This window comes from Delphinus delphis, chromosome 12, assembly GCF_949987515.2.
Source record: "Delphinus delphis chromosome 12, mDelDel1.2, whole genome shotgun sequence".
In the NCBI taxonomy this organism is placed as follows: Eukaryota; Metazoa; Chordata; class Mammalia; order Artiodactyla; family Delphinidae; genus Delphinus; species Delphinus delphis.
The window spans coordinates 6,413,284-6,700,691 of record NC_082694.2 but is presented as its reverse complement, the minus strand read 5'-3'; the positions used below and the strand labels follow the sequence as shown (position 1 = coordinate 6,700,691).

Here is a 287,408-nt window from a genome sequence, read left to right as displayed (position 1 = left end):
AGGCTAACTTTGTGGGACTTGCGGACGTGCTGTCCGAACAGAACTCATTCAGAGGTAGGGAACTTACTGTAAGGGCTCCTTTGAAAATGCAGATTCAACTATACCGCCCTCCTGTTTAACACTCCTCAAGGCCTTCCATCACCTGTAGGTTATAGCAGAGGCCCCTCTTCATCACCCTGCAGCCCCCTCCATGATGTAACCTGGTTATCCCAGCTCAGAGCTTATGGCCTCTAGAAACCTGCTCTGCATCCTTGCTCTGCGCTCCACCCCAGCCCCACTCACTCCTCCAGGCCCCCCGAGCGCCTGTCTCCCGAGCTTCCTGGACACCCCTCAGTGGATGGAATTTCTCTCTACGTCTACCTCATCTTCCAGGCTGAGCTCGCTGTGGATGAGGGCAAGCTCTGTTTTTTTCCTTTATCTCCAGCCCAGGACAGAATCTGTCACAAAGCAGGCATTGGCTAAATGCTTGTTCCTTGGTGACATGGCTGGAGCTCAAGGTGGTTCTAAGGGTACTGGACTTCCATCTATGTCCCGTAAAAAGCTCCATTTAGATTTCCCCAAATATCTGATTCAGATTTCATGCTTTAAGGATGGTTACATTATTTTGCATATTGTAGTGTAGAATAGATTCAAATGTGTTACTGACAAACACGTGACACACTGCCGATCGGCAAGCTAAGCGTGTGGCAAAGAACAATTATCTTCGTGAAGACTCTGAATAAATCTGTCATTTGTTGGTTCCTTAAATCCCAAGGTTATAAGGCTGGTTATTTTAAAAAATTGTTACAGTGTACTGCCATTTTTCTGTGTGAATTAGGAATTTCTTATTACAATATGACCGAAGCAAACGGTGGAAATAAACGAGACTGAGACTGACTTCAGATGGCAGGGGTTTCCCACAACTACAGTTCCGATTTTTTCTCATTTATGAAAATGGCCTGTAATCCTCACTGGCTGGTTTCACAGTGTGTGAGTACCAGAGGTCTGAGGTTATGATGGAAATGTGTACCGATGAAATGTACCGTCAGCCCCGGGATATTTTAGGGCTTCCCCTAAGGCGTTGTTTGAAAGATGGACTTAGCCATTTTTTTTAAAGTTTGGAAACTACTGGCCAAGGGGAAGCAGGGTGCTGGGCTGAGGCTCCCCAGCTCTCAGTTCCCAAGGAAACGAGGCACCTGCCCAGGACTGGGCCGGGAGGGCCGTGGAAGAGCTGAGGGAACTGGGAAGAACTTAGAGATCTGCGGAGGACCGGGGAAGATCGGGGAGCAGCTCTGCGTCCCCTCTGGGGGATCCCTAACCTCCTCCAGCACCCTTAACCTCGAAGGTCTGTAGGTCGGCTCAGTGCCTGCTTCACGGCGCCGGCTGCTCTGCTGGAGGGCAAGTGATGGGGGAACAGATGCTCACAGCCTGTGTGCTGCCTGCTGGGAGGCCAGTCCCCGTCCCTCCAAATCTGCAAGGGGACTTCTGAAGGGACGTGGGGAGAGGAAGCCAGGCCTCAGGCTCTTTACGGGAACCTGTTGGAGCTAAGCAGAGTTCAGTGGCTGCCAGCACTTGGGGCCAGCACAAAGAACCCTTCCTCCCTAGACGTCAGGCCAAGCCACTGCTGTGGGCTAGCTGTCCACCTGGGCTAGCCCTTCCCCTGGTCCCGGGAGTTTCCTTCTCACTCATTTAACAAATGGAGATTGGCTCCTTCTCTGGGGTTTCTGCAGCCATGCTCGCCCAGGACTCCCTACATACCACCCTAAAAAAGTCCTTCCCTTGGTTCTGGTTCCCCCTCAAGCTACTGTCCTATCTGTCCCTGCCCTTCATACTGAAACTTCTTGAAAATAAGGATTCTCCATCCCTCCAACGTGTCACCTTCCCCCCAACCTAACTGCGCCTGGTTTTCCCCTGCTGCACCAATGACATCTTCCTCAAAGGTCACCGGTGACTTCCTGGTGTTAAAGCCCAGCAGCTTTCCGTAAGCCCTGCATCCTCCCTGACAACCGGCTTCCACCGCCCACCGCCATCGCGCAGACACTGTTTATGTTGTGACCTGACCTCCTGCTTCCCCTCTTCCTCCCTGACCACTTCTAGCCAGTCTCCAAGGACTTTTCTGCCTCTTGTTCTTCTCAGAGAAGGTGGCTGTTTGCTAGGACCTGCTGGAACGAGGTACCACAGGCCAGGGGCTTAAACAGCAGAAGTTTATGTTCTCAGACCTGGAGGCTGGAAGTCTGAGGCCACAGTGGCAGCAGGGTGGGTTTCTCCTGAGACCTCCCTCCTTGGTGTGTAGACGGCCGTCTTCTCCCTGTGTCTTCACATGGTCTCTCCTAAGTGTGTCTGTGTCCTGATCTCGTCCTCTTATAAGGACCCTAGTCTTACTGCATTAGGTCTCCCCTTCATGACCTCATTTTGACTTAATTACCTCTGTAAAGGCCTTATTTCCAAATAGAGTCACAGTCTGAGGTTCTGGGGGTTAAGACTTCAACATAGGGCATTTGGGGTGGGGGACATAATTGAGACAGTAACAGTGATCTTGCAGATTAGTTTCTTGACCCTTTTTAACGTTACTTCCTACACCCATTTCTAAAGCGCGTGTATTATTATTGACTAAATGCTTTTGTCAATTTCATTTTTTTAAATTTGTTTTGCAATTTCTTTTTTTTTTTTGCGGTATGAGGGCCTCTCACTGCTGTGGCCTCTCCCGTTGCGGAGCACAGGCTCCAGAAGCGCAGGCCCAGTGGCCATGGCTCACGGGCCCAGCCGCTCCGCAGCATGTGGGATCTTCCCGGCGGGGCACGAACCCGTGTCCCCTGCATCAGCAGGCGGACTCTCAACCACTGCGCCACCAGGGAAGCCCTGCAATTTCATTTTTTAAATTACAAAAGTAATGCCCCTAGTGAAAATAAAGTGGAGTAATTCTCGAGTGTTTGAAGAAAAGGTTAATCAGAGGATATGATCTCCACGTAAATAACTATGTCTGAAAGTTCTTTTCTGAGCTTTAGGGTCAAATTCCCAACTTGTTTTCAAGCGCCTCCCTGGGACGGCTGGACCATCACACACACAAGCACCATCGTACTCCCCATCTTTTCACCCAAATCCCCAACTCTTTCAATCACTTCTCCCCTCAGCCCCACTCCCTGTCCAAACACTTTCTGGAGCCCAAATGTCTGCCTTTCAAGCATATTTTGTGAGACTCAGTTCAAAATCGGTGGGACTCTTTGTCAAAAGCTATTAAGAATTTCAAGACAGTGACAGCAGAGCACTTGTTTTTTATTGACATAGAGTTGGTTTGCAATGTTTCAGGTGTACAACAAAGTAATTTGGTTATATATATATATATATATATATATTCTTTTTCAGATTCTTTTCCATTATAGGTTATTAAAAGATATTGAATAGAGTTCCCCATGCTATACAGTAGGACCTTGTTGTTTATCTGTTTTATATACAGTAGTTTATATCTGCTAATCCCAAACCCCTACTTTATCCCTCCCCCACTTCCTTTCCCCTCTGGTAACCATAAATTTGTTTTCTATGTCTGTGAGTCTGTTTTGTAAATAAGTTCATTTGTATCATTTTTTTAGATTCCACATATGAGTGACATATGATATGTGTCTTTCTCTGTCTGACTTACTTCACTTAGTATGATCATCTCTAGGTCCATCCATGTTGCTGCAGATGGCATTATTTCATTCATTTTTACGGCTGAGTAATATTTAAAACTGAGCCCAGGGCCCCTCAGAGAAGGTCACACATCCTAAAGGGGGCCAGCCCCTCTCCAGTGTCCCCTCCATATCCCGCTGAGTCCCACCCCCATCAATGCCCTGGGTTTCCACCAGGGCGTCCTGGGGCCTCACATCCATCCCCCTTCCCCTCCCACCCATCTGCCCGGTGACGCCTACCGTCACCATCTGCACATGGTATACTTTGCTCAAAGCCTTTGGCATGTCCTCACCTCCACACTGGGCACAGCTCTCCAGGACAGCACTTTAGGCCCTGATTTCCTGACTTAACTCCTTCTCATGCCTCATCCGGACACACAGCGTGGCGTGAACGTTCTGATCTCTCCCCTGACTGTCCTCCGTGCAGCTCGCCCTCCAAGCCCTGTCTCTCTGAAACCCTACCCTCTCCATCTGTGTCAGTGCAAACTCTCCAAACGCCAGGGCCTCCCTCTTCCAAGTGTTTCCTGGCCTCTGACCTCGGTCTGATGGCTTCTTTCCGGTCAGCCCACACGTCCTGCAAGGGCTGGTGTGCTTTCGTCCTTTAAACCTCCCGCTCGCCCAGGGCCAGGCTCTATTTCTGTCTCCTGAGGCTCAGCGGGGCTGGTACCCTCGCACAAGGCTACTTGCACTGGCAAGCGGTGGCCTAGGGCTGCGCCCGCTCCACCTCCACAGTCTGGCTCAGAGGCCGTGCCTGTCCCTTGCCTTGTGCTGCCCCTGGTCCTGCTGCGTTTCTCCTGAACCCACACTAGACAACGAGCTCTTTGAAGAAAATGCATTTTTCTCCTCTTTGTTTTCTTTGAGGTGCTTTGTTTGTCTCTACCTTCAGCCCGCATGTTGCTGTGAGGGAAACAGGAAGTTTTGAAACACTGGGTTAGCCCAGGAAGATGCAGTGACCAAATACATTAGCTTACATTTCCGAAAACTCAAGCAGTTAAGGATTCTTTGGTGTGACAACAGCCCTTTTCAAAAGCAATGTCCTTTGGGGACCATTTAGGGAATGTGAATTCGTCAGTCACACTTAGGAATCAGTAGATTCAACTCTGTGCTGGTTGCCAGCCTTCCTTCCAAATGAGAGCCCTGCCAGGGGGATCTCTGGTCCGGGTCCCGCCACTCTTACCCTTTTGTTGGATTTTGCGTTAAGCACTGTCTGCACCTCACACTCCCCCTCCCCCGAGGCTAGGCTAGGAGAAAGCCAGGTTTCTTAGTCTCCTGATATTTCTTTTCTTCTCACTGGATCTGGGGGAACCAGCTTCTTCCAGAGCTTCTGTGAGGCCCACATGGGAGTGGTTCTCATCTCTCCTCCTTTGTCCCTTAGGACCAGTGATGCAGAGTGAAAACTGAGGGGGGTTAGACAGAGGGCAAGTGGTCAACAGGAATTTAGAGGGTATGGGACTTTCCTGGTGGTCTAGTGGTTAAGACTCCACGCTTCCAATGCAGAGGACACGGGTTCGATACCCGATGGGAGAACTAAGGTCCCACATGCCATGCAGCCAAAAAAATTAAAAAAAAAAAAAGATGTGCAACAATTAAATACATTGTAAAATAATATTTAATGACATGGAAAATGTTTATCATATATTATCGAGCGAGGGAAAAAATGGATTACAGAGCAGAATGAGTAATAGAGTTCCATTCTTATATTTTTATATTTAGATAAATATGTATGTACTGTACTTTACCCGTAGACATTTGGGAAAATACTTATTGCAAAAAGGACAACAAACTTTCCAAAGATATTCACCAAAATGTTTTCAGTATCTGGGTAGCAAGTTTTGACTGAAACTGTCTTCCCTTTTTAAAAATTTTCTCCGCTTACGGTGTGTTACTTTAGGACATGTGTGTTTTGCATGGAGCTGGAAACTTGCAAGCAAATCTGCATCTGACACACGGGCTTCCTCGGCTGGCATCCTCTCCTCACCTCACCTCTCACGATCCCCACCCCCCATGCTGTCCAGAGAAAGAAGAGGAAGTAGTACCACCAAAGGCCCTTCCCTGCGGTCTGCAGGCATGTGATTGCCTTGCGGGGCGAGAGCTTAGTCAGGGGTGCTCCACTTCCCCTCCTGGCGGGAATTCGGGAATTCCAGGGCTGAGGTGGTGATGTGATTTGACCTGTGAGGGTGTGACCGCTGGGAGGAAAAGGGAACTGAGCTGAGCTGTCCTGATTCCCCCATCTGGTGTGGTCACCACAGTGCCCTCCTTACTGGAGTTGCCTTTTGCCATGCTTGGGGCTGGATGACAGCCCAGGGCTCCCTGGCGGTTCCCTTCCTGGGACCCTGTGAGGTAGGGGCAGGGAGTGATGGCTCAGGGGGGGCCCACCACCCTGCCAGCCAAGGCCCCTCCCTGGCCCTCTAGCTCTCCTACTCCAAAAGTCCATCAGCCGCCCTGCTCCCTACCTCTTCTCTGCCCACCAGGAGCTAGCCCACGGTGAGCATTCTAGAAATGCTGGCTCCGAGCTCCACCCTGATTCCACACTGCTCGTCACACCTCTGCTGGGACAGAGATCTCTCCCTAACTCCGGCCCTCTCCCTCCCGCCTTGCTGGAAATCCAGCCTAAGGGACAAGAAGGGAGCTCACTTCAAAGAACACCCCATCCCCACATCTCCACATGCCCCAGCTTCAGATAAAAGGAATGGGGAGAGAAAGCATGAACACAATGAAACCAAACCCAGAGCATCTGAGGATGTGGACACTGCGTCCTACTTGCCCCTGACGGGCCCATCGGAACTGAGACCTGCCCGGGTCCGTGCTTGTGCCCCTCATCCTGCCTGGACGGCCACCCCCCTGACTTCCTCTGTCCCCTTTCTGCACAAAGCTTCCCAGCCCACGTCAACTCATGATAGCTGCTCGCGCCAGGGCTTATACTACGATTTCACTGTTCATCTGTTTATATCTCCTCTCCTCCCAGATGTAAAGCTCTTGGAGGATTGAAAGCAATTCCTGGACGCAGTGAAATGCACTGGTCTTGGGACTGAGACCGGGGCAAACGCCTGGCTCAGCCCCGTGGTGGTTCTAAGACCCTGGGTAAGTCGCTGCGTCCAGGCTTGGTTACCTCATCTGTCAATCGGGCAGCAATCATCTCTACCTGGTGGAAAGATGAAATGAGACAACAGGTGTAAGCGTTCTGGTCATTTAGTTATTTCCTGAACATCTGACAGCTTGCCATCCTTCCCAATACCTTCCCTTTCATGTCGTAAATGTTCAATACATGTTTGCTGATTGAGTGACAGATCATGAATTCCACTCCATTCCTCCTTGCATCTTATCTGCATATCTCAGAGTTGGCCCTTAGGACTGTGTCACAGAAGGGTTTGGATGTATACCTCGATAGCCACCAGAAATTGGAATTAAATATTACTGATTTTTACTTAATCCATCTATAAAGTGGTCTAAGGGTTTTTTTGTTACATAAGTTTATTACACCCAGAGAAAAATATCATGAAAATAACATGTTCGAGAGAAACTCTATACCAGCCAGTCCTAATGGAGTAGGACTTGTATGACCGACCGGTAGTCTCTTCCACAAAAGAGATTTAAGAGAATGGGATCTATTCAATGGAAAGTAGTGTGCGGGTCAGGAGATTGTCCAGAAACAGATGGCATACCCAAAAGGGGTACCTGGAAAAGCGTTTGTTAAAATGCATTTTATTTACAAAAGGTAGTGAGAGACTAAAAAGGAATGTGAACTACTCTGTGTTACAATGATGGGGAGTTTTAGCTCTCCCAGACCTGAAGGGGCCAAGGAAAGGAGGAGTGATTGGTACCCAACAGGACCTGTGCCTGCCTGAGGGCCACCGATATGAGCTGCTGTCTCCATCAGAGGAACGCAGACCTGCAGAGAGGGAGCTGGTGGAACCGACAGCCCGACTTTCCTCTCCACTTGTCCTCCAGTACCTGCTGGACTTTCCATTGGCTCGACGCAGCCAAAAGCCGAAAGGAAGTGGGCTATGTTGGTAATCCACGGAGGTTAGTCCCTAGGGCACAAGAGTTGGGTGGACATTGAATCTGAAAGGCAAAGCAAGAATATCCAGCATGATAGGAAAAGCGAAAGAAAAGTCAAAAGAAATTATAGTAAATAAGAAAACCACCACAAAATAGATGCTAGAAATGAATCCAAATATTTTAGTAATCACAATAAAAGTAAATAGATTAAAGAGACGCTCAGATTGAAAAAAACAAAATCACAGACCATCACAATGTCCATTTAAAGGAGATAAGCCTCCAGCATAGAGATATCAATAGGAGGAAAATAACTAGAAAAAGGTATAGCATGTAAATATTAACAGAAGGAAGGCTTCTCTTATAATATTAGTATCAAACCTGAGAGAATTGAAGGTGGAAATTTTTCATGTAAATGAAGAAACAAATACACCAAAAAGATATAAAAATCATGAAATCATACCTATTTAATAGTATAATCTTAAAATTACAAAGCTAAAATTGATGGATTTACATGGGAAAATTGACAAATCTATAATCACAGCAGGAGATTTTAAAGCATATCTCTCAGAAACTGAACAGATAAAGCAGACCTGAAATTAAGGCCCTCCAAATTTGAAAAAAAAACACAAACATTTAAAACAGACTAACTCTAGGGGGTAACATTTAGGCTCCTGCACTTGTCAAATAGATGACACACGTTTTTTCCAAGCACAGATGAAACATTGTCACAACTTGATCACGCTATAGGCCACAAAGGAAGTCTCAACAAATTTAACGATTCAACATCATAAAGGCCCATGTTCTCTGAAAGCAATGCAGGATTAGTGATTAGTAGAAATCATCAATAAAAAGATAGCCAAACCACTTCTCCCACGTATATTGAAACTAAATGGCACAGTTCTAAATACGTCCTAATTTAAAGAGAAAATTCAATGGAAATTATAAAACATTTAAAACTAGTAGTTATGAAAATTCAACATATAACTCTTGGAACGCAGCTAAAGAAGCAGTTACGGGGAAAATCAGAGCCTTTAACGTGTATATTAGAAAACAAAAAAACTAAATTAATGAGCTGGGAGTTCAGCTCACAAAGCTAGGAAGCAACAATAGTGAATTTAGGATTTGTCTTAAGGAGTGTTACATTTCAGTGGGATGACATGTATATATGTATATTTTTCTATCCAACATGCAGCAAACTTGTAAGATGCTCTTTTCTGTTGCTGTAGCTGTTATGCTTACTTTGACTTAGCACATAATAGCTGCTCAATACATTCCCTTTTTTTTTTAGCATCTTGATTGGAGTATAATTGCTTTACAATGGTGTGTTATCTTCTGCTTTATAACAAAGTGAATCAGCTAAACATATACATGTGTCTCCATATCCCCTCCCTCTTGCGTCTCCCTCCCACCCTCCCTATCCCACCCCTCTAGGTGGTCACAAAGCACCGAGCTGATCTCCCTGTGCTATGTGGCTGCTTCCCACTAGCTATCTATTTTACATTTGGTGGTGTATATATGTCCATGCCACTCTCTCACTTCGTCCCAGCTTACACTTCCCCCCTCCCCGTGTCCTCAAGTCCATTCTCTACGTCTGCGTCTTTATTCCTGTCCTGCCCCTAGGTTCTTCAGAACCATTTTTTTTTAGATTCCATATTTATGTGTTGGCATATGGTATTTATTTTTCTCTTTCCTTTTTTTTTCAATCTTTTAATTCCTATGGGGTTGATCAATTCTTTATCAGTTAACATTCTCACTGACAAAAACCAATTTATATTAACTATAGTTATATATAACATATCAAGGGAGTACATGGGAAAATCAGAACACAAAACTTCATCAGCTAAATAGAGTTCAACTCAGTTTGCTGTTATGGGGACAAACAAGATAACATAACAGCAACTCAGTTTGCTGTTATGGGGACAAACAAGATAACAAATACACTGAAGTATAAACAAAATATTACACTCAGAGTAACAGCATTCCAGAAGAAAATAGAAAGCTGAAGATACAATAAAGGTCTTTAATTCACAATATGTATAATTATATAATTTATTAAAATCAACATAATTCGTGTATAAAATATTAATATGGCAGTCATAAAGTTTGTTAAGCACTTCAAATACTGAAATGTTAAAACAGTAAAACTACACTAAGCAACTCTTGCATCAAGGGATCTAATCTAGCTCACTAGTTCAGGCTGAATGTTCACTCTCCGAAGTATTTCTTCAGGCATGCAAAAAACAGGGCTAACAGGTTTAATCTGTTCTTCTCCCAAAAGTGACAGTCCAGCAATTCCAAATAGAGTATGAAAAGGAACTACCATATCTCCTGGCCTGTCCGCAAATCCTCCCGTTTCTTCATCTTGACATGCTGAAATGAAACAGCGCAGATTCTCTCTGTCAATCCAATGAAGCCTTCCAATTATCTTTAGGGAAGCCAACACCCACCAAGAATAGCATACATCTGGTAACTTCTCTGGCCTTCCATTGAGTCCACCTAATGGAAGCTGTTGTTCACAAAGCCACCAACCAAGTAAATCAGAATTTACTCCATGCAACTGACTAGTAATAGCCAGGAATCCTGTGCAACAATAGATCTGCCCAGCATGGGATTCAGAACCTGACCTGCAACCAAGTCCACCATCAAAGTTCATACATGATAAAACAAATTCGATTGCCTTTTCCACATTAATAGCATCCAGCTTCCCCAACAGAGCCAAAGTTGCCACCGCACAAAAAGAGAATCTTGTATCCATTTCTCCCCAAAAACTCCAGCAAAAGAACCATCTTCTTTCTGTAGACTCTGAATATATTCTACAACTTTATTTACATCAATAACATTAATACTATCATAGAGAGTAAGAATCTGGACAGCACTAAGAGTGTACAAAAGATGAGGATCATGTCCAATACTAACACTTATTCCACCACACTCGTGTTGACAAGACTTAATAAATGTCAGAATTTCTTTTCTATTCATGTGATGTAGCTGTCCCATGAGATCCATTACAATCAGACCCCAATAGATGCCACTCATTCTCAAATATTCAGATATACAGTATTCGTAATCATCTTTCTTTGAGCCATAGGATGCTATATAATCTGGATGCTTCTGCACTAATAGGGTGTCGGGTGCATCTGACTTGATAATAAGATCCTTCTGTGGTGTGCCCATGTCTGAGAGTGAAAAGAGCTATTTTTCTCTTTCTGATTTACTTCACTCTGTATGACAGTCTCTAGGTCCATCCACCTCACTACAAATAATTCAACTTCATTTCTTTTTATGGCTGAGTAATATTCCATTGTATATATGTGCCACATCTTCTTTATCCATTCATCTGTTGATGGACATTTAGGTTGGTTCCACGTCCTGGCTATTGTAAATAGAGCTGCAATGAACATTGTGGTACATGACTTTTTTGAATTATGGTTTTCTCAGGGTATATGACCAGTAGTGGGATTGCTGGGTTGTATGGTAGTTCTATTTTTAGTTTTTTAAGGAACCTCCATACTGTTCTCCATAGTGGTTGTATCAATTTACATTCCCACCAACAGTGCAAGAGAGCTCCCTTTTCTCCACACCCTTTCCAGCATTTATTGTTTGTAGATTTTTCATTCTGACTGGTGTGAGGTGTTACCTCATTGTAGTTTTGATTTTCATTTCTCTAATGATTAGTGATGTTGAGCATCCTTTCATGTGTTTGTTGGCAATCTGTATATCTTCTTTGGAGAAATGTCTATTTAGGTCTTCTGCCCATTTTTGGATTGGGTTGTTTGTTTTTTTGATATTGAGCTGCGTGAGTTGCTTGTAAATTTTGGAGGTTAATCCTTTGTCAGTTGCTTCATTTGCAAATATTTTCTCCTATTCTGAGGGTTGTCTTTTCGTCTCATTTATGGTTTCCTTTGCTGTGCAAAAGCTTTGAAGTTTCATTAAGTCCCATTTGTTTATTTTTGGTTTTATTTCCATTTCTCTAGGAGGTGGGTCAAAAAGGATCTTGCTGTGATTTATGTCATAGAGTGTTCTGCCTATGGTTTCCTCTAAGAGTTTTATAGTGTCTGGACTTACATTTAGGTCTTTAATCCATTTTGAGTTTATTGTTGTGTATGGTGTCAGGGAGTGTTCTAATTTCATTCTTTTACATGTAGCTGTCCAATTTTCCCAGCACCACTCATTGAAGAGGCTGTCTTTTCTCCATTGTATATTCTTGCCTCCCTTATCAAAAATAAGGTGACCATATGTGCGTGGGTTTATCTCTGGGCTTTCTATCCTGTTCCATTGATCTATCTTTCTGTTTTTGTGCCAGTACCATACTGTCTTGATTACTGTAGCTTTGTAGTATAGTCTGAAGTCAGGAAGCCCGATTCCTCCAGCTCTGTTTTTCTTTCTCAAGATTGCTTTGGTTATGTGGGGTCTTTTGTGTTTCCATACAAATTGTGAAATTTTTTGTTCTAGCTCTGTAAAAAATGCCATTGGTAGTTTGATAGGGATTGCATTGAATCTGTAGATTGCTTTGAGTAGTAGAGTCATTTTCACAATGTTGATTCTTCCAATCCAAGAACATGGTATATCTCTCCATATGTTTGTATCATCTTTGATTTCTTTCATCAGTATCTTATAGTTTTCTGCATACAGGTCTTTTGTCTCCTTAGGTAGGTTTATTCCTAGGTATTTTATTCTTTTTGTTGCAATGGTAAATGGGAGTGTTTCCTTAATTTCTCTTTCAGATTTTTCATCATTAGTGTATAGGAATGCAAGGGATTTCTGTGCATTAATTTTGTATCCTGCTACTTTACCAAACTCATTGATTAGCTCTAGTAGTTTTCTGGTAGCATCTTTAGGATTCCCTATGTATAGTATCATGTCATCTGCAAACAGTGACAGCTTTATTTCTTCTTTTCCAATTTGGATTCCTTTTATTTCTTTTGCTTCTCTGTTTGCTGTGGCTAAAACTTCCAAAACTATGTTGAATAATAGTGGTGAGAGTGGGCAACCTTGTTTTACTAAATACTTTCTGTTTTTGTTTTTTGTTTTTTTTTTTTGTGGTACGCGGGCCTCTCACTGCTGTGGCCTCTCCCGTGGTGGAGCACAGGCTCCAGACGCACAGGCTCAGCAGCCATGGCTCATGGGCCCAGCCGCTCCACAGCATGTGGGATCTTCCCGGACCGGGCATGAACCCATGTCCCCTGCATCAACAGGCGGACTCTCAACCACTGCGCCACCAGGGAAGCCCCTAAATACATTCTTGATGCATTAACAAATGGGTGAATGCCCAAGAAATTTCCTATTTTCTAGCAGCCATGTTAAAAAAAATGTAATAACACAAAACAGGTAAAATTAATTTTAATATTATATTTTATTTAATTCACTATTTCCAACATATGATCACTTCAACATATAATCCATATAAAAAATCATGGAGACATTTTATGTTCTCTTTTTCATACTAAGCCTTAGAAAGCAAGTGTGTATTTCATGCTTAAAGCCTACCTCAGTTCAGATGCTAAATTTTCATCAGAAACACTTGACTGGTTTTTAGATTTCATAAAATTTACCATTGGAAAGTATTTTCACATGCCCAAGTTGTTTAAAAATTACTTCAAAGTTCTCTAGTAACTGAATTGTCAGTTTTTAAATTTAAATACTAAAATTAAATCAAATTAAAAATTCAGTCCTTGACTCATACTGGGCACATTTTACATACTCAGTAGGCACAGGTGCCAGAGGCTACACTATTGAACAGTGTAGGTCTAGTCCACATAGACAGTCATGCAGCTAGGAATTGCCCTTTCCAAAGATTGCCACCTTCCCTTGTCCACTGTCCTATGTTGGGATCTGGAACTTTCCATTCCAACTTCAATATAAAGAAACTTTCCTGCCTAAGCTACTATGTAGAAGTGAGGTAGCCTGGGACTATCAAAGCCCTCCCTCCCCCAGTAGCCGGTGAAAATTTCTGTTTAACAATAGCACTGATTGATGCTATTTTCTTTCTTTGCCAAGGATCAGTGGACTACACTTCCAAAAAATATTAAAAACCTTAACTAAGGGAAGCAGAAAGCAGTGAGAATTCCCTGGGTCAGCTCTCTCCCCAGCCTCTAAATTGAGAGCTTCTGAGAATGACATAGAGGGAGAGCTCCACCACCACCCCCCCCCACCACTCCCAGAGCCAGGCCACCTGTCTCCTCCTCCCTCCACTAGGCTCAGTCAGAAAGGAGGATTTATTTCAGCTAAGAAACTGAACACCACAATCAGGGCATTCTTTACACTTTGGCATAAACTCAAGACTTGCAGAAGCCTTGGAGTCTCCTCACCTCCAGGCCATGCCCTCCTAGCCTCTCAAGGCTGGTCCTTCCAGCTTGTGGGAAGAGAAACAGGATCAGTTCCAGGGCTCTGCCTCAGGGAGGCCACTGCCTTGCAGTGAACCCAGGGCCAGTCTTTTTGGCTGAGATTCTAAAACAGGAATCAGAAGGGAATCGGGTCTTCCCTACTTATATCATGGACTCCTGTGAAGGTCAAAGGAGAATACATATTCCATGTAAAAATACCTTGAAAAATGTAGAGTATTTTGTGCACCTAAAGTATCAATTTTTTTAAGTTTTATTTTATTTTGTTATTTTTTATACAGCAGGTACTTATTAGCTATCTATTTTATGCATATTAGTATATATATGTCAATCCCAGTCTCTCTAAAGTATCATTTTAAAATCATATTGGGGTTCCCTGGTGGTGCAGTGGTTAAGAGTCCACCTGCCAACGCAGGAGACGTGGGTTTGAGCCCTCGTCCAGGAAGATTCCACATGCTGTGGAGCAACTAAGCCCGTGCACCACAACTACTGAGCCTGTGTGCCACAACTACTGAAGCCCATGCACCTACAGCCCATGCTCCACAACAAGAGAAGTCACCTCAATGAGAAGCCCGTGCACCGCAATGAAGAGTAGCCCCGCTCACCGCAACTGGAGAAAAGCCTGTGCACAGCAACGAAGACCCAAGGCAGCCAAAATTGAATGAATAAATAAATAAATTAATTAATAATAATAATAAAAATATCATGTTGGCTGCAAGTCTTCCCACATACGCCCAGGAAAGACTTAAAAGCTAAGCCCAACAGGTTTTCTCAGTTCTCGTTGGGGATATAAATTGGAAAAAAAACTTGTTGGAGGGAAATTTGTCGGTATCTACCAAAATGTTAAATGTCCCTACCCTGGGAACCATAAATCCCACATTTGCAGGTAACCAGAGGAATACTCTGTTGAAAAATATGTATATACAGGGGTTTTACTGCAGCGTAGTTTGTGATAGCAAAAATTAAAACCTGCCTCAATTTCTAACTGTAAAAGAGTTAATAAAGAAATCTATGGAATGACAGAGACCTGTGTGTTCCGTGCAAATGAGGCCATAACATTTTGATGGTTTATAAAAGAAGATCACGGATAGAATGAATACATACGTTATTCATAAAAACTAAAACTGTGGACAACATCAGTAAATAACCTCTTAGGAGATGGACCTAGTTAGACCTTTCACTTTTTACGTTTTGTTTCTATATTGTTTAAATTTTACTTTGAGCGTATGCCATGTTTTGATAAGCAAAAGAAGTAAAGATGTTTCCATCGTTAAAACAACGAAAGAGAAAAAATTAGGCCAAAAATGTGCTAGCCAGTGGGGATTCAAAATGATTTTAAAATATGGTCCGTTCCTTGAGGGAGTCACAAATTAGCCAGGAATATTTAAAGAAAAGAACACTTCTGACCTTCCAAAATCATTATCTCGGCTTTCCAAATCACTTTGTAAATTTTATTTTTGAATGATTACATGAGACCTTCCTTCCACAATTTTTTAAGCTTTTGATGTTTCAAGATACACTTTACTTCAGTTTTTCCTTTGTTATTCATTCAGGAAATATTTATCATACACCTCACAGCCAGCTACAGCCAAGGCACTGTACTGTGTACCATGGGAGAACCAAAGGATTTCATCTTCTGATGTTGGGGAGTTTGCAGTCTGATGGGAAACACAGAGAGTTATGTAAAGAATAATGCAAGTCAGAAAAGGATAAGTACCCAAAGAGATGAACCAGATTAAGAATTCCAGGGCCTCAGAGAGCACATCCCGGGGACGGTAACAGGCAGGAGGATGGCCAAGGCTTTGTGAAAGTGGGTGGGAAGGAGTGGTAGGATTTGCAAAAGCCAACAGCACTTTCCAGATTTAGAGCTGAACTGAGAAATGTATAGTGGTTACAGCAAGTGCTGAAGCTTACTGATGTTGTTTTCATTTCCAGTGACTAAACCCAACCCTCCTGCACACACCCACTCCTCTGTGTCGTTAACCAAAACCAGAGCGCAGGGACTGGGTGCCACTGGTGGTCTACACTCCCCTGCCCCCAGGAGCATGACCCAGGGGTGGGCTGGGGGAGCCGTGGCTGAGTTTTGGCAGTGCTGTTTCAGTGTTACCACCCCTCGTACCATAAAAGCAGCTCTTGGATAGACTTTTCTGGTAATTGGAAACCCCTCAGCAAACCTGATCTCTGAACTGAGTCAAAAGTCACATGTGTCTGAAACCCACACTCCACCTCCCGCACATCTGAAAAGAGCTCAAGTTCACCGGGGCCCTGACACCAGCAGCATGAGTGGAACCAGGCCCTTGCGCAAACGTCTCTCTGTGAAACAGACTCTAACAATTTCCTTCTAAATCCTTATTTCAACATTCTAGAATGTCCCTCAGTAAAGATGCTTATTGTCTCCTTTTTAATTTGTTCTCACCGTGGTTTAAGGAGAGCTTGCATGAAGGTCACCCCTTCCTCTCCTTATAACCAAGGGGAGCTGAGACATGCGGCTGGTGGCTGTGAAGGAATAAAACACTCTAGCAAACACCTGGGAGCCACTGAGACTGTCAGCACAGATGTGCCAGGGCACAGTTGCCAGGATGGTTCCCTTGCATCCTGTTCTGTAGACATTTGTTAAGCGGTGAACATGTCCCAGGCACAGGGGATGCAAAGATGATTGACCTGGTCCTTAACCTCCAGGCAGCTGTGGGTTGGTGCCAGAGACATGGTACATCAGGTTAACAGCTGCCATTATCTGGGGCTTCCTATGGGTCAGATGCTGTGCCAGTGTGGGCTCACTCCTACTCTACAACCCTGCAAGGTAGGTTTTGTTAGATTCTTTCCACCAATGAAGCAGCAGAGGGCTCGCGGGGCCCAGGGGAGGTGAGCAGAGCACGGGAGCGCGAGGTAGAGGCTGGGGGAGAAGGGGTCTGTCCCACAGACAGCTGAGGGGCACGCAAGGCCTGCAGTGAACAGCAGGAGAGCACACAGAGCCTGGGGATTCTGATAAAGCAGACAGGACTGTATGAGGCAGGTGAACAGGTGCGCAAGCAGCCCTGAGACCAGCGAGGTCTACAGGGACAGAGTCCCAAATCCAGGAGGCTGGGGAGAAATGGCCACTCTCGTGACCAGGAAACATGCAAGGGCCCTGCCTCCAGAGCAGAAGTGCCTTGAGCTCTGTCTTCTTTTCATCCAAGAATTTTCTTCCCCTCGGTAGCCTGCTCACTTCACGCACCGTGTGTTCGCCACAGACCAGATTCTCCAGTGGGAGGGAGTGGACCCTGGGGCTCGTCGGCTGTGCCCTGGTCCCAGAGGTTTATTTACCTTTTCCCCCATCTCCCAAAAGCTCTGCCGGTAGTGGTCAAACTCGACCTGTGACACTGGGCAAGACACGCTTCCTGTAGAGGCTTGTTGACTCATTTGTATAATGTTCAGGGTTGGACTCAATGATTTCCGGGGTTCCTCCCTGCTCTCGATATCCACAGGCCTCATTCAGCATTTTGAGAAGCAGGACGCATTCTCACACATCTTCACCGCTATTCGATGAGCTATTTTATTGCAATAATCAAACCTTACACATGAAAAGAGGTATCCTAAGTCCTAAGCATCTTGTTACACATGGGGGAAAAAAGGTATCCTAAGCCCTAGTGTACTGACAAAATATGGAAATGTAAGTTTTGAAGATTTTCAAAGTACCTGGTGGGACTTTCCTGGTGGTCCAGTGGTTAAGACTCCACGCTCCCAATGCAGGGGGCCCGGGGTTCAATCCCTGGTCAGGGAACTAGATCCCGAACGCCGCAACGAAGATCCCACAGGCTGCAACTAAGACCTGGTGCAGCCAAATAAATAAATTAAAAAATATTAAAAAAAAAAAAGTAACTGGTGTCAGAGAATGCAGGTTTTAATCTAGGTCCTATCACCTATTGGCTCCTGAACTTTAGACTGCCCGAACCCCAGTTTCTACATCTTTCAGTTCTAGGAAAGCATCTTACTGTGTAGAGCTGTTGCAAAGATGAGATAAGGTGATGGATAGAGAAGAGTTTTTGGAAAGATAAGAAACTAGACACGTGTGTGTTAGGAATGGAATTTCCGGCATTAAATTCTTGATGGCCCGTGATTCGGCTGGCACGCAAACAACAAGAGGAAATGTACTATGGGTGAACACAGGCAATTACGGATCAGGACCTGGTCAAGCGGAGGAAAGCTTGCTGACAACATGAGAATTCGGAAAAGGCGATTGGATTTCAGCTGAGGAGAAGGGTGGAAGCACTGGTGAGCGTACGGAGAATTTTAGAGGAGAGATAGGAATTCATGAAGCAGGTTCTTCTTTATGTAAACATATCTCCTGCTACGGGAAACCAAGCGTGGGGGTCAGAGGGTGCTGGAGTTCGCGGCGCTTCTCAGATTGCTCTCCTTGGGATCATATGAGCACCCCAATCACAGCGTTTGAGGATGAGGAAACAGACCAGGGGAGGTGAGGTGACTTACCCGGGGTCACAGGAGTGGGAGCAAACTCAAGGGACCCAGGAAAGGAAACATGGAAGAGTGAGGGGGGCAGTCAGCACTTGAGCCGGCATCTGGGGTTAGACAGAGGGCAGATCTCACCTCATTCCAAGGGGTTGTCCAGGATCCCACCAGGAAAGGATTCTGACATCACATATTAGAGTTAGGAGGCGACCTCCTCTGGTGTAAGAAGCAGGCTAGAACCAACAGGACACAGGTATATGCCTTAAGCTCTATCAAACTAGGTTCCCTGACGAAAATGTAAGTTTATACGTTACCCACGTCTGTACAGTATCAGTAGAGTCCTCACATCACGGTGAAGTAATTTTGCACGCTATGTGGCTTCCCTGGGCACAGGATGTGCAAATGAACCACTGACAACTGGTTTGTTGTGGTCATGGTCATCCCCATTAAAATGGTAGAAATTGGGACTTCCCTGGTGGCGCAGCGGCTAAGACCCCGTGCGCCCAATGCAGGGGGCCGGAGTTTGATCCCTGGCCAGGGAACTAGATCCCACATGCGTGCTGCAACTAAGAATTCACATGCCCCAACTAAGGAGCCTACATACAGCAACTAAGACCCGGCACAACCAAATAAACAGATAAATATTTTTAAAAATTATGAAAAAAAAATAAAGGAGCTTAAATACTAATTGAGAGGGGAAAAATGGTGGAAATGACTATTGTGTTATAACTATTATGTACTCAGGGCCTTCGATGTGTCCTGTGCTGCACTATTATCTATATATAACCCCTAGTCTGCACAGGGACCCGTTGACATAGATATTTGCAGACGAGGAAACTGATGCTCAGAAAAGTTAGGTAATTTGCCTGAGGTCACACAGCTGCTAAGTGGCAGAGCCCAGGTTTAAACCCAGTCATGCCTGGTTCCAAAGTCCAGCCACTGTTCCTCCCACCAGTGCATGATGCTCTAGGTCATGGTGATGGCCGAGCAGCAAATGCAAGGGCCAAAACTCTGGGTGGTCCTTGTATCAAAATCATTAAACCGATCAAATGTTTCAACTTAAATCAGTAATGAACATCATCATTTCCTGGACGGGGAGTTTGGGATTAGCAGAAGCAAACATATATATGGGATTAGCAGATGCAAAAAAATATATATATACATGGATAAACAACAAGGTCCTACTGTAGAGCACAGTGAACTATATTCAATTTCCTGTGATAAACCATAATGGAAAAGAATATAAAAAAGAATATATATGTATAACTGAATCACTCCGCTGTACAGCAGAAATTAACACAACATTGTAAATCAACTAGACTTCAATAAAATAAATTTTTTAACAAGCATCATTTCCACACTGTATGTAACTACTGTTCTGTTTCTTTCAGGACATTACTCCCTAAGTTTGGTGTTGAGAGCAAGTGCCAAGGTAGTAAGTAGTCCATTAACATAGGACCTCGACGTAGATGAGGACCCATTTTGGGGAGTACTGTTCATTGGACAGGAAAATATTTATCCTCAGATAACATTAGCCGAGTAATTCAACAGACACTTTTTGAGCATCAGCAATTCCTAAATCCCACGTACGCTTCCTGGGAAGGAGTGGTTTCTTCATAAGACCTATAGGTGACACTTAAGAAGACAACACCATTATATTTGACTAATGTCTATGAAGTGTCTTGGGACTCTTTTTAGAGATCATCTGTATTAGCTGACTCAATAATTTCATCCAGCTGGGCCATGGAAGAGGACTGATGAAAAGATGCCCTATTTTCATAACATGACTTAGAAGTCTAGAAGAAAAATAAACAAAGAATTAAATTCAAAGCGCTAAGTTTGGAGACAAGAATAAGTGTCTTAGGCAAGATGAAGGGAAGTGTCCCGAAGTTGCTACTGTGCGGATGGCCAGAGGCACTGCCCGCATCCCTGGCTGCTCCAAGGCCACTCTTGTTATCCTTTCACAAATGTCAGGGACCTGGAAAGAGAGGGGCAGCAAGTCAAGCTGGAAACATTGTTGTGAGGGTAGTACTGGGTCTTAGGGGTCCCTGACGTTATTTCAGGAAACTCCCCCTTTTAAAATATCCATCAATAAAAATAATTACATTTATTAAATATCTACTAAGAGCTAGCCCCTACAGCAATGTCCTCAGATGCTATTTCCCTTTTTTACCCACTACCTTGTGAAGTATGTTTTGATATCTGATTTTTGGACATGAAGAAAACAAATTCAGTGAGGCTAACTTGACCCAAGTTTACATATCCAGGATTTTCACCCTTGCTTTTCCAAATCTAGGACCCAAGCATTTCCCTCCATTTCATGCAAACTTCCTCTCTTTAAGCCAACCAACATTTACTGAAAGTTCTCTCTGAGTAGTCGCAAACTGTTGTGGAATTCAAGAAAGCAAAAAACATACTTCTGGACAGCAGGGAGCTTAAAATCTAGAAGAGCAGATTTTAAGATTATAAGACAATACCTAACACTATTAGAGGCAATAAAGAGAATTAAATGAATGAATGATATTGGCCTATAATTTTCTTTTTTTTGTAGTATCTTTGTCTGGTTTTGGTATCAGGGTGATGGTGGCTTCATAGAATGGGTTTGGGAGTATTCCTTCCTCTGCAATTTTTTGGAATAATTTCAGAAGGATGCGACCGACAAGGGATTAGCCTGTAAAATTTACAAACAGCTCATGTGACTCAATATCAAAAAAACAAACAACCCAACCCCAAAATGGGCAGAAGACCTAAATAGACATTTCTCCAAGGAAGACATACAGATGGCCAAGAGGCACATGAAAAAATGCTCAACATTGCTAATTATTAGAGAAATGCAAATCAAAACTACAATGAGATATCACCTCACACCAGTCAGAATGGCCATCATCAAAAAATCTACAAACAGTAAGTGCTGGAGAGGGTGTGGAGAAAAGGGAACCCTCTTGCACTGTTGGTGGGAATGTAAATTGGTGCAGCCACTATGGAGAACAGTATGGAGGTTCCTTAAAAAACTAAAAATAGAGCTACCATATGAGCCAGCAATCCCACTACTGGGCAAATATCGGGAGAAAAACATGGTTTGAAAGGATACATGCACCCCAATGTTCATTGTAGCACTGTTTACAATAGCCAAGATATGGGAGCAACCTAAACACCCATCGACAAATGAATGGATAAAGAAGATGTAGTCAATACACACAATGGAATACTGCTCAGCCATAAAAAAGAACGAAATAATGCCATTTGCAGCAACATGGATGGACCTAGAGATGATCACATTAAGTGAAGTAAGTCAGACAGAGAAAGACAAATCTCGTGTGATATTGCTTATATGCGGAATCTAAAAAAAAAGGATACAAATGAACTTATTTACAAAACTGAAACAGACTCACAAACTTAGAGAACAAACTTATGGTTACCAGGGGGGAAGGGTGGGGGTCAGGGATAAATTAGGAGTTTGGGATTGACATGTACACACTGCTATGTTTAAAATGGATAACAAACAAGGACCTACTGTATGGCACAGGGAACTCTGCTCAATATTCTGGAGTAACTTAAATGGGACAAGAATTTGAGAAGGAATAGATACGTGTATATGTAGAACTGAATCACTTTGCTGTACACCTGAAACTAACAGAACGTTGTTAATCCACTATGCTCGAATACAAAATATAAATTTAAATAAGTAAGTGCATGAAAAGAGGGGCTGGCAGCTTACAGATGGGGAGTGTCACCCCATACAGAGGGGGAGTTGGGCAGGTCCTGGAATTGGTCTTTGAGGAACGAGTAGAAATTAGATAGGAACAGGAACAGAGGCGGGCTTGTATGTTCCAGCAGGAAATACCTCCACAGTGAGCTTCCCTGCTTCAGAGGAAGCAAGGGCTAAAATCTTGGTACTTCTGAGTTTTTGCTCATAGCATGAGCATTCTGAAGATATTTTTGAAAGTCTTGCTAGTTTTCTTTTTTTCAGTTAAAAAGACTATGGAGGGGGCTTCCCTGGTGGCGCAGTGATTGAGAGTCCGCCTGCTGATGCAGGGGGCGCGGGTTCGTGCCCCGGTCCGGGAAGATCCCACATGCTGTGGAGTGGCTAGGCCCATGAGCCATGGCCGCTGAGCCTGCGCGTCCGGAGCCTGTGCTCCGCAACTGGAGAGGCCACAACAGTGAGAGGCCTGCGTACTGCAAACAAACAAACAAAAAAAAAAACAAACAAAAAAAGACTATGGAGGATAAAATTCACATAGAGCGAAATGCATAGATCTTAAGTATAAATAAATTCTATGATTTTGATAAAAGTACATACACTTGCGTAATCACCACTCCAATAAAATTTAGAACACGTTTGTTACCCTAGAAAGTTCCTTCCTACCCCTTCTCAGCCAATCCTCACTACCTCATCACCACCCACAACAGGCAACCATTGTTCTGATTTCTTTTTTTTTTTTTCCCAGTATGCAGGCGTCTCACTGTTGTGGCCTCTCCCATTGCGGAGCACAGGCTCTGGACGCGCAGGCTCAGCGGCCATGGCTCACGGGTGCAGCCGTTCCGCGGCATGTGGGATCTTCCCGGACCGGGGCACGAACCCGTGTCCTCTGCATTGGCAGGCTGACGCTCAACCACTGCGCCACCAGGGAAGCCCTGTTCTGATTTCTATATCCATAGATTAGAACTTAAATGAAAACAGCCACATAGTCTGCGTTATTTTGTGTCTGGCTTCTTTTGTGCTGCACAGTGCTTTTGCGGTTAGCTCACGTTGTTGCATGTATTAGTTCATTTCCTTTTATTTCTGAGTAGTGTTCCATTGTATGGATGTTTTCTTTATTCGTTGTTCTTCTGTTGATGGACATTTGTGTCATTTCCAGTTTGGGCTACTGTGAATGATGTTGCTATGAACATGGTTTCCCCTAGTATCATTTTAAAATCCATGTTCTAGACTCTTTTTCCCTCCTTTGTTTATTTTCCGAGAATTCAGGTGACGTCCTGCGTAGACACCAAAAGATCTGGAGCTGAAGCCCCTTTCCTGTTAAGAGTAATTACACCCGTGAAAGCCTTTATGTCCAGACCTATCCATACAAAATAAGAAAAATCAATAATTTATATGTACTTTATTGTTTTTGTAATGAGTTTTGATGAACCTGGAGGAAATTATTTGCAAGTTTTGGAAGAGTAGATCAGAGTCCTTTATAGGACGAAGATTCTACGCCTTCAAAATTCTAGGGGAAATTATTTCAAAACAAAAATTCTACCAAATGCCAGTTGAGGGTGAGGGTAGAAGGAAATTTCTGAAACTTAACCTCACCTGTCACCTCCCATGTGTTTTCTTAAGGAATGCTGTGCTATGCCAAAATGAGGGAGCGATCCAAGCTGAGGATCCAGGAATAGGTACCCTGACCCAGCTGAGAGGGAGGGGCGGCCCCATACTGGCAGTGGGGATGCCCTGCTCGCTGTGGCCATGCAGCAGCAGGCCGGCAGGCCACCAGTGCCAGTAGGAACAGGAGGACAGAGGGTTGCAGAAGGGCTGGCCTCAAGGGAAAAAATGAAATTGGTAAATGACCTACTGTATTTGAACATATTGAGAGGCAATGTACGTATTGGGAGATTTATAAGAATTGAGATAAATTAGTCATTGGCACAGCAAAACCTAAAGAGAAAAATTAAGACTATTATTCTCTTAAGAAAGCAAAAGCCAAAAAAAAAAAAAGTCGGACAAGAAAGAAAATGTAGTTAATTCTAGTTAATTATAGTACGCCACATGGCTAAGCTTTGAGTAATATTTCCATAGCCATAGTAATATAAATACAAGATACTGATTTCTACTTAGTAGAATATATTTATTGTTATTGGGAGGGAAAGTATAATGTATGAGACCTAATTCTTTTCTTCCACAGAAGGGAGACAAAGGATAGTATCAAAGCAGAAAAAAAATCAAGAAATAGCAGCATAAGCAAGTTATTTTCAACATATGGAGGCAAAAGTCAAAATAAACAACTAAACTAGTTGGAACTAGGAACCTCTTGAAATGAGAATCAAGGGTGGGCAGGCTGGCACGTGGGCTGCTGCTTTTGTTGCAAGCTTATACAGCGATTTCACTTTCTGGGACTTCCCTTGATGGTCCAGTGGTTAAGACTCTACGCTTCCAATGCAGGGGACACAGGTTCGATCCCCGGTCAGAGAACTAAGATCCCACGTGCTGTGCAGTGCAGCGAAAAAAAAAAAAAAAAAAGATTTCACTTTCTAATGTACGTGTATAACTTTAAAAATTAGAATTTTCTAAAGAAAAGGTAAAAGATAGGTTTCCAGGCATCTTTAAGTGTCTAGAGACATGAGCACATTAAATGATGCAGGATATGACACCTTTCAAAACCCCTGTCCTGCAGGACTCAGCCACCCCCAAGTTCTCAGGGTGACATCCCAGCCTACTCAGACCCTCCTCTGGTTCCTCCTTCCAAGCTGGTCTTTAGGTCACTAAAGACGGATGGATTTGTCTTTGGAGGTTTATACCCAGTGACCAGGATGCATGCTCTAGCGACAGTCCTCTGTTTATTTTTAGCATGAGAAAGAAATGCATAGGTTGCCGGCGAGTGAACTAAATGTTATATTTAGCTGGGAAGATAACATATCCCTAATGTCTGGATTTATCAAAACAAATTCCAGATGGCAGGCAAGCCATAGAGAGGGGCCATCTGCTAAGTTACAGCAGGGCTCATTTTTTTTAAAGGTGATAAGTAGTAAATGTCAAAACTTCTGGTGGTGAAAATGTATCTATCTATTGCTACTACTAGAGTAGCCATCCTGAGCCATACACCCTATATGTGCTAATTTAAATATCTGTCTCATTATGCTCTGTCAAATAACTGAATGATGAATTATGTTTTTAAAAAAAACAAAAAACCAAAAAACACAGTGGGGACTTCCCTGGTGGCGCAGTGGTTAAGAATCCACCTGCCAATCAATGCAGGGTACCCGGGTTCTAACCCTGGCCCGGGAAGATCCCACATGCCGAGGAGCAACTAAGCCTGTGCATCACAACTACTGAGCCTGCGAGCCACAACTACTGAGCCCACATGCCACAACTACTGAAGCCCGTGCGCCTAGAACCCGTGCTCCGCCACAAGAGAAGTCACCGCAATGAGAAACCGCGCACCGCAACGAAGAGTAGCCCCCGCTCGCCGCAACTAGAGGAAGCCTGCGCGCAGCAACGAAGACCCAACGTAGCCAAAAATACATAAAAAAACCCAAAACCACACAGTGAATATAGTAAGGTCTTAATGTATACCTGCTAAACATATATTGTGTGGCGACAGCCATCACCATTTCACAGGCTACAATTACACCAATTGAGAGTAGAAACCAGTAAAAACCAAAATTTCTTCCAAAATGATTTAAGATGTTGCTGCCATTTTTGATGTAGTGGAGCAGTGCTATTTTTAGTGCATTTTCTGTTTGACAGGATGTTTCTTGCACATGTTTTCTGCTCTCCCCACTCCCACTGCTCCCTCTGAAACTGATAATTACGTGCCTGTGTTTATTCACCCCCTCACCCCCAGCCCCCGGCCCTGCTTGCCCGCAACTGCCAGCTTAATCTTCTTTAAACATCGCTCTGTTTATACAACTTCCCAGCTCGAAAAAGTCAATACCTCTCCAACGCCCCGAAGATAGTGTGCAGGCTTCTACTCACTGACACCCCACTTTCCCACCCTACGCCTCATGTAAATCCCCCATCTCCCCAGGCTGCGGCCAGGCTCTCCTCCCCAAGAAATGGATGGAGCTCTGTCTCCAACCTCAGGGCGTTTGGCAGGGACCCTGATTCTCTCTGATGGGCCCAGCAGCCTTCTCTCCAAGGAGTTTGGATGTTGGTCCCTCTACCATGAGCTGAATCCAACACACCATATCTAGCATGAAGTCAAGAATTCCTCCAACACAGAGGCTTCTGTGGCTGAGGTCACCTCCAGGTCAGCTTCCAAGGGTGATGTCAATATCCCAGATTTAATGTGATGGAAAATGTTGGTCACCCCCACTGGTAGTCTCAGTAATGGCCTCCCAAAGATGTCTGTGTCCTAATTCCTGGAACCTGTGGATATGTTACCTTACACAGAAAAAGAGCCTTTGCTGATGTGATTCAATTAAGGATCTTAGGACGAGGAGATGATCCTGGGTTATCTCAGGTGGATCCAATGTAATCACATGGGTCTTTATAAGAGGGAGTCAGGAGGGTCAGAGTCAGAGAAGGTGGTGTGATGACAGAGGCACAGGTCAGAGAGAAAGAGAGATTTTGAAGATGCGAAACTGTTGGCTTTGATGATGGAAGGAAGGGGCCACAAACCAAGGAATGGAGGAACCTCTCGAAATTGGAAAAGGCAAGGAATTGATTCTCCCCTAGATCCTCTGGAAGGAGCCACTCCTGCCTACGCCTTAACTTTAGCCTAATAAGACTGACTTGGACTCCTGACTTCCAGAACTGTAAGGTAATAACTCTGTGTTGTTTTAGGCCACTAAATTTGTGGTCGTTTGTTTTGGCATCAATAGGAAACTAACACAGCCTCTGCTGGCTCTCCTTGTTCCAGCCCTAATAATCCTGGCCTGTGCTCATCTCTCTGCGGGCCCTTAGTGAGGTCCCAGCAGGCTTACGCTGAGATTGGTTAAAAGCTGCCTGGGCGCTTCCCTGCTGGTCCAGTGGTTAAGACTCTGCCCTTCCACTGCAGGGGGCACAGGTTTGATCCCTGGTCCTTGGTCGGGGAACTAAGATCCCACCTGCTGCACAGCCAAAAAAACCCCAAAAACCAAAAAAATCTGCCTGGTCCAGATACAGTAACCGCTAGTCTCATGTGGCTTTTTATATTTAAATTTCACTTAATTAAAATAAAATAAGACATTCAGTTCCTCAGTTATACTAGCTACATTTTAAAGTGTTCAATAATAGCATGTGGCTAGAGGCTACTGGATAGTGAAGACACAGAATAATTACTTCACCACAGCAAGTTCTATGGGACAATGCTGGTTACAGTGGTGCCCTGTGCGCCACTAGTTTTTCATAAGCCACGGAACCCTTTAACCAATCTGGTTTTATCTTTCTCCCAGTGGGCTATGGGGTAAACGGGGTAAGTTTCCTGGGGGACATTCCAGGCTGGGGAAACAGGTCTTAGAAGTGGCTGAAGGGAGCACACCCGGGTGAGTGCACCTCCTGAAATGCTCAAGCCCACCCACCTACCCCCCACTGCTGGGGGGGTGGAGTCTTGAATGAAGCTGAGGAGGTCCCTCCAGGGCATCTCCTAGTGCTGGGTCTTGGCCAGGGGCCTGCAACCTGCCTCCAGGGACCCCATCTGGTTTTTTGAATTGCTTAGGAAATCTGTCCTCATTGTTAAGATGATGAAAACATTCATCACTATTTCCTTCTAATAAGCTCAGAAGTTTTTACTTTAAAACTTTTTTTAATTCATCTGAAATTTATTTTTGTGCATGATATCAGATAGTGATCTCTAAGTTATTTTCCCCCTTGGATAGCAAATATCTTATCATTCTTTCCCCACAATTTGAAATGCCACTTTGGTGGTGTGATAAATTCCCACGGATAAACAGATGTTTTTCTACTTATCTGCCCCTGCGTGACTAGCATCCCACTTTACCTGCAAGAGCTTTGCAGTTTATTTTGTCACCTAACAGGGCAATTCCCTCTCATTGGCCTTGTCCTTCAATATTTTATTTGTTCTTGTCGTTTCCTCTTCCTGATGCACTTCAGAGTCAGTTTGCCAAGTTTCACCTAAATATCACCTACAATTTTAGCATCATTTTGGATTTAGACTCATGAGCTCGTTGACATCTTAAAAGCATGGAGCCTCTCAATTTAAGAACAAGATTTGCTGTTCATTTATTTAGGTGTTTCTTTTGGTACTTCTTGAAGGTTTTGTATGTGTCTTCATTTCACTGGAAGTCAACTTACAATGCAATAATAAGGTGTTGTTGCTAATGTGAAAGGGTTTTTGCCCGCATGGGTTTTTTAATTGCTTGTTATTAGTATGTAGGAACTGCTGATTTTTGTGTATGGTTCACTTACTGAACCCTTTTTCAATTTTCATAGTGTTTCTGTTGATTCTCTGGGATTTTCTAGATAGATTATCATCCCATCTACAAACCAAGGCAGTTTTCCCACTTTTGTCCCTGCGATCTTTATCTCTCACTTCTTTTTCTTGACTTGACTTATAGGAATATCCAGTGCGCTGTTGAATAGGAATGGTGACAGTTAGAGTTCCTGTATCTTCCTGGCTTTCTAATTGGAATATTTCTATTATCTCACCACTAAATGTAATGTTGATTGAAGAAAATTTCTTTCTTTTTCTAATTTGCTCAGAAAGAGATGTTGAAATTTAACCAGGAGAAAAGGGAACCCTCTTACACTGTTGGTGGGAATGTAAATTGATACAGCCACTAAGGAGAACAGTATGGAGGTTCCTTAAAAAACTAAAAATAGAACTACCGTATAACCCAGTAATACTACTACTGGGCATATACCTGGAGATACATGCGCCCCAGTGTTCACCGCGGCACTATTTACAATAGCCAGGACATGGAAGCAACCTAAATGTCCATCTACAGTGGAATGGTTAAAGAAGATGTGGTACATATATACAATGGAATATTACTCAGCTGTAAAAAGGAATGAAACTGTGTTATTTGCAGAGATGTGGATGGACCTAGAGACTGTCATACAGAGTGAAGTAAGTCAGAAAGAGAAAAACAAATATCGTATATTAACACATATATGTGGAATCTAGAAAAACGGTACAGATGAACTTATTTGCAGGGTAGGAATAAGATGTAGACATAGAGGACAAACGTATGGGCACCAAGGGGGAAAGGGGTGGGGTGGGATGAACTGGGAGATTGGGATTGACATATATACACTACTATGTATGAAATGGGTAACTAATGAGAACCTACTGTGTAGCACAGGGAACTCTACTCGGTGCTCTGTGGTGACCTAAATGGGAAGGAAGTCCAAAAAAGAGGGGATCTGTGCATACATATGGCTGACTCACTTTGTTGTACAGCAGAAACTGACATAGCAGTGTAAAGCAACTATACTCCAATAAAAAGAAAAGAAATTTAACCAAAATATTATTTTACATTTGAGATGATTACATGGTTTTTTCTCCTTTAAACTGTAAATGTTGAATTACAATAACAGATTTCCTAATATCGAACTAGCCTTATATTTCTGGAATAAACCCTATTTGGCCAATCACGCTAGAATTAGCCTTTAAAGACACATAAACTTCTTTGAGTTTTGTCCAGTCCAGTTTATCTTAGCCTTGTACAATGATTTGGGAAAGTTCCACTTTTTTCTAGCCTCCAGAACCTTTATATGTCCTAAACTTCTGGGAGAGCTTTGCTGTAATCGTCTGGGACAAATAGCTTTTTAAAGGTAAAGCTTTTGCCAGTTTAACTTCCATAGTGATTGGTCTATTCTGTTTTCCTGCTTCTTTAAAAGTCACTTGGACTCTCGTGTTCATTGTACCATTATTCCCAGTAGCCAAAATGTAGAAACAACTCACGTGTCTACCAAGAAATGAATGGATAAACGAAATGTGGTCTATACATACAATGGGATATTATTCACCCAGGAAAAGGAATACGTTTGTGATATATGCTGCAACATGGATGAACTTGAAAATATGCTGTGTGAATAAGGCAGTGACAAAAAGACAAATATTGTATGATTCTATTTATATGAAATATCTAGATAGGCAAATTCATAGAGACAGAAAGTATAGTAGAGGTTCCCAGTGGCTGGGAGAAGAGGGGAATGGGAGATATTGTCTAATATTTAGTTTCTTTTTGGGGTAATGGAAAAGATTTGGAAACACAGAGCAGTGACTGTTGCACAGCAGTGTGAATGTGATTAATACACTGAAATGTACACTGAAAATGATTACAATGACATATTTTATGTCATATATATTTTGTCACAATAAAAAATTTTAACCCACATAAAGTGCTTTTTTTTTAAGCCCCCAGGAAACAACTTTTTGTTTTATTGATGAAAAAAATACTGTTTCTTTTGCTTTTCAATTAATTCTTCCTATTATCTTTATAAATTTGTTTTTTAGGGGTAATTTCATTGTCTTTTTTAGCTTCCTATTTTGTTTTTTTGCGGTACGCGGGCCTCACACCGTTGTGGCCTCTCCTGCCGCGGAGCACAGGCTCCGGACGTGCAGGCTCAGCGGCCATGGCTCACGGGCGCAGCCGCTCCACGGCATGTGGGATCCTCCCGGACCGGGGCACGAACCCGCATCCCCTGCATCGGCAGGCGGACTCCCAACCACTGCGCCACCAGGGAAGCCCTAGCTTCCTATTTTGGAAGCTAGTCCCTCACTGTCCTTTATTTCAAAATAACTCACAATTTTAGTTAAAATTTCTTTTTTTACCCTAGGGGTTAAACATTTTCAAAAATGTATAAGCAAATTGATTTTTTTTTCTACCTTTTTGTTGTTCCGTATTTCTAATTTTACTGCCTTATGGCCAGATGATGTATCCTGATTATATAATTTGAATTTTTGAACTATTGAGATTTTCTGTGTAGTCTAATTCATAGTGGCTTTTACGAGTGTTCTGAGGTCAACTGAAAAGAATATATGTGAATATATGTATGTATGTATTTGTAAATATATGTACGTAGGCGTGTGTGTGATTCAGTAGTTAAATATATTATTCAAATATTCCACATACCTTCAGAATTAATTCTTTTGCCTGTTTAATCTTTCAATTTGGGGGGAAAGTATGTTAAAAGGCCCCCCTAAGATTTTTGATTGCCATCTCTTTGTGTATTTGCATATATATTAAAGCTATGTGTTAAGAGGGCAGCAGTTCACGACAATGTGTTTTCTTCGCAGATAGTAGCTTTTACCATTACGAAATATCTTTTCTTATTCTAATACTTTACTCTTAAATCCTGCTTTGTCTGATATTAATATTGCCATACTTACTCTCTTTAAATTATTTTTTAATCTCCAGAAATTTTAATTTATATGGGTGCATGGTTTTAAAAATAATTTTACAAAACATGTCATGAAATGAACTTCTTGCCTCACCCCTCCCACTCTGATTTTTCTCTCCCTAGAGACAACCACTTACTACCCTTTTCATTGTTTCTTCGATTAATTGCTTCCACATTTCTAAGTAATAATCTTCCTGCTGCGATCTCTTGATTTTTCAGTTTTAGGTTTTATCCATTTCCTGTGATGGAACATGAGTATTTAGCTCTCTTAAATGAGTCCATTCCCCTTTCCATTCCCAAATCCTCCCCAAATAGTTATAATTTGGGGTTAGATCAGTATTCAATATTCATTATTATATTTATGGAAATATGATTCACAGCCGAGTTCTTTACTGTACTATGATTACATATCCTTTTAGGTATAACTTTCTATTTTCCCTGGAGTTAATATATCTCCCCCTTCGTGTGGTTGTTTTAAGTATCTATCATTATTTCATCCTCAATTTTTCAGCAGAAGTTAAACCTGTGTCCACATTACACAGTCTGTTCTCTGCCCTCTTGTGACGTTGGTGGGTCTCAAGGCCCGTTGCCTTGCTGGTCTCCTCAGACTCTCTGTACCCTCACCTCTGGCATTCCCTTGATCATTCTCCTGTGTCTTCATTCCCTAACCCCATGGTGGACCCTCTCCAAAGCCTCTTAGGACAGGGTTCATGAGGGTGGCCTGTCTGAACTGTCTTTATTGTACTCTTACATTTGGTTGATTGTTTGGGGGTCATGTGTAGGAATTCTAGGTTGGCAGTCATTTTGTCCTCGAGATTTTGAAGACGTTGCTAGTTTCTAGTCTTGCTGTTGGGATGTGTTGCCAGTCTGATTCCCGCTCCTTTGTCTGTGGCCTGTTTTGTGTCCTGGAAGCTTTTAGGATCTTTCCTCTGTCCCGAGTGCTCTGAAATTTCACAAGGAGTTGCCTTGGTCTGCATTTCTTTTCATCCATGGTGCTAGGCACTAGTCGGTGCTTTCCTTCTAGAAACTCATGTCTCTTAATGATGACTTGATAACTTCTTCTCATTGATTTTCTCCCTGGAGCTCCAATTTCTCAGGATTATGAGCCTGTTAGACAGAGGCACTGATTCTCTGTATTTTTAAATCCATTTTCACTCTCTTTCTTATGCTCTCCATTTCTTACTTTTTGGGAAGCTTTCTCAAATTTAACTTCTTATCCTTTTATTGAATTTGTCGTACGTGCTATTGTTTTTTATTTCCAAGGCAACTTTTGAATGCTCCTTTGTTTGTAGCCTACTGCTCTCTTTTTTCGTAGATACAATTATCTACGAATTCTACTGCTCTGAAAATATTCCTTTGTATGGCTTTCTAAGTTTCTTATACTTCTGCATTGTTTCTGTCTCCCCCAAATTTCGTTTTTCTCTTTTGTTGAGTTTTTGTTTTGTTTTCTGCCTTTGTGTGGAAGCTTTCTTCAAATATCTGGTGGTCCTGAGACGATTTTTCAAGGTCAAGAGGGAGTCACTTAAAAGCTTACTGGAAACTCTCTGAGTGGGTGTGGCTTGTTTCCTAGTGGGTCCACTTTAAGGACATCTGGCTGGGCAGTGTAGCTAGAGAACCCTAACCCCCAATATTTGAAGGTCTTTTCACTTAGGTTAATCAGATTCCTGGGAGAGATTATCTCTAATGCCTGGGAGTAAAAGTTCACACTACCAGCATTTTTGGATCCAGATGGTGGAGGGAGACTAGGGGTTTTGCACTTTATACTATGTGGCATTTCCTTTACCCCTGCTGTGTTCAGTATGGTCCCTCATTCTTCATCTAAGCCCTGAGTCAGTGTCACTCTCCTTAATTATCTTTCTAGTGTTCTGTAGAGGTGGGGAGGATGGTTGGAGATCTAAGTACATCCTATATGGACTTCAGTCAATAATCCCATCTTTAGCCACACATAGACCCCAACGACCATACTCAGTGCTACCTCCTACTTGTGAGACTTTCTGATAGTTTGTGGCACAAAGCTGCCTACTTCTGGGTTTCCCATGGCCCAACAGGTGTTAGCTTTTTCTGTTTTGTTTTGTTTTTTCTATCATTTACTAATTGGTTGTCTAACTGCTTTCCTTTTCCAAGACGTTGTTGCATCTCTTGGTCCTTATTGGTCTATTCCTATATAAGACCATTCCTCTTACGGCATCTTCAGTGGGTTTTCAGATGGGAGTGGGAGCTCCTTCAATCTATCATACTTAACTCAGCACTCCCTGTTTATTTTCATTAGTATTTGCTTGCTCTATCTTTGCTTGTTTCTGTATTTTCAAACTTTAAACCTGTCATTCTGTTTCAGGTGTCTCTTACAGTAACAGGATCTGACATTTATTGACACTATTTGCTAGGCACTTTACATGTACTGTACCTGTACATGCATGATCTTATTTATGACTCATGACAACACTCTGAAGTAAGTACTACATACTACTCTTATTCTCACTTTACGTGCACCTAGTAAACAGTGGTGTACTCAAGATGGAAACCCAGAGCTTGTACCACTGTACTAATCAGTATTGTAACAGTAATGGCACCTGGATTTATTTTTTAATACATTAGAGTCTTTGTCCTTTAATAGGGGAATTTCAACCCATCACATGTATTGGGCTGAATGATATGTGTGAGTGTCTTCTTATTATCTGTGGTGAATTATGTCATTACTAGTAATTATTCTCTCTCTTTTCCATCTGAGTGATGATTATACGTCAGTAAGCCCTCTGATGTTGGGTTTAGATGTCTTTGTTTTAGTCAACTGAATGTAGGTGTGACTCTCCTTTCCCCTCTGCCTTGAACACAGGCATATCTCAGATAAGGATACTCCTTCGTTCCCAGAGTAAGAAAACAAAGGAAGAGACCCAGAGCCTGAAGCGGAGCCATAGCCAACCCATGAGTATCATGCAATGTGAGCTGGAAATAAGTATTTACTGTCATAAGATACTGAACTTTTTGAATTATTTAATATGGCATCTCATCTTCTAATTTCTATAAAAACTTCTTTTCTTTTGCTGAAGTACACTCTTGAATAGTATCTTTCTAAGAGGTCCTATGGAATATAAACTTTCTTAATCTTTGAATGTCTAAAAGCGTCTTTGTTTTGACCTCCCACTTGAATGTTAATTTGGCTGGGTATAAAATTTGAAGTTTGAAGTAATTCTCACTTGGGATTTTGATGTTAGTTTTTTCTTTTTTCTTCTTTCATGTCTATTGTTTCTAATGCCAACCTGAATAGCATTCCTTTCTGGATAACCTGTTTTTGTCTTCTGGAAGTTTTAGGAATTTCTCTTTATCTTTGCAGCTTTAACATTTTAAGAAGACATTTCTGGATCATTTTTCCTTTCTTTCTTGCTCAACATACAGTGGACTCTTGAATCTGAAAATTCATATTGTCCATCAGTTCTGGGAAATTTTCTTCAATTATTTATTTGAATATTTCTTCCCTTCTTTTGTCTTCTTACTTTAGAATTCCTGTAGGAAAAAATGTTCAATTCTCTCTCTTCCATGTCTTGTATTTTCTATCTCATAATTGATAATTATCATTACTTCAGCACTATATTGAGGGAGAATTTCTTGGGTTGATCAGACACTTTCAGCTGAATCCATATTTCCGTTTAGCCCATTTAAGTTTTTAGTTCATGAATCATTAATAAGTGTTAGAGCCAGGATTCAAATTCAGAGCCTGTGCTATTAATTACTACACTATTAATAAATGGTATAAAGACTTTTTTATTTAGCCCAAATAGAGTTTTTGTCCTTTAATAAAGAAATTTTAACCTACCTACATTTATTGGAATAATTGATATTTATGAATGTACTTTTACCATCTTGATTTAAGGACATGAAAAGCTTTAAAATTTCTCTGAGGATATCATTTATAAAGATTTTTTCCCTTTCCTCTATTGAGGCTGTTTACTCAGGGTTTTAATTTTTTTTTTCCAATGGGATGATTTTGATGCATTTCTTTTCTCAGGGTTGCTTTTCCACAGATACTAGAGTGTTCATATTTGAGATTACCTCTTCATCTGTCATTTTTTAAAAATTTATTTATTTTATTTTTGGCTGTGTTGGGTCTTTGTTGCTGTGTGCAGGCTTTCTCTAGTTGTGGCGAGCAGGGGCTGCTCTCTGTTGTGGTGCGCGGGCTTCTCATTACGGTGGCTTCTCTTGTTGTGGAGCAAGGCTCTAGGTGTGTGGGCTTCAGAAGTTGTGGCTCGCAGGCTCTAGAGCGCAGGCTCAGTAGTTGTGGTGCACGGGCTTAGCTGCTCTGTGGCATGTGGGATCTTCCTGGGCCAGGGCTCGAATCCGTGTCCCCTGCATTGGCAGGTGGATTCTTAACCACTGCGCCACCAGGGAAGCCCTCATTGAATGTTTTGATTAGGATAGTCTGCCTCCTTCTGATTGCAGAGAAGGATCAGGATTTGGGATTCACTGGGTGTGGGAAGCTTGTCTTCTGGGTTCTCCCTCCCTCCTATAGTTTGCTAATTCTCTGGAGCCTTAGCCCCATTACCTATTCTGTGGGTCTCCTGTGCCAGATTGCCCACTTAGGAGAAGCACTCTTGTACTTTGGAAACAAATACTGAGTCAGCATTTTCCATCTCTTTCTTCTGTCCTCCAATGTCCCTGTGAGAATCTGGAGGTCCATCAGAGTCCACCTGTATCTTTCCTTAATTAACCCCAACATAATAAACATTTCTCTTTTGAGAACGGTTCTAAGGGCTTTAACCTGGGGACACATGGTGCACTGGATGTGCACCGTGAAAGAAGGGGAAGAAAAAGGACTGTTCCAAATAAATTTAACGAATTGCCCTGCCAATTGCTGGAGAGCCCAGGCCTGTTCATTGTAATCATTTATGCTGAGTGTGGAGAAATTTCAGAATTGCTTCTGTGGCCCTGAGTTTTAAACAAGATTTTCCTGTTCTTGTTTTGCCACCAATGCAGTCTTATTCATTCTTTGTCCACTAGGAATTCCTAAAATTTCTGGACTACGGAAATTTCTTTCTTGTGTTTTCTTGTGTTGTTGTTGTTCTATTTTAGTTACTTCTTTAATGGAGAGAGGGATAAAACATGTCTTCTGTTCTTCTGTTGGCCAACTTGATTCAGTACTCTCCACTTCATTGTAAAAACACATTCTTTGTCTCCGAAACAAAGTAAATAGGGAATGGGAAAGAGGGTACATTTGCGGGTAAATTGCTCCTCATGGCCACTCCCAACAGGCTTAACTGAGGGCCCTTTTTCATCAGCCTCATAGCCCACACCCAGTGGAGACTCTGGTGCCTGGTCAAACCAGTTAACTAGCTTTCTGATCATTTAGCATACGCTCCCTTTTTGTTTGAACTTTTCACTCGCTCTCCTCTGTCCACCTGCCTCTCACTTAACTTGAACATCAGAGTTGTCAAGTAGCTTACCTTCTCCTGTACAGAAAATCATCCAGGACACTAATTTGCATTAAAATGTTAGGAATTTAATATATTTTCCCTACTTTAAAACTGATGAAAGGGGGGCTTCCCCGGTGGTGCAGTGGTTGAGAGTCTGCCTGCCGATGCAGGGGACGTGGGTTCGTGCCCCGGTCCGGGAAGATCCCACATGCCGCGGAGCGGCTGGGCCCGTGAGCCATGGCCGCTGAGCCTGCGCGTCCGGAGCCTGTGCTCCGCAATGGGAGAGGCCACAACAGTGAGAGGCCCGCATACCGTAAAAAAAAAAAAAAAAAAAAAAAACTGATGAAAGAAGGAAAGCAGTGTTCACCCTAAGGGGTTGCTATGGACTGAATGTTTGTGTCCCTGCAAAATTCACATGTTGAAATCCTAACGCCAGAGTGATGGTTTTGGGGGGGCAATACCTTTGGAAGGCAACTAGGTTGCAAAGGTGGAGCCTCGTGGATAGGGTTAGCGCCCTAATGAAAAGACATGAGAGCCCTTGCTTCTGCTCTCTCTGCTCTTTCTGCCTTGGGGATACAGTAAGTCAGCAGTTTGCAACCTGGAAAGAGGCCCTCATCAGAACCTTGATCTGACTTCCAGCCTCCAGCACTGTAAGAAATAAATTTCTGCTGGTTATAAGCTATCTAACCTATGGTATTCGGTTATAGCAGCAGAGGTAAGACAGGGATAAATAGGTAATAGTGGCACTAGAGATCATCAATGCATAATTTTCAGGCCGCTGTCCCTTTGCCTGTTCATAAAGGTAGCCCTGCCTTCTAGAAATGGGATCCGCCTCTGTGTTAGCCATACTTTATTACCTGCCCCGCCCCCCCCAGCCCCACTGCCCTGTCAGAATCAGAGGCAGTGTCAGGGGTCAACACGCACTTTTCCCCTCCTGGGTGCCACCACAGTTACTTCAGAGGCACCAAAACACAAGCAACATTCAAGTCCCTGCAGAGCTGCGGCTACAACTCACTTCTTTTATCAACTGTCTCTTGCACTTTAATACCGTGTAAGGGAAGCAGGTGTTTGGTAAAGTTTGGATCATGTGGTGTGTGTGTGTGTGTGCGTGTGCGTGTGTGTTTGTGCATGTGTGTGTGTGTGTGTGTGTGTGTAACATATTAAATACATCTGAAATGAGCAGGCAAATCTGGGAATACTCTCCAAGGTTTGCTTTTTCTTCGTCTTGAATTAATTTAAGGGCACATCACACACAACGATCCCTGACATTCCAAAATGGCGCACAGAGTCACACTTGGGGTTGAGCCTGTTTGCCTTTGTTTGGACCAACAAACTGGGCATTGTCTTTGCAAAGGCGGTCAGAGCTCTAAATAGCTTTCAGGAATGTGTAACCAGACATGTAATTACCCAAAGTGCCCCTTTTTCAGACAGCATTGTAACTGAGTGCATTCCCCTCATTTCTCATGTTTGCCGGGCTTGTTGGCTTCTCAAGATTGAAAGCCCAAAGATCTAGAACCATCTGTATCTAGGACAGCACCTATTATGCGGCTGGAATTCAGCAAATGTTGATAATTACGTGCACAGCAAGTTCAATGCTTCCTTACGATAATGCCAAGTATTTCACCTGTCAACTGACAGAGTCGCTGACATTGAGGCTTTCTTCTTGAGGAGAGGCAGCCTGATGGAGCGGAGCAGGACAAGCCAGCTGTGGTCCAGGTGCCTCTGCAGAGAGAGGTGTGATTTTTTTTTAATTTTTATTTTTTTATTGAAGTATAGTTGATTTACAATATTATGGATAAACAGCAAAGTGATTCAGTGATATGTATATATTATATGCTTTTTCATATCCTTTTCCATTTTGGTTTATTACAGGATATTGAATATAGTCCCCTTGGCTATACAGTAGGACCTTGTTGTTTATCCATCCTATATATAATATTTTGCATCTGCTAACCCCAAACTCCCAGTCCAGGAAATGATGATTTTCATTGCCGATTTAAGTTGAAACATTTGATTGGTTTAATGATTTTGATACAAGCACTATCCAGAGTTTTGGCCCTTGCATTTGCTTTTCTGCTGTCCCTGTGGCCTAGAGCAGCATGCACCGGTGGGGGGAAGAGCGGCCAGGCTTTGGAACCAGGCATGACTGGGTTTAAACCTGGGCTCTGCCACTGAGCAGCTGTGTGACCTCAGGCAAATTACCTAACTTTTCTGAACATCAGTTTCCTCATCTGCATATATCTATATATTAATACATTCTTTTTCAGATTCTTTTCCATTATAGGTTATTACAAGATATTGAATATAGTTACCTGTGCTATACAGTGGGTCCTTGTTGTTTATCTATTTTATATACATACAGTAGTACATGTATGTTAATCCCAAACTCCTAATTTACCCCTCCTCCGCCCCTTCCCCCTTTGGTAGCCGTAAGTTTGTTTTCTGTGTCTGTGAGTCTACTTCTATTTTGTAAATAAGTTCATTTGTATCAGTTTTTAAGATTCCACATATTAGTGAGATCATATATTTGCCTTTCTCTGTCTGACTTACAGAGAGGTGTGATCTAAGTAAGTCATGTACCTCACCTAAATCTGACCATCATTCTCTGCAAAACGTCAATGGTCATAAAGCTGCCTGGGCAGCTGCAGCTTCCAGGGCTGCAGTGAGGACCAGTGGAAACAGTGGGCAGGAAACCCCCCTGTAAATTAGTAAATGTCCCGCCATCTTCACTCACCGAGGAGCAGCCGTCCCAGGCTTCTCAGGGACCACTGAACTCACAGCCGTGAGCTGGGTGGGCAGTGCAGAGCCCTGGTGTAACACCCTTTGCTCCAACTCTTCTCCACTGGACCAAGGGTCCTTATTGGACCCCACTGGGAGACATCAGGTGGCTGCCCATAAGGTCCTGAGAAGTGATGGGTGATCTACATTCCCCATGGTGTTATGGAGTCCAAACTCGTTCAGCTCACCGCACGAGAGGCCGATAAATTGGGAGACAGAGGTGCTGGGACAAGGAAAAGAGACTTTAGTCGGAACGGCTGGAGTCTGAGAAGGTGGAGGACTAATGTCCTAGAGAACCGTTTTACCTGAGTTAGAATTCAGGCTTCTTTTATATTAAAAGGGGAGGGTGTGTGACTGGTTGTCACAGACTTCTTGTTGCTGGAATCCTTTGTTCTTGCAGTCATCCACGTGGGTCAGGTGATGATATTCCTGTAAACCTCCAACCAAAAAAAGTTATTCTCTGTTCTGCAACTTTTTTATCTCTATATGAATGGAAAAGTGTCATACCCTGAAAGTTCAGAGCCTTGAGAATGGGCTCTCCTATATATTTCAGGCTATAGGCAACATTCTGAACTTGAAGCAAAAGCAATAGAATACAAAGGTTAAGGTAAAAGAAACAGATCTAATAGGAACAGGGATTTGTTCTTCCCTGTTACAATGATATCTCCCTGGAAAGCCTGTACTAGAACTTGAAACACCCATCTTTAAACCTCCCCCTCTCTTAAATCGGCAGAGCCATTTGGGAGGGAGTTTGACAAAATATACCAAGAACCTTGCAAATGCTCATAGACTTTGATTTTGTAATTCCACTTCTAGGAATTTGTCTTAAGGAAATTACTAGCATATGTGGTATTTAAAACAGTGACTGATTAGAAACAACCTAACTATCCAACACCATAAGATTGGTTAAATAAATTACATGGAAGTAAATACTGCCATTAAAAATTAGCTTGTAACACGATATTTAATGACGGTAAATATTTGTAACACATGAAGTGAAAAGAAGGAGGTAACCATACAATTCTGATTACATTAAACACACACAGGCTTAAGAAAAAGGACAAAGGAAATATATTAAGAATTAATGATTGTTGGTAAGGATTATAGGTGAAGTTTTTATTCTTCTCTGTATTTTCTTTATACTCTGTATTCTTCTTTTATACTTCTCTCTTTTCTTCAATGCATATGCATTACATTTACCGTCAGAAGAATGTAATTTTTCTTTAAAAGTCCCTCTGTTGTGTTTGGAAATTGACTCTTCCAAGACTTGGTTAAAATGCATCAGTTGGGGCTTCCCTGGTGGCGCAGTGGTTAAGAATCCGCCTGCCAATGCAGGGGACACAGGTTCCAGCCCTGGTCCGGGAAGACCTCACATGCAGCGGAGCAACTAAGCCCGTGCACCCAGAACTACTGAACCTGCGCTCTAGAGCCCGCGAGCCACAACTACTGATCCCATGTGCCACAACTACTGAAGCCCGCGCACCTAGAGCCCGTGCTCCACAACAAGAGAAGCCACCACAATGAGAAGCCCGCGCACCGCAACGAAGAGTAGCCACCGCTCACCGCAACCAGAGAAAAGCCTGCGCGCAGCAACGAAGACCCAACGCAGCCAAAAATAAAATAAATTAGAAAATAATTTAAAAAATGCATCAGTTACCTAAAACTTACTGGTCAGAAGTAGGGGTTGTCCACGTGAATCTGGCTTTTAAACCTGGATTTGCTACTTTCTGAAGGTGCAATCATGGCCAAACGACTTCATGCCTCTAGGTCTTGGTTTTCTCGCCTGTGAAATTAGGAAAACGGGAGGGCTGGCTACATGGGGTTGCGTGAGGCTTAAATGAAATAAGTCAGGGAAAGTGCTGAGCAGAGCACCGGGCCCAGCACCCAACAAGGGGGGTAGCACATAGGAACGGTGGCAGTGCTGGGAGAGCCACCCTCGTCCCAGCAGCACACAGGTAGTTTGTCAGTTTAACCGTGGCCCTTCTTGCAGAGCAGAGAAGGGTTAGGAGTGGAAGAGGCTGAGGACCCAGGAGATCCTGAGCTGGTGGTAGATCCCGAGCTGATCCTGGCCCCATGGTCCTGTGCACAGAGTGGGAAGAACTGGTATTCTTTGTATCCCAACAGAATTCCTTTGAGGAAAACTGCCCCACGTTAACTTTTCTGGACATATCATGTTCAGAGTAGCCAAACACCAGCTGCTGGGAGAACAAATCCTAATTTCCTGATGTGTATAGTGAAGTTACATTGTACTGACATAGTTTTGCATTTAATTTCCTTAGCGTTTTAGACACAAAGCATTCACCACAAGAAAATAGAAATAAAAGGGAATAACTGCACAATGGGATACACGTGCTGATCTGAAGATGTCACTGAGAGTCTCATAAATACTCTGTATAAATGCGTGTGTGTAACAAGTGAAATAAATTTTTTTTTTTTTTTTTTTTTTTTTTTTGCGGTACGCGGGCCTCTCACTGCTGTGGCCTCTTCCGTTGCGGAGCACAGGCTCCGGACGCGCAGGCTCAGCGGCCATGGCTCACGGGCCCAGCCGCTCCGCGGCATGTGGGATCTTCCCGGACCAGGGCATGAACCCGTGTCCCCTGCATCGGCAGGCGGACTCTCAACCACTGCGCCGCCAGGGAAGCCCGAAATAAATATTTTTGCTTCCTAAGGCATCAGTAGTGTAAGTGTCATTAGAAAATATAAAGTGGTGCTCGCTTTATCCATGCCACACTACAGTCCCTTATTTATATTTTTATGTCAAGCAATTCTGCCAAACTTAGCAGAAGACGGCATTCTTTCAAAAAATTAAATAAGCATGGTTAAATTTCTATTTAAAACAATGAACATACTTCCAGCCACGCTGGGGGTAAAAGTCCCAAAGAATAGTTCAAAGCCAGTAAGACAATATTTTAAGACATTTAGCTAATTCCTAAATATCCCAACCAAACCAGAGATTACTGGATGCTGAAAAAATAGTCCTTCTGTCTTTAGAACAAGCAAAATTAATTTCTCTTTGGACCTATTTCTACTTTAGTTTTCTTCCTTCTTTTTCCCATATCATCCCATATTTGTAAGAAGGTCCAAGAAATTTTTTTTTACAAATCTAACCTAAAGGTAATTCTTTATAGTGATTTGCAGACTGAAGTCATCGATTATAAAGTCAGTCTGCTTTCAAATTACAGTGTGGATGAAAGCAACTTGTTAGAAAAGAGTTTCGTGTGACTTTTTTTATTTTGATAGATCAACACAGTGCTATGAACTCAGTATGTGCCTAATAAATACGTGTTAGAAAATGAGGGGGTGACAAGAAAGAAGGTGAGGAAGTCTTAGCAAAAACTGTCAAAGTGACCATGTCCCTACACTTACCCATGTGCTAAAATGTGGAAACCATTACATCAGAATGAGGAAGAATAACGGTCTTCAACTTCTGTAAAAACATCAAAGTTGTTAAATTACTGTTATAGATTGAATGGTGCCCCCCTCACCAAAAAAATGGTATATTGAATTCCTAACCCCTAGTATCTCAGAATGTGCCCTTATTTGGAAATAAAGTCATTGCAGATGTAATTAGTTAAGTACAGACAGCGTGGAGTAGGCTGGGCCCTTAATGCAGTACGACTGGGGTCCTTATAAGAAGACTTAACACACAAGGAGAAAGCCCTGGGACTGGAACTAAGTAGCTGTCAGCCAAGGACCACTGAAGATGGGCAGCCACCATTAATTACCTAGAGGAGGCAAGGAAGGCGCGACTCCCCTCCAGGTTTCAGAGGAAGTGTGGCCCGCCAACACCTGATTTCAGACTTCCGGCCTCCAGAACCGTGGGACGGTACACTTCTGTTGTCTTAAGCCACCCAGATCGTGGTCCTTTGTTAGGTCAGTCCTTGGAAACGAATGCGATTAGTTTTACTTATTTAAATAGTAGTTTCTTTTATTTATTTAAAATTTCATTTTATTTTAAAATTTATGTTTATATTCTTTTTTTCTTTTTTTGCGGTACGCGGGCCTCTCACTGTTGTGGCCTCTCCCGTTGCGGAGCACAGGCTCCGGACGCGCAGGCTCAGCGGCCATGGCTCATGGGGCCCAGCCGCTCCGCGGCATGTGGGATCCTCCCAGAGCGGGGCACGAACCCGCGTCCCCTGCATCAGCAGGCGGACTCTCAACTACTGCGCTACCAGGGAAGCCCCTATATTCTTTTTTAAAAAATTTTATTGAAGTATAGTTGACTTACAATGTTGTATTAATTTCTTCTGTTGTATTAACTTCTTTCTTTTCCATTATGGTTTGTCACAGGACATTGAATAGAGTTCCCTGTGCTCTACAGTAGGGCCTTGTTGTTTATGCGTCCTATATATAATAGTTTGCTTCTGTTTTTATTCTTTGTCATAAAATATCACATGCTCATAGAAGAAATCTGTACAATCACATGTCCCGAAAGAGGGAAAAAAAAAATCACTCACAGTTTCCATCCATTGAAAACTACTAAAATTTGATGTATTTCTTCCCAATGTTTCTTATGCATAGTTTTAAATTTTTATGCAGCTGTGACTATAATGTCACACCAGTTTTGTATAGTGATATTTCCGATTAACATGACAACATACATTTCTACACTACTACAAACTTTTTGTAAGTATCCTTTAAGTTTTTCGATATAAGCAATGTTGCCCAGATTATTGTTGGGCAACTCTACTATCTTCATCATTTCGGTCAGTCTTTTGGTGTTCATGAATGAAAAATGTTTTTGATTATCTCATCAATTCTCTCTAAAGTGTGCTGTGTGAGAGACAGGAGGTAGGTTATTTCATAAAAAAACAGGTCATCAAATAGACCCTAAAAGGCCGTGGTCACACTCACAGTCGGGAACAGGGACACAGGTGTTCCTCACATCTGTGTATGAGATCTTGTTTGAGAGTGAAGCTTGTGCTGCTTAATGAACGAGCAGTTTGTGAATACTTGGTCCCATGACATCAGGCTGGGTGTTCTAACCACCGTGACAGTGGAGATTCCGGTAGAACACATCCAGGGCCTAGGTTCCTAATTTCTCCTCCTGTATCTTCTCTACTGCTCTGCTCAGGTCATGGCAATGATTTAGAGAGTGCCTCAAGTGCTTAGTTTTGAACTCAGCAGAACTAGAGCTCCTAGATACCTGCCATGTGATCATGGAAATCTTGGGGCCAAGTATATTTTAGCTTGTGATTTGCAAACTTTTCTTAGCAGTGAAAATCTTGTCTTAATAAACTATTACTCATATTCCCAATGTCTAAAACATATAAAAGCAGAACTGGGGTGGTGGAAGGAGGAAGGGCCGGGCAGTGCGAGCTCACGGGTCCCCTTACGATCTCCTCCACCTCCCTTGGGAAATCCAGGGAGACCCTGGGAACACAGTTTGCAGAACAGAACACATACTCCAGCTCTTTATCCACTCTGCGTGGAATGGCCACACAGAAAGGGACTTTCTTAAGGTCCAAGGTATGTAAAGAATTACTAGTTATCAAACATTGCTTTTCAATTTTTCTGAGGCCACTGGTTCCCTCTTCTGCGTGACTGCCTCATTCCCAGTTCCTGGAAATTTCAAAAGTGGGTGTATGTTGAGTCCATACCCAGATCACTCCCTTTTCAATTCCTCTTGCCAGTTACTGGCATCCCACATCCTCGCATTTTCTCCTCTCTGTAGAGCTAAAAAGCTAAGCTGTGATTTTAAAGGCCACTTTTGTGTAGCACTTCTCCGTGAGTACTGTTTGAACGCTGAATACATTTTTTACAAGCAAGGCGGCTAATAATAAAGTTCTAAAGCAATAAAAGATGCAATTCTATAAGAATAAGTGGTCTTTCCTTTTTGTGACTCTGAGGTGCATTTCCAGGAGACCTCAAGACTCCATGCTGATCCAGACCCATTTTCTTGTTCAACTCTTCCCCTCCCCCGCCCCTCAACCTCCAACTAACCTCAAGGAGCTGTCTGCAGTCGAGAATTAGGACAAACCCAGGTGATCCAAGTCAGTCAGTCATGGCTGGCCTCTTGACCTGGCCCTGACTACATTTTCTAAACTAGCTGGCCACCGAATATGGAATGCAGACAGGGAAAAGGAGATGAAGATGATCATTATGTTTATTTAAGAGAACAGGACAGGCCTCACATTTTGTAATTCATCCATGGCCTTTGCAGTTCATAGTTTCTCACTGGCACGTCACCACTTAATCTTTTATCATAGGGCGTATTTTAGGAGATTTTGAGGCTGGAGTCACTATAATTAACTTAGAACTACAAATCAATAGGCTGGACCAGCCTGCAGGATCCCTAATGGAGACTTGTGGTTCATTTGTTGTTTTTTTTTTAATTTTATTTATTTATTTTATACATCTTTATTGGAATATAATTGCTTCACAATATTGTGTTAGTTTCTGTAGTACAATGAAGTGAATCAGCCACATGCATACACATGTCCCCATATCCCCTCCCCCTTGAGCCTCCCTCCCACCCTCCCTATCCCACCCCTGTAGGTCATCGAAAAGCACCGAGCTGACCTCCCTGTGCTATGCGGCTGCTTCCCACTAGCTACCTATTTTACGTCTGGTAGTGTATATATGTCCATGCCACTCTCACTTCGCCCCAGCTTCCCACTCCCACCCCGTGTCCTCAAGTCCATTCTCTATGTCTACGTCTTTATTCCTGCCCCTAGGTTCATCAGTACTATTTTTTTTTTAGATTCTATATATATATGCATTAGCATACGGTGTTTGTTTTTCTCTTTCTGACGTACTTCACTCTGCATGACAGACTCTGGGTCCATCCACCTCACTACAAATAACTCAGTTTCATTTCTTCTTATGGCTGATAACATTCCATTGTATATATGTACCACATCTTCTTTATCTATTCCTCTGTCGATGGACACTTCGGTTGCTTCCATGTCCTGGCTATTGTGATGCTACAAAGGGATAAACTTGATGATGACTGACTCCTTTCTAATGGCGCTTCTGATACACGTTGATGCCCATTGGCCAGAATCTGATACATCGTATTCAGACTCCAGATTCCAAAATTTCAGTTGTGACCTATTCAATGGGTAAGCATCAGAGAGGCCTGCTGCTCTGGTCACTTTCTAAGATTTAGCTGCAGAGGCCCAGGACACAAATATGGGCTCAAGTATAAATAAGCCTGTTGTCTCTTCAGCTAGCAGGCCTGGCTTGTCCTTCCCTCGAAGCCCCTGATTCCTGTTGCCGGACCACCTATCAAAACCCGACATACCTGATAACTATTTAATGTCCCCATCTGGCTTCTCCCAACCACTTCCTATGGCTCCCATCTTGATTTCTAAAGCTGTCAGGCTACCTCTGACCTCATTTTTGATGCCCCTTGCGGATTTTTGCAGGTTAAGGACTTTTCGTGGCTGAACTTGATTTAAACAATCCTTACATACAAAATATAAATTTACAAAAAGGTAAGTTAAGGGAAGTAATTCTTTTTATAAAAGATTCCAAATAGGTCTCTAAATAGCACGTTCCTCTGCATTTAAAATATTACTTTTTAAAAAATATTGAAAGGGCTTCCCTGGTGGCGCAGCGGTCAAGAGTCTGCCTGCCGATGCAGGGGACGTGGGTTCATGCCCCGGTCCGGGAACATCCCACATGCCGCGGAGCGGCTGGGCCCGTGAGCCGTGGCTGCTGAGCCTGCGCGTCCGGAGCCTGTGCTCCGCAACGGGAGAGGCCACAACAGTGAGAGGCCCGCGTACCACACACAAAAAAAAAATGTTGACAAAAACCTTTACTGTGATCACAGGTACACATAAAGTAAGGTCAGTCTGCATTGTCTAATTTCCCTACCATCTAGGTACATCTGGCCCAGCTGCCCAGTGAACACTCTGCTCACTGGCACATCTCCATCCCACGTTCCTTTTTTCATTTTGTTTTGAGGGTCTTTTTTGGCCGCACCCTGTGGCGTGCAGGATCGACCAGGGATTGAATCTGTGGCCCCCTGCATTGAGAGCACAGAGTCCTAACCACTGGACCGCCAGGGAAGTCCCATCCCATGTTTCTTTTTCCCTTTTCGTTCACTTGTGCTTCCCGGGACCATCTCTCAAATAAACTACCGGCACCCAAACCTTTGTCTCCAGATCTGCTTTTGGGAGAGATCTGAGCTCACACAACTTCCTCATCACAGCAGTGGCAACTGCACGGCCCTGGTAGCTGGGGTACAATGTCTGTCTCGCCTCTGGTCTGCTTCATCTTCTTCTTCTTCCTTTTTTTTTTTAAAAAAAATTAATTAATTTTATTTATTTAGTTTTGGCTGCAGTGGGTCTTCGTTGCTGTGCACGGGCTTTCTCTAGTTGTGGTGAGCAGGGGCCACTCTTTGTTGAGGTGTCAGGGCTTCTCATTGCGGTGGCTTCTCTTATTGCGGAGCACGGGCTCTAGGCGCACAGACTTTGGTAGCTGTGGTGCACGGGCTCAGTAGTTGTGGCTCGCAGGCTCTAGAGCGCAGGCTCAGTAGTTGTGGCACACGGGCTTAGTTGCTCCGCGGCATGTGGGATCTTCCTGGACCAGGGCTTGAACTTGTGTCCCCTGCATTGGCAGGCGGATTCTTAACCACTGCGCCACCAGGGAAGCCCTGCTTCTTCTTCTTTTGTTGCCCTTTGATCTGCTTCTGCACCCCAAGCCCTCCATCCTATTGTGCACTAGAGGAGTTACTTCCTTTTAATTCAACTGATAGACTAGTTTAAAAAGATTCTCTCCCAGTGCTCAAGGATGGCCTTTAAAGGGCTGAGCTTGGCTGCTGAATCTCCAGCATGCCACATGTTCTACTAACTTCCATTGCTCATGTCAACCCTCTTCTACTCGGCTAGGAGGTGTGAACAGTTCCAGGGCTGAGGCCAGGTTTCTATGAATCTGAGTCTCTAACATCCCAGGAGGACTTTTCAATCATTTCCACCCAATCCCGGGTGTTAGAAAACTGAGGGGCAGGGAGGGTGAGCATTTGAACACTTTGTCCATCAGAACTCAGATCTCTGACTCCTAAACCTCTGCTTTTCCCTTTCTGAGCTTCTGAACATATCTCACCCTCGTTTCCTTGCTCGACTCAATTCCCCTTGCTGATCACTACTTCCATCGTTTATTTCCAGTTGCTCTAAGTCTTCAATGACCCTGAACCCTTGAATTACATTCACGCAGTCCAGTTTCATGGCTCTGCGGCCCCCCCTTCCCGTGCCCCATTCTGAGGTTGAAAATCAACTTCTACCAACATTGTTGCAACAAAGAAAAGACGAGGAAATAAGTAAAGTGATGTCTGGGGGACTGTCAGTGTCCGCCTCTTGCATAATTAAGCTTCCTCTGGAATTTCTGTGACTGGAGGGGAGATGACTGCCAGTGTACACTGGGAAGATGCATATTTGTATCCATGGCTTGCTGAACTCAACAGCCTCTCACCCGCCATCTGAGCTCTCAAAGGCCAAGGCTTTACACATTTCCTAACGTGTAAAGTTCTTGACTTGACTGACAATCCGGGTTCTGCCCAGGCCTCGGTTTTGTCCTCTGGTCCCACCTAACCTGCCTGGCTTTCTCCGAACTGAGTCCTCTTGCCCAGTGTGGCCGGTTTCCTCATTCTCTCAACTCCTCATTCTTTGTCCAAGCAAGCTATTTTTTCCTCCAGCCTAAAATGCCAGATTGGTATTTATTTTCCAAATTATGAACTTGATAATCTTTTTGGGTGGTGGATGCTGGAGGACAAGGCCCTGACAAATCTGCTTCCCGGTGTCACGTAGGACACATGGCTTGTTATGGACTGAATGTGTCTCCCCCTCCTCCAATCCTGTATGTCGAAACCCTAACCTCCAGTGTGGCTGTATTTGGAGATGGGGCCACTAGGGAAATAATTAAGGTTAAATTCATAAGGTCATAGGGGTGGGACCCTGACCTGATAGGATGGATGTCCTTATAAGAAGAAATACCAGAGAGCTTAGCGTTCTGTCTATGACACTAGCACTGAGGACATAGCTGGAAGGTAGTCTTCTGCAAGCCAGGAAGAGAGCTCTCACCAGGAACCAAATCATCTGGAACCTTGATCTTGGACTTCTAGTCTCCAGATCTATGAGAAAAGAAATTTCTGTTATTTAAGCCACCCCATCTGTGTAATTTGTTATGGCGGCCTGAACTAATACATGGCTGTTGACTGAGAACATGGTCCCCAGCCTCCGAGCTGGGCAGGTGTACACTGCTTCTGCATGAAAAGTTAACGATCTTTGTAGAGTCCAAAACCAAACCTTCCTTTGCTACCACGATTCAGGAACTGCCATCCTTTCCTCTGTTTGTGACAGCATCCTCGCAAGCGTGAACAAGGCTCTGAACCACAAGCAAATCTTTAAACTCTTCGTCTGTTTTGCCTCTGGCCCTCCATTAGATGCCAAGTCTTAAGAGCATCTCCTGGCCGAACACTTCTTGTATCTCCTTTCTCCAGGCCTTAGTACCCTGGCCTGTGCTCTTGAGATGGCCTTTTAACTGTCCTTACCCCTGTCTTTATCTAGTGTACGGAAGAGGAAACGACGGAGGCTCAGAACTTAAGTAACAGGTGCCAGCCTGCATAACTGGTAAATAACAGAACTAGGTTCGGTTTTGCCCCCAATACAGCATACTTTCCACTAGAACTGTTTGGTGCTCTTTCCAGCTAGCTAGAATTTATAATGTTCCGACTTTAACAACAGCGATTTATGAAACTGTCCTACACCCATTAGCAGATTGTAAGCTCTGTCCTGATCTTCCTGATATCCCGGGCAAGGGCTAAGCCAGTGCCTTGCCCTGGGTAGGGACTTAAGAAAAGGTACTAAATTGAAAGGAAGAAATAATTGTCACAATGGTAATATGGGAAAGAGCAGCTTAGGAGAGAGATTTAGAGAAAGCTGGTAGAAAGAGGAGTTGGTTTCTGAATTGAGCTTGAGGTGATGAAGAGAATTTGGCTAGGCAAAGAAGGGGTTGGTCCTCAGTGTCATGAAGTTAGAGTTGAGGCTGTGAACCCGTGGAAGGATGCTGGCTTGGAGGGTCCTGGCGTTTCTGCATCGGGTTCAGATGTAAACACCAAGCAAGTCAATTAATTTCTTTAGACGTTGGTTTCCCAATGTGTAAAGTGGGAAAAGTAAGAGTACCTACCATTTGGGGTTAATGTGAAGAATAAGGAGATAGTATATGTAAAGGATTTAGCACGTTGTTTGGACCCAATACCTGTTACCTATTATTAATAATAAATACTACTAAAATATTATTACTAGCACTGTGGTCTGAAAGTTCACACGTGCACCAGTCTAACTCTCTGAGTAAATTATTTACTTTATACTCATAGATAATTCCATTGCTGTTGGTAGATTAAAAAACAGAATTATTTAAAGGCACCACTAAATTCATAGGAACGCTTTGGTTACTATGATTTTTCTAATCAATGGACTCCAGGAGTCCCTGAATATATTTTAGCTTTATGAGAGATTCTCACAGTCGAAAATTTTGGAGGGACTTCCCTGGTGGTCCAGTGGTTAAGGCTTTGCCTTCCAGTTCAGGGGGTGCGGGTTCAATCCCTGGTCGGGGAGCTAAGATCCCACACGCCTTGCGGCCAAACAACCAAAACGTAAAACAGAAGCAATATAGTAACAAATTCAATAACATCTTTAAAAATGGTCCACATCAAAAAAAAAAAAAAAAAAAAAAAGGAAGAAAATCTTGGAAATCAAACTTTCGGGAGGCAGGAGAGTGCTAAACATATTCTGGGTAGAAGACTAACTTGGCCGAATCAGAGACTTGGATTTTGGGACTAGGCTGACCTGCTGAGAATCCCTCCTCCACTTCCAGGCTATGCCTTTAAAGAATTTAGGAAAATTCCTCAGCTTTCAGTACTTTGGTTTCCTCATCCTTAAAACGAGGATAACATCACCCTAAGGCTAAAGGAGGGGTTAAATTGATACTGTAAGTAAACCAAGAATTGGTAGACAATGATGATGGTGTTTGTGAAGCCCAACTAGAAGGGCCTTGGATTTTCATGAGGCCCCTGTTCTCAAAGTGTGATCCCTGTAACAGCAACTCAGCATCGTCTGAGAACTTGTTAGAAATTCAAGTTCTCAAGCCTACCCAACACTTGCTGAATCACAAAGTCTGGAGGTGGGGTCGGCAATCCGTGCTTTTACGATCTCTCTCGGTGATTCCCGGGGCGGGCACTCACATTTGAGAACCCGCTGTGAGGGAATAGGGAGCCATTGAAAGTTTTGGACAGTGGAGTGATAGTGATAACAATGACCGTTGTGCAGACCATATATTCTTGTTTAACAGGATGAAACTACCTAACTGCTGGCTAGCTTCCAGAGTTGCCGTAAGAAGCCCGTCTGTAGGTCCTCAGTGATCTCTAGGCACAAAACTCGGGTTAGGACTCCTGGCCCCTGACACAGTGCGCAGCTACTGAGTGAGGTGCTCCTCGGCACAAGGCAGTTGGACGAGCCGCTCTGGATTCAGTTTCCGCTGAAAGTCTCAGGCGGGACCCGGCAGCCGTGTGATGCTCAGTGAAGCCCCAACCTAATCAGGCCACCGGTTTAGCCCGGAAAAGAAGAGAAAGGACAAGAAAACCAGGTAGGGAAACCGGAAGCGAGGGTCTTAAGGGGCCAGAATCTGGCGATGGGGGAAGGGACGGGATGGGAAGAGCTGGAGCGGGGGCGGGGCCGGGAGGACCCTCCTCCTCGGGGATGCTGGCGGAGCTGGGCGCGGCGGGCGGGGCGGGGCTCCGGGAGGGAGGGGTCGGCCCGCCCCTCCGCCCGGGGGTCCGGACCGGTTTCCCTTTGTCGCGGGCGCTCCCCACGCTCCCCCCGCTGCCCCTCCCCGCGCACCCGGCCCCGCGCGCGGCCGCCGTCCGGGCCCCACCCCTGCTGAATATTCACGCCGCGCCGCGCCCCTCGCCCCCAGCCCGGGCCGGCTCCGGGCGCGAGCGCGCTTCCGCCCGCTTTTCCTGCCGGAGGAGGAAAGGGGGAGCTGTTTGCTCTCCTCAGAATACGTTTTCGGTGTCCCGTGTCTCCTCCTCCCGCGCCGCCGCCCCCCGCCGCGCGCCCGCCTCCGCCTCCGCCTCCCGGTCATCTTTGTCTGGCGGCCTCGCGCTCCGGGCTCCACTCTCGGTGGCGCCGCGGCCCCTGGTCCGGGCCGCTCGTGCAGGCGCGCGGCGGGGCGCGCGGCCGGGGCCTGAGGCGCGGGCAACGCCCGGGGTCCTGCCGGCCGCCCCGGCCATGGAGTGAGCGCCGCCGCCCGCCCGCCCGCCGCCCCCGGCCTCGCCCGCGGGCCCGCGCCGCCCTCCGGGCCTCCGACTCCCAGAAACACACCAGAGACCGATTGATTGTGACCGGGTTTTGGGTGCCAAAAAGGGAAAATGGCGAACGACTCCCCTGCAAAAAGTCTGGTGGACATCGACCTGTCCTCCCTGCGGGTGAGTGGCGGCCGCGGGGCGCGGGGAGCCGGGAGCGGGGAGCCGGGGCCGCGCCCTGGCCGGCCGGGTGCTCGGGCGCCGCCGCGGGCAGAGCCGCGGGCGCGGCGGCCCCTTTGTCTGCCCGCGTCAGCGGGTGCGGGGCCCGGGGCGCGACCCTCCGCCGGAGCCGCCGCCCGGGACCCCGACCCCGCGTGCCCCGACCCCCATCGCGGCTCTCGGGCGCCGGCGACCGCGCCGGGCGAAGCCCACCTCTGTGGTCGCCGCCCTTTCTCTCCAGCTGCCCCGCTTCTTTTATTCATTGTTGTGCTGCTTTCCGATGCTCACCCCTCCCCTCCTTCTCCTCCAGGATCCGGCTGGGATTTTCGAGCTGGTGGAAGTGGTGGGAAATGGCACCTACGGACAAGTCTATAAGGTCGGTGTGGGCGCCTCCTTTGTTTCCCGGGGACGGGTTGAAACTTCTGGTCCGGGGGCGACGGGGAGGCTGATGGATACGCCGCCGCCCGGCGGCCACGCCGCTCGGCTGAAGTTGGGAGAGGGGTCTCGCATCGCCGTCCCGCTGTTTTTCAGCAGAGTTTATATGCACACTGGCCTGAAAAGACCTCATTTCCTGGCTCTCAGTTAAGGAAATAAGCTCCACTCTTAGGCATGCACTTTTCTCCCATAAAATGGGCAAAGCATTTTTGCATCCGACAACCTACATTTTTCCCCGTCTTTCCCAGATCTGGCCTTCGGAGTTGGTGTGTTAATTAAAATTCAGTAGAGGCAGGCCTTGCTTGTGATTATCCCAAAACACTGCCTTGGCTTCCTTGAGAATTGTCTTCGTGTTCCCTCGTTTGAATGCTCGCCAGGCGCCCAGGGAGCGTAGTTCGGTGCTATTTGCTTCTCCTTTATAAGCAGCGTGCATTCTACTGATGGGTACATGTTTTGGGGAACCGGGGAACGGTGTGTGTTTGGGCAACAGGAGCAGGAAGACTTACAGTGTGACGATTATACGGTCTGAATTCCAGGAATAACCTGTTTGACAGGTGTGTAATTGAAACAGAAACGAGGCAAAGCCCAGGAGTGGAGAGGGTGCCCAGACTTTACACCCACCCCAGGTCTTTCTCTTTTTTTTTTTTCATACCTGCCCCCTCGCCCCCAGCAGTAAATGAAACTAACAAATCTGGAGACTCCGAGTCGGCTCTGAGTAGCTGACACCTCGTGAGACTAACCCGTGCTGCGTATTTTACCCAGCGCACATTCTGGAGTTTCTGAGCAGCTCTAGGTAATGGAGGCGCAGGCCCTGAACGTTTGAAACAGAACGTGAAATTCTCCCTCTCCTGATTTGTTTCTTATTACTGAACGCTTTCTCAAAGTTATCTGCACCGGGGGTGTTTGGTAGCTGTTAGTGTTTTCTAGCTGGGTACAAGGTTGGGATAGAATAAAAAGAAAAAAAAAATCTTATGAAGCAGGGCTTTGTGGTTCGCTGTGAAGAATTGTCATTGTCTCATTAAAAATGGAGGGGGGGGGTTGGAAGCTGACTGTAGACATTTTCTTCGCCCAAATTAAGTGTGGATCCCATTGTCTGTTTTCTGCTCTGAGAATAGGGTTTCTCTATCTCTGGAAAGCCTCTCCCCAGCCCTGACTTACCCTGGCCTGGGCTGTGTCCCGGCCTGTGGCCTGAACTGGATGGAGTCAGTATTCTGAGGTGATCTCAAGTGAATCAGCATGTGTTTTGTTGGTTAACTGTTGGGGCCGGGGCCAGATTTTTGAATTTGAAAGAGAGCCCTGTGAGCTCAGCCTGCCGGGCTCAACTGAATTTGGAAGCTTTTGGAAAATTTTGGAAAAGATTGTGTTGCAACTCCCTGAGTGGTCTGCTAACTGGCTGAAAGATGTTCTTTCCCGAGCCCCAGTGTTTGTTTAAGCACCAGTCGGTTTTTTCTAACCCAGTTTTTCTGGCCAGATTCGAGTAGTGAGTGTGCCCTCGTCCAACTGAACTAGCCAGAGCTTGTTTTTGACCTGGTTACACAGTAGTTGGATTGTTTGCATCTTCTTTGGTCAGCGTGGATGTGAAGGCTGGTGAAGTAAACCAGGAGCCAGTGAAACCTGAACGGGTCTTAAAGGGTTTAAGAGCTGGGGGTTCTTTATAGGAGCAGGTGGGGCGGGTTCACTGCCGAGGGTTTCCCCTCCTCCTTCCCCCTTCGGTTTCATCCCCTCTTCCCCCAATCTTTTGAGATAGATTTGCTGAGCACAACATTTGGGGGAAGTTGGGATCCCCGACATTTGGGGATCGTGGCGGTGACCCGGCTCTCTGGCTCTCTCCCTATAAAGTCAGTACAGTTGAGGAGAAATTCTCAAATTATGCAAACTCGAGGAATTAAGCAATCTGTGCAACCGTGCCGTACAATCACGAGCAAGAGTGCTTGAGATTTTGCTCGCCTGCAGTTGTTTTATTATTATGGAGAATTTGAACCGGACACTAGGGAGAGAGAGATCACCAGTTTAACAGTTACCAGCACGTGACTAATCTGGTTTTGTCTGTAGTCTTCCCTCTCTCCATCCATTATCTTCACATAAAACCCAGATACCATTTCACCCATAAATGCTTCAGTATGTATCTTTTTTTGTTTTTTAGATAGTCTCAGTGCTGTTCTCACACCAAAAAAACTAATTCCTTCCTATCAAATATTCAGGTTTTTTTAAAAATTGAAGTATAGTTGACTTACAATGTGTTAGTAAGGTATACAGCAAAGTGATTCAGTTTTATATATATAGAGACACATATGTATGTGTGTGTGTGTATATATGTATATTTATATATATATATGTTTATGTTTTTCAGAGTCTTTTCCCTTACATGTTATTACAGAATATTGAGTAGTGTTCCCTGTGCCACACAGCAGGCCCTTGTTGGTTATCTATTTTATGTAGAGTCGTTTGTATATGTTCATCCCGAACTCCTAATTGATCCCCCCCACTTCCCCCTTCGGTGACCATAAGCTTGCTTCAGATGTTCAGTGTGAACATTTTCCTGATTATCTCATACATATTCTCTTACTATCACGAGAAGCTCTTTCATATTTATGAACTGATCCTGGGAAGTTTAGTCTTAGAGGTGGTGGCAATAGCAGAGACAGTTAACATTTCCATTCTCTCTTCTCTTTAAATGTGTACTTTCTAGAACCGTTTACGTCATGCCTAGGAGTTTAGGAATTTTGTTGGTACGATTTGCATATGGTGGTTTTGGGATTAGATTATTGACACTGTAGCATTTGTTTACTGTTGCTAAACATCCACTAGTGTGACTAGCATCAGATTTTGGAAAATACTTGTGTCTAATTTGTTTTTTATAGAGAAGCTTTTTTTTTTTTTAAACATAGCTTTAGGTGAAACACCTGTAAGCTGAACAACCTGTAGTCCTAATTTATTTCATTGTTATATTTTCTATTTTTTGTTTTTTCTATGAACCTTTTTAGTGATTGTGGTTGCTTATTTTTAGAAGACTATGGTTACATGAAGTGAATGAGTCGAGAGGGAGTTTTCTGAGTTTTGATATGTTCTATGAAAATGGCTTTCTTGGGGATAGTTTATAATTTTCTCCATCTGACAAAAATGGTAAATAGTCTGGGTATAGTTGAACAGTATGTAACTTTACCTTTAAAAAAGGAGCTGAGACACAGGCTGTATTCTATTTAGAGAAATTTATTTTTTGCTTTAGATTTCTGAGAGATCATAGGGAAGGATACTCATAAAATGTGAAAAAAATTGTGAATTTCTGTTCACAGGGTTTCATTCAGAGTACCATATATTTATAAAAGAAGTGTCTGTAAGATGATCTTGTGCATGTTGAGTAGATACAGTGAATTTTAATTATTTTCATCAAAGGGAGAAACGATAATGTGAAAAGTCCAAACCAGAAACGATAGATCAAAGTTTGTGTTTTTGGAGTTTGTTATTTTTAACGTTTATTTGGCCATTTTTGTTTTTTCCTTGGGGTGGCTACTGTTATTTTGCATCTTGCAAGCGTCCAGTGGCCATTGTTCCAAAATGTCTTGGCTAAAGGCAGGAAAATCCTGCATCTGGAATGGCATGGTAGGGACCCGAGGGGAAGTTAGGGAGTTGAGAATCCAGCAGGCTCACAGGCCAGATGGAGAGAGCATCTTGACTCTGACCCTGTCTGACCCTGTCCTTGGAGGAGAGGGCCTTGGTGGACTGGACACCTTGAAGGTTGAGGACGAGGCTACGCTAGGCCCGAAGATGGTAAGCAGAGCTAACCTGAGAGTCGGCCACCTGTTAGGCGCTGTGCTAATGCTGTCCCCCTCTTTTATTGAAGAAAGGGGGGTATGTGTGGCCAAAGGGCTGAGGGTGACCTTTGGGAATGGTAGTAGGGCTTGGGGGTAGTGGGCATCTCGGGAGGGGTTATTCGTGTTGGCATTGAGGAGGTCCATCATTCCCAGGCATTGAGGGGCCATTGAAAGCTTTGTCGGGATTGGGGATCCCTGGGAGTAGGAGCCTTGGTCAGGGGAACTTTGGGGAAGGAGCAGGTACGGTGGTTGCCCTGGGGCAGTGGTCTAGGAGAGAGGAGGGGAAGGAAGGCCAGGGCAGGGCAGTAGAGAGAAGAGTGTTGGGGTGAATTCTTGGGCTTTGCTCCTTGCTAAATCCACTCCTTCTCTGCAGGCTTTGGTGTGACCCTTTAAACGGGTCCCCTGTTTGCCTGCTAGATTAGGAGGAGCCTTGGGATTTGTGCAAGTGCTGAAATTGCTTTCGATTGCCATGTAAATTGTGTAGCTTTTTAAAGATCATCTTCCTAACGTTTTGGAGCAAGCACTTAAACTTTGGGGAGGGGTGTTCCGCAAATGTTGCTTTGTCAGGGTGACGCCTCTTGTTCTTAAATGGAGGTAAAGACATCCACTGGGGCAAAATAAATTTTGTAGAACTAGATGTTTTCCTTAGGAGGAGGTTTGATCGGCCTCTGAGTGGCATGTACGGACTTGTTCTGAGACACAGAGTCCCTTCACGCTGGAAGGATTCTGGCCCTGGGTTAAGGGAGGGGGGATGAACCAACCCTGCTGAACACACGTAGGTGTGTGGCTCTCTTAAAAAATATCAACCCAAACTTCCAAAAACTGTTTTGGCCCTAAACTAAATCAGGAACGTCAGAAGCCTTGCAGAAAAACCAACCAGCAGATAAAACCCTGCTCGTGATAGTTTTTTAACTCCTTATTGCTTGAAACTCTGTAATACAGTGTTTATTTGCATAGCTTGCAAGCTTGTATTTTGCCTTTTTTCTTGACCAAGTTTGGATCTATGTCTGTTTCTACATATTGACATTATCTGGGGGCACTTTTGGTACAGTGTGTGTGTTCATAGCTTTTTGTGGATTGGCCTTTGAAAAGCAAAGACGATTTCTGAAAAAATATATCCCACTCTGGAGATAATGAATCCCTGAGCAGGTGTGCCAAGCCAGGGAATAACCTAAGGAGTTTCCTTCCCAGGGAACTAAAAATATTATAAACTAAAATACATTTTAGCCTAGAGATGGGTGCTTTGACACATGCATTTCTTACATGGTCTTTTGTTTCTCTGCTTTCTTAGTAAATAAATACTTGCACCTGGTTGTGAACAGCGTCTTGAGCCAAGACATTGCCCACCCTCAGAGCATCAAGTGCTTTCCATCTCTCAGCTGCACTAGGTTTAGATGCCTGTGCTTCTTATCATTAGTAACAGTGCTTTCACTCTTTCTCTATTCTAATGATTTAAATTGGCAGACAGCAGTGCATGTAAATGATTGTGCAAGTGCACTGCTTTCAGACCCAGGTGGTTCCGGTGCCGAAGCAGGACTGTTGCCCAGAGGGCAGCACTGATACGTGATACCCTGGAAACTTCACTCTCATCAAGGAAAATGTACAAAAGTTGACTGTGTGGCCATTCACTGTATTGGAGTCAAGAACTTAATTTACAGTGAGTTCTCAGGATCAAGCACTACCTATTTAGAATTTGTGATAATTTTACGGGTCAAAACAATATTAGGTCACCACCTCACCTTTTAAAAATCAGTGTTTTAAAAACTTTGTTTCTCGCACAAGTAGCTAGATATATAGCTAGCGGCTTGTGGGTCATCCTGTAAAGTACTTGCAAATAATTGCTTTGAATATTTACTACAGATTTTTTGTGAATTCAAGTTGGTTTTAATACTACTCTGAATTACCAGTGTTAAAATATTAAGATATATTTAATATGTAATTTGGGACCTTATTACATAGTCACTGGGACGTGATTATCAGAGGGTAGAGATTACCTAGTACTTTTGGAAGATTTGATTGACAGTTATTTTGCTGTAATAATATGATAACACAAGAATTGAATCAGGATACATTTTTTGGACTTAGGGAGGGATGGCCAGGAAGAGAACGGAGACCAGGGCAATGTTATATTACCAGTGACCAGCGTGGCAGCCAGAGTCTTAGGTTTTTATGATATTCTGTTAGGAGGCTGGCTCGGTGATAAAAGTCTGCTGGCATCATTCAGAAGAGAAGTGAGTGATGTGTTGGCAGGGATAGAGTTGCGAGGCCCTGTTTTCTGTCAGAATTTCAAAAGGGAGGACAGAATGATAAGTTTTAGGACTTCTCAAAAGTTTTAAAAACTGGGATCTTAGAAACTCTGACATCTGCGTAGCATTGTGAGGAACTTAGACCTAATTTGGGGACACCAGTTAACCATACAGGGCTGGTTTCCTGCCACTTACAGTACTCACTGTGCTGCTACCCGAGCTGGGCCCTGCCTGCCTGGTCACACAACGGTGCAGGAAGCAGGCAGTGTGTTTACCCTCCAGGAGTGCAGGGAAGACGGGGTGGACACAGCGTGCCAGATGTGTAACATCAGATGTGTACCATCCTGTGATGGCTCTGTCTCCCCAGGCCCTCCACCCAGACACAGCCCATGTGCCCGACCCCGGAGAGCTTTCCAGCCTCCGCAGGGCTGAAATAGTTCAAACACGTGACCAGAAAAGCGAGGTGAAAAAACAGACACAGAAAATGCCAGCCTGAATCTTTTCTTTTAATATTTATTTTATTGAAGTGCAGTTGACCTACAGTGTTGTGTTAGTTTCTGCTGTACAGCAAAGTGATTCAGTTATATATATTACACACTCTTTTCATATTATATACACATTCTTTTTCATATTCTCTTCCATTACGGTTTATCACAGGATATTGAATGTAGTTCCCTGAGCCATACAGTAGGACCTTGTGGGGTTTTTTTTCTTTTTTTTTTGGCCGCATCGCATGGCATGCGGGATCTTAGTTTCCTGACCAGGGATCGAACCCGGGCCCCCTGCAGTGGAAGCTTGGAGTCCTAACCACTGGCCTGGCAGGGAATTCCCAGGACCTTGTTGTTTATCCATTTCTATATACAGCATCTTTTTGTTATTAGAATCAAAGGACATCATATCACCCTGTCAACTTGCTATAAAAGTTTTTCCGCAGTCCTCAGTTTCTGAATTTACCTGGTTGTACCCCAGTCAGCAGAGCGGACCTGCGGGAGCCCTGAACTGGCAGGGTCGAGTCTGCACAGGGCTCTCTGTGAGCCCTTGGGCTGATGTGTTGCATTAGCGAGAGAACTGGGGGCCTTGTCCACGAGGAGGAGGGAGCTGGAGCCCAGGCTGCTTCCCTCTTTCTGCGGAATTGGCCCTCCATCCCTGGGGCATTGCAAGTATCTCAGATATGGCCAAGTGTTGACAGGTTTTCCTATTCAATTTTTAATCTTAACTAATTATTAAATTATTAAAAAGGAAAAAGCCCCCACTTTTGTGCTATGACTTAAAAACTTTCTTTTCATTATATGGCAGATAGGACCTTCAAACACTTGCCAAAGTTAGGAATGCACATAGTTGCAGCCAGGTGACAAACTGAAGTTCTCTTATCAAAACTTGGCGTTGTCCTATCTCCAAGGGACATCTATTTTCTTTTTTCTAATGTCTTTTTTAAAAAAATTAATTAATTTATTTATGGCTGTGTTGGGTCTTCCTTTCTGTGCGAGGGCATTCTCTAGTTGTGGCAAGCGAGGCCACTCTTCATCGCAGGGCGTGGGCCTCTCACTATTGCGGCCTCTCTTGTAGCGGAGCACAAGCTCCAGACACGCAGGCTCAGTAATTGTGGCTCACGGACCCAGCCGCTCCGCGGCATGTGGGATCTTCCCAGACCGGGGCTCGAACCCGTGCCCCCTGCATTGGCAGGCAGATTCTGAACCACTGCGCCACCAGGGAAGCCCGACATCTATTTTCAGTGCTTTTAGTTGCTCCATTTGAAGTTGACTGCTGTATTTCTAAACTATACGCTTACATGGCTGTTTCTTGATTTATCAGTTTTGTACACTTACTGACTTCTTGGGATGGTGGTTACAGTTCTTGAACTACTGGTGTGGTCCCACGTGAAGAATCAGCTATTATACTTGTCCCCCTCCCTTAAATGAGTATATCATAATTTGGGGTTAAAATGATAATTGTTTGTATTATACTGTTTATCTCTGAGCCAAGCAATCTAATATGATTACATCTTCTTTTTTAAACACTCCTTCCCCCTTGCGTTGCCTTTTTCGTTTGCTTAGTTTTCCATGTACTTGTCATTACCTTCCACCTCAAACGCCCTGAAAGTTAATATCAAGTACCTAGCAAAGTTCAGCCTTTATCAACAGTTTTTCTAAACACTTAAACACGTTAGATGACTCATTGTTTCAGATAACCTGTAGATTCTGCTTTTTTCTCCCTGGAGGGGAGCTGGCCAGGTATGCTTGGCCTCCCACCTTGGTGCATAGCTCTGCTCCTGGACCATCTGTTTCCTGGATGCCACAGTCTTTTTTTTTTTTTTGGTGTACTGCCTTTCTTTCCTGAAGCACATCCTCCAGTTGCTTTGTAAGTAAGGGTGCCTGGGGTGTAAAGGTTTTAAGTCTTTGGATGACCCAGAATGCTTTTGTTCTTCCTTTACGTGGGATTTATATGTTAGTGGGTGGAAAATATTCTAGGGTGAATATTCATTTTTCTCTTGGAATTTTGAAGTCATTGGTCTTTTGAGTGTGACCTGTTTTAAACTTCTTTGGGGAAGCTTTTAGGATATTCTCTTTATTCCTGGTGTTCTTAGATTTTATGAGTGTCTTGTGTTGTCATTCGCTGTTCCAGGTGCTTGGTTAATTCTTTTTCTTAGGAGCTGCCCTTTTTTTCTGGGAAATTTTTTTTTCTTCCCCTCCAAATTCCCTGCCTTCTCTTTCTGAAAGTCCTGTGAGTCACCTCTTTGATTTATTTTCTTATCTTTTCCTCTATTTTTGTCTTTTTGTTCTACTGTTATGAAATGTCTTTGACTTTCCATTTCAATATTTCTATTGAATTTTTAGCTTTGTCATATTTTTAATTTATAAGAGAAGCCCTCTTTCTCAGTTTTTTAATTAAAAAAACGCGTCTATTCCTTCGTGAATTTATCTAATCTCTCTGAGGATACTGAGTGTAGATACAGGTATTTTCTTTTGGTTGGTATTCTTGTGTCTCCGGTATTCCCCCCCACCCCCCCCCCCCCCAATTTCCTCCAGATTTCAGTTTTCCTCTTTGTTTATTTGGGTTATTTATTTTTTTATTATTTGGCCATGCCATGTGGCATGCGGGATCTTAGTTCCCCAGCCAGGGATTGAACCTGGACCCTCGGCAGTGAAAGCCTGGAATCCGAACCACTGGACCGCCAGGGAAGTCCTGGGTCTTTGTCTTTAACGCTGAAGATTGTCCTTAAATACTTGGAGATGGGTGACTCTGCTCGTATTTGACTGAGGCACTAGCAGTGACTTGGAGGCTGCTGACTGCTGGTAATTCAGTTTAGGGAGTGCAGGTGGGCCCAGTATATTCTCGTGGATGGGGAACCCCAGCTGAACATCTGAAGGGCTTTTCTTTGGGGTTTCTCTAAGAAGAACACCCAGAAGCTTTTCCTGCTTGGGGGCTGTGCATGTTTATTGGCCTGTGGGGCTCAGGTGGAGGAAGGAGGCTGGAGATGTGCCGTCTGATATCTTAGCTTTGCAGCCCTGTGGCTTGCCGCTTTCCCTCCTGTCCTCACATCTGGAGCATTTCTCCTTCAGCTTCTTCAGGGCCTGAGCCTCTGGTTTCCTGGACTGTGAGGTAGAGAAAGGGGGGGCCTGGGACGCTGTGCCACCACGTGTCCCCTCTCCTCATTTTAGCCTCATACTTCGTTTGGTATCAGTTGCTTCCAAATGAGGATCTCCTCAGGGTTCTGTGCAAATTGCCTCATTTTTGGTGTCCCCTCAGTGGGCACTTAGATTATAACTTTTTTCTCTTTGCTCCATCCATTAAAAAAAAAAAATTTATTTATTTATTTGGTTGCACCGCGTCTTAGTTGTGGCAGGTCGGCTCCTTAGTTGAGGCACATGGGCTCCTTAGTTGGGGCATGCAAACTCTTAGTTGCGGCATGCGTGTGGGATCTAGTTCCCTTACCAGGGATCGAACCCGGGGCCCCTGCATTGGGAGCGCAGAGTCTTAACCACTCTACCACCAGGGAAGTCCCTTCATTTTTTTTTTTAAGTCTTTTTTTTCTTGTATTTTATTTTATTATTTATTTTCTTTTGGCCGCACCTTGCCGCGTGCAGGATCTTAGTTCCCCGACCAGGACCGAACCCGTGCCCCCTGCAGTGGAAGCGTGGAGTCTTAACTGCTGGACCACCAGGGAAGTCCCTGCTCCATCCATATTTTAGCGGTCAAAACCTGATAGTAACAATCTGTGCCGTCATTTCTTCCCCTTGATCTCTTTATGCTTCTTATAATCATTTTTATGGGAATGAACCCCTGTGACTCATGTGATCAGTCCCCCAGACCAGGAGTCAATTAGAAGTTGCATCTTTGATTTCACACCTGTGGTTTTGTTCAGGCGTGGGCTACTTTTCATCCGGAGCAGTAACCACAAAAACAGCAATGCCAACAACAAAAATGAAAACAGGAGTGGAGCAGCGCCTTAGGGCTGATACTTAAAGTGGGAGATGCAACCCAGGGACGGGGGCCATGCAGGCCTGCTGGGTGGGCATCCCCAGGCTCACTGCTGTCCCACACCAGCCTCCAGGAGACACGGAAGTTTGTTCAACGGGTTTGTTTTTTTAAACAGCTTTATTGAGGTGTATTTTATATATCACGGAATTCACCCGCCTCAAGCCTGCATTTCAAGGGTTTTTAGTAGATGTACTGAGTGGCACAGCTGTCCCCACAGATCAGTGTCCAGCACTTCCATCGCCCCAGCAGGATCCCTCCTACCCTTTCACAGCGAACCCCTGTCCCATCCCAGAGCTTCAGACAACCGCCGTCTATTTTCTGTCTCTATAAATTCGCCTTTTTTGAGCATTGCATATAAATAAAATCATGCCACGTGTGGTCGCTGGTGTATGATTCCTTTCACTTTGCATAATGCTTCTGAGGTTTGTCCATGCCGCTGAGCGTGGTAGTTTGTTCCTTTTTATGTCTGGATGGGGTCCAGGGTATGGACGGGCTGTGTTTTGTCCACCAGTTCGCCAGCTGATGGACGTCACAGTTGTTTCTAGATTTTGGCTGTTGGGAGGAGTGCCTTCAGCAGGTGTTTGGGCCTCGCATCTCAGATGCTTTCGGAAGAGTTGCACCTGGGAGCCTTACATAGCAGGAGAAAAGAGGGGGCATGTGTTTGCTGGGGTCTACCCCTTTCTCGGCAGCATAACTCCACACCTCCCGGTTCTGATGACACGGCCGCCTGTCTCTGCTTCCCTGAAACCTTTACCTTCCCCACTCTTAGTATTAGTCATCACTGCATTTAGGTCATTTCTTGAAACATCTGAAAACAGTTTCTTATCGCCATAAAGACAAACTGTTCACTATCAGTGAGGTCATTGGTATCAGGAACTAGACCAAACCGGTTTTTCCTTCTCACATTTTATTGGGGGATTCCATTGTCAATAGTCAGCCCTTTGCCATGTGATGCTAAAGACTGGAGTTTTCCTTTATCTCAGACAGAAGCTGTTGACTCACCGGGATTTGAAAAAATAAAACAAAATCTAGTATCTTTGGTCAGAAGGACATATACCAAGTTAAATAAATGATTTGTTGCGTTACATGGGGGAATACAGTTGCTCATTTGATTTTCTTCAGGTGTACCTTTTAGAGTATTCTTTTCATCTTACATTCTAAAGAAAATTTTTTTTGAATTTTATTTTATTTATTTTTTTATACAGCAGATTCTTGTTAGTTATCCATTTTATACATGTTAGTGTTTATATGTCAATCCCAATCTCCCAATTCATCATATCTCTTATTGGGGGCTTCAGTGCATTCAGATCAAATCTAAATTTAATGTTAGTGTACTTCTGGAAAATTCTCATACTTAGAGCTATATTCTTACCTGTTTATGATACTAACTGAATACTGTTGACAGCCAGAACCATTGCCCCAGCAGTAACTCTGGGACCCTCTATGTAGTTGCCGTGTAGTTTTGCTGACTATTCAGTTTGGAGATCTCAAGTCAAAGACTGAATATTACCCAAGTCAGGGTTGTGCATCCAAGGGACACACGGGTTATTGGGACCCGAGTCAGGCAGTGAGGGTGGCTCAGGTGGCGCAGGATTCGCTGAGTGTGTTCGTTCACCCGCGGGGCCTGCCTGCAGTTCTGGGGCCTCTCCTGTTTGAACTTGGCATCTCCGTGTGTCCACGTGCTCCTCATCCGCTCTTGTTGCTCCTTCCCTTAGTTGCCAGAAAAGACTTGTGAATGTTCAGCTCTTTACTCTTCAGTGACTTGGGGGCTTAGTATCTGGTTTGTGTGTCGCTGTTTGTGAGATATCTGAGCCTGCTCTGCTAGGCAGCTCTCCTCTCAGTCCTGTTACTCCAGAGCTCGCTGCGGACGTGGCGTGTGCCAGGCATCCCTCGAGGCTCCTTGCTGGTGGCAGTGGACAAGAAGAGCGGTCAGCGCGTGCCTTGTGCAGCACGTAGCTTGAGGAGGAGGGTACTGCAGATGGGGAAGAGCGGCCCGTGGGAGTGGATGGCTAAGCTGGACCTGATACGGTGGACACGTGGTACGCAGTGAAGCTTGATGGTTTAGATTCAGAGTCTCTGGTTGAGGCTGAGATGGGTGAGCAGCTGGAGCTGATGGCTCCTCATCTTGGTTAATAGAACTCTGAATAGAGATAGGAGGGGTGTGTTCCATTGATTATGGTAATTGCCTGCCCCTGTCAGTTGCCTGGAGCGTCTGTCTCTTGGCAGGCCTCGCATCCTTTGTCTGCTGCTGGTGTGGCGTCCCGACTGTCCTGAGTTAGGAGTTAGCAGCTCTTGGTCGAGCACCCTCAGCATCCCCATAGAGAGAAGGGTGGGGAGTGCGCTCTCATCACACCTCAGGGCGTCCTGTGAGCAACACGTGGTGCTCATACTTGGAGACGGACGGCCCAGAGAGGGGGGGACACGTGGTGGGATGGTTACCCGCCGGTCCGCCGACCTTAGGGCTGCAAGCGACCTCTGTGAAATGGGATCACTGGTGTACAGACAGCCTTAGGATACTCAGATAGCTTTTAATAAGTTTCTGGAGTTCAGGTTATACAAGGAAATGATTTCAAAGATGAGGTTTTGCATTTCTTTTTAGGTGCTATATATTTGCTTTTTGATAATACAGATAAAAGGTAATTTTCTTTTCCCGAGCTTACTGAGTAAAATGGTCTTGTGGGCTTTTTTGAAAAAAATTTAATATCGAGTGAAATATTTCTAACCTTTCTCTAATCACACTGGAAAAGACCTTTTTAATTGCTAATGCCAGCCATCAAAATGTGAAAAAAAGTTTGCTTTATTTTGTTTAAACGAGGCCTCTGTCAGTCATCAACCCCAAGGTTGAATTAGACATTTCATCAGTTTGCTACTCAATTAGCTGAAAATATATATTCTCTTTTTTACTTACTATATGAAAAAAGTGATTTAAAATGCTAAATTTTACATAGGATGTTGATTTTTTTCCCTTGACCTTTCTTCTTTCATTTCTTTCTGGCTCTTTCTACTGAGGACTTTGTCTCTTTGGTAGTTTGTCTTTTTCCCTTTTTTCTTTCTTTTGAATTAAATAATTGAGTGTTTTTTGTGATTCCATTTTCTGGCTTATTAGCTGTAACTTCTACTTTATTGTTTCATACATTACTTTAGGGTTTACAGTACATACTTGTAACCTATCACAGTTTACCTTCAAATCGTAAATACTTCATATGTAATATAAGGGCATTACAGTAGTATCACTTCTGTTTCTCCCTACCTGGCCTTATAGTATTTTGTTATATATTTTACTTTTATATATGTTATAAACCTCAAAATATATTGGTGCTATTTTTGCTCAGTCAGCTATCTTTTTTTTTTTTTTTTTTTTTGCGGTACGCGGGCCTCTCAGTGCTGTGGCCTCTCCCATTGCGGAGCACAGGCTCCGGACGCGCAGGCTCAGCGGCCATGGCCCATGGGCCCAGCCGCTCCGCGGCATGTGGGATCCTCCCGGACCGGGGCACAAACCCGCGTCCCCTGCATCGGCAGGCGGACTCTCAACCACTGCGCCACCAGGCAAGCCCAGTCAGCTATCTTTTAAAAAGATATAAATAGTAAGAAAAAACCCTAATACATGTACCCATGTGGTTGTTAGCATTTCTGGTGCTTTTCGTTCCTGGTGTAAATCCGTATTTCTATCAGGTACCATTTTCCTTCTGCCTGAAGGACTTACGTTGTCATTTTTTATAGTACAGGTCTGCTGGGTGATGAATTCTTTCAGTTTTCGTATGTCTGAAAATTTTTGTGCTTTTGATTTTGAAAGAATTTTTGCTGAGTATAGAATTCCAGGTTGCTATTTTTTCCCCTTGTCTTAGAGATGTTACTCCACTGTTGTCTCACTTGAATTGTTTCTGCTGAGAAATTTGCTGTTCTTATTTTGTTCCTTTTTACATGTCTTTTTTTTTTTTCTTGTCCTGACTGCTTTTAAGAGTCTCCGTTTACCCCTGGTGTTGAGCAATTTGATTATGACGTGCCCTGGTGTGCTTCTCTTCACGTTTCTCGTGCTTGGGGTTTGGGAGCTTGGGTCTGTGCGTTTAGAAGTTTCATAAAATTTGGAAGATTTTTGGCCGCTGTTTCTTCAGTTCTTTTTTTTCTTCCCCCCTCACTTCTCTTCCCTCTTCTTGGTCTTGGGGACTCCCATTGAATGTTTATTAAGCCACCTGAAGTTGTCTCGGAGCTCACAGATGTATCTTTTTTTTTTCTTTTTGTGCTTCATTTTGGTTAGTTTCTTCTGCTCTGCTTTCATGTTAACTTTCTTTTTCATCGTGGACTCTGCCATTAATTCCATCCCACGTATTTTTCATCTCTGGTGTTGTATTTGCATCTCTAGAAGATCTGGGTGTTTTAAAAATATTTTCTAGATCTCTGCTTTTGAGCATATGCATACAGTTATAATAGCTGGTTGAGTGTCCTTGCCTATGATTAATATCTATGCCAGCATTGGGTTGGTTTCGATGGATGGTCGTCACTGTTGGTTATGTTTTCCCGTCTGGTAATCTCGGCGTGGATGTGAGACATGAACTTTACCTTGTTGGGTGCTTCCTATAAGTATTCTTGAGCTTTGTTCTGGGGTGCAGTTAAGCTACATGGAAATAACTTGATCCTTTTGTGTCTTGCTTTTATGGTTTTTGTTAGGGAGATCTGGATCAGTGCTCAGTCTAATGCTAGTTATATCCCACTGCTCAGGCAAGACCTCTCTGAGTTCTCAGTTGCCCATGATTTATGAGTTTTTCCATTTGTTTAGTGGGAACAGGCACTATTTCCATCCGTGTGAGCACTTGCACTGTTCCTTCCAATCCTTTTGAATGTTTTTTCCCCCCAGCCTTGGTAGTTTCCTTTGCATGTGCTGATCGTTACTTGGGTGAACATACAGGGGACGCTTTGCAGAGCCTGGCGGTTCTTCTCTTTGTGTAGCTCTCATTTCTGGTATTCTCACCGGAGCTCTAGCTGTCTAGGTTTACCTGGACTCTTAGCTCCTGCTCCTTAACTAAGGGAGTCTGCTGAGCTCTGCTTGGGTTTCCTCTCCCTGTGCTGTGCCCAAAAACTTTGTAAAGGGAGTAAGTTCAGGCAGTCGTATGACTCGCCTCATTTGTTTCTTATCTCAGGGATCACTGTTCTTTATTGCTTGATGTCTAGTTTCTTATCTCAGGGATCACTGTTCTTCGTTGCTTGATGTCCAGTTTCTTGAAAACCTTTGTTTTGTAAATTTTGTATGGGTTTGTTTTGGTTGTTTCAAGTGCAAAGGTATATCCAGTCCCCTTTAACACCATCTTGGCCAGAAGTAGATGTTCAGCTGTTCATTCATTAGGAGGCATCAGCAACACGACAAACTGAAAACAACCCCTCCCCACTTCTTTGATGGGAATAGTAGTGAGTAGGAGAACAACCTTGGATTTCAAAAACACCACTTAAAAAAAAAGATTTATTGAGACGTAATTCAAACACCACACTGTTCACCTATTTAAGGTGTCGAGTTCAATGGCTTTTTGTATATTCCCAGAATCATGCAGTCGTAGCCACATTTTAGAACATATTTGTTGCTGCAGAGAAGAAACTGCATATCCCAGTCCTATCACTACCTTCCTCCCTTCCCCCACCTCAGCCCCAGTCTACTACTAATCTACTTTCTATCTCTATAGATTTACCAGTTCTGGACATTTCATATAAATGGAATCAAACAACTTGCGTTCTGTGAACACTTAGCATGTGTTCTAGGTTCATCCATGTTGTAGTATGTATTGTGCTTCATTTCTTTTTGTTGCAGAATAATATTCCATTGAGTGGATATACTGATTTTACCTGTTATTCAGTTGATGGGCAGGTGGATTGTTTCTACTTTTGGACTATTAGGAATGATGCTGCTGTGAACATTTGTGTACAAGTTTTTGTATAGACTGTATTTTCATTTCTCTTGGATGTATATCTAGGAGTAGAACTATTTCTGTCATGTGGTAATGACAGAGGAGCTCAGTTCCTTTGGAGGAACTGCTAAACTGTTTTCCAAAGCAGCTGGACCATTTTACATTCCCACCAGCAGTGTATGAAGGATTTGATTTCTCCACCTCCTTTTGCCAATACTTGAAATTATCTGTCTTTTTAAAATTACAGCCAACCTAGTCGTATCTCATTTTAGTGGTTTTCATTGCTTTTCTCTGATGACTAATGATGTTGAGTATCTTTTCATATGCTTCCTGGTTATTTGAATATCTTTGGAGAAATGGTATTCAGATCCTTGGTACATTTTTAATTGTGTTATTTGTTTTTCAGACTTCTAGATTTGTAAAAGTTCTTTATGTATTCTAGATACAAGTCTTTTGCCAGATGTATGACTTGCAAAAATTTTCTCCCATTCTTTTGAGTTGACTTTTCACTTTCTTGATGGTGTACTTAGAGCACAGAAGTTTTTAATTTTGATAAAGTTCAATTTATTTCTTTTGTTGCTTGTGCTTTTGGTGTCATATCTAAGAAACTACTGCCTAAGCCAAGATTATGAAGATTTACTCCTTTGTTTTTCTTTTAAATTTTAAAGTTTTAGCTCTTAGTTTAGCTCTTTGATCCACTTTGAGTTAATTTTTGTGTAAAATGTGAAGTAGGGGTGCAGCTCCATTCATTTGCATGTGGATATCCAGTGGCCCAGCACTGTTTGTTCAAAGGACCATTCTGTTCCCACTTAGTTGTTTTGGTACGCTTGCTTTGGTGCACTTGTTTTGGTACCAGTTGACCTTAAATGTGAGCGTTTCTGAACTCTTTTTTTTTTTTTTCTTTTTTTTTCTTAAATTTCTGGACTCTAAATTCTATTCCATTGATCTCAGTATTTATCCTATGCTGTGTGTGGGCTTTCTCTAGTTGTGGCGAGCAGGGGCTACTCTTCACGGTAGTGCACAGGCTTCTCATCGCGGTGGCTTCTCTTGTTGCGGAGCATGGGCTCTAGGCACGTGGGCTTCAGTAGTTGTGGCATGCGGACTCCGTAGTTATGGCGCATGGGTTTAGTTGCTCCGCGGCATGTGCGATCTTCCTGGACCAGGGCTTGAACCCGTGTCCCCTGCATTGGCAGGCGGATTCTTAACAACTGTGCCACCAGAGAAGCCCATACACTGTCTTGATTACTATAGATTTGCGGGAAGTTTGGAAATTGGGAAGAGCGAGTTCTCCAAAGTTGTTCTTCAAAAGGACCTGCTGGGCTTCCCTGGTGGCGCAGTGGTTGAGAGTCCACCTGCTGATGCAGGGGACACGGGTTCGTGCCCCGGTCCGGGAGGATCCCACGTGCCGCGGAGCGGTTGGGCCCGTGAGCCATGGCCGCTGAGCCTGCGCGACCGGAGCCTGTGCTCCGCAACGGGAGAGGCCGCAACAGTGAGAGGCCCGCGTACCGCAAAAAAAAACAAAAAAGGACCTGCTGATTTTGCTAATCTTTTTACTAATGACTGACCCTGGCACATACTTTCAAGACACTTTTTTGGCACTTGACACAAGCTTTGTGAATTGAGACTTAACTCCTCTCATGATGAAAGATTTTCTGTTTTGCAGACTAATGTCTTCATATGCATGTCCATATCACACAGATGGTAGACTCCCCCCCCCCGACTGCCCCCCTGCTATGTTTGTGAGAGAACAAATCTAGAGTGTCTCGATTCCTCTTCCTCTTGTAAATGCATTAAGGAATAATTTGATAATGTCACTGAATTCTTTCAAAATCTTTATAAATTAAGTACCATATAGCATAGAAGAGGAGAATGTAAACCATGTAAGGAAATGGAACCAAGTCAAGCTATCCAGATATGAAACAACTCTACCTAGATTATTTTATCATTTCTTATGAAATTTTCACTGTAAAAAGTCTATTCCAGAATACGTACAAATTACATACCTAGATAACATACCATCACTATCAGAAAAGTATAAAGAAGTATGTTTCTTAAGGAAGATCAAAGACCCTGGCTCCGAACCACTAAGAAATAGTTTGCCTTGAACCTCAAGTGTTGATTAATCAAAAATTTCTGTTAAACCAAAGTCTTTGGTATGCTTAAAGCATTTCATCTAGGAGGAAAAATGTGCACTGTGAGCCCAGTATTTCAGTTTGACAACGATAAATGGAAAAGTTCCTACCTCTATCACCAGAAGCGACAAATACCCAAGGAGCTTTTCATTGCAATTACGCTGAAACCCAGCTGGCCTTGGGACAGAGCAGGTTGTTGAATATCTTTAGCAGCCTCACTCATACGATGCAGATGAATCTCAAATCCATCCCAGGGTGATGCTCTTAGAAACCATAGTGACTTCAAGGCACTTTGGAAATCTGATGGTGCTACGTGAACGTTAAATAATGGTCTTGTCAGATTTAGTTTAACACTTATTATTTGTATACTCTCAAAACATAGTTTTTATTTAACTTTTTAAACTGCTTGTTTATAAATATTAGCAAAAGAGGAACTACCCAGAACACAGGTTTCACCTGAGCAACTTGCTCAGAGTAAATTACAGGGAAGGAAGCTTTTGCTAAAATGCATTTCCTCTACTTGTGAAGAAACTGTTGAGAAATAAACTTTAACTCTGAGAAAATTATGCCATCTCTCTGCAATGTGTTTATACTTAAGGAACACAATTATCTTGTTTCAAATGAGGTTCTTTGAAGAAAGAACCCCCTCAAGAAAGCCCCTCTCCCCGCAAAAGACTGTAAGAAATATATTCCACAACTGCCTTCTGTAGCTAATTGTAAGAACTCTGATTTCATCAGCAAACTGGGAAAACTATGCTTCCTGTGAAGTTCATCACTGATATCAACCAACCCTGAATAAGAATGGGAATTAAAACTTTAAAAAATTTAATTAATTAATTATTGGCTGCATTGGGTCTTCATTGCTGTGCACGGGCTTCCTCTAGTTGCAGCGAGCGGGGGCTACTCTTTGTTGCGGTGTGCGGGCTTCTCATTACGTTGGCTTCTCCTGTTGCGGAGCACGGGCTCTAGGCATGCGGGCTTCAGTAGTTGTGGCACGCGGGCTCAGTAGTTGTGGCTCGCGGGCTCTAGAGCGCAGGCTCCGTAGTTGTGGCGCATGGGCTTAGTTGCTCCGTGGTATGTGGGGTCGTCCCAGACCAGGGATCGAACCTGTGTCCCCTGCACTGGCAGGCAGATTATTAACCACTGCACCACCAGGGAAGTCTCAAAACTCCTTTTAAGAATCATTCGTGGAGTTCATTTGACCACTCTGACAATTATGTCCACACGTAGTTGTTGAATGTTAGGGCTCTAAGGAGGCTTGAAGATGATCTATTTCAAACTTTGGTAAAAGAATGGGTCTAAGATTTGTTCTAAGAGACTCCAGACCCCTCCCCAAATCAGAGGCCTCGTCAGTCACAGAGATGGGACCAGAACCCCTCCTCCCAGCTAAAAATCAGTTTGAAAAATTACTTGCCATCCAACGTTTCTTCTATAGGAATTCCTCAGTAAGTTTTTCGTTTTTCAGAGAATGTGGTAAGAATATGGGGCCACGAGAACCATAAGAAGAAACGTAAGTGAACCCCATACCTGTACCAGTTTGCTTGGGGTCCCACATGAAAAGGCCATGGACTTGGTGGCTTAAACAACAGACGTTTGTTTTCTCATGGTTCTAGAGTCTAGAAGTCCAAGGTCATGGTGTTGGTAGGTTTGGTTTCTGCTGTCTGGCTCTGCCCTCACATGGTCTTTCCTCGTGTGGGTGCCTCCCTGGTGCCTCTTTGTGTGTCCACAGTTCCTCTTAGAAGGAAATAACTTTGTGCTCGTAAGTACTAATGGTTTATTAACTAATAAATTAGGAATTTCAGTTTTTAAAACTAAGAAATACATGTGGTCTTCTATTCCGTTATGTAGCATGTCCAACCCCCCCCCCCCGCCCCGCCCAGATCACTACAGACTCTGTTCTAGAGCATGGAGATACAGAATTGGCAAAAAAGACACAGTCCATGCTTTCATGGAGTTTAAGAAGACACAAAATAAATATATCAGGTGGTGAAAAATGCCTCTTTCAGTTGCCTTTACTGGGTAACAGGCCACCCCTGAAACTTAGTGGCTTAAAGCAACCATCATTCTATTTGCTCAGGATTCTGAGGGTCAGCACTTGGGGCTTGACCAGGCTCTGCACGGTGGTTCTTCTGCTGGTCTCTCCTCCAGCCCCTTAGGCCCCCAGGCAGCTGCGGTCAGCTCACCAGGGGCTGCGGAGTGTGAGTCCAGGGCTGGCAAACTTCTTAAGTGCCCTGTTGTTTTCTCTGTCGTGTCAGTTTTCTCTCTCTTCCCTTTGTCCTTCATTAAGGAAGAGTGAAAAGGTTTTGGATATTGTGGAAGATTCCATTTTTCGGCATTGAGATGGAGAGATAACGCTGACCTTTTTAATATCTTCATTTTACAAAAAAGTCTCTCATCGAGTGGGAGAGAGGGAGACGCAAGAGGGAAGAGATATGGGAACATATGTATATGTATAACTGATTCACTTTGTTATAAAGCAGAAACTAACACACCATTGTAAAGCAATTATACCCCAATAAAGATGTTAAAAAAAAGTCTCATCACCCATTAATTGCAGTGTTACCACATGTCTTGTTTTACAGCTGGGAGTTAGGATTTTTTATCTGTGTGTTTGGATGGGATGATAATAGGAAAGGGATAAGTCCTGTGTTGGCTATGGTTTTAGGAGCTCAAATGCCTCGATTCATGTGTGGCAACACTAGACCTGCTTTTCTTAGCTCAACAGGAAATGAGAGTCGGGCCTGGAGGAAGTCATGCATCCCCACCTTGTAGTTGGCAGGCTTCTCATTGGCTGCTTAGGAGAGTAAGTGAAGTTTACTTCCTTCCCCAAAATGCTGATTATGCAGGGGAAGTGAGATCCATCTGCAGGTAAACGAACCAGATTGTGTCTGATGTGGTTACGTGTCAGAAGATGAAGTTTGAAGATGAGTTCAGTTCTTAGGAAGAATAAAACAAATGGTGGGATTTGAGGGTTAAGTGCCTGAGGTTAAGACTCTCTTACTATGATGCTTAATTTCTTTGCGTGAATTGATTTTTCCCTTCAGTGGGTCAGACACGTGGGGAGTGTCTGGGGTACGCCTTCTGCAGTGTTTGAGAGTTGATGGTATTCCGCAGACTGATTCTGGTGGCTTTAGAAAAGAATGAGGATGTGCTAAGCTCAGTGAGGGCTCATTAGCCTCTGATACAGTAAGGTGATCGTATACATTAATGGAAATGGACAGGTGGAGACTCACAAGAGAGAAAATGCTGACATTGCAGGCTGGACGGATTCGTGGGAGTTTTGGAACCAAAATGATTTATTTGAATTAGTAAAGAGGGGACATCTTGACAGTGTGTTCAAAAAATAATAGCTATCTTGAGTACTGACTCCACGAGATTTTTGTGTATATGTTTCCTCATTTTTATCCTTAGGTCACATACGAGTAATTTGTGAGGTTGAGTAACTTGCCTGTAGTGACATAGCTAGTGGGCAGTGGAGAAACTGGGCTTTAAGGCCTTTCAGTCTTGACTTAAGTCTAGCACTTACCCGTTTGCCAGACTGTTTCCCAGGGTATTGGCAGGTTGGGTCCATAGGTGTGACCAGGCGGGAGGGCTTGGGGCCCTGGGTGGTGCTGGGAAGAGGGGTGGGTGGGAGTAGGGGTGGGAGCGAGGGGCAGAGGAGGGCAGACGTTCCTGCCCTGAAAGTTTCCTTTCCCCCCAGTTTTCTGTGCCTCATTTGGTGCTTCTCAGCCTTCACTGTGCACTTGAGTCAACTGGGGAGCTTGTTAACATGTAGACGGTCGTTCCACGGGTCTGTGATGGGGCCTGAGAGTCTGCGTTTCTAATACGCTTCCTGGTGGTGCTACAGCAGCGTCACACTGGGTAGTTAGGACGTAGTGCGAGGTTCCCGGAGGTGGTGGTGGCCGGCAGCTGATTTAGCATTACGTTGGAGCACAGCTGTTAGGGTGGCTCAGCCAGGCCGGGGTTACGTTGGATCTGTGCGGTGTCAGGTGTTACTTGGGTCGATGATTCTGTGAAGGGACCGTAACATTCCGTTGGGATTCTAGTTGCTCTGAGCCACCACCACAGGATGTGGATGTAGGGAAGGCTTCTGGAGATTCCGTAGCCTGACCCTGTAGGTGACAGGTGAGCAGTGAGGGGCCTTGTGGCCTGGTCTGGACTAGGGTCCCAGAGAGCTGGGGTCTCCCCTGCCCCTACTCCCCCCCCCCCCCCCGCCCCGTGCTTTCTCGCTCTCTGTCTGGATTGAAAGCAGTGCAGTGGGACACTCTCCCTCCCCCCTCCCCCCGTTTGGTGATATGGTGACGTGATAAAAGTCAGAATAGGAAGCCGATTATGATTCTCATTCCGTTTCAGTTTGCAGTGCACTTCGTGGTACCACAGGAAGTGTTTCAGAGGATAAAGGAATGAGCGGAGTTCTGGGTGAGGCGCTTGCGGAGTGGCCGGGGGCTGGGCACTGTGGCTGAGCCCCGGTGCAAGTTTCCAGTGAAGTAGACCCTGCCGGCGCGGTGCCCTGGGGGGCTGCAGACCGCAGCGCAGGCCTGCCGGAAGGCAGGTGGGCTTTGAGTTGGGGTTGGAGGGCGGGGAGGCAGGTGTGAATCTCATCAAGTGGAGAACTCGGGAGAGACTCGCCTTTTGGTTCTTGATCACCTGTTGTCTTGCAAAATTGGGAAGCAGGCAGTAGACAGTGTCACTGTTGAAATAGGAACATTCAAAGCCCTGGCTGCGAGCGAGCAGAGGGCAGCTCTGGAAGCGGGGCCACTGCATGGAGGGTGGGTACAGCCTGCAGATGTAGAGTCAGGGCTGTGGAGGAAGAAACGAGGGAGGAAATGGGTGTGGGCGGAGAGATGTGAGACACAGTTGTCCTTAAGTGTGTGTCTTTTGTGGGGATAGTGGGTGAGGCCAGTGGTTTTTATGTTGATGTCTCAGAAACATAGGATGGTCGTTCTGGAAAGAACTGGAGAGAACCTCTAGCTCCCCCTCCCTCATTTGCCCAGAAAACCCCCAGAGGACCCAGAGAGCTGGAGGGAACAGTGGCTTACTTACGAGGTGAACCAGCCTTGGAGGAGATTGCCAAAAGGGCTTTGACGTTTTTGCCTAAAATGACCTTTTGACACTCTCGCTTTCTCTCCTCTTACTCATTAAAAAAAATACGCTTTTACCCCGTGACTGTTACACGCAGGCACTGTGATAAACATGGTGCTTTCTGTGATGTTCCTTTGACTTTCAAATGGTGCTTCCTGAAAGTTCAGATATCCAAGCTAATTACTTCAGTCACCTTTTGTTACTGTTTGCTTAATGTGAGAATAATTACTAGATTTGTCTGTCTTTAGGCTTTAATTTGGAAAGCAAGTGGAATTATTGCGGAATTTCTGGTTTTGGCAGAATTAATATGCTGTTTTGCAGTTTGTTGCATCAGGCCGGTCTTTAGAGAACAGCATTTTTAATACTCGATTTTTCTATGCGTCACATTAATAAAAACCATATTTAAAATTCCGTCCTTTGAAAGCTCTGTACTGTAGCTGGATTGCCTCTAGCACTAATCATTGGAGCTTTCCTACTATGAATTCAGCTCTCCCAGCCATCTAAACAGTAGACAAGTAACACTCCCATCTTACAGATACGCTTTTGAAATTTAATTTCCACCTTAGAACATGTCAGTAGGCTCTATGGTTAAAAAACAAAAAAGGAAAACCTAAATTGTCAATATTTCATGGGAGGCCCTGAGAGAAAGGTAACCCCTAAAGCAGCCTTGAGAATCCAGACCCTGCGTCTGAGCGGTGGCGTGGGAGAGGCGCGTTGTTTTCCTCCATATCCGTGCAGGAGAGGGAGGCTGCCTGGACGCCGTGCGCGGGGCGGGGGGGGCTGACTGCATGAGAAGGCGCCGGGAGGCAATGTGCAGGGGAATGTCTTCGTGTGTTAAGGATGGTGGTGGCAGGTTGCTTTTGTTTTTTTGTGATAATTCACATAGAGTAGGGCTGTTGTGAAGCTGCGGGATGCTTTCCTCCAACTTTCCCCGGCAGGTGCCCAGTAGGCAGAGCCCTTCTGCTCTTCTCCTCTTCCCTCAAAACTCAGTCAAAGTCAGCAAGACAGTAGGTCTAACTCCAGCTCCCGGCAGCTCCTCTGGCTGGTTCATTCCCTAACTCCAGCTGCACCTGCTAAACAGAGGTCCTAACGAGACCACCTTCTTTTCTTTACTTTTAATTAAGGTATTTTTATGTATTTATTTATTAAAAAAAACCTTTTTATTGGCGCGTAGTTGATTTACGATGTTGTGTTCGTTTCAGGTGTCCGGCAAAGTGAATCAGTTATACGTATACAAGTATCCAGTCTTTTTTCTTCTTAGATTCTTCTCCCATATAGGCCATTAGAGTACTGAGTAGGGTTCCCTGTGCTCTACAACAGGTTCTTGTTAGTTAACCATTTTATGTATAGTAGTGTGTGTATGTCAGTCCCAATCTCCCAGTTTATCCCCCCTCCCGCCTCCCCCATCCCCTGGTAACCGTAAGTTTGTTTTCTACATCCTAACGAGACCTCCTTGCCATGAAGCCCTGACCCTGGTTTTCCGCAGGGCGAGGCCGCCGCTGGGGAGTCTGAAGCAAAGGCCGTGGGCTCACGTTCTCACCCTCGCGCTCCTTGGGATTACGTGCGCAGCTTCTGATCCTTGCTGTGAAGCAGCGGGTCCCGGCCGGGCCTGCGCAGTGCAGTCACCGGGAGCCCACACACCTGATAACTGTGCCGAATCCCCAGGGACTCAAGCTGGACTGTCCTGGGGATGCCCCCTGGGCGGGGTGGTCTGTCAGCGCTCCTAGGTTACCCTGAGGAGCGCCCGGTTCTAAGCTGAGGATCTGGGTCCACAGCGGCTGCGGGGATTGGTCGGTTTCCGCCCCGGGCTCGCTCTGCTGGCTGTTGGATTTGGAAGTCCTTTGTGCCTTTTCCTCCCTTTACTAAGCATCGTTTTTCATAACTCAGTTTGGGGGAACACAGGTTCAGTTGATTGTGGAAATATGCTGCTTCGCTAGTTTGAAAGAAAAAGGTAAATCAAAGTCTGCTTTTTCCCCCCTTAAACCACCCCCATGCCCCCAGTCCCCTGGATGGCAGGATCATGAATTACTGTTAATTTTCTGACTGGTTTCAAGTTTTCAACTCCGTGTTACATTGGAGTTTCTTCCTTTGGGAGTTTGTTGTTAATTTTCGTGGTTTGTACGGACTTCTCATAGATGCGACCTTATATATACCTTTATCAGAGGGCATTTCCCAGGGCATGCCTGTACTGGTTTTGGAGGAAGAGGCTATGGAAGCTCAGGGCTCAAAGGGTTTCAGAATCACCTATCTCCTGCCCACCTCCTTCGCGATCTGCAGAATCATTCTTGGTGGAGTTGACCTTGCGAGTACTAAACACTGACACTGTGGTGGAAGTATACACGTCTTATTTGAGGACGTTTCCCCACATTTTTTGCATATAATGCAAACATCTTGTATACACTAATACACTAGTAGTGTTTTCTTGTAAATACTTGTAGTAAACATAGGCGAGAATTACTGAAGGTGTCTAGCTGTATACAGCAGAGGTAAGAAAATAGGCTTTGGATAAGCACAGAGTGTGGATCAGGCAGATTATGATCTGCTTTCTGCACAGCCTCTGAGGACTCCTGGAATCACCATTTCTGTTTCACGAGGTTACGCCTGAGGCGGCCTCTGCCCCGTGTAGCTGGTGTGGCTTCTGTGCCGGGCCCCTCTCCCGGCGGGTCAAGGCTGCAGGCTTCCCATTACGAAATTTAAAAATGATCTTTCTTTGAAGGTTCACAGCATTAACGACTTACTTACTTTTAAATTCTTTGTTGCCAGCCTTGTTTTGTCCTCTCAACTTTGTTGGGAGAGGTTGAGAAGAAACCATAAATTGCCGTGGTGGTGTCAGGTAAGCTTGGTGGTGGAATGGAAGGAACTGGGCTAGTCTGTGCTTCCTCCTGCTGCCTTCAGGAAGCCCCTCCCCCAGCACAGCGTCTGGCCGGTCCTTGTCCTTGTCCCTTGCAGACTCGGGGACCAGAGCTCACAGCCGCCATCATTTATGTCGCTCACGGTTGGAGATGTCAGCCAGTACTTTCGGCAGCTTCTGCCCTGGCAAGTGGTGGCTGGCCAGGTGATGGAGGCCTCACTCCTGTATCCGAAGGGCTCCTTAGCACTAGACCAGGCATCTTCAGTCCTTCCGATGGTCTTTGTGTGTCTGACACGTCCCTTGTGTTTGAGATGATACCTCCGGATGTGTTCCAGTCGATCATGACCTCTGTGACAGCCGTGGTGCTCGGGAATGGACCCATGTCGGTGCTGTGCCTCTGGTGTGCAGTGCAGGCTCTGGACGCCGGGGCGGTCCTGGAGGACTCGGGTAACAGGCAAAGCCCTGAGGTCAGAGAGTGACAGGGCCTCAAAGTCGGATTTCCTTCAGTGCTGCTGTGATAGGATCAGTGTCTTGAGCTGGTCATGTCATCTCTTTGGGCTTCAGGTTCCTTTTCTACGAAAGGAAGGGGTGGGCCAGCGTCGGGGCCCATTTTTCTCTAACATTGGGCGTGCTTTCAGAAGGCAGCCCTTTTTGAAACCTCTAGTACTAGCAGGCGAGACTTAGGGCACCTGGTTCCACTTTGCAGGAGGGCTGTGGAGAGTGTTTTAGGTCTAAATTGGTTTCTTGGTTTGGTATTTTTGCCACATTTTCTACATTCCAAAGATTCTCTCTTTGGAGGGAATGAAACAGAAATCAGCTTTGGGTCTAGAACTTAAGGAATGGTTCTCTCCCAGCTGTGGGAGATTGACCCTGAGCGATTACAAAACAGATTCCAGGACCCCACCTAGACCTGCTGATGCCTTGAGGCCCAGAAGTGGGTATTTTTTATAAAGCTCTGTAAGTGACTGCACAGCCAGGTTTGGGAAATACTAGCTTCAGAAGCGTTTGCTTCTTATAAATAGTGAAGTATTTGCATATGAAACGATACCTGTCTAGGATTGACTTCAGAATAGCCCAGTGCAAGGAGGAGGTGGGTCAGAGTAAAGACGCAGCCAGCTTGGGTGCATCTTGATTTTTAAAGCTGGAGGCACGGGGCTTTATTCTTCTACTCTCTCTACTTCTGTGGTGAGTTTGAAGTTTCCCAGGCTAAAAGGTAAGCTAAAAAAAAAGTTTTACTTTCTGGAGCCATTTATGCTCGCCTGTTGTGTTTATTCCGTAGTCACAAAAGGTAAGTGGTAAGGTGGGCCCCGGGCTCACCTCACCTGAGACGGACTTGAGTCAGCTTCCGTGGGTCCAGGCCTTTCCCTCGGCCTCTGCGCACACACCTGGGATCTGTTAACCACTGCCAGGATGGGCCGGCCCATCGCCCGTGCGGCTTCCGGTCTCCAAGATAGCAGGAGGAGAGACATCCTCTCACATGGGGCTCCTGTGCCATCGCAACACTGCTGGGTGTGAAAGGAGGGCGGGTGGGTGGCATGTGTGGTGGATGCCCTGGGGCGGGGCCAGGACACCTGCGGGGGCGTGACATTCACGCAGGGGCGTTTGGCGTCCTGTGGGACTCGGCTCGTCCCTCTCAAGCTTGTCTGCTCCTCGGAGCCCATTTCTCGGTGGCCACCTCCCGTTTCTGTTGGTGGAAGCCTGGATAAAAGCCAAGTGTCTTCACGAGTCCCCTGCATGTCCGGGGACCCACGTGGGGAGTCCTTGCCCTGCTGTTTCAGCTTCACAGCTTCCTTGGGTTTGGGTGCTGCTGCGGGAATGAACTTGGACTTGGCTGGGGTGACGCCTTTTCATCTCTTACACTTTGACTGTGGAGAGAAGCCAAGCAGATCCATTTATATGTTAGAGTTGCAAACTTCAGAGTTTTGAAACAGCTTTATTATCTCTGAGTGAGGATTCGGAATTATAAAGGGGCTTTGGGGCTTGCATTTGTTTCTGGTGATTCAAGGACTTTGGAGGAATTGCCATGGAAATTGCCTTTGAGTAAGAGCAGGGTTTTTTTTTGTTTTTTTTTGGTTTTTTTTTTTTGCTGTACGCGGGCCTCTCACTGTTGTGGCCTCTCCCGTTTCGGAGCACAGGCTCCGGATGCGCAGGCTCAGCAGCCATGGCTCACGGGCCTAGCCGCTCTGCAGCACGTGGGATCTTCCCGGACCGGGGCACGAACCCGCGTCCCCTGCATGGGCAGGCGGACTCTCAACCACTGCGCCACCAGGGAAGCCCAAGAGCAGGTTTAAAACCATCACTTGGCTATCACAGGTCAGTCGGTCTGTGTTAGGTAGGCAGGTGGACATGCGTGCTGTGCCACAGAGGAGTGCCAGTAATTAGCTAATTTATGAGCCATTCTCTCTTGCATTTAGTTTTGATTTTATTGTTGACTGAAAATCCATTAGCTTTAGTTAAATATCAGCTAGTATTAGCCGAGCATCTTGGAGTTAACTGTGGGCTTTTACCGGTTGTTGGTAAATAGTTTTCTGTTCGGTTTTCTCCTCTGCAGCCGGCCTGGCTGATGCTTTCATACACCATTATCAAGGCTTCAAGTCTTACTTCGAACATAAATAACTTTATTTTGGAATGAAAGGGCCTTCGTTGATAGGATTATAGAACATGTTCCTTAAACCAGATAGGAAAGAGCAGGATGTTCTGGTGATTTGTTTGGCCAGCTCTACATGAGATAGAGGAGGAATTCAGTTCCACCCTCTCATAACTTTCTAATGCTATCTGTTTTAATAGTCTGCAGATGATCTATAGAAACACAAGTAGAACACTTAGCATTTACTCATGTAGCTGCCATTTTCCAAAAGGAAAGGATTTATTTCTCTAAAACTCTGGAGTGTACTTTAAAGGTCCTCTGAGAATTTAGGGAAAAAAATATTATTTCAACAAACACTGTTATCTCAAAATATCCAGCGGTATAAAGAACGTTGTATAGTCAGCGAGATTGTCTTTTGATTGTAATTGCGGAACTCCTTAAAGATAAAGCCAGTTTTATTTATTTTATCTGAAAGAAAACCCATTTTTTGTCAGATGTAGCTTTTTACCAAATAACTGGCCTCCGTCTTAGACCCTGTAAGTTCTCTTCCGCAAGTACAGATTAATACAGAATGAAAGAGAAGTAAGAAGCACGCACTTGTTTGTTGATCCGGCAGTTTGCTCTTGTGTTGAAAATTGTAAAACAGAATGACAGTGGGGAGACCACAAAAGGAGCACATTTAGGACTCCACGTAGGAAACGTGTGGAACCAAAGAGCTAGGAGATTATTGGTTCAGTCTGCTGTCATGAAATAACTGAGGAAACACCCGGAGTTGGTGACATTAAGATTACGGCCCCCATCATTTCCCCGTCTAGACATTGCTGGGGTTTGGTTGGAGGCTGGTCTGTGCAGCACGCCGGCACCGTCTCCACTGCTGCCCCCCTTCCCTGGGTGCTTGTTGGACACAGATGGCTGGGTCCCGCCTCACAGATCCTGGTGCAGCCAGCCTGGAGTGGGACGGAGAATCTGAGTTTCTCACAGGTTACTGGGTGCCGTGGAAGGGGCTGTCTGGGGACTGCACTTAGAGGAAGTGTCTGAATATAATCGTCTGGGGGAACTTTCTTCCCAACAGTTTATTAAGAAAAAATGGAAACCTACATAAAAGTTAATAACTATAAAGTGAATACCCATACCTGTCTACCTCCTAGATTTTATAACTAATGTTTTATTATATTTGCTTTCTCACAGTTATCCACCTGTCCGTCCATCAGTCTATCCTTTTTTGTTGTTTTAAAGACTTAATTTTCTTACAGCAGTTTCAGGTTCACGGCAGAATTGAAAGAGGGCGCAGAGATTTCCCGTATAGCTCCTGCCTCACCCCGCCACACCCAGAGCCTCCCCCGTTCTCAGCACCCTCTCCCCGGGGGTGGCTTTGCTGCAGTCGACGGACCGGCATGGATGTGTTACTGGTACCCGGAGCCCGGCGTTTACATTAGGGTTCACTCCTGGTCGTGTGCATTCTGTGGGCTTAGAAAAATGTGTAAGACGCGCATCCACCGTTAGGGGATCATACAGAGTGGCTTTACTGCCCTGAAAAGCCTTCTGTGCTGCACCTGTTCTCCCCCCGTCCCCCACCACAAAGCCCTGACGGCCACTGATCGGTTCACTTTTTTCAGGTTTTGCCTCTTCCAGAATGTCATATAGTGGGACTCCTACAGTATGAGCTATTTCTTTCTTTCTTTTTTTTAAAAAATTAATTAATTTATTTTTGGCCACGTTGGCTCTTCGTTGATGCCTGGGGGCTTTCTCCAGTTGCGGCGAGCGGGGGCTACTCTTAGTTGCGGTGCGCGGGCTTCTCACTGCGGTGGTCTCCCCTGCTGCGGAGCACGGGCTGTAGGCGCGTGGGCTTCAGTAGTTGTGGCATGCGGGCTCAGTAGTTGTGGCACACAGGCTTAGTTGCTCCGCAGCACGTGGGATCTTCCCCGACCAGGGCTCAAACCCACGTCCCCTGCATTGGCAGGTGGATTCTTAACCACTGCGCCACCAAGGGAAGTCCTGAGCTATTTCTTTAAAGGCATTTCAAAATAACTTGCTGAAATCAGTAGCTTTACTCTGAAACATTTCAGCTTGCATACTGTTACCTGGAGTGCAGTGTTTATATACAGTTTTTCTTAGTGAAATGCGCAGATCTTAATGAGTTTTGAGGACAGTACAAGCAGTAGTTGAACCCAGCCTCCCCATCAAAATATAGAGCATCACCATCACAGCAGGAGGCTTCAGAATCTTAGCTGGTCCATGGCCCCGTGGATTAATCCGGGATGGGGCCCAGGGTGATATTTTTACAGACAAATCCCCCAGTTGATTTTAATGTGCAGCCCCGTTTGGAGACCACTGCTCTGGAGTCTTCTATTTCTTGTAGTCTGTGAAAGAAATTGGTTTATATTTGGAAATCTGGCAAAGTTAAGAAGTCAGTCTGTGACATGAAGAAAACAGGTAAGTGTTGCACAGATGTTCAGTCCTCAGGGATCTGTGAAGGTGCTAAAAACGAAACAACAGACGAAGGCAGAAGCAGCCGAGTTACACTCAGAAAGTGATTGGGTGCTTGTGTGTTGTGGCCCTTCCGCCCCGTCCTTTTTTCTTTAGGATTGCCTCTGAAAACAATCCGCTTGACAATGCACTCAGACAGTGGAATTTTTGTTTAATATTAGGCGTATAATCTCTTGTCCTTGATTTTTGCCTGCTTTTCATGAAGTGACAAAGTAGGACCGTGTTTCTCTGGTTGGGGGTGCAGCCCATTAGTGGGTAGTGCAACCAGATAGTTGGTCAAAACTATCATCTTTCTTTTAACTGAGTAGAAAATAGAGTGTATCAGATGTACTCAGGGTGGGTGTTTTGCAGAACTTTCAGAAATGTTTATTTTGCTGAAAAATGTGTGTTATATGTGTATTGGGTGGTGGTTTGAAATGTATTTTTTATTAGGTTGCACTCCAGATAGTTTGAAAGCAAATGAACCGAGAGATGCTAGGTTTCTTTTAGCAAAAGGAAGGAATGATTAAAAAGAATACACTTTTATTAACTGAGTAGACATTTCTTCTGGATTGAAACCAGCCGTGTAGCCCACCGTTCTCTGCACTTCGGTCCTCGTTCTGTTTTGTCCCCTCTGGCCTGGGGCTTCACCGTGAGGACACCTACCAAGAGAATCCCTCCACTCGGCCCTCCGGGAGTAGCGCTCACTCTAGGGCCCTCGTGAAGTCCTGCTCCGTCTCTGCCTCGCCTCGCTCTCTTGTGGAACTCGAGGTGTTTCCTGGCTCGAGGGTGGTCCTAACTAGTGCGGGGATGACTCAGATGCCCAGCTGTCCTGTTTCTCCTCCCACAGCCCCCCGGGCCCTCGTGGAGGTCCCGCACGAGGCGTCACATCTTCCCTGAGAGATGCAGACTGGGAGCTCGAGTGGGTCCAGGGGACAGAGGAAAGGCTTATTTGCTTTGGGTTCTGTTTTTTTCATGTATTTTGTATCTGAAACAATTTTTTTCACATTTCTAACCAGCCTTCCTAATCATTGGAAATGGCTCATGGCTTTCTTCAGAGTTCTCCTGTTGTGACATCATAGGACAGTTTGCTACATGGTTTCTTTGCAGGTTATAGTCACAGCCTGAAGCTACTTTTCCGCTTTTCCTCTGGCGGTGGGAGCTTTTGTGGGGATGTAGCGTCGAGTCTGGGGTGGGGGAGGTGTGTGAAGCTGGGTGGGAGGCCCGCCCTCCGTGACCGAGGGGCCCACTCTTCTCACGCACCCCCTTTCTGATGGTGGGGGCGGGGCAGTTGTTCAGATCATGTGTTGGTTATAGCAGAAGAGAGCAGAGGTTGCCCTCTGGCCAGTTGGTTTAACTGCAGAGAAGCCTGCTGAAGCAGGTTGGGTGGGAGGAGCTGGTCCTGCCAGCTCGTCCCCTGTGGTCCCAGGGGTCATGGTCACGTGTCACACACACCAGATCACTGACTCCAGGGCTCTCGTGGGATGAACGCCCGTGAGCTCTGGACGTGTCTTCTGCAGGGGCTGTTCCAGTAACATCCAGAATGATGTGAACTGGTTTTAGCATGGTTGAGGGTACTTTTTTCTTCAGGATATCACAGCTTCTTAACGTCTAATTCTCGTCCATCCCTTCAACTCGGAAATATGTCAGAGAGAACATTTACAGTGATTTGAATGGGACAGTATATCTTAAAAAATTACAAAGCCAAGAGCAGGAAATCATCTCTTTTACAAATGAAGTGATGTGTGGAACCTGAAGGAAAGGATTTTGAGCAGGAACCTGACATCACACCCTGTTTTTTTATCCACTTGAGATTCCTTTTATTTATTTATTTATTTTTAAAATACTTCTTTTTTGATGAGAACTGTCTTAGCAACTTACAAATGTAGGATACAGTGCTATCGACTGTAGTCACCGTGCTGTACATTACATTTCTAGGACTTATTTATTTTATAACTGGAAGTTCGTACCTCCCCCTCCAACCCCCGCCGAGCGGCATGCGGAATTCCCCGACCGGGGATCGAACCTGGGCCCCTGCAGTGAAAGCTTGGAGTCCTAACCACTGGACCGCCAGGGAATTCCCAAGGTTCCTTTTATTTATTTATTTATTTTTGGCTGTGTTGGGTCTTCGTTTCTGTGCGAGGGCTTTCTCCAGCTGTGGCAAGTGGGGGCCACTCTTCATCACGGTGCGCGGGCCTCTCACTATCGCGGCCTCTCTTGTAGCGGAGCACAGGCCCCAGACGCACAGGCTCAGTAGTTGTGGCTCACGGGCCCAGTTGCTCCGCGGCATGTGGTATCTTCCCAGACCAGGGCTCGAACCCGTGTCCCCTGCGTTGGCAGGCAGATTCTCAACCACTGCGCCACCAGGGAAGCCCCCAAGATTCCTTTTAAATGAACTAAGTTTTGCTTCCTGTTGGTGGATTTTCCCTTTCTTCTCACCCTCCAGAAATGACTAGGAAAATTATTAAAAGTCCCATAATCCTACACGATTTTATGTTTTAGCAGCTGATTGCGACACGTACAGAGTTTACTATTGTATTTTAAAAAAAAAAAAGACCCGAAAACTCACAAGATGAATCTGACTTATCCGATATAGTGACTCCTTCCCTTAAATTTGAATTCTCCTTCAGAATTGGGGAAGGGAAGCTGGTTCCACAAGTTTCTGTGGTAACGTGTATAGTCAGCCCGGCACTGAGGAGTAGGTGTGGATTTTAATATAATTTATGATTCATTTTAAAGTCAGTGGGAGATGAAATGGGCTCAGAACGCCCACACAAGTAGCTGGTGTGTGACTTCCTGGGTCCTGGGCTGAGGTGGCCCACACGCCCTGGCGTTATAAGCTTTCCAGAACTTACCGATTTTATTCCTTTGGGAATTGCTTACCCCTCGGGAGCGTAATCACTGGCGGGGGGCCGGGCCGGAGAGAAATGGCGGTAACCAGCTCAGGAAAAGTGCTTTTACCGTCTTGTGATTAGTACCGTTTGAAGGCTGGCTCCTCCGAAATGGGGAGTGACAGGGTCCAGGGGGTGTGCTATCTCTCCCTCCCCCCTGGCCTCCTCGCCCCTCGGGGCTGCCGGGTGGGAGGAGGGGGGTGATTCCCACCAGCTGGCAGCAGGATCGCCGTCCCGACCCCAGCTGTGTGCTGGTGAACTTGGACAGTCCACAGCGTGGTCTCTCGGAGCTGCTGCCCTTGTCCTGGGCTGGGCCTCGGGTCCCTCGGCCTCTGAGCCAGAGCTCCAGCTTCCCCGGGGGAGCTTTTTGGGTAACTTTGGGGCTCTGGCTTGAAGCGGATGGGATCCCGAATTTGAACGAAACACCCCACCTGGTGATCTAGAAGCCAGCCTGCCGTCCGCAGGCTTTCCCGATGCCTGTGGCCCTGGGCGGGGTCCTCACGTCTGCAGGAGCACGGAAGCCCGGACCTGACCCTGTGTGACTGGTGAGGAGGTGACACTCAGGGACGGTCGGTCAGGGATTCTCCAGGGCAGGGACGAAGGGGAGGTCAGGAGACCCTGAGCACAGGGCTTGTGCAGGCTTGCGTGCCCTCTGGCCCACTAACCTCGTGGGGCCCAGAGAAGTTCAGCTCCTTTCACGAGGTCACCCAGCAAGTTGGTGTCAAGTCTAGAACTGAGAACTTGGGTCTCTGAAAGCTGGAGGTGGGGAGGTGAGGGGGTGCGTGTGACGTGTGGTGGCTGATGCAGGAGCAGCCGCAGATGCCCTGGTGTGGAGGGGACGGGAGGTGCAGGTGGCGGGCCTGTGCTCTCCCCTGGTCAGGCCGAAGGGCAGAAGGTTTGGTGAGCGCGTGGGGCCGTGGGAGGAACAGGAGTTGTGGAGCCAGACAGACTGAGGCTGAAACACTGCTTCCACCGCTTGCTAGCTTGCAAAACTCGGACTGGCTGACGTATACCCTCCTTGGACTCTAATTTTTCTTACCTGAGAAACAGGGGCCGTGTCACCTGCCTGTCAAGCTTCACCCTGCCGGTGAAACGCCCTGAGTGCGTTCTTTATCTTTTTTCCTTCCGTTATTGGGTCTGTTGATGGAAAGAGATCCCATGCGCGAGTTGATTCATTATCCGTTATACAGGGAATCATACTATAGTTTCTTTAATAATAGAGAAATTTAACGTTTTGAAATGACTTTTGTTTGAAAATCTGTATGAAATCAAACATTATGAAAATATAAAGAAAACAGTGACCTGGTAAATGTTGTGCCCACTCCCACCCCCTTAATTTTTCTTTTATGTTCTAGCAGCTGATTGCGACACGTACAGAGTTTACTATTGTATTTAAAAAAAAAAAAAAGACCCGAAAACTCACAAGATGAATCTGAAGCACGTAATTATCTATATGATGGCTATTATACTGAGTGGTGATTTAGTACAACTATCAGGTAGTTTACTTAAAACATTATAATTAGCCTTATTACATAGTAAAGCAACATTTATAAATATACACACATATATATTTTTTCCTTCCCATTTCCATTCTGTTGTGTCTGTGCTCACACACCAGCTCAGCCATCACTAGTTTGCCTGATGCACAGAGTGTGAGGAACTCGGGGACCCGGGCGTGGCTGTCAGGACTGGCCTGCCTTCCCTACGCTCCCGTGGCCTCACCTGCAGTGGGTCAGCTGCTTGGACCCGGGCAGCCTTCTCCCCTGCTTCCTGGCCTGCCTTCCGGGGCTGCTTAGGGAGCGCGGTTCTGGGTCTGTGCACCGGTCACACTGTCCAGGGGACAGAATGGTCACCACGCCGTGTCTGGCTGGAGCCGAATGAAACCTGGGGTGGCTGTGGAGGAGAGAAGCCTCCTGAGAAATGGGCTTGGGGGGGTCCTTGGCACCCGAGACTCTTAGGGTGTTGCTGGTGAGACTTGAGCGTCTGTGGACCTGCGGGAAAGGGATGGGGGTCAGAAGGGTCCAGGCCCAGTCAGCTGAGGTTTTGACTTGTGTTTGTGGCCAGGATGGTGTCTAGAGACAGAGAGAAGGCATCAGACTAAAATGCCACCTCCCCTGCCACTGGCCAGAACCAGAATTTCTTTGTCCAGCACTGAAGCCCTCTGTTTTCCCTTTATATACAGTAAAAGGCTTACCATGCAAATGTACGATGTAGTGGCTGAGTTTCAGTTGCTGTATAAACGAGATCCCTGTTAAGGTGGCAAGGGGGGTTAGGCTGGAAAGCAGGAAGGTTGTAGGGTCATTCTTGCAGGCACAAGTGGGGTCACCCGTGGCAAACTTCCAGACTGATCATTTTGCCAAGGCTGGCCCTGTTTATCTTCATCTCTGTGTCAGACCAGGGAAAGTCGTCAGAGGGCAAGAGACTTTGCAGACAGTGGCCCAGCAGGAGGCTTCCTGCATAGCCCGGCCAGGGCACCGCCTAGGCACCACCTGCATTATTTTTGTACTAGAGTTTCCTGCTGAGAGCAAATGAAGAATCTGTAGTTTTTGGAGTCAGCACTTCCCAGAATACCCTAAGTCACTCTTCTTAGGCATTTGTTGGCGGCTGGGGCAGGGCCGTGGCAGAGAGGCAGACAGGGGCCAGCTGGCCCACGGGACGCCCTGTGCGTTCAGCCGGGGAGCTCGGGCTTCATCCTGAAGTTGAAGGCTGAAGGGTTTGAAGCAGGAGAGAGGGCAGTCAGGTTTGTACTTGGAAGGAGCGCTCCATCGGCAGTGGGGAGGCTGGCGTGGAGCGGAGCGCGGCTCAAGGCAGGGACACCAGTTTGCACGCTGTTGGAACAGGTGCCAGAGACGGACCAGAGATGGGGTGGATGGAAGGGTGTAAATTCCGGAGTTGCGTGAACGCGGTGGGGGAGTTCTGGCTGACAGCTCGCCTCGTGAGAGCGACACAGAATTCTCAGAAAGCGCCACTTTAGATGGCTGCCGACAGATGCTCTCGGGATGAGCGATGCTGTCTCTGCAGGCGGGAAGTTCACTTCTCCAGCCGCCCCCTTACTAACTCTGCTCTCCGGTTGCACCTTCTGGAAGTCTACTGTTGGCAGCCGTGTGATTCCACCAAAAGCAAGTTGGTATCAACTGCTTTCAAAGCTGAAAATCCTGGTGCCGCTTTTTGTTTTTTTTTTTTTACATCTTTATTGGAGTGTAATTGCTTCACAATGGTGTGTTAGTTTCTGCTTTATAACAAAGTGAATCAGTTATACATATACATATGTTCCCATATCTCTTCCCTCCCTAGAGCCGCTCTTGCTGACGAGGTCAGAATTCCTTCCCGCTTGTTTTCACACAGTTGCCGGCCACGGGAGCCTTCATCCGCGCTGGCCTCTCTGCATCTGACCTGTTCCCTGCCGCTCAGCTGTAAGCATCTGTTCCAGACAAGACCTGGACGGTGTCGCCCTCTTTCAGTGGCTGCCCGTCGCTCATAGGATAAAGGCCAGACTCTAATGTGACTCCTGGCCCAGGCTGGTCCAGGCCCCGGCCGGACGCCGTGGTCCCTCTTCATCTTTGTGCTGCCACCGCACTGGCCTTTCGTCCCGCTCCCGCCTGTCTGCCAGGCACTTAGGAGCGCTGCCAGGCGGCCCCCGCTGCCCGCAGCTGGGTCCCGCTCACAGACCTGGCGCTCTGAGAGCCGCCTCTTGCTGTCACAGCACTTGGCTCAGTTGCCTTTTCACATTTGTTCGTGGAATCATTGGTTAGTGTTAGAGAGGGATCGCTGCCCCTTGCCAGTCCCATAACTGGTCCTTATGTATTTTGAATTCAGCTGTGGCACATTAGCCTAACTCATTCTGGTCATTGCAGACCCTCAGTTATGCAGAAGGGTTACGTCAAGTCACTTCTTTCCGGTTGAAACTCCTTTGCAGTGTGTCCGCTCGTGCCTGGCCTAACTTGGTACCACTCCTCACGCTGTGCTGCATTGTTGATCCCTCCCGCCAAGGTGTAAGGTCGCCGAGGGCCTCAGAGTTGGTGCTGGACACTCGCAGTACTCGGTCCCTGGTGGGGACTTAATAAAGGTTTGTTGGCTGAAAGAGCACTTTAGAATGATATCCAATAAAATGAAAGGAAGGAGAGCTCTGGCATCAAAAAGGTTAATCAGTCCCTCTCTCCCTCCCCCTTCCCTCCCCCTTCCCTCCCCGCTCCTTCTCTCTGACAGCTCATTTTTACTATCACAGTTCTGCGTGCTTGGCTGTGCTATCATGAGCTGTCCACGCTCAGGAAAAAGGGTCTGTTGGGCAATTTGGAGTTTTGATTATGAGAAGTTAGTCACTGTGACAAGCCCGTGAAACACAGATGACAAAGCCACTAATAACATTTAATCTTGTGAAATTCATGTGTCACCTGGAAGGCACTCGGGGCCTTTTCTTTGGGTGGAGGTGTGTGTTTCCGTTGGTCGTGAACGGTGTTCGGCTCCCGGGAGACGTGAAGTGGGACCAGGGCTGGGCGTTACTGTGACGAGCCGCCGCCCTCCCTGGAATGGGGAGCACCAGGCCTCTGTTTAATTCCTGGATTAAGTTAAGTTGGTTACGTGGTTCCAGAGAATTTACAGATACACCTTATTGCTCCAAACAACCTAAGTTGGCCAGGACTTAACGTGAGCGGTCCCCCGCCGCCATTACGAATATTTTCTGTATTTCCTGTTACTCATATGTCTCTCTGATGGATCTGAGCGTGGGACTGGGAAATGTTCAGAAGTAGTCTCTGACAGGGCTGCTTGGTGTGCCATGAAGCATGCTGGTGAGTGTGCACATTGAAGACCACGGGCGAGTCTTTTCCCTTCTCTGCCGCTCCTTTGGAATTGCTCGAGGCCGGGAGCCTGTGTCTCAGACAGGTGACTCAGATGAAAGAAAGTTTGAAAAGGAAAAAAGGTGTTATTTTCTGGTTACTCACTGTCATCATTCAGGCCCCAGTTAGGCCTTTTCTCTCTCCTCTCTCCGCCCTTGCTCCTTCATTTAGATTCCTGTCTCCTTGAACCTTCTCTGCACTTTTGTAAAAGTTTGCCAGGAATGAATGGAAATGGAAAGGAATGCCGTGAATTCCTATTTGTTGATCCCCTGCTCTGTGGCTGACTCTGGAAACACGAAATTCAGAGAGGTCACCCACCACGCCAGTGTCACACAGCTTGTAGGTGGCCGAGGGAGCTGGCCGGGACTGGGGTTGGCTCAGAGCTCACCTCTGGACCACGTGCTGGGGAAAATCCATCCACTTACAAGTCAACAGTGACCACTGCCCGCCCCGCTCCTTTTTACTGCTACTTCTCTGAAGTCACTAAAATACATTCCCAGATAAAGACTGGGATACTTCAGACACCGAGGAATATCTGCATAAACCTGGACCCTCTCTTAATCCACTGAAACAAAGGAATTAGGACATCAGCTTCTGACCAGAAACTCACTTGGACTCCTAATAAACACAGGCCAGCATCCTGTGAGGAATAAAAACATCCTAGGCACAGAATACTGAGAAAGAAGCGTCTTCGGTCTGTAATAGAAGTAACATATGCAGACTGAAGAAAAGCAGTAGGGTGTCTTCTTTTTATACAGGGCAGCTAAAGTCAGCTTCAGTTGAACAAAATTGATAGTAGTTGCCTCTGGGAAGCGATTTAGTGCTTTGAGATTCATGGAGTGAAAGAAATAGGATAAGGATCTACAGAAGATATTTTCAGCTCAGTGATTTTTTTTCTAGACGTCTCGAATCTGTCTTACCCCCACATCCTTCTGTGCTGTTAGAGTGTGCCAGGGACCTAGATCCCATGCCCCATGTCTTTTGCAGAGTCTGAGGACCTTCCTTCCTGGCTCGGCCCCTCTCGCTCTGCTCTGCTCCCTGTCCTTGGGCTGATAATAGTTTAAAGGACCAGTGGTGGAAAGATCAGCCTGGGCTGCCACCAAACAGGCGGTGACCTAGGGAAAGTGAGTGAACCCAAGAACCGCTCTTTCAGCTGTAAATAAGGGCTCATCACAGTAGTGCCTGTTTTATGAGGTGGTGGTGAGGACTGTGAAGGATGGATGGAACCAGACGCTTGAAGTGGTCAGGACAGACTTTGATCTGTGATAACCGTTACTGACCTTCAGTTTGTACAGAGGTGACCAGGCGTTTTAAAGGGAGAGTGAGGGTGTAGGGAGGGGTGAGTGGGTGCCCTGTCGTGTCCAGCAGGTGGGGGTAGGTCCATGTGAAGTCTGTCTGGGGCTGCTGACCAGCGCTTTCTGAACTCGGCTCCCAGCCCCCCTCCCCTAGCCCCCCCGCCATGGAGACTGAGATGGGCCTGATCTCCAGGCACTGGCTGAACAGTCCGTTCTTCTGGCAGCTGGAGTTTTCCGAGGCAGCGGCTTTCAGCGGGGGCCAGGGTCCTCCTAGGGATGCGGCCTTGAGCCGTGAGAAACGATGCTGAATGTTTGTTCACGTCTAGTCGAGAAGAGGCTCAGAGGAGGCTGGCTGCAGTTTAGTCCAGGAGGGGATCTTCGTCAGCATAGATGAGGGCATGTCCAGATGTGTGACGCACGTCCGTGTGGTGGCCGCCGGCCGTCGTGTCTGGGAGGACGTCTGCCTTGCTGCGCTTTTCTCATGGTTGTGTCCAGGTGCGCCGTGACTCCTCATGGGCAGATTCCGTGGCTTCGAAGATGGTGCATGGCCTGGGGGGAGGCAAGAGGGGAAGCTGCTCTTGTGGCCCTGTGACGGGTTCCACCAGTGACTCTGCAGTTGACTCTCAGATCAGCTGGCGGTCAGCACAGGATTTCCTTCCCTGCACATAGCTGGCATTCAATAAACAGAAATATTCAATCAGGACTGTGGGCCTCTCAGTGCATAGATTTCTGTGTGGCCCCGGATCCCTGCTGTGCATGAGCTCCAGCCCCCAGAGCTGTGTCCCCGTGTGTCTTGGTGCTGCTGGCTCTGTTGGGAAGGTGCTACTTCTGTCACCTTTGGTTGACAGCATGGATGACCCAAAGGGAAATGCATTTATGAAGACATTTTATATAGGATATAAGTGAACACATTTATCTTCTTCATTGGAGGAGTCCTAATGATTTTTCCCCTGAAATAGCATTTGATTCTGAAGGTTTTTTTTTTTCCCCCTGGTTTTTGGTCTTTTGCTATTTACTTTTGTGATAATTCAGTACAATTTAAGAAACGTAAAGCAGAGGATACTTCTGTAATAGTGGGTGCACTGAGCTTCGGGGTCTTAGTCGTTGACATTTAAGTTCCCTGGAGGGTGCCAGCTGCTTTCTCAGTCTGAACACCCTGTGCTTTACTGAATTCGGGTTTATTATATAGATTTACTTTTCATAAGCTCTGTTGACTAAAGGTTAAAAAAATAACGAAACAAACCTGACTCTGAAAACTTGTTTGCTTTGCAACGTGGCAGATAGGAGAATTTCCAGTGAATCTCGAAACTCCAGAAATGAATTCAGAATGCACTCAGACTGATAATAAGAGTTGCTAATTACTTCCAGCTTTATTGGAGAAGTCAGCTGCAGAAGTGTTGGGGGACCAGCCTTGGGACTATCAGAGTGGCTGCTGCCTCTTGCCCTGTAAACGAAGAGGGCCCCGTAAATCTCTGTTAGCAGAGGTCTTCCCCCTCCATGTGCCTGAGCCTCTGGCCCGCCCTGTGCTCTCTGTGGACGCCCGGCCCCGGGACATCGAGCGGCCTGAGTGCTCAGCCTTCAACAGAGTGTGTCGCATGTCTTTGGCTTCAAGTGATTTATATCATCACCTTGATTTACTTTCCCCTGGCCATCCTAATCAGAAGCCTACCTATTGTCTTGAGCCTCTAATTTCTTACAGAAATTGGAGCCCCACACAGTCAAGGTCCTTTGCGACGTCCAGCAGCCCGGGACTTGAAGCAGCGCGGGACTCTGACCGCGATGCCCGCAGTAAATGCTCTTTCCAGGCTTGCTGCGAGAACGGGAAGGAGTGTTGACATCAAAGGGGAAAATAAATATTTGCGGATAAGGGTTACTTTTTCTCCCTTTGCACTGTCAGCATAAGCAAAGCCCCATCCCTTATTTCCTTTGAAAAGAACCTTATTTTTAGAGGAAGGGGAAGGAAACACGTCTGTTGAGAAAACCTTGCTGTTTTGTGGAAGTGGACAATTCTGTCCTTAGCCCGTGTCTCCTTTCCTATGGCTGATAATCATAGCAGTGATTACAGTCAGCATCTGAGTGTCTATGAGCCAGAGGCTGTGGTGAGAGTTCTGCCCTGAAAGTACTCCATTAGCTGTTATTCCCATAGTACAGATGAGGGGACTGCGGCCTGTGGAGGTTATTGCTCTCACCTAAGGCCATAAAGCGTTTAAGGGAAAAAGGAAGAGTGAGAGTCAAATCCAACTTTGTGATGCTCATGGGCTCTTAACACTGTGTTAGTGTAAACTTTGCAGTTCCGACTCTTTCGTTTTATATGGGGAGGTGCGGCGGGCGGTACATCTTTCCCCTTGATCATGTCACAGACTCCATGTTAACAGGGATTCCTTATCAAGGGAGTTTTGCTCTGGTTCCCCCCTTTAATTACTGATTTTTAATTTCTGATGTGGTAGATATTGATATAACCCACCTAAACGAAAAGCTCTTCGAAATTTTCTTGAGTGTAAGGAGATCCTGAGACTAAAAGGTTTGAGAACCACTGGCCTAGTGGTTAAGGGTAGGCTCTGGGCTCAGCTGTCCCTGTTCTAGCATTTACTAGCCATGGGCTGTTGAATCTCAGTGTCCTTAGTTGAAAGATGGGGCCCATGGTAGTAGTTGATCAGGCCGTGAGGATTCAGTGCAGTGACGCCTGCCACGGGGGTCTGTCTTGGGGGGGGTTACCGGCTTCTGAGACAGACAGGGCACATGTGTCGGTGGCTGGGAGGGTGGTGGCCCTCAGGGGAGAGCATGCTGTTTGTGCTGGTCCGGGGCTTGGGGGAGAGGTGGTGGCGCTAGGCCTGGGAGGGGCCTCGCTGCCTGGGGGCCGTCCGTGTGGCAGCGGGGAGAGAGGGAAGGACCCTCCGGGGTCCCGCAGCCCGGGCTGGGGCCGCTGGCCTGAAGAGGGAGCGTGGGTTTCGGGATGCAGGATCGCAGGCCGGCTCCCCGGGCAGATGGAGGAAGAGCTGGGGAGCCTGGGGCCCTGGGCCCTGCTGTGGTCCCTTTGGGGCAGCTGTCTCCTTAAGCCTTTGGAGTGGAGTGCTTCTCTCCTGCCCCCGCCCCCTGCCCCTCTCTGTCTGTCTCTTTGACTGTCGGCTGCCTCCCCTGGAGGTTTGTGGTGGAGAGGGAAGCCCCCTTTGCTCGAGCACCAGCTTGGCCTGACTGAAAGGAATGAGCCAGGCTAAGCCGCTTTGCCCTCTTTCCCCCTCCCCCGCCCGATCTTCTTAAGGAAAGAGTTGTTGTTCAGCAGCCCCCTCCCCGCTGGGGCTCTGACTGGCGCCTGAGGGATGCTCTGAGCACCGGGACGCAGGCCGGTAGGAGGCTGGTGGGTCATCGCTGCCTCCGGAGACGGGCGGGGTGGGGCACCAGCCTCACCTCACCCCGTGTATGTGTGCTGTAATCTAGAAGCCTGAAAGAACGAGCCTGTTTGTCTCCAGGTTTTAATCTGAAATGAAATGAGATGCTTTCGTCTGGTCCAACACCCACCCCGACTTTTTAAAAAGGGTTTACTGACTTAAATAGATCTTAAAACCAGGAATCTGTTTCCATTCAGTTCTAACCTGGAGTCAAGCGTTCTGCTCGAGGGGGCTGGTGAGCCTAGAGCAAGGTGAACCCAGACTCTCTGAAGACAGAATCGGAGTCGTGTGTGAGAAGGATCCCTGCTCGCCCCGCCTTAGGGTGTCTTGGGGGCGGCTGCGAAGGGGAGGCGGCCTTAAGCTTTAGGGCTGTAACATCCAGTGCTTCCAAAACGCACAGGGCTTGCATTTGGTCCCTGAGGTGGGGAAAGTGACAAAACAGAGCTCTTCCTAGCAGAGCTGTGACCCGGCTGTGTCTCAGGCGGCGACTCCGAGGAGGGCCAGGCTGACTGGGTCGTCTCTGCATCGAGCGTGTCAAGGCCAGCTCTGAATGACGGCGACCCTCCCCGATGTGCCGTCTGCACCCCTCCCCCAGGTCGCGGGGAGCTCCCGACAGGGTGCTGCTTCCCTTCATCTCTGCTCCGCCCTCCCACCCAGACCGCACCGCCGATTTTACCAGGCGTACAAACACCCCACACTGTAAACCACTCCAGAATCAGGTGGCATTTGAAAGAGGAAACCCATGAGGGTCGCGGACTGCCTGATTTTCTAAGGCTGTTTCTGGCACTATTTCCTTTGCTGCTCTGAGAACAGTGGGCGTCTGGCTGGTGAAGACAGTGTGATATTTATCAGTGGGATTTGTTGTAACATGTTTAAAACCCAAGAACAGGGAGGACTTGAAGGGGCTCCTGAAAACGGACAGGGCAGATTTAGAGAACTCGATCTCTATTACTCAGTGACATTCAGTTCCCCTGCAGAGCCTCCCCTCTGACCGCCAGCACAGGGTTCTGACACTCCTGAGCTTTCCGTGGGGTTGTAAGGAGGCCTGAGCCGCCCGGCGGCCTTTCCCTGGGGCCCCGTGCACCTCACGACTGATCCTGGCCCCCGGGGCTCCGGCCTCACCCGAGGACACAGGGGTGCAGGCAGTGTCTTCTGACCGTCTGCTCTTTGCGGACCTCTTGTTCCTAAGAACAAAGTTGGGTGTCTTGAAACTGCAGTGCAGTTAGCATATGGTTCTGAATCTCTGAAACCTCTGTTGTTTGAAAAAGGCAGGAAATGAGTTATTCTGAGTAGTCAGTTTCCCAGAGAGCAGCAGAAGTTTATTTAGTAACTTTTATGGTAGGAAGAGTTTTAGGTTCTTTTGTCACCTATAATGGGGTAGAAGATTTTAATTTCACTACTTTTAAAATAGTCTAGTATTTTTAAATAGTCTAGTATTTCACCAGATGAGTAGCTAGTGTAGCAGATTTAAATAGTGGGGACTTGATTTGTGAAAAAAGTATTTGACGGTGTGTTCCTTCAGTTTATTTGCATCTTTTTCGAATATGAAATGTAGCATGTGCAGCCTGTGAAGACACGTGGTTTCAGATTCGGTGTCACAAGATTTTTCCCGTAATAAGATTTCATGTTATAAAATAGGTTGAGTCGGAGGAATAGTAAAAGATGGAAAAAAGTGGAAATATACCCCCCTCCCCAATAATACTGCTCCCCTCTCCCCTCCCAAACAGACAGTGCTGCTAAGCAGATGGCCGGCTTCTTGTTTCTCACACATGATGCTCAGGGTGGTGTCATTCGCCCCCAGGTAAAATCAAAAGTAATAGAACCCATAACTGACTATGAATCCTGAATTTCTGCTGTGTTAACATAGCTACCTTTAGGCTGTTGTGCATGTAACTCTCTGATGCGTCTGTATTTGAAGTGCCAGACACACACACTCACACACACACACTCACACACACTCACACACACACTCACACACTCACACACACACACACTCTTCTCTCTCTCTCTCTCTCTCTCTCTCTCTCACTCTCACTGTCACTCTCACTCTCACTCACAGGGGCTTCTTAGAGCCTTGGTCTGAAGCACATTCCAGATGGGAGCGTGGGGTGTGTGCAGACCTGAGCTCGCATGTGTGAGGGTGGTTAGAACTGCCTTTCCGGTTGTGAGCTACTTACTACTTGATTTCTGGAGCCGTTAGCTTGGGAAACAGAGCCCTAGGGTGTAAGCGCACCCCCTGTCCACTTTTGTTGCCTGCCCTTTTCCTTTTAAGTGGGTCTATTCCTCAGATTCTTAACCTGTGATGCCCCCAGGAAGCCGGCTTCCCTGCTGTTGCTGCTGCCTGCCATTCATACTCATGCCAAATTAGTTGAAATCCTATTTTCATGTGTCCTTTGATTTTTTTTTTTGGAATAAAATGTATGCTGGTATTTTTACTGTTGGTATGATGAATGAATAGTACTTTCATCGTGAGAAACTTATATTAAACTTCGTATTTTCTAAGTTTAAGAAGTGGCTTGATTCTCGTTGAGCTGCCCCAATAATGGATATTACATTCAAGAGGACTGACTGCTTCTCACGACTAAATCACGGGCAAGGAGCTGATTTCTACATCCTGTCCTTTGGAATTTACTTTTGTGGGATAGCTTTTCTTATTGCAAGATGAGAGCTTACTATAAAAATGCTGTTTTGGGGGTCTTGTATTATACATTTCAGACTATGCCTTTAACTATAAATGTTTATTTAAGGAAATTTAAACTTTAACTTACATTTCACTTATGAGGACAGGACAGACCTTTGGAAAAAAATGTTTTTAGGCCAGATGTGGACCAGTTGCCTTAACTTCCCCCCTTCTCTCAATTTAGCTAGTTTCGATTTTTAGATCCATCCTTTCTTCTTTAAGATTTTTTTTCCTTTCCTGAATTCTTTACAGGAGCTTGAGATTTCTGACGTAGGATGTACTGTTGCTAAAACACAGGCAATGTTGAAGAACCCGGGTTTTACTTGAAGGGTTAGTGAGCAGCAACTACCTTTGTAACTAAACATTTTGTCCTTATGTCCCCACCCTTTTCCCTTAAACACATTTTGACGTTGGCGTCTGAAGATCCAGTCACTGTGAGCGTTTAGGATGAGGCCAGGAGAGTCGTCTGAAGGCCCGTCCCGGGGCTGTTTTTGTGCACACGCCCTTGCTCAGCGTCCGCGTCTGCTTCTGCTGGGTTGGAGAGGGGAGAGCCAGGAGTTAGGTGCCCGTAGCAGGAGTAGACGTTTCAAGGGTGGCCTAATTAAAGACTTCTTTAAAGGAACAGTCCGTCCCACCTTCTAATTAGGGACGGTCTGTGCCGCAGGGGCCCACAGATGAACACAGCTCAGTGTGGACGGGAACTTGGATGCTGTCTTCCAGCAACCGTATCCACCTCGTCTTCCTTCCAGGAGATTTTTTTTTTCCTTCTGAGCCTCGATAAGGGACTAGAAAAGTTGTCTGAGGAAGCGAACAAATTAAACATCAAACAGAAAAAGTCCCTGCATGTCATTTCATGACTAGCTGTGTCCGATTTGGAGCAAGCAGTGGTCTTGGTTACTCTCTACAGCAGCCTCTGGAAATGACTGGAAACACTCAGGAGGGACTTGCTTGCTCAGCGGGCCCTCGTCTTGTGGTTCTAGCGGGAAATGCTTTGGGGGCACCTGGAAACCGGAGGGGGGGGATCATAGCTCTCTTCAACTCAGGGTGGAGTTAGTTCCTTTGGAGAAGAGGAGGGACTTTCGATGTCTTTCTAGCACGGTGATATGTTGGGTGTTTTGTGGTATGTTTTCTACATCATGTAGTTCAAAGGGGCAGCCGCAAACCGAGTCTTTGGTGTAAAACAGAGCGTCTTCGTGTTCTGTGGGGTTTTCCAGAGAAAGTTGGTGGTACTGTATGTAAATAACACACGTATCTTGATTTTTGGCTTCTGAAGAAGAGAGTCTAGAGTCTGCTAAGTGAAGCTGTTCAAAGCAGGGCAGCCCGAGGAGTAGATTCCCATTTGCACACCCACCTTAAAGAGCTTGTGCTCACGGGAGCACGCCTGTGTGTGCATGGGAGTGACGCACGCTCTGGTGTTTGCCTCGTAAAAGTACGCAAGCATCACAGCGAAAACCATTCACCACTGTTGTGCTTTGGGATCGAAATCACAGTTGTTTACTGTCAGACGAGGAATTTATGGGAGAGCTTTCCTGGGTCCGCTTTATGTTTACCATTTCTCGATGCTGAACTTGGACTGTGAATTGGGGGCTGCTTTTAGAAACGAGGAGTGAGGGCACCTGTCCGGGGTCTGCAGGATGACCTCGCAAAGGGGCTTGGATCTGCGGGCAGCCCCTGCCCTCCTGTCCTTCCAAATCCCTTCCTCAGGGCCCTCCCCCCGGCAGCTGCCCCCACGGGCCGCCCGGACCTGCTTCCGGCGAAGTGTGCTCTCCTGTCGTGCTTGTGTGCCACTTCCACTGCCCTGCTGGTGTGTTGGCAAGTGTGGCAGGGTTTTAATAACAGCTTTTCTGCAGGGAATTCTGTCTTCCACAGGAGCACGAAGCCAGATTCTCATCAGGTGACGGAGCGTGAAGTCAGCAGGAAAGGAGAGGAGCCAGCAGACTTTAGGAGTTAGTAGATTTCAGTAGAATATATTAAAACGGATACCAGCTTTGTGTAAAAGGAGGGCGCCCCCTTTTATTTTTATAAATAAACTGGGAGGCAGAATACCTGGACAAGAGACTGGCGCTCCCCGTGTGGCCAGTGCTGCATCCCAGTCCCGGCCTGGGGATCGGGGGACCGCGTGGGTTAGCGCGAGTCTGAGTGTCTCATCTGCAGAATGGGGCTCAGACCAAAGACCAGAGCAGGTGATTCCTTAAGTCCCTTTGGTCATTCAGCAGGAATTTATTGGGTCCCTGCCGAGTGAGGCACTGCGTATCCAGGTGTTCAGATCTCAGGAGATAAAGGGAGCAGGTAGTGGGAAGTGGGCATTAAACAGTCAGTGGTGATGTGAGGTCGGCGCGGGGCTGCTCGGAGGTCCTGGAACTGCCCCGGGACTGGCTTGTATTATTACAAGACAGGCGACCCCTCCTTAGTGAGGGAGGGGCCTGACCACAGGCAGCTGCATGTGGAGTAGAAGCCGCGTCTGGATTTGAGGAGCATCCGTTCCCTTGGGACACGTGCGATCCTGGTTGGCCGCCCGGGGTTTGCCTGCTTCTGAAGTGTCCATGTGTGCTGCTGTCATGACAGAAGTGTTGGGGGACTCTCAGGGTAGGTCAGCCCTGGTCAGTTTGTCACTTCTATCCGGGTCACTTCGGAAGGTCCCTCTTTTCCTGAGTGGCAGGCCTGCTAGTCTGTAGCTGATGGGGGGTGTGTTTCTTTTGGTTTGCTTTTGTTTTTGAATTTGAGGCTTGACATACTGCTTGGGGAAGAACATTCACAGCTTCAAGCATACTTCTACCCAGAGAGAATGATCTGGAGGTCTTAAAAGTGGAGGTGCTTGTATTGAAATTCGCTTTGCAGTGAAAATGGCACAATCTCTGCATCCTTATGGGTTAAAGGGACAGGTCTGCAGACCGTGGTGTGAAGTGTCGCCTGTGTTGGTGACCTGTGGGCAGGCTCCATAGTGAGACAGGGCTGGAGCAGGCATCTGCAGGCCAGGGCCTGTCTTGGGAGTTTTTGGTAAGTGACCACCTCTTACGTTTCTGCGTCGGATGCAGTGAAGATGAAGCACTTGAGCTGCGCCCTCCTGGGAGGAAGGCCTTTGTGAACAGCGTCTGTGGTGTCCGGATGGGGGTCTCGTCATTGCCCTCATTGCCCTCATTGTCATCAAAGCACAGCCATGTCTGGGTCTCTGGATGTCCACGTGTGACTGATGTTAAGTCTGCAGATAGCACAGGCTCAAAGCGTATTTCTGGGGTAACCTGTGGTTTGGCGGGGCTGGGGGCGGATGCCTTCTGTCAGGTCTGAGTGGCCTGTGGTTGGGACACCAGAGCACTGTCCTCCTGGCTCCTGTCCCTGGAGACCAGCTCCCTGGCCTGGTGTTTCTGTGATGGACACTCTTCAGAGCACCTGCCTTTCTCTTGTCCCTGCTTGGACAACAAGGGAGGGATGGGCAAAGGAGTAGACAAGGCATCTCTTTCCTCCCAGAGTCTTTTGTTTTTCAAATCTTCTTTCTTATGTAGCTTCCCCAGAATGGGGTGGAGGGACTTGGGTGCAGTTTGGGCAATGAGCGGGTAGAGTGGAGTGGAGGGGGGGGGCACACGTATAACTGATTCAGCAGGTGCCCTTTAAACTGCCTTTTGTACACCTTGAGCGTCCGCAGTCCGACCTGTGGAGCACGCTCACTTACGCACTTTCCACGTGCGCCGGCCTCCACCTCCGTGTGGTCTCGGGGGCCAGCGGGGCAGGTGTCAGCTGTCCTTACGGGGGTGGTGGCTCCTGCCCTCTCCCAGGACAAGGGACCTGGGGTCTGGAAAGCCAGCCCGCGGCTGTCCCCGAAGAGAATAGCACTTCCCAGACTCTGCAGTGTGCACTTCCCTGTTTGTTTTTTGTTATCTTTTTCTTCTGAACCTCCTTCCTTTCCAGGGTTGTAAAGTGGATTAAAATTAATTTTCTCTTGGAATGGAAAGTTTTATGACACGCCCTAAGATAAACGCGGTCACCCCGAGGTATCGAAAGCCTGGTCTGTGAACGAAAGATTACTCGACTGTCAGTGATAATAAAATAGCCCTGGAACCACATGGCCACACAGGTTTAAAGTTCTCGGGCTGTGTTCACAGTACCCAGCTCAGCTTTTATTGAACAGTTAGTTTCTCAGTGATTCATGTTCTTATCTGACAGGTGGCTTTATCTCCTTCGTCCCTGTTGGTTCATTCTTGGCTCAGGAGAGAATGCCACGCCCTACATCAACCTGCGTTTTCTCAGGTCCTTTTCATATAACAACACCCAGCCCATGTTCTGATTATCACGGTGGACGAGCTCATGCCTTATGCCAGAGGCACTTTGCATCAGGAAGTTTCAGGGAGGAGGAGGAGGAGGAAAGAGGAAAGAAAGAGGATGTTCAGGGTACCCGCAGCCCGGCGCTGTGCTGGTGCTGTCACCTGGGGGGATTTGCTTAAATCAGCGGTCCCCAACCTTTCTGGCACCAGGCACGGGTTTTGTGGAAGACGGTTTTTTCATGGCCGGGGCCGGCAGGGTTGGGGGAGACGGTCCAGGCGGTAACGTGAGCTCCAGGCGGTAACGCGAGCGACGGGGAGCCGCAGACGAAGCTTCCCTCGCGCACCACCACTCACCTCCTGCTGTGCGGCCCCGTCCCTAACAGGCCTTGGACCGGTACTGGGGGTTGGGGACCCCTGGCTTAGATGATGTGATAAGTATCCCCATGTAGCCGAAGAGAAGACCGGAGGCTCAGCCAGGTTAAGTTAACTGTTTGTGGTCACGGAGCTTGAAGGTTCAGAGGTGGCGTTCAAGTTCATCCCCTAAGCTGCACCAGGAGTTTTATGTAGTTATCGCTGCCCTGCTTCCGACCGTGAAGCCACGTGAATCCCAGTCCTCTTTCAGTGGGTTCCAGGCCCCCACTGCAGGGTACACCAGCAGACACTGCCAGCTCTGTGCCTGCTGCTGGGTAAATGCCAGTGACCAGCATTTACTGCACGTTTTGTGCCTGCCAGCAGTTACTTAGCTCCAGAAGTGGAGCGTCCTTGTACACACGCTATCTGATCTGATGCTTCCAGTCAGCACCAGGAGGCGAACACTGTGTCTCCATTTTTTAGATGATGAAACTGAGGCTTGGAGAAGTTTTTGCGATTTGCCTGAGATTCTGTAGAGCCGGTCAGTGGCAGAGCTATGATTTGACTTCCTTGTTAAGCTTAAACGCCTTCCCAAATTGGCCTTTGATTAAAACAGTTTCTACAGCGCACACTCCCCCCAGCACCCCATGGTTTTTCAGAGAAAGTCTTTGTTTGAAATAAACGGTTTTGAAATGTGCCTTTGGCATTTTGAACAGAAACATTCTCACTGTGCTGTTCGCAGGAGACCGTGGAAACACATTCCCTGAGGACTTGGCGAAATAGGGTAGATAGCCATCTTCTCTGTTGAGGTCCCGGATCCTGGGAAATCAAGTCATTGGCATCCTGGGGTGAACAAAGCAGGAATGTAGATTTTAACAAGTAGGTGTGTCACTTCTAGCATTTTTATGTGTTATACTTCCAGACAGTTTCGTCTGCAAGGATCCACTGAGGTTTGTTTAATCTAAACTTGCAACTGTAGGACACCCAGTGAAAACATTTCCAAGGTCCAGTCTAGAAGGCAATTCATTTGTTTCAAGCAGTACTCATTATAGAAATTGCCAACACATTAAGGGATTTTGGTGATTGCTTTGGATTTAATCAGTTATGCACCTTTTAGACAGTTGCTGCAACCTTTTGTGGTTTAAAGAGTTAAGGGCCAGTCACACCAAGATGCTTTAACTTTTTTTTTTTTTTTGCGGTATGTGGGCCTCTCACTGTTGTGGCCTCTCCCGCTGCGGAGCACAGGCTCCGGATGCGCAGGCTCAGCGGCCATGGCTCACGGGCCCAGCCGCTCTGCGGCATGTGGGATCCTCCCGGACCAGGGCACGAACCCGCGTCCCCTGCATCGGCAGGCGGGCTCTCCACCACTGCGCCACCAGGGAAGCCCAGATGCTTTAACTCTTTAAACCACAGAAGGTTGAGGCAGTAGTGGCTTGTGGGCATCTTAGCTCCTGCTGCTTGGGGATTTCTCTGTGGGCCTTGCAGGAGCCACTGAAGGACAGCCCCCAGGAGGGAGGACGGCCAGCCTTGGGAGGCGCAGGGGCAGGGGTGGGCTTTTATCGTTGGTCCCTATTTTTCCGGTGAAACAAAGGGAGGGATGATTGACCAGCCAGGTGTGTTTGGCACTTTGTTTTCTTTCTATTAGTTGCAGAGATTCAGTCAGAGAATCGCTTTTGTTTTCCAGTGTTAGATTAACATCCGACGCCATCTGCATCTTCCGTTGGTGTGAATGTGAGATGCTCTCAAGGGTGGAGAGAATCTGCAGGTCGACTGTCAGATTCAGGCACTGGCCACTCTCGCTTTCAAGTGTGGCTTCTGACGTTGTCCTGGTCACAGGATAAAATTGGAGGCTCCGAGTTGGGGAAAGCATTGTTGTTTTCACTAAGCAGAGTGAGTAAAACCAAGCCCTAGAGTGTACAGGGGCCTGCTGGCTGGTCCCAAAGGGAGCAGCATCTCCTCAGTCCTCAGCAGCTCCTCGCTGGGAAGCTTGAGGCTGATGACTTTGGTTTCTGACGGTTTGGCAGGGAAAAGCGTGGAGATGGAGGGCGGGGTGGTGGTTTGACGACGGGGTGGGGCGGGGGTCCACGGCAGCGTTTTTAACGGCCGGATGCCGAGACCCGGCTTGGATGCCGCCTCCAGACAGTGAGCAAATGTGCGGTGGTTAAGTGTGTTTCTCTGTATTTATTGACGCCTTGCTCCGGAAGGAATTAAAGGTGACCATTAGCTGTCCAGAGAACCTGTTCAGGTGAAACATTCGTGGATGGGAACCGCTGCTTCCTTAGGAATATTACGTTCGCCAGGAAAACCCAGTGAGGTGTGGGCCTTGTTGGCTAGATTTGGGAATCACTAACGAGTAAGGGAGTGACATGGTTTGTCAGATGCTTTTTTAAACTTTAATTTGCTGTTTTGATGTCTTTTTTTTTTAAGCAGACCGAAAAATTCTCTATTCTAGGCTAACATTCTTAAAGCTTCCCTTGTGGACTTCCTAGTAAAGGCCCTTTGTGTGTCACGCAGACTCTGAGTTCACATGACCGGTGCTGGGAATGAATAACCCTCAGAGGCAGGGAAGGGAGAGGCTGGCCCGTCTTCTGCTCCTTTCATACTTGTTTACTCCCATCAGCACCCGGCGCACATCTCCCATTATCCCTGTCCCCAGGGGAGATGCTTCTGGAAGAAAACCCTTACTGAGAATCTAGGCGCCTGGGACAGCTGTTGAAGGAACAGAAACTCCAGAAGATGATACTTGGCGTACCATCCCTGTCTGCACAGATGACAAGTTTTTGGTCTCTGTTTTTCTCTCCCTGCTTCCCACTTTTTGTTGTTGCATGAATCCTTTCTTCCTCGGCGTGTTCCCATCTGCCTGTTAACATTTCCTAATTAAACAGAGGCGCCTGTTCAGTGGCGAGCACCCTTCGTTGGTGCGGAGTCCTGCAGAGTGGTCTTCTGCCTTGAAGGGGGGAGCCCGTGGGGGCTGGGCTCGGGCTCCTGTGGGTGCTGGACAAGGCGGTTTGCTGCCCGCCTTCTCGTTGCCTGGTGACGTTACTAAGGGCACATCTGTCTGTAGTAACTTCCTCCTGTGTCTGTGTGTGGCAGGGCAGCTTTATTCATAGTGTGACTCTCACATTTCAGGTGCTCTGAGTCGGTTTCCTATTGGCCCTTCTTCTGACCCGTTTATCCAGGTTGTCGATTAGCAAAGTCAGTTGCTCCGGGACCAGAAATTTCAGCCTAGGAATTCTCCGCATCACCCTTCTGCTTTTCCTTCTCAGAAGTTTTAAAGTGCTTTCTTCTAAATAAGAAGTAAAGCGTTTATTTCTAATTTAGACCTTCTTATAGATCAGTTTGCATTTTTTGAGGGGATTCTTTAAATTTATCATGAGAATTCCGTGAAAGGACTTAAACCTTAATTGTGTGCCTTAAATCAGATAGCGAATCTCTGAGCCTTGTCGTCGATCTCTGAGAAGGATTTGACTGGAGCACGCTCTTACTGAGGCCCCTTTTCTTTAGCAGGAAAGCAGTATTGACGTACAATTCAGCGTGTTTTGTCGGAGGGGAACATTTGCCCTTACGAACACTTGGGTGCTTTGAGCCGTAGGCACAGGCGTGAGGCGACGGCTCCTGGCCCCTTTCCTTAGTTCACCGCCCGGGGTGGACCTGAGCGGGTCCACACGGTGTGGAGCTGCCTCCTCCCTGCTTCACAGGGCTGGGGGCGGGGCAGCTGAGGGCCGCCTTGCTTTCAGTGCTGGACCTACACGGTGGGACTTGCCGAGCTGGGATTCTGTGCCCAGGCTTTCTGGGCACGTAAGAGTAATTTCCTGGGCTCTGCTTGCCTGGGCGACTTGGTTTCGTTTTGTCTTTGGTTGAGAGGAGGTGAGGAGAGGTCGTTTCATTGTGTTGACGAGGTTTAAAGTAAGCTCACTGCAGTGAAGAATTTGGAGTAGAAATGTCCACGCACTTGCAGTTTAAGTTAAAGGCAGAATCAAGTGCATCACCTCTGCCTTCTCCTGGGTCAGCTGTGTTTCAGGAAGTCATGAAGACACCTGGACCATAATGAACTCATGGGGTCTCAGTGCTCCTTCTTAGCCTTGCTGTAAAATTTTAGTGTGAGCCTTAACACAGACCTGCTTAAGCTGAGCCGGAATCTGGACGCTGACGCCATCTTGTCCAAACTCTTCTTGTCTTGCTGCCGGGAGCACCAGCACCTGCCTTCTAGCAGTTGAGAAATACTGTTGAAATAGTGTTGAAAGTCAGGGGTAAAGTGGTCGGTGGTGATGGCCTGGAGTCTAACCCGTGTCACTTTTACCACGTGCGTTTGATCATCGCACGGCCTCCCTCACTTACAGACTATCCTGCTGTGCTCTGAAGAATGTTCACGTTAATATTTACTTGGTGGGTTGTTTTGGGGGAAGATCCTTAACACTGTTGCTGTTCTTCCGTTGTACTTCATGCAGAGAGCAGTGGGTTTGTTGGACTTTTTAAAAGTATCTGTGTGTCCCTTTGGGGTCAGGAGTAATAACAGGAGGGAAACTTCTTTCATGTAAAAAACTTGGCACATAAAGAGCCTTGGGACTTCGCTTTATATAATTACAGAGCTATAAGAAAGTCATTGAAATAATTACAGTTTGACAAGTGCTTTTGCAAATAATGATATATTAACTTTATTTTTTTAGATCGTCCTCTGTTGATAGCCTCAGAATACTTTGTACAGGATGTAGAAAGTACTGTGTATATAATCTCTCTTTCTGTCTGTCTCTCTATAAAATTCGAGAATGCCTTCCTGGTCAATAATAACAGTAAGTGAATAGATTGGATCTATAGAAAAGTAATCTGTAGTCTGCTAGCGGTGAAAATCAAGACTCGAACACAGTCCAAGTTCTTTTTTTTCAGTAAACAGACATAGTAGTGATAGGTCATTTAATAGAGCCTCCATGGAAAAACAAAACTTTTAAAATAGTTTTTATAGTAATGAATATAGTCATGGAACCCTGTATTCTTGGAAGATGATACATCAGAGATATCTGTGTGTCAGAATTGTTGTAACAGTAGCTATTTCACATACTTTCTCTGAAGAGGTGCCGCAGAGGGCTTTGAGGACGCGCTGGATGCTGTCAGGGCTGTGCCATTCTGCGTTTATTTATGGTTCGGATCAGGTTGGTATCAAGGGCGATGAGTTTCATTATTTACTCCGGTCCTCCCAGGACTGGGGCTTCCCACCCGCTCTCCTGTGATCACCTTCACCCTGCCTGACGCCGCAGCTTTGCTGTAGACACTCGTCCTCTTAAGATGAAACGTGTGACCTGAAGGAAGGAGAGAAAACACTTGGGAAACCTGGCAGAGGTCGGCAGTTAGACATTAGAGATGATCACACTCCCACCTCAGGAGGTACGTTCTCTTGGGGTTAGAGTGATCTCCTGGGAGTTGGACACTATGAACGTGGATTTGCCGTTTTAACTTCAGATATTTTAGCGTTCTGGTTTTCCTTGTCATAGCCTGCAGAGGCTCATTAAGTCAGGCTAGACTTTGCTCTATTTGAATAAAGTTTGCTTCCTTGGGTTTCCTTGGGCATTTTTCTCCTAGAAAGAGGTCTTATCTATTTCCCTTCTCCGTAAGGAGTCTTGTGTGACACCATCTCCTCGGCATTTCCTCCGAGTTTGCTGTCCGGAATTCTCCAACCTAGAGGAAGGCGGTTGGTTTGTGAAGGGGAACTGTAATAATACAAGTGAAAATTGACCGAGCTTTTCCTTTAATTCCTGAAAAAAATTTTTTTAGACTCTATTTCACTTAAGCCTTTAAAATATTTCTGGGTTTTCAGTGCTCTCTAGTTTCTTAAAGAGCTGCCTCCCAGACCCACTGAGACATCTGCATACGAACTAGATGAAAAAGAAAAAAAAAAAAGCAGTGGAGAGGCAGCCGTCAAATACTGTTTCTTAGAATAATACAGTTTTTTTTTTTTTTAAATAGCTCAAAACTGAGTCTTTTAACTTGTTGGCACTTAGATAAAGAAAGACTAGATTGAGTCCAAAGAATTACCTTTAAATCTTTGGAATTGTAAGAACTCTGGGAACAAAGTCATGTTTAAGCAATAGTAACTAGAGTTTTAAAGGGAAGCATTTGTTTTACGAACTTGCTATAGAAGGTAAGATACCATTGTGACAATACGGGTTTCTTTTCACTTGGTCTGGGTGTAGATGTGGTACTTGAAGATGATATAAAGTAAGGTGTGGGGGTTTGTTGTCATTAGGCCTTTCTTCTCGTAATTTTTCATGGTTGTGTAGATCTTGGAGCTGGTGGCGCCTGATTGTTTCCAGTGATTCGCCCGAGGGGTGACATCCAGCAGAATGGCTGCAGCATCTCTGTGTGGCTGTCGCCTGGGTGCCGGCGGCGTACAGGCGTGAGTGGGAGAGTCAGCCCCTCTTCCCGAGACTTCTCACCTTGTCGTCAGGCAGTTAGATTCCAGTGAGGGTGGGAGCTCGGAGGAGAAAGGGACACTGAACCCCTCTTCAGCCGCCGCTTCCCCGTCGCGGCACCTGGACAGAGGTAGAGGTAGGTGACCACACCTGGGCTGACTCCTGGTTGGTCCGTCAGAGTGGGCGAGTTAACTTACCCTCTCCATCTGCTCATTTGTCTGGAAAACTAGGGCTGGGGGTTCCCTGCCAAATAGGGTTGTTTTTAGGACTAGAAGGTGTGTGGAAGGTGAGTTGACTTTTAGTTTAGTGTCCAGTAAATGGTGTCATGATTCAGGTGATGACCTCTGGCATCAGGAACTGTGAATCCCACATTCTGAGGGATTAAAAATCTGGAAGAAGTCCACATGGAGAGAAGGTGGAATCTGGGAATTGCCACCCCTTGATAAAAGTCTGCGTGTGGCCTGGCCTCGCTGTCTGTGTTGGGGGGTCCACGGCCAGCCCAGGTGGCACAGGGGTTGTGTCCCCTGCCCCGTCCCCTCTGGGCAGAGAAGGCCCCCCCCCCCCCGGCAGTGACTCGAGTTCCTGGGGTTTGGAAGGCCAGGGGAGCTGTCAAAGGCAGTCCTTCTGAATAGAACCTCTGTCCGGCCTGGGCCTTCATACTCCCGTTCAGGCCTGAGTACAGAAGCACTTTTGATACCATCTGCTGAGCTGTCAGCTCTTGTGGAGGTAAAATGGCTGGAGTGGCACAGGGGGAGACTAGGAGGGGCACGGCTGCCTAAATGGGAGCCCTTTAACAAAAGTCTGGCAGTAGACGGGATTTCCTCATTCCAGATCCCTGTGAAGAGCCCCCCAAGCATGTGGTGGACAGAGCTGCTCTGTGGTCCACTGGGGGCTGGCAGAGGGCTGGACGCCTCTGAGTTGACACGCTAACCCCCTGAGCACTGGCCCTCCCTGGGTGGGTGTGCGTGGAGCTGGGGGAAGAGAGGGTGATGGGAAGCCGAGGTCTGCTTCCTGCTAGTTTGCAGCCGCTGGTGGGGGCCGGGCTGTCGTGCTGCCTGTGGTGGAAATGTGACTTCTGATCAGCACCCGCTAGGCAGCTCCTGGGGGCGCTGACCAGAGTAGGGTGGTGGCTGAGCACCCCGTGCTGGGTTCCCCACTCTGTCACTGCCTGGTTGTGTCGCCGGGGCCGCCTGCAGTGCAGGCAGCAGTAGGGCCTCGGACTCGGTTCCTGCAGAGCTCCAGGGAGAGGCCGGTCTAGAGGGGCTGCAGAAGGAGGCCCTCGGAGACCCTGTTCTTACCTTCCTGCTCTCACCCGCCAGCGGGTGAAGGCTCTGCTCTCAGGCTGCCAGGGGCTGGACCGGAGCGGGTTCCCAGCCGAGCCACTGGGCACCGCCGGGTATTAGTACAAGCCTTGACACGGGTCGGATGACTTCGGATGCTGTGTTTATATCATTTTCTCTGGATTTTCTCTTGGTGGTTGTGATTTTCCTAGGGTTTTGGTGGCCAAGTCGGTAGGCTTAGAAAATCAAATTTCAATTCATTTCTTCCCAATTGAAGTATGACCATAGTTGTTAACAAGAATGACAAACAAAGCGGGGAAGTCCTTCTTTGCATCTTCTAGCTAAAGAAACCGTGAGCAGAGTAGTGGTTTTCAGAAGATATTAAATCCACCCATAGTTCTGGCAAAGAAGCCCCAGAGTTTGTGGATTTGAGACTCCACAGCAGCGCAGTGAGATGAGTAACTGGGAAATTCAAAAGAACTCTCCTGGTGCATTTAAAACAGGACCTGACTTGAATAGGTCAGTGCCGGGCACAGGGCGCCTACGCGGGACTGTGGGTGGAGAGAGGTGGACCCGGAGGCCAGCCACACACGGTGGGGCGCTGAGAGCTCCTGCCTGAGCACATAGGCGCTGATGGCAGCAGTGCTGTCACATCTGTCATCGCCACAGCTTTACTTAGGTGGGAAGTCTGTGTGGGATTGATGTTCCTGAAAGAGGATTTATTTAACATACTTATAAATATTGTTTACTCGGAGGAACAGTGAGATTAAAAGACCTATGTACTGCATATGTATATTTGTGCATGCATAAAAGTGTACCTTACAGAAATAAAATATGAACACCACGCCCATCTAGCATCGTACTGCACTACTGCACATAAAGGTGCCTCTGGAGAACTGTATCCACGTTGCACCTTGCTGTGAAATCATGACTTATTTTATTGGAAAAGTCGTTACCCTGAGCGTCAGGTCACTTGGAATCTAACCTCCTTTTGACGCTGTGATCTTGTCTGATCCTGCCTTCCGGCTCAGATTCCCATTGGTCAGATGAGGACAAGGACATCCTTGCCCTGCTTGCCTCCCGGGGGTTGTTGGCATGGCCCATTTTGTGAATATACATATGGGAAGGCATGTTCGGGAAGTAGGTAATGACTTGGAAGATGGTGTGCCGTACATACTGCATACAAACATGTTTGAATGGTACCTGGGGAATGAGTTACGTGGATGGTTTCGTGGTGGTGTTCATCGCCTAGTAGCTGTGTGTGCGCCAAAGCTCTGAGCTTTTTGTGAAGCTGGTGACACCTGCACACTACAGACCCCTGACTCCCTGCTCATACTTGTTGCTCAGAATTTGGCTAATTTCGTTGACGCAAACCAGGACCCTGACTTCTTCCGTATCTTGGCTCTTTTGCTTCCCCTATTAATTATTCCTCTTTTCTTTCTCCTGCATTCTCCCTTCTTTATAAACATCCCTAGAAATCCTAAATGCTTTCAGTTGAAATAATATCAGATTGAAATGTTGATTTCACTTAAGTGATCAGATTTAGGATCATTGATAGTTGGGCAAGCTGACACGGTGTATAATCCCTTTCAGCGCTGTAGAAATATGCGGTGTTATCCATGAAATACTGTTCCAGAAGTGTTAACCAGAATCTAAGGTGAAATTGGGGCTAGAGGAACAGGTTAACAACACAAGTGATATCAAGGAATCATCAGATAAATCCAAAACGTGAGCCCTTCTATGAGGCAGCTGGCCCTGTTTCTTCAAAAAGTCAGCACCGTGGCTTCAGAGGTGCTGGAGGGATTGACGTGGAAACAAGCTCGAAGCGGGGTAGGGGCGTGGGGTACATCTGAACGCGGGCCGGGTGTTGGGTAATCTAGGGATTGTTGTTTTTCTTGCTGTGACAATGGTCTGTGGTGCTGGCACGAGGATACTCTCCTCTGTGCTTAGGATTGAGGTCTCTTGATGTTTATGGCCTATTTTGAAATGGTTCAGTGGGGAAATCTATCCTATTAAGAGAAGTAGATAACTATGTGAAAATGTTAATAAATGTTGACTGTAGGTATTCAATAATTGGATATTCGTTATATTTAGGATCATTCCTTCCACTTTTCTGTGTGTTTAAAGATCTCACAATGAAAAGTTAAGCAGTATTTCCAGTTTGGAGACAGTTACTCTACAGGTTGTGTTTTAAAATGTAGACTCAACATGAATTCTTTTAAAGGTCTTTCTTTGCCACCCTGACTTTCGGCCTCTTTTCAGCTTACTTGTTTAATCTTTAACAGTAAAAGATTGTACCCCTTCCTGCAAGGTGTGGGTGGTAGGGGGATGCTCTGAACAGCCCCCCTGACCCCCCATGGCTCTCTTCACCTGGGGCCATGGACCCTTCTTATCCTCCACTGCTGCTGGGAAAACTTCCTCCTTTACCCCATAAATTAGACTAATGTGAGCCTCTATGCTATAAAAGTCTTTGGAATGAAAGAAAACTGAGGTTATTGGCCTTGACCGTCCCTTCTCTTTCTGAGTGGTGGGGTGGTGGATGGCAGGGAAGCTGGTGGCTGCACAGGGGTCCTGGGAGGGAGGATGAGGGGTTTGTGAATTGGGGAACTTGATTTGATTTTTGTGCGAGGGGAGCGTCGCCACGTCTTAAGGGTGGGCTGTGAGGGCTCTCAGTCTTTGTGGTGTCACCCAGGTCTCTCTAAAGTGACTTCTCAGCAGTAGAAACAAGCAGTGATTTGAATCGAGTGGGTAGTGTTTTTTTTTTTTTTTTTCCGCGGTACGCGGGCCTCTCACTACTGTGGCCTCTCCCGTTGCGGAGCACAGGCTCCGGGCACGCAGGCTCAGCGGCCATGGCTCATGGGCCCAGCCGCTCCGCGGCATGTGGGATCTTCCCGGACCGGGGCACGAACCCGCGTCCCCTGCATCGGCAGGCGGACTCTCAACCACTGCACCACCAGGGAAGCCCCGAGTGGGTAGTTTTGAAGGAGATTAATCTTAAGCCTTTGATCTCCAGCCCCGACCAGATTTAGAGCTTTATCGTCTAAGAGTTGGGTGTTTCTTTTTCATTTTAAAGTTTTCTTAAAACTAAAACGTTGTGTGTTTTTTCCTAACATGTTTCCGGCTTCAGGATCTCCAAGCTCATTTCCCTTTGTGTTTCCTGTGCTCGGAAATAATTCTTGCAAGCTCTGTCTGGTTGCAGAGGTTGAGACGACTTCTTTCCCCTGGAGAGATTTTGTTGATGGTCAGTCAGAGGGGATGGCTGGGTGGGACCATGGGCAGGGGACCCCGTCTGGTGAGGAAAACCTCAGGGACGTGTTTGAGACTCTCCTTCAGGAAGAGTAAACCAACAGCAAACGTGAACCCTCACTGGAGGTTGGTTGGAGAGGTCCTATAATTTACCCTGGTTTTTATTAGAAATTAAAAAGAAATTAAATTGTAAAGAGCTTCTCCCACAAGTAAGGCTTTTCAGAAGCTCTTCAGTTTGGAGTTCAGGAAGGTTCTTCTCGTGGCAGCCTGCGTTGGCGTGTCTTTGGCCTTGGTTGTGCTGAAATCTGTTGTCTCCAGCTTGGCCTTGTCCTTGAACTCTCAGACCCCAGGAAAGAACACCAATACTGAGCATTTGGTGTGAACAAATGTCTCAGCCTTCGGAGATGCTTCTGTCTGTTTTAATCCAAACCAGAGTTCTTCGGCTGTGGCTCCAGGCGGGTCTCCTAGACAGAGATGTCCCCTCTAAGGGACACTCACTGTATGCGGGGTGTATGGCAGGAGATGTGCTTTAATGAGTGCTGTGACAGCTTGACTTACTGATAGCCGGGCTAGAATGAGCTGGAATATTCTGTTGCTTGTCCTCAGACCTGTTATTTTTCTTTCCCTTTTTCTTACTTTCCCACAAATAAAACTGGCTTTTGGATTTGGTAAATCACTAGAAAGCGGTACTGTTGCTCCAATAAAAGATTGGCTTTCAGACATTTTTGGAGCAGCTAACTGAAACATAGATCTTCTTTCTTTTTTTCTTAATTGTTACTTATTTGTATGTTTCCTCTTTACACGTGGCTTATTACTGCAATTACTTAAGCTGCCTTTCTAAGTATATGATTATCTTGCATCATAATCACAGTAATATTTTAATATCATAACGACTTGGGGGCACTGAAGTGACTTTGTGTTTCCACATCCAGTTAGGGGGTACACGTTCTCCTTTCCGGTAAGATTTCGACCTGTTTCCTCTGTAACGGACCAGTGGGCTTAGGAGATAGAGAACATTATTTAGTACGGGCTGCTTTCCTTTTAAGAGTTGAAACTGCTTTTACAAAGGATAAAGTGTTAGATTAGAAAAGACAAAGCTAGCTTCTCAAGGAGCCCAATTCGTGCTTGTGTTGTGACCGGCCGCGCAGTGGCCAGGTTTTGGCCTAGCCTTGGTGCTTCTGGTTAAAGGCCCCATTTTATTTTATTTTATTTTATTTTATTTTTTTAACATCTTTATTGGGGTATAATTACTTTACAATGGTGTGTTAGTTTCTGCTTTATAACAAAGTGAATCAGTTATACATATACATATGTTCCCATATCTCTTCCCTCTTGCGTCTCCCTCCCTCCCACCCTCCTAAAGGCCCCATTTTAGACATTGCCTGCTTTCCTTAGAGTTAGTCTGCGTGTGTCTAGAGGTAATGTGGCGACGCCTCTGTCCCCCGCGCCCCAGACCCTGTGTGTGTCTTCCCTGGTGGAGGAGGTGAGGGCCGGTGGAAGAGGTGTTTGCGGCCAGTGGCAGTCTAAACTGAGGGTTTTAGGAGTGGCTCGGTTGAGTGTGTGACACGAGACGCCCTCTCCCGGCCTGTCCCCGTTGCTGCTGCTTCTCAGCAGAAGGCACAGAAGCCTTTTGTTTGCTCTGTGGTGAGAAATGCTCCCTTCTCGGGGAGGCACAGGGCGCCAGTGCCACAGCTGGTGGCATCCTGTCCAGACCCTTCCAATTAAAAACTGTGGTGGTGTTTGGTTAGAAAGCTAAAAGGAGAAGAAGCTGGAATTTAATTTATTATGTGCTAGTTTTGTAATTTTAGATGAAAAAGAACATCTTTGCTTTTTGCTTTTGCCAGAATCTTGTGCCTGTGTTTGCTACATGGCTTCTTGGAAATAACTGTAGTTCACTGAATCTTAAGTGGTGTTATTTGACTTGGTTTTTTCCTTTTTCTTAAAAAAAAAATTTTTTTTTTAAATTGTAGTATAGTTGGTTTACAATGTTTCAGGTGTACAGCAGAGTGATTCAGTTTTACATATATTCTTTTTCAGATTCTTTTAAAAAATTGTATTGGAGTACAGTTGATTTACAATGTGTTAGTTTCAGGTGTACAGCAAAGTGATTCAGTTATACATATACACATATTCATTCTTTTTCAGATTCTTTTCTTAGGCTCTTTTCTTTTTACTGGGAAATTTTTTTTTAACATCTTTATTGGAGTATAATTGCTTTACAATGGTGTGTTAGTTTCTGTTTTATAACAAAGTGAATCAGCTATACATATACATAAATCCCCATATCTCCTCCCTCTTGCGTCTCCCTCCCACCCCTCTAGGTGGACACAAAGCACCGAGCTGATCTCCCTGTGCTATGCGGCTGCTTTACTGGGAAATTTTTAAACTGCTTGATTAATTTAGTCTCATTTGTTCTCGTGTGATCATTTAAACAAAAAAGTAGAGTGAGTTTCAGCTCCTCGTAACAAATATGTACCATCAGCTCGGTGCTAGAGTTGTGATAGTGAAAAGCCAGCAGGGTAAGGTCCCTGCCCTCTGCTTCCAGACATACGAGTTTGTTCTTAAATGGAGGGAAGGGTCGTCATGGTGGATGGAATTTTGAGAAGAAATTAGTTAATGGGAGTAGGGTTTTTGTGGTATGTACTTCTGCATTATATTAGAAATGAATTGAGTTCTCATGTTTGCATATTAATGATATAATAAGATTGTGGTATTGTGTTGCTCATCGAGAAATGTCTTGAGATTTTGAGCCATTTGTTGGGGGTTGTATATTTAAAAGAATATCTGAAGGAAATAGGGGTGACTGACAACTCTAACAGCTAATTGATGTCAGTGAGATAGTTCTCTGGCTTTTATTAATTTGTTATAAGCAAAATTATATTTGTAAAAAAATTTCCTAAGAGGATGAGCTAGCTTCATTCACATCTCTTGGTTACTGTTGATTTATCATATTCCCCCTTCAATAAATAAGTTCTGTTCTTTAGAAAGTTGCTGGTAGTTTATTTCCTGTTCACAACATGTTAACACAGTGTAGTTGGAGCCCTCAAAGGGGATCTTTTAAAAACATGTTTTTGGTCTACATTACACAAAACATTATATTTTTGTTTTAATTTTTGTAGAATAACAATATTAAACTGTAAAATTCAGTGGTCATGCAGATTTAATTCGATTAGTAGCAACCGCTCGTCTTCTCTCCGGCCTCATTTCTAAGTGGAGGGTGGGTCCACGCTCCCGTGGTCCTCCTGGCCCAGTCTCCATGGATTCGACTAAGGTGCCCAAGCTGGGCTTCCCAGCATTGCCTGGCCGCCAGCCACAGCACCCAGAGCAGACAGCTGTTGTCAGGTCCTGCCAGATGGTGGAGGTGGCACAGGTAGCCCCTCTCCCCGCCAGGGAGGAGACGCTGGTGCTTCGCGGAGGGAGCAGCGCAGGGGAAGGAGCCAGAGCAGACCTTCCTGCACCTTCCCGAGGTCATGATTCACTTGTGGGGAGAACTCTTCCTAGAGCAGGGGCTGCAGCGGGACGAGAGGATGGCCTGGCCATCCTGGAGAGTCCCGGCCCCTTCGCTGTATCCCTTACACTCAGGCCCCTGTCTTCCTGAAGCCTGTGGGCCCCGCCCCTTCGTCCAGTCCCCTTTCGAGGCGTCCTCTTCTCAGGCTCCTCTGAGTACCTGCTGGAAAGAAGGGGAGCATTTCCCCACCGAACGTGGCTCCTGGCGCCCACCCCCACCCCCCCTCCCCCGGCTGAACTTCATTCCTCCCATTGTATCCGGAACTGCACGGAGGCCGTGCAGACGGCAGACGAGCAGTGTTGCTCTGCCGGGGCCCCAGTAAATGAGCCCAGACCCTGGGTCACACGATGGTCTGATGCACGGTGCTCCAGGGTGGGCGCCATTGCCTGAAGACTTGGAAACGGCAGTGAGAAGATGTCCAATTGCCCAGCGCACGGTCAACCTTTAAATAGAAGCAAAACCCCTCCATCATCTACTAGAGGCTTAAGAGTGACGCACGGTGTCTGGAGGCCTTGGGATTGATTGATGGTTTGGAAACCTGATTGCTGGTGGTCCTGACGCTGCCGTCCATGAGGGGTCACAGGACTCTCTCCGGGCCTCTCGGGTCTCCCTCACATGGTGAGGCCTGCCGTCCTTGTACTATGCGGTTGCTGTGCTAGCGTTCAGAATTCTGCTGGCTGAGGGTGTGTTGGGCGGACATTGTCCAAATAACATTGCTGCCCTTGGCCTCTGCTTGGGTGTGGCCCCCGACGGGGAGGACTGGGGAAGAGCCGCCCAGATCCGTACCCAGCATCTCAGCCGCCTGAAAATCACTCACACAGGTTCCTTGTGTGTTTGTTTGTTCTTATCCCCTAAAAGGGCAAATTGTCTCCCCAGGGCGTACAGTCAGGTGTCCCGATCCATTTTAAACAAACCCTATATGTGAAGTTGTAGCTCACATCCCCCAAATTTCTTCAAACTTGGACTTTGGTGACTATTGCAAAAAAAATTCTTCTAAGTCCTGCTTTAGGGAATGCACCTACTCATTGAGAACAGGCATAACTGTAGAAATATTTGTCTCTATACAAGTTTTGTTCCTTGTGAGTTGTTGTGACTCCCTTTCTAGAGATCCAGATGAGACTGTTCTGTCCAGGAAAGGATGAGAAAGAGAAGTTGCTGTGGTGTTTTCTTAGTTATCCCCTAGTCTGGAGGAATCGCATGAGATGGGAAAAGTAGGGCAGAGAGCGAAACTCAGTGAGTGAAGGCCTCTGGCATTCCTGTTGCAGTGTTTCATCAGTTTCATACAAAGTGAGGAATTACTTGTGCGTTTCTGTATGGTGGCCTGTGCTGGGCTTTCCACAGGCATCCTTGGAGGTGCAGGTGCCCGCAGGGGGACGGTACCGCTGCATCTGGTTGGCACCATTCAGTTTCGTTGCCGTGGGTTTTCATAAAGTGGGCACCCCCCAGATGGCGTAATTGCTGCACAATCTCTGGGCCCTAAGGGGCCCTCGGCGGCCAGCGCTTCCCCCTCGAAGGTAGCGCCCGGGGCAGGAGTTAGACCTGCCCTGGCTTCCCTGTTTTACCCGGAAGTGTAACTTTGTTGCGTGGTGATGTCATTAGAATAGGAAGAAAAGTGAGAGGCAGGAGGGGGGAGGAAGTGAGGACTTCTGCTAACAAAGCAAAAGCCTTCAGCGGATGTGTCTGTCTGCCCGCCGGCCCCCCTGCCAGCGGGCGGCCCCCTGAGTAAACAGGAAAGAGGCCCGAGGTCCGGAGGCGCCCTGGGTTTTGAACCATTCCTGCTTCCCTTTAGCATTTAAATTTTATTTCACACCTTGTCATAAAGTAAAGTTGAGTTTTGTTTTCTTTTGGTGTGTGTGCCACTGTGAGTTGATTCTCGTGACCATGGGCAGGACACAGGACTGGCCGTCAGCAGAACCCTTGTGATGTTCCCTTGGGTTCAGAGTTGTAGGCACTTGGGAATTTACAGGACTCCCTCCCCCACCAGGCTCCCCCTCGAGCTTCCTGCACAGGCCACCCCAGAGGCAGGTGGCCAGAGCCCTGCAGCTTGCGGTGGGTCAGCTCATGGTCACGTTGCCCCCCCCCCCCAATTGTATTTCCTGAGAAGGGCTTGTATCTCACGGTTTATCCCTGGAGGGTCTGTTGAGGTGGGGACAGCCATGGTGGACGTGCCGGGAAGCTCTCAGAGGACATCGCCTGAGGGACTTCAAGGATGTACCACCACCCCCCCCACCCCCCCCCCCCCCCAGTTGGAGGTGGTGGTTTGTGAAGGTCATGTCTGTGCATCACCAAGTGAGCCATCACACAGGTGTCCACCGCCCACAGCGCTTCCTTGGCCACTGGCTGGGGCTGGCGGTGTGCAGGCCCTGGGCGAGGGCCGGGCAGGGGGTGGTTTATGCTCCTGGTCTCTGACTTAGTGATTCCCCATCTGGGTGCCTCCTTTTCCCCCTTAAAACAAGACTTCTTGAAGCACGTCGGGGAGGGTGTGCAGACCGTCTGCCGGCCCCAGGCGGTCCTGGGCAGTGCCATGCTCCTCCCCCAGGGTCCTGGTGGATTGATGAATCAGGCGGTGGCCCTGGCAGAGGGGGACAGGGAGCAGGCTGCCCGGTGGTCAGCAGCCGGTGTCTCTGCCTGACTGTTCTTGTGTGGTATCTGGGGCTGGTGCTTCCCCCGCTGTCACGCTGTCACCTGTGTGTTTCCCACGTCCGGGAGGTGACAGCCATGCATTCACGAGCTACGGCGTGAAGCTGAACCTATTATAGCACGTGATCCAGGGTGAGGGGCTTTTGGGGGCCTTTTAATTTTTTATTGAGAACGTGGGTTTTGGTGGTGCCTGCTGGCGTCTTTCTGACATTATTCCTGCCGTCATGAGGCCATGGTTGCAGTGATTCTGAATTATTTAGGGGAGATTACAAGGTACGGATGCTCAGGCCCTACTCCTTAGGGACTTTGATCCAATAGATGTGGATGAGGCCCAAGCATGTACAATTACAAGCAAAACAGAAAACATGCAGCAGCAGCAACAGGACTCTCCCCTGGTGACCGGCTGTCAGCTAGGGGTCTGCTGCTGTAGCCTCTGACGGAGGGCACTGGGTCCGCGGTGCACGCTCGTACCTGCACGAGGGTCCGGGTGGGTGGGAGCTGTGGGAATGGCTGGAGAGCCGCTGCTGGCCCAAGGGGGCTGCCTCAGCCCAGCCCAGCTCTGCACATCATCTCCCTGGGCCTCGGGACCCAGCTTTAGCGTATCTGATTTCCAAGAGAAACTGAAAATCTGGGTTTTAGAAATGTGCAGCCTCTTAACTTCTGGGACGTTCAATTAAAAAACACAAAAAGCAACCTATCCAACCCCATCCCCTCCCCCAAACCCACTAAGAGAAATGTGACGTCCACTTTAGTCATGAATTATCAGGGAGAACCTGCTGTTAGCGTCTGGGGAGCGGTTTCTGGCTGTAGACCCCCAAAGAATTGCCTTCGTAAGTTGCCAGGATAATCTGAAATGGTAGAAGTGCAGCCGTAATGAGACAGCACGCATGGCTTTTGTTACTGTTCAGTAATTAAATTTTGTAACCCCACAGCCCAGGCAGCCACATACCAAATATTAATATGCAGTGATGTGCACCGTAAATTTAGGGATTTATTTTTCAATCCGAAACATGATTCTCTGACTGTTGTCCTTAGAGAAAGAAGGGAGACTTTGCTTTCAGTATTTGGTTGGAGAATCATAGCCAGGCTCTGCCAGTAGAGGCCTCGCACCTCAACCTTGAGGCTGAGTTTTGCTGAAGAGAAGCGGTGTAGTCAGGTGGTCCGTGGAGAAGTCTTGAAGCTTCCTTTGGCCGGAGCCTGTGGTCCTGCCTCTCGCCGCCCTCTCTCCATAGCCCAGGCTCAGCTTCGCAGGGGGGAGTGGCAGTGCTGGTCTGGCTTGGCTTGCCCAGAGAGGGTCCTGCCCTCCTGTGTGCTGGGCGGGCCGTTTCACAGGCACGCTGCCGTGGGACGTCCTCGGGGCTGTGTGTGCTACTGACAAGAGGGAGCCGAGGGTGTCACCACTGTGGCAGCTGGCATAGGACCTGCACGTCGCCTGCAAGCCACCGAGGATGCCGCCTTGGTCGAGGGAGGGCTGGCGGCCCAGCCTGCGCGCCTGTGTGGTTGTTTTCTTTGTGTAGGTTAGTTCTGGCTCTCGAGGTCCTGCAGGGCAAGTCATTCATCACCAAATGACAGGGTACCGGAGGGAGAGGCCTCCCTGCCCACCCGCTATGAAATAGCACTCCCCCCCCGCCCCGGGCACGCCCTCTCCTCACTCGGCTAGGTTTCCCCCTAGAGCCCTTTTTTTTTGGTCCAAGGGGGCTGCCATCAGCGGATTCACTTTTGTATGCCTTGTATCCCCTCTTAGAATGAGGGCATAGACCTCACCTGCTTGGTTCATGGTGTGTCTCTGGTGTGTAACCCAGTGCCTGGTGAACCATAGTGTCGGCCTGGGGAGCAGCTCAGAGCCATCGACATTTCATGGTGAGATGGCCATGCTTCTGGGAAGTTAAGGGACTCATTCAGCGTCATAAATCTGTTTAGTGCCTGAGCGAGCAGTTGACTCAGGTGATCAAAATTTCTTTTTACTTTTAAGGTCATGGGTTTAAAGCAAAACTGGGTGGATTTGTGGGTTGAAGAGTTTCAGTTCAGCGTTCCCTTTCAGTTCTGTAGGTTAATTTTGGATGCTTGTGGCTGTAGGTTGAAGAGAGAACCAGCTCTGGAGCAGCAGGCCCTTTCACGGGGGTCTCATCAAGGGGTTGATGAAAGGGAAGGTGGGCTTGGGCTGAACCACGGGCAGAGCTCTGTATCCCAGGGAGGAAAGAGTGGCGCTTGAGTTGACGGCGTGGGTGCATCATTTCTGGTGAGGGATCCTGTCAAGTGGAACCTCAAAGGGAAACTTTATAAAGGTGGGTTTTCTCTTTTACCTCTTTTTAAAGGAGGAACAGGGGAATTAGGAATAATGAATGAAGTATCTAATGCATATTCAGCGCAGGCAAATTAGGAGTTGTGTGTAGAACAAACCTTTTATCTCTTTTTAGGAAGAAGAGTGGAGTTATGAATATGTATGAAATATCATGAATTTTTAGCACAAGCAAATTAAGTTGTATACAGACTTTGAAAACCAGAAGGAAAACAAACACTGCCCTTAGAGACCACATGCCAGGGAAGAATTATGCCTTCTAACTGTGCCAGTGCCGAAGACACAGCAGCGGAAGTGGTTCAGGTTCAGAAACCAGGTTATTCTTGTATTTAGAAATTGTTCAGTGAGACACAGAGCTGCATATAGTCTGACTTTATATAAATACTGGAAATATATCCAGATTCAAGGGCAGTGTTATTTTAGAGTCAGCTTCTTGAAGGGCTGAGAAGAAGTAAGGCACAATTTGAAAACCTTAATTGCAGGTTGGGTTGGTGATGACTAGGAAGGGCCGTGGGTGGGTCGGGAGCCCAGAAGGGAACAGGACCCCTCGCATCACTTAACCTCTTGCCTTCCGACTTGTGTCCGAAACCTTTAACCTTTTACTCTCAGCCAGTGAGAAGAGTTCAGTTTGAGTGCCTTAATGATGCTTAAAGTGATATTTCAATATTGAAGTTACTCTGTGGGGATAATTCTAAACATTGAGTGTATTGTGAAGTCACGGGGAGAAATGTAGGAAAGCTTCTTGAAGTGGGAGGGGCGTAGCCCTGGGAAGAGGAGGAAGGTGGCACCCAGAATTCTGTGCCTCGTCTTTTGTTCTGGGTAAATGGTCAGCCGCTGTGACGAGCAGACTTCTCATTAAAAGTTCACCGTCTTGTGTATGCTTCCTCCTGGAACCCTGGCGCTGTGTCTGCTCTGGCCTCACCCTGGTTGGGGCCCGTTCAGCCCCCGTTGGTTATGTTTCGGTGTAACACGTGCTTCCCCAGCTGGTCAGACATGCGGCCCAGCTCCTTTCCCTGATTCTTACCTCCTCATTTGAGCAATTCAAGAATTAAAACTATATAAAACAGTAAAGACAGGATTCCCTAGTTAGAAATAGGGGACTGTGGTCACCCTGCCTGTTGCCGAGGGGAGGCTGAAGAGAGAGGAGTTCAGACTGAGAATTATATTATAGATAAACATGGATCGTTACTTTTGCAATAATTAAAGTAATGGGACGTGGTATGTGACTTGAAGTGAGTAAGAAAATATATCACTATCTAATTTTATATGTGTATACATACTTGATATACATATATATCAAGTGCTATTAATTTGTATGGGTCTCAAGAGAAAAATTCTGGTTATATATTTTGTTTGAAGTCTGAACGAATAAACACATTTAGTGTTTTGTGGTGGAGTCTGTGTAACTAGGTTTATCTTCCCCCCGGAAGGTAGCTCACGTTGGAGGGAAACATCTAGCGACCTGTGGTTCTTGAGAGGACCCTCCTGCTTTTAAAGCTGGTCTCTCAGATGCCGTGACAGGTGATGCTGGTCCCTTCTGTGGTCCCACTGCAGTCCCTCCACTCCAGTCACGCTGCTGTCCACCAGGACCAGGCCTGCTACCAGGTGTTCATTTTTTATAGTTAACAGGCCCTACTGCAGAAAGTTGTTTTTACCCCCGTTTTACAGAGGAAGACGGCGGCGTCCAGAAAAGGTTGAGGAACTGGCGCGAGGTCACCCTTGGTGTGCGCTGGAGTGAGAGCCCCTTCCCTCCTGGGCTCCTGACTCCAGGGTCTGCTTTGGGCACCGTTATGCAGTATTTACACATCTCAATATGTGATATAAAGGAACTAATGAAAAAAATAGTCTCTTATTTTTCTCCTTGAAAAGTATTAACAGAAGTTTTAATCATAAAAATATTAATAACGTAGAAAAGAAAAAGGTGAACTCATTATTTTTAGTAGGTTCAGATAGTCAGCAAATATGAAAAGAATGTATTTTATGTGCAGCTCTTGCTGTGAGAGCCCGTGAGTAGGTAGTGTGTGTTTCGCGGGTCGTGTGTGTGTGTGTGTGTGTGTGTGTGTGTGTGTGTGTCCCTTGGTCCGCTTTCCTTTATCCAGTGCTGCATCACATCACCTTCAGGAGGACAGTGTTCGAATTTATCTTGTCCTCATCGCATTGTTGGCTTCAGGTCTAGCGTTGCCAGATATGACTGCTCAGCTGTGGAAGGTGGTGCCTTATCTCTTAGTGCCTAGGGTAGAATAGCTCCACACACAGGCTTACCTCTGGTAGAGGGTTTGGAGGTGTTTTCGTGCTGTTAAACCTCCTTTTGTTATTTTAAACTAAAATTGCTCAATCTGAGGTCAGTTGGGTTTTTCTGGTGAGTAGAGGAAAAGGCAATTGCAAGTGTGCAATAAATGTTAGCAATAGATGCTTGCAGAATCCAAGATCTCCATTGTTTTCGATGCTTTGATATGAAGACTTGCCAATGCCTTTTCTTTTACTATCAGTGTGAGAATGGATATGCTAAGTTTTCGTCCTTCCTTGTGTTTGTGGGCCCTTTACTACTGGTGCTTTTTAATTTGCTGGTCTCCCTCTTACAACGTAATTCCTCACACTTGACGCCGTAGCCCAGACACTGGCTCGCACCTGTGGTGCACCGCAGGGCTGCTCCCTCCTTGGAAGGGGCACTGTCTCTTTTAATGCAGCTGCACCAGGTGTTTTTATAAAGCAGCTGCCCACCCACTGCCCAGGCGTGCGGGCACGTGCGCGCGCGCGCACACACACACACACACACACACACACACACACACACACACAACTTTGAGGGAATCATCCTAAGCGCTCATGGTAGTGCCTCTTCCTCAGGCCCTTTCATTCACGCGCCCATCCAGGTTGTCTCCACCCTGTAACAGGAGGGGGTGTTTGCTGCAGTGATTGCTCACCTAACTGGAACTTAGCTTGCTGTCTGGTCAGCCTACCCCCCCCCCCCCCCCCATATCTGTTCTAGAACACAACCGAAAATGACAGAACAGGCATGCGGAGCCCAGATGACTGGGCGCTTTCTTTGTTGGAGTCAGAATGTTGCTGCCTGACGTAATATTCCCTGCGGCTGTCACTTAATTGCAAGGACAGGATGGTAATTGATGTTCATAATGTTTTCCCTGAGCCATTAAGAAAAGCATCTTTAATGTCCTCAAGATTTCAGGCTTTAGAAAGATTTCCATCCAGATTGGTCTCTTAAAAAAAAAGTTGTATTGCATAAATTATTTCACTTTCACTACCTACTAACTCAGCTGTGTAACAAAAAAGTTCACTGGGGGTGGGCGTGGGGTAGTGGGGGTCTTAACCCTGCTATTGGTTTTGGCTGCTTTATTCTTCGTAGAAGTTAAAAGTCTGCACATTCTCTGCTACTGAGGCATAAATTTCTTTAAAGGGAGTGCTGGTGTAGGGTGAGGCAGCCAACCTAAGAAAGGCAGAATTCTACACGGAGGTCTTAGTTTTAAACACTTCAGGGCATAGAAGCGCGGTTCTCTGACTAAATCACGAGTCTTGATCTCATAACACTCACATATTCCTGTGCTTTCTCTCTCTCCCTGCTCATCCACAGCCCTGAACGCGGAACGGAGGGAGAGGCAGATGAACAGATCTTGATTATAATAATAAATGGTAGTTACAAGGATAAAGTGCCCGCCTCGCGCTGGGTCTGGGCTTCGGAGGAGGAGTGTGATCAGAAAGTGTGTCACTGGTATCCTGTCGCCCTTCTTCCTACTCTGGCGTCAGGAGGTGGTTAGGAGACCGAGTTCCTTCCCGAAGTGCTCTAAGCCGTCTCTCTCCCGCGTTAATTACATGGCTCTTGGGGTGCTATCTGGGTAACACACCCTCTCCCTCTGGTTACATTTTGGATTTCTTTGCGGACATTTCCTGGAAAAGAACACTCACGAGTGGGGTCTGTGGTCTTGGGATTTACAGTGCAGGACCAGATAAGCTGGTCTTTGCCGTTGGGGTGGATGGACGTGGACCCTTAGAAAGTGGTCAGTGCATCTCCTGGTGCTGAGCTCATGCTGTCCCTCACGTGGTCAGGTCGGTTTCATGTGTGCCCTTTAAAACAAGGACATATAAGGGGGAATTATAATTGGAATTAAAACATTTTTTAAAGACTTAATTTGTAAAGAGCAGTTTTAGGTTCACAGCAAAATTGAGAGGAAGGTACAGAGATTTCCTATCCGGCCCTGTTCCCACATTTGCATAACCCTCCCCCATTATTAGCACCCCCCCCATGGTACAGGTACAGTTAAAACTGATGAACCTGCATTGACACGTCGTAATCATTCGCTTTACATTAGGGTTCACTCTCGGTGCTGTACATTCTGTGAGTTTGGACAATATATGATGACGTACATCCATCATTATGGTATTGTACGGAGCATTTTCACTGCCCTGAAAATCCTCTGCTCTGTCATCTCCCTTCCCCGCTGGAATTTTTAAGTTAAACTGTCAGTGATGTGAGCGAGACATCTGGGGAGAGAATCGATGGACCAGGTTTGGCTGAGCCACTAAATGGTCTCCTCCTTGCTCCCTGGGTTTACTTTCTCATCTGTAAAATCAACCATTTTGATGAACTGGGCTTGCCTGTTCTTTGAGCTTTCGGACATTTCAGAACACAGTTACATGTTTTTGTGACACACATAATTGACATTTGTTAGAACATGTTTGCTACGAGTCTGACCTTTGCACACCGAAACCCCAGCTAAGACAATGAGTGCACCTCTTCATGGTAACAAACCCTATGTAGTCCAGAAGCGATATGAGAACTTGAACTTGGGCTTTCTCATACAAGCGTGGAGAGGCGATTTTCAAAATTCAGAATGCATAAGAATCACTAGAGATGGGATTAAAAAGTCATGGATTCCTGCACTCCACTTACAGAAGTCTCACGTTTGGGTCTGAATCATTGGGTTCCCCCCTTCCCCTGGCCTGGCGACGCCTGCACACGTGTCCCTTTCTGGGATTTGGTGAGGATGCTTTCCAGTTCAGCTCTCAAGGGGTCCACCTCCTGCCCCCTGCAATCTCTGGGGCTACCGGGCAGTCCTTGCAGACCCCCTGCGGCCCTCACAGTGGTGTCTTTCTGACGACACCTTTAAAGGCACCTCGTGTCACCCAGAGCCGTTGGCTTCACCCTGTCCTGTTTCCTGAGTGTTCCTGCTACAGAGTAGTGTTCTTCTGTCACCATGTAACGCTCCTTCTCGTGGACTGTTTTGCAACCTTCGGCCACCAGCTCCCTGAAGGCAGGGGCGGGGTCGGGGGGGCTCTCCCTTCACCGGTTAAGTGCAGCCCGCCCTCTGCTTACTGAGGTTGGCGTTGATGGGCTTTGCTCTTAAGCAAATAGAAAGCCAACTTCAGGCAGCTTAAACTCAGCAGGAAGCAAAAGCATTGTGATCTCCAATGCTGTGCTCACATACCTTCAGATTCCCTAGAGAATTCCCTTCGGGATGTTCTTTCATTGGCTTTTGCTGGTTTCTCATGAGAGAGAAAGGCCAGGGATTGAAAATCAGTTTTTATGATTGGCTACTGCATTGCCATGTTTGGTTATAATCACTTAAGGTATTTAAGCTGCAGAACACTAGCCTTGGCAGCCCCCTCTGGAAGTTGGTTCAGTAGGACACTTGCGGTCCTTTCTCTCTGAAGGTCCACAGCCTGGTGTAGGGAACAGGTCTGCGTGTGAGTCCTGAGCTGGTTAACTTAATCCTCTCCATCTGTAAAATGGAGATAACGGTACCCATGCTGGGTTGTGTGAGGAGTAAAGGATAACGCCCACAAAGCTCTTTGTTCACTAAATGTCGCAAGAGTGGGGACATCTTGGTGCCCCGTGTCCTGTCCTCACGGCCTGTCTCCAGGTGTCCTTGCTGGAGTTCAGGCTGTGAGTGCGCACACACAAGTTCAGGCTTGTGGAGGCAAGAAAATACCTGTCATCCCTAAGGTGTGTTTCCCTACCGCTCATAGTGTCACAGACTCGAGAGATCCCCTTCTTTGACTTTCCTGCCTGCGTTTCCTCTTGTGGACGAGACCCCGGAATATTTGCCTCCCAGTGAGCATACTTTTTTTTTTTTGGTCCAGCAAAGTGCTTGCAACGTAACAGTTATTCAATAAATATTTGTGGAGCAAAGGAAGTTCCAAGAACTGTAGTAAGAAAAGATGAGTCATGATCCCTGACCAGAAGAAAATGAAATTAATATTTGCAAACCAATTAGACACCATGGTAATGGAGAAGTGCTGGGTCTGAATTTCAGTTTCCCTAACCTAGACTTTGATGCACTACAAAATATCAAAAATAGTTTTTCTTTCAGGACCAATATTAGGCATATTTTAAGTTTTAGGGGCAATAAGAATGTACCACTGAACTCTTTGCAAAAGGTTTCTCCCTTCTCAGTTGTTTTCTGGAAGAAAAATTTTTTTAAGGAGTTCACAATTTCAGTCGTAGAGATAAAGAGCTTAAATGCTTTGTTTTGCTAATTGGAAGATTTAAGATAAAAAAGGTTTACTAGTTCCTTTCTTGTTTCTCTGGGTCAGGGATAGGAGGGCTCTGGGTGCCTAAAGGAAGTAACATAAATATCACTGAAATAACGCAAGAGTACAGAAAGGGTACATTACATTTTAGACTTCTTGCTTCTGCGTGAAAAAGTAAACATAGAAGTTGTGTTCAGTCATTTCAAACAATCACGAGCACCATCCCAGCGAGCATACTTATTCATCAAATGCATTTTAATGGAGTTATTGGGGTTCTAGGTAAAGATTATGCAGCGTGAGGTAGCTTCCTAGTACTTGGCGATAGTGGAAAATTAGGAAGATAGGAACCTCACCATCTTTTTCTCTTGGGATTTAAAAGCTTCCCTTGAATGCTGTTCCTTCTGCTGTTGGCTCCTCTCTGTGGCTTACAGACAGACTTCAATAGAGGCACACAGAAAGGCTGCCACAGTGTCCGCATCTTAAAACCATGTGGTGGTGTGTGTTTTCCTTTCTTTTCCTTCTTGGAACTTGTGTCATAAATGTAATACGTATTTGCAAATGCAAGGTGGCAGTTTCGACTCAGAAACATGCAGGAGAGTTGACAATTAGGGCATTTTCCTCAGCTTGGATGCCTGCTGAGGGTCGTTTGAGTTTTCCTTTTAGAAAGAGAAACACGCGTTTTCCTCATTTAAAGACCAGAAAGGAATCAGGTGCCGCGCAGTTTGTCCCTTTGCACAGGATCACACATATGGCTGGAGATTTCCTCCTCAGGCTATTTTGTCGGCCCTTTTGGTTCCTTGACACAAAGATGGCCCAACTCAGCACATAGGTTATGACTTCTGTTAGTCTCACATTTGGAGGTTTTCTTTTTTTCTTCTTCTTTAAAAAAAACAATTAGAGAAGTACATTACTTTAGCACCCCACTGTATTGGCCAGCCTTTTGAAAATAGAAATGGGCCGACATTGGCTGGGTTTGAGATGGTTGCAGGTGGAACTAGGGAGCAGGGTCAGGGACTCAGCGTGGCTCTCTGGTTGTGGGGAGAGGAAGGCCATCCCCTGGGTGCTCCCTGGGTGCCAGGGGTGATGTCTGGGTGGAGACGCCGTGCAGTTTATTTATAGCCTGCCTTATTCTAGAAGGGGCTTGAGGTCCCTTAGCACACTGGATCCCACAGGAAGCTTGTAGAAGTTATAAGCAGCTTTTCCAAGGAAATTACAGCCGTTGAGGTAGCAGAGGAATGAGAGCCCAAGGCTGCCTAGTCCCAGATTTGTTTCCTCCAGCATGTTGTCTTGATTCTTGGGAGGGAAGCAGAATTCTTAGTTTCCTGATTTAAATTTAAACTCAAATGGACCTAATTCTGAAAGACCTGGTGTGTGTTAGTGAAGGCTACTGCCTTTGCGTGGGCTGTCCTTCAACACAAAAATAAGGATTTGTTGTTAGGTCCTAATTCCATCCTCCCTCAGTGAGGGAGTCTCATTCTACGTGAACAAATAGAGTGAACCCACAACCCTCAGCGATCACACCATCGTCACACTGCTGAGGCTGAAGGATGCACGGTGGCTTTGAGTTCAGGCGTTGAGGGAGGAAAGGAAGACGCCTCTAATTTAGAAACATCTGGGGAGGTTTTCCTATCGGCCTGTGGGTTTTCCTGAGGATCAGATGCTCAGAAGGCCCTCCTTCCTCCCCGTCTCACCGACACACCTCTGTCTCACCACCTGCCCTCTTGAAAAGCGGGGAAGCTGGACAACCCTCTGGACGTTCCCTCTCATCGCTTGGTTCCGTCCGCGAGAAGTCTGCTGCGGTAATTGGGACATGACCCCACTGCAGGAAGAGTGACGGGCATTTGTTTTCAGATGTGAGGGCTGACCGGGGTGAAGGAGCTGGTCTTCGTGTCCCTTACGTGGAAAGGCCTGAAGGGTTACTTTGTTCTCTTAAGTCCTCTTTGTTCTCGGATTCTCGGAAGCTATACCTCGGCTTCAGGACTGCGTTGCCCGTCCCTGCTAATAAACCCACCTCCTGTCATCGATGGAGGGACAAGGTTTCCCTTATTTTGTCCCCAGGGCCGCACTTGACCCTGTGCCACGTGCTGTCCTTTGCCCCTCGCTTGTTCCTACTGACACCCCTGTGATGCGGACAGGGCTGTCACCCCACTGACAGGGGACGAAGGTCCCCGAGTGGAGGGGGTGCCGGGTGGGCACAGCGTGGTGCCCCAGCCGGGCCGGGAGCCCTGTCCTGCAGCTGCAGAGGCTCCGTGTGTCCGTGTGAGCACAGCTGTGGGTACCGCGCTCGGGACGGTGAGCTTCCAGAGCCTGGAACCCACGGGTGGAAACTTGAAACGAGCGAGTCAGAGGTGGACACATCCACGGACGCTGGCTGTTAGACGGACAGGGAGTAAGTAAACCGTGGCCGTTCGAGTCGGACATGTGGGCCCGGGTGCCGTGAGCAGATGGCTATTTCCTGACACAGGGTTGGGTCCCCCCCCGCCGTCTCCACGGTGGGGCTGTTCCTCGGGCCACGTCATGTGCCGAGTGGGGACCAGCAGACAGGGTGACATTCTTTTCAGGATTGTGAGTCACCCAGCTGTGAACAGAGCCGCGGTGCAGGCTGTGCCCTGGGCTCTGGGGATGCAGGGGAGTGTGATGTGGGCACGAGGGCCAGTGGGCCTGGGGAGGCTGGGTGGCTGGAAGGGCATTTGGGGACTGGCATTGGGGCCGGTGACCAGGCAGGAGGCGGGGCTCGTGGGACCCCGCACCGCCTGCTGCGGAGGCAGAGCGTCTTCAGATGTCTGACTGTGGATGACGGGACGGGGCCACCCTTCTGAGCCCGAGGACGGGGGCTCTGCAGGTGGGTGATGCTGGAACGAGGTTCCAGGCCTGTGGGCTTTATTTGTCCTGCTTTCCCCTGGCTAGGCTGTCGCCCAACCCTGCTTGGTGAGCTCCTGGGCCGGCGCTGGACCCCATCCCGCTGTGACCACAGAGAGTTGAGAGAGAGTTGTAATTCAGTGTCATTTTCATGGAACTGTTTTGTCCAAGTTGTAATTTGAGTCCCTGCCCAAGCTTTCCAGAATAAGTGGAGAGCTTTCCTCAGGTTTCAGGTTCTAAAGTTCACAGCTCTTTCCATCACGAGGCCACAAGCGAGGCCGGCTCTCGGAGACTGTGGGGACGTGCCTGCTGTTCCACGTTTGCGGCAGCAGGAGCGTACTCCACAAAGCCCTTGAGGAGCCGGTGCCCACGATGTCAGGGTAGCTCTTTGTTGCTCTCCTTAGAGATGCCCAGCAGAGCGTTGCAAGATGGGTAGGGATTAAGTCCCTCCCTCCTGGTCTGGGGGAGGGGACAGGAGAGCTGCATCAGGCTTGTTTGAAATGCTCGTGATATAAATGGATAACAAACATTTAGGTTCTAGGCTGGGAATTACGACACAGCTGTAAGACCGTGCTCTCTCTGTGCCCCCATCTCTTTGTGTACCCCCTTTATTCCGAGTAATTATGCTCCAGCCTCCCTGCATTGGGATCACGGGAAAGCTTCGAAGAAGACTCTCAGTATAACTTGTAAAATCAAGTAATGGGTATTGGGGGTATACGAGCGGAAAATGACTGTTACCCATTTTTGACAATAAATGATATCCAGACTTTTTTGGTCGTTTCCTTCATGTGGAATGTTGAGAAGGGAAGGCTGGTCATCCTGATGTATGGAAGAAAACATTATTTAAGTTGTTCAGATTGAGAAGTAATGATACGTAAATGAAGCCCGGGGAAGAAAGAGGGAATTGGTTCTTTATCAGAACTCCTTTGTTCTACTGACGGTTTGGTTTATTAAGTGGGGTTCACGAGTCCTACAAACCAACGGAACCATCCTGCTCTGTTGGAGAGCATAGGACTCTTTCATCATCAGTTTTGGGGAAAAAGTACAGAAGAGGTGACTTGCTGAAACGTCAGCCATTCTGTGCTAATGACTGTGCAGAACAGCCGTGCCAATTCTCTTTCTTTTTTCTGTTTTTCAGGGTCGACATGTTAAAACAGGTCAGCTGGCAGCCATCAAAGTTATGGACGTTACTGAGGTAAGCTTGGGTCACAAGTGTTTTTAAAGCAATCCTTAGATAAAAAACAAGGGTCCCCCTGTCTCTCCAGCCCACCATTTAAAAGGAATTGTGTTTGGAGAATCGATCTTAAGCAAATTGCATTCATGTGACACCATGGGTTCAGAAGGGCCAGCAGCTGAGCTGGCTGGGGTTGTTGCAGATGGATCCCAAGTAACTAAGAATCAGTAGCATTTTCTTTAAAAAAAAAAAAGCACATCTGAGTGATGTCATCCTTGACAATATAATGGACCATAATTGGAAACATCTTCTCTAATGGCAAAGAAAAGATTTGAGAAGGGATCACAGAGGTCACCTGAGTAGGGAGGTCGAGGTTGGTGGGTGGGAAAAGCTTCTCTGGGGTATTAGGGCCACATTTGGGCCATTTCTTTTATTTTTAACATGGGGAAGGAAAACAGATACAGCCAAGTTCCCAGAGGTTTGAAAACAGAAACATCTGCTAGAATGCTGAGCAGATTGTTGGCAAAATTTAGTAGCAAAAAATAGTCCTTGAAATGGTCACATGAGGATTTACTGCGTAGCCTTAGATGGGAAAGAGGAGAAATTAGCTCTAATGAAAGGTAAGTGTGTGTGAGCCCGCGTGTGTGCGTGTACCTGTACTCATGGGTCCACGTTTAATTAAAAAAAAATAGCCATGGGTTATACTGAGCCAAATCCATCTTACTTAAATTATTTTCATCTGAAACTTTATCCGCTCACGATTGCTTCTAACTTGCCTAATTATGAATAAGATTTACATCATATATCACAGATTCTAGAGTGAGTTAACCAGAAACCGTGAGGATTTGGGATGCCTTTACATCAAGCCCTGATCACCTAAGCCTGGGGTCCGTGGAGGGCGAAAACGGCTAAGCTGGTCTCAGGTGTGCGGTTGAGCGTCTCGAGGGACGGCTCCTCCGCCCTCTTCTCCCCTCGGTCTCTAGTAACACACTCATCGCCGGCATGCATATTGTATTAGTAAGAATTAGAAATGTTGTCTCTGGACCACGGGGCAGCTAACTGCTAGAACCTTATACAGATATTTGAAGATGTGACATTTTATGCCGTGACTGCTCTCTTTCCTCTGTCATTTTCTAATAATGGAAAAGTACCATTGCTTGGCTGGCCAGAAGATTCTTGTAACCTCCTGGGCGATTCTGTTGCGTGCTAGTGATCCTGTTGGACTCTTTCCAGTGAAATGCTAATTTTAAGATTACAGAGCAGTGAAGGAGCCACCAATTCTGACTTCCTGTGACTTAAATACCACAGTCGGTGATTGATGAAGTGCCCTGTGCGTGGACCGATCGGGGCCCTGCCCACTGGGCCTCTGTTCACGCTTCCGTGCAGGTGGCCGGTGGTACAGCTGGAGCCTGCGTCGTCTGACAGTTGTCCGCACCCTCCTGACTCGGTTACTGCCAGACTCGGGGTACCATTTTTAACGTCATCTTTGGGAATTCTGTGACGCATTTGCCAGCCCTGTTCTTTCCTGGCTTCAGCCCATGCTGCCCTGGCTGACACGCTGCTGACATCTCCAAGGGCATCGAAGTGAGCTTGTCAGCTCTGTGGATGTCCTGTGCAACGTATGATCATTGCTTTAAAGTAAAAAGGCACGTTAAATCCTCACTCTTCCCCCACTTAGAGTCATCAGTGTTGGTGCCCTGGTGCGTTTCCTCGCCATCATCTCTCTGTGAGCACGGCTGTAAAACACGCACCCGTGTGTGTAATAGACACTTTTGGTGAGCTGCATACAAGAGGTGTTTCCTTGTCTGAAAAAATCGGGCAGTGTTGGACAAGTGCATTTTCAAGATTCCTTTAAAAATACTTACGCAGAACCCCTGTGTTCAGGTAAAATGAAAACCAGACGGTGAGTCTTCAGAACAAAATACAAACCTAGTCAACCATTTACTGTGTTGGCCTCTCAGTGCTGTTTCTCATGTGCTGTTTTCATGCAGTGACCTCTCTAGAGTGACCTTGGTGCTGTAGCCTGGTGCACACCAGCTCCCCGAGCAAGCGTGATTGCGGGTGGAGAGCTTGTGCAGCTGGGCCCCTGGAGAGCAGGCCTCCCGCCCTCCGCATCAAGGGCCTGCCTCTCGGCTCTTGCAAAGTTGAGGGCGTTGGCCGGGGTGGGACCTGGGAGCAGGCTGGCAGGAGGGGGAATTCGCAGCTGCTGTTTCTTGTTGCAGCTCCAGCAGGAGGGGCTGTTTTAGAGGGTTCTGTGGCTGAGAGCGGGGTCCTGCGTGGTTTCAGACTCGACTCAGTTTCATCTCGGGAGCAAAACGGTGTGGATGCGTATCCTTAGGAAGCCACAGACTCGTCCCGCTGGTTGAGCCTATTCCTGAGGTGAAATTGAGAGGCCGTTACCAGGCCACTGGGTATTCCTCAGGTTCCGAAGGCCAGAGGAGAGCAGGTGTGGGGAGGGAGGTGGCTCGGCTGCTCTGCCCCCCGCTGTGAGCTCTCAGCAGCCCTGAATAAACGCACTCCAGGCCGGCTGCCTCGAGTCCGCGCCACCCGCCGCGCTTGATTATGTGACCCTGGAAAACAAAGCAGACCGAGAATTCACGTTTCACCCTGGGGTGAGGTGCCAGGAGCTGTCTGGGAAACTGAGGGGTCTGGAAAGGAGGCATTTATTTGCTCGAGATGGACAAATGTCTTTACGTTTCTTCTTGGGCTTGAACTATTTTAAGAATCGATTTTCTTTAGGATTTTGAAGGGTTCTTTTTAAAGAAAGCGTGTCACTTATCTGATTGGTGGTGGGAAGGGCTGAAGGACGTGTTCAAACTGGGCAAGACCAGGACACGAGATCTATAAGGGTTGTTTTTGTTTTTCAGATGATTGTAGGTTCACGAGAATTTGCAGGAAAGCACACAGGGAAGCTCCTTGTACCCTGCACCCAGTTCCCCCAGGGGTAACATCTTGTATAACTATAATACAGTGTCACAACTGAAGTCCTGCACAAAACAAAGCCAGCTAAGGATCTGACCAGGACTCCAGTGTTTGTCAGATTATAGCAGATATGTCTGCCTGCACGGCTTAGAACCGAGGCAGCCACGAGAGTCGGCACCGATACAGTCCACAGAGCTCATTCAGACTTCCCCAGTTTGACATGCGCATGTGCGTGCCTGGTGTGATGCGTTTTGCGGGATACTTGAGTTGGTTGTTTGAATTCTTGATAGCCCCTGTGTCTCAATGTCAAACTTGTATTATTCCCATCACGCATAAGGGACTGAGTTTGTTTCTTGCAGTTGGGGTATCACGTTGTTTCTGTTTAACACTCTGGAAGGTAAAAAAAAAAAAAATTATCTAGATCAGTAATTCTCAACTCGAGGTCCAGAAACTCTTTAGGATTTGTTTCTGAGAATTGAATTTTGTGTTTTCATTTTAATAATTCCCACCCAACTTTTTTTTATGAGAATGTTCATAATTACAGAACTGTTCAGAAAACGAACATTCTCTACCCTTCGCTAGATTCAACAACTGAACATTTCATTTGCGTGTGTGGTACGTGCGTATTGTTGTGATACCAAGATGCTTCACCTGTAAATACTTGAGCACACTTCTCTTAAAATACAGTCATAATCATAATACCTGAGAGGATGAATGATTTCAGATTGTCACCTAATGCTGTCAATTTCAGTATCGTCAGTTGTGGCGAGAAAGGTTTTCTAACCATTTTTTCCCAGTCATAGTCTGGTGGAGGTCTATGCATTACATTTGGTTATCTTCTCTCTCTTTTTTTAAGATCTTTTTTAAAAAATTGAAGCATAGTTAATTTACAGTGTTGTGTTAGTTTTAAGTGAACAGCAAAGTGATTCAGTTATACATACACATACGTATATATATTCCTTTTCAGGTTCTTTTCCTTTATAGGTTATTCCAAGATACTGAGTGCAGTTCCCTGTGCTCTGCAGTGGGTCCTTGTTTACCTGTTTTATATATAGTAGTGTGTTTATGTCAACCCCCCCAAACCTAATTTATCGTCCTCCACCCCAACCCCCATTATCCTCTTTGGTAACCATAATTTTGTTTTCTATGTCTGTGAGTCTGTTTCTGTTTTGTAAATAAGTTTATTTTTACTGTTTTTTTTAGATTCCACTTATGCGTGATATCATATGATATTTGTTTTTCTCTGACTTCATTCAGTCTCTGTGTCCTTCCACATTGCTGCAAATGGCATTGTCCATTCTTTTTAATGGCTGAGTAATATTCCATTATATATATATATATATATATATATATATATCCATCGACAGATAACTGGGTAGGGAACATGAGGTACATATATATATATATATATATATATATATATATATGTACACGACGGTTAGCTTATCTCTTAAGTCACTTTTGTTCTAGATCAGTTCCTCTGCACCTCCATGTCCCTCCTACTCTTTTTTTTTTAAAGAGAAATCGACTTTTGGAAGAGCTCAGCCAGTTGTTTGGTAAAATACCCCATATTCTGGATTTGTCTGATAGTTTCCTCACGTTGTGCTTTAACTTGTTCCTCCTCCTGTATTTCCTGTAAACTGGAAATTAGGTTGAGGCTTGAATAGACACAGAATAAGAATTTTTTGGCAGGAACACCTCATTGGTGGCATTGGGCTCTTCCTGTTGCGTGACCTCAGGGGCGTGCCCACCCTGGTCGTCCCAGTGTTAGTGAAGCCAGTTTGACCTCTTGATGGAGGAGGCGACTGCAGAGTTCCCCACCGTCGAGGGGCGCCCTCAGCTCTGCACTGGGAAGTGATCTGCAGGTGATGCTGTGTGAATAGTTAGGACTGCAAGGTGGTGGTTTTCAGAGTCTGTCTTCTAGGCTTGTTAGCTGGCATCAGTCTGTAAAGAAGAGTTTCCTTTCTTACCCACTCTCACCCTTTCTTGTCTTCTTTCTTATTCTAGATACTGCTGTAGACATGGGCAGTTTTATTTAGTCAATGTGTTTCCATCAGTTGTAGCTGCCGTTAGTATTATTTAATGAAATCATGCCAGATCTGGCCATGGGAGCTCTTTCAGGACTGCCTTCTGTAGCCCTTTGATATGACCCCATTAGTTCTTGAGTATTTCCTTGTTTTTGGCACAAGTAGATATTTGAGGCTCATCTTTCAGAATCTGGATCCCTTCCTCTGAGGAGCCTTAGTTCCTTTCCGTGGGAAATGCATTTAGAAACCAATATCTGGATGCTAAGTGTGCTCATCGCTGATGAGCTTTTCTGCTTCTAGGCCCTTTTAGTGGATAGAGCTTGTGGGAATATATTTTTCAGAATCAATTTTTCCTTAATTTTTAAAATCTTGTGTATTTTGGATTTCTTCCCCTTTTCTCCTAGCCTGAATCTTGGTTCCTAATAAAATAATATATATGTTTGCTTTATCCTTTTTTTTTTTTTTGCACGGTACGCAGGCCTGTTACTGTTGTGCCCTCTCCCATTGCGGAGCACAGGCTCCGGACGCGCAGGCTCAGCGGCCATGGCTCACGGGCCCAGCCGCTCCGGGGCACGAACCCATGTCCCCTGCATCGGCTGGCGGACTCTCAACCACTTCGCCACCAGGGAAGCCCTGCTTTATCCTTTGATAAACATAAAATCATTTCAGAATTACAATAACAATGGTACTCCTTATCGATAGGCATGGAGTGAAGTTTGCTTTCTCTGAAGCTGTTTTTGTCCTTGGCTGTATCTGTGCAGGATTTACAGAGTGCTATATTCGGAAGTTACTTGAAATACGAATTTCTCTGTATGGCTTATCAATTTGCTATGTAGCTACTAGCTTCAGTTTCTGTTTTAAGTCATTTATAGAGGGTTTCCTTTTTCTCCTGATTTAATTTTTGAATGTGTGAATCATTTACATGTTTCACAAGTCAAAACTCTATAAAAAGGCACATATTTCAAAATATAACTTCAAAAAGCTTAGGCCTGACCGTCTGGATGACGAGCCACCGTCTACCCAAATACTGCCGTGCAGCTCCGTGCCCTATTTGTGTTTGACAATTGCTTTGGGCAAAGGAGGGCTCATCCTCTTGGGGTGATGCAGAGAGAACAGAGGCAGACAATACGTAGTGCTTCATGGCAGACAGAGATGAAATGGTGCTCTGTGGGCTGACGTTTCGCTGCAGCCCATCACCGCCCCCAGTCCAGTCTTCGGGCTGGACTGGCCCCATGGTCCTTCCTTCGCTAGGCCTTCCTGGCGTAGGATGGGGTCAAAGTGTGGTCTCCCAGCAGGCACGCCTGGGAATTTGTTAGAAACGCAGTGTCTCAGGCTCCATCCCAGACTCCTGCATCAGAAATGCTGGATCGGGGCCCCAAGTTCTGGGTTTTAGTAAAGCCCACTAGGGGATTCGGAGGCGCCCTCAAGTTTGAAAACCCTTGTTCTAATGGACCATAAGGAAAGAAGCCGCCCCCTCACACCTGCAAGTTGAAGGATTCCAGTTTAGAGACACTGAGCCTTCGTGCCGAGGAGCACATTGCTAGTCGGATTTCAGGGACTAGAACTCAGATCTCTGATTCCCAACTGACAGAGCCTTTGAAAGTATTAACAATTTTAAATGTCAGGTTCTCAGTAGGCTTGTTGATAGAGCTGATATGGTCTGGACCCTAAGGGATGGGTGGATATTGCCCATCAGATCAGCCAGAGCAGCCTGTCTTTCAGTCCTAACAGCTGAAGTGTTGGTGATTGAGGCGTATTCCTTGGAGGATGGGAAGATGCTGGGCCTGATGCCCACTGGGGTGCAGGACGCTGGTCGGCAGGTTTTGGTGGGTGCCCTCCCTACTCCCGGCACAACGCTGCTAGTGATGGGAGAGTGAGAGCTGCGTAAAACCTAGCCTCTGCCCGTGGTCAGCCTGGGGAGGCAGGTGCCGCAGAAGAAGCGGCCCGATGTAGGGCACGCCTGATGGGCTCTGATGGGCTTTGAGTGCCGTCTGAGCTGGGTCCACGGAGGAGGAGACGGATGCTCGCTCGCGGGGCGTCCACGCTCAGGCAGGAAGGAGCAAACCCGCTCACCCCGGTGACAGGGCAAGGCCCTGTGAGCCTAACAGCTTTACCACTGTTCAGCTGCAGGGGGCACGATGTACTGAACGTGCTGCTCTTGTCTGGACAGAGGTGAGAGCAGAAGGAAGGGAGGGAGAGGTCTCTGTGGACTGTGACCTATTGTCCCTTCCTTCTGGCCCTCAGAGGCCAGTTAGATGCTGCAGGCCTGACAGCTTGGTCCTGGCTCCTGGCCCCCAGCCTCCTGTGGCTCCGGCAGGCTGGCCACGGGGCTGACCCCCATCGTCAGGGGCGCAGTCAGTGTATCAGTGTCAGCTGTCAGCTTCAGCGGCAGGCTGTGTGCCCCCTCTTCCAGATGCTCTTTCCTTATCTTCTGTTTCTTAGCTGCCTTAACGAACTACCTTCTCTCTCTTAGCTGCTGGGAGAGAAATGATGCACAGGTTTGTGGGATGCTAAATTTTATCTGGCATTTTCTTACCTTCAGTAACTTCTAACTTAATTCGAATGATCTTGATATTAGATTTCAGCTTCCTAATTTGGATCGTCTTCCTCAGCCTTCCTGTAGATAAAGGTCACAAGTGGTACCTCTTTATTATTATCGTAATATTGGTATAACGCAAGTCCTTGAAGAAAAGTTCTTAAAGTTCATTAGAAATTGATTAAGCTTTGATTTATTATAATTAAAAAATATGGCAGTAATTTTGAGAACCAGTAGTCCCACTGTGTCCCCACCAATCACACCCTTATTTTCACAATCACCTCCCTAAGAAGACTTCTAAGATTTTGTTTTTTCCTAATCACCCCAATGAAAATTTACAGTCTGCACACATCTGCTCATGTACTGTACGTGTATCTTTATACATAAAAGTGGTAGGTTTTTTCCTTCACCTCTTAGAACCACTTTTCATCCCCTTAGAGGGCGATGTCACCCCGTTGAGGACACCTGGTGTAGAGCAAGTAAGCATGTGGACCTTTTACAAAAGAGCTAGGGTGCCTTTTGTACTATTTCTAATACTTCCTTCTTTAAAAAGTTCACTAGATACTAGAATTCATCTTCAGTGATCAAGTGTAGAGTGGATGAAGTGAACTGATAGTTTTTAAGGACTTGTGCCAGGCGTTGCGTTGGGTGTGGTACAGGCTCGGCTGGAATTCATGGATGTCCTTCTCCCCTGCATCTACAACAGATGGAAGAACAAAGGTGGGACTTGGGCCACAAGAACAGACTGACTGTAAAGCCTGCTCCTCTTCTGTTTTTTTTATTTTACGTTTAAATTTTCTTGACGTATTGATTTACAATGTTGTGTTAATTTCTGCTGCACAGCAAAGTGACTCAGTTATACATATATACATTCTTTTTCACATTCTTTTCCATGATAGTTTATCACAGGATATTGAGTATAGTTCCCTGTGCTCCACAGTAGGACCCTGCTGTTTATCCAGCCTGTTTATACTAGTTTGCATCTGCTAATCCCACACTGCCAGTCCTTCCCGCCCCCAAATTTACTCCCCTTCCACTATCCTTCTTTCTCCAAAAGTAATGTGAAGTTAACTTAGGGTTAAGTCAAACTGCTCAGCAAATAGGTACCTGTGGATGTGTTTTAAAGATAACTCTGCTGGTGAGGATGTGACAGATTTTGTAAAGGATTAGATTTTTTGTTTTTGTCAAGGATAGAATGTGTTTCTATTTGGGATTGATTTCTTCTAATTTAAGAATGTAGGGCTTCCCTGGTGGCGCGGTGGTTGAGAGTCTGCCTGCCGATGCAGGGGATGCAGGTTCGTGCCCCGGTCCAGGGGGATCCCGCATGCCGCGGAGCGGCTGGGCCCGTGAGCCATGGCTGCTGAGCCTGCGCGTCCGGAGCCTGTGCTCCGCAACGGGAGAGGCCACAACAGTGACAGGCCCACGTACCACAAAAAAAAAAAAAAAGAATATAACTAGGAACTTACAAAATATGAAAATTCTCCTGTTCTTGTCTATTTCATAAGTAAATAAGTAGAGGCAGGTTAAGATTAGATGTTGTATGTTTTTCACACTGAAAAGCCTTCATTTTATGTACTGATGACAACACGATGTTACGAAGGTGATTGATTGACCTGCCCAGAATTCCATAGCTTGCTGCAGAATAGCACTCCCCGGTCTTCTTTTATTGCACGGTGACATCTCCTGCTTCACTCGGGGAGCACAGCTCTGTGTCCTGTACTTGGGGTCTAACTAGCACCGGGTAACTAGTCACAATGCCCAGTAAGTTGTAGGTACTCGAATCTTTGATGAATTGAACAGGGTGTTCTGGTTTTGGTGGGCACTTGGAGAAACACGTCCTAGTTGTACAGTATTGGTTTCATCGTCCAAGAAAATTACAGTCATGTATTGTTGCAACAGAGAACTCTTGGAGGTATGACCGTGTTTTATAGCCTTCTCATTTTTTGTAATAAAAAGTATTAAAAATAACCGTAGGTGTTACGCATTAATCATAAATAAATAATAGTAAAACCTGCTCTTCGCACTTGAACTACGTTCCTCTAGGAAGGAAAATAAAGGAGTCTCTTAAAATCACCGGTGGTTAGAAAGAGTGAGTACATTTCCGGCTTTTGTTTCTAGAATGGTCACTGCACTAATAAAGATGATTTATTTACTTTCCTCCTCTTTCCTGTGAACATGAGTTCGAGGCCTGTAAATATTTTCAGGGTGAATCTATAGCTCATGAGCCTCGTCGAAAGCCGGCCGCGTTTATTTAACAGCCACGTCCTGGCTTTTACTGTAAGACAGTGTTAACACCTTTGGTAGACTAGGGCCTAAGGTTCAATTTAATAAAGCTTCCGCTTCCCTACCTGTAAAATGGAATAATAATTCCTACTTCACAGGCTTTTGTCAGAATTAAAATTATATAATAGACGTAAAGTGTCTCGCATATAATTTTTACATGGTGCATGAGGGTTTCTTTGTTCCCTTCTCATTAAAGATACTAAAACAATATAACTCATCACTTTTGCTGAAGAGACGTTTTAACACACACACCTGCCCTCCTGAGCAGCTGTTCTCTGACCTCTCCAGAGGTCAGACCTCTCCTCCTCCTCTGTGTCCATCCTCTCTGCAGGCTCCTGCCTCAGGTGGTTTCTTTGTCCCCTGGCGTAGTCGTAGTCACACTGTTTGGTTCTTCGGGACCACTTTTGTCTGGCCCTGTGAGCTGTCTGCTAGGGCTGTTTTAATGGCTACCTGGAGAGCCCCATGATCGTTGCATGCTTATGTTAATTCTGTACTGGGTTATAAACGCTGTGGGGAGCTAACTTCTAGGATTCTCGTAGCATTTCCAGGCTTTGGACAGAGCCCATCACATGGGTGGCGCTCAGCTTCTGTTTGCTGCTTCTGAACAATGTCCTGGCAATTTTAAAGGAGAATTTCCAAAGTGTTTTGAGTGTTGGCAAAAAAAAAATCTATATCTATCTCTCTATCTATATCTATCTATCTGTCTATCTCTACACCCTTTTATAACAATAGAGACAGCCCTTATTTTAATATGTATGTATTTTTTCTGTTGCTTTGTGGTTTACAAAGAAGAAAGAAAATTAAATCGGAAAAGAAAAATATTACCATCCATTCTTACTGGAAATAAGAAAAAGTACTCATGGTTTTGGTCAGATGCAGTTTGTGTTCATTGGGACTGGAAAGGGCATATGTCAGCCATGGTTTGCGGGCTTTTGTTTTCGTGCCTTGAAATGCTGTTCATGAAGTTGCACTAATTCATTCATTTAAACAATTACTAAACACTTCGTCTTTTTAATGCAGACTCTTCTCAGATGTAGGGTGGAATAGAAAGATTAATTTTGCTCCAGAAGGAGCTGTTCTTAATCTCTTGGTAAAATAAAACTTGCCGTGAAAAGGAGCTCTTTGTAATCGTTGATGAGCCCTCCTCTCCAGGCAGATGCAGCTTCCCTGTCACTTCATGAATTGAAGGCATTTTTCTAAGGAAAACAAATAGTTGAATTTAAAGAAAACACCCAGCAATTTTTGTACAACCTGAATTGCTGTTTTGAAAAATACGGACACTGTACTTTAACAATCCCATCCTCCCTCCCCACCAGCTGCTTTTTTTTTTTTTTTTTAAATTTGGGGGCTCTAAATGCAAAATTTGATTTTAAAATGTTGATACTTCCCTCCTTCCATTCCTAGCAAACTTATTAAAAAAGTGTGCATTGGAGGTCTTCAAGACCATCTTCAGGCTTAATGATTCCCTAGAAGGACTCACAGGGCTCTGTCTATAACTGCGCCCTCAGCTGTGATTTACAACCAAGGAAGGACACAGAGCAAAGTCAGCAGAGGGAAGAGGCGCATGGGATGAGGTCCAAAGGAATCCATGCACAAACTTCCAGGAGTCCTGTCGCGGTAGAGTCAGATACATGATTCCTCCAGCAGTGAGCTGTCCTAACACATGTGCAGTGCTCTCCACCAGGGAAGCTCCTCAGAGACGCAGGGCCTGGAGTTTTATCTGGAGCTGGTCACGTAAGCACCCTCTGCCTGGCATGTACCTGAAATTTCAGACTCCCTGCGGGGAAGTAGGTGTTCAGCATAAACCGTATTGTCTGTTCAAACACCCCAGGTACAGAGAGCCACCCTTCTCAATCCAGGGGATGTTGGGAACCCTCCCAGATCCAAGCTCCGGTTGCCAGCGCAGGCCGCAGCTTTGCACACAGGCCTCTGCAGGGGTAGCAGCCTCAGGCCTGGGGATCAGGCTCTTCTCCTGGACTCTGTGCAGCATCTCATTGGATGTCTGGTCTCCTGTGAGTCCCTCATCTTCCCCCGAAGCCTGTTCCACCCACAGCCGTATCCTTTCTCCGTCGGGGGGCGTCCCGCCTTCTGCTCAGGGCACAGAAGCCCCGGCGTCCTGCGACCGCTGCCTTCCTGCCACGTACCGCTCACCCCGTCTGTTAGGAAATCCTGTCGGTGCTGCCTTCAAATGGTATCCAGTTTGGCTCAAAATTGTCATGGCCGGTGGTGGCCAGTGGGACGGCTGGGCCATGGGTCAGTAACTGTTGACTCTGGATTAGAGGTACAAGAGGATTTGTAAGCTATTTTTTCTGCTTCTGTGTGTTTGAAATTCATAAGAAGTTAGCACAGTTTGTGAGTCTGTAAGAAAATCTTGCACATGTGAATCTTGCCTCTCTCTGTGTGTGTGTGTGTGTGTGTGTGTGTGTGTGTGTGTGTGTGTGTGAAGTATGACATGCATACAAAAAAGTGCACAAATGACAAATCCAGGACATTTCTGAAAACTGAACTCACCCCACTCATGAATCAGCAAGAAACAGAGCGTAGCTGGCAGCCCAGGAGCGCCTGGTGGCCCTTCCGGTCACCACTCCTCCCCCAAGAGTAACCACCCTCCCGACTTCTAACACGATCCATTATATTTGCTGTGTTTGTGGTTGATGTGCACGGAACCATAAGGTACTGCTGTGTCCGCTTCTTTGACTTGACCTTACGATTGCGAGAGCTGTTCACACTGCTGCACGTAGAGAGCGTTTGTTTATTCTCTCTGCTCTTAGTATTCTCCGACGTCACACGAGCTTCCAAGAGAACAGTCTCCTCGGGGGGGCGTGGAGCTCGCTGAGTAGCCTGGTGCCAGTCGTGCATGTAGCAGGTGCTGAACTGAATTGCTACAGAAACAAGGAAATTGACCTGGTGGAGGAAGTTCTCCTTGAACGGATAAGAGATGCTCAGGTGCACATTATAGGGAAAACAGACCTTCGCTTCTTAACTTCTTGTGTTTTGGGCATGATTAAATATTTCTTTTCTGGTTTAATTTTATCTGCTTAACTGCAAGAGTTAAGAGAAAAGTTGGCGTCGCTAACTTCGGATGATCAGAGATAAAGTGGGAACTTCTCTCTGAACTCCATCTCCCTTGGCTTTGAGTTTCCCTGCTGTGACAGGTCTCCAGCAGAGAGTTCTTACCCAGCGCCCTCAAGGAGTCTCCATGTCACACCGCTGCTGACTGTTCATCCTCTTTGAGCCGCTGGTCATTTTTCTGCTGACCCTGTGATCTTGGCAGGGGTCCTCCCCTCCCCGCTTCAGGGATAGAGGCTTGGGGTGACATGCAGATGGGGAGATGGACCCTGACAAATGGGATTCCAGCCCATTCCATGGGGGCCAGCCCGAGTTCTTGCCCCCCCCTCCCCGCCCTGTCCAGTCCCCCTCCCCCTGCCCCAGCCACAGTCCCTCCCAGACCTTCACAGGAGACCCTCTCAGCGCTTGCTCTCTCTCCTTTCTGACCACAAGGGTGTTTTAAGACAACACACAGCAAAGCCTTTGGTGAGGCATTTTGTTGTAGCCTTAGGGCAGCAGGAACAGTCGTAACTGTTAGGTCGAGGGACTGTGTGGTCATGTGGTGGGCCCCTGGGTGACCTCTTCTGTGAGTGAGAGAGAGAGAAGGTGTTCATACCAGGAAAGAGCTGCCACCCTCCTTGTTGTGGTTTCATTTCAAGGAAGCATCTAGTCTCCTCTCACTTTTGTTCACTTACTGGAGAGGCTGGGTGTGTTTTTGCCTGAGGCTAGAACTAAAGAAGACCCCGTAGTTATTGCTTCTCCTTAAGGAGTTTAGAAAGAAGAAAACAGTTTATTTGGAAAATAGCTGCAGAGATGGTTTTGTTCAAAAGGGGCAAGGAAAAGAAGACCCTTGAGAGAGAGGAGGTTAACATTTGGAATCACGAGGTCCAGCAGCAGTGTCTCTTCGGACCTTTGCGAGAGCAGGGGCCAGACTGGACTGGACTGTCGCATACGATGCCGTGCTTGCGGACCTGACTGTTTTGATGATGTGATGAATGTGGCCCCGATACTCTGAAGGAGGCACGTGGTCCTGACACTCTGAATGACGTCCCCGTGCACGTGGTCCTGACTCTTCTGAATGATGAAGGTGGTGAGGGTGACACTGCCCACCCAGTTCCAGCGGGTTTTTTTTTTCCTCTCATCTCCCCTACCTTCTTTTACCTAACACGACACGTCTGTATGCTGGTTTGAGGAAGTACAGCGACATGTCTTGCTGTGCTTGTGTAAGTGCTTCGTGACGATACCATGGTTCACGTGGGGTGTGTGGTGGCGGGGAGGTTTAGGGTAACTGCCGTCTTCGCTTAGTTCACAGACAGAAGGGGCAGAAGGGGGAACATCAAAGATGCTTCTTCACGGTGAAGTCTAGCAGAGTGAGTGGCTATTTCTTCAAGAGAAGCCCCACGCCTTACCAGTAGCCACCAGTCCTAGTTATTTGCCTCTGTGTTAGTGTTTTCCCCTAGGGGAGGATGGAGAGCAGATGCGCACTGCTCCTTTCTTTGCTGGTTGGGCTGGAGATAACTGGACCCGAGTGCTGGATGGTGTGGGTGCGCTGTGTGTGGGGCGGTGGCCTGGAGCTCGTGGAGAGGGCTGGCTGGCACTGTGCAAGTACGAGGACTCTGCCTCTTCCTCTTCCCCCACAGTGCCCATGCCTGTGACCCTACCCCGGCTCTGATACAGCAGAGTTCACAGCCGAGGCTGCTTCAGTAAGGCTGAGGTCATCACAGGCGGAGAATGTTTTCTTAACTGCTCTGGTCATGGGAGCTTAGATGTTTAAGGTCTTCTGGGCCTTTGAATGTTGCTGCTTAGTTCTGTTCATCCTCTCCTTCCCCCAGGGAAAGTTTAGTACACTTAACAGTGGTGAGTTTATGGTCTATAAATTCTGGCTCTACAAAGCAGTTGGAACCAAAAGTTTAAATGACTTCTAGGTTACTGTTTTTGTTTTTATTTATGAAATGTAGATATTCTAGGGAGAAAATCCAGAGAAAAAGAAAGATGAGAAAAAGCATTTCATAATTCTGTCCCCTTGGTTTGTTTACTGTTAACATGTTCATATTAGTATTTTTCTAGTTTCATATATAGAGAGATATGTACATATACATGTAAAATTGTTCTTTAAATGGTGAAATAGCCTTTTCTCTAACATTAAAAGTAACATACGCATCTAGAAAATAGGAAGATGGAAACATGTTTTCCCTCGCCCCGCACGCCCGCCTCCACCAGGGTGAGTGCGGCTGACCTTCTGGCGTGTTTCCAGTCTTTTCTGGGATTGGAGCTGTTTCTTAGTGCTGCCGATCACTCAGTTTCCAGTTGAACATGTGTGTTTATCTGTGTGGCTGCATTTAGTTTAAAAATAAGTTTGTGCCTATCCTAGGAGGATTTCTCCTAAATAATTTAGAAGGTGAATTCCTTAGCCTTGTCTCGTCTCAAACATCCACTTCATATAACTCTGTTTTAGTCGCCGCCTCACTGTAAACTGCTTCCTGTAAGCTTGTTGATGTGCGCGTTTACTCTCTATATTCACGTAGTGGTTACTTCTGTGCGTGTCCTGTGTTTGGGAGGTGTGTCCTTTAGACTGTGAACTCCTTCAGAATAGGCCAGTTTGAGTGATTTCATAACACCATGTGATGAGAAGCACTTTGTAGTTTTTACTAAGATCTTGAAAAGTGGGCACTCATTGCCACTGTACGTACTGGTTACTTAATATACTTTTCCTTGACAGATGCTCCTTAAATGACAAGGTGTTTGCCATTGTCTTTATTCTTTTAACTTATCTGAATACAAGGAAAAGCGAAGTTAGGGAAAGGAAGCAGCCTATGACTTAAAAAAGCCTGACTGTTCGAAACCTCTTTGGTAGATGCTGTGTATTTCTGTTGACACTAGACTTACCCCTTCCCTCCGCTGAATAGTTGAGGGGGTTCAGTCCCAATGCTTGTTTCCGTATCATCGCCAGCATCTGTTGCATCCTTTGTGTGGGAGGGAGATGCGGCTGCCAGGCTGTCTCTAAGTGGGGCTGTGACGTCACGCCTGAGGGACGGGCCCAGCCGTGGGGTCTCCAGGTGTGCTTTGGCGGCAGGCCCACCAGGCGCAGCTGGTCTGACAACGTACTTACCTTCTCCTGCAACTCCATGGAAGTTATTTGGTGTACAGTGGAGTGATGCCAATGGGTGCTTACTCGTTGGAGAAGGCACGAGTGACTCAAGAGCCCAAGAATGGTTTTCGGTGCAGACTTGAAGATTTCAGTGAATTCAAAGTACCGTTGTCTTACTGAGTTTTTGCCTCTAAATCATTTAGTGCAGCGCTGATGGAGACATGCTAACTTTCTTCATTCGAAGTTTAAGAAATGGTCATTTTGGTAGAGCAGGTAGTTGAAACAGTGGGGAAGACTGTGGACAAACAATCAGAGCGAATTTACCTTGATTCAAATCTCAGAAGGTTTGCTGTGTCTGAGACGCATTTCGTAGCAGCTTGTGTACATTTTTAGTTTTTTTTTTTTTTTTTTGCGGTACGCGGGCCTCTCACTGCTGTGGCCTCTCCCGTTGCGGAGCACAGGTTCCAGATGCGCAGGCTCAGCGGCCATGGCTCACGGGCCCAACTGCTCCGCGGCATGTGGGATCTTCCCAGACCGGGGCACGAACCCGCGTCCCTTGCATCGGCAGGCAGACTCTCAACCACTGCGCCACCAGGGAAGCCCTCGTGTACATTTTTAGATGGAATGTTTAGGGGAGATTCCATGGTACCACTGGGTTTTTTCCTTTATATATCTCTTTAATGTGTATATATTAACTTAATTATATTTATATTATATATTATGAATTACTACATACTATAATTTATTTACGTAATTAAAGTTTAATCACTTGTGCGGAAGCCTTTTCCCTCAATTGACACTGGTTTTTATAATATTTGAAAAAGTTCAACATGCTATTTAAAAACACATGGGTCTCTAGAATTTGTTACTTATTATATCTCTGAGATTTTATGACTCCCCCCCTCCCCAAATAGTTAAGGATGTCCTTGTCTTCAGTTAAAATTAGCCACTGAGGGGCTCTTAGCTCTGAACAGCGAGCTTCAAATTAACCCTTTATTTACTCTGGACTCTTAACTCCAGAGGCATTTCTTTCTTCCTTTTAAAGGCCGTAGAGAACCTTAAATTTTAAACTCAGTCTTACCCCCTCCTGCATCTGTGCTTAGTTAGATAAACCGATCAATCTAATGAATTCTGCAGACAGAGGCTACAGCGCTCTGTGTGCCTGTTTTAGCCCAAGGCTCAGTATTCCACAGACAGACAGCTAGTGAGTACACACGCGTGTAGACATCCATGCGCAGACGCGAGGTCGCCAGCTTATCCTGAGCCTGGCAGGAAAAGAGGGTGTTTTCTGATTTCTCCTACAGATGTGTTTAGTTTCATTGCTCGCTCAGTCCAGGCTCTGGTGCTGTGGACGTGCTTTTGCGTCCTGTGAGCGTCCTTGCTTCATCCTGTGTTCTGCGATCCCTCTGGTCTGGGTCCCTCCTGTGCTGGCTCTTCCAGCCCCTCAACTCTCTCTGGAAGGTCTGCCCGCCTGCACCTTGGCAGGGCTCCCCTCCCCCGGGGGCAGCCTGATGCCCTTTCCTGGTGTGTCTCTCCATCTCTGCATCCTGCCCCTGGCTGCCATCTGTGCAGAAGAGGCCTTCAGCCCGCTGACTGAATGCACGTGTTCCGTGGAGGAGCCTACACAGGGACATGGTTCTTGCAAAAAGGCCGTCAAGAAATGTGACATCTCAAACTCTCGGCCTTCGTGTGTGGAGTCCCGGCAGATGGTGAACTTGGTGGTTTGTGCTGCTGGTTGCAGGTGGATGGCAGGGGCTGGTTCCACCAGGATGACACCCTTCTTCGTGCGTGGGAGTTTGGGTTGGTGAGTGACCTTTCCGGGTTTCCACTGGAGAAATGTATTTGAAGACGGAACTAACTGGTTTGCATTTCGGTGGAGACGCCATTGAGGTAGTGACTTTGTACGTTGTGTTGGTGGTGACGGCCCTGGTTTCCTCCCCTCCCCTCCCCTCCCCTCCCCTCCCCTCCCCTCCCCTCCCCTCCCCTTCCCTTCCCTTCTCCAGCCCCATCGCCTTGAGGGCAGAACAGGGTCTCTGTGGCCCGACTCTTGGCCTCTCTGAGAGTTCGTTTTAACACACCCACTCCGAGGTGGCCAGCCTGACCCCAGGGCCGCGCGGACTCTCACCGTGTGTGTTGCTTCACAGACACTCAGCACATAGGGCAGTGCTTGGTGGTCCGGGGGTCGGTGGGGGGCGTGCTGGGTGCTCTTTAGGGAGCATCTGGGTGACCGTTGCGTCTGTGATGTCCCAGGCCGGCTTTTCCGGTCCCTCTCCAGCAATTCCAGCCTGCAGCTTACTCTCCGCAGTGGGCGTGTGCGTGTGCGTGCGTGTGTGTGCGTGTGTGTGTGTGTGTGCGCGTGCGCGTGCGCGTGTAAAAGGGGGAAAATGGATTAGGTAATGTGATCTCACGGAGCTATTTTTAGACCATCATGACTTATTACAGTTTTGTGAACTGTGTATGTAGTACCCTGCCCTGAAGTTCTATATAAAGTGATTAATAACAAAAAGTTCGCTGATCGCTTATCTTTCCTGTGATGTAAAAACAAAGGGATCTACACCTTTCCTTTGCTTTAAATAAATGCTGGTTGAGGGGATAGGGGACTATCTGAGGTAAAAGAAGTGAGGTTAAGATACGATATTGAAGTTGCATCTTCAAAATTTGTGGAAACTTTTTGTTTGCCTCTTTATATCGGAGAGCCTTAATCCTGTATTATTGTCTTCCACTCTTAAAATTAAAAATTTGTTTTCTGGAAAACAATTTTTATTCCTGTATGCGATAAAATTCACGTTTTAAACAGTAACTCTGTATATCTTTTAAAGTCACAGTCAAAAGAAAAATTATTTTCTGATAAAATACAAATAGTACTCACCATCAGCAGTGCCATTTATTGTGATCACAGCGTGTCTCAGAATGAAAATACTGGGAATGAAGCTGTAGCAGGGCAAGTTTGTCCCCCTTGTAGCTGTGACGCTCCTTAAAAGCTTCAGAATACAGTTGGTTAATACCAATCTCAGCACTGAGTCATCTTTCTAAATGAATCACATAATGAAGATAATTGGTTCTCTCTCTCCTCCCATCTTTTTGGTATCTGGAGTTTTGGCATCTCTCCACATTTTCCCAGGAGGAGCCCCTGTAGTTTATCGGTGCGTCCTTGTATGAGCAGGTGACACGTCGTTGAAGACGCACGTCGCTAACTGTTCTCCAGCAGGAGACCTGAGCAGACCGTGCAGTCAGCTTACAGTGGGACGACCGTTTCAGGATCCGGCTGTTGCTCTTGTCAGGGGCCGGCACCCTCGCTTGGCCTCTCAGCCGTCACAGCAGGGAGTCGATAAGCCTGGCAAGTGTCCACGTACCTGCTGCCCGAGGGCGGGTGACGCCGAGTTTGCTGGTCTGAGTTCACCGGGGTTGCCCTTGACAGGCTGCCGCAGGCACGCTTCGTGTTCGGAGTTGTATTACATCAGTTTATAGAGCAAAAGATCATTGTAGTTCGTTTTCCGAACCTCACGTTTGAGTACCTGCCGTGTGCCGGGCGCCATGGGGGTCTTTGCATGTTACCTGACTTTCCTATTCCTCCACCCTGGGGTGTGACTCCGCAGCCAAGAATGGAGTAGAGTTTCCTCCTCTTGCATGCAGGGAAACTGAGGCTCAGAGATTTACTCTTTTTAACTTTTTATTTCTTACTTTAAAGATGACCTGTGTCAGCAGCATCCAGCTGTCCACAGTGCACACCTTTAGTCTGACAGGGCCTGTCAGGGGCATGGACGTGAGCAGGGTGGAGGCCCTGCCTTCCTGGAGCTTACGTCCTCACAGAGGAGGTAGATTTGTTTTTTTTTTTTTTTTTTTTTTTGCGCGGTACGCGGGCTTCTCGCTGCTGTGAGAGCAGGGAGGGTGGGCCGGGTGGGGAGCGAGGTGCCAGGCACCGTCGTCAGCGTTGTGACCCATCCCTGGGACGTGAGCCTGGTTCAGAAGACTGAGCTGGCAGCTCGCGGGAGGAGAAGCCTTCCAGGACTAGGGTCCTCAGTGAGAGAGCCTTTGCACCAGCAAACCTTAGCAGCAGGCTTCTATATGATGCCGCAACAGGGACCTCTCCCTCTGTGCTGGATGGGTGAGCACACCCAAGCATTGCGCCACCAGGGAAGCCCAGGAGGTAGATTTTAAGCGGGGTTTTGTGGGGCTGAGTGCTGAGACAGATGACGATCTGTCTGTCCCCAGATGCATGGTTTTTGTGCTACTGGATGTTTTCGTTGCCTTTCTAGGTTCTTCTGCAGCTTGAGCCGTGCAGCTGGTGTGACTGTGGTGCAGAGCTGGGGGGGGTGGTGGCTGTTCTGGGGGGAAGGGTGTCTCCAGCTGGGAGGCTCGGGGACACATTGTATAAATTTCTGACGGAGTCTAAAGCATCCCTCAAGACTTTTCCCAGGAAGGACCATCTGTACCGTGGGCTGTACCTGAATGGATTGGTCTGGCTCACAGCAGAGCTTCCCTTTGGGTTTTATTAAGACTCGAGGTCAGTCCCCCGTGTAGTCTAGGGGAGGGAGTGGATCCTACAGGGTCAGACCCCCCGTCAGGTGCTCAGGTGCATGTCTGGGGCTCAGGGTTAGGGTTCTGTATTCCTCCCATTTTCTCTCTTCACGTGATTTGGTATGTTTCTAAAAAGTAGGAGAAAATAGGGCTTCCCTGGTGGCGCAGTGGTTGAGGGTCCGCCTGCCGACGCAGGGGACGCGGGTTCGTGCCCCGGTCCGGGAAGATCCCACATGCCGCGGAGCGGCTGGGCCCGTGAGCCATGGCCTCTGAGCCTGCGCGTCCGGAGCCTGTGCTCCGCAACGGGAGAGGCCACAGCAGTGGGAGGCCCGCGTACCGCAAAAAAAAAAAAAAAAAAAAAAAAAAAAAAAAAAAAAAGTAGGGGAAAGTAGAAGGGAGAGGCGTTCTGGATTGTTTTCCTAGTTGGAAAATAAGGGGACGAGGTTCAACCACTGAGGCGATCCTGTAGCTTTTCTCCACCCGCGGTCGTGAGGCACCATCACTCACAACCAAGGAGGTTTTTTGTTTTTAAAGGGGTGGGGGGCAGCCAAGTAAACTTTAAAATAAATATATATATATATATATATATATATTTTTTTTTTTTTTGGCTGCGTTGGGTCTTCTTTGCTGCACGCGGGCTTTCTCTAGTTGCGCTGAGCAGGGTCTGCTCTTCGTTGTAGTGCGCGGGCTTCTCACTGTGGTGGCTTCTCTTGTTGCGGAGCACGGGCTCTAGGCGCACGGGCTTCAGTAGTTGTGGCACGCGGGCTCAGTAGTCGTGGCTCACGGGCTTAGTTGCTCTGCGGCATGTGAGGTCTTCCCGGACCAGGGCTCGAACCCGTGTCCCCTGCACTGGCAGGCGGATTCTTAACCACTGCGCCACCAGGAGGCCCAAGTAAGGAGTTTTGAGAAGCACTGGGGCGGTCCACATCCGCGCAAGTCCCCCTGGATGAGCGCGGATGCTGTGTAATATTGCCCGTGATGCACTTACCTGCATTTCGTTGCCTAAAAGCTTTTGGAAAGGGGGTGTCTGTCAGGAGTTAGAATATCTCGCTTCTGTTTTCCGTTTGCCCCAAAGACTTGTGGAACTCGGTCCTTGTCTTCTTGAGTCACTTCTGTGGAAGCATCCTCAGAGCTGAGGGAAGGGCTCTTCACACGTGGTTTCCATGAAGATCCCCCAGACACTTCTCCAGGCTGTAAAGTTGTGTCAGGCCAGTCCATGGTATTTGAGTGGAAGCTGCCATTTCAGAGCAAAGAGGGAATCCCTTTCCAGATACGCAGATTACCCACAGTGAAGAGAATTATTTGAAAGTAACAGAACACACCTTTACACTAAGGCTTATTTCCTTGTTGCCACGATTGGCACACGATTGCAGATTTCTGTTATCCAGGAAGCGCCAGGAGCCAGGTTGGAGGTACTTACTTCCTATTTTGGCTTTAACACCATGATACTTGCAAGATAGCTGACCGAAGGAAGATCTGATTACTGCTCTCTAGACTGTCCTTGCTTCTTCTTCCTCTTGCACTCACCTGCTGTGTATATCATGACACAGATCATATAAGCAGGAATTAGGGTAGCTTGTGAGGGTGGGAGGTGAGGGAGACAGGAAGGGTGAGGGAAAGGTCAAGGTAAAACCATGAAACATGCCCCAGAATCTTTGCTTGGCCACTGTGATGCTCGAGGTCAGAATTAGAAAATCACTGATCTTTGTAAATACTGGCCGCTGGACACCGTCCACCACCAGTCACTACCCATCCCGACCGTGGCAGAGAACACTTCACTGCGCCGGCAGAGAGTGTGGTCTATTGCTTGCTTGATTTTGGCAATTTCTATACTTGTGATTCAGGCATAAACTGAATAGCTTGCTTATAGCAATTGAGATCAAACAAAAGTTATTTTAATGATCTTATCAAAAGCATATTTTGCACATTAATTTTGTTCAGTTGATTTCCTGTGTGTGACTTAAATTCTTCAAAATTATGATGATATTCCTTTAGTGGTGGGAAAGTGGGACCAGATGGTCTCTGTGTTGTTGGGAGGTGAGGGTCTTTAGCCTTCCACCCTGGTAGAGGAATCAAAACATCTGTAAGTCCAAGTTGTTGTGTTCTGAACACCCTGGGTTCTAGTTTAATGAGGCATATAAAACAAATTGAGTCTCAGATTCCTTCACCGGCAGATGCCCCAAAAGGCTTAGTGGGTATTACCTGCAAGGCTGTAGGTTGTAGGTGGTGTGGTGTTCTTGTCCGCTGATTCCATTACCTGGGTTCATTTCAGTTGACCCCCTTCCACCCCCCGCCCCCCATGGGCATTTGTTCCCACTTCTTTGCACACTGGTAATTTTTAATTGGATGCCAGCCATGTGATTTGTACCTTATCGGGTATTTGGACATTCTATATTCTTGTAATATTCTTGAGCTTTCTCCCGGGATGCAGTTAGTTACTTGGAATCCGTCTGAGCCTTTTAAGGTCCGTTCCTTGGGGTCAGATCAGCATTTAGTCTAGAGCTAGTTTTACTGCACTGCTGAGGCAGGAGCCTCCTGAATGCTGTGCCCAAGTTCCTGTGAATGATGAGATTTTCCAGTCTGGGCAGTGGCAGCAGGCGCTGTTCCCCGGTCCTCTGGGGGTCCTCCCCTGACCTCAGGAGGATGTGTTGGGTGCTCTGCTCAGATCTCCTGCCCCGTCTCTGCATCTCTCCTCCATGACCTCTGTCCTGCACGCTCCAGCTGCAATCAGCTCTGTGTCCTCAGCTCAGCATCCTCTGGGCTTTGGTGGGGTTTCCTCTCGCTTTGCTGCAGCCTGGAATCTCCCAGGGCAGCAGCTCGGCATTTGTAGGTCTTTCCTCGGGTTCCCGTCTCTCAGAGCTCACTGTCCTTCAATCCCTGGTGTCCAGGGTCCTAAAACTCGTTCATTCGTTTTATCTATTGTAGTTGTTCAAGTGGGAGTACATCTGGCCCTTGACCCTCCTTTTAGCCAGGAACAGAAGTTTGGCCTTTGTCCTTTTCACTTGCAGACTATTTTCAGAGCCAGCCTTCGACTGACATGCCGTGTCAGTTGTGTAAGCAGGGGCTCTGTGCGTGTGAGTGCGCGATGGGGCCAGTCAGAAACGCACAGACGTGTGATGTTGTCCACATTCATAGCTCCTCCAGAGCTGTGCCCCTTCTTGCCACCGTTTACTAGGGCCTGGCTTTCAGGTTTTAACGTGTGCGCAGTGCTCTTGGTGGAGTTCGCCCCTGGCTTAGGGAAGGGCGTGGGCACAGGGGCAAGACTGTCCAGGGCCCTCGGGCAGGTCAGGAAGGTGAAGCTGGCGCGATGGCTGATCCCGGGCTCCAGGTACCTCTCCTCTGCTCCGGAAACAACTTGAGCTTGGAAATTTCTGATCTCAGGAAGTCATGGGCCTGGATTGGTACCATTGGAGCCAACAGGAAGACGTGACCGTGGAGGTCCGAGCTCTGGGTGACGCTGACCCAGCGGGAGGCAGGTTAACCAGCAAGGTTCCCGTTCTTCAAACTCCCCTCGCCCTCCCCGTACAGCTGAGCGCTGGAGTGAGCGGCTGGAGCGGGGAGCTTGGTGGTGACTCGGGACCAGCAAGGGGGGCGTGAGGGCCCCCTGTCCAGGGAGGGCGGGGGAGCTGGACATGCGAACGGCCAGAAGGAACTCATTTGGATGCTTATGGAGTTAACGCCTCTACTCTAACTTTCCCCCACGTAGGAAAATAGTATTGTTGAAAATTGGGCAAGTTAAAGAAGAAAACCTCTGTAATCCAGAGGTAATCTTTGGGCACAGTTCTTTTTTCTTTCTTACACATTGAAACGTGTGGAGTTATCTAAATATACTTGTACACTGGTGTTGCCAATGGCAAAATGCTGATGTTAAGAATATATTATTTTGTCATCTGAGCATTTTGGATTACTGATCTCTTTCTGGTCTCATAATATAATTACAAGTTTGGTTATGTAGGGGAGGAAAAAAAACCTTTCCTTCTACCCTTCTAGGTTCTTGATCATGTAATAAAAGATTAACAAGACGAAAACAAACAGGTTTGCTAACTTGTCTATCTCGTATATACATGGCAGCCTTCACAAGGAAAATGAAGACTCAGAGAAGACTCTGTCTGTGTACCGGGTTGAACAGAGAGATGCCATTGTGGACCAGTAACTAAACCATATGGGACAGCTAACAGAAGATGAGAGGCTTGCTTGTACAGAATTCTTTTGGCCTCCATCCCCTGGCTCTGGTGATAAGAATGTTTTTTCCAGTTGGTATAGGAAGGATGCCTTTCATATGGGAGTTTTATCGCTTGCTTTCAGGGAGAAAAGGGGAGGTCAGAGCACCTTTTTTGTCCCTGCTGCTTTTCAAGTCCCTTTAGCTTAAAATAATCCCATGTCAAAGAGCATATTTTGGGGTGACAATCAAGTGTTTTGGTGGAGGATTTGATTTTGGTCACTCTGGGCCTTACCCAGGAGATCTGCTTTCCATCTCTGTCGGGACCTAGGTTTCAGCTCTTACTTTAGGGGCCATACTAAAGGGTCCCCAATGGAGGAGGAAAATGGATGGGTTCTAAAATCAAGTATTGATGTGACTTATTTCAAGTTAGACTCTCGAAGCAACTTGTACCCTGGGGAATTGTGTCCTGTAAATTGGGGCTTGACACTTTGGAAAGTTCTCATAGTTTGGTTTAGATCCTGGAGAAAATAGCGATGGGTCTTACCTGGCTTTGTGATCTGAGTTAGCTCACCGTGTTCATTCGCCATGCTGTGCTTGTTGTTGAGGGGTCGTCCCAGAGGCGTGTCTTGGCCTCCTTGCAAGCACCAGTCTCCCCAGGTTTTTCGTGAGTGAGTGATGTTGAGGAAAATGGGTTGTCCGTGCCGTCCTGCACCGTCTCGTCACAGTCTGAAGTTACCACCCCGCCATGCCCATCCCGGGGGACGGCGCTGCTCTGTAGTTCTCTTCTTTACCACGCTGCTCTTAGGGCCCAGTCGAGTGACACAGCCTCGCTGAAATATAGCAGATTTCATAGAACACTTTGCTGAGTCAAGTAAAGTCCTACGTGGTGGTGTCTGTCGACAGAAAGAGCAGGTTAAGTGCTTCAGGGCCGTTAGGGTTAGACTTTGGGGTCTCAGAAGTCCATTGGCTCAGTAGCAAAACTAGGGAGCATGTCTTTTTGTCTGAAATGTGTTCAAGGCGGTATTCCTTGTTGAGTAAGATGTCGCGAGTGCAGCTATGTTAATTTTGTCATTTTTCTGTTGGGGTTTTTGTTCTGGAGCTGATGGGTCTTCTGAGATGGACGCGGATTAATTTTAAAGAACGTTCCATTCCTTCCTTCGACCAGATCCTGGACCTTCATTTTGCTCTAGAAGCTTCCCGGCAGAGTCGTGTTCGCCTCTGTCTGGTTGAATGATCAGTGAAGTTAAGTTGCAGAACTTTTCATATGTCTGAGTCGTAAAAATTAATTTTGGTTAATTCAGCTTGGTGTGATACTGAATAACACTCTCAGGTGTCGCTGGGGTTTGCCAAGTCAAAGGTGATCTGCCCTCATTTCTCTGCCAGTTCACAGTCCCGTAAAGAAGGGTTTGGTAGTCGTTAACTAAAACAAGCTTGTAAACTTTTTTCTAAAATGGATATTCAATGGCTATTTTCATTCTAAGTATATACCTTTTGGTGGTGAAATCTGCCAGAGATACTCGTGTATTTCATTTTATTAGTATTCTCTCCATCTAGTAAAGATAGAGTGAATAATGAATGGCCCTTCCTGTTTTTGTTCAGCTCTTAATGAGTAGGCTTAATTCTGTAAGGAGGGGCTGCTGGGGGGAGCACCCCCCAGACCTCCTGGGTCCTCCCAGTCGGGCTCATTGGAGGTCTGCCTGCTGGCAGTGGAAGGAGACAGAATTTTGGTAACAAGAGAGTTTAAACAACATTTTAAGGAGTCATTAAGAAACCCTACTAGTCCTATGCACTGCTCTGTGCTCAGACTGTGGAGTGGACAGGACTTTTCCTATGACTCCCAAACCCACAGCTGCTTTTGAAGATGACCACGATTCAGATGTACACTCCCGCCCCCCGCCCCCCCCCTCCTCTAGCAGCCAAGGAAGGCAAAGGAAAACTCCTCCCTAGTCTTAGCCTGAGACAAAGACCTTTTCTGCCGAGTTTGCTCCCACTGGGGAGAGTCCAGAATGCTAATTGGCATCAGCTGCCTTAGATCACCGGGGGCTGGCAGCTGCCTCATCCCTGGAGGAGACCTCCCCAAATGTCCCCTCTCCTCTCTCAAGTGACCCTTAATTTTTTTTTTTTCCATCTGTACGTGACTGTGGCCTCCTAAAGGGGAGGATGAAGGGCAGAGGTGTTTGGACTCGGCCGGGACACTTGGATATATCACAAAAAAGCTCCTCATGGAGCTTTGCTACATCCACTTTCTTTGCAAATGTGGGATTTGTCATCGCTTTTAAAATGCAGTTAGTCTGTTCTAAGTCTGTTTTCCGCTGTATCTTTTCTGGCAAAATGAGGTGTTTGTTTTTGGTGGTGGTGCGCATGCGTTTAAATACTGGAATGAGAACAGCAAACTTGTTTTCACCTAATGACTGAAGGGAGATTCGAACTCAGAAGTTGGTTCGTTATTACCCTAAAGACACCGTGTAAGACACTATATTATAAGCATTAGTCGTGATTAGGATTCCAGCTGCAGTTGGCTCCAAACTGTTGGTAGATTCTGCATTTCTGATGCTTTTCCTCCAAGGTGGGCACTCATAATTAGACAGTGAATGACAGTTAGTGGTGCTGAGTGCCTTTTTCCTTTATAAACTGTGCAATAGCCATCTATTTGAAAATCAGAGAAGCCACAGAAGGAATGTTTCAAAGTATATATAATCCTTATCCTGAAATGATGATTTGAGAGGACAGTATGTTTTCCTCTCAGTACTTGTAGTTCAGTTTCATCTGCTTCCAGGATTTGACTATTAAGACCCCGGACGTATTCTGGCAAGAGACATCGATCTGATTACTGTATTTTCGGAAAATATTTGGATGTTTCAGTCATATTAGAAAAGCTGTTACCAAACTGTGTTTAAGCTGTTCTTATGTCATATTTCATTGTTTGTAACTTGCAGCCCAGTTGCGAAGATGTTACAGCCTGCGTCTCATGGTTGATGGTGAATCATAGTTTCGTTACGAAAAGTGATTGGGTGTCTGTCTGGCAGCATCTTAGGTTCAGGGAGATGTGTTGTGCCGTGATGGTCCTCCAACAGTATTGCCCGTGTGCATGTTAAGTGCTTTTCACACCGGTGAGCAGTACCGCATTTAAGCCTACGGGGATCTTTAAACGTGTAAGATGTGGGAGGATTTTAACTCAGTGGCTCCAGAAACCTCAGGTGCCGATGGAGGGTCTTGGTTGTTCTTACACAGAGCGGTGAACGCGTTAGATCCTGGAAGACACTGGTTTTTGTCACTAAAAGAAAACATATGTCAAAACCAGTCACAGTATGTCAAGACCCTTAATTATTGCTCAGGAAGCTGCTTGTGGGAGAACTGTAGGTAGCGTTTGCTTTCTGTCCAGAAGTGAAACCTACTGGCAGAGCATCACAGGGACTAAAGACCCTGGGGTGACTTAGGCAGCGTGGGGGGCGGGTGGAGGCCCCTAGGAAGGGTTAGGGAGGGAGCAATGAAGCCCCGCCTTCCGTCCGGGAAGGCACACATTACTGCATGAAGTGAGTGGCTGCGCTCTCAGCACAGAAAATGAAAATCAGTAGTGTGTTGCTTTTTCCCTATTCTAGTTCAGCATTGTTCCTTTTGTTTTTGTTTAGTCTTTGTACCCCAGATCCTTACAGGTTTACTGGTTTTGGATAAGAGGAAAAAAATCATACCTTTAGTTGACTTTCTAATCCTGGAGTAACACCACCTCCTTTCCAGCAGGAGCGAGGCTGTGGCCAGACTCGCGCTCATTTTTGTTAGGAATGTGTCAGTCTCGACAGGCCTCGTTGGGGTGTCCTGGCTGCCCAGGAAGCCAGAGACTGTGGGCGGCGAGTCGTGAGCTGCGATCCAGAGAGAGCAGGGCCCCTGTGCCGGCAGGTGGTGGTCCTCCCACAGCATGGGCGCGAATGTGACGTAAGATACAGCTGTGGATGGGTGGGGCTTCCTAATTCTGCTTGGGGCGTGCTTTCTTGTGCCCAGTATGAACAAAACCTGTTGCCCTTTACGTTTTATAGTATAAAGTTTCTACACTGTAAAGGCCCCAGATAGAGGGGTGTGATTGTGTAATACTAGCCAGGCTAAGCCCTGGTTTTGTTTAGAATTAAGCTACTTAATTATCCTAGTTGTTCAGCCTCTTACTGTTCATTGCGGCTTTAACCATGGCCATTGAAATTCATATGCATTTGGTGTGATTTACATATATATCGGTTTTGAATGAGAATTATTACACAGACTAGTGTCTAGACTGTGCTTGGCCATGTGACTCTGCTTCATATTTCTGTCATCGTCTGCCAAAGTCCCATGACAATCACGCCTGTCATCTGTATGCTGCAGTAGTCTCATACTTACGTATCTGGACCGAGCTGGAAGCCATCGCCATGAGAATCACCGGTGTTGGATGATTACGTGTTTTCGTGGGTATTGGGTTTATTAATCAGTAATGACGAACTGAAAGTTGTTTTTAAAAAGACATTTTCTTTTTTCATTTGGTCTCACTGTTAATATCTAATTAATGATGTTGCCGTAAGAGCAGTGTTTGCAAACCAAACTTACTTTAGGTCTGTGAGGCCTTATGAAAGGTTCTTGGAGATGCTAGGCTGCAACAGTAGGTTTTGTGTGTGTGCGTGTGTGCGCGCACACGTGTGCATATACACGTACCTGTGTGGCTCAGAATCCCTGAGCCTTCCCTGGAGAGGGAAGGATATCAGCTAAAGTGGAAGGAGTGTGTCAGTGTAGAAAAGTCAGGAGGTTTTAGGGAACCACTCATCATTTCCTGTTGAAAATACATGAAATAAAGGGAATTCTAGAGATCTGGTTATGAGGCTTTGCTCAAAGATCTTCTTTATCTTCCCTCAAACACCCCTTCTCTAACCAAGGCAGGTTTTCCCTATTCCTGCACATTCTCTCTTTTTTCTCACTTTAATTCTGCTTTCCTCTCATTCTCGTGCTACCTGTAAACCTTTCTTCGGATGACTCTTTGCAGGTGGTTTGGCGTTACCCTCTCCCCGTGTCCGTGTGTGCAGCAGGGCACAGGATGCCCCCGATGATGCGGTTTTCCCCGGGGCGGGGTGGGGAGGGGTTGGTGTGGGAGAAGGCGGAGACCTCAACATTCACAAGAGCAACTTATTTTTATTTTCCGGACCTTTGTCACCACCTGTCCCCTTCATTCTCCCTCTAATCTTCTCATACAGACTCTTCATTTCTTCCTCTGCTTGTCTTATTTTAGTAAAGCAAGAGGCGGGGGGATGAGCCCAGTCTAGGGACAACCTGCCGCCACTGAGTGGTGTTTATGTTTCTGGGCTCCTGGACTGGCCCGAGTCTCTTGGGGGCGCTGTCCATCCAGGACCACAGGGTCCCTGAGCTTGGCCGCTGCCCCCGACCCAGGGTGATGGTGCTGTGTGATGCTCTCAGAGCTGAACCTTAAGTGCGTCGGACGACTTATACTCACAAATGTTCTCTAGAAAAGAAGCAGCCCTTGCTAGTCATTTGAAGTAGTATCAGCCAGTTTTCTTTTTCCTCCCATTTTTACAGATGAGCCAGTTGAGGCCCAGAGAAGTGGAGTGAATTGCCTGGGGTTACGTGGCCCGTGGAAGAGCCAGGCCACGCGTGCCCTCTGCCCCTGCTGCTTCCTGTTTCATCTTTACCTTTTGTGCTTGTATTTCTTCTTGCAGAGCTTGTAATCACATTTCAAAGGATGCGTCGCCGCAAGTCCCCGATTACTGGCACAAGAGTAAAGTGTCTCTCCCTTGCTGGAGGGGCTGGGAACGTCTGATTGCCTGCATGTGGAGAAAGTAAAATCCTGCATGTCATTCAAAAGCTGCACATTTTATTTTTATTTTTTTTTAAGGATGAAGAGGAGGAAATCAAGCTGGAGATAAATATGCTGAAGAAATATTCTCATCATAGAAATATTGCAACGTATTACGGTGCTTTCATTAAAAAGAGCCCCCCAGGACACGATGACCAACTCTGGGTAGGCGGACATTTCCTGAGCATTCTGGGGGGTTTCCTCTTTGTATTTAAAAGGGCATTAAGAACCTTCCAGGGGGGGAGGGGAGAGAAAAGCAAAGAAAAAGGGGTAACATCTGGTATCTTCCCTGGCCTTCTCAGTGGAAGGTGTCCTGAATGTTTATTTTGGTGTTGATTTCACATCGCAGGAAAAAGAGTTAACTTGTGTTTTGGGAATAAAATGGCACATTAAAAAAAAAAAAAGTAACAAAATAGCAAGGAAATTAGCTTGAAAATGAAAGCAATGTGATAAAAACTTGATGGAAATTAATTAGTGTGGAATCTCAACTAAATGCAGCTTTCTTTACTATGTTGGAATGAGGGACAAATTGCAAGAAAACAAACTTAGTTCAGTAATTTATTAAGAACAGTGGACTCCAGGGAAATTTGTAGATATTCCGCCGTATCTCTTATTGAATACATTTCTATTCAAGATGATGGCACCGAGATAGTGTCAGATCTGTGGTTATCACGTTATGCCAAAGGTACTGGGCTTATAGGGCAGGAAGATAGATGAATACTCTTCTAATTTTTAAAAAAGCCATTAGAGACTGTTTGCAAAGTTAGGATAGTAAAAGGGAAACAGTTACCTTTATTTCCATTGCCCGTATCCAAACACAGTTAAATTTTTAGAATAGTTCAACTCAATTTATTTTCTAAGTACTTTGGAAATATACTTGTGTTCGTATTGTGGAAACATTTAGGTATTGTAAATAGTGTCTTTTAAAAAATGATGTGCTACTTAAAAATAGTGTTTCTCTTTTTAAAGAGAAAATTTTTAAACTGTACTAAACGCAGTTGATATAAAATAGTTTGAGAATCACGATGTGTGGAAAATAGAACAGTTTAGACACTGGCAAGTTGGAAAGCCTGTTAAGGGGTATTTAGATCAGATTTCTGATGAGTGGGCGTTGATTAGGAGCAAGCGGTCCACTTACATCTGTGCTCAGGAGAGAAGGGGGGCTTCAGGGCCTCTGCACGGACTGCGCCGTGGAACATGCAGACGCCGATCTCCTGGACCGGATGTCCGTGCCGAATAGATGGGGTGTGATGAGATATGCTCTCGGGAGTTCGGTGCCTCCACAATGGTCGTGCGCCCAGACCTTTAGGAAAGGAGGGGGGTTAGACTGCCCCCCGGCCTACCCGGTGTGTGCTGACATCTGTGATGCTCTGGCCACTGGGGGGACGTGTTGGCCGCAGCGTGTCTTGTCTCTCTCCAGCTTGTTATGGAGTTCTGCGGGGCCGGGTCCATCACAGACCTCGTGAAGAACACCAAGGGCAACACGCTCAAGGAGGACTGGATAGCCTACATCTCCAGGGAGATCCTGAGGGTAAGTGGGCACAGCTGAGGCAGCCAGGCGTGGGCTTGTGTTTCCATTTCCACTTGCCCGGCCCCGAGGGTTTCTGCGCATTGCTGCGACCTGTACAGGTTATTCTTTTCGTGACAGCCAAGGCTTTGATAGTTTAAGCCACATCATGGTTTTGAGTCTGGCAAGTATCCAAAGAAACTAGACTTACAATAGCATTTTTTTTTTTTTTTTTTTTTTTTTGGTATTTCTCTGAATTCATCCTGCAGTTATGAAGAAGAAAATCAGAGTGGAGAGGAGGAGAAATAATCCCTCACTCTTGTGTTTATGGGAATCGTGTGTCTAAGCTTATAAAGCAATATTAATGGTGCTAAATGCTGGCTTTCAAAATCATCTTGTGGACTTCGGCATTAACTGTTAGAATCTGTGACAGTATTTATGAGGAGCAGTTCTAATGTTTAATGTTATTTACAGCCAACTGGAAAGCTGGTTTATGTCAAAGCAAGTTCTTGGCTACCGTTTTAGCGGCTTCTAAACGATCCCTTTCAGTAGTAGAGCTGTCCTGACAGCACAGGCAGGGTGTTCGAAAATCTCGTATTGGAAAACGGCATGTGAGTTGCCGGTGGGCCTCTTGCCTCTGGTCAACCGGCACAGGTTTTCTCTCTACTTTACCCCTCAATTACACACTTAAGTTACTTGGTTGGATTTCATTTACCGACCACATTTTAAAAATGAAGAGTATGGAGTTGACCTGGAATCTAATTCTTACGTTTCTGTCACTAATAAAAAAAAATGTTACTTTATTTTTTATTTATAGATAAATTTACTCCACTTTTTACGTTTAAGTTTCATAGAGGACTGCAGGTTTTAAAAAATGCTGTCTAGAATACAGAGGTAGTCTGAATTTCTTTTTATTTAGAAAGTTTACAAAGCCCTTGACAATAGACAATTCCCCTAGGAAAACCAGTTGTAGAGGGTGAGATGGGAGACCCCGTCTTCTTATCATCACATACAAGTTTCATTATAAAAATATCAAGATCCTTTTATGGTTATTATAGGAGACTTAACATGGGAAGCTAAGCCTCCTGCCCTGTACTGCTGTGAGGGAGTTCAGTGAGTGGGCAGGTGTATTTATTATCTTGATAACGAAAACTCAGGGTGGGCAGGAGAGAGCAGTGGCTAAGAACGTGGGCCTCAAGTGAGGTAGACTTGGGTTCGAGTCCTGTGGGCAGGAGAGAGCAGTGGCTAAGAGCATGGGCCTCAAGTGAGGTAGACTTGGGTCCGAGTCCTGCCTCTGTTGCTTACCTTTTGCACATCCCCTGCCACGTTACTCAACTTCTCAGACTTACTTTCTTCATATGTAAAATCTAGGTCCCAGTCCTATGAAGGAAGTACCATTATTATGAGAAGTAAATGAGTTTCAGTGTCAGGAATCAGTTAATATAACACGTGGGTAGGTAACTAAGTGTATGCAGCCGTTTTTCCACCATTGAACTCAAGACAGCAGTTTTTGAAAGAAGCCCAGGTTGCTTGAGGCCCCAGATCAACCTGAACATAGTAGCTCAATGAACATCTTTTCAAGATGCAGCAGATGTTTTCCGCCCCCGTGGGCACCTGAGACGAGAGTTTCCTTCACGTCACTTCATCTAGGATGGGAATTTTTCCTACGACGAACGTCTAAATGGACTAACCTCAAACAGAAGCTTCTGAAAGAGTCAGTATCATGTACTCATGTGTGTTCGTAACGGGTCACGGGAGTCAGTGTTGGGAAAGAGAGAGCAGAGTGGTGAGAAGGCCGCTCGTGGGGAAGGAAAGCAGGGCGTCCCAGAGGCACGCCGGGGGCTGATTTCTGTGGTGACAGACGTCCTCGTTCCTTGGTGGACGGTAGAGTCAGTTGCTGTGGAGTGAAGATCTCAGCAGGTTGAGAGTTGTGGGCACGCGGGTCTCAGACGGCAGTAGAAAAGCTCTCCTGGGCCCACCGAGAGCCTCGAGACACGAAGCCGCGTGTTCCTTCCGGCCCGTTTCCATGGTCACCATCCACACGGCAGCCTCGCGTTTTCATAGAAACCAGCATAGATCATCCTGAGTGTGGGCAGTTACAGCCTCTCCCAACCGGCACCGAAGATGGCCTTTGACTGCTGCTTCATTCTGTGAATGCGACGGACTTACAGGACCGTGTTTCCGAGTTGTGGACCTTGATTCATTTGCTCTTGGACAGACGCTGACTGTGTACTGGACTTGCCACCTCTGCCGAAGTGGAAGGACTGTAGCTCACCATGGCGGGGGCGGTGGAACACGCCCTCCCTCCCAGGCCCTTCATTCAGGAAGACTGTGTCCGCTGCGCAGATCCTCGCGGCTCGGGCTCCTGCGCTGTACGAGCTGGCAGACACGCCAGCAGCGGGCCCTCCCAGAGGCAGTAACCGCAGCCCTAGGACAGGGATTGCTCGACAGGAACCAGAGTGCAGGCAGGCCACGTTCGTCTGAGAAGACGTGGCTGCTTAACGTCTGCTGCTAAGATAATTCTGGAGAAGTGTGAGAAGGGGGGCTTGTGAACATTAAGAGAATAAAAAATGAACTGAAGTAATAAAAGTAGGAATTACGAAAGAGGGAAGCTCTAGTTTTTCATCTCTTCTTCCGCTGTTCAAAGGTACACCGGGCTGAAAGGAGGGAGTTTCTTCCTAACGATACCATGAAGATGCCTTTTAGTGCTTTCCCCCTACTTGGTGCTTTGTGGTGTAACACTGCACATCCCGAGTGCTGGAGAAACACACAGAGCCATGGCATAAGCTCTCTTCTGTTTCACAGGCAGACTGGTAAATGATTTTAGAAACCCCCATGTTAGAAAAATGAATGTTCTAGGGCAGCTGTTACATTTAATTCATAGCCTACAAGGTAACGATGACAATAAAACCCCACAAAGAAGTTAAACAGGACAAATCAAAGGAGTCGTTACTTCTCATCTGCGCTTTTTGAATTGAGACGTTGGGGAGTTAATAGGCTGCTTGTAGCTTACGGAGGCAGGCTGTCGATTTGGCTTCTCTAGCTAAAGTCAGGACAAGTAAATGAGTTGTGAGAATGATGCCTTTTGGGCTTTCTGACCATATTTGGATGAAAACTGTATTTTTGTTCTCCCACCACCTCTCATCGGAGGCCTTCTCTGGGCTTCGTTCCAGATGCGAGGTCATCAGAAAGTGCTGTGTGCCCAGTAGGATTTATTTCCTTGGGAAAGAAAGATACTTGAACATAAAGCTCTTTTGATGGCAGAGTTGTTTTGCACGTGGGGTGGAGGTCGGGTCGATCAGTAGTTAGCAGTTTGTCGCTCTTTGGTGGGAAAACCAGGCTGGATTCAAGGGCCAGACCTTAAAGCCCACTCCCGCCCTTTGCTTTTCCCCTGGGTGCGTGTAGTTCAGATCTGCCCCCAGGGTCGGCCATTGTAAGATAGGCGTGCAGCGTGGGAAAGGAGCCACCCTGCACACAAATAGCGCAAATGACAGCAGAGACACTGCGGATGGTCCTGCTGGGGAGCAGCTAGAAGGTGGTAACCCTGACCCATTGGGATCGTGGGTGCCTCTCTCTGTGTGGTGTCATGGGTGATGTCTTGCTGGAAATGCACTGAGGTTGAATCTTATGTTCCCAGAAACTTCTGGCCTGTGTGCACACTTCATTATAAAGGGTGTGTTCTGGGCTAGTCCCTTGTAGCGACAGAGAACTAAATCCAGACCTGACTTTCCTGCTCAGGGACTGGCGCATCTCCACATCCATCACGTGATTCACCGGGACATCAAGGGCCAGAATGTATTGCTGACCGAGAACGCAGAGGTGAAGCTTGGTATGTGATGGGCGTGCCACGTGATCTAATACCCTGCCCCAGTGCAGTTAGCTGAAAACGTTACACCGTTTCTCCTTCTGTCTTATTTAAGGCTTGGGAGCTGGGCTTACTGCTTAGTCTCGCTCCTGACTCCCTTCCCCCGTGCTCCTGGCTCATCCGGAAGTCCCTCTGGCGGTCGCTGTTGGGGTGCTCAGGGAGGTGGCGGGTCCAGCGTCCCAGGAGCTCCCAGGCTGGTCGAGCGTCTGCCGTCTTGGTGGCTTGGCCCTGGGGAGGGTGCCCCTTATCCCTGTTGGTGGGAGGTTGCAGTCTGTGCAGCGTTTCTGTGTGGTTTACTCTGAAGGCCTCTGGTCCTCCCATTCTTCACCTTGCCGTCGACTGGTTTGTTAATTGTGTTCTCCTTCCCCTCCTTCCTCTTCCTGCCACAGTGGATTTTGGTGTGAGTGCTCAGCTGGACAGGACCGTGGGGAGGAGAAACACCTTCATAGGCACCCCGTACTGGATGGCTCCCGAGGTCATCGCCTGTGACGAGAACCCCGACGCCACCTATGATTACAGGGTGAGGCGCCGGCCCTGCCTTCCTGCGGGTGGGGCTCCGCCTCCAGTCCCCCTTCCTGCTGCTTCACTGAGGACCACATGGACCCCTGCTGCAGGGGCACCTCTGCTGGGACAGTATCTTGAGGCTGTTTTTTTTTAGTCCATTCTGCATCCCCCCTGTTCTGTTACTAAGTACGATGCTGCTTTCAAGGTGGGGTGGGGCTGTGTGTCACTCCGTTGTCGGTAGAAATTTTTTTGTCCTGAGTAAATTCAGTGCTTCTGCCCTGTTTGCCGTTCTTTTTAACTTGAAGGATATATTATAATCAGATATTTATTATTTTAAAAATACTGGCAATATATAGCAATAGCTTCGTCTGTGTGAAATTTTAGAGTGTTGTTAAAGAGCTTTGCAGCTTTGCTTTGGTCACAAATATATGTAAACTATTAGAGTGACCTCTAGGGACTTGTATCGATAATGCACTTTTTGATCCTGATGTAAAACCCATATTTGATCATCAGACTCGGGTTGAATATGTTTGTAAAAACTACTTAAAAATTCTGTCGCCTTAAGTAAATGAGTCAGAGTGGTTGATGTACGTGTTAATGATACTCACAATTGAGTTCCTATCTTACAGCACGCCAGTGTATTTAGTATTTATTACAAATACCCAACTACTGGAACTCAATGTGAGCCTGTGGTGGAGAGGAATATTTATTTTATGTTTTTATATGCTGAAATATTTTCAAATAGATTATAGACTTTAGAAGTTTTCACTCTTTGTTATGTCATTATGTATCTCTAAAATTTGAAAACCTTTCTAATGCATCCAAAATATTATCATACCTAAGTAAATTAAAAGTGATTCCTTAATGCAGAGTCCATAATTAGACCCAGCTCGTCTACACCTGGTTTGTCCAGACCAGTATTCAGTATAGGACAAGACGTTGTATTTGGTTGGTTGGTGGTTGAGTATCTTTCAGTGAAGACTATCACACCCTCTCCCCCAGCTCCCGCTTTCTGCATGACACTGCCTTGCTGAAGAGGCAGTGTTCCGCCCTTTAGATGTATCTTACCATTTCTGAATTTTAACTTTCCAGTCTTTGTCATGTCAGTTACCTTGTTTTCTGTGGACTGGAGAGGCTCCATTAGTATCGAGAAAAGCCTTCCGGGATCCCCTGAGAGGAGATGGGCGTCGTTTGTCTGCGTCACCCTAGGGAGCGTCAACACCTGGTGGTCCCACCACGGATGCTGCCCATATTAGTTTCTGGTTAAGGTGGTGAATTGCTCTTTGGACCTGAGGGTGTAGAAAACTCCGTAAAAACAAGGGAGCAGTTCATGGGCCTCTTTATTCTTGTGATAAAACACATGTGCTTGAGTCTCCATAGCAGAGTTATAGGTTATTCAGGAAAACCCTGCAACGGAGCAACTTCAAGTAAATTTCTCTATTAGGATAGTGTCTAAACAAAAGAAGGCTAATGATGAAAAAACATCTGTTATCTGCTTTTAGAAAATCTTGTTTGGATTTTAAGAAATTAGCTGATAAAACCTCATCTGTCATCCAGTGTATATTGAATGCCTACCACATGGTAGTCACAACTCTGGGGATACAAAGGTGAATAACGGACAAACATACCTGTCCCCATGGAATTTGTATTTGAGTAGGGGAGAAAGCTAAAATTCAAATTTTAGGGAATTCCCTGGTGGTCCAGTGGTTAGGACGCCACGCTTCCACTGCAGGGCGTACGGGTTTGATCCCTGGTGGGGGAACTAAGATCCTTCAAGCCGCATGGCGTAGCCTAAAAAAAAAGGAGTATAATTCAAATTTTAAAGTTAATATTTTGGGGAATCAGAAGGGAAAGACTGCATGCACTTAACTTATCTCACACCCCTAAGTTTAAAGGAAGAGTAGAGAGACGTGGCAGCCTGATTCCGTTTAGTGAGCGAGGGTGGATTTTATTAATTCTTCTGAGGACCTTTCATAAAGAGTATTTTCTAGCCTTTAAACGTTTAACAGCATAGTTAAGTTCGAGATATTGTCATAAAACATAAGAGTAAACATCTGTCTAGGCTGGGAGTCTAAATCATCAAATGCTTGGAAAGAAATGAAGAAATGATGAACTGCAGAGCCCACAGTGGGCGGGTAGGGAGAAGATGTAACGGGGAACCAACTTTGTTCAATCATAGATACGAGCGGTTCTAATTAACAATCAGTGTTGTCTTTATTGCATCTTTCATTCATTCTTTTGGAAGGTGTTCCTCCAGATGTGTTTGTGCTTTTAATTTCCTGGCAAACTTCCTTTTGGTTCGTACCCCACAGAATGCAAGTGCGTCATTTGTGTGAACGATCAGTAGTGGTGAGTTGGGGGCCTCACAGCAAGGACAGTGTCCTAACTTCCCGCTTTGTTTGCAGAGTGACCTGTGGTCCTGCGGCATCACAGCCATTGAGATGGCAGAAGGCGCTCCCCGTAAGTAGCTTGCGTTCCTTTTCAGCCCAGTTCTGTGTAACTTAAACCTAGTCTCAAGGCTTCAAAGAGAGTGGCTGCATGGATGAAACTGTTCCTGATGGGGCGTTCAGATGAAGGAATCATAAATACAGTGGAGTTTTCGATGTGAAAGGAATTCTAGGCATGCATTAGTCCTTTTGAAGATCTCCCTGAGGTCCGTGGGCTATGTTATCTTTTATTTAAGTTGTAATCAGACGTGTGACCTGAAATTATTCTGATGTCAGATAATACACAGTAATTTTTCTTTTTACAGTTTGAACTTAATATTCCGTGAAACTGGTCCTACCACAGGAAATTTCAGTATTTCTTACATTTTAACTTTACAAATAGAGGCACAGCCTTTTATCTGTGGAATAACTTTTTCCAGTATTATCTGTGTGAAGTTTTGCTTCTGCTTTGGATTAAATCAATGACAACTTCATGAAATTGATTTTTAATCAGGAACAGGGTAGAGTTTCAGAGAGCAAAGGGGAAAACAGCATTTTCTGCCAGTCCCCCTTTAAAAAAAAGTGTATACAAAGAATGTATAACTTCCTGATACATAGTCGCTGCTGAATAAATATTTGTTGAATGAATGATAAAAGGCTGCCCACAGCTAAGGATTAGTTTGCACTGCAGAAGCGGCCGTCCGTCTTGATCACCACGTGCTCCCTTAACCGAGACGGGGAAGGACTGCCTGGCCCTTTGTCTCGGTTCTCTTTCACGGCAGGAACAGTAGTACCCTCCTTTTCTTTGGCCCCCATTTCCCAGCTGCCTTGTAAGAGTCTCGTGAAGGTGAATAAACACTCGGAAATACCTGATGTGACATACTCGTGTGTACACATGCACCTAACACGCCTTTGTTGGGCAAGTGATCGGAGAACAGGCAGTCATTGCACAGAATTAAACAGTCCCACCTGGCCCCCGTTTTTGCTCTTCCGTAGGCACACTCGCTCTAACAACCAGCAGCGAGCGTTCCTGAAGGGCTTAACGCATCTGTGTTCCAGGTGTTGTGTGAAGGCCTTTACGACCGAGTCTAATTTAATCCTCACAACAACCCTGGGAAAATAAAGTTATCTCATTGTCATCTGATAGATGGTGTAGCAACTTAAGCTGTTAACTCCTTTAGGACGTTGAATCAATATTTAGCTTTGATTTATGAAAACTTTCCAATGTCTGTTTGAAATTGTATGTTCTTCTCGTTGCGCTTTCCCTCCTCGTATTTTGCTGTGTTTAAGTGGGGTATTCAGGGTACGCCCTCAGCTGTATAACTAGATGTGCAGACTGCCTGACGTAAAGCATGCCGCTCAGACCATGGGCAGATCAGACGACGGGCAGAGCGCGTGCCCCTGGAGATCAAGAATGAGTAACCTGAGTACGTACTGACACGCCCTCTCCTCTCCCCAGCTCTCTGTGACATGCATCCCATGAGAGCACTGTTTCTCATCCCCAGAAACCCTCCTCCCCGGCTGAAGTCCAAAAAATGGTAAGCTGTGTGTGCTTTGTTGTTGCTGTTTTTTTCCTTTTTAAAAAAAAAAAAATCGTTCCTTTTTCTAGTTTGACTTCAAGGCAAAATTCTGGCCATTCTGAGTCCAAAAGAACACAAGAGCCAGTGCCCCAGAACACCAGTTAAAAAGTGTTGTATCGCTTTATTTTTTAATGTTTCTTTTCCTTGATCAGTTGTGCTTGAATGATACAGTAGTGACAAGCCACCCTGTGAAACAAGAACACGTTAAAGAAAAAGGTTCCATTTTAATACTTAAACATACCTCTCAGTGTAATATGTTTCTAAGCATCTTTACATTAAGAAGCAAAGCTGTGTTGACTTGTAGTTCCTCAGTTGAAGTAATATCTTAAAATTCATGGAGTGGTTTACTGTAGTTATTGCAGAACTTTGAAGTCAGATGGGCCCCTGTCGTCCCAGCAGCCTGCGTTGGAGGAGGGGTCCTCTCCCTGGGCCACCCCCTTCCTTCTCCCTCCTTGCGCATCTGCTAAACAGAATTGATGCCAGGGAGGGAGACGGTGACGACCTCCGTGCAGGAAAGCGTTAAGTGCAGCTGTGTGGGGTGAAGCTGGTTTGGTGTAGTTTTAAAATCTCGGAGGGAAAGGGCAGTGCTTTGTGTTCTCACTTGAGCATTCTGCCCACTTGTTTCCTCCCAAGGGTTCCTTTGAGTCCTTTCCTGTCGATTCCCGTCTGCACTCGGGCTCTCATGCACTCGGGCCCTCCCTCCCTCCCTCCCTCCTTTGCCGTTCCTGTTTCCTGGGCTCTGCTGTTTGTCTTACCTACTGTGGGTTTTTTTTTCCTTTCTGAAACTGTTCTCATGAGTTTTCCAGGTGGTGTTGTCTCTTCTTAGGTTCTTGATTCTGATTCTGAAATAGGCCAGAGATCTCCATTTCAGGCTCCTTCTCTCCCGGCCTCGGTCTTCCGGCTGTCAGGGCGTCGTGAGGCCTCTCTCCCATCGTGGGTGTGGACATGCACATGTACCGCCGCTCGTTTCTTTCCTGCTTCTCCCTGCCCTCCCCATGCTTTCCCCACCTTTGTCTGCTGGCGGGGTTTCCTCCTTTATCCCGTCTTTCACCACATTCAGCTCTGGGGAACCTAGGCCGTCTTGTTCCACTTAACCAGTTCTTGGCGAGGTTCTTTAAGGCGGGACGGGTGCAACGATTTAGCCCCGGTTGGTCTCCTGTGTTACAACATGATAACCAGGGGCGTCCATGGGTGGCCAGTAGATGTCACCAGGGAGTAAGCTGCGGGGCTGGGTGCCACTTCGTCCGGCGCCTGCTGAACTGAAGGACGCTCACTTTCCCCTTTCTTTTTCTCTGTCAGGTTTTATTAAAGCGAGTTGCTGCTTCACCTTCGGGGTATTTCACAGTTTGTCAGTCGGCCCCCGCTCTGCCCATGACTTGCGGGTTTGCATTAACCACTGTGTGTGTATAGTGCAGTGAGCTGAAGAGACGGATGTAGCTGACAGTAGATCCTGCCTGTGCTCTCCCGCCAAACTTCCTCTACCTGAGCTGGGTTGGATGCATTCTCGGCGGTTCATGTCACTGCCTCATTTCACCCAGGTGTTCTAAGGGGGAGAGGGTTACAGACAGGAAGTCCTTCTTCCTTTACGGTCGCTGTCTTCCTGTCCACCAGATGTAAATTTCCACGACTGTTTTTGGAGAAGCGGCCTTTAAAAGACGATTAGTGAACTCTCTTTCAGCAGAACCTGGTCATCGACTTTCAAGAATACATTGCAGATCATCGATTCTCAGATGTTAATCTGTACACGGCACATGAGAATCCCTTTGGAATTTTTTCACTTAGGGCTCCAACCTCAAAGTTTCTAGTTTCTTAAGTTTGAGGAGTGACCCAGGCATTTGTATTTTTAATAAACTCCCAAAATGATCTTTGTGGGCAGTGGGGTTTGGGAATCTGTGTGCTAAGAGCATTCCATCCCTGCTGTGTCGAATCCTCTGCATTCTGCCTTAACCATAGACTAAAGTCACAACTTGAGGGCCCTTCTCTGAGCTGACCTGGCCTCTCTCTTTTACCCTTTTCCACTTTCCATACTAGTGGCAGAAAACAACCCACTGTTCCCTGTAGTACTCCTCTGCCTTGTTCCTGTGCTTTCTGTTCCTCTGGAACAGTGGCTTTTCTCTCCCATCTTTGGAATGGCAGAGATCCTCCTTTTTCTTGATGTCTGACCCACTCCACTGTCGACAGGCAGTGGTCCTTCTCTCGTCCTCGCAGTTTGAGTATACATCCGCTATTGTGTGTACATACGTTATTTCCTATGTGTATCTCTTACAGAGCCTAGCATAAACAAACGTACATCGTTGACACATAAATATTTGTTGAATTGAACAAAAATAGTAAGTTTGAGTAGAAACAGAAGACAATACAAATGATTCTTAAAAGCAGTGAAATAACTGGAAAGGACTGAACTAATTCTTTCTCAACCACATTTTTAAAGACTGAATAACTCATTCATTCAACAAAAATTTATTACATACCTATTGTAGTCTACATGCTCAGAGTTGGGCATTGCTGACAAATGGAGAAGTTAGGAACCAGGCCTGGCCTGTACCGTTTTAAACCAGAAGGAGAGAGAGATACATAAACGTGACGTGTGCAGTGTGTTACCTGCAGACAAGCCCAGAGGAAAGGCTCCTGACCTGGGGAGGGCGGGGTGCAGTGTTGCCGGGAAAGGCTTACCGGCGGGAGGGTGTCTGAGCTGAGTCTCGAAGGACAGGGTGGGTAAGAGTGCGTCAGCCGAGGCTAGGGAGGGGGTCACTGTGAGCCAGAAATGGAGAAACAGGCAAAAATAAAGTGGCTGGTGGGGTAAACGTTAACTGCAGGGTCATTGCCCCCCACCCCCCTCAGCACTATTATTTCTGCCTCTGAACGTTAAGCGTAGAGAACTGATACGTAAACCAGCCTGAAACTGATGGCAACGTCGCAGTGACAGGATCAAGCCCCGAGTCACTTACTCGGCTCCCTTTCTTACTCTGTGTCTGTCCTTGTCTTAGAGGATCCCGCCGTCTCTCCTCTGCCATCTTTACGTTAGCAAAGACCTCCCTTTACTCCCTGGCCTCCACTACCCCGTGACGACACGGTCAGAAAGCAGCAGTAACTCCAGCTGCCTCCGAGGCCCCCCGTGTGTGGCGCGACTCCTAAACCGTGTTGAAGTGACGCTCCAGGCCCCGTGGTCCCAGCTTTGTTCCTTGTTTTATCCCTGTGCCTTTGCAGCATTGTTCACAGTGAATTCTGGAGCCCTGCTCTGTTTGCAAGCTTGTAAGTTACTGGTAGTTTGGAGCTTTGCTCTTTGTGGTAGAAATTTGATGATCTTTTTTACTTCCTCTTCTAGGTCAAAGAAATTTTTTAGTTTTATAGAAGGGTGCCTGGTGAAGAATTACATGCAGCGGCCCTCCACAGAGCAGCTTCTGAAACATCCTTTTATCAGGGACCAGCCGAATGAAAGGCAGGTTAGGATCCAGCTTAAGGACCATATAGACCGGACCAGGAAGAAGAGAGGAGAGAAAGGTATTAAACCTGTTTTTATTTTCATCTTAAAAAACAGTTGTTTAGGTTTTTGCCAACCAAAGTAGGTTATTATTCCTTTCCCACCCGCGTTCGTGTCCACCTGGCCAGAGCTCGAGTGGTCTGTCTCTGCTCTGCGCCCGGGGACGGGCCGAGGGGGCAGCTTGGCTCCGGCACAGGGGACCGGCGCTGTGCAGCGCATTGCCAGGCTGACACTGGGTAGTGGGCACTGTGGCCAGTCAGCACTCGATGCCGTCCTGCTCCTCGGGGGCACGTCTTCGTGGCTGTGCTTTTTAACTTCATCGTGGACCTTGTGTTCTGTCTGCGTCAGGCGGGGCTCCGAGCGTCGGCGGGGAACATCACCGTCCATGTGCTGTCCCGTTCCTCTCCTGCTCGGGAGCCCCAGGGTTTCCTGCACTTCATGGGGGTGGTGTGGTGAGGCCCGGGCCCCGTCGGCCTGACTGCTTTTCTCTCTTCACTGCACAACATGAACATTCGCTTTGCTGATTACGTAAGGTTCCATTTGGTCCCCAGTGTCTGGGTTTCCTATCCTGACATGTTCTGCGTCCACCTGCCTGGATTCAACGGTGCCTCCTGCCCAGCAGCGCGCAGGCCAGGCTTCACCACCGTCTTCTCTAGACCTTCTTCTCTGGGGCCCCTGGCTCCCATTGACCTTCCTGTTCTGTGAATTCTTAACAGGAACTTTACAGAACGACGCTGGATAACAGGCAACCCGTTGCTGAATTTTTTTTTTTGACACTCCAAGTTCAGGGCCAAAGAAGAAACTAACAAAGAGCAAGTTCAGGGCCATCCCCGAGTGCTGAAAGTCACCAGACACATTCCTTATTGCCTTGGTTTGGGCAGTTCATCTCTTTCTTTCGAGTTTTGGCATCAGAGTGGACTTTGTGAATTTGCTGATGCTCCGGGACCACTTTTCTTAGGTGTCAAGGGCTCTGGGGCCCCTCTCACAGCCCTGTCCCCGCATAGCCGTGCATCCCACAGGGGACTATCTGGAATACAAGAGAATCTGCTCTTCTGTGGGAAGTACGGCCGGCCCAGGGCACGAGCACCGTTCACGGTGGGAATTGGTGTCACGCCCCTCCTACCCCCACGTTTTCCACACACTTTACTATTTTCTCAAAGAATATACGGTTTTCATTGGCGGTGATGCCCTCGGAGACGCTCACCTGTACACGCGGTGTCACGCTTCGTGAACTGACTCGTTTATCTTGTCCTTTTCTTTACAGATGAGACCGAGTACGAGTACAGCGGGAGTGAGGAGGAGGAGGAGGAAGCGCCGGAGCAGGAGGGGGAGCCCAGGTAGAGGCGGGGCGCCCGCGACCCTGCTCCTCGGGGGTGCCGGGGCTGCGGGAGATGCCCGGGCAGCGGGAAGGAGTCGGCAGTTACTCTGAAAGTGCCTTGGTATCTTGCATTCTTCTGTTCTTGCAAAGACTCCTATAAACATTCTCGGCCTCTGGAGCCCCTGACCCCGTGGTTCTTTACCGAGACTGCATTGCTTCCTGTTCCCCCGGTCAATTGGAAACACGCAGGTTGTGTCTGGTCCTGGGGAAGGGGAGCTCGCCACTGGCATTACTTGCTCCAGCAGGTGTGGATGGAAGACGTCTTGTAGCGTATGAAGCAGGCCTGCACACACACAGTTTCCTGCTCGTGGGCTAGCAGGGCCCCCTTTGAAAACACTGGAGTCTCTCCCAAGACTGGTTGGTTGGTTGGTTGGTTGGTTGGTTTTGTTCTTCCCGCCGGTGTGGTCGTCGGCATTTCATTGCCTCTATTGGGAGTGATATTCTGTCCTGATCCACTTCATAGTCGTTTTGGTCATCTCTGGCTCCCCAAGGTACAGTGAAGCAGAAGCTTGAAGATGTGGTAGCATGAACCTCACAGCGACTCATTAATCAGGGAAGAGAGGATTTAAAGTCTTTGATAATGGTCTTGCCTGCCTGGTGTTCAAGCTGCAGCTACACGTAGCTGACCAGCTAGACAAAAGGAGGGTAGGGACGGTGGTTCGAGAGACCTGTGGGGACCTGTGTGCAGAGAATGGGAGTTTGAAGAGAGCATACCAAGAGAGAAGAGAATTTATTGAAAAAACTCCATAGTTCCATAAAAGATTTGAATCCATCAGAGACTAAGATTTTTAGAGTAATTTGAACTGATTGCAGGAGCAATATAATTGTGTTGGGTTAGGGACGCGATATAACGAAAGAAGCAGTTTAGGAAGATTGATTTGCCATTTGTTCTGGGAGTTTTGAAAGCGGAGAAGTGACTCTCAGCCGGGGGACCACCTAGGAGTGACGCTAATTTTTCTGTGTGGTGGCTCATCCTTGGGACCCACCTGGGCTCAGCCGCCGGCCTTGCAAGTAGAGAGAGTGGGAGGGGAGAGCTGACAAGGCATGCTGGGCCGCGTGGAGAAGGCGAGGGGACGGCCAGTGCTGGAGATTGCTCTGGTATTACCGCCCGGGCAATCCCGGGACGTGATGCTGCTGTTTCTGGTGGGAAGCAGGGCGGTCACAGAGGGTCTAATGACGTGTGGCAGGAGGTGGTTTCAGCTCTTCATCGCAATTTGAGTTGATGGGAGAGTCCCACGTGGAGATGTCCTGTCAAACGTCCAGGACAGAGTTTTAAGATATTTATGAGACGGTGAAAGAAGGGGTGAAAGAAGGGGTGATGCTACTGAGTCGAAGGCTCGTTACCCCCGTGGGTTTGTTAGTTTGTTGGGTCCTGGGCTGGGAGGAGCTCGGGAGAGGCGGGGCATCGGCGTGGAGTGGCCCGCGCCCCTTAGAGCCCTGCTTCCTCCTGCAGCTCCATCGTCAACGTGCCTGGCGAGTCCACGCTGCGCCGGGACTTCCTGAGGCTGCAGCAGGAGAACAAGGAGCGCTCCGAGGCCCTGAGGCGGCAGCAGCTCCTGCAGGAGCAGCAGCTCAGGGAGCAGGAGGAATACAAGAGGCAGCTGCTGGCGGAGAGACAGAAGCGGATCGAGCAGCAGAAGGAGCAGCGGCGACGGCTGGAAGAGGTGGGGGCGCGCGGGCCAGAGCCGGGGTCCCGGTCTTTGTTCACAGGCGTGGCCAGATGCCCAAAGGACCATTCTCCGTGGCCTCGTGAGGCAGGTCGTGCCTCTCCCCGGCCTGGCCAGTGAGGTCCCCTCTGAAGGGAAGGTGTGCTCGCGCACCGGCGGGACCTTGCGCTCCCGGAGGCCCGAGACCTGTTTTCCCCTCTTTTGTAAACGTCAGGGACCTGCCCCCAGTTACTCATCCTATTTGTGTGGGACGCAGGGCCCAGAGGTGGCGTCGCCCCGGCTCCGTGGAGGCCATGTACGCTACAGTCCGAGTTGGCCAGCTCGGCCTTGACCTCATTTCCATCCCACCCTTGGCCTCTGGGTCCCACGTGGGGTGTGCATATTTTTCTGAAAACATACGTACACAGGAAAAACACTTTTCTACAAATTCCTTAACTTTAGGTACGTTAAAGAGTAAGGGTTGAAGAAGAGAATTATATTGGGCATGATACAAATGCTATTCTGTAATCTAGCCATAGTGCTGGCATTAGTTACTTGTTGGGGCGGGGGACACATTTTGTACCACCTGCTTGTTGTTTTTGTTTGTTTTTGGCTGCGTTGGGTCTTCGTGGCTGTGAGGGCTTTCTCTAGTTGCGGCGAGCGGGGGTTGCTCTTTGTTGCGGTGCGCGGGCTTCTCATCGCGGTGGCTTCTCTTGTCGCAGAGCACGGGCTCTAGGCACGTGGGCTCAGTAGTTGTGGCTCACGGGCTCTAGAGCGCAGGCTCAGTAGTTGTGGCAGCACGGGCTTAGTTGCTCCACAGCACGTGGCATCTTCCTGGACCAGGGCTTGAACCTGTGTCCCCTGCATTGGCAGGCGGATTCTTAACCACTGCGCCACCAGGGAAGTCCCCCACCTGCTCGTTTAATTCATTAATACTATCAACGTTGGTAATATGGTTACCCACAGCTTTTCCATTTTTAATTCACGAAGACATTATTTCCCTACATTTCACCTGGGGATCAAGAGTCTTTTTTCATTTCCTGGTTGCCTTTTACTATATATATCACAGCTTCAGATTTCCCATTCATAGTAGTTTGTTTCCGTTTAATTCATACATCTTATTGTTTCACCTTTGTCCTTCATGCCAGAAAAAGAACCCCAAACAACAGTAAAGCCATGTGTTGATACTATACAGTGGAGTTTAAGTTAAACGACGACACATGCTTTTTCCCACGTTACTTAAGGGTACATTTTGTGGGGAGAATCTTTGCTTCGTTTTGTGTTTATGGTCTGAATTCTGAAACTTCACAGTCTGCCCTGGTTTAGAAAACCAGTGTGTGTCTAACTAAGGAGACTGGAAGTATTCGGCCAGCGCTTTGGAAGAAAGCACAGGGCACAACCTTGCTCTGTGGGAGGGGCAGCATTGCTATTTATGTAACTTTTTGCAGTTTGTTTGCAAACTCTCTTCTAATATTTTAAGACTCAGTGCTCTTTGCACATAACAGAAACCTTGAGTGGTTCCGAGGTTTTTCAGGCTGTACGTGGACCGTGTGTGCTCAGTACACAAGAGTGCTTGAGCTTTGAGGCTGTGGCTGTTTCCAGTGGCCTCTTTATGCAGTGTCCTCCACTGTCCTTCCTAACCCTGGGCTGTACTTCAGCTCAGTGATGCGGGGGAGTTCGGTGGTGCATACCTTGAAGGATCAAGGACTGGGTCAGCTGGAGCCCCTTTCTAACACAGGCCCTGGAAACTGCTTTCAGGCCTAGTGACAGCGAGATAGGTGTCCGTCATCCAGGCCCTGGACATGATAGGGAGTGAGGATTACGGGGTTAGGCCAGCGATGGCTCAAGGAAAGGAGAGGTTTTAAAGCGATTTGTTCCGTCAGCTAAATAGAGGCTAGAGAATGGGGGCTGTCAGCTAAGTGAGAACGTGGCAGTTTACTGGCTTCAGTTAGCCCTGTAATTTCAGCTTCTCAGTGAAAGTTCAAACGCGCAGTCACCTCTTTAAACCTCTTAATCAGGGCAGATGGAGCAGGGTCCTGGAACGGTGGCGTTTGCAGGAACAGAATCCACTGATGTGGGTTCTTGGTGATCCAGCGCCTTTTTGTCAGCCTGGTAATTAAGGTCCCAGGAAGTGGTTTGGGAATATTTGCGCCATAAATGATTTGTAGCCCTTTACTGGCGTTAAAGGTATGAGGAATAGGGATTCCTTTTGTTATTATTAACAAAGTAGATAAAGATGGTCATCTTCACTCAAAAGATAAATGATGCTTAAAACTGAAAGGTGATCACTTTCTATCAGCGACTGGCAAAAAAATGGTCCCAAAGTTGAGGCTGTACGGAAACAGTGGAGATGTTCCTTTCTCTGAAAGAGCCATCAGATCCGGGGTATGGGGGCTAAGGGCTTCTCCGCAGCCCCTACTGTCTCAGAACCTCGCCGCAGGTAGGGGGAGCGGTCTGCCCCTCGTCTGTAAGAAGTCCATGTGGTACATACATCCTCCGCTCTTGCTTGGTGCCCGTCGAGAGTTGCTGCTGCCGGGATCTATCTGCTTTGCTTCTCTTGCTTTCTCTTCCTTGGCTCCTGTGTGAACTGGAGATCTTGGAAGTCCTCGTAGATATTTTCAAGTCTGTCTGCCAGTTTTGCTGAAAATGATGTTTCTGAGTTTTCTTGTTGCTTTTGGATGGTCCCAGGAGGAGAGTGGGAGCGTGCTGAGCTCACGCGGCTGAGTTCACACTGGTGGCTTCGTCCCCTCCTCTCCTGCCCCTGACACTTGTCCTCCTCTTCTGGGTGCTCAGTGTTTTCTCAGCTTACTCGAAGTTTGTTACCCAGATTCATTGCCCCGTGTGATAATGATCTCCCTCTATCGGAAAGTTTTAATATTACTCTATTACCTTTTATAGGTAGATGCATCATCACATCTTTGGATCACTTTGGTAGAGCTTTGCCTCTAGCTAATTTTTTTTTCCCCACCCTGGCCAGCTTTTTCTCCCAGTCTTTTCTTATTTCTGTTCTTGTTTTTTTTTTTTGAGCAGAAGTGAAGATTATTTCATCATACTGTCATTTTATCCTAATGGTTTTGTGCTCTTTCTTTTCATTGACTCTTGCCTTGGTACCTGCTACCGACTCCTCCCATTCCTGTGACATCCACACATGGATCACATCTGCTCATTCCTCGTCTAAGTTTAAGAGAAATATTATACAAGACGTCCTGGAGAAAACCCCATTAGTGATCTAAGTTAAGGTGACTTTGTTAGCTGCTGTACTTTGGATATGCTTTTGAACCTGTTACATATTGAAATCACTTATGTCCTAATTCATAATTTTTCAGTTTTGACCTCGTGGAGACTGTCAGATTATTAGTAAAAGCAAGATACATTTGTCTGTGGTTTGGTGTGCTACTTGATTCAAAAAAAAGAAAACATTTCTTAGGGAAGATTTGTTTTTAGCAAACCTATGATACTATTATAACAACAGCACATTAAAAAAACTGCATAATCTTTTTATTAGAGATAAGAGACAAAAACTTTTCATTTGAGGTTAGAACTTATCCTTTTCTTAAAAACAAAAGACGAAAAAAGGGAGAACTGCAATTCCCTGTGTGTTCCCCATCTCACCCGTTTGTGAAGATGACTCTGGGTTCTGCAGACTTGGAACCCGGCCAGGGACTTCACTTAGAGGGCCGAGTCCCCTTTTCTGCTGCTTGCGTCTCCCTTTCTGTTCTTGAACTGCTGGTAGGATGTTCAGCCTCCCCACTGTCGGAATTTTTCTGCAGGTATTTAAAACAATAATCCCGTCTCTTTACGATCTGCCCGAGTTTTCAGCCCCGGAGATGCCGTAGTCCCTGTGCTCTGGGTCTCAGCTTCCTGCAGAGAGGGGCGTGCGTGTGGGTGTGCGACCAGCACCTCCTCCCTCTGCTTTTCTTCCACCAAGAGGACACATGCTTACATTCGTCTCTCTTGTTTCTGCAGATCCCATAGTGACCCCAGTTTTAGAGAGGTGGGTGAAAGTGGAAGAAATTAAATACAAAGTAAAGCAAGAGAAAAAATTTTGTCTGACACCCCAGGCTTTGCACTTTAGACGTGCACCAAGCTCAGCTCAACACAGCGGAGGTGTGGGTGGTCGTGTGTGCGCGCGCGCGCGCGCGCGTGCAGGTCAGGATGGCGGGGCAGGGCGGGGCAGCGCAGCCCTGAAGGCGATGCTGCTCCTGCCCTGGGCTAATGGCGTGGAGCTGTCCCGACTTCCCAGCCTACCCTCCTTGCTTGTGAGGAGCCTGTTTGTGTTGGCCGTGGACAAATGTCGGGCGTTTTACGTGGGTGGGCTTAATGGAGGCCCTGGGGGCTGCTGCGGAGGCTGAACACGAACCTTCAGGCTCAGTCAGGGGAAGTCAGCGCCTCTGTAGGGGGAGCCGTGTTTGAGCCCTGACCCGGAAGGCCTGACTTGCTTCCTTTTTTCTTTGCCGCACGTGGCTGTCTTTTGGTCTCCGCACTTGCAGGAGAGCTTTCACCTGTAAAATGAGCCCATCTGGCCCAGCGGAGGTGCGATGCCTTTTTTTTAAAAAAAGAGCGATGACTTTTAAGAAAAAAAAAGAGAGAGAGAGAGAGAAAAGAACATTTGCATGAAGTGGGGTTCGTCTTGAAGCTAAATTGTAACACTAGGAAAGCCTGGAGCGTTCTAAGAAAAAACGGAGCGAGCCGTGGCAGGCACCTGTGGTTGTCTCTTGGCTGTGAGATCTCAGAGGGACAGTGCCGGGGACCCGCTTCCCCCCAGCGTGTCCTCACCCCTCTGCCCACACAGAGGCCCCTGCTGGGCGCCTCACTCGTGTCTGACGGCGAGTGTGTGTGAGCACAGGGTGCGCCTTCCACCCTCAGCTCCAGCCGTGCTGTGCACGGGGGCCTTGCTTTTGCCAGAGGGCCACTGTCCCGCCTCTCAGAAGTCCTCAGCTCTTAAATGTTCTTTTGGCATCCCAGTCTAGTGGTTTTTTCCTAGTTAAATTTTGTAAGCGTTATTCTAATTCAGCAAATGTTATTTGTTGCCTAAAGATGGGGAAGAGTTGTCTTTGGGGAGAAGCAAAGTAGTTTAGTAGTTTATCTACTAAAGTTCATCAGAACTTGCACTTAACAAACTCAGGGGTTGCTGGTACACGTGCAGCCACATGACCTCCAAAGCTCTTGGAAATAGTCGAACCTGAAGAATAGATTGGTTCATTAAAGTTTAGTTTCTGTTAAAGCCCGTAAGTCCGGTGGAGTGTCTGTAAATGGACCCCACTATTATCAGCATGACCTATTTAGAAAAGTTCGAATTGTGAGATGAAAGCATTGCTTTTAAATACCAATCTAGAAAGAGAACTTAAATGTAATTAAAGCATAGTTGGAAAAGTACATATTTACTCAGGCATGCTTGGAAAAACTGAAGTAATAAGGAAATCGCTGTAATTGGAGCGATTTGGAAATCACTTTACAGCATCATGCCGTTTTTCAGTTTGTTTGGTTTTGTTTTTAAAGAAAGAATGGTTTAAAAAAATAAGAATGACAGTTTGAAAATGCCTCGAAGGACTTACATTTGCTGCTCTTAAAGGGGTTAACCTGAGCAGGCATGTTCGTTAGCGTCTCCTGGGTTTTGTTGCTTGAAATCACAGGCGGGAGGTTAATCTAGTGTGGATTGATGTTGCTTAGCTGATGGCTGGTGATATATATGTTTCATTTTTGTCCATTTTCTTTTGAAGTTCTGTTGCAAGAGGCCAGCTTTTCACATCAGTAATCTATTCAGGTATTTACTAAGGGCTTTCTTTAATCTTTAATTACCCCCGAACACACACACATACACACACGCCCCAGTTAAGGGCCTGTTCTGACTGTAGTGGTTTGTATGGTTGGAGTTTACATTTCTGCTCTTGGTCCAGTTTACAGCTTCAAATATGACAGCATAATGTGGAAGAGGACTCGGTAACTACATCGTTCTTGGCCTTGGCCATCAGTCTCCCGACCAGGGCTTGCTGAGTGGGCGAGTCCAGGGAAATTTACCACATTCCACGTGGTCTTGTGGGTTTTTTATAAGTGTGTGGCTTACCTTACCTATAAGACTTGGAGGAGAGGGGCTGCGTCTGATTCACCTTCGTGTACCCATGCGCTTCACGACTATTTCTCAAATGGGTGAAGCAGCATTTGTGTCCTCGTTGTGTCTCTGGAAAGAAAGGACTTGTTCTGTGCACTTACAGCCGTTCTTGGGCTTGAGGTCTCTGATTTGAGTTCCGGAGCCGCCGTAAAGGGCTGGTAGAGCATCCTGAGGCCCAAGGCGTGTGTTGTGTAAAGTGTGAGGCTCTATCCGGATTAACGGTGACTATTCAAGCCCGCTGTGCAGCTTACTAGGTGATCCTGAAAAGACGGCTTTAGGATTTGGTTGGGCCTGGAGATATGGATGGATTCTTTAGGCTTATTCTAGATGCTAAATGTTAGAAAATCACGGCATCCTGGATGTTTACAGGGAGCGGGGTGGGGATGAGCGAAACACGCTCCCTACTTTTAAGGAGCTTATGGTCTTTGTTCGTGTGTTGATGGTGGTAACCAAGAGTATGAGACTTCCACAGGGCCAAAGAAGAGGACGCAGAAAAATCTTTAACTGAAAGATTCCAAGACACACAGCAAAAGGAGCGTGAAGGAAATAGAGACAATGTAGGGAACAGAGAAAATATCTCACACACATACATGTACACATGCCGAGAAATCTTAATATCCTTACAGAGAGAAGATATAAAAATCGTGAAACAAGACTATTCAGAAAAAAGTTTTTTAAAATTTTTAATAAATGCAAACTCCCAGAAAGTGGGGAGAGAAGATAAGTTTAGGGGGACTAGAAAAGAAGAAAAACAGAATCAGTCCAGGTGGTTTGACTCCCATTTAACAAATGGTCCAGGAAGTGAACACCAGAGGGAGAACATGCAGCAGGAATTCAAGACAAGTTTCCAGAACTAAGAAATAATTTCTGAATTGAAAGCCTTACTGAGTACCCAGCCCAGCGAATGAGAAAAGCCGCCGTTCAGAGGCACATACGTCATCTTGAAAGCTTAGAAACTCAAGGATGAAAAGAGGATGGTAAAAGCTGCCGTCAGGGGAGCACATAGAGGGGTGTGGGTGTGGCTGCTACTAAGTGTCAAGGATCCACATGGGCAACATCAGAAAGTAGGAGGTGACACACCAGTGCTTTTGCGACTCTGAAGGGAAGTTGGTGCCCCCGGCCAGAAGTATATGCACAGCATGGGAGCAGAGCTTTTGTGACCTACAGAGTCTCCCAGGTCCTCTACTTGTCTTCACGCTTCCTCAGGAAACTACTAGAGGATGTGTTCCAGCAAATAAGAGAGAAGTTGACAGGGGATCCTGTACAGGAGAGGGTCCAGAAGTGTTCCTAGGAAGCAGGTGGGCAGAAGGATGGGGATGCCTGGAGAGCAGCCTGTTTAGATTGGCGCAGGAGAAGAGAAAGGGCTGTGAGAGGGTTCATCTCTAGAAGAAAGAAAGAATACCTGACCCATTTGACCATGTGGAAAGGAGTCTTACGGTGTAGACTTTACAGATGATGCTATGATGGGCCCATGAAAAAACAGGCAAACAAACAAGAATAAGGCAATTTTTTTACTATTTATGTATGTATGTATTTTGGACAGAATAACATAGATTTATTTACTCTTTTAAATATAAATTTTATTCTTTTAAATTTTTAAAAACTGGCCTCAGATTTTTATTCTCCAGGTAGTCACTAGTTAACAACAATCAAAACGGCACCATGGCATTTTAGATATAAGTGATCATGGGGCGGCAACATAGCAAATGTTAATAAATAAAAGAAAGGGTGTTAACAAAGATGTATATCTTATGGCTTGAGGATGGTTAAAGTCTAGTACTTTGATTAAAAATTTTTAAACACAAGTGAAAATGGAAAAGGCTACCTGTAAGGGCATTTGAAATTGAAAGTTAAAAATTCTTAGTAGCATTTAGTTAGATGAAGTCAAGGTCTCCCACCGGCCTGGGAGCCCTGCCCTCAGTGTAGTTGGAAATAACCCCCCGAAATGGATTCTGCACGTTTCACCACGTTGGGGCTTCCTGCCTGGTGTGAGAACGAGTGCTTTCGCTGAGGCGCCAGAGGATGTGCACAGGGCCCCGTCACTCCCCGGGACTCCGGGTGACCACAGCTCAGGGGTGCGAGGCAGGGGGTGAGCTGAGAAGGCTCCTGGGCGTGGGCTGGACCAAGGTCAGCCCTGCGCTCGGTGGGCCGAGGCAGCTGGAGTTGCTGGTGAGGGGCCAGCGTGTGGGAAGCCAGCTCCCGCGCTGCTTCACTCCCTCCCTCCGCTCTTCCTTTGCGATCTCCCGTTGTCTTCTCTGGAGACAGAAATTTGAACCTCGAGGCTGGTGTGAGGTGGACACTTGGCCGCATCTGGACTTAATGGCTGTGTGGCGGCCAGAGTGCAGCCCTGCTTCCAGGGCAGCGTGGCAGCTTCCAGGACTCTCACTGCAGTTTTTCTCCTTGTCTGGCTCTTTCTGGAAGAGTCCTTGCTGATAACAGCCAAGGCGTCAACTCTGCTTGTTTGAACTAAAGAATTCTTCAAGATTCTGTAAATAACAGGAGAGGAGAAAGCAAGTGAAGCCACGGCTTTTCTTTTTGTTTTGTGATCCCAGGGGGCTAAGTGGCACCTTTCCTTCAGCATCGTTCCTAAAAATTAAAGAATTTTGGTAGCCTCTGTGGTCTGTAAGGACAGGGCAGCGGGTGCATCTCTGAGGCTGTTGCGGTGATGTCTGTGGTCACGTGGCGTCGTTTAGTGCAGTGCAGCGGCCCAGAAAGGTTTTGAATCTTGCATTCCATCAGTAAAAAAAAAATTGAGCATGTATCTGATAGAGATATATCTAGTAATTTTGTATCGTACTGATACATACATTATGAAACGTGCAAAAGTAGCTGTCTTAAAGAATGAGCTGGGAGTATAAGAACATAAAAGTTCTGGGTGTGTTTTTTGTTTTTTCTCCTCAACTCCGGTTGCCTTGCTGGCCTGTAGAGCCTGCTGGCAAACGTATCATCTCCCCCGGGAGGTGGGGAGGGAAAGGGAAAGCCCAGACCTTTCCGAGGGGGACGGTCCTCTGACAGTTCACTGCTTGTGAGACCTTGGCTCATAAGCAAGTCACGTTGTTACCTGAAGGTGGTAAAGTTCAGTGTATGATATCCTTCGCCTCTTCTGACCTGTTCGCTTGAATCTGATCGGCTTGAAAAGCTAAGGGGGAGTTTTGAGGGGTCGACACTGGTTGCCTTTCTTCTCTCTTCTGTTTTCCTTTTGTCTGACTGACTTTGAGGGGAATTGTTAGTCTCCACCTGCCTTCCTCTCTTGTGGCTGTGGTTCTAGAGCTGTGCTAGAGACAATTTAAATGTAAATTAACTTTAGTAAATTAAAACGAAAAACCCAGTTCCTCCCTCACGTGCTGGGCGCATTTCAGGTGCTGAGTAGCCGTCTGCAGCCGGCGGCCGCTGTGCTGAGATGGGGCGCCTCTCCATCCCAGGGGGCTGCACAGTGGCCGCATCACTTTGCAGGCCAGCACGCTGCACATTTGTGGGAGGAGTTGGTTGATTTATACTCTGCGCGGTGGCAGTGCTTTACTGACAGATAGATGTCTGGGGCTGGATGAGAAGGGGCCAGACGTGTGCCCAGGGTCACGCTGCCAGGTACCGAGCGGTTGACAGATGGTCTGCATTGGGAAAGGCTGTCGGAGCGAGTCTGGTGACTCAACGGCACCTTCCGCACCTGCTGATGGGAGGCAGGATGCTGTCTGATTAACGGTGGGAGGCACAGCAGCCCTCGACCTGGGGGCTTACCGCCCAGGTGACTCTGGACAAGTCACGTCTCTCTTCTTGAATCTGTTTCCTCCTCTGTGGAGTGGGAGTGAAGTGCTTCCTAGGTTTGTCATGAGAATCGTAGTAGGTAAAGGACACGGAAGGAAGACCGTTGGATACTTAGCACCGTGCGAGGCACAGCGTGAGCCTCTGCTCACGGCAGTCTATACATTCATGGTAATAATAATGGCATCTCTTATTCTCGTTGGTGTCACTTCTTCTCTCCCTGATGTGTGCCGCCTTTTTCCTCTTCTAAGTATTTCTCTCCTTTCTCTGCGCTATTTCTGTTCTCCTGTATTCATTTCTCTTCTCTTTCTTCTGACTAAAGGGCCCGGGGTAACCCTGTTAGTGATACTGAAGGATACAGCATTCCCTGTCCCCTCACTGCTGTGCTTCAGCGAAGAACGGGGAATAACTGATAGCACGTGAAACCCGGCTCTGACGGGTACTTCCAAGGAGGCTGGTGTGTGTGAGCGGAGGGGCAGTGTGCAAGTAGGTGGCCGGTGCAGGTGGGCTCCACGAGCTCTCCCTCTTGGCCTCTCCCCGTAACTGGTGAGCAGACCATCCTGCGTGCCGTGCCGTGGCTGCAGAGTCCGCTGACTGGGTCGCTTTACTTCCGTAGCAACAAAGGAGAGAGCGGGAGGCCAGGAGGCAGCAGGAGCGCGAGCAGCGGAGGCGGGAACAGGAGGAGAAGAGGCGGCTGGAGGAGCTGGAGAGACGGCGGCAGGAGGAAGAGGAGCGCAGGCGGGCGGAGGAGGACAAGAGGAGAGTCGACAGGGAGCAGGTGGGTCTGCAGGGGCCGCTCCGGCCGGGACCGCGGGGACTGGCACCGTGCGGAGCTGGGGGAGCCGGGGCAAAAAGCATGCACGCATGTGCACACGTGTTCAGGACTTTAGTCTGAAAATGCAGAAGCACGGTTGGAAGCATATTCACTTCAACAAACTGAATCTCTTGTCTTTACTGACAGATACAGAAATCGGTACACTTTAGAAAGCTCTTGAAACCAGCAGGGTGGTCTCCACTAGTATGAGGCCTGAAAGATTTCCGAATGTGTCTAATGAAATTTAAGACCAACTGTAAGACACTTCCTACGAGAAGTGTTGGAAGTGTCCAGCGACTAACCGAATATTTTAAGATGTATTCGCCTATAATTCAGTACAGACATACGTGACGTTAACAGCTGATAACATTAGCCCAAAGCGATCAGATTTTAGCGATATTTGCAGCATGTTATTAACATCACATAAAGTTGCCTTTAGGAGTCTGATTCCTGAACCACCTGTGCAAGCAGAAATTGTGCTTTTTGTTGTCTGCGTTGTCCGCGTGAATCCCATCGTAGCCTCTCTGCCTGTCATGTCTTTGAATTGATCACTCTTTGTTATGAGCTTTGAACAAGGAAACAGTATATGAAGGGGGACCAATTTAAATGATAGCTGAAGTTCATACTTAAAATGCTTGTAAACAGTGGTATTAGCTTCCAGATTTGATCATTCAGCTGCTCTCCTTGCCTCGGGTTTTCCCAGTGTTGGGTCTACATACTACTTTTCTGTTGAAATTTAAGTGATTCCCTTGATCTCTTACTTTACTGACGTTGTTGGCCTGTTAACTGTGGTGCGTTGAGTTTAGTTTTCATGTTCTGATTTATACTTGGGGACTACAAAGAGGAGAAAACATAAACTTGAGACAGTTGAGTCACGGAGGGATAATTCTCTGACCTTGATTGGGAGAAGAGGGTGTGAATGTAATCCTAACCTTCAGTGTTCTAATGGAGTCATTGGCTTTTGTGTATAGCAAGTATTCTTCACCTCTTCTTCTATAAAAATAGCATCAAAAGTCAGTTTTATTCCAAAATACTCCCCGTGTCAGCCGTGCTGTAGGAACCTGTCATTTCCGCATGAATGTGCATGTTTGTGGACATGTGTCATTGTCTGGTTGTTCCTGTGATGTGAAGGCAGAAAACCAGGGATGTAGTGACCTGAGCTCGCAGCTGTGGTTCAGCTCTGTCTGGCTCGGGAAGAGGGGAGCTGGGAGTCGGAGTCCTCTCAGTCGTCGGGGTTGGGGCGGGGCTTCCAGGCCCGGGACTGGAGCCTGGGTTGGAACCAGGGGGCCTTTGCCAGCGGGCCTGTGGATACACTTTACCCCAGATTGGCGTTTTTGGGCTAAATTTGCTTTGTAAGAAAAAAAGTTCCTGAAGAAATTTGTCATGATTTCTGCCCAGCATTCTCTCCGCCAGGACGAGTGGTTAACTAAAAACTCCTGTTCAGCCCAGATGTAGGACTGCTTTTATCTTAAGGTGTGCGCCTCAGTCGGCAGTAGACACTGTAAATAAATAATCTGAATTCAAAATAAAATTTCTCCTCCCAGACCCCTCAATCTGCTCCTCTTCCAGAGTAGTGAGCTTTTCCCCTGTTGACAAAGAAGGAGATAGATGTCTTTTATTTGTGAAATGTTCCTACTTTGCGAAGTGATTTCACGCCTATTTCATACTTGAGCCCCCCCCAAAATCCTGAGAGCTGAGAGAGAATATTCTCGATACGGGCTTGCTAGAGACTAATCTGCTGTCGTAGATCAAGGTCTCCAGCCCATCAAATATGCATGCTCCTTCAAGGTTGGGTTTTTCCTCTTTATGTAACGTCCTTTGGATGTGTTTTTGTTGTTACAGAGCTTTATCGTTCTCTTCCCGTTGAAAATGTGTCACCTCACGCCTGTCTCCCCTTTCTCTCTCTCTCTGTCTCTCCCTCTCTCGCTCCCTTTATCTCTCTCATAGACACACACACACACACACACACACACACACACACGCACCCTCGCTGAGTGCGTGTCATCATTTATTAGACTCTTTAGATCTTAGAGACCAATTCGAAGTTCTTGGGGAAATCCTCGGCAGTAGGCTTGTCTGAGCCATTGATCGCTCAGTGGATTACCCCAGATGATCGGGCGGATGGTTCTGGGCGCCCCAGCAGGTGGTTCTGGTGCTTTCCTTGGGGCTCTGTTGATTGCCGGCTGATTTCTGTGTGACAGGAGTATATCAGGCGGCAGCTGGAAGAGGAGCAGCGGCACCTGGAACTCCTTCAGCAGCAGCTGCTCCAGGAGCAGGCCATGCTACTGGTAACGCCCCGCGCTGGCCCCGTCCCGTAGCTAGGGCTCCCCGCGCTGGGCAGAGCCGGGCCCACGTCGGGGCGGCTTCTGGTTACCTCTTTATTTCCCGTTGCTGAGTTAACTGTTCTCGTTTGGTAGATAGACGAGGTTTTGCACAGCACCTGGCATTTGGTGAACAGGCTAGAATGCCAAGAGCTGGCGGTTCAAGGCGCGTGCCGTAGGACCCGTACCTAGAGTACTCCAAGTGTCCTTTGAAACCGCTGAGACCAGCGTTTCCTTGGGTTCTCTCTTACTCTGTCCAGTGACAGTATGCTTAGCGACAAGCTGTCAGGTTTTCCCACAGGTAACCTGCCATTTCACAGCCCGGCCGTTGTGCTCTGTCACCAAACAAGCGTCGGTGAACGCCGGGCTGGGGAGAAGTGAGCCGGGGCGAGGTGGGTGCCGGGCCCCGGACTGAGTGTCCCTCTCCCCCCAAGGAGTGCCGCTGGCGGGAGCTGGAGGAGCAGCGGCAGACGGAGCGGCTCCAGAGGCAGCTGCAGCAGGAGCAAGCCTATCTCCTGTCTCTGCAGCATGAGCCCCGGAGGCCGCCCCCGCCGCCGGACAGGAGCAAGGCCGGCCTGCACGGCGCCGAGCCCAAGGCCCAGCACGAGCCCGCCGACCGGGCCCGCGAGGTACGGCCCCCGCCGTTCCGGGCGCGCTCCCAGGGCACAGGGCGGGGCCTCTTCTCTGCTTAGTGTCTGTCTAGAGGGGAGCGGAGCGCCTCAGAGCTTTGCAGATCTCGGGGGACCTGGACGCTGACCAAGAGACGGAAAGAGAGGAGGCTGTGTGGCAGCATTTTTCTTTGTGCTGTAAATGATGGGCAGGGTGGCCTGTCGTCTGTTTTTCCAAAACTGCCGCGAGGATGGAGCCTGCCTGGGCCCAATTCACTGGCTTTTCGGTGATCAGGGTTTGCTACTGAACTGGGGCGTCTGGGCTCCCAGAGCTTCCCAGGGAGGATGCGATGAAGCAGGACCGCTCCTCGGACCCTGGCAGGGTGGGCCGGGCGGGCTGCAGAGTGCGGGATGCTGGCCCGGGTGGGGGCGTCCTCCCGCCATGCCGGCCCTCACACGGCACATTCTAGGAGCAAGTGTCCTGCTTGTTCTGCAGTGCCTTTATTTTTCGTGGAATGAAACGTGTGTTAGATTCCTGGTGACGTTCTTTTAATCTTTAATCCGTGGGTTTAGTTGGTTGCGACAGATTAATTCTTTTCCTAGTTTATCTTCACGTGCAATCCTAGACTTCTTGCCGGGGGAGATTTTAAAGGCTGCCTCTCTAAATTTCTGTCTTCGTGAATATTCCGTACTCTGCATCAGATCCTAGTCTAGTGTTATATGCCTCCTCTCTTTTCTTGTAGTTGAGGAAAACAGAAGACTTCTTTTTAGACTCCTTCCACTTTCAGGCTTTCTTCGGTATCTCTGCTTTTTTCTACTAACCCTGAGTTATGTCTTCTAATTCTCTGACGCAGGTGGAAGATAGATTTAGGAAAACTAACCACAGCTCCCCTGAAGCCCAGTCTAAGCAGACAGGCAGAGTATTGGAGCCACCAGTGCCTTCCAGATCAGAATCTTTTTCCAATGGCAACTCCGAGTCTGTGCACCCTGCCCTGCAGAGACCAGCCGAGCCACAGGTAGAACGGCCAGTTGGCTGTGGGTCAAGGAGACGCACGCAGAGGCTCACTGAGCCACCAGCCTGCTTGAACCGCTCAGTTTGGTTTGTTACCGCATTTAGAGAGAGAGGAGTTTAGCAGAGGGAGTTTAGACTAAAGAGGACGTAGCCTCAGTTGATAGGGAAAAACAGGAATTTCTTTTTAAGGATTGATGTACTTATTAAGAATATCTGGATTCGGTGATTTCTTCTTTCTGTCTGACTTTTTGCCTTCCCTGACTCAGATGTTCGTAAACAAGTGCCTCCTTACTCAAATACAGAGACTTTTCAGTTTAGTTTTTAGAAAGTTAGTGTCGTAAGTACATAGAGGGAGACTTTTTCTTAACCTGGGGTCCTTGGCTCCCAGCCAGTTCTACGAGTGGGCGGCCCTGAAATTCCACGTAAAATTTTTTTGATTTGTCCAAATGTACATATATTTTTGGGAAGAGGGCCTTTTATCAGATTCTCAAAAGGTTCAACATCCAAAAAAGGTTACGGCCCGGTGGGTTGGGTGTGGGTTTTCCCGAAGTAGGTCAGGCTAGAGGCCACTGGGTCGGCCTCAGCATTCGGCCTTGCCCAGGTCGGGGACCTCCGTGCTGTCTGGCGGAGAAAGCGGACAGCAGAGATGACGCATGTCGGAGATCCCAGAGATCCTTAAGACGCTGGTTCCCACTCCTGCTGAAAATCATTGACTTTCAGGCATTTTGCTCCCTGCAGCCGTGTCATCCGGAGTACTGGGCACAAGTCCTTGAGCCCGAGTTTACCTGTCACTGATGTTTGCATGTGTTGGGGGACGGTAGTGGTAGCGGTGGTGTTCACACAAACCCGGATGAGGACTTGAATGCGCTTTACAATAAAGATCCTTGGTATGGAGCAGTTTTACAGTAAAAAGAAGACCCAGGATTAAGCTTAGCAGGGGGGCGGGTGTTGGGAGGTTGGTGTTTACGTGAGACCAGCAGCGTCTTGATTCACAGAAGAGCTGACGCACAAGCCACTGGGCAACTCCAGAGAGTGAGGAGTGGAAAGAAGAAGGATGCAGAAGACAGCAGGACAGGATGAAGGGGGAAAGGGAGGGGAATGGGGACAAGGAAAACAGGTTTGATGAACGTTATACTTACCGTAAATAGAAAATCTTTATGTGGCCACTAACAGTTTAGAAAATAGGAGTTCATGAATTGTGTAGACTGCTTTTTATACTGCTGACTAATTAACGTAGGGCCAGGAAAAAGAGTCCCTTTTCTATCTAAAGTTGCTTTTGGCCAAAAGCTGTACTTACGAAAACATTCTTTCGGAACCAATTCTGGATCTTAACGCTTGGCAAGGTTGAGCCAATCCTGATTTGGTATTTCCTGTCTTTATTAAATGTGATGATGTAATAGATATATAGCTAGAATTATGTAAATTTCCACATTGAACAGTTATTTTAAAACAAAAAGTATAATTTCAAGAAAATGCAGATTGTTTCAGAGATTGCTTTTCCAACTTGGAAGTGACCAGATGAACTCAGTTGCCAAGGACCTGTCTTATTTCTTCAGTTGTCAGGTAGAAGGAATACCCCCCTCAGCAGTCCTTTTAGGGAATCCTAGCGCTGAATAGGATACAAAGAAATCAAAGTTCTTTTTTTTTCTAACTAATACAAAGATATGTGGAGTTCTGTGGGGTTGGAGTGTTTTAAGACTTGGGACAAGAAAGAAGGAAAATCGGTGGTGTATTTGGAAAGCTGGCTGTTTTTAAGTTACACTCTTACAATCTGTCCAAACATGCGGGGTTGGTCTTTGCACAGTAAACATGTGGCTCTGTTGTTACTTGGTCAGACGTCTTGCCCTGCCAGGTAACGGGAGGGTGGGTAGAGAGGTTTGCACGTGTGGCGATGTCCGTCCTGCGGTCTCCTCCCTCTCTGCCTGTCCACGCTGCTTTGACGCAGAAATGCATGCCGCACATTGCCTCCTCCGACAGGAGCGCTGTGAGGCTTTTGTTTTTTTTTAATCTTCACGTTTACTGCTCTCTAACATTTGTCTGGATATTAAGAGTTTTCCTTATAAATGTACATTTGTTCTTTTCTACATATTGTGCTCCCCAGACCACCTCTCCACTTAGAGCATAACTGTCGTACTGCTTGGCTGACCTAGTCCTGACTGCCTCCTGTGCGTTGCCCCGGCTCCCGCTTTGGATTTGGTATTGACCAGAAAAGCGTTTTCTGCAGAACGCATTGAATGTTTTGTGTTTTGTTTTCTTGTAAGGTACAGTGGTCCCACCTGGCATCTCTCAAGAACAGTGTTTCCCCTGTCTCGCGATCCCATTCCTTCAGTGACCCTTCTCCTCCCAAATTTGCACACCACCATCTTCGCTCTCAGGACCCATGTCCACCTTCCCGCAGTGAGGTGCTAAGTCAGAGTTCTGACTCTAAGTCGGAGGTACCCGACCCCGCCCAAAAGGCTTGGTCTAGATCAGACAGTGACGAGGTCCCTCCAAGGGTAAGGAGCAGGAAGACAGACGTGCGCTTCTTTTTCCTTTTCGTTATTTTTAAAACATTATTTATTTCAATTAAGGGTGTGGTGATGTCACCAGAATTAAGGGGCAATGGCAGAGGAACTTTTGACGGTGGGGAGAAAATTCCATAGTGAGGCAGTTAGGTTCAGCCATCGGCCAGTTACCTTTTCATTGCTGTCGCTGACTCCGTACTTAAGCACAAGGGACCCAAGTAACTTAAGAGTACATCTATAAAGAACAGACCGAATCCAAATTCGTTTTAGCAGCTGTTGTGTTACGTGCATACAAAAGCTGTCAATTACTTTGCACCATTAATTAGTATCAAAATTTTCAGAAAAGGTATTATAAGGGAAAAAATTAACATAAATGTTCCAAAAAATGATTTTTTTTTTAATTGAGGGATTTTTGTTTTTGTTTGGGTGTTTTTTTTAATTCCATGTTTTTAAAATTTTTGGTTTGGTAATTACTTAACGCTGAAATTAAACAAAAAGACACATTTTATTTTTCCTCCACTTGGAATTTGCTTCCTCTGAGTATTTTCTTGCTTCCTACATTCTTCGTTTCTCGCTGATCCATTTGTAGGCCATTGTTTGGTTTCTTTGAGCTTGTTTTCCTGATTCTCACATTATCTCAGTAAGATGCTTTGTACGTGCCCTGCCACCAAGCTTCAGTGCCAACATCATTTAAATGTGGTTAGGAGCATAGAAAGGTTGTCCCAGTGCCTTTGACGGCTTGGACTACTCTTCTGTTGTATCACTGGAGGGCGGAGAAGGATCAGGGGTTGGGGGTAGGTCGGTGATAGCAAGGCTAAGGTAACTAGGACTGCCTTAGAGACATGTGTGGTAGGGAGTAGTCTTTTCTTCTCCTCCTCATGTTTTCAGTAATTTAATTGCTGTATTTTGTACCCAAAGGTTCCTGTGAGAACGACGTCCCGGTCCCCCGTCCTGTCCCGTCGGGATTCCCCACTGCAGGGCAGTGGGCAGCAAAACAGCCAAGCAGGTCAGAGAAACTCCACCAGGTAAGAGAAGAGCGAAGCTTAGGGGCAGACTTACTACACAGTGTCCTGCAGTCTTCTACTGTCTGCTTGCATAAAAATGCTCATAAACGTGGACGTTCTGGGGCAAAGAGGTGATCCGTGTGTAAAGAAAATGCCGTGAAGTCCATTCATGTGAATGACATCAAATTGATCTGCGGTGAAAAGAGAGATTAAATCCGACTGTGTATTGCAGCAGTTTTAAGGTGAAAACTGCCTGTCTCAGTGAGAGTAACAGGAAGGAACAGCAGGGAAGGGGGGATTCTAAGGGAATTGTAAACCGAGAGGGCTTGCTATCCAAAGGATGTCTGGGGGCTCTGGGAGTGTACGGAAATCGCACACAGGCTACGGAAGAAAGGGAGTGGTTGACTTGGAGTTGGCAAGAAACTCGAGAATTAACCACAAAGTATTTTTCAGGTTCTGGAGCCGTTCTGTTTTATATGGGAGCTGTTAGCCACATGAGGCTACTTAAATTTGAATTGAAGTTAATTAAAATTACATAAAATTAAAACTTAATTTCCTTAGCTGAGCTAGCCACATTCCAGGGGCTCCTTACCTCGCGTAGCCGGTGGCGACCGTATTCCCAGCGGTAGCAATATTGTCATCACCTCCGTTCCGTCGACCAGCAAGCACCGTTTTAGAGGAAGGAAAGGTCGTCTTGAGTGTTTTGTACTCTGGTCATCGCTGAACCTCTGTACTTGGTGTCTCGCTATATAACGTGAGGGAGTGGAGTGGGTGACAGCCCAGAAGCTGCAGAGAGAGAGCTTTCTGAGCCTGCAGTGGTCAGGGTGGGCCGCGGGGTTCTCCTGTGCCCGAGCCCGTGTGTTAATTCTTACCTAGAAAACTCATGCTGTGGTGTGTCGACGGCAGGGATACACCGTGGCCCATGTGGGGTCACATTTCCAGCCCAGAGCACGAAAGAACGAGCGTACTGCCTAAGTGTCAGTTCTTGAGAGCCGTGAGGGGTGGTGGTCGGTACTGGCACTTTGTGTGTAGTTTGATTTTGTGTGTAATTATGTAAGTGGAATGTTTCATAGTAAGAAACTGAGTTTGTAGCTGAGACAGAACTAGTGACACTTCTAGACCAAACAGTAGCGTTTCCTCTCACACCCAGAGAAGATTTGTCTGCTAATGGTAGAATCTCTTTTAGCATTTTGGGTTTGTTAAGATATCTGAGATAAAACCAATGAATAATGCCACTGTAACTTTTGGTGAATTTCACGTTAAATGCTGTTGGTAGGCTGATTTTCTCATTATCCCTGCGTTCGAATGACATGGTGCGTATGTTTATAATTTGACCCTGCGTCTTGGGATGATGCATTAGCTGTTCTCGTCGTCTTCTCCAACAGCAGCATCGAGCCCAGGCTGCTATGGGAGAGAGTGGAGAAGCTGGTGCCCAGGCCTGGCAGTGGCAGCTCCTCGGGGTCCAGCAACTCAGGATCCCAGCCCGGCTCCCACCCTGGGTCTCAGAGCGGCTCCGGGGAGCGCTTCAGAGTGAGATGTAGGTTGCCTACCTTTCCTTTTCCCTGTGCCTGTTCACGGTATCGGGCTCCAATCAGTACAGTTGACCCTTGAACACCCAGGGGTTAGGGATACCCCCCACCAGTTGAAAATCCTCATCTGTAGTCGACCCTCTGTACCCCCGGTTCCCCTGCATCCGTGGTTACACGCCCATGGATCCAACCAGCTGTGGGTCCTGTAGTACGGAATTATTTACTGTTGAAAACGATCCACACGTGAGTGGACCTTCGAACTTCCAGCCCGTGTGTTCAAGGGTTGACTGTATTTGGAAATCCTTTTCAATCATGGGAAAGACCTGTGATTTTTCACAGCTGCGTATTATGAATACAAAACAGTGTTTCAGTGTAGGTTTGCTGGTGACACTAATAATAGTCGTCATAATTTTAATAATAAAGAGTGAGGTTTTGAGAGCTTATGCATGCTGAGTACTGTCCATGCATTGTCTCATTTAATCCTTACAGTAACCCCAGGAGATGGGTATATATTGTCTCCACTTTACAGATTCAAGTAACTGCAGATTAGTGAGTTTACGTAACTCGTCCAAGGCGATTAGCGAAATATCCAAGCTGAGATTTGAACCCACTCTTCTGAGTCTAAACTCCATCGGTATTGTCATCAGTATTGGTTATCTTAACCTACTCATAAGAATAGATTAGTGGAAATTCCCTCTACTGTGTTATTGATGTAACGTCACAAGGAGTTGTGAACACGTGTTACTGCAGTGTGACAGTCGAGGGTTCTCGGGAAGGAGTCACAAACCCCGGGGTTCAGACCAGTGCGTGGAGACCTTGCTGTGAGCAAGGCTAATGAGGGGAGAGGATGGGGGCCAGGGGGGCTGGGTGGCTTCGTGGCCCACACTCAGATGTGTACGTGACTTGGCCTTTCTTGTCTCTGAACTTCACAGCGTCATCCAAATCTGAGGGCTCGCCATCTCAGCGCCTTGAAAATGCAGCAAAAAAGCCTGAAGATAAGAAGGAAGTTTTTAGACCTCTCAAGCCCGCTGTAAGAATTGCACAAAATCCATTTTACTCATTTCAAACTCGAGTGAGATCTTTCTATTAAAGCCTTCTCCTTGCGCGGCCTGCAGGCCTCCCTGTGGGGTCTCGCAGGTTTGAGGGGTTATAAGGAAAGCTGTAAACCTTGGCCCACTTGTGCCGCTGCCCCCCCCCCCCCCCCCGCCACTTAGTCATTTAAAAAATACAAAAGAAAGAAAAGCCTTCTATCTCTTTGCTTGGCATCAGCCTTTACATGCTCTTGATGAGTGGGCATCTAAAATACTGGCTTTTGGAAGAGATGTTTTTCCACCACCGTCTTAAACTCTCCCATGGTTTAAATGCTGCCCTTTGGTATGTGGGGCGGCGGCGTGGCTGTTCCTCTCCTCCTTAGTCCTCGACGCAGTAGCTGCCCGTCACTGGGCGCACTGGGGGTTTGAGCCTGCTGGGGTGGTTTTGTCTCCCGCTTGCATTGATTTCTGTGCCCCCCTCCCCCCTTCTTTCCTCCCTGCTTCCTGTGCTGTGGGTTCCTCCTCACCGATGGCTTCTCTGGCTCGATGGGACCCCGCTGACCGAAGGGCGAAGTGGTAAGCGCCGTCTGAACAGCTCAGCGTCGGGGCAGCATTCTAACCTTAGCCTGCATTCGACCTGCATGCCTCTTCCTTCCTCAGCTTGCTCTCTTCTAGAATTAGAAACCCTGAATGTTTGCTGCATGTTTTTTAACACCCCAGATTTGCTGCATGCGTTCATTCTTATTATTAAATACGGCCCTTTAAAGTCACTTGAACAAAAAGCCGCAGCTGTTCTCGGGAAGTCGCGAGCGGGACTCAAGGCCAGTCCTTGCTCGCTTGTCTCAGAGGCTCAGGCTCCAAGGAAAGAAGCGTGTTCTCAACTGGTGAGAAGCAGCGACGCCAGAAGGAAAAGGAAGAGTGGCCACATAGCCTGCCTTCCAAAAACCACTACTTTTTAAGTGAAAATTTTAAGTGGAAAGATACGTACGTTGAACTTCTGTATGAAAATGTAGAATAGAGATCATAGTCAAGCTCAGAAGTTATATTTGGATAGTCGATCGGGTCTCACAGTGTCTGCATGTAGAAGAGGAAAGGGAACTGAAGCCCTCGTGAACAGCAGCGCTGACCCCGGGCCGCTTCCCCCTCCAGCGTGCACGCTCGAGGCAGCGGCGGGGTAGCCTGCCCAGCTGCCTTCCCACGGCCAGACACACAGCAGCGCTTTCTCCCAGCACACGTCAGGAACTTTGTTCACGTACGTGGCAAGTTCTTCGCCCTCGGTTAAGCCAGATGTGAGCCGTACACTGTGCTCACTTCACTCTCATTTTTCTGCGAGTTGGAAATTTTTAAAAATAAAAGTTGGAGTTAAAAACCTCACCAAATAAGTACTTGAAATCACTCCTGTTTAACTAAAATCTTGCTTTCTGCAAAATCTCCTCAGAAGACTTTGTCACAGGGGCGGGCGTCTTTATAACACACTACCAAGGTCTGTCTGCACACAGCTGTTGATCCAGAGTTTTATAGCCGGAGAAGAATGCTCTCGGCTCTTGTTTTTTTCCGGCTGTGAGGACTTTTTTTTTTTTGCGGTACGCGGGCCTCTCCCTGCTGTGGCCTCTCCCGTTGCGGAGCACAGGCTCCGGACGCGCAGGCTCAGCGGCCATGGCTCATGGGCCTAGCCGCTCCGCGGCACGTGGGATCTTCCTGGACCGGGGCACGAACCCGTGTCCCCTGCATCGGCAGGCGGACTCTCTACCACTGTGCCACCAGGGAAGCCCCACCACCTTGGACTTTTAAAAAAATCTTTTCTATCTTTTGTTTTATCTTTTTGACTTTTCTTGCTCTCGTCTTTTCTATCGAAAGCTTTGCGAGCTCCCCTCCAAGATACCGATGAACAGCCTGCAAGGCAGTTTGGCAAAGCTGGCGCGGCCGTTTGATAGATAGTGAGAACGAAGCGCTTGGCCCTGCGCTGTTTCCCCGTCGCTCTCCCGCCTGACCCTCTCTTCTGTCTCCTGCACTAGGACCTGACGGCCCTGGCCAGAGAGCTCCGAGCGGCGGAAGACGTGCGGCCGCCGCACAAGGTGACAGACTACTCGTCGTCCAGCGAGGAGTCCGGGACAACGGATGAGGAGGACGACGACGTGGAGCAGGAAGGCCCCGAGGAGCCCACCTCGGGGCCGGAGGACGCCCGAGCCGCGTCAGTCCCGCCCTGCTTCAGGGGGGATGCGTGTCCCCACCGGGCCTTCTGTCCACTTGGGACCAGTTGTTGAAAACCTGTCCTCTGATCCTGTGAACAGTTAACATTTCCCCGTCGTGCAGTCAGCAGCAGACGGCCTTTCTGTTTTCCCCTTTCTCTTCGTTGGTGTGTGTGCATGTCAGGGCCTCTCCCAGTACTCCGTGTGTTTCATTTCTTCCTCTTAATTTGAGGCTGTGAAAAAAGGGAAACGGCAGTTCATTTCCCTAGAGGAAACTTTATGCCTGTAGCCCGATCTCATCTTAGAACTCCGAGAAGGTGAAAAATCTCGACGGTATATCCTCGGCTCGTGGTCATGGCCCTTCACGTCTGGATTTTGTCTCAATAGGTCATCTCTGAACTTGAGCAACGGTGAGACAGAGTCCGTGAAAACGATGATCGTCCACGACGACGTGGAGAGTGAACCAGCCATGACCCCGTCCAAGGAGGGCACCCTGATTGTCCGCCAGGTACCCGCGTCCTCTCTCCTCGTTGGAGGCTAGCTTCTCCTGTAGTCATTAACCCACTTGCTCATTCACTCACTCATGCTGTTTCTACATCATCGTCTGTTCTCACCTAACAAGAGACCCGGAGGGTAGCGTCGTGTGCTGCATGCCCCGAGGCGGCCAGCGGGGACCCCCCCTGCCCCGCTCGCCTGCATGTCACGCGGCAGCCCTCATTCCAGCAGCCCGCGGGCCCCACGGTCTGCATCTGAGCACAGAGAAGCCGCAGGGGGCACGCCACGGCCTGCAGCGGGTCTGCAGCCGGGCAGCAGGGGTCTGCGCGGAGCTCTCAGCTCCGAGGCCGGGGGTCTGCGGCGGGAGCCGGCTAGGCAGGCAGGAAGGAGCTGCCCGGGGGCCGGGAGCCGGAGCAGGGGGGGCGCCTCTCTTCTGTGCTCCGGGCATTAGGCTCCTCCCTCGTTGAATATTAATGGTGTGCCACCCAGGTGTGCTCCGTTTGGATTACCAAGTTTTACAAGGGTCTGTTCATTTCTTAGCTCAGGTGGAAGAAAGGGACGTGCTTCTCATTTAAGTGGAGCAGGGCACCTGTGCAGCACTTTGGACTTTTCCCTGCGTGTGTTTCATGCTCTGGCATTGCATTCGTATGGAAAGCGGGAAGGGCCTGGTCCGGACAAGACCAGGATTCAAAGAGGTGACGGGTACTTTCTAGAGCTTTAGACAGATTTAAAAAGGAAAGAGAAAAGCCAGTGGTTTTGGTAACAGCAGCTCCTGTGGCAGGTAAACCAGATGAAACACCCGCCGTTTGGGTTCTGCGGTCACCAGATGCGGTGCCGTGAGTTCTGTTGGCTCAGCCTAGGCATTTGGCGAGGAAGCGTGAGCAGCTCAGGCTGGTTTCCTCCAGTCGTCCCTTGATGACGTAACAGAGTTGAGAGTCACACAGCACCGCCAGCAGTCAGGTATCAGTAGGGTCTTCGGCAATGCTAGCGGCGCGCGAGCGAGACCAGTGTGCCTGTTTTCTCTGCAGAGTGCAGTTGACCAAAAGCGCGCCAGCCATCATGAGAGCAATGGCTTTGCCGGTCGCGTTCACCTCTTGCCAGATCTCTTACAGCAAAGCCATTCCTCCTCCACTTCCTCCACCTCCTCCTCCCCATCCTCCAGCCAGCCGACACCCACCATGTCCCCACAGACACCCCAGGACAAGCTCACTCCTAACGAGGTATGTCTCGCACCACAGCTGGCTGCTCTCCCAGGGTTAGACCAGCACTGCCTAGGAGCTAGTTTGCAGAGCCCTTCCCACACCCTCCCCTCCCCTCCCCGCCCACCTTCTTCTGTCACCTCCCCTTCTCTCCCCCACCCCACCCCCCCAGTAACAAGTTTCAGATCTGCATACAAACCCCTTAACCCTGGAGCGATCTCCCCCCAAACTTGCCAGTTCACTGTTTACCTTTCTCTAGATAAGTGTAGTTGCATGGCTTTCCTCATTCAGTTTATTTTTCAAAAAAAAGTCTAAAACGATTGCTGTGTTCTCAGATGCATTATGTATTTGGCATGAAATTCTGGTAGTCATTTGTGGAATCTGCCTTTTTCATTCTTTTTATCCAGTACATCAAATACAGAAACATTTGATTAAGCAGACTTGGCCTTACCAGGATAAATGTGCTGCTCTGTACAGGGACCTCCTTCCAGAAGGGCTGGATCTTTTTTGTTTGTTTGTTTCGAGGGGTGGGGGGAGAGGGTGGGTGTTGTTGGTTGGTTACTCTTATTTATTTTTGCCAACCTTGTTGAAGGATTTCTCTCCTTGAAATTTACCATCACTCAGAGTTTAAGAGGCCAAATTGCTTTTAGGGGAAACCTAGAAAATTAGGATGTTAAACAAGAAGGGCAAAGAACTGAGCGTGCTTTTAATTTCAAATTTTGAATGGGAAATCCTGTGTGCTTGTTCGAAGGCGTGGCTGTGTGCTCTCAGTCTGGGTGTCGGTTGGGTGATTCTTGCTGTTTGGAACAGGGTTATGCCCCAAGCGCAGGGACAGTCCACCGTGGGCACCCTGTCCTTAGTTAAGCAAGTGATCGTTTTCGTGGGAGGTTTGGTTTCAATGCCTTTGTCTAACAGTTGGAGGAGGTTGCAAGTGGCACGTAGCTTCAGCCAATCGTGTCAATGTAAGCACTGAACTGCCGGCCTGCCCACCTGGTCCTATTTTGGTTCCCTCCCCTCGAGGAGCCAGGGGCAAGTTGACTGCCAAGGCAGGCTCGGCATCCCATTGGCTGCCATCAGCTGGATGGGCCCCAGATCGTGGGCCTGGGCAGGAAGCCTGCCAGCAGGCAGCTGTGTCAGGCGGGAGGGGAGAGCTGAGGAGGGGGTGGGCTGCAGGACCTGTGACTTCAGCTGCCCAGGGGGGTGCAACGGTACAGGACAAAAGCACGTGGTCAGACATGGGTTTTTTCCTCCGTTTATATATCCCACCTACACTTACATCCCTTCTTATATTTACACTTGGCTCCATTTTGCTCTAATGTGTAGTATTTACAATAACCCTTAACTCACTAAACTGGCAAGTTTATTTTTCTGTTTGTTTTGTTTTTAATTGTCATTACATTTCCACTTAACAATTTGTTTCACTTCCTTTGTGCCATTTTTTATTTTTCTTCTGTCTTAAGTTACATTATTAACCAAAACACTCCTATTCCTAAAAGAGCAAAAGGATGTGCCTTACTCTGTATTTGCACCTTTCACTAATGAGCCCCTATTTGATGTGGATTTTATGATGATGCACCTAACATGATGGTGGCCAAAGCTGCTGTAGCTTTCTGGCAAGAGGCTCGCTTTAAAAGAAACGGTATAAAATTAAGATTTGCCAGTATTCCAACATAGATTCATTGGACTTTTTGGGGGGCAGGAGAGTAAATTCAAAAATTGATGAATTGAGATCAAGACATTTCAAACTTCCTTTAGGAGTTTTCATTATAATTATTTATTAAAAACCGGAGGAGTGTGAAGTATAGATTTTGCTGGTAGCTTGCGTGTTCTGTCTTAGAGGAGCGATATTTCTGAAAAGAGGGGTAGCTCTCTTTGGCTCCCGGTTAAACAGCCTGTACTGGGGGGTGTGGGGTACACATGCAGAAGCACCTCCGGAGCATTTTGGGGGAGGAAGCGGGGGGATAGGGCTTTTGTATTGGGAAGCAGTGCATTGTAGAGGTGGATTGAAGTGTTCTGTGTTTGTTCCTTTACTGTCATTGTATTAATACGACTGAATTTACATTGCAGACTCAGTCCGCTAGTAGCACACTCCAGAAACACAAATCTTCCTCCTCCTTTACACCTTTTATAGACCCCAGATTACTACAGATTTCTCCATCTAGTGGGACAACAGTGACTTCTGTGGGTAAGTAAAGCAGCAACAAGAAAGCAGCTGACGACGGGCTCGGGCACTTTGCTCCGCTCTTTCTGGTGGCTTGGGCACGCATGCTGGTGGCTGGCAGGCGCAGACCTCGGACCAGATGCCCAGCCCACTTGCGCTGCCTTATTTGCAATGAGCTGCAGAGTCAGTTTCCTTTTTCCATGTACATTCCTTACAGATTGCTCTTCCTAGGCAAAGAGTTGTTTGTGACATGAATATCTGCTTGAGGCGTAGCGGGGAAGGGAGCAGGCCCTGTGCCCGTGGAGACACAAAGTAATTCCAGTGTCCTGTGTTTCAGTGGGATTTTCCTGTGATGGAATGAGATCGGAGGCCATAAGGCAAGATCCTACCCGGAAGGGCTCAGTGGTCAATGTGAATCCCACCAACACTAGGCCACAGAGCGACACCCCAGAGATTCGCAAATATAAGAAGAGGTTTAACTCCGAGATTCTGTGCGCTGCCTTGTGGGGTAGGTATCTCACTGTGACTCTGACCCTTTCGCTTTTAGTCTCAAGGGTGGACCGGTCGTTTATAGGTAGTGCAGGTGTTTTTGGAGGCGTCGTTGGCAGGTGAGATGGAAGACTCCTGACGTCCGTCCCCGTACCCTGTCCCTGCAGGAATCCTGCAGGGACACACACAGGCCTGCCCTTGTTTCAGCCGTCGGGTGTTGCAAAGACTGACTCATCTCCGTTTCTTCATATAAAGAAGAAAAGGGAAAAATGAGAAAGACATTTGATTTGGCCCATATTTACAGGGAGAATGAAGAAATTTGTCGAATTTGCTTTTCTTTAAATGTTTCAGTTTATCATTTTTCCCTTGCTCTTTGTGACTTGGGCCTCACATCTGAGTGGAGCTCTTAGAAGCAGTCTGCCTGGGCCGAGAGTCTGCGGGAGGGGGCCGTGAGCCGCCTCACCGCGCAGGCTTGTGTGGACACCGTGAGAGGGGTTCTCCGAGTTTGCGGCGCGCACGGCTCTGCCGCCTCCTGGCTGTCACCCCCGTCCGCCGCCTCCCCCAGCCCCGCAGGTGTGCCTTCTCTTGCGTTGACCGTGCCTTCCAGTGCCACACCTGTTAACACTCCCGGAATCCTGCCATGGGCTGTTTGAAACAGGGAGGAGCCCTGCCACTGTATTCAGAAAAGTTTCCTGCTCCTTGGACGTTGCCGTGTAAACGCATGAGGACACAGCACATCCTCTCACGGGCTCTCCTGGCGTGTCCATGACGGCTCTGCCTTTCCCCTGTGACCCCATCAGCTCTTCTCACTCCCAGCCCCTCGCCTGGCCCAGGGCGATGGAAGCAGCCACAAGGGCCTCAGGGTTCCCCTGCTGAACGTCGAGATGGTCCTCCCTCCTGGTGTTCCGGAAGTGCCCGTAACTTGATAGACTGTCCTCCTCTTCCACCCTCTGGGCCTTGGTCTGTCCTGGCTTCCCTTGCCCCTTCCGTGAGCCCCTACCCCCGCTCCCCCGAGAGCTTTGGAAGAGCCATCTCTGCCCATTGCAGGCACGGTTTTCTTCATATTAAAGGCCTTTTTGGGGGTGTTTATATCATCAAAATGATGACATTATGTTCAGCGTAGAAGTAATGTTAAATATGTTAGTTCTTTCCAAATTGGCGAAGTAATTTGTGCCTAGGATGTTTGCCCTTGGTAGCTGTGTCACACCTAATTTATAGTCCTCTAATGTCCTGCGAAGTGCTGGGCCCCGTTCTGTGTGCCATTATCTGATTTTTTTTTTAAACTAAAATCCTTCTTTTTCCTAATTAACTTCTTCACTACCTCTGAGAAAAATAGGTGACTCTCTCAAGCCTGTGTCTTTTAAAATGCAGTAGAACTCTCTGTTTCATCATGTTAAGAGAGAGGGTGGTGACTTCTATATCCGAGTGTGTTTGAGTTGCCCCGTGTCTGGGTCACATCACTGGTGGATTTCCTTAAACTGCTTGGGATAGCTGTCATGAGTTACCTTTTAAGTGAAGTTAAAATTAAGTCTCTCAAAGACATAGACCCGGAAAAGTTAAAGCATGTGCTATGAGAGCTGTAGCCTGACAAGAGGAGGAGGTCCAGACGAGGCTGCAGTGCTCTTGAAATGGTGAAATTGATGCATTTGTGTTTTGCTGACCCACGTTAGGTTAGTTTTTTGTGTACCTTCCTAGAAAACGCTTGCAGGGAGCATCCTTCATCTTACTGAACTGACTTTTGTTTTGTAAATTACTGCGTATTTATTTAAGTTTTTAGTAAGGCAATTTCTCCTTATTTACAGCCAGAATTATTTTAACACATCTTTTGGATGTGATAGTAGTTTCCATTCTTATGATCATGAAAAATTGTGTGCACTTACTTTGCTGCTTTGACTACAGTGTAATTCATCGTAGAATTGAAAGGAGATTTTAAATCACATGTTATAGAGCTCTTAGCCATTTCTTCCATCACCCTGCACCAGATTCCTGCAGATACAATTGCAATTCCTAGCCCTGCTGACCTTTGAAGAATTAGCATTATAAAGTTTAATGATAACTAACAATTGTAAGGTTAAAAAAAGCACATTTATAAAAACAGTCGGTGCAGCAGGCCACAGTTCTTTTTCATAGGCCCATAATTTCCAAGGTTGCTATTTTCCAGTGACTGTCTGTATTCTTTTGACTGCTAGCGCTCAGTATTTTACAAAATGACACAGTTCTTGGAGATTTGGAAAATATGGTAAGTGCTAAAATAGCTACAATTTTTGTGTATATGAAGACTTTTTTCAGCTCGTGTGAATCTTTCTTGCTGTAAACTCTTGATGGAGGTTTGAATGGTGTTTGTTTTTGGAAACCACAAATAATAGATTTCACAATGCTCGTCGTATTTGGTGTGGTTATTACACAGTTGGGTAGTTGACGTAGATTCTTTTTAGCTTCTCAATACGGAAGGTCGACCAGGAAAATGCTGAAATATCATATGAACTGGGACCTTCAGAGTGAACTCCTTGGCTGTCGGCTAAAGTTGGACAGCAGCTTAGCTTGCAGTGTACAGCACTCCAGCGTCTTGGTAACCGCATCCACGCATGCCTGGCTCTCTATTAGTTGCTAAAGTAGTGGTGGTGTGAGTACATGTGTAAATGCCAGGTTCCCCGCTGTCCCCCAGGACCCAAAAGGTGTTTCTGGTTTCCTCACAAGGTGTTCTTGGGTGGATGCTGTCCTCCTGGTGCTAGGGTTTCCCCACTCAATACCAAATAGGCATGGAGCTGAGGAGGGGCGGGGAGGGTGTTTTCCTGTTGCCTTCACAATTGTTCTTTTGAAGTTTTCTGGAAAAGTGTGTGTGTGTGTGTCTGAATAAATATGGCTGACGTGGTTCAAGAAGTACATGCTGTACTCCCCTGTCCTTCCATCTGCCTGAAAATACCGACGGAGCGATTACTTTGTTAAAGCTCACATACTGCGTTCCTTCACTCTGCGAGTTTATTATCCAGTTCAGGGACCAGTGCAAACATAGAAGGGCCCAGTCCCCTAGGAGTGCAAGGTGCTCTGTGCTACCAGTTACCAAGTTAGTTTAGGCAACCGAGGTTACAGACCAAGGAAATCAGTGTAATTGGGAAAATAAGTGAGTGACAAAGTCGGCTTGAGGGGCAGAGAGTTCTGAATGCCGGATGGGTGCTTCTGCACCCTCTCTGAGAGAGAGGGAGCCGTTTCTGAGGGCCCAGTATGGCCCGAGGAGTGTTGCAGGAAGGTTAGGGCTGTTTGCGGTACAGTCGCGAGAAAGTAGATGGAGGGAGGGGGTCGCAGCAGCCTCACCTCAGGCCTCTACCCGTCTGCGGTCGGTGTGAGGCGGCCGGAGCCTGAAGCGGGGAGAGCAGAGGAACAGGAACGTGAGGGGGGTCTTCTCGGGCGGGGTCAGCTTGGCTAGTTTCCTGGAGCAGCCGTGCTGGCGCTGCTGCTGATAGAAACGTCAGGGCTCGAGAGGCTGGTCTCGGTAGGACTGGAAGTGGATGGACGAGCCGGCAGTTGGGGGTGGAGCCAGGAGTTTCTGGTTCTGAGGTCCTGCTCCAGCAGACAGACAGACAGCAAGGGAGACGCCCGCGCTTAGGAAGCAGAGAAGGTGCCTGGAGACCAGGGGGAGACGGCACGAGGGTGGAGCCGGGATGGGCCCGCGGCCCGGAGGCACGCCCCGCCCCCAGCCTGCGCACGTGCACTGCTGGTGAGAAACCGCGGGAGCGAGCACCGAATGCAGCTGTTCCTTTCTTAAGGATGATGGAGGGTGGTCTTTAAGAAAACCTTAAACTGAGTGATAGATGCCGGAGCAGTCACAAACCGTTAAGGACTAAGGGGGCTGTGTATGGCTCGTTCTAGAAGTTTTCCCGTGAAAAGACAGGTGAAGGAAGCAGGCGGGGATCGTGACATCAGATGAAGGTTTGTTCGGGTGTCTGATGTGACGGATGAGATGGAGAGTCTGTGGTACCCAGGACGGTGGGCTGGGACGTCCTGGGGCAACTGAGGAAGAACCGGAAACTGGAGGGTGGTGAAGGTAATCAGGGGGGTGAGGCGGGCTCGTGGTCCCCCCCCCCTGCCCCCATAGATCCTTTTTTACATGTAAGTGAGTATTTCATCCTCTCTCTTCTGTGGTGACTTGCTGCAGTTTGGGTACTTCAAGCTCTCTTGTTTGTGGGTGGCTTAAGAAAACCACTCTTCCAGATAAGCTTTGCTGTCCGCTCCATACGAGGTTGCTTGTCAAGCACAGTGTAAAATTGTGGGCTTTCTGTGTCCTTGAAATAGGAGTGAACTTGTTGGTGGGTACAGAGAGTGGCCTGATGCTGCTGGACAGAAGTGGCCAAGGGAAGGTGTATCCTCTGATCAACAGAAGACGATTTCAACAGATGGACGTCCTGGAAGGCTTGAATGTCTTGGTGACAATATCTGGTAAGCGTGTGTTCGGGGAAGGCAGGCCCCCAGCACTGTTTAAAACGTGGCACTCGCTGGCACAGAACTCGAGTGAGCTCCTTTTCTGAAGTAATAGCTAAATGACCTAGAACTGTAGCATGATTTTACAGTAACGTGGTAGGAAAATGTATTCAGAGGGGGCCCACGTGTACACATTTGCCTGGGGCTCTGCTGAGAGGTCCCGGGGAGCACAGGAACCTGCACTTCCTACTTCACACTGCCCGCCACCCTGCCGCCGCCCTCTGTGGCCTGTCCCGTTCAGAGTGTGGGTTTATGTCCACTCCCTTCCACAGGGCTCTCTCACGCACAAGGAACCGTTCTTTGCCATTGATGGTAAAAGTACCGTGGGTTTTTTTTAATGTCAGTCAACACTTACTATAAGTGTCTTTTTAGAAAGAGCATTTTTCTTAGTATAAATTATATGTGTTCATTGTAGAAAGTAAGAAACTACTGCAGAAAAGCAAATGGGAGAAATAAATAGTAAAATTATCCGAAGATAACATCTGTTAACTTCAGTTTTTAATTTCCAGTCTTTTAAGCATACACGCACTCAGAATACACACTTAGGGGGGAAAAATCTCCATGAAAATAGTTATGCGACATTTCAAACACTGAGAGAATAATACGACACCCATGTACTGACAAGGTAGTTTTTAACAGATGTTAGAATACACTGCTCTGCATACCTTTGGTGTCTACTTGCCCTTGGTAGCCACTGCCCTGAAGTTTAAGTGTATTCCGTCCTTTCTTGTTTGTGCAAACCTTGTGGGCTACCCTCTCCTGTCCCTGAATGTTCCTTCATGGTACCCATTCTGCACGGCTACAGGATGTTTCTTTGCATAGACGTACGATAGTTTGTTTACTATTTTCTGTTGTTAGTCTTTCCATTTATTCCTTTTTTTCCCTCTCATGTAAACATTTTTCACAAGTATCTTTGCAGCTCACTTAACCATCAGGCATATGAATCCATGTTGCCTAGATCATAATCTCCTAATAATTTGTGGGTTTGCTGGGGTCAAAGAGTATGTAGGAGTGTAAGACCTGTCCTCTGATAACAGCAGTGATTTTGATTTAATTACCTGCTCACTCAAACTTGTTACATTTATTTATACGTAACAAATTTCTGGCACTTATTTTAGTTTTCAAATGGGCTTTTGGTTTAAGATGTTCATTGAAATGCAGAAATTTCACCATCCGTCTCTTACTTAAATGAGAAAACAGCCGTTTAAAACTTGAGCTTTAAAAAGTGATGGAAGATAAGTTTTAGAATCGTAGGAAGGAAAAATAAATCCGCTAAAAAATGGCTTAAACTTCATTTTGTGATCCAGTGAGCAAGAGGATTCATGGGGATCAGTAATCAACTGATACCATTTTTTTGGCCTACTTTTCTGTATTCTTTTCTTTCCTCTTTGTAGCTTTCAGTGGTTTTCAAAATCATAAAAGTAATTAATACATGTCAGTTGTAGGCAACTTCGAAAACAGAAAAAAACTTAGGAAGAATAAAATAAAATGTAACCCCCATCTCAGAGATACCTCTTGTTAACATTTTATTGTATTTTCCCCTCCTCGTTTCTGTAAATATATCTCATAGTGTGGGAATAAAACACTGTACATAAAACGATGTCATCTTTGTTTCACTTAATACATTGAGTATTTTCCCACTTTCAAAAATCCTTCAAAACTTAATAAGGTTGTGTTGAAGTATAAGACATGACACAGAAAGTGCACAGACGTATAAATGGTGTACAGCTCCGTGAAGAGTCACAGTTAGAACCCATGCACGTAGCCCCCCACCCTGGGCACGAGGGGAGCCATCCCAGCCCCCCGGTGGCTCCCCTGCACTGCCCTTCCTCCCCAGAGGGAAGCCCTGTCCTGACGTTGAACACCTTAGAACACGCTAGATACTCTTTTGTGTCTGGCTCTTTTCCTAGAGCAGTTTTACGTTTACACAGAAATTGAACAGAAAGTGTAGACGGTCCCCATATTGGCCCTCTCCAGTTTCCCCTATTCTCTCGCATTAATGTGGTACATTAGTTAGAGCGGATGAACCAATATTAATACTTTAGCTAACAGGTTAGCTGAAGTCCACGGTTTGCGTTAGCGTTCTCTGTGTGTGTGTGCGCTCTGGGTTCGACCCACGCATAATTTTACCCACCGTTGCAGCTTCATACAGACTAGTTCCACTGCCCTAAAAACCCTCTGGTTCTCCACCTACTCCTCCCTCCCTCAAAGCCCCTGGCAACCGCTGGTCTTTTTTTCCTGTCTCGATATTGCCTTTTCCAGAATGTCATAGGTGGGCTTACGCAGTCTGTATCCTTTTCAGACTGTTGAGAGCAAGTACCTTTTCATGAATCTCTGCGGTAACATCTTTTGTCTGTCCTAGGCACTTGCTCAATATTTCTGCTAGGTTATCTCTCTTCTAATTGATTTATAGGAGTTCTTCACGTGTTCTGGGTGTGAGTCTTCTGTTAGCTCAGTAAGTTGTGCCCATCTCCAGTTTATGGCTGGGTTCAAGTCCCCAAGTTGGGTGATCTGTGAAACCCTTTGGTGCTCTCAAATGGGAAATAATAGTTACACTAGAGGGTTTTGAGAATCAGATGACATAATAGCTTGAATTGAGTTGCTAGTGAAACTGATACAAAAAGGTTTCCTAGGGGATGATATTTATTGTTTATTGCAGTTTCTTTCGGTTACTATTGTTGTTAATAAGGATATCTACTTCTGAATATGCATGTAAAGTACTTATATTTGTTTTGCTAGGCAAAAAGGATAAGTTACGTGTCTACTATTTGTCCTGGTTAAGAAATAAAATACTTCACAACGATCCGGAAGTTGAGAAGAAGCAGGGTTGGACGACCGTGGGAGATTTGGAAGGATGCGTCCACTATAAAGTCGGTAAGTCCCACGGCGGGCGTGAGGGTTTTGTTTTGCCAAGGTTTAATTAATGTTCCATTTAAAATCCATGTGTTTTTGAAGCTTTCAGTAATGAACTTGTCTCTGAGACTTGTAACTCATTTCTGTATCAGGGCGTTTCTGAGGCACCTTCTAATCCTGAGACCTGCAGGCCTTCAGTTAATCTTAACTCCGCTGTCCCTGCCGTCCGTCGTGAGCCTCTTCTCACCCTTTCCTTGGGCAATCCACACTCTGTAAGATGTGGCTCACATCTTGCAGAGAAGAAGGGAGCGTTGCCAGAGGAGAGACGTTTGGACTCCTCCTTTGCGCTGTAGGCTTGTCCTCGCTTGGAGGACTCTGGGTCCTTGGCAGTCACTGACTGAACGTTTGAGAGTTTGCCCAAGTAGCTGTGGCCTGTTGGTTTGAATTAAATGCGCTGTGCAGAGCTACTCCGCTCATCACTAAGAAATGAGTCTTGCTGGCCAGTCAGTGTTTCATGGCAGCCGTTTTGTTCTTTTCTCCTCAACATGCCTGCCGTGCTTCTCATGAAATAAGATCTCACAAGAACAAAACCAAAATAAGTTTTTTCGTGTTGGGGAAGAAAATCAAAATATAGGTACTAGTGTTGGAAATAAAGGGGAAATAATGGAGCTTAGCCCAGTTACAGTTTTATGGGCAAGATGATGTGTTCTAATTGAATTTGAAATGGGAGGTTGAGAAGGTTAGCAAATGGTATAAGTCTTAAGTATACAGAGACTGTATACTTAAGACTGAGTAACGTAAGGGGTGTATTGAATGTTGATTTCTGCTTGTGTGTTTTCTTTTCCTCTGTGTTTATGAAACTGCATACTGTAGTCAGTGCCTCTGCTCCCAGGGATATTACATCCTTGGCGTTGTCGTCTTGTTTATGTAACCTGTCCACGGCCCTCAGCTCATTGGTTACTAATGAGTGCGGCTGCCACCCCGATAGTGGACTGATTCTGAGTGATCCTGCAGGGCTCTATCACCTCGGTATAGATTTCGGGATTAGAATTTTCTGTGTTGTGTTTTTGTGTACTGTTTTTTGTTTGTTTGATTGTTTTGCGGTACGTGGGCCTCTCACTGTCGTGGCCTCTCCCGTTGCGGAGCACAGGCTCCGGATGCGCAGGCTCAGCGGCCATAGCTCACGGGCCCAGCCGCTCCGCGGCACGTGGGATCTTCCCGGACCGGGGCACGAATCCGCGTCCCCTGCATCGGCAGGCGGACTCTCAACCACTGCGCCACCAGGGAAGCCCCTGTGTACTGTTTTTATTTGTTGATAAGTAACTGAAATCGTCTAAGGCTAAATGTAATGAAATGGCTCTGAATAGATGACCCTACAGGAGAGTGAGAGGCAGATGTGTTAACCTGAGCCGGGCTCAGAAGGCGGGGTGGGGGGGTGGGTATTTAAATTTATATGTAAACTAATTATCATGAAATAAACGTTACAGTTTCTTTCTTCAGTGACATGAGTACATTCCAGGTGCTCAATAGCACCATGTAACTAGTGGCTGTCATATCAGCAGGGTGGACATAAACCCTTTCCATCACAGAAAATTCTATCCCATCAGCACTGCTTTCAGTGCCTCTTATAATCCTTTGTATCTTAATAGTCATGTGATTCACTTGAATAGTGACAATACATGAAATAACAAGGAGAGTTATCAAGTCTCATGTTCAAAGGCGGAGTGCTGCGGTTTAGAGAGCCCATGAAAACACCGGGGAGTCTGCACCAGCCAGTAAGTCAGGTGTGGCCAGGGCCCCTCCGGGTATCTGCTCTAAGCGGAGTTGCTGGCTGTGAAGAGGACTGAAACAGCTGCGTAAACGAGGCCTATATATATATATATATATATATATATATATAAAGTTAAAGAGAGATTTTCTTTACTTTTAGTACACAACTTTAGCTAAACTCCTAGCAATTACTACTGTCTCTATAGCTCAGGAAGTGGTTTGAAATGATACTTGATCTTGTACACAGAAATAGATAGAATTCAAACTCAGTTGATGAGTATTTTGTCGTAGCCTTCTGTGTTCCTCCATCTGTAACCCCCCCACAGGAGTCAGGAAAGGCCACGTGGAAGATTTGACCTCTTGCTGGGATTCGGGACCCTCTTGTCTGATAAATCACATCATTATCCTTTTGAACTAGTACTGAGCCCTCAAGGTGGTAGGGTGGAAAGGCTGACATTGTCCTTGATTATTAAGTACTTACAGCCTAAGAAGGTTAGGGACATCGATGTCCTAACGAAAGTGCTCATCGATGGCAGCCAGGGTATGGAGTTGAGTCCAACGCAACACGGAGGAGGATGGGAACAGCCTGAATTGTACATTAAAGAATCGGAAAAGCGAACCACAAGGCTTGACCTCTCAGCATTTTTCTCTTGTTGGTTTGGTGGCTCAGCAGAAGGCATATTTAGAGAGTTTGCAGAGGACAACTGAAAGAATTTGGAGTCCACGTTGATACTGACCTGTGCTCCTCTTATTTGTTGTTGCAGTAAAATATGAAAGAATCAAGTTTCTGGTCATTGCTTTGAAGAGTTCTGTGGAAGTGTATGCGTGGGCACCCAAGCCATATCACAAATTCATGGCCTTTAAGGTAACAACATCAAGTGCACTTAAAAGTAGCATCAGCCGTGCACGCTGTGGCCGAGAGCCAGGGAATACGTCTGACAACCCCGAATGGTCACAACTGATCGTTTAAAAGCATGTGCTGATATTGGTATAACTTTATCATGCGAGAGGCCATTTCTAATGGAACAAGCTGAACTGTCGGCTTTCTAAGTCCTCAGAATGTGAGAGAGGAGCGGAATGTTGGGCAGACACGTGGATTGAAAGGACAGACTGACACCACCTCCATTTAAAAAGCAGACCTTGACTTTCCACCTAAAGTCATGGGCGTGTATAAAGATGTAGATGTTTATGTTTTTGACAGGTATCCAGCAATAGGCAGCTTTAAGGTATATCTATTCAGTAGAGGACTAATTAAAAATGAAGTTGCAGAAACTCTTGATGACACAAGGAATGCATTATTACACATTAAATAGAACAAGTATTAAAATATGTATAGTATACCATTTTTGTTCAAAGAAAGATACTGTAGAAAAATATTAGCAGTTATTTTTGTGGATATTTTTAATATTTCTTTTTTATACTTCTAGAGTTTGCACTAGATACAAATTTATGAAATTCTTAATTGAAAATGATATTACTATAACATTAGATATTATGAATCACTTAATAACATCGTTTCTGATATTAGACAAAAAACCTTAAGCATTGTCCCCCGGGGCTGTTTTAGGGCAGGGGAAAAAGTTAAGAATTTTGTATCCAAAAAGATTCTATTTACTTATGTTTTTAAATAGTTTTGACATATTTTATTAAGGGTCGGCTTCCATTATTTGGAAGATGGACATACTTAGATTGCTTGTTCCTTGATTCCCCAGAAAAGCAGTATAAATGGGGTTATCATATTTGCTTTAAAAAATAAATAAAGCCACATATTATTGACTAAAAGCTGTTGATTGTGTAGTTACAGTTCTCTTCTGAGATCTGGTCTTAATTACCTTCATGTACCAGGTACCAGGAACTGTACTAGTTGCTTTTATAAATAAATACCTTATTCAAATCTGCCTTATGAGCTATACGTGTTGACGTTAATGAAAAACTGAGGCCACCCAGGCTGTTACGGCACATGGTAGCCTCTCGTTAACTTTATCACTCTAGCTGGAAAACTAAAGTGGAGGTTTGAGTAGCTCAGCAGAGACTGTGATGATCACACTGATAAAATTCTCCTTACGTGTATCGTGTGGCAGCTCTCTCTCCACTGTCTGCGTTGGAGCAGCTGGTGCTGACTGACAGATAAGAGCAAAATAACTTCAAGACTTACTGTACAGAGTAGTTTTGCTTACGGTTTTTGCCAGGGTGGTTCAGTAATTGAGTAACGGCGTGCCTGGGTCTAGCTTCTCCAGTTTGAACCATCAGAAATAAGCTCTGCTTCGTCTCACGGCTGCTGTCTCCGTTGCTTCTTTGTAGTCGTTTGGAGATTTGGTGCATAAGCCATTACTGGTGGATCTCACTGTTGAGGAAGGCCAGAGGTTGAAAGTGATCTATGGATCCTGTGCTGGATTCCATGCTGTTGACGTGGATTCAGGATCAGTCTATGACATTTATCTACCAACACACGTAAGAAAGAACCCACACTCTATGGTTGGTTGACAGGCTTCATTTTACTTTGACTTTTTTCTTTACTCTGCTTAGGGAACTAACACAAGCAGGGATCCCTTGCTTTCCCTGTGCTGTGGGGGTGAGTATTTAAATGGCGCCCCTGTTCAGTAGCGCTCTGCTCTGAGCCAAGTGGAGACCCCCTCTCCTGGCTCTGAAGCGCTCCTGAAGACCTCCTCGCCCTGCTTTCACTAACACGGGAGGGTTGGGCAGCCGCTGTCAGGTCAGAAGCTCCATGGGTCGGGACTGGTTAGAGGAACATAATTGATTAAGTGGAGCCCCCAATCCAAGTGTGTTCCAGGGGCTCCGAAAACGTGAACTAGTAGATTGTAGGACCTATCAAAGGTGGACTTGCAGATATATATATATATATATCACATGGGTTTTCCACAGTGTTATCCAGTGCTGTGTTTATCACCAGGAATCTGAGCCAGCGCATTCCCCAAGACATTCTTATTGAGCCCTTTTGCAGGGATAGAAGGCGCCACAAACATGCGTGCCTGTGCTTTGTTCCTCTTCTCTAGATCCAGTGCAGCATCAAACCCCACGCAATCATCATCCTCCCCAACACGGATGGAATGGAGCTTCTGGTGTGCTATGAAGACGAAGGGGTCTATGTGAACACCTATGGAAGGATTACCAAGGATGTGGTTCTGCAGTGGGGAGAGATGCCAACGTCTGTAGGTGCGCGTCCCTGACGGGAAGAGGCCCTTCCTAAAGAGGCGTGTAGTTTGTGTACTGATTTTACGTGTTCTTCAGACCCTCTGGCCACTTAACAGAGTGGCTGGCAGTAGATGGTGGAAAGTTAGACTGTAGACCATGACACACGTAATAGTCTTATGTTAGGACCAAATCCAAGTAATTATTTTTTAAAACTCTGTCGTTCACAGTCCTTCATTTAATCTTTAAGACAGCCAGGGGAAGTAGGGCAGGTGTAGTTGTTGACTGATGTGTGGGAAGTGAGGGGAGACAGAAGGGTAAGTGATCACTCTTGCCATTCCGTGGCCCAGCCGCAGTCGACACTCAGCCTCCTGACCGTCCCTGTGCGTTCAGCAGCGAAGGCTGACCTCTGGAACCCTCATGGCTCCAAGTTTATGTCCCCAAACTGTTTTGGTTTAATTGCAGTTACGTCACTGGTTCTGTCCGCTTGGCTTTCCTTCTCGCTGCCTCCCTGGTAACTAGTGTGATGAAAATACGAGCTAAGCTATGGGGTGGGGGTGGGGGGGCGGGTGATGCTCCGGTGTGAACTGCCTCAACTGTTGATTCAAAATACGGCCTCCCGGGATGGACCACGAGGGTGCACATGCAGAGTTCCTTGCAAACAAAACCCCCAAATACTAGCTGTTTAGAGCGGTGGTGTGTGTGTGTGAGAGAGAGAGAGTGTGTGTGTGTGTGTGTGTGTGTGTGTGTGAGAGAGAGAGAGAGAGAGAGAGAGAGAGAGACCTGAGCAGTTTCTTTCCACGGCTGTCTTACCTTTAACAATATGTGTTTTCTCCTCTCAAAAAGCGTATATTCGATCCAATCAGACGATGGGCTGGGGAGAAAAGGCCATAGAGATCCGGTCTGTGGAGACCGGCCACTTGGACGGTGTGTTTATGCACAAAAGGGCTCAAAGACTGAAATTCTTATGTGAACGCAACGACAAGGTAACGGCTTCCTTAGAGATTCTTTTTAGTTTGCTACTATCTTTTAGCAATGGTTTATTTTCCATGGAGTTTGGTGAAGCCTTTCCTTGGGATTTTGATGGATTCTGAAATAAATTTATCAAGGAACTTTTCAGCAGTGACTTTTTAGGTCTGTTTATGGAGGTCATGATATATTTTATTTTGTTTTTGTTGAGGGGGTGGAGATGTTTATCGCTGCAGAAATCATCCTATGTTGGGTTTTTGTTTTTTGTCTTTTGGGGTTCTTATTCCCATCAGGTGGCCTGCCTAGGCTACGTTTGGTTTAGGGGTAGAGGAGGTTAAAGCTACCAGTTTAGATGGATGGAATTCTTTTGTGTTTAGAAGGAACCCTCGTGAAAATTTAAGTAACAGGGTAAAACTTCCTCTCCCCTGATACGTACCAGAAATACACCACTTGTTGGTCTACCTTTTGAGTAGTGAAATAAGTTCATCGTTTGTGTGGCATAAATGCCTAAGAGGTGAGATCATTTTATGCAGAAGTAGGCGTACTTCCTGCAGGTGAGACCCCGGGGCATCAAAGCCCCAGTTAAAACCTTTGCTTTTTGAAACTGGCTGCATCCTTGTCTTCTCTGGGATTGACTCCCTCCCTCCCCAAATCAGCCTTGGAGTGGAACAGACACTGGCCAAGGGTGTTGACCCCTCGGGCCTTTTCTAAGCCCAAATTTCTCTGTCTTCTGTCACTTGGATAAAAATATGTCTGACCACCTGGGGCCGCCCACTGCAGCCTTAGAAACATTTCCCCCTTTTGCTTCACATTAAAACATATTAAACCTCCTAGCAAGCAGACCTCAGCTTGACCCCTCAGACGAAGAGAGCTGTCACTTCTCCTTGTCAGCTGGGCCTCCTGCCCGGCCACGTGCTCTCCTACTCAAGAGCTGCATCACCACCAGCCCACTTCCTCCTGCCGTCCTCTAGCCCATTTGCCGGAGCACTTGGCCTTTGTTTTCCTACGTAATACCTCCTAGATCTTTTACCTTGAAAATCCATACAACCTCAGACCTAAGCCAGATTCTGCCAGCTTTTTGGCTCACACTTTCCTGAGTGTGTTCAGTAGAGCCATACCCATGATATTCCTTGAACTTCAGGCATTTAAATATTTTTATCATTCATGATGTCACATCCATCGGGGTTTATTAATAAAAGGCACAAAACTAAATTATATTACTTTGACTATAGAGTCATATGAAGTCACTAATACATCTCAGCTTCATTTTCTAAAAGAGAGAAACGAGGTAGCGGAGGAGCCTCCCCTCTGCGCACTGAGTTTGCCAAAATCCCATTCATCTTTCAGAAGGTATTAGCCGTGGAGGTGAACACAGACGATCCCGTTTCGGGAACGCCGCCTTTGTTCCTCTGCGTTCTCACAGTAGGGCACGACGTATGAGGAGTCATCCGTTGGCTAAGGAGCCTTCCTGGTCAAGATGAAAACTGGCTCCTTCACAGACGAATGGACGTCACCCCAGATTTCCTTTGGGAGGGGCCCCTGGGGTTGTGGGACCAGGGTCCTGCTGACCCCTCTCCTCCCCTCTCCTCTCCTCCCCTCTCCTCCCCTCCCCTCCTACAGGTGTTCTTTGCCTCGGTCCGGTCCGGGGGCAGCAGCCAGGTGTACTTCATGACGCTGGGCAGGACCTCTCTTCTGAGCTGGTAGGAGTGGCGGGCGGGGATGCCGGCCCCGGAGTCATCGAGATGAGAACCTGGAATTCCTGGCAACTGGAGCTCGGAGCCGCCCAGGCCGCGTGGGCGGGGGTCTCCTCTCCTCTCCCGCCCGCTCTTACCAGTTCATCCCCACTCTCTTCTTGTCCTGTTCGAAATAAATCAAGGCTGCAACGCAGCTGGTGCTGTTGAGACTCTACCATCAGGTGCTATCGGTGTTGGAATCAAGCATCAGGCAGAACGCAAACGCCTTCCCTCCAGCTCCAGAATTCCTCGTCTGTGACTCTGTCCCGGGGTGTCTGCAGGTGGAGAACAGACACGCCGGCGGGTGGTTAGAAGTGGGCACAGCGGGTGTAAAGTGTGCTCGGACGAGCAGGTCACTGAAGCCAAGAGCAGATTTAATATAGTAACATTAACAATGTATTTAATTGACATTTCTTTTTTGTAATGTGACCATATGTGGACAAAGAAGAAGGTGCAGGTTTAAGAAGTTAATATTTATAAAATGTGAAAGACACAGTTACTAGGATAACTTTTTTGTGGGTGGGGCTTGGGAGGTGGGGTGGGTGGGTTAGGGACCCATTTGGCATTTGGTTTCTTGGGGATTCTTTTTTTTTTGGCCAAGAACTCAGTCATTTTCTGTGTACCAGGTTTTGCCTAAATCATGTGCAGATAATTCTTCAAAAAAAGAAAAAAGAAAAAAAAAAAAAAAAAAAAGGAAAAGGTGTGCATTTGTATCCTGGCCAGAACCTTGTTGTGTGACAGCATTAGCACTGCCTCAGTCAAAGGTTTAATTTTTGTTTAAACCTAGAAGTGCAACAGCAGTTTCACCACGGTCTGCACTTGCGGAGGGAAAAAAAATTTTTTTCAGCCACGTGTTTATTTTTTCGCCTACCTCATTGTTTTTAATGCATTAAGAGGTGGTTTAGTTTATATGTTTTTGGAGGAAAACATTAATGTTTAATTTAATCTTAATACCAAAACTATCCAATTGAAGTTTGACTGTTACTTCGTCACAGGTCTCAGTAGGCACAAGAGAAATTGTCCCTGAAGATGGGAAACAGCCACGAGGCTTGTCTCGCTGGGCGCGTCTGCTTTCTCAGTTGAGAGAGCAGATTGCGCTGTTTCCACCAGATTCACCCGTGGTGGTGGACGGGCGGCCATCACCCAGAGCACGAGGGGCCTCAGTGTTCTCAAATCGGGGTTTGCAGACAGGTGGTCATATGGGGACAGCCCCACAAACTGTTAACAGTGTTGCAGGAACCTTTCCTTGGGGCCAGGGGTATTTCCCTTTTTCTAAAAAATGCAATGCACTAAAACTATTTTAAGAATGTAGTTAATACTGCTCATTCGTAAGATAGCATCTCCCTGTGTTCTGGGTGTGATATCGAAGCCCTGGCTTTTCTCGTTCTCTCCCTTGCTCTCCCATTCTCTCTCTGTTTTTTAAACCAGTTTTACTTTATGAATATGTTCATGACATTTGTAATAAATGTCTTGGGTAATAATTGGTTTCATGGCTTCTGGTCACTCGGTTCCTCTGAGGATTTAATTGCTTGGTAAAGGAGCAGCGCTCCGCACCGTGGCTCTGCCGTCCACCTTTCCTGTTGTTGAGTTCTGATGGGAGTGTTGCATCCACCAAACAGAAGCTCGGTGTTTCATAGGCTCACTCCTCCTCTGTGGCGAATTTTCTTTTGTGACGTGTAAGTGGAGGTTTTCCTCCAACAGTCACCTGCACCTGTTTGCTGAGGTTTGGCCCGGCATTCGCATCCCATTTGGCATCCTTTTTGACTCGTCATCCTCTTCCTCCTGGGTCAGCATTTTTGCCAGAGGCTCTCGTGTGAATTTCAAACCCTAGTGAAAAGTACATACACTCGCAAACGCAGAAACAACAGCTGGTCGCGTACACGCGCCACCACAGGACCCACTGAGAAAACCCGCCTCCGTACTGGAAGGATAAGGCCGGGGAAACAGGTTGTCCGTGTGTGAGACTTTGGTGTGGTGCTGATGTCTAAGGCAGAAAGAGATAGTTGTTTTCTACTAATTCATACTGAACATAGAGAAGATTGGGGAGTTAATCCCACCCTCGGAAGGGACTTCTGAGACAGGCCAGACTCGGTCACCACGGGGCCGCAGTCCCAGCCACCTCACTGCTGGCGTTTCCCTCCTCGGTTTGGCTTTTGACCCAAGACGAAATGTGCCTCAGTGAACACGTGCACCAGGAGGAGAAAGGACCACGTGGCGGGGTCAGTTGTAGCCCCCTCCCATGACTTTAGCGAAAGGTAAAAGTTGGGCAGGTGTCTTTGAAAAAAATACTGAACTTCTGATACCGACATGGAAGATACAAAAAGGGATGAGGCCTCATGGTCTGCATCATCCAGACTTGAAGCTCAGTGTCTGTAAGTCAAGGGCTGTGACACAGGCCATGCAAATGGTGTTCCCTTGGAATTGCCGAGTACTGAGAACTTGAAAAAACTACATTTCCCTCAGGGGCGATGGGCTCCAAGCTCAGGTCAGGGTGGGCCTGTCCTAGTTGGGCAGCACCTGGTGGTGTTGGAGTTGAACGTGATTGAATCCATCGCCGCGCTTAGCTGACCGAGGTCAGCTGGCCACTGGTCCCCTGGGTGGGTGCCTGCGGTGTGCTTTCCTCGGCCGTGGTATCCCTCCCTCCGTGGCCTCCCCGCCTTGTCGATCAGACTGTGTTGCCACAGCCTCAAGCAGGCGCCCGGTTAGGTTTCTCCATGAAAGATGGCGAGCTGTCGCGATGTCTTTCTTCTAGAGAAAGGGATGATCTTTCTCCTTTAACAGGGTAGTGACTTCACAGAAGTGCAAAGATGGCAAAATCAACAGAAGAAGATAGTATTATGCTGATACCGTTAAATGTGGAACGCGGAAAACTATGACAACTCTTCCAAACAAAATACCAGTATGGCTCTAGGTTTAGTCAGAGCCTTAATAAGTGATACCCTTCTGTGTTTAAAGCAGAGTCTCTCTGTATCGAGCGCAGTGTTTTTACTTTTTCTCACGCCCACGTTGTGTTGAAGAAAATGTTTACAAAAAAATGATTTTGTTACACTAATGTGCATCACGTATTTATGGTTTACCTTTAAGTGATCTTTTGTGGGTTATTTAGGCTTTCGTCTTCGTTGTAGTCCACTTACGGTGATTCATAATCCCCAGTTTTGCCAGTTATAAATTTGCTAAACAGTAATGCAAGTGACAAGCTCCATTGTTTACTAATCAGAGCTGCAAAGCAGACTGGTGGCAAGTACACACACACAGCCTTCTTTTTTCAGTGCTAACTCGTCTTCTGTGTATTATGAAAATTACTGTTGTCCCTCTTCTCCCCTCTTTTGTCCTTAAATAAAGTAAAAATGACACCTATTTCACGTGGCATGAGTTTCAAATATATTCCCTTCCTTCAGAATGTTTCCTTCCTCGAAGGATCCTCCTTCCCCCGTGCCACCCCTGGCCTGAGCGGGCGACTGCTAGATCCTGCCATCTCCCTAACAGGGATGACCCAGGGGCTCACCCGGCACAGGTTACGAAAGCAGCAAACACTTGTTCAAAGATCTTAGAATGAAATTGATGGGTGAGCTCTTGATCGCCGTGTTCCTGAAGCCAAAAACGGAGTAAGGCTCATTTTACATGCATGCTGTCTGTTCTGTAGCTAACAGGACGATGAAAGGGACGCTGTCTCAAATTGGCACATAAATGTGACCTTAGGCCTAATCACTGGAGCTCCTTCAGTGCAAGGTCATCAGCCCCACCCACGGGTGTGCCCCGTCAACCCCCCATAGCCTGGCAGGAACATGCCTCATTGGATAGATGCCAGGTCACGCCATGGGTGTCCGCACCCTGCCCGAGCCCCCTCCTGGGTTGCATGCGTTAGTCAGCTAGCTCCTCTGTGCTTCCTCCTGGAAACGCGTTCATTCTCTAAGGTGAAGATAAACTCGTAAATACCTAGGCCCCCCCAAGGAGCAAGTTAGTTCCCTTCCTACTTGATGTTGCAGCTGGTGTGGGTGACGGGGAATGAACGTGTGGTAGCCCCATCATTCATGGCCCCCGTTCCAGCTGCGCTTCCTCGGTGGAGGTGGAGGCCACCAGGGTCAAGTCAGCCCCTGTAAGGGGTGCTAGCCCGCTGATCTGGTGTCACGTTCAAGGGTGCGGTGACGTTGCTGCTTTATCTGCCATCTAGGACTTAAACAATGCCCGTGCTTCGTTTTAGGAGAAGTAGGTGCTGTGTTTTGTGAAGGAAAATGGCTAAGGAATTAAGTTGGGCACAATAGTTATTACATTTTCTTATGGGAGAAGTAACGTGTGTTCAGACAGGAGAGTCTCACACCCGGTCTGCCTCGCCCTTCACTATGAGATGATCGTGTCGTATCTGCATTTCCGAATCTTGCTGGAACTCTTGCAGCTTTGCCTCTGCCTCTCCTAACTTCCCTGTGCTCATACTTCACCTCATTTATCCTCTCTGATACGCTGATGACAACACGGTGCTCTCTGGTTCAATCTGTTTCTATGTGAATACAGAGCCTGCATATGAGCTCTGATTGGTTCTTACTGCTCTGCTCCTCAGAGAATTTCCTGGTGGTTTGCTTCAGTAGCTTGAAATAAAAACCCTGATGTTAATCTAAGGACGAAACCAGCCCCCTGTGCAGCGTGGGGCTGGTGAGGAAGTGCACTGGGGTAGCCAGGCCCCGGGAGGGCTGTGAGAGTCTCACATGCTGGGCGTGGGCCACCCGGGTCCCGTAACAGACTCACCAGTCCCCCGGCTGCAACTTGGCTTCCTGTAAGAAGAGCACGGTTCCTGGATGCTAAGTCTCATCTCCTAGTTTGCTTGGTTACAGGAAATTTGAATTAGATGGTCCAGCACAAAGTGATACAAAATTACTGTTTTTATTTTGGTCTGAGTTGTGAAATTCTGGCAGCATGCCCCCCAGGAGTCTTGCAAAGGGCTGACGTGGATACAGCTTGAGCGAAGCAATGCCGCTCTTTCCTTAAGTGTGTTTGGAAGTCAGACGTAACACAGACCTTAGAAAACAGTACTAAACAACTTTTCTACAATAAAGAGATTAAATCCTGCCTTGATTCTTTTATTAACAGCTTTATTGAGATAATCCATGCCACACCATTTAAAGTGTACAGACTGGGATTTCCCCGGCGGTCCAGTGGTTAAGACTTCGCCTTCCAGTGCAGGGGGTGTGCTTTCGATCCCTGGTCTGGGAGCTAAGATCCCACATGCTTCGCGGCCAAAAAACCAAAACAAAACAGAAGCGATATTGTAACAAATTCAATAAAGACTTTAAAATTGGTCCACATCCAATAAAAAAGAAATCTTAAAAAAATAGAAAGAAAGTGTATGGACTGTCTGGTGGCCTTCAGTCCTTCAGAGCTGTGGCTGCATCACCGCAATCCATGTTTAAACGGTTATCACCCCAAGAAGACAGTCCACACCCCTTTGCCGCTGTCCCTCAGTCCCCTCCCCTCCCATCCCCCTAAACTTCATGCAACCCCTCACCACTTTCTCTCTATGTGGACGTGCCTCTCGTAGACGTTCTGTGTCAGTGGAGTCCTGCAGTGTGTGTCCTTTGTCAGTGGCCCCTTCGGTTTCACAGAGTGTCTGGAGGTTCGTCCTGTTGTAGCAGGTGCTTGCTTTCTTTCTCTGTCTTTTTATTCTTTGTTTCTATCGACATCCTTGGTTCTTCATCTTTGACCCTGATGCCTTCAGCTCTAGGACAGATGGACCACGTCACTGCCAGCCAGCTGGGTCCCAGCCCCCAGTGAGAGCTGCAGGGCTAACCTTTCACCCCTTGGGGGAAGCAACCTGACAAGCTGCCCCGGAGATGGATTCCTGCTGCTGAGACGCGCTTCCACGGCCAGCGCTTAGAAACCCAGAGATCCCCTCCCCGCTGAGACGTTGATGCTAAACACCATGCGCTTCACAGGTCAGGTGGTGCAGGGTGGTCACGTTCGGGACTGGGGGGAACCTTCCAGAAGTACAGCTGCCATGTCTAAAGACCCAGCACCAGCCTGCCCACGGAGGGCCAGCCTCCAACCCTGGGAAGCTGGGGTCTGGATCGGGTTCTCGGGTCATCCCTCTGGCCTGCGTGCTTGCCCCTAGGAAGGGTCCTGAGAGCCGTCCTGCTGAGCCAGATCCCCTTCTCGTCCTGAGCAGGTGGGCTCAACTGTCCCATTTCCAAAGGGCCTTGCCCTGTTGGGGCCTCATGTCTCTCACTGGCATCGAGGACATTTCCTTAGTGCCGCCTGCTGGAAGGCCTTCTGATTGTCCCTGAACCCGCCCTGCCAGGGTACCTCGTCGAGTAGGTGTGGATGCTCGTAAACTTCTGGGGGCTTGGTGGCATTTGGGTGAGTCTTCTGGGTTGAGCATCGCTGGGTGCTGTGTGTCTGGAGGTGTGGTCCTCCTGGGGGAAGTGCGGGGCGCTGTCTGCAGGGGCAGCTCCAGAACCAGTGATCGGTGTTCCCTGGACGTTAAAGCAGAGCCTTCAGTAACAGTGCAACCGGAAAGGTTTCTACTTTTTAGCAAAAACAGCAATGTGGCTGCCAAGAGCCGGTGTGTGTGTGGACTGATGGGAGAAAGCGGTGAAGTGGGAGAAGAGGACGTCCCTGTTCTGGTCAGGCCACACCTGGCTGGATGCACCCATCGTGGGATCCAGACCAGCCGCAGCCTCAGCACAGGTGAGGGACCGACTGGGAAGGGCCCCAGACCAGTTCCCGAGAAGACTGGTTTAAAGGAAAGGTACCAAAGATAATTAGGAGAAGTCATTATAAACCTCTGAAGACAGTTCCACTAATCAATCCAGTTTGGAGTCATTAAGAGCAATGATGACAGCAAACACTGTGCGTGTGTCCGCTAGGCCCCAGGCGTGTACTGAGGGCTTTTACACATGTCTGCTTGGCCTGTAGAAGAGAAGACGGGGCGCCGCTTGTTGACTTTATTTGGAGAGGTAATTAGAGGCAGGAGGGGTAGCTCTGTGAGGTGCCAAGTGGTAGATCTAGGAAAAGTGGGTTGAACCCATAGACAGACTCTGCTTTCAGTATGGAAGAGACCAGAAGAAGGAAATGGGCAACTTCCATGGCTGGTCAGGCCCATGCCCTGAGGCTGACCTTGTTGGGATGTAGAGGAGGTCCCCTGAGGTTCATTAGGTTGTAGGGGAGGCCCTTTGAGGTTTGTTGGGACTGGATATAAACAAGGCTGGTAAACAGTCCATGGGCCATTTGAGAACATTCTTGAGCCCAAGTGCAAACTGGCCTTGGTATTCCTTGTAAACGGGAATGAACCTCTGAGCAAGTAGGTATTTAGGCAACCATCTGGAGAGTAACTGTCTGCAGCAGGAACGGATGGGCAAGGGCATGGATGGGAACTTTCTCCAGGACACACCGAGGTGCTCACTGCACTGCAGAGCTCCCCCCATGCCCCACCCAGGGCCCCTCTGGAAGCCTCACTCCCTTTGATTCCTCTTTCCCAGTACCATGGCTGACTCCCCGGGGAACCCTGCAGCTACCAAGTAGGAATCCTGGGACTTTCCCATCACGGGAAATGAGCAGGTCCTCCTGGACCTGAGACCATTTGGTTCTGGGGGGCTTTAGTCAATCCTCTTGGTTGCAAAAGAGGACTGATTGCATTTTCCCAGATCCAGAACTGTCTCAGATTTCCAGCCTTGTTTAAACAATGGGATGCTAGTGTATAAAACAGAGAAAGGAGGTATTGGTGTAGATACTAAGTTCAAATGTATAATGTTCTCCAAAGATCAACAGTGAGAACCGATACTGCTTTGCTCTTAGGTTTATGAGTAATATATGTCAATGTCAATATTATTTATTTTTCTTTTTTAACTTTCTAGTAGGTGATAATTCTGACAGGTGAATAATGGCAATTTTTAAACAGTTAACCTTGCAAGAAAAGAACCCCCAAAGTAGAGATGTCAACAATCTTGGGATACTTTTCAATGACTTGGGTAGTTGCGGCGGCAGCAGCATTTAAGATGTGAACACGAGTAAGTTCAGCTGGCAACACAAACATCACTTTGTCAGTCTCTAGTGTGAGACACAACATATACTCAATTGCGCCCATTTTAATACGGTTTTAGTTAACTCAATATATTCCAAAATATAATTTCAATATGTAATCAGGACTTTAAACAATTGGATAGTTTACATTCTTTTTTCCACACTAAGACTGAAATTGTGGATTTCACACAGCACGTCTCAGTTCTGAGCCACTTTTTAAGTTCTCCATCACCACTTGGGAAGCATCCACTAGGGAATTAATCCACTCGAGAATCATCTGAAGTAAATATTATTGGTACATTCTACTGAAGAAGACACTGAAGCTCCTAAAAGGTGGAATAACCTGCTAGGGGGTAGTCCTAGGGAGGCCTAGGACCTGGTCCGTTCATCTCCAGAGTCTGGTTTTTCTACCCCTTAGTGCACATTATTTTGATCGGTGTTTTAAAATAGTTTTTAAAAACACTTTAATTTTTTTACGACAGCGTTCTACCAGAATGTTACCTGGGATGGGGAGGCAAAGGAGGTACAGAGTCTGCTCTATTTTAGCTTGTTCATATTTTCATCAAGAAACCTGGATTTTAAAATTTTTGATTGTTTTCATTAAAACAGAAACATGAGAGAGGCCAGGATAGGCAGACCACATAATTGGCAGATATCAGGGGCCGATTTAGCAGTGCCTGATGGGTAAGAAGCCCTTGCTGTTCCCCGTGAGACTGATGTGGTGCCCTTGGTAACTCTGTCTTCCCTCCTCGGTGAGCCCTTCATTGCCCCAAGGCCAGGAGGAAGGAAGAGCAGCAGCCCTGCGATTTCACATGCCCCACAAGAAGTCACAGGTTCTGTGCGGCTTGTGGTCCGTGTTTAGACAGAAGGCCCCGTCCAGTGCCGGGGAGCGAGTTCAGCCGGGACCTCTGAGTCACGGGCTGGGAGCTGAGCGTGAAGTGGTCAGAGGTTCTCGTGCTTGTGGGGAGAACCCATCCCACCTTTATATCCAGATGCTGATTCCTGCCACTGTGCGATCCATACGAGCATGGGACCTGTGCAGAAACTGAGAAGCACGATGGTAGCTCTGTGACGCGTGCATCATGGCATATCCGTGTATAACCCAGTGACTGACAAGAGCTGAGTGTTGCATTCCTCTTGACTCACCCGGTACTGTGGCCAAAATGCAGGGCAGGTAGCCATCGCCTAAGAGTCCGGGTCATAATCTCCCTTGTGTTGAAGTACAACACCCTTGTTTTAATGTATGCTCCCAATCCTTTGATATGATGAGGAGAATCATCAGATGCAGGAGTTTCCACCCCACTGTTTGTGTTGAAGCCATTGTTGTGAATAGGGTGTAGCCTAAGAGACTGCTCCTCCTGGAATCTGCCAGAAGTAGGACCAAACTCTTGTCTTAGACAATAATCCGCCAGGATCAGATCATCAAGTTCAGCATCTGAGAGCCTGTGTAACCTCCATAAAACTGAACATGAAGCATCTGCATGAAGGTAAGTGTTTTGTTTTTTTTTTAAGGCCTCTGTAAGGCGATTGAGAAAGATAGCTGGATTTTCATTAGGTTCTTGGGTTATCTCTTTTAGTTTTTCCAAATGGACTACCTTATGAGCGGCGGCCTGCATGCCAGCCAGGAGGCATTGGATCATGAGGTCGCGTTTACGACGGCCATCGTGGCCATCCTGATAAGTCCAGCCTGGATCGGTGTCAGGTACGGCAGTCGCTCCAACAGGCATGGAGTTGTCAGTAAGATGAACCTGATCTGCATGGTTTCGGGCAGCAGTTTGAATTCTTTCCCTCTCGTCAGGGGTCAGAGTAGAAGATAGGATCACAAAGATATCGTGCCAGGTTAGATCGTAAGCTTGAGAGAGGTAGCGAAATTCTTTGATGTAGCGGGAAGAGTCGGCAGAAAAGGAGCCTAATCGCTTTTCTATTTGAGAGAGATCTTGGAGGGAAAAGGGAACATGAACTCTAACTAACCCTTCCGCTCCTGGTACCTCCCTCAGAGGGCAGAGGAGATTTGGATCTTGGGAGTCGTGAGAGCGTGTATGTGCACTAATTGGGGAAGCAAGGGGCGTGGGAGGAGAAACCGTAGAGGGAGGTGGGGGAGCTGTTGGAGGGGATGGAGCGGGTTCGGGAGGAGGAGGGACCGCCTCAGGGTAGGGTGGAGGTTGGAGAGGAGTTCTGGAGGGGGGAGAGGCGAGAGATTCGGGAGGGTCGGCTAGTGGAGGGGGTCATCGTCAAAGGAAATTAAGGGCTTGAATGTAGGAGATGTCTGTTTGGCAAGAAGGATCTGGGAAGTGGAACAATCGAAGCAGAGGGAAGGGCGGGAGCGTAAATACCAGAAGGCCTGGACATAGGGGACCTCAGACCATTTGCCCGTCCTGCGGCAGTAATTATCTAGATCACGGAGGATGTTAAAATCGAAAGTCCCTTCAGGAGGCCATTGATTGTCTAGAGGATATTGTGGCCAGGCCACAGTGGAATAGAAAATAAGCCGTCGGCGACGGAGATCTTGGGAGAAACCGAGGGCCGTAAAATTGGCTAGGAGGCACCCCAGGGGGGGTCTTAGGCTCTGGTTTCGATTGTGAGGTTCCCACGACCCCCAGTCTGTCCCTGAGTGAATGGAGAGGGAGAGAGGCGTCCCTGGTCTCAGTCTCCAATTCACGGCAGGTCGGAGGGCGGTCAGGCGATTGGGACGTCTCCACAGTTGCCCGAGGCCCGGAGAGAGGACGGAGGAGTCCCTGACGCGGCCGCGATTAAGGACAGGGAGTCTGGTGGGCAGGGACTCTGAGGGTCGGAGGGAACAAGGGAGGGGGACTTACCCCGTTTTCTGCCGGATCGGGTGGATGAGTAGAGGTTCCCTGGTTGTCTCCTGGGGGAGGGGAGGAGCGGCCCGCACGGTAACCCGCGGGGCTTGGTACCCATCCCGGGTTTCGGCACCAAATGTAGGGAACGGGACCAAGAAACGGAGGAGAGCCTAAACAAGCTTTATTTGGGGACGCTCCCGGGCGAGGTTCACTGGTCCGAGAGAAAGGGGCCAGAGAAGTCGCCAAGGTAAGTGTCTTTATAATTTTATGCATAAAATAGTTGATCCATTCAATCAATATATGAGCCACTGTGTTGCCTGCTGAGATTATTGTATAACGTGAAGGAAGAGGATCTAATTGTAGCTCAGACTCCAAGTTCATTATAAGGAGTTGAAAAGACATGCCGGCCTCCCCGCAGTTGTGGCGAGCCCAAGGCACCCCAAGGAGAGCGCTGGGGCTCAGGAGAGAAGAAGGAGCCGTGAGGCTGCACAGCCCTTCCAAGTGTGGATACCTCAGTGGTCTAGCAAATCCTGAGCATGTGTCACATCACCTAGAGGGTTTGTTAAAAACCGTTTGCCGAGCCCGATCCCGGAGTTTCTGGTTCAGGAGCTCTGAGGTAGGGCCAGAGAGTTTGCATTTCTAATGGATAGGCAGGTGGTCTGGGACCATGCTTGAGAACCACTCTTCTAGAGAAGTTGTTAGTAAAAACAGGAAGAGTAAGGACGTTGGAAAATGCGTAAGTTTAGCATAGTCATTTGAGCCAAGTTCCACAATCTTATAGAAGTACAAAGAACTCCTGGGGGGAGAGAGCCTGTCACTTGCCCACACCTCTTTTTTTTTTTTTTTTTTAACATCTTTATTGGGGTATAATTGCTTTACAATGGTGTGTTTCTGCTTTATAACAAAGTGAATCAGTTATACATATACATATGTTCCCATATGTCTTCCCTCTTGCGTCTCCCTCCCTCCCACCCTCCCTGTCCCACCCCTCCAGGCTGTCACAAAGCACCGAGCCAATATCCCTGTGCCATGCTTGCCCACACCTCTTATCCCTTATTAGAAGTTTCCTCAGCGAGAACGAATCGGAGACTCTCACCCCTGTGGCATAGTTGGCATATGTACATTTATTGATATAGTGTATGTTTTGCTCTTGAAACCGTGAGAAATCCCAGAAGGGCTCATACTGGTTCTTCGCACCCCAAGGCAGCCAGGCCTTCGCCTCTCTCATCCCTGCAGAGTCAGTGATGGGTTTGTGCTTCAGGCCAGATGGAGGTGCCGGGCACCCGGAAGACGTGTTCACTACAGAGACCTCTGTTTAAGAGTCCAGGCCCACTGGGGAGGAGCAAAAGGGGGCCTGTTGTGGACTGAATTGTGTCCCTTCAAAATTCATATGTTGGACCCCTAACCCCCTACATGATTCTATGTGGAGTTAAAGCCTTTTTAGAGGCAGTGGAGGTTAAATGAGGTCATAAGGATGGGTCCCTGATGCAGTAAGACTGGTGTCTTTATAAGAAGAGGAAGAGACACCGCGAGTGTCCACACAGAGAGAAAGGCCACGTGAGGACACAGAAAGAAGGCGGCCGTCTGCACGCCATGGAGGGAGGCCTCAGGAGAACCCCAACCTTCCGGCACCTTGATCTTGGACTTCAAGCCTCGAGAACTATGAGAAAATAAATCTTTGTTGTGTAAGCCACCCAGTCTGTGGTCTTTCGTTATGACAGCCCGAACAGGGTCCAACGAAGGGGAGAGGTGATGGCACGCCTGAAGAGGAGAAGTGTCACAGGAAATGAGTGCAAAAACCTGGGGTCGCAGGGGGCAGAACCAAAGATCCCCGGGTGACGGACAGACTCCACAGGCTTGAACGGTGAATGTTTCCAGGGGCTGAAGAATTGAGACCTATCTGCTGTTTTCAGATGACATGTAAGCTCCAAAGATTCTGATATGTACCTCCAGAGAAGCGCCATCCTCCAGACACGATTTTGTTTGAATTTCTTAACATTTTAACCAGGGGAAGCTTAGAGGATTGGATCTGGTTTACCAAATGAATCATGCATCACTTCTGGCGCTGAATGTTGTTGATTGATTCAATTCATATCTACTATGCAGTGTATCAATAAATAATCAGCAGAGCTTATAACACCTTTTAAAGCCTTATTATGGAAGAATGTAAATGCATACAAAAAGAATAGAAGATGGACCCCTGTGTATCCGTTACCCTGCCTCAGCTATTACCCATGGATGGCCACTTCTTTCATCTATCTTCCCACCCCATTCTCCTCATGGAGTATTCTGAAGCAGCTCCCAGACACTGGATCATTTGGTCCTTAAATATTTCAGTACCACTTCCAAATTGACTAAACCGTTATCACACCTAAAAAACTAACAGAAATTCCTAATTTCTGCAAATGTCATTCAGTATTCAAATTTCCCTCGTTGTCTCAGGGATTTTTTTAACAGTGGGTTTGAATCAGGATCTACTTAACACATTGTAATTGATGTATTTTTTTAAAAGTCAGAATTGTCAATGTTCCAGCGGTTCTGCTTTGGCCAGTAGGGGCCTCCTCAAGTTGGCTCCTTGGTATTTTAGACATGAGCTTAGTGGTCTTTGTTTTTGAGTCAGGAAAACTTCCCCGATCCTGGTTATAGAGTCATTGGCTCACATTTGCTTTTAGTATTGGTATGGTTTCTTTTTTAAAAAAACGTTTTATGTCTCATTTGTCTGGATTTTTTCTGATGTGCAGTGTGAGGAATAAATCTGCTTTTTATCTTTTTCCATATGGTTATCCTGACACTTTATAACACATTAAGAAACCCAGCTTATCCCCTCTGGGTTGAGATGACATCTTTATCATGTGCTGAGTTTGTGTACGCAATGGGGACTATTTATGGATTTTCTGTTTTGTTCTGTTAGTCTACCTGTGCACAAAATGGCACACTGTTTTAACGGGAGAGACTTTCTAGTTTGTTAAAATGCCTCTTTTCTTGATTTACCAACTTTAAATATCTATTAGCTCCCTGTTGAGAAAAACAAGGCTTTGGCTAATTTATCCCTCATTTCTTATTCCTCTCCTCCACAGCTTTTCAGAATTATGTATTTTTATTCTTCTACTTGTTATATTTTTAATTTAATGTTTAATTCCAAAATATCTACTGAGGTATAATTTACATACAATAAAATGTGACCATTAAAAAATGTACATTTTGATGAGTCTTGACAAAATTGTATACCCAGTAACTACTAGCGCAATCCAGAGGGGGAGAAGAAAACACGTAAACATCGATTTTTTGGTTGTACCAAATTTAGTCAGGATGTGTTACTTCCTTATGGAGTAAGATGAGAGCACTAGCCCCATGCCCTGCCCTGTACCACATTTTCTGTCTTCTACCTCTCACATTTTGCTTTATAATTTTTTTTACTATTTCATACTGAATAACACGTTTTACTATATTTAAGTCTTCCGTGCTTTGTCTGTGGGTTGATTATGAAATTTGATAATAGATGTATAGTGTTTACATTAGTCCAACTCTAAATATTGATACTATTCTCTCCCTAGTCAAGAGGTTGCTAGAACTACTTTTCCCTCTTTACAGTCAAATGTTATGACCTCTATTCCACTGAAAGGAAGATAGTTCTGGTATCTGGATCAAACTGATGATCTTTTTCTATACTCTATTAATTACTCAAACCATGGTTTATGTTTTAACCATGATTTTCCTAAACAGAAGTTTTCTCCTAGAATCCTGGAGTACCTTTAAAGAAAGATGTCTTCATCTTATCTTTCAAGTCACCCAGGCGTTCATTGATACCACCTACAGAATGCAATCCACCTTTCTCAGAGACATCCCTGAGGACCATCGCAACTTCCTGGTCTAGCCTGGACCAGTTGCTGTCTATGAGAGCTGGCCAGTTCTCATTCTGCAACTTCCCTTTACTGATCACTGCCCCTTTCCCTACCTGGGTTATACTAACTGCTTTCTGGATTTCATTTCCTTCCCTGGCTTGTTTTCCTTCCTTATTTTCTTGAAGTGTATCCTTGAGTAACTTCCTCAGAAAGGGTACATGGGAAGAAAACTTTAGGTCTTTGTCTTTCTGAAAATGTTTATGTTCATTCCATGTCTCATATTTGATTGATAGTTTGCCTGTGAATAAAATTCTCTATTAACATAAATTTCCCTCAGAATTAGGAAGGTATTGTTCCTTTGTCATATCATTTGATTATTGCTGAAGTGAGGACTTGTATTCAGTATGATTCTCATTCCTTGGTGCTTGAAAGTTTCCCCTTCTGGAAGCATCTAGGATTTTTTCCTTTACCTTTGGTATTCTGAATACTCATGAGTCTTCTTTCATTTACTGGATTTTTCCCCCAACTATTCCTTTAGTGGTCCCTTTCAATCTGAAGTCTGGTGAGTTTATTTGATGCTGGGACCATTTTTTCAATTTTCCCCCACTTTCACTAGCTCTGACATCACAGGAACTCCTATCACTTGGATGTTCTACCTGGTGGATTGACTCTCATTTTTTCTCTGTCTTTTTTATTAAAGTTTTTAGCATTGTCTTTCAGCTTGCTTACAAATTTTTCCTGACTTTGGCCTTCAGCCTGTGTACTGATTTCTTTTTCTTTTTTTCATTTTAACAATCATATTGTTATTTTTAAGTGCAGGTAAAGGTATCAGGCAATGATAGAATAGCATGTTCCAGACCACTGAGAACAACTAAAATGCCATAGAAGATAGAAGTCAAATCAGTTTGAAAGCATTCGAGAGCTATTAATGCAGACAGGACTTAAGGGGCCCTGATGCTATAGAGAAGGAGCTACATACAGGTGAACCTAATATCCTTCAGTGCTTCTACCCTTGAGGGATTTGCTAATTTGAAAGTGGTACGGGTCCAAGAGCAGGAAATAGCAGCAAAGAGGCTAGGAAATTGAGTTGAACTTTCAGCAATCTCATAGTGACTGGAGAGACAAAATGTAGACGTCAGGGCTACCAGAGCAGCCAAGACTTAAGAGTGCAAAATCCCAGAGTTAAAAGCCACATTGAGCTGAACTCAGCATTCTGTTCCACTTCTCCCTTCGGACATTTGCTGATTCGAAAGCAGCACGGGTGCTAGAAGCTGAGAGGCTGGGAAGCTAAGCGAGCTTTGGGCAATCTCATGAGTCTGGGGAGGCAAACATTTCAGTTAATTGCCCACTAAGCAGGAGAAGCCCTGGGAAACACCCCAGGCTTCCTCTTGATGCCATGCGAGGGCTACACGTGAGTTAAGAGCAAACCAGAAAAAGACTAGCCTTTCCGAAAGACTGAAACTCAACTTTGAATCATTCAGACCCAGACTGGATAAGGTGATGTGTCCCTGTTCTAACTGCCTGACAGAAAGCAAAATATATTCTTTGTGGAGGAAGATAACATTAGTGAACCTCAAATTTTGTCTACAATTTTTCATACACAACGTCCAGCATAAAAAAGTATCAGGCATTCTAAGAAATCACAAAAAAGTTAACCAAACCAGGAAACAAATGTACTAGAGAAAGAACCTACAAGTGATGCAGATATTGGAGTTACATTGGATCATTTCATTATCATGTTTAATAAAAGAGATGAAGAGATTGGAAATTTCTGCAGAGAACTAGAATGAATGAAATAGAATCAAATAAAAATTCAATAACAGAAACCACTGTTAAAAACCCCATGGATGTGAAACCACTGTTAAAAACCCCGTGGATGTGAAAAGACAACCTACAGAATGTGAGAAAATATTTGCAAATCATTTATCTGATAAGGCAGCGGTCCCCAACCTTTTTGGCACCGGGGAACGGTTTCGTGGAAGACAATTTTTCCATGGAAAGTGTGTGTGGGGATTGTTCAGGCAGTAATGCGAGTGTTGGGGGAGTGACAGTTCAGGTGGTGATGTGAGCGACGGTTCAGGCGGTAATGCGAGCGATGGGGGGAGAATGGTTCAGATGGTAACGCAAGTGATGGGGAGCGGCAGATGAAGCTTCACTTGCTCGCCTGCCGCTCACCTCCTGCTGTGCAGCCTGGTTCCAGTAGCAGTCGCAGCCCGGGGGTTGGGGACCCCTGTGGTAAGGGGTTAATATCCAGAATATGTAAAGAACTCCTCAAAAACAACAATCTTTTTAAAACCTCAATTAAAAAGTGGGCAAAATCTTGAATAGATATTTCTCCAAAGAATATACACAAATGGCCAATAAACATATGAAAATGTGGTCAACATCACTTCATGAGGGAATCACAAGTTGAATCACAAGTCAGTCCACAATGAGACACCACTGCACACCTCTTAGGATGGCTATTATTTTTTTAAAAAGCCAAAAAAACCCACCAAAACCCATAAACCCCCAGAAAATAACAAGTTTTGGCAAGGATGTAGAGAAACTGGAACCCTTGTGTGCTGTTGCTGGGAATGTAAAATGATGCAGATGCTATGGAAAACAGTATGACAGTTCCTCCCCAAAGTTAAAACTTGAATTATCATAAGATCCAGCAGTTCCACTTATGAGTATACACCCCCCAAAATTGAAAGCAAGGTCTCCAAGAGATATTTGTATACCCATGTTCATAGCAATGCATTGGGAGATTAGGATTGACATATAGACACTACCATGTGTAAAATAGCTAGCTAGTGGGAACCTGCTGTATAGCACAGGGAGCTCGGCTCGGTGCTCTGTGATGACCTAGATGGGTGGGATGGGGGGAGGGAGGTCCAAGAGGGAGGGGATATATGTATACACATAGCTGATTCACTTCATTGTACAGCACAAACTAACACAACATTGTAAAGCAACTATACTCCAATTTAAAAAAAAATCTAATCTGCATGGCAACATAATTCACAACAGCCAAAAGGTGGAAGCAACCCAGTGTCCACTGATGGATGAACCAATAAGCAAATGTGGTCTATAATACAGCAGAATATTATTCAGCGTTAAAAAGAAAATTCCGATGTGTTACAACATGGATAAACCTTTAAGGACATTAAGCTAAGTGAAATAGTCACAAAAGACATACACTACACGATTTCACTTATGTGAGGAATCTAGCTGAGTCAAGTTCAGAGAGGCAGAAAGCAGAATGGTGGTTTCCAGGAGCTGGGGGTGTGGAGAGGTAGAATAGGAAGTTGTTGGGTAATAGGTACAGTGCTTCAGTTTTGCAAGATGACAAGAGTTCTGGAGATTGACTGACCAACAAAGTGAATGTACTTAACAGTACTGACCTGTACACTTAAAATGGTTGAGATGGTAAATTTTGTTCCATTTTTAAAAAAATAAAATAATTTAAAAAAATACAACAAAAAACTCCACAGATGAGCTTAACAGCAGGTTAGATACAGCAAAATGCAAGATTAGTGATCTGGAAAGTAGATCCATAGAAAATCTCCAGAATGAATCACGGAGAGAAAAAGCATGGGAAATACAGAAAAGAACATGAGAGACATAGGGATGCAGCGTACGAGTCTCACATACGTAGAGACTGGAGTCCCAGAAGAAGAGGAAAGTAAAAATGAAGCAGTATTTGAAGAGATTGCAGGCAATGCTATTTCCAAGTTGACAAAAAAATACATTAAGTGAATAATTGAAGAAGCTCTGTAATCCCCAAGCAGGGAGAAAAGCACACCTAGATAACGTCATTATAAACCTGCTAAAAACCAGATAAAGAGGAAATCTTAAAAGCAGCCAGAAGACAAAGATAAATTACGGTCCCTCATTATTTTCAGTTTCCATATTTGTGAAGTTGCCTAATTGCTAAAATTCATTTGTAACCTTAAATATGAATGCTTACGGTGCTTTCACAGACATGCACAAAGGCGCAAAAAACTTGAGCCACCCACTGATTGAACCTCTTGCAACCAGTGATCTTTTTACTGTCACTGTAGTTTTCCTTTTCCAGAATCTCATAGAGTTGGAATCTTAGAGTATATATCCTTTCAAGACTGGCTTCTTTCATTTAACAATTTAAGATTCTTCCATGTCTTTTTTGTGTCTTGATGACCCATTTCCTTTTTTTTTTTTGCTGGAAAATTTACATTGTATGGATATACCACAGTTCCTTTATCCAGTCACCTATTGAGGGACATTTGGGTCCTTCCAATTATTGGCAATTACAAATAAAGTTGCTATAAACATTTGTGTGCAGGTTTTTGGGTGGAGATGAGTTTTCCTCTCATTCAGTTAAATATCAAGGAGAGTGATAGCTGGATGGTATGGTAAGAATTTGTTTAGCTTTGTAAAAGATTGCCAGACTATTTGCTAAAGTGACTGTACCATTTTGCATTCCCACCAGTAATGAATGAAAGTTCCTGCTGCTCCACAACTTCATCAACATTTGGTCTTATCAGTGTTTTGAACATTACCCATTCTAACAGGTGGATAGCAGCATTTCACTGTTAATGGTATTGTGGGGTTTTTTTATTGTTTGTTTTTGGTTATTGTAGGGTTTTTGTTTGTTTGTTTTGTTTTTGTTTTTTTTTGCCACAGTGAATGGCTTGTGGGATCTTAGTTCCCTGACCAGGGATTGAACCCGGGCCCATGGCAGTGAAAGCACCAAGTCTTAACTGCTGGACCACCGGGGAATTCCCAATGGTATTATGTTTTTATTTTTTAGTTTTTTAAGATTTTTTTGACGTGGACCATTTTTAAAGTCTTTATTGAATTTGTTACAATATTGCTTCCATTTTAAGTTTTTTGGTTTTTTGGCCGTGAGGCACATGGGATCTTATCTCCCTGACCAGGGATCAAACCCGCACCCCCAGCACTGGAAGGCAAAGTCTTAACCAATGGACCATCAGGGAAGTCAAGGTATTATGTTTTTAATTTTGGATTCCACATATTTACTTTTTGTACATAGAAATGTGATTGATATTTGTGTGTTTATACTAGCAACGAACATGTGGAAACAAAATTAAAAACACAATACCATTTACAGTCTCTCAAAAAAATAGAATTATTTAGGTATAAATTTAACAAGTCATGTAGAGAACTTGTATGCTGAAAACTACAGAGTACTAATAAAAGAAATCAAAGAAGATCTAAATAAATTAGATGTACCATGTTTAAGCATTAAAAGACATCAGTATTATATTACATCAATATAATTAAAAGACATCAATATAAAAGATGTTACTTTTCCTCAAATTTATTTATAGATTTAAGGCAATTGCATAAAAATCCCAGAAAGAATTTTTTTGTAGATCTAGACAAGTTTATTCTAAGCTTATTATATGGAAGGTAAGGAGCTAGAACGGCAAAAACAGTTTTGGGGAAAAAAAAGTATAATGTGGGAAGAATCACTCTACTTGATTTTGAAACTTTCTTCATAGCTAGAGTCATCAAGACAGTGAGATGTTGGCGGAGGAATACACACACAGAAGAGTGGAACAGAATAGAGAATCCAGAAACTGATTCACACAATAATGCCCAACTGATTTTTGACAAAGATGCAAAAGCAATGCAATGAAGGATAGACTTTTTCACAAATAGTGCTGGAGAAACACGACATCCATAGATGGGGGAGAGAGAGAGAATCTTGGTCTCAACCACACTACTTGTACAAGATTTAACTCAATATGTACCATGAACTTCCATGTAAAACGTAAACGATAACACTTGGAAGAAAACATAGGAGACAATCTTTGGGACTTAGGACTAGATGAAGAGTTCTTAGACAAAACACCAAAAGTGTGATTCAAAAAAGGAAGAATTCATAGATTAAACTTCATCAATATTAAAATCTTTTGCTCTGCAAAAGACACTCTTAGGAGGATGAAAAGATAAGCTTCAGAATAAGATAATATTTGTGAACCTTATAGTTGACAAAGAACTCACATCTAGAATACATAAAGTACTCTCAACTGTAAAAACACATACCACCCAATTAGAAAATGGGCAGAAGACACGAAGTGATATTTCATCGAAGAGGATAAATGGCAAATAAGTACTTGAAATTATTTTCAACATCAGTAGCCACTAGGAAACACAAAACCAAAATGAGAGATCACTATAAATGAACCTGTTAGAACTAAAATACAAAATAATGACAACATCAAATGCTGGTGAGAATGTGGAGAAACTGGATCGCTCATATATGACTGGTAGGAATGCAAGAAGTCTGTAGCCACTTTGGAAATGAGTTTGACCAATTCTTAAAAAACAAAATATGCATTCCGCATATGACCCAGCACTTGCACTTATTTATTCTGGGGAAATAAAAACTTATGTCCGCAGAGAAACCTGAAAGTAAATGTTCATAGCAGTGTTTTATTTTATGTTTTGTAAAACATTTATCAAAATATATTGGGTTGGCCAAAAACTGCATTTGGTTTTTATGTACAAATAAAAGACACGTTTTTCATTTTCACCAAGAACTGTATTGAACAGTGCAGTCCCCCTTTTGTTCCACTACCTTCTGCCATTTTCCAGGCAACTTCATAATTCCATCTTCCCAAAACTTTTAATCTTTTTGAGCAAAGAACTGATCCAGGTGCCTCTAACAGTCTTCCAGGGAATTGAAATTTTTTCCGTTAAGAGAATTTTGTAAAGACCTAAATAAGTGGAAATCCGGAGATGCAGTGTCTGGTGAATACGGTGGATGAATCAGAACTTCCCAGCCAAGGTGTAACAGTTTTTGCCTGGTCATCAAAGAAACATGCGGTCTGCAAAACAGAGGACCTGTAAGTAGATCACTATACATACAACAGTGTTATATATGAAAATTCAATTTAGGAGAATGAGGGTAGGTTATTTAATAACTAGTTGTGGCACATCTGGCTATTCAATTTGGGGGAAATAAAATTGGATCCCTATCTTATACAATATACAAAAAATAAATTCTACATGGAAAGAATAATAAAGATTCTGCACTAAAAAAAAAGAAAAAAAAGATGTTATCCTGATGAAAGATGATGTGTTTTCTGTTGACTAATTCTGGATGCTTTTTGTCGAGTGCTGCTTTCAGTTGGTCTAATTAGGAGCAGTACTTGTTGGAATTAATCGTTTGGCTTTCCTGAAGGAGCTCCTAATAGAGGACTCCCTTCCAATCCCACCATACACACAACGTCACCTTCTTTGGATGAAGACTAGCCTTTGGTGTGGTTGCTGGTGGTTCATTTCGCTTGCCCTATGATCTCTTCTGTTCCACATTATTGTACAGTATCCACTTTTCATTGCCTGTCACAATTTGTTTTAAAATCAGGACTTTTCCATTATGTATAAGTAGAGAATTGGATGCAGTAATACGGTCAAAAAGGTTTTCTTCACTTATGTGGAACCCAAACATCAAAGCCATTAACATAACCAAGCTGGTGCAAATGATTTTCAACGCTTGATTTGGATATTTTGTGTATGTTGGCTATCTCCCGCGTGGTATAACGTTGATTGTTCTCAATTAGTTTGATCGCTATCAACTTCAACTGGTCTGCCCGACCGTGGAGCATCGTACAGTGAGAGATCTCCAGCATGAAACTTCGCAAACCACTTTTGACGCGTTCAATCAGTCACAGCACCTCCAATATACTGCACAAATCTTTTTTTGCTTTTCAGTTGCGTTTTAACCTGTCTTGAAATAATAAAACATAATATGCCGAAAATGTTGTGTTTTTTCTTCCATCTTCAATATTAAAATGGCTACACAAAGATTCACCAATTTTTATGTCTTTTTTTTTTTTGAGCTCTTCTGACTTTTTTTTTAAACATTTTTATTGGAGTATAATTGCTTTACAATGTTGTGTTAGTTTCTGCTTTATAACAAAATGAATCAGTTATACATATACATATATCCCCATATCTCTTCCCTCCTTCCCACCCTTCTAGCTGGTCACAAAGCACCGAGCTGATCTCCCTGTGCTATGCGGCTGCTTCCCACTAGCTATCTATTTTACATTTGGTAGTGTATATATGTCCATATATATACTACCACTCTCTCACTTTGTCCCAGCTTATCCTTCCCCCTCCCCGTGTCCTCTAGTCCATTCTCTAGTAGGTCTGCATCTTTATTCCCATCTTGCCCTTAGGTTCTTCATGACCTTTTTTTTCCCTTTAGATTCCATGTATATATGTTAGCATACGGTATTTGTTTTTCTCCTTCTGACTTATTTCACTCTGTATGACAGACTCTAGGTCCATCCACCTCACTACAAATAACTCAATTTCATTTCTTTTTATGGCTGAGTAATATTCCATTGTGTATATGTGCCACATCTTCTTTATCCATTCATCTGTCAGTGGACACTTAGGTTGCTTCCATGTCCTGGCTATTGTAAATAGAGCTGCAATGAACATTGTGGTACATGACTCTTTTTGAATTATGGTTTTCTCCGGGTATATGCCCAGTAGTGGGTTTGCTGGGTCGTATGGTAGTTCTATTTGTAGTTTTTTAAGGAATCTCCATACTGTTCTCCATAGTGGCTGTATCAATTTACATTCCCACCAACGGTGTATGAGGGTTCCCTTTTCTCCACACCCTCTCCAGCATTTATTGTTTGTAGATTTTTTGATGATGGCCATTCTGACTGGTGTGAGATGATATCGCATTGTAGTTTTGATTTGCATTTCTCTAATGATTAATGATGTTGAGCATCCTTTCATGTGTTTGTTGGCAATCTGTATATCTTCTTTGGAGAAATGTCTATTTAGGTCTTGTGCCCATTTTTGGATTTGATGTCCTTTTTTATTTATTTATTTATTTATTTTTTTTGATGTCCTTTTTTAAATGCACGCTGATATGATAGCTGTCACATACAGTCTAACAAAATTGTTTTTAATGAAGTTAAAGACAACTAAGTGCTCCTAGAGCCATCTTATGGAGAAAACCTGAACGAACATTTTGGCCAACCCAATAGTTGGTTTACAATGTTGTGTTAGTTTCAGGTATATGGCAAATATATATATTCTTTTCTAGATTCTTTTCCATTATAGGTTATTACAAAATATTGAGTATAGTTCCCTGTGCTATACAATAGCTCCTTGTTGGTTCACTATTTTATATATAGTAGTGTGCATATTTTAATCCCAAACTGCTAATTTATCCTTCCCCCACCCCCTTTCCCCTTTTGTAACCATAAATTTGATTTCTGTGTCTGTAAGTCTATTTCTGTTTGGTGAATAAGTTCATTTGTGTCATTTTTTTAGATTCCACATATAAACGATATTCCATGATATTTGTCTTTGTCTGACTTACTTCTCTTAGTATGGTAATCTCTAAATCCGTCCATATTGCTGCAAATGGCATTATTTCACTCCTTTTTATGGCTGAGTAATATTCCATTGTGCGTGTGTGTGTGTGTGTGTGTGTGTGTGTGTGTGTGTGTGTGTGTATATATATCACATCTTCTTTATCAGCTCATCTGTTGATAGACACTTAGGTTGCTTCCATGTCCTGGCTATTGTAAATAGTGCTGTTATGAACATTGGGGTGCATGTGTCTTTTCGAATTAGAATTTTTTCTGGATATATACCCAGGAGAGGGATTGCAGGATCATATGGTAACTCTATTTTTAGTTTTTTAAGGAACCTCCATACTGTTCCCCATTGTGGCTGCACCAGTTTACATTCCCACAAACAGTGTAGGTGGGTTCCTTTTCTCCACACCCTCTCCAGCATTTACTATTTGTAGACTTTTTGATGATGGCCATTCTGGACGATGCGAGGTGGTACCTTATTGTAGTTTTGATTTTCATTTCTCTAGTAATTAGCGATGTTGAGCACCTTTTCATGTGCCTGTTGTCCATCTGCATGTCTTATCTGAAGAAATGTCTGTTTAGATCTTATGTCCATTTTTTGATTGGGTTGTTTGTTTTTTTTGATATTGGGCTGTGTGAGCTGTTTGTATGTTTTGAAAATTAATCCCTTGTTAGTTGCATTGTTTGCAAATATTTTCTCGCATTCTGTAGGTTGTCTTTTCGTTTTGTTTATGGTTTCCTTTGCTGTGCAAAATCTTCTAAGTTTAATTAGGTCCCGTTTGTATATGTTTGTTTTCATTTCCATTACTCTAGGAGATGGATCCAAAAAAATACTGGTGTGATTTATGTCAGAGAGAGTTCTGCCTGTGTTTTCCTCTAGGAGTTTTATAGTATCTGGTCTTACATTTCGGTCTTTAATCCATTTTGAGTTTGTTTTTGTATATGGTGTTAGAGAATGTTCCGATTTCATTCTGTTACATGCAGTTGTCCAGTTTTCCCAGCACCATTTATTGAAGAGACTGCCTTGTCTCCATTGTATATTCTTGCCTCCTTTGTCATAGTTTAATTGACCATAAGTACGTGGGTTTATTTCTGGGCTTTCTGTCCTGTTCCATTGATCTATAGCAGCTTTGTTTATAATAGGTAAAAATAGAAAACAATCCAGATGTCCTTCAGTGGGTGAATGGTTGAAGTCTGATACAGCCATACCGTGGAATGCTACTCAGCAATGGAAAGGAAGAAACTTGATACCAGCAACAATTTGTATGGATCTCAAAGGCATTACACTGAGTGAAAAGAGGATAATCTTCAAAATATTATATACTGTATGATTCCATTTATTTGATATGACAAAAATATAGAAATGTAGAGCAGAACAGTGGTTGCCAGTGTTTAGGGATGTCAGAGGTGGTGCTCATACTATAATGGGACAGCTTGAGGGACATCTCTGTGGTTGTGGCACAGTTCTTGTATCTTGATTGTGGTGGTGGTTACATGAATCTGCACATGTGATAAAATTCATAGAACTATAAACACACACATAAATAAGTGCATAGAAATCTGTGAAATCTAAGTAGCCTGTGTGGATTTCCCAGTTTTGATATTGCATTATAATTAGGTAAGGTGTTACCCTTGGAGAAAACTGACCTGGAACCTCTCTGTACTATTTTTGCAACTTCTTGTGAAAGAACTTTACTTATAGTACTACAGTTAGTTCAAAATAAAAAGGTTTTAAAGATCAATTGCATTTCTATGCAGCAGCAAAAATTCCAAACTAAGAAACTTGAATTTACTATTTGCAATAGCTTAAAAAATTAAAGTGCTAAGAATAATTTCAATGAAAAACATGCAAGTCCTCTACACAGAAAACATTTTAAGGCATTTAGAAAACTACACAAATGAATATGCTGTTTGTTGATCAAAGGGTGAAAAAGATGTCAACTCATCCTAAATTAATCTATGTGGCTTTAGTACAGCCTCAACCAAAATCCCAGCAGGTTTTTTCTTTTTCTCCTCTCCCCCCCTCCCCCCTCCCCCTCCCCTCCCCTCCTCCTCCTCCTCCTCCTTCTTCTTCGTGGAAATAACAAATTGATGCTAAAATGTATATTGAAATGCAAATGGAAGATATATCCAAGACTGTGGTGGAAGGAGAAAAGCTGGAGTATTTCCACTCCTCATATCAAGACTTACTACAAAATTTACAAAGTGGTATTGAGGCAAGAATAGGCAAATAAACCAATAAAGTAAAAGTTCAGAAATAAACTCACACATATGTGGATACTTACATTTATGATAGTCCAGAGTAGTTGGGAAAGAGTTCTTTTCAGTAAATAGAACTGGATCACTTTTACACTCACACCTCACCCAGTACACAAAATCAATTCTAGATGTCTGTTCTACATGTGAAAGGTAAAACAATAACACTTCTAAAGCAGAATATGGAAGAAGTTATTCTGAGTATGAGACAAAGATTTCTACAACAAAATACAAAAAGCAGTATGTATTGTTTTCTTAAGCTCTTTATGGATTTATTCCTTTTTCATAGCACCCTCCTCTTGTTTTATGGATGTAATATCTTCTCCATGGTGATATAAATTAGAATCTTTTAACTTCTTGATTTTCCAAGTTCAGTTTTTTGCTTGTTTACTTTTTCACATTCCTGGTGTCCATGTACGTCTGATGATTCTGTTTTCCTAGGAGTAGGTTGCTTTTAGGTGACTGATGTAAGTTTCCTCTGCTGTTGTGTAAGTAGGTTTGTTTCCTCATTAGGTCTGAATGGGAATGCTGATGGGGAGCTCTGGGTACATGGCTGGATGGACAGCCTTTTGTCTGGGGATCTCCAAAATTTCAGGTTTCCTAAACCATGAGTCCATCCCCACCCAACCAGGTCAATTTCTCTAAAGAAAATCTCTCTGGCTTCTTTGCCTGGTGATTAACACTGGACTGCCAGCCTCTAGGAGCCTCACCATCTCTGGATCTGAAGCCCCCTGAGTTTCTTCAGGAAGGATCTCTTCCCTGACCCCCTGTAGCCCTCTTTTGCATACAGCCTTGCCTCGGGCTTCCTCATTGTACCTTCACCATAATACCTTCATCCACTTTCCTTCTCCCAGAAGTATGTTAAAATCTTTCATCCACTCAAGACCCTTCCTATTTATTTCATTATTATTGTTGTTCTTTAACAGTAACAAGTGGAGATGTTTTCAATCTATTCTTTTAAAATGGAAGCTTCTAACTTATCTTTCCTTTAACTAGCTTAACCTAGTATTTGGCAATATTGACTTAGATATATTATCTTAACAACATCCAAACAGAATATATATTTAGAAACATTGTTGTATATAGGTGTGAGGGGATTATGGGAAGGTTGATCAATCTGCTTATGGAAATAAAATTTCTTGTGTCCTTTATGAAGAAAACTGGGTCAGCATCCCCACTTGTAGACTTTTTGATTGTCCTACATGTTCCAGTAATGTGGCTTAGACATCCTCTAGGGTGAGAAATCTTAATAATTGAATACTTTTCCCAGGTGGTAAAGTGAATCTAAAACTGCTTCAAGGAAAACTCATGTTCTGTCCACTGGTACTCGGTTCTCTTTAGAGCAAGAAGACTGGTTAGGCTTCAGAACTTTCACAAAAGATCACCAAGTCACCTAGTCTCATATCACTGTTCTCCATCCGTCCCTCTGCCTTCAGCCATGTGGAAAATCAGAAGACTGACGTCTCCTCAGAGAATCTAATCAACCTGTCAGCTTTGCCACTCTGATCAAAATCCAGGCTGAGGAAAAACATTTCAAGAAAGAACATATAAAGAGTGTTTCCGAAATGCTGTTCTGCAGGACACCAGTTCTGCCAGATGTTAACAGATCTTCACAGACTAAAGTTCCATGATTAACCAAATACACAAGTGCATACTGAAGGGTCTGAAAGGAAAGCCTCACAGGAATCAGCCTGTTTAACTTGGTTTATACCAGACTTTGCCCACAATATCTGACTCTGGAACTTTCCTGGGAGGTTTTACCAGAAGCACACGTAGGAAATCACTTCTCCATTTGTTACACAATGCTGCCGGAAAAAAATCATCTTTTGTGATACTTACTGTCCAAAACACTCCACAAAACAATAGTCTTTCTGAATTTTGCAGAGGGGTGGGTGGGAGCGGGTACTTACTTCTTTCTGGTGAGCAGAGCTAAGTAACTTCTGTTCCCCTTTTTGCTCAAGGAAACTCTGAGTCAAACTTGATATTTAGTGTTCATGAAGATATCAGGCTCTGTGATTAGCGTACTTCCTTCCTCTTTCCATATTATTGTTTTGATTTTAACACTGTTACTACTTCCTATGGTGAGCTCTCTCAAACACATTTTAGGAACAGTCGAGGTCACTTGACCAAACTATGACATTTTGTTGATATGTGATAATGGAATATCTATGATCACATATAGATCCAGCAATACAATCATCATATTATCACACATTGTGACAAGTTATTCAGACTTCAACTTTATGTGTGTTTCCATTGTAAGAAAATATTTGGCTTTAAAAAATAATCAGTACCATGTTCTTATGCCCTGGTGAAGTATTTGATGACAAAAAGAAAAACCTCAGGGAAGTGATAGTTTTACATTTCCATTTCATGGGGAAATGTGGACTACATTTAACTAAGGCTATCATTTAGACTTTTATTATTTATTTATTTTTGAAATAGTTGATTTACAATGTTGTGTTAATTTCTGCTGTACAGCAAAGTGATTCAGTTATATATATATATATATATTTACATATATATGTGTGTGTGTGTGTGTATATATATATATATATATATATGTGTGTACATACAGTCTTTTTCACATTCTTTTCCATTATGGTTTATCACAGGATATTGAATATAGTTCCCTGTGCTATACAATAGGACCTTGTTGTTTACTCATTGTATATATAATAGTGTGCATCTGCTAATCCCAAACTCCCAATCCTTCCCTCCCCCACCCCCCTCTCTCTTGGCAACCACATAGACTTGTTTTATTTCAAAATTCAAATTCATCCTCCGTGGAGTGGGGGCCTGTTTCTCTAGGCTTCTCTTGCACATATTACCACACACAGTGCACTTGTCAAGCTTTTCTTAGGAAATATATTCAGTTAGCTTTAAAGTGACAACACACAATCCTGGCAAGTGGGGGAAGGGAAGCAAGGAGGTAAAAAGAGGATTGAGAGCCGAGGTCTTCAGTAACAAACATCAACAGATTAATTGACCATAAGTTTGTGGGTTTATTTCTGGACTTTCGATCCTGTTTCATCAATCTATATGTCTTTGTGCCAGTACCATACTGTTTTGCTTATTGTAGCTTTGTAGTATAGTGTGAAGTCAGGGAGTGTGATTCCTTCAGCTCTGTTTTTCTTTCTCAAGATTGTTTTGGCTATTCAGGGTCTTTGTTGTTCCATACAAATTAAAACTTTTTTTTGCTCTAGTTCTGTGAAAAATGCCATTGATAATTTGATAGGGATTACATTGAATCTGTAGATTGCCTTGGGTAGTATGGTCATTTTAACAACATTGATTCTTCCAATCCAAGAACATGGTATATCTTTCCATTTGTTTGTGTTGTCTTCAATTTCTTTCATCAGCGTCTTACGGTTTTCAGAGTACAGGTCTTTTGCTTTCTTAGGTAGGTTTATTCCTAGATATTTTATTATTCCCCTCCCTAGAGTTCATATGGAGTTATAATTAAACCACTTTCTGCAGGACATTAAATCATGGGATATAGGGGGAGAAACCTAAACACTGTATAATACAATACTAGTTAAATAAATATGGGGCTGGCCAAAATGTTTGTTCAGGTTTTTTGTAACATCTTACAGAAAAACACAGATGAACTTTTTGGCCAACCCTATAATAGTGGAATGTTACAAAGTAATAAAACGGAATTATATAAAACTATTGAACAGCAGTTTTTTTTTTTTTTTTTTTTTGCAGTACACGGGCCTCTCACTGCTGTGATCCACCCCCCACCGCAGAGCACAGGCCCCAGACGCGCAGGCCCAGCGGCCACGGCCCACGGGCCCAGCCGCTCTGCGGCACACAGGATCCTCCCGGACCGGGGCACGAACCCGCGCCCCCTGCATCGACAGGCTGACTGCCAACCACTGCGCCATCAGGGAAGCCCCTGAACAGCAGTTTTAATGCAGCTTTGAGCACTCATGAATTTGGAATAATAAGTATTTAATTTTTTGATTTTTGTTTCAGTTCCCATTTGCCATATTTAGTCAGAGATACTGAAACAGAAAAGTTAAAATGTATTACTCTGACTTCAAGAAAATACGTAGAAAGAAATGTAAATAAATGATGCTCTTCTGTAAATTTGTAGATTTATACTTCTACCTTTATTAAAGCCAGCAACAGCAGTAAGACGTTGGAGACCCCCTGTATGATGGATTGAATAGTGCAGGCTATTAACAATGTGTGTCTTTTTCATGGCTTTCTGTGTTTTCCTCATTTTGCATGGTCAACATATAGAATTTTTAATAAGGAAAGAAAAACCTTGAAAATGTATGTGATGTAATACATACATTCTGGTCATCTGCCCTTTCTCCTTCTGAACTGAAGTGCTTGGGTTCAGGTCTATGACCCCACGCTACCCACTGACTCAGCCAGGGCTTGATGGGGCAAGGGGCCCCCCTCGCCTACAGGTGGATGATCAGGAATGGGTATGTACTTGACTTTGACCACAACACAATGAGCAAGCTTGCTGGAAATTTCTGAGAAAAGTGTCCTCACTTTTGATCAAGAGCTGCAGGAAGAGATCAGCGCTTTCTGTTTCTCTGAAGTCTTTTAGCGGGTGGAGAGGCCTGGACTGGCTGCATCCCCGGGTGAAGCCAGCGCTCAGGGGGAACAGCTGGGGACCTCAGGATCAGTCAGCATGGCGCCCAGGCCGGAGCCCCAGCACCAGTCCTCATATTCCAGCCAGTTCAAACCAGGGTTTCTGTCTCTTCCATCCTAAAGCATCCCGTCAGAGACGGGCTCCTTCTGAAATACTTGCTGCTGTTGGCCATTGATTGTCAGCTCCAGCAAGTGACCAAAGCTCCGCTGATTTGAGGCCAGTAAGCAGACGGCGGCTCCCAGTTTTTCTTCCTGGAAAATATATTTACGACATGGAGCTTAAGGTTTTTCCTTTGTTTTCTTTTCTAAAGAAGGGTATTTATGTTTAATGCACTGAGAGGAGGAGTGAGAGGCCCAGAATCACTTTCTCCAGGTGAAACTCCACTCTCTGAGCTTTTCCCTGTGCACTAAAATCAGATGGTCTGGCTATGGTCTCGTCTGTCTGTCTGGTGTAGTGAATGAAATGTTTAAGGAGTGGAGTGTCAGCCTGGATGTCATGGAACAGCACAAACTCACGTGTCCCCAGAAGTGGGCAGGGGAGCATCACGGCGGGAAATAGCTGGGGACCAGGCGGTACCAGCAGGTGGTCCATCCAGAGAAGGCAGCAGCCCTTCTCCTTGGGGAACCCGTGGTCCACACAGGGTGGGGCCTGGCTGCCCATTCTGGGCTGCCAAGGGCCTGCTCACATTCAGACACTGCACCCCAGATGTGCTCTGGTCTGGTCAGTTAAGGGCCCAGTGTATCTGCCCACCATCTGAACAATGCGTTGCAAATAAAGCCGCCTGTCCTTGTACAATGGGCCGTCTCTGAAGCTAAGTCAGCCCAAATCCCCAGGACATCCCTCCAGCTACCTTCGAGCTGGCCTTTCCCAATCTCTACATAAACAAGGGGAGAAAAAAAAATTGCCCTTCCAACATTTAACTGCATGTACACCTATTTCATAGTAAAATCATTTAATGATAATCCAAATGATAAATTATTTTTATGTATATTCTTTATTTTTTGCTTTGAAGTTGTGTTAGATAAATGTCCAAGAGAAAGACCATCTGGTTAATGGCATCGATATTTTGTAACTCTCAATATGGACATAATAGTGAGGGCTTTTTTTTTTTTTTTTGGTTTTGGTTTTGCCTGTTTTGTCTTATGCAGGATTTAGAAAATTCTACCTTGTTAGTTTAGAACCATAATCCTAATTTATAAAAAATGTTCCTGCTTCTAAGCCTGTTGTCTGCTAAATTAACTATTGCTTTGTGTCATCTCCATGTTTGAGAAATAAGTATTGATATGCTCTTTTGGTTATGAGATGGACCCCAACACAAGTTTGCTTAGGAGAGGGTCAGGGTAATATGCCAGCAGAAGCCACTTCTTACTGTTTAGTTGATAAAAACCCATTTGAGGGGTCTGTCACCAGGTCCACATCTCTCCACCTTGTCCAAAAAGAGGAAAAAGAAGACCTAATCCAATACCTTCCTGCACGGGCAGGGCATCCTTAGCTTACCTGGAACCCTCTCATAAAGCAAGGAGATGAGTGGGTGCCCAGACTGGGGTTCAAGTCGTTAGTCTGTGTCAGACTCCATCAGCTGTCAACTTAGAAGGAAGGTGTTCTTGCTTAAGGAGTCTTCTAAACCCCTCAGATGTAAGTAAAATTTCCTGAATGTTCTTCTTGGATTTGTAGTATTTTATATTTAAGTTTTAATTCATCAGGAGTTTAGTTTTTGTACATAGTGTGAGATAGGGGGTTCAGCTTTCTTTTTTTCCCAGGTGATAGGCAATTTAGAAAATATCTTTAATATGAATTAAAATATTTCCATCTATAATCCTAAGAACCATTGGTCTACCCTTTCCTTTTAATCACTGTTACTGTTGTTATAAAGTTTTGTGTTAAAGGGATGCTAGCTTTGTAAAATAAATGGAGGATGTGGCAATCCACATTTCTGTGTTTGAAATAGATTAAATGCATGAGTATTAGCTGGGAATTGGGGCTCAGTCGTGAAAACATCTTGTCCCAGGTACTCTTTTCAGTGGTGTATTTTTAATCGCCTTTTCAGGTTCATCTATGGTAATTGATTTATTCAAGGTTTCCCCTTCTTGGTTTAATTCTGGTAACTTTTACATTTGGCAAGGGAACCATCTGTGTCCAAGTACGTTGCCAGAGGGTTGTAAGTAGTGTTCTTTTACAGTAGTCTCACCTGTCCCTGAATCTGTGGTTATCTGATTTTCTCATTCTACTCAAGCATATTTTTGCTGTGTCTCTTTTTGCCTCTATCAGTCTCACAAGAAGATCATTGATGTTATTGATTTTTTTAATGAAATGCTTTTGGATTTGTATGTCCTTTCTACTGTGTTTGGTTTCTATTATATAGATTTTAGCCCTTATCTTTAGTCATTTCCTCTTCCAGCTCTTTGTGGTTTGATACTTTTGTTCCGTTACTAATTTCTTTTTTAAAATTTTTATTGGAGTATAGTTGATTTATAATGTTGTGTTAGTTTCTGCTGTACAGCAAGGTGAATCAATTATACATATACCCACTCTTTTTTTAGATTCTTTTCCCATATAGGTTATTACAGAGTATTGAGTAGAGTTCCCTGTGCTGTACAGTAGGTCCTTATTAGTTATCTATTTTCTATATAGTAGTGTGTCTGTGTCCATCCCAGTCTCCCAATTTATCCCTCCCCCGCTTCTCCCCCGCAAACCATAAGTTTGTTTTCTACATCTGTGAGTCTATTTCTGTTTTGTAAGTAAGTTCATTTGTATCACTTTTTAGATTCCACATATAAGCGATATCATATGATATTTGTTTTTCTCTGTCTGACTTACTTCATTTGGTATGATAATCTCTAGGTCCATCCATGTTGCTGCAAATGGCATTATTTCATTCTTTTTATAACTGAGTAATATTCCATTGTATACATGTACCACATCTTCTTTATCCACTCATCTGTTGATGGACATTTAGGTTACTTCCATCTTTTGGCTGTTGTAAATAGTGCTGCTATGAACATTGGGGTGCAGGTATCTTTTTGAATTAGAGTTTTCTCCAGATATATGCCCAGGAGTGGGATTGCTGGATCATATGGTAGTTTTAATTTTAGTTTTTAAGGAATCTCCATAATGTTTGTTCCCTTACTAATTTCTTTAAATGGGAACTGCTATGGGTTGAATTGTGTTCCCACAAAAGGAAATGTTGAAGTCCTAACCACCTATACCTCAGAATGGGACCTTATGTGGAAATAGGGCCATCGTAGATGTAAAGTTAAGGTCACACTGGACTCAGGTGGGTCCTAATCCAACATGGCTGGTGTCCTTACATAAAGATGGCCATGTGAAGATGCAGAGACAAAAGGAGAACATTGTGGAGGCAGAGATGCTGCCAAAAGCCAAGGAACATCTGTATCTACCAGAAGCTGAAAGAGTTAAGAGAGGATCTTTCCCTAGAGGGTTTGGAGGAAGCATGGCCTGGCTAACACCTTGGTTTCAGACTTCTAGCCTCCAGAACTGTGAAACAATAACTTTATTTTGTTTTAAGTCACACAATTTGTAGTATTTTGGTGTGGCAGTCCTAGGGAACTAATACAAATACTAAGTTCCTTATTTATTTTTTTAGTTTTTCATCTTCACTAATGAACATATTTAAGGCTTAAAATTTTTTTCTGAGTAAGCTTGACTTTGAATGGCTGATTTTTTCCACTATCCATATGGATTATATTTTCAGCTTGATTTTTCTTGATCCAAAGTTTATTTAGCTCTGGGTTTCATAATTTCCAAGTAAAGAAGTAAAAAAGTATGCTTTTATTATTGATTTCTAATTTTACTAAATTATTATTAGAATATAGGTCCTATCAAATTCCTAATTTTTAAATTTCTTAAAATTTTCTGTGTGCCTAAGAACTTAATTTTTGTCAGTGTCATATGGACAAATGGGAAAAAAAAATTTCTCTATTTGAGGAATGTAACATTGCATATGCACCTGCTAATTGACTTTCTTGATCATTTTATTAAATCTCTCTATGTCCTTATTCACTTTAACTTATTCAATTTTCTAAGCAGTATTTTAGAATTTCCCTTTATGATGGTATTTTAATTTATTTAGAAATTTCGATTAAGCTTTTTACTTTAATTTATTTATAGATTCACATGCAATTGTAAGAAAGAATATAGAAGAGTGATATCACTGAGAATGATGGAGTAGAGGTCTCCAGGGCTCTGTCCTTCTATAGAAATAATAAGCTAAAATAATGGTCAGATTCAACATTTGCAGCACTCTGGGATCTAGACAAAACCTTACAACAACCAGGAAAAAGCTCAAGAAAGAAGTTGCTTTATTGTAGTAAGTGAGTACTGTGGTTCTTAAATTTTCTGTTCACCTTACCCCACCCCTGATCAGTGGTGGCCATGAAGATGGCAGCCTACATTCCTAATGCAGGTTCCTAAAGAGCACTTATTCTCAAGAATTGTTGTTGTGTGTTTTGACCTGTCTGGCAGTTCCCTGGAGGACTGATGTAAGGGCATGTCTTATTTCACCTATCTCTGAATAGTCAGAAGAAAGAATTAGAGAACTTGAATGTAGGTCAAGTCTGAGGAGCTGAAAGATAAAATAATGACTTGTGGGGACCCATCAAGTAATTTAACAAATGTAAAAATGGAAGTCCTAGAAGGAGAGGAGAGAGAGAAAGGGGAGGAAAAGATATTCCAAGAAATAATGGACTACAACTTCCCAAATTTGATGAAAGATATGAATCTACACATCCAAAAAGCTCAATAAACTCCAAGTAGGATAAATTCCAAGCAATCCATATCCAGTCACATTATAATCAAACTGTCTTAAGGCACAAAGAAAGAATCTTGAAAGTAGCAAGAGTGAAGCAACTTGTCATCTACAAGGGATCTTCAATAAGATTAATAGTAAATTTCTCTTCAGAAGCCATGGAGGCCAGAAGTCAGTAGGATGACATATTTAAAATGATGAAAGAAAAAAAAAAAACTAGCAAAGAAGTATTCTATATATGGCAAAACTGGCTTTTAAAACTATCTTTCAGAAGTGTGGGAGAAGTTAAGACCTTGCAAGATAAACAAAAACTGAGATAGTTTGTCTTTAGTTGATCTTCCCTGAAAGAAATGCTAAAGAGAGTCCTTCAGGCTGAAATAAAAGGGCACTAGGCAGTAACTAGAAGCCATATAAAGAAAAAAAGCAATGGTAGCTACATAGGTAGGTAGAAAATCCAGTTTTATTGAATTTTTGGTTTGTAACCCCTGTTTTATTTCCAAAAAATGCAAAAAAACAATAATTATAAACCTATGTTAATGTATAAATATGTCATTTGTGAGAATAACAACATAAAGGGGTGGGTGGAGGTGTAAAGGAGCAGCATTTTTATATGCTACTAAAGCTAAGTTGATTAATTCAAATTTGATTGTTATAAAGTTAAGATGTCAATTGTATTTCCCAGGGTAACTACTAAGAAAAAAACAAAAAAGAATACAGAAAAAGAACAGAATAAAAATTGTACACTAGAAAAAAATTAATAATAAAAGAAGGCAGTAAGCATAGAATTGAGAACAAAAATGATATGACATATAGAAAACAGATAGTAAAATGGCAGAAGTAAGTCCTTCCATACCCATAATTACTTCAAATGTAAATGGATAAAGGCAGAGATTTGTAGAATGGATGAAAGACTATGATCCATCTATATGGTATCCATAAGATACTCACTGTATATCTAAAGATACACACAGGTTGAGAGTGAAAGGGTGGAAAAAGTGACCAAAAGAGAGCTAAGGTGGCTATTGTAATATCAGATAAGCACAAAAATTGTTATAAAAGATAATGAAGGACATTATATATTGATGAGTCAATCCATTGAAAAAAATTAACTATTATAAACATAATGGTTTATAAAAAGAGAGCCCCAAAATATGTGAAACAAAAACTAACAGAATTGAAGGGAGAAATAGATAGACATTTCTCCAGTAATAGTTGGAGACTTCAAAACTCCACTTTCAGTAATGAATAGGTAGCAGATCAATAAGGAAACATAGGACTTGAACAACACTACCAGCCAACTAGACCTAATGAACACATACAGAACACTCCACCCAGCAAGAGCAGAATACACATCCTTCTTAAGGGTATATGGAACATCTTCCAAGATAGACCATATATTAGGCCACAAAATGAATCTCAATAAATTTATGAAAATTGAAATCATACAAAATATCTTCCCCAACCACAATGGAAAGAAATTAGAAATAAATAACAGAAGTGGAAAATTCACATATGTATTGAAATTAAACCACACATTAAAAAAATAGTGGATCAAAGAAATTATAAGGGAAATTAGAAAAGAGAGACAAATGAAAAGTAAAAGACAATATATCTAAATTTAAGGGATGCAGTGAAGGCAGCGCTCAGAGAGAAATTTATAGCTATAAACACCTACATAAAAAAAATAAGATCCCAAGTCAGTTACCTAACTTTACATCTTAAGGAAATAGAAAAAAAGAGCACAGTAAACCCAACATTAGCAGAAGGAAGGAAATAAAAAAAGATTAGAGTGGAGATAAACAAATAGAGATTAGAAAAACAATAAAGAGAATCAGTGAAACCAAAAGTTGGTTTTTGAAAAGATCAATAAAATTGACAATCCTTTAACTAGACTGACCACGAAAAAAAAAGAGAGAAGACTCGAATTACTAAAATCAGAAATGAAAGTAGAGACATTATTCTAGACCTTCTAAAAGAACTATAAGAGCAATAATATGAACAGTTATAGTATGAACAATTATATTTCAGGTATTAGTCTAGACAAAATTGACAAATTCCTAGATATACACAAACTATCAAAATTGACTCAAGAAAAAATAGAAAATCTGGACATAAAAAGTAAAGAGATTGAGTTGGCAATCAAAATCTCCCAACAAAGAAAGCCCCAGGAAGAGAAGTCTTCTCTGGTGAATTCTATAAATCAGTTAAAGAAGAACTAACACCAATTTTTACCAAACTATTCCAAAAATAAATAAATAAATAGAAGACTAAGGAACACTTCTTCTTGTACTCTATGAGGCCACCGTTACTCTGATACAAAAGCCATATAAATACATCACAAGAAAAAAACTACAGGCCAATGTTCTTTATAAATATAGATGAAAAATCCTCAACAGAAGTACTAGCAAACTAGATATACAACATATTAAGAGGATTATAGATCATGACCAAGTGGGATTTATCCCAGGAATGCAAGGGTGGTTCAACATATGAAAATCAATCAATATAATACACCACATTAATAGAAAAAGGAGAGAAAAAATACATGATCATCTTGGTGCAAAAAAAAAAAAAGAATTTGAAAGATTTCAACACCCTTTCATGATAAAAACACTCAACAAACTAGGAATAAAAGGGAACTTAACATAAAAAAGGACATTTATGAAAAACCACAGCTAATCTCATACTTAATGATCAAAAGTTGAAAGATTTTTCTCCTAAAAATAGGAATAAGACAAGAATGCCTGCTTTTGGCACTACTATTCCACATTGTATGGGAAATTCTAACCAGAGCAATCAAGCAAGAAAAAGAAATAAAAGGCATCAAAATTGGAAAGAAAGATGTAAAATTATCTCTGCTTATAGATGACATGCAGACAATGTGTAAAAAATCCTAAAGAATCCACAAAAAATTATTAGAGCTGATAAACTAATTCGGCAAAGTAGCATGATATGAGATTAACAAGCAGAAATCAACTGTATTTCTCTCTATAAAGATGCATGATACAAATAAGACATTAAAAAAACAATTCCATTTATAATGGCATCAAAAAGAACAAAATGCTTAGGAATGAATTTAAGGACGTGTAAGATTTGTACACTGAAAACGACAAAACATTGCTGAAAGAAATCAATGGACACAAATAAATGGAAAAAATATCCTGTATTCATGGCTTGGAAGACTTAATATTGCTAAGATGGCAATTCTATGCAATGTGACCTAAGGATTCAAAGCAATTCCTACCAAAATCCTAGTGGCCTCCTTTTTTCTTCTTCAGAAATGGAAAAGCTCATACTACAATTCACATGGAAAGCAATGATAGCCAAAACAATCTTGAAAATATGAACAGGTTTGGAGGACACACACTTCCTGATTTTAAAACTTACTACAAAGCTACAGTGATCAAAACAGTGTGGTAATGGCATAAAGATATAGCCAAATGGAATAGAGTTGGGAGTCAAGAAATAAACCCATAGATCTATGACAAACTGATTTTTTGGACAAGGATACCAAGACCATTCCGTGGGGAAAGAACTGTCTCTTCAACAAATGGTCCTGAGACAAGTGGATCTGCGCTTAGAAAAGAATGAAGCTGGACCCCTACCCCATGCCATATGCAAAATATCAACTCAAAATGGATTGAAGACTTAAATTTAAGAGCTAAAACCATAAAACTCTTACAAGTAAATATGAAGTTAAATCTTCATGACCTTGGATTTGGCAACAAATTCTTAAATATGACACCAAGAGCAAAAGCAACAAAAGAAAAAAAAGAAAATTTGGGCTACACAAAAATGAAAAACTTTTGTGCATCAAGAATGTGAAAAGACAACCTGCACAGAGAAAATATTGCAAGTTATATAGCTGATAAGGGTCTAGAATAAAGAACTCATTTTTTTTTTTTTTGTCCACACAGCACGGCTTGTGGGATCTTAGTTCCCTGACCAGGCATCAAACCCGGGCCCCCTTCAGTGGAAGCACAAGTCCTAACCACTGGACAACCAGACAATTCCCTAGAGTAAAAAACTCTTAAAATTCAACAGCAAAAAGAAAAAAAAAAACAGGCAAAGGACTTGAATAGACATTTCTCTGAAGAAAATATACAAATGTCCAAAAAACACATGAAAGGATGCCCAACATCATTAGTCATTAGGGAAATTGCATTAAAACCACAATGTGGTAACTTCCTGTAGTTGTTCTTTGACGGTAATTCTGCTAGAAACAAATTCTCTTACTTTAGTCTGAGGATTATCTTTATTTCCCCTTCATTCCTGAAGAACAGTTTTGCTAGATATAGTTCTTGGTCAACAGTTCTTTTCTTTCAAGACTCACTTGCAAAATATGTTTGTTCTTCTGGCCTCCTGGGTTTCAGATGAGACGTCTGCTGCCATTCAAACCATTGTTTCCTTCTAGTGTGCTGTATTTCTGTGGCTGCTTTAAAATTTTTCTCTTTGTTTTCAGAAGTTTAATTATAATGTATCTTGGCATGGATTTCTTTAGGTTTATCCTATTTTGTGTTCACTCAGCTTCCTAAATCTCTAAGAAATTTGTCTTTCACCAAATCTGGGCATTTTTCAGCCATTATTTCTTTGAATACTTTTAAAATCTCACATTCTTGCCCCTTTTCTTCTAGGATTCTGGTGACGCAAATGTTAGATCTTTTGTTATTGTCCCATAGATCCCTGAGGCTTTGTTCATTTTTTTTTCAGTCTATCTTCCCTCTGTTGTTCAGATTGAATGAGTTCTATTGATCTGTCCTCAAGTTCACTGATTCTACCTTTTTGTCACCTGCACTCTTCTACTGAGTCAATTCAGAGAGTTTTAAATTTCAATTATTTCTTTTTTCATTTATGTAATTCCACTTCATTATTTTTATTACTCTTATTTTATTTTGCTGAGATTTTACATTTTTTCATTTGTTTCCAATGAATTTGTAATTACTTATGGAGACAATTTTAGGATGGGAGCTTTCCATTTTGTCAGATGGGTCCAGCATCTGATCTATCTCAGCACTGGAATCAATCCTGATTTTCTTCTTCCATTCAGGTTATGGCTTACCTGGTTTCTGGTATGATGAGTCATTTTCAGTTATATCCTGGTCATTTGCCTATTATGTTAGGAGAGTCTTGATCCTACTTCAGTTTTTATTTTAACAGGCAATCATCATGCTTTGGTTTAATGTTTAGGTTCTTGTCTTATTTTATGGGCTGTAATTCCAATGATGACTTAGTCGCTGAGACTCTCAAATGCTGTTCTGGTCTGTTTCATTTTCTGGCTCCACTTGAGCTCCTGTTAAACCCCTGCTGGTGCTGCCTGAGGGAGTAGAGGGTGCTTCCCTGGGCCTCCTGGTGTTGTTAGGCGGGGGTGGGGCATGCTGGACCTGGAAGACAGAGAACAACGTTGCCCTTGGCCTTTTCTCTGGCCACCTGGTGCTGCTGGGCTTTGCAGTCTATCCCTGCCAGTGCTGCTGTGGAGGGAAACCTCTCTTGGGCCACCTTCTACCACTGGGTGGAGGACAACAGCCATGAAGTCTAAGATGGTATCAGCCCCTAGGTGGAAGTTTGGGAGACACTGGGCCTACTGGTGCCACTGGTACAGGTAGAGGGGCTGTCCTCCCATCACCTGGGGAGGGAACAGTCCCCCCTGCCTGGGCTCCACTGTTGCTCATGCGGCTGCAGGAGGGTCAGGACTACCGCCATGACATATGGGTGCTCCCACTCCACCCCTGCTGGGCTGCTGCTTTCCTGGCCGTCTGGCAGAGAGCACAGGATTTTCTTATGTTTATTCTTTTTTCTGTCTATGACTATTGGCAGGTCTGGGCTGCAGGTATCTCCAGCGCCCAGTCGGAAGGTACCTGGAAGATAAAAAGAGAAAACTCAGGGAGCCCACAATGGTGGTGTTCCCAAAGTCCAAGGCCCCTATTCAATCTACCTTCTTTCCATGTTTCAGAATCCTTTGATGATTGTCTGTTGACCTGTCTCCAGAGAATTCAGTAGTATTAAGATGGAAGGAGTCGGGAAAAATGAGTCTCTGCCATCTTGTCCCCAAAATGCAATATAATAGTGTTCTTAAGTTCTCCTATACTTCTTTTGTTTTTTAAGGCTTGCTTGTGTATTTGATCACACAACTTATTGTTACTTGTCACCCAAGTTGGGATCATTTCAGCACTGATTATTTGGTTTGTTAATTAGAACCTTAGCATTTAGAGCCAGTGGGGACCTTAGAAATGGCTACCTCATAGTGCTTTAAAATTTTTTTGTTTTATTTAGTTTTTACTAGGGTATAGTTGATTCATAATATGTAAGTTTGAGGTGTACAACATAGCGAGTCACAATTTTTAAAGGTTATATTCTATTTATAGTTATCATAAAATATTGGCTACATTCCCTGTGTTGTTCAGTCGATCCTGTAGCTATTTTATACTTAGTAGTTTGTACCTCTTAATCCCCTACCCCTGTCTTTCCTCTCTCCGCATCCTTCTCCCCACTGGTAACCTCTATATCTATGAGGCTGTTTCTTTTTTGTTATATTCACTAGTTTGCTTATTTTCCAGATGCCACATATAAATGATATGATACAGTATTTCTCTGTCTGACTTATTTCCCTTAGCATAATGCCCTCCAAGTCCACCCACGTGGTTGCATCTCCTGTAGTTTTAATGTAAACCTCTATGGAAATGTAACGTACATACGTACATACAGAAAAGTGCCAGATCTTATGGATATGGTTTGATAAATTCTCCCAAACAGAACACATGTATGCAACCAGCACTTAGCTCAAGAAGTATGAATTTTCCAGCACCCCAGAAAACTTGTGCCCCTCCCAACGACTATCCCTGTTCCCACAGGTAACCAGTATCCTCTTCCCAACACCACAGATTAGTTTTGCCTCTTTTTTCAACTTTATATAAATGGAATCACAGGTTGGATAATAACATTCCCTGCCTTTTTTCCCTCAACATTGTGTGTGCGATTCCTCCGTGTGGGTGTATAGAGTTCTGGTTCATCCTTATTTCAGTATAGTATTCCATTGTATGAATAAAACACAGTTGGCTCGTTTATTTTACTGTTGACGGATGTCTAGTTTGTTTCTCCGTCTTTCCAGCTGACTGTCTCTGCATCGCGATCCTGACCGTCCTTCGGTCTCACTTGTCTTCACTGCACTTGGAGCTTCAGGGCTCCTGTAAAGATTCGCACCCTCCTTGTGTACACCTGTCACGCCCCTGCTCCCTCTCATCTTTTTTTAAAATTAATTAATTTATTTATTTATGGCTGTGTTGGGTCTTCCTTTCTGTGCGAGGGCTTTCTCTAGTTGCGGCAAGCGGGGGCCACTCTTCATCGTGGTACGCGGGCCTCTCACTGTCACAGCCTCTCTTGTTGTGGAGCACAGGCTCCAGACGCTAAGGCTCAGTAGTTGTGGCTCATGGGCCTAGTTGCTCCGCGGCGTGTGGGATCTTCCCAGACCAGGGCTCGAGCCCGTGTCCCCTGCATTGGCAGGCGGATTCTCAACCACTGCACCGCCAGGGAAGCCCTCCCTCTCATCTTTTAACTTGCTTTACGAAATCGCAAATCTCCTTATATGAAACTCTTCCCCCTTTCACCCTGCACCTTGCACTGGACCAGGGGTGCAGAAAAGCACAGATCCAGGCTGCTGTCACTCTGAATCCTACCCACAGGCCTCTCTGGGCCCTTCCCTTGCTGGCCGTCACTGGCGCTGTGTCTCCCTTCACTCTTCTCACTTCTGGTGTCACCATCCACAGCAGGGAAGCTTCCACTGCAGGTGAAGCTGGTGAGTTAGGTACTGTGGTTTGTAATAGAGTCCAATTCTGGAGCTCTTCTAGCCTCTTAGGCAATTTGATTTTGCTCTCAGATCCTGAAAAGGGCCTGAGATTAGCAGAGGGCTTAACCCATCTGGGGGCTTGATTGTTTATTTAGAATAAGAGAAAGCATTTTGAAAATTGCTGTGCTGGACAGCATTCCTGCTGGGACCCCTCCCGAGCTCCACTTGGGCTTCCGGGACCTCGAGTGATGAGCCCAGTATCACTGCTTGGTCTCAGTTGTCAGGGAGATGTTTCAAGTGACCCATGCGGGGAGCGAAGTTGACAAACGGCGGGGTGGGGTGGGGTGGGGTGGATGGGGGGTCGGGGGGGTGGAGTTGGTATCCGGCCTCCCAGGAAGATGTGGGGTTCAGATGAAATGAGCTCCTCCCCACGAATACTCCAGTGAGGGGAATGGGTTCTGTGAATCTAGGAAATAGAGTTTGGGGGTGAAATATTTCTCCCACTCTCTCCCCAGGAAGCAAAGTCAAATCTTGAAATATTTCCACTTCTCAGAACTATTAGGTCATGCTCACTGACAAATGCATTTTTACAATGTGAATTTTTTCTTTATATTCCTTACTGTTTCCCAGAATTCTCACACCAGCGGGCGGCGCCCAGTTGGAAGGGGATTCCCTGTGTGTGAGACCAGCCTTCGGTGTCTGGGAAGTGACATCCGAGAAGGTAGGAACAGCTAGTCCAGCGGTCCCCAACTTTTCTGGCACCAGGGACCGGTTTCTTGGAAGACAGTTTTTCCACGGTGGGAGGTAGGGGATGGTCCAGGTGGTAATGCGAGCGACGGGGAGCGATGGGAGCCCACCCTCCACTCACGTCCTGCTGTGAGGCCCGGTTGCTAACAGGCTATGGACAGGTACCAGTCCCGGAGGGTTGGGGAGCCCTGAACTAGACCACCTTGGGCAGAAGTCTCAGGGCTTCTGAAAAGCAGGTTTCCAAGGGCAGTGCCAGGGAGCCTGGGATGTACTCAGCAGGCACAGTGACCTGACCTTTGAGCTGCTTCTCCTGGATGAGCCCTTGGAGTGAGCAAAGCCCCTAACTTCCCACCAGCAGAGTTTCAGGAGAGGCTCGTTGGTGAGCTGAGGCTGGCAGTGTCATGGGTGGAGCCCTCTCCCTTTTTGACTGTTGTCACCGGTGGGCATTGTTTTCCCGGGCGGTTAGGAAGGCAGAGTTGCGTGCACGTCCGCGGGCTGCAGGAGATGGCGCTGGGGTCCTTTCTCTGTGGATCCTCTCCAGGATCTCAGCCTGCACCCTAAACTCAGTGACCAGGAGGCAAATGTAGAGAGGCTCAATGGGCCACGTGCTCCCACAATGCCAGGAAGCCAGATGGCAGTGTGCCCAGGCCGTACGTCCGGATGAGGACCTCCTCCAGGGCTTCCGGAGGCAGGTGGCAAGAAATCGTCTCTTTCTTTTAGACATTGGCCAGAAGTGAGCGATGCCTTTCTGGGTGGTTTGAGCCCCGGGCACTTGGGAAGCCGGTGGAACCCAGGCTTTCTCAACCCTGGGGTGGCTTCAAACAGTGTGCTTGCCTGAGCGCATGCAGTTGTTGGGTAATGGTGGTGTGCAATCAGAGGTGAGGACGGCCAGGCTCCCTCTGAGCTTTTGGGCAGCACCGGGATGGAGGGAGCATCTTTCCAGCCTGTGAACGGGAAGACCGGACTGGGGCAGGAGATGGGTGTGCTGGGCCCCCTTCCTTTCTGTAGCTTGCTTTGTCCCCCCAACCTTGCAGGGACAATGTGGCTTTCAGAACAGTAACACCTCTCCCTTTCCCTCCTCTTTCTGCTCCAGATGTATGAGCAGTTTGCATCTGCAGAGTGGACCCCATTGCCCAGGATAACTTCTGGCACCCAGCTAGGGTGAGAAGGTAGGGACATAGATTTCCAGTGCTCAAGCCAATTTCTCAGATTCTCTCTCCCCAGCGAGGGCTGTAAGCCTATGGGAGCCTCCCTCCCCATCACCTCCTCCTCTGTGTGGGTGGACGGTGGGTGGTAGGGATGTTTCTGGAGTAGGAGTCCTTTACCTGGAAACTTGAGGTCTGGGAGGGAGATTGCTGTGTTCCCCACCCCGGCATTATGGTTTTACTTTAATGAATATACGAATATTTATAAGGACTGTATTTGGTTCCTTCCAACGTAAATCCCATAAACTGATCTTGTCATAAGCCACGACAGTCTCCGAGAACTGCTCGAAGGTTTACTGTACCCAGGAGAGCGTGTGTGTAGATACACACTCGCCTGGTACACAGCCTCGTAAAGTGACACAAAGCGGGCAGCTACCAAGAGGTAAGGCCCCCGAGGACCTACTCACCCTGCCTGTTGCCAGGCCCGGTGGCCTTTTTAACCAGGAAAGAGGTGAGGTTTGCAAGCAAAGGGGAATTTGGAAGATGAGCCCAATGCGCTTCCCAGACTCCACCAGCCACTTACTTCCTCTCAAGTGGAGCTGCTGTGGGCCTGGCAGCGGGTGGGGTTGGGAGGTGGGCCAGGTCTTGGTTCTGCAGGATTTTGCCCCATTGGGCAGGGCAAACCCTGCCCCCACTGTCCTACCTGGAACAGATGAGACATTTGAGACCCCTCTGCCCCTGGGCTTGTAGAGTAAGAGGATTTGCAGCTGAAAACTGCTCGTTCTAAATGTTACTCTAACTGTGGTCTGGGGACTGTGACAAGTACGTTTATCAGTTAGTTGTCACCACAACCCTATAAAATTGGGTCTATTATGATTCCATTTTACAAAGGAGGGAAGTAAGGAACAGAGAAGTTCAGTGATTTGCCTAAGGTCACACAGCTAGCACATGGCAGAGGGGGACCCCCAAATCAGGGAGTTTGGCTTCTAACCACCGTGCCATGTTGTCCTTCTGGGTTTCTTTGTGATTTACAATTTATTACCACCAGCCACTGATCGAAAGAAAAGAAGGTTAAACTTCTTCCTTACTCCACATGGAAAAAAGAAACTCCAGATAAGTTAAATGCTAAATGTAAAAATAAGTAAATCAAAAGTCATGAAAGAGAATTTAAGCAATCATGTTTTACCCTTAGGATGGAGGAGAATTTTTAAGTCAAGACAATAAACCTGGAAGGTGTATTAGAAAAGACGGATGTGTTTGATTATATAAAATTTTCCTAGTGACAAATTATACTATAAGTTAATCCAACAGGGTAATGATAAAATCGTGGGGGGGGGTGGGGGGGATGTGTGTGGAAATTTTCAATATACACTGAAAGATTGCTTTTAAAAAAAGCTTTTAAATTTATGAAAAAATTAGCAAACAAGTAGAAAAATGGGCAAGATATGTGAATAGGCAATTCAAAGGAAAGCAAGTCAAAAGACTCATAAATATATAGAAAGATGTAGAACTTCATTAGTAATTAGTTAAATGCAAATTAGAATAATGTGATTATCAAAAATTAAGAAGAGCGACACCCATTATTGACAAGAATTGAGGGAAAGATCTCAGATACTAGTGGTGGAAAAGTGAATTGTGTAGGCATTTGGGAAAGCAATCTAGCGATAACTACGAAAATAAAAAATATGATCTACACTTCTCAGTGGTCTTACCCTTGGGACTCTACCTTATGGAAATAAATGCACCAACAAGTAAGGATTTATGTAAATAAATTGTGTGCCAAACACTGGACACAAGATCATGCCCGTGGGTTGGAAAATGCTTGAATAAACTTTGTGTATTCAGATAAAGAAGTATTGTGCAGCCGTTGAAAACATGAGTTAGATCTGTACTAGTCACTAGGAAAGATTGTCATGATGTATCCTTTTTTCTTTTTTTTCCATTTCTCTTTGGAAATAATTGCAGACCTTTTGGAAAGTTGCAAAAGTAAGACAAAGAATTCCTGTATTCCCCTTCACTTGGATTCCCCAGTTGTTAACTTTTTACCACATTTACTCTCTCTCTCTTTCTATGGGTAGATATGGATAATTTTTCATGATTTTTTTCTTTTTGCCTAAATATTTCAGTATGTGTTTCTTAAAAATGACGACGTTCTCTTCTGTAATCACAGTGCAAGTAGCAAAGTCAGCAAGGGAACACTGGTGTAATACTATTACTTATTCTGCAGCCCTTTGTACCACTGCTGTCCTTTATCACAACAACAACAAAAAATTCAGTGTCTAGAATACAATCCAGGATCAACATGATTCAGGATCCATATTGCATGTACTTGTCATGTCTTTTTAACCTTCAACCTGGGACACTTCCTCAGCCTTTCACTGTCTCTCTTGACTTTGACATTTTTGAAGAGTCGAGGCCAGTGGAATGCCCTCAGTTTGACTCGTCTGATGTTTTCTCATGATTAGATGTAGGTCATGCCTCTTTGGCAGGAGTATCATAAGATGTTAACCTTTCTGAATGCCATGATGTATTAATTTCATATTTCTAAGTACATTCACAGAGCTGTACAACCATCGTCACTATCTAATTTGAAAACATTTTCATCAAATGTTTCCTAGTAAGAAACCCCATACTCTTTAGCTTTCACCCCCAAATCACCCATGCCTCCAGCTCCGGGCAACCGCTAATCTACTTTCTGTCACGATATATTTACTTATTCTGGACATTTCATGTAAACAAAATCATGCATGTGGTCCTTTGTGTGTCTGGCTTCTCTCACTTAGCATAATATTTTCAGGAATCATCCATGTTGTCACATGTGTCAATACTTTCTTTTTTGGGATAATATTTCATTGTATTGTCACATCTTATTTATCCATTCATCTACTGATGGACATTTATTTCCACCTTTTGGCTAATATCAATAATACTGCCATGAAAATTTGTACAAGTTTTTGTGTAGGCATGTGTTTTCATTTATCTTGGGTGTATACCTAAAAGTGGAATTGCTGGACCATATGGAAAGTCTGTGTTTAAAAAGATTGTGTTGGTCAGGGTTCTCCAGAGAAGCGGAGCCAATAGGATGTGCATATACAGAGAAGAAGATTCATTATAAGGAATCGGCTCATGTGATCATGGAGACCAGCAAGTCTAAATCTGCAATGTGGGCCAGTGACAGAAGGCTGGATACCCAGGAGAGCCAGTGACGCAGGTGAAGTCTGAAGGCATCACCTGGAGGACTCTCTTGCTTGGGTAGGCTGGTCTTCTTGCTCTGTGAAGTTGTTTGTCTCTTTTTGTTCCTCTCTTTCATGTTGGGCACTTTCCTGAAATGTCTGATGATTCAACACTATCCGTTCATGTTTAAGAAGGAGGCGTGAAATGGCAATTAGAAGTCTCGTGTCTCGTGCAGGCCTCATGGGCTGGGGTTTCGTTAGGGTGACTAGATTGTCGGCTGGACTTTCCATAGGAGGATCCTCAAATCTGGAGATGTTTTCTCTGGGGATTCGAGATGTGCTGAATTTCTCACAAGCCCTCTGACTTCTGGTGGTGGAGGTGGTATAGACTTGGCTAAGGGATTCTGGAGAGAGTATTTTGTCTGGCTCAGATTAAGGTTCATTTCTCTTGCCTTTGGCTTGTCACATAGTTGGATCTGGGAATTAGGAAGCTGCCTCTGCCCCCACTGCAACTTTTTACTGCTCTTAGTATCCCAGAGTCTGGCACCTCCATGGTTCAATTTGCTCAGTGAATATACCTGTTTCTGTGGTAGGCTGGGTTGAGGGTGGGGCTAGGAGTGTGGAGGTAGAGGAGTGACTTTTCTGCTTGGGATGGAGGAGGGACCCGCCATTCTTGGTTGGTGGCACTCAATTCAGCCCTTTCGTGTCCTGCCACGGGATCCTCTCCAGTACTTTTAGTCTGTCGTCTCTCCTCAATGAGTATAATTCAGTCAAAGGGTTTATTGGGAATATTCCAGGTATCCAACATTAGGTCAAGTGCTGGGAGAGACCAGAAAGAAAAGACAAAGTCTGTGTTTTCAAGGAGCTTAGCATCTTAAGAGAAGAACTGCATGCAAATAGCGACAACGGCAGGGGTATGTCCTACCTGCTATGGGAGAGAAAGCAATGTGAAGCTGTAGGAATCACAGAGGAGAGAGTGTCTCCAGCATGTCACCGGGCAAGGTTTCCTGGAGGAGGTAAGACCTGGCTGAGTTTTGAAGGGTGAGTAGGGTTTCAATAGGCAGAGATGGGCATGGGGCAGGGAGTGAGGAGTGAAGGGAGAGGAGGCCTGCCCGTCTCTTCCCATGTATTTCTCCACCTGGGTCAGCAGCTCCTTTCTTTGTTGCCATGGTGTCAGCTCAGTCATTGGCACATGCTGGGCGCCCACAGTAGCAGGACTGGAGCAAGCTCCGGGGGAGGCCTCCGGCTCTGACTGCCTGAACAACTCTGCAGAACTGGCCTGCCAGGGGAGCTGCTGCCTCTGCCGTGGTCAGGCAGGTGGGAAATCAGGAAACCAGCCCTGGAACCCTTGAGGTGATGGCTTGTCGCATCGTTTGATCTGGGAATTGGGAAGCTGCCCCTGCCCCCACTGCAACTAGCTCTCAATGTCCATAAAGCTGGTGAGTGGCCCCTGGAATGCTTTTCAGAAAAACCCCATGTCTCTGTGGTCGTGCTTGCCAGAAGCAATAGCAGAACTACAGGACAATGGCTACACCACTCTTAGGCCTCCAGAACCGTGAGGAAATGCGTGTAATTGACGGCATCTAGTTCGCATCCAGAACCCCAGCAGCAAAGGCCTTTAGATTTGCAGTACGGGAAGGCAAGAGTGGATACCAAATGCTGTCCAGCCATATCGTTCACATATCTCGAAAATAATGTGATGGGTCCTGGGCCTCTGCGAGTCCTTTAACAGTGTTTCTTGCAATACCCGCTTCAGTTTATAAAGCATATTTATGGCGATAAACCGGACGATGATGGTTATTCATCTGGGTTGATCCCTAAGCAGGATGCCGAGGCTCTCCTCTTACCTCCTTGGTACTGAAGGGGACTTGAACAATGGATTATTTTGTTCTTTGTAGAGAGTAAAAATCTCGTCTGAAAGTTTTGCTCAAGGACAGGGAGGTGGTGCCTCTAGAATTTGTGGCAACGGTGTTGGGTGCCGACTCTGGGGTGGGAGGGCCACGCATGTTGATGTTTAGTCAGCGTATAGCTTTGGGGGCATTTGTTCACGACAGTGAACCAACTGTATGTCAGAGTTTCCTCCAACATGTCACGCTACTCTCTCTGCCTAGAGCATCAGCCCTCTCCTCTTTGTACCTGACACCTCACTCTTTAAAACTCAACTCCCCTAGAAAGACCCAGCGTCCTGTCAGAGAGGCAAACCAGACAGGAGCTGGGGTTTGCTTGGTGCAGTGTCCCCTTGCTATTTTCCTCCTCTGCCCAACCTTGAAGGGCTAGAGATCAGTATTACCAGGGGCAATGGTGGGTGCCCATCGAGGGAGTTGTTCTTCCTGAGATGGTCTCCAGTTGGCTGGGGAAAGGACGGGGAGTGGGGTGGGGGAGAAACTGGGGTGATGAGGCTGACCCTTCTGCCATCAGTCCAGCCCAGGCCAGAGGTTGCTTGAGAGTTGGCTTCCCTGAGGCAGGCAGGCCAGCAGGGTGGCGGGACCTCCTGGGATCTTGGAGAAGTGGAGAGTCATCGTCAAGGTCGTCTCAGGGGTGATCTCTCCCGTGCCCTTCACTTGACAGAGGGAGAATCTGAGGCACAGAGAGGCTGTGGCTTATGTCCAAAGGTGATTACTGAGTTCTGCAGGGCAAGTTCTGAGATCCAAGTTTTCTGATTCTCCGTACTTCCCCTACAAAGCCAGGACGAGCAGCATCTTGCTTTTAGCTGATGAGGTTGTAAGGGAGGTGCCTTTTTTTTTTTTTAAGCCAATTTGTAAAAGTGGATGCTGTGGTCTTGGGCTTCGTATGCCTCGGGGTAGAACAGATTCACCCAGACACTCCCGAGGATGCTGGCACCTTGATATAGGGAGGCGGGAGTTGCTGGCTGTGCCTTTTGGAGGTGAGAAGGCGAGAACCAGGAAGGCTAAGTGATACGCCCAAGGACAGATAGTAAATCAGGACACCTTCTCACCACGGTCACGGTCACGGTGTCTGCCCATTCATCCTCAGAACACACAGCTTCCCGAAAGATAGCTGATGTTTTCTCTGGAAACCCCCCAGCCCCCGGCCATGGCCCTATGTCTCAGTGCCCCGGGGGGCCTGTGAGCCGAACTTACAGGCTACGGAATTTAGGGGCCTCTGGGCCAACGCTCATGCAATGGCTTGTCCCAAAGCAACATTTCCCAGGACCCGTCCTGTAGCCTCTTCCCTGGAGCTGGGAACTAATGGAGGCCACCTGGGCTTTGGCTCTTGAATTTCATAACGTGCTTCTGTTTTGCACAGAGTAAACCACATGCTGTTTCTCAACCGGGCAGAGAAGTTCTGGGTTCGCTTCTTTGTAAGTGATGCTGTTAGGCAAGCCCTGTGTTGAAACACAGCACAGCTTCTAAAGCTGTTTTGGCTTTTGGCTTTTGTCCAGAAGCCTCAGCCCTTCGCCGGCAGTCAGCGCAGACCAGCCCAAGCCCGAAGGCCCGGAGATGTCGAGGAGGGAGAACTGATAGGCCGGGCTGCTTCCTGGTGGGGCTCAGTCAAGTCACCACACACCCTCTGAGTCTCAGTCTCCACATCTTTAAAATGGGACTCAAAGCGCGCTCCCCAGTGAATGCTAGAGAATGAACTGAATAATGCCTTTGGTGCACCTCGCTCTGCCAGCTCCCTTTCCAACTTCCCTCCCCCAAGCAACTGAGTCCCCACGTCCCTGCCAGGGACCCCTTGAGAGGTTGAGGAGAGTCACTCCAAGGTGTCCGGTGCTGGGTGGGGGGTAGGGAGGATGCGTCACACAGAGTAAAGGAGGAGAAGCGTTCACACTGCTGCTTCCCTTCCTGCTGTGAACAGTTCTAGAATGCAGGCATCCACCTGGGCAGTGAGATGCCAACAGCTGGGTCTGGGAAGCAGAGGTGGGGCTTATTTCCGGTCAGGGAGCATGGCCAGACCCCTGGTGTCAGCAAGCATCCCAGGGGAAGCAGATTTGCCCCTGGTGTTTCTGCAGGAGTGTTGTTGTTCAGCGTGTGGGCAGGGCTGGGGAGCCACGGGGGTGCTGGGGCAGCCTGCCAAAATCGAGAAATGAAACTGAGTTATTTGTAGTGAGGTGGATGGACCTAGAGTCTGTCATACGGAGTGAGGTAAGTCAGAAAGAGAAAGACAGATACCGTATGCTAACGCATATATATATGGAATCTAAGAAAAAAAAATGTCATGAAGAACCTAGGGGTAAGACAGGAATAAAGACAGAGAGCTACTAGAGAATGGACTTGAGGATATGGGAAGGGGGAAGGGTGAGCTGTGACAAAGCGAGAGAGTGGCATGGACATATATACACTACCAAACGTAAGGTAGATAGCTAGTGGGAAGCAGCCGCATAGCACAGGGAGATCAGCTCGGGGCTTTGTGACCACCTAGAGGGGTGGGATAGGGAGGGTGGGAGGGAGGGAGATGCAAGAGGGAAGAGATATGGGAACATATGTATATGTATAACTGATTCACTTTGTTATAAAGCAGAAACGAACACACCATTGTGAAGCAATTATACTCCAATAAAGATGTAAAAAAAAAAAAGCTCCCAACCCAGAAAGTCTCCACAAAGGAAGGAGAGGAAGAAAAAAGTTTATCATCAAATAAGCATTAACCAGAATGTGATGCTCCTCTCCGGCTGTCTGCTGAGAGAAGGCAGAGGCAGGAAGGAATCTCACCGCTCCTGTAGCTCAGCAGATGCAGCGTCCTCGTCCTCAAGGTAAACGACAGCTAGTCCTTATGTTAAGAGGACTCGCCGGCACCTCCTTCCACAGAGCTCATCTTAAATTTACCTGGTAATTAGAGTCACCATCTGGGTTCGTTCATTGCTTTTATGCCCAGGAAAGGTGAACGTCTGTCTTTCCGCTAGGAAGGAGTTTTGCAGCTTGGAGCCTGGCACCTGCTGAAGGGCACCTCCTGCCCACCCACAGAAACTGGGAGACAGGCCTGTTTCCCTCCGTGTTTCCAGACCTGGCTCCCAGGTCCTCGGGAAAGACACACCTAGAGCTGGCAAGAGGCTTACTTAGGTTCTAAGAAAGATGGACGTACACTTCAGAGAGACAGAGAAAGAATGTACACGCTTTCTAAAGCAAATCAAGCTCTGAGAAAAGGGAGACAGAAAAGCCTCTTCCCTTGTTTTCAGCAAGGAAGTCAGCCTCTTGCTTTTAATTTGTAACTACGCTTCCAGCCCCTGCGCGGGAAACGAGCAGCAAATTCCAAGGTGAGGGTCACCCCATCTGGCTAGCTGGGTCTCCCCTCACAGGCTGCGGGGATGTGGGGTGTGGTTTAGACTGGTTCAGGAGGGGCGTGGGCACCCTGCGGGCGGGCTGTGCAGAGGGGGCCGCCGGCGTGGGCGCAGGTCTCCCTGGGGTCTCTGTGCAGGTGAAGTCGAGGCTCAGGAGGTGTGGGGCTAGGACGAAACCAGACAGCCAACCGGGTTTCTGAAAACTCGGTGTTAACGTTCCTCCCAGCAGAGAGCTCACGTCCTGGAGCTCAGACAAGCCTTGCTCCCCACCGTGTCCACATGTCACAGGTGGATACCCCTCAGCAGGAGGGGTCTGGGCAAAGCTGAGGACTGACCTGGTGCCCAGTGGGTAATATTCTGGGATCCGCTGGGCAGCCGGGGAATCTGGCTCCCACCAGCCCGAGCCTTTCACGGAAGGACAGACGCCAGCGCACCCTGGCCTGGCCCCGGCCCAGCTCAGCAGGCTTGGGCTGAGCGTGGCAGGTGCCCGGCAGGAACCTGGGAGGAGAAGGAAGAAGGCTCTCTAACCCCCTTTTCCCTGTTGGGTTCTCTTCCTCTGCCCTCAGGTGACACCTCTGCTTCCTTGTAGAAAAGACAAACTTACCATTTAGATTGTTTCCGCAGCTCCTTTTACATGGGTTTCTTTGTTCCTTCTCCTCCGAGATGAGAGAGACAGAGAGGGACACACACACACACACACACACACACACACACACGCACGCACACACAGAATGGGAGGGTGACAGCGAGACAGACTCATCTGGTGGTTTGCCTGGGGATCCAGGACAGTCTTATATATATATTTTCTCACATATAGTCCAAGATCTACTTCAGACTCAAGTGGGCAGGTTACAAATGCAGATTCTTGGGCCGTGTGCACTTCCAGCACTGGACACTGGGAGCGGTCCTGGAATCTGCATTTCTATCCAGCCACCCCTGTTCTCCTCACACTGGAGGAGCTTGGCAAAGGGGCTCCTCCAGAGATGGGCTGCCTGGGGAAGGGGTGCTGTCGTCTGAATCTGCCGCTTTCTGTGTGGGTGCCCTTGGGCAAACCACCTAACCTCCCTCTGTCAAAGAGAGAGAACCCTGCACAGCAGTTTGGGGAGGGGTTACATGAGAACACGTATTCACAAAGGTCATAAAACTGCAAAGGGCCAAGGAGAGAAGTATAGTACTGTTGCTACCTGGGAATCCTCCGGGCCTTTAAGCATCCTGATGTTTGGAAGATACTGAGTCCCTAAAGCATCAGACTCTCTTGTCCCACTGGCTGGGTCCACTCCTTTGAAAGATGTTCAGAGGAGACTCCAAAGGGAACTCCAGAACCAACCTGCTCCGTTTGGGGAAGTGCACGAGGCCCCTCTTCCCAAGTCTGCGCATGCTCGCACCAGGCACCAGTGACGTCATCTACATCTTGCCCAGGTAGGAGGGAGCCGCGTCCGCTTGCTCCACTAGGGGCGCCATCGAGGTCGCAGTGCCCGGGCTCCTCCTGCAGGACCCATGTTCCTCCGGGTCTCATTTGAGGTCCAAATGAGCACCTTACACGACGTGAGGAAGTAAAATACACGACCAGGTACCCATGGGTCCTGCCTTCAAGGGTGTGCTGATCCCCGCAGTGGGATTACAGTCTTGTTGAGGCCAGTGGGCTGCGTTGAATATTTGCATTTCTTTTTTTTTTGCATTACGTGCAAAAGAGGCCACTGTTGTGGCCTCTCCCGTTGCGGAGCACAGGCTCCGGAGGCGCAGGCTTGGCGGCCATGGCTCACGGGCCCAGCCACTCCGCGGCATGTGGGATCTTCCCGGACCGGGGCACGAACCCGTGTCCCCTGCATCGGCAGGCGGACTCTCAACCACTGCGCCACCAGGGAAACCCAATATTTGCATTTCTATATAATCTTGGCACAATGCTAATTTGACAGTCAATAGATTCTTGTGGAATTGAAGAGTTTTTAGCCCCTGGTTTTCTCAGATCTGGCCCTATGGGAATCTAATAAAATAAAAAAAAAATAATAATAAAGAACTTCCTATAACTCAGACACCAGAGCTAACTGTGTTATCTATGAATTATCTCCTTTAACCCTCCCAACAATTTATAAGCAGGTACTATCACCTCTTAACCTACTGATGAGGAAATGGACGCTCATAGCAGTTAAATTAAGGGCCCAAAGTCATACAACTGCCGGTAATGGGGGCTGGAACCAAACCCGTGTTAGTTCCTTCCTGGATTCTTTTTCCCCTGAATTAATAAATAGCCCTTTATAAAAATGCAAATACTGTAGTAATGGCCGCTCCCCTCATGCCCAAGCTCACCCAGAAGAATTATGGTAAGAAGGAAAACGATATTTCATTGGTAATAGTGTCTTCTGTGTGTACGACTTTGGTTTCAGTTATTTATTTATTCATATGTTTTGGGGGTTATTTTTTTAAACCATTTCAAATGACATTCACAAACTCCATGCTGTTTGATCGTCACATCAGCCTGGTGAGACAGCTGGTCAGGGAAGGTATTGCTGTGTTTTCTTTGGGGAAGGAGACTCAGAGAGGCTGTGATTTGCTCAAGGACCACGTGCGGGGAAGTGACAGGCTTTTGCCTGAAACAGCAGACTGGTCACTCCCATCCCAGGAAAGCCCAGGGGAGCCAGAGCCCAGGGGGCACTTGTAGGGCTGGGGGGGGGGTCTCCAGATCTTGGGTTGGGGGCTCAAAGGCTGAGAGTAGCTTTAAGTCAGTCACAAAAGCTTCAGTCTCCTACTTGATAAGAGTCATGGTGTTTGGACCATTTGTTAATTGAGAAGATATACGCATATGGATACAAAAAGCCACGATGGGTTCACCAATGCTCTCAATGAATGTTTTAATTTTATGGGTCAATAACAGAATCTCTGTATCCTTGGTAAGTGGTAAATTATGCGCGTGAGAATGTAATGAATCTACCCTCCTGATAAGTCCCCGGGGGTGGGGGCATGGGGGAGGGTAAGGATTTCAGGACCTCTTGCAATTCCTGATTTCTCCATTCTCCATCCTTGTCCACCTCTGCCCCTCACCACCACCCTAGGTTTGTAAGAAAAGCTGCAGAGGATGATTCGTTTCAGGGCCACCTGCCAAAGTGTTGGAAATGAGGGTCTTCTGGGGTCTAAGGAGAGAGGGGGACCACCCTGAAGAAAGACCTCTTGGAATAGAGTCTGCGTTGCCGGCTATCTGACTCAAGGGGCAAAGTCAGCAACGGGACTGGCATTAGGCAGAGCTGCAGCGGCGACCCAGAGTGGGATTGGGAAAGGTGGTCTTGTGATGAGTTGCCAGGAGGAAGGGCTCAGACAGTGGGATTCTGCATAGGGTGCAGGTAGGTTTGGGAGGCACTGAGGTATTCAGGTGCTTTTTATTTTTATGGGTATACTATTCTATTGACATTTAGATTTCACCAGCAATGAGCTCACATATATGCTGGCCATACGTTCAGAGTTTTGAAATCAAGATAAATGCACGGACAGCTCTAAGGGTGCTGTGTATGTAACCCTGCACGATATAGTCAACAGTTAGACAGTCTAAGGGGTGGTAGAACTATACACTCAGGAACACTTAGGAGCACAAGTATAGGGACAAGCCCTGGCATTGGAGGAGAAAACCCGCCATTCGGGATGGAACAGAGCTCCTTGGTTGCCGACAGAATCTCCCCTTAACTTCAGACTTGAGACAAACCGAGGGAGTCTGTCACGATACAAAAACCCCTGAATTCAGGACAAACAGCCACAGGACAGATTGACCAGAGCCAATTCGGATTGTGGGGACCAGTCTGAAGCGAGCAGGGTTGGCTGGAGGCTGGAAATGTTGCAGCTGAAGTGCAGGATCTGTAGATTAGAGCAACTGTCTGCTAAAAACTGCTTGTTTCCAAACAGGTTCCTAAGATGCTTTTCCCAAACAGGGCAGGTGCTTCTTACAGGAGTGTCGTGTCAGCTCTGCTGCAGCCCTCAGAGGCTAGGAAGGGATGGGGACTCAATGCGGATCACCTGTGTCCTTGCACTCTTCCTGGGGGACAGGAAGATGAGTGAAGTGTAGCTCTCTTATTTTTGCCTCTGTAGAGAATGAACAAGGTAAGTTTTCTCTGCTCTCCAGTACGTGTGGGCAGGCTGAGCCTTTGGAGTTTGAATTCTGGCGTCTCTTGTTATAGGGGGTAAACAAGTACTTTATAAGCTGTTGGACACAGTATGCCCTTGTGCAAATAAATGAAAACTGCCCACGTGAGAAAAGCGAAGACTATTTATGCAGAGCTGGTGAGAGCGAGGGAGTCAACCATCATCGTTTGTGTTTTGACAGAGACTCAAAGGCAAGCGGAGGAGTGGGAAAGCTTGATAGTGGAAGAGGGAAGGTTTCAGGGGTGCCCTGACTGGAGGTGGTTGACATGAGGAAGCTGGGGGGCGGCTCACTAGAAGCCGGGTGTCATATGAGATTGGCTAGGGGTGTGTATTTGGCTTTCTCTGGCTGTTCCTAAGTTAGAAGTGCTCAGGAGGTGGGGACAAATATTAAGGCAACTGTCAGTTACTAACCAAGTCTGGGCCATTTGGGGCCAATTGTTACAGGGATTATCGTTTGGCTTCCCTGGTTGCCGGGCACGCTAGAGCAATACTCTAATTTCCTGGGCTGGTTACTATAGAAAATGGGTGGGCTTCCTGGCCTGGTTGCTGCAGATGGCGGGTCAGAATTCTGTTTGTGTATAGGGTCTGGCCATTGTCTGTCTGTCTATTCAGCCTCTCAGCCTTTCCCCCTCCAGCAGATCTGAGCCCATTAAGTGGATTCGCCTGGGTTGACCCAGGCGAGCGAGGAATGGAGTAGCAAGGGTGGAGTTTGGTGAGATTTGGTTGAAGAAAAACAAGGTGTGATTCAATGGAAAACTATGCATCGTCTATAGTACACCCTTTGGGGTTGGGTTATCAGAGTCTAGCCCTGTTCATTACCTGGGGCTATTCTGCCACTCTTTGTAAGTTGTAAGAAACTGAGAGGCATGGAAATTGGCTCCTGTCCTGTAGAGATGTGACTGGTTTCCCCCTACCCTCTTGGAAAAAACAGTTTTGTCTCCATTTGTAATTCATCCCAACATTGCTTTTTCCACACAAATTGTGCTGTTTTGCCTTTTCCTTTGATCCCGTTATAACATCTGCATGTATCCCTCATGCCTTTTAAATACATGTTTATTTGTATATTTGTATGAGAGTCATGGTTTTACCTTTTTCTCCAAAGTATCTTTTAATTCTGTGTGTGTGTGTGTGTGTGTGTGTGTGTGTGTGTGTGTGTGTGTGTTTGTGGATGGATGGCCACAGGTGTCCCTGGGTACCAGGTATGAAGCAGCGTGACCTTGAGAGTGATGAAGGGCCTTGGGGCTGGGCTCGTCTGTCCAGAGAGGGTTTTTCGTGTGGCCCCTGGGCAGAGGGAAGATATTGGTGGTGAGGTCCTTCCTGTGGATTCTTGTATGACCCTGGACTTGACTGAGGTTGAATTTCTCACCAGCTCTGACTAAGGTATGTGTGTCTGTGTTTGGAAAGGGGCAGGCTCAGGGCCAGATTTAATTTGGTTTGGAAAAATTAAGAAGTTTGATGTTTCCTGCATCTAAGATGGATGGGGCCAGTGTCTTGGCTGCTGGATCTTGGAGGTTGGTCTGGGCTTGCTAAGAACTTTTGTGTAGCCATGTGTCTGCATAACAGACTCACTACAACTCCGGTGGGTTTGGAGACAAGGCGGGGTTTGGAGACGTTGTGTGCAGATGACTGGTACGGAGCTTCATTAGAAAACAAAAATAGAGCTACCATATGATCCTGCAATCCCACTCCTGGGCATATAGCCAGAGGAAAACATGGTCCAAAAGGATACATGCACCCCAGTGTTCATTGCAGCACTGTTTACAATAGCCAAGACATGGGAGCAATCTAAGTGCCCATCAACAGAGGAATGGATAAAGAAGATGTGGTACACATATACAGCGGAATATTACTCAGCCATAAAAAGAATGAAATAATGCCATTTGCAGCAACATGGATGGACCTAGAGATTATCATACCAAATGAAGTAAATCATACAAAGATAAATATCACATGATAGCGCTTATATGCAGAATCTAAAAAAATGATACAAATGAACTTATTTACAAAACAGAAACAGACTCATAGACTTAGAGAATGAATTTATGGTTACCGGGATGGGGGAAGGGTTGGGGGGAGGGATAGATTAGGAGTTTGGGATTGACATGTACACACTGCTATATTTAAAATGGATAACCAACAAGGACCTACTGTAGAGCACAGGGAACTCTGCTCAATATTCTGTAGTAACCTAAATGGGACAAGAATTTGAAAACAGAATAGATACACGGATATGTATAACTGAATTCCTTTGCTGTATACCTGAAACTAACACAACATTGTTAATCACTTATACTCCAATATAAAATAAAAGTTAAATTCAAAAGTTATAAAAGATAAACAGTGAAAAATTAAAAAAAAAAAAGAAAGGGAGGGGCCTGGAAGGTGAGTGTGACGATCGCGTTTCATACTCTGAATGACTAAACGCAGCAGCCGTGACCATCACAGCACAGAAACTTTCCGCAGTAAGACAGAATCGAGCTCTGCATACCTGAACCACTTCCTGGAGAAAGAGCACGGCACCGTCATGAGTGAGCATTTGGTCATCCTTCCTGCCCAAGCCTGGGCCTGACTCCCGAGACCTGGGCCAATGCTGTGGGCAGGGAGTGGCCAGCTGGGCTTACAATGATGAGAACGGTGAGCTACCAGGAAGTGAGGGCGTTTTGGGGGGAAAACGTGCCACCTTGGGGAGGAGGCCTGGAACCTTGGCTCGACGGCTCAGCTGAGATGCTGGGGCTACAGCAGCTCTCGGAGGCCGAGCAATCATGTTGCTGAGGAAATGCCTGGGGCTCCCGGGGCTCACGCTCCAGTGTCTTTGGCTGGGTGACCTATCTGTGGGCGCCTTTCAGGGACCTGGTTGTTCTAGCTCCTTTTAGAAACCTTCCAGGTGGGGGTTGAAGTTTGGGATTTGAGATCACTGGGTACTGGCAGAGGTTTTTGGTCTTGGAAATGGAGAGACTGAATACACAAATGGACAACAGCCAGAAAATATATAAAAGCAGAACTCTGACCCACAATCTGCAGCAGTTTGCCCGGGAAGCCAGCCTGTCGTCTGTAAGTTAGGCTTGTCAAAAGTCAGAGTCCTGCTCTAGCGGCCGGCCCAGGAAGCCAGACCCTAACCCCTGCAACGATTGGTCCCAAATGGCCAGGACTTGATTCATAACTGACAACTGTTCGAGTTTTTTTGTTTTTTTTAAGTTTAAAAAAATTTTTTTTAATTAATTAATTAATTTATTTTTGGCTGCGTTGGGTCTTCGTTGCTGCGCGCGGGCTTTCTCTAGTTGCGGCCAGCGGGGGCTACTCTTCGTTGTGGTGCACGGGCTTCTCATTGCAGTGGCTTCTCTTGTTGCAGAGCACGGGCTCTAGGCGCGCGAGCTTCAGTAGTTGTGGCTCGCAGGCTCTAGAGCTCAGGCTCAGTAGTTGTGGCTCAGTTGCTCCGCGGCATGTGGGATCTTCCTGGACCAGAGCTCGAACCCGTGTCCCCAGCATTGGCAGGTGGATTCTTTTTTTTTTTTTTTAAAGAAGATGTTGGGGGTAGGCGTTTATTAATTAATTAATTTATTTTTGCTGTGTTGGGTCTTCGTTTCTGTGCGAGGGCTTTCTCTACTTGTGGCGAGCGGGGGCCACTCTTCATCGCGGGGCGTGGGCCTCTCACTATCGCGGCCTCTCTTGTTGCGGAGCACAGGCTCCAGACGCGCAGGCTCAGTAGTTGTGGCTCACGGGCCTAGTTGCTCTGCGGCATATGGGATCTTCCCAGACCAGGGCTCGAACCCATGTCCCCTGCATTAGCAGGCAGGTTCTTAACCACTGCACCACCAGGGAAGTCCCAAGTGCCCTAGTTTTTGTCCCTACTTCCAACTTAGGACCAACCAGAGAAAGGCAAACACGTATCCCTGACCAATCACATAGGATGCCCGGCTTCTCGTGAGCTGGCAACAGCCTCCAATCAGAGCACCCCTGGAGCCTTCCCTTTCTTCCATTATAGAGCTTTCCCACCCCTCCGCCTGCCTTTGTGTCTCTGCCGAAACCAAGTGACGGTGGATAACTCCCTCGCTATTGCCAGTTCTGAGTAAAGAGCTGTGACTGGTTCTCATCTGAGTGGTCTTTGTTTATGGAAACAAAAGCTTGGATCTGACCCATGGTGAAACCTATCACAACGTGGGCAGGGCCAGCTCAGAGGGCTCCTGACTCAGAGCCCCTCCCGGTTCCTGGAGTTGGAGCGAGATTGGGGTGGGGGGTGACACAAGGCTTGGGCAACAGTTTCAGTGGGTCCTTACTGGGCCCCGAGGGCAGGGAGACAGGAAGAGGTTTCACAAGAGTGGAGGTCCTGACTGCTGCTTTAGGCTCCTGGGAACTTCAGAGATCTGGGAGCCCCTGAAGGCCTGCTGCTGGGTCAAGGGGTCCCCAGAACCCAGCACAGGCCTTGGTGGCTGCCTGCAGTGGGGTGGCCCCCGGTATCTGCAGAAGGTCCGGGACTGTAGAAGGAGAGCCAGGCCCACGAGCAGGTGAGAAGACCAGCCAGGTGTGGATGGGGTTACAGGTGTTAAGTTTTTTGTTTTGTTTTTTTTGTGGTACACGGGCCTCCCACTGCTGTGGCCTCTCCCATTGCGGAGCACAGGCTCCGGATGCGCAGGCTCAGCGGCCATGGCTCACGGGCCCAGCCGCTCCGTGGCATGTGGGATCCTCCCGGACCGGGGCACGAACCCGCGTCCCCTGCATCGGCAGGCGGACTCTCAACCACTGCGCCACCAGGGAAGCCCTCAGGTGTTAAATTTTAACTTAAAAAATTATTTGACATAATTTTACATTTAGAGAAAAGTTGCAAAAATAGTAAAAAGAATTCCCACAACATTCACCTAGTTTGCCAAATGTTAACATTTTAGTGTTTATTTTGTTCTTCTCCACTGCCTCCCCTACCCTGTGTGTGTGTGTGTGTGTGTGTGTGTGTGTGTGTGTGTGTGTGTGTTTATTTTTTCCTGAACCATTTAAGAGTAAGTTGTAGGCGTATCTTTTTATTCCTAAATACCTTAGGGTGTATTTCCTGAAAGCAAGGAATGCTTTTATATAACTGCAGCACAGTGATCAAAATCAGGTCCTTTGCACGATATCCTTATCCAATTACAGACCTTGTACCAATTCTCCCGTTTGTCCCAACGATGCCCATTAGAGCCGAAGGCCATTCGTAGCATCTGGGTGTCCTCTCTCTTCAGCCTCCTTCCTCGGGACCAGGTCACTGTCTTTTCTGTGTTTCACAATGTTGACCCTTTAGAAGAGCGTGGGTGAGGCACTCTGTGGAAGGTCCCTGCTCTCTGTCCGGTGTTTGCTTGTGGTTGGATTCAGGTTTGCACCTTTGCTGGGAACCCTGGGGTCAGGCCGACCTCCTCTCATGCCTCACGTAACTGACTTTGAAACCACGTGGACGTCTGGGACTCCATGTGTGGTTCTGAGATGCAGCTGTGCCCCAGGGGCTACAAGAATTCCAGTCAGGAGACCATCTGGCCTTCTGGTAAAAAGCCCCTACCCCAGGGAAGGCTTCCTGCCATCTCTGTGGCGATCAACAACCAACAGAATGGCGGGATGGATTTTCCTGGCTGATAACAGTGACCTACTGACGTGTGTGATGTGATCGAGCCCCGCGCCCTCCTTGCTGAGATGAAAGGCCCATGTTGTAGAGAACGTTCTCCACGCCTGCGTAAACAGGACGTCAGGACTCTCCACAGGGACGATGCCCCACTCATCCTGAGTCCAGCCCAGGTCACAGGTGGGTTCCATCACCTGATGCCCGCCTGGCTTTGGCTCGAATGGATACTCTATGCCAGCTGTGGTCTGGAGCACACTGGCACTCTCTTGAGCCTGCCTAATAGGATGTACGAACGTCCTTTGTCCTTGCTGGCTAATAAACGAGATTAGTTCAACAACGCCTGTGTATGTATGAGGCAAAAGTTGGTCTTAGACTTGCTTTCAT

The 287,408-nt window shown here is 46.2% G+C and overlaps 1 protein-coding gene and 1 pseudogene across 25 annotated transcripts; one reads left to right on the top strand and one right to left on the bottom strand.

Annotated features, from left to right (window-relative positions):
• Nucleotides 1-9,745: 9,745 nt before the first annotated feature.
• On the bottom strand, nt 9,746-10,817 carry LOC132435560 (geranylgeranyl transferase type-2 subunit beta pseudogene; annotated as a pseudogene).
• A 41,840-nt stretch (nt 10,818-52,657) lies between these two features.
• Nucleotides 52,658-223,782, top strand: MAP4K4 (mitogen-activated protein kinase kinase kinase kinase 4). Of its 25 annotated transcripts, XM_060027250.1 has the most exons (32): nt 52,669-53,030; nt 53,377-53,442; nt 134,602-134,658; nt 165,085-165,210; nt 166,466-166,576; nt 170,291-170,381; nt 170,807-170,937; nt 173,327-173,381; nt 174,807-174,885; nt 178,253-178,428; nt 179,673-179,745; nt 181,240-181,450; nt 191,917-192,078; nt 194,316-194,402; nt 194,870-195,064; nt 195,898-196,059; nt 198,317-198,550; nt 199,478-199,584; nt 200,949-201,100; nt 202,025-202,122; nt 204,139-204,314; nt 204,700-204,820; nt 205,836-206,027; nt 208,074-208,191; nt 208,505-208,675; nt 212,947-213,090; nt 215,872-216,006; nt 218,520-218,620; nt 220,057-220,206; nt 220,770-220,929; nt 221,752-221,891; nt 223,495-223,782. In XM_060027250.1, exons 1-32 carry the CDS (start codon nt 52,974-52,976, stop codon nt 223,576-223,578), a joined length of 4,122 nt encoding a protein of 1,373 aa, XP_059883233.1. In that variant the 5' UTR covers nt 52,669-52,973; the 3' UTR covers nt 223,579-223,782. The 25 variants fall into 25 exon arrangements, 24 of the variants coding, with proteins under 24 accessions (XP_059883233.1, XP_059883219.1, XP_059883221.1 ...); XR_009521496.1 differs by lacking the exon at nt 195,898-196,059 and having other exon boundaries at nt 52,658-53,030; nt 220,057-220,230; nt 220,770-220,925; XM_060027236.1 differs by lacking the exon at nt 195,898-196,059 and having other exon boundaries at nt 52,670-53,030; nt 198,323-198,550; nt 220,057-220,230.
• The last annotated feature ends 63,626 nt before the right edge of the window (nt 223,783-287,408 follow it).

Coding starts and splice junctions, on each gene's coding strand:
- MAP4K4 (XM_060027250.1), top strand. CDS start 52,974: ATGGCGAACGACTCCCCTGCAAAAAGTCTGGTGGACATCGACCTGTCC. Junction 53,031..53,376: donor TCGACCTGTCCTCCCTGCGG/GTGAGTGGCGGC, acceptor CTTCTCCTCCAG/GATCCGGCTGGGATTTTCGA. Junction 213,091..215,871: donor TGTCTTGGTGACAATATCTG/GTAAGCGTGTGT, acceptor TTGTTTTGCTAG/GCAAAAAGGATAAGTTACGT.